This window comes from Bufo gargarizans, unplaced genomic scaffold (genome assembly GCF_014858855.1).
Source record: "Bufo gargarizans isolate SCDJY-AF-19 unplaced genomic scaffold, ASM1485885v1 original_scaffold_993_pilon, whole genome shotgun sequence".
Taxonomy (NCBI): domain Eukaryota; kingdom Metazoa; phylum Chordata; class Amphibia; order Anura; family Bufonidae; genus Bufo; species Bufo gargarizans.
In genome coordinates, this window is record NW_025334786.1 from 251 (window position 1) to 288,608 (window position 288,358).

General features: G+C 44.9%; 5 protein-coding genes across 7 annotated transcripts; 2 read left to right on the plus strand and 3 right to left on the minus strand.

Moving 5' to 3' along the window:
* Positions 1-2,576: 2,576 nt before the first annotated feature.
* LOC122924288 (segment polarity protein dishevelled homolog DVL-1-like) lies at positions 2,577-24,501 on the plus strand (the record flags this gene model as incomplete). Its single annotated transcript, XM_044275241.1, has 3 exons — positions 2,577-2,744; positions 6,852-7,058; positions 23,218-24,501. Coding segments are annotated over 3 exons (782 nt in total), but the record flags the coding sequence as incomplete, so codon positions are not given.
* Positions 24,502-53,639: 29,138 nt separating this feature from the next.
* LOC122924290 (ceramide-1-phosphate transfer protein) lies at positions 53,640-62,505 on the minus strand. Of its 2 annotated transcripts, none has more exons than XM_044275244.1 (3): positions 62,464-62,505; positions 56,045-56,221; positions 53,640-55,002 (listed from the first exon to the last, which is right to left on the minus strand). In XM_044275244.1, the coding sequence occupies exons 2-3, from the start codon at positions 56,167-56,169 to the stop codon at positions 54,480-54,482; spliced, it is 648 nt and encodes a 215-aa protein (XP_044131179.1). In that variant the 5' UTR covers positions 56,170-56,221; positions 62,464-62,505; the 3' UTR covers positions 53,640-54,479. The 2 variants fall into 2 exon arrangements, with proteins under 2 accessions (XP_044131179.1, XP_044131178.1); XM_044275243.1 differs by having other exon boundaries at positions 62,424-62,502.
* Positions 62,506-62,646: 141 nt separating this feature from the next.
* INTS11 (integrator complex subunit 11) lies at positions 62,647-94,468 on the plus strand. Its single transcript, XM_044275242.1, has 18 exons — positions 62,647-62,765; positions 71,436-71,531; positions 73,866-73,963; positions 74,046-74,119; positions 74,798-75,026; positions 75,254-75,352; positions 76,608-76,642; positions 76,770-76,908; positions 79,548-79,612; positions 79,692-79,881; positions 81,712-81,795; positions 83,560-83,649; positions 83,739-83,901; positions 84,150-84,257; positions 84,628-84,689; positions 85,224-85,366; positions 86,981-87,110; positions 94,173-94,468. The coding sequence occupies exons 2-18, from the start codon at positions 71,504-71,506 to the stop codon at positions 94,236-94,238; spliced, it is 1,803 nt and encodes a 600-aa protein (XP_044131177.1). The 5' UTR covers positions 62,647-62,765; positions 71,436-71,503; the 3' UTR covers positions 94,239-94,468.
* Positions 94,469-100,069: 5,601 nt separating this feature from the next.
* On the minus strand, positions 100,070-101,485 carry LOC122924293 (lysophosphatidic acid receptor 6-like). The gene has a single exon (XM_044275248.1). The coding sequence runs from the start codon at positions 101,368-101,370 to the stop codon at positions 100,306-100,308; it is 1,065 nt and encodes a 354-aa protein (XP_044131183.1). The 5' UTR covers positions 101,371-101,485; the 3' UTR covers positions 100,070-100,305.
* Positions 101,486-105,227: 3,742 nt separating this feature from the next.
* On the minus strand, positions 105,228-193,299 carry PUSL1 (pseudouridine synthase like 1). 2 transcript variants are annotated; one of them, XM_044275245.1, is made up of 8 exons: positions 193,188-193,299; positions 189,901-189,958; positions 130,945-131,132; positions 119,891-120,037; positions 119,464-119,637; positions 111,943-111,997; positions 111,252-111,414; positions 105,228-106,222 (listed from the first exon to the last, which is right to left on the minus strand). In XM_044275245.1, exons 1-8 carry the CDS (start codon positions 193,244-193,246, stop codon positions 106,170-106,172), a joined length of 897 nt encoding a protein of 298 aa, XP_044131180.1. In that variant the 5' UTR covers positions 193,247-193,299; the 3' UTR covers positions 105,228-106,169. The 2 variants fall into 2 exon arrangements, with proteins under 2 accessions (XP_044131180.1, XP_044131181.1); XM_044275246.1 differs by having other exon boundaries at positions 193,160-193,265.
* Positions 193,300-288,358: the final 95,059 nt, after the last annotated feature.

Below are 288,358 nucleotides of genomic sequence, written 5' to 3' on the forward strand. Positions count from 1 at the left end.
AGGCTAAAGGTTGCGGTGTATCAGTTACATGGCCGGATCAGGTTCCGCTTTCTTCCTCTGTGTCGGACAGCTGTACATGGGTCATTATTTGTCACTGTGTGAGGTCTTTTGTATCCCTGAATTGTAAAGTAGTCGTATGAATAGAATCCTGTTCCCACACCATTGAGGTCCATGTATATTGTTCATTGGCTGTTCTCGGCTTATGCCAATAATTCGGAATGTAATTGACTGGAGATGAGCGAACTTTTGTAAAATTTGATTCGGCTGCTTCGCTGAATCTTATAAAAATGTTTTCTTCATCACGAGATGCATTTTGTTTTTGTAAGCAGCAGGTGCAATAACAGGGAGCTGCGTTCCTCTCAGATGCTGCGTTCATACATGATCGCGGCATCTGAGAGTAATAATACAGTTTAAAATTAACAGAATTTTTTTTCAATTATAATTACCATCTCCATTTGCTCGCAACTGGCCAGCTGTCATCTTGCTTGAAGATCTTGCGCAAAATCTTGCATGGCCCGAGATGACATTGTCAAGCCGGCCTGCGTGGTGACGTCATACATCACCACGCACGAGATTTCGGCCGAGATCTTCAATCAAGATGGCGTGGGCGGACCGTTGCGAGCAAATGGAGGAGGTAAGTATGATTTATTTTTTAGTTTTTTTACACTATTTTAGGTTAAATTGATTCGCTACCCCGAAGCACGAGGAAATTCAGCTTTGCTGCAAAACAAATTTATCCTGGAATTCGGATCAAATTCCACTTCGTTGGATTTGATTCACTCATCTCTATAAATAACATACCTACAGTGCTGTATACAGATGTATCCACTCCCATCAGTCTACCACAATATACCAGGCGGCCATATGCATTCAACAGCTGTCAGCCAAACTATTGTTCAGCCGACAGCTATCTCTCCAGAGTCCCTCAGTTCAGTTCGGCTAAACGTGTATGTGTACTCAATAGAGGGAGAGGAAAAAGCTACTGTCAGACACTTTGGTCTGCAGCTTATCTACCGGGAGAACAAAAGGTGGGTTCTATTGTGTGTGGGGAGCTCCCAACTCTCTCCCAATAGATGATGTCGGGTAAAAAAAAAAAGGATCGGCCAAAGTGAATATTTTCGCCCTTTTTTTTCCCATCTGTTGGGAGTGAGTTGGGAGCTCCCCACACACAATAGAACCCACCTTTCTCAGCTGGTTCACTGGTTATGGAGGCTTAAAGGGGTTATCCGATTTCAGAAACATCCCCCCCATGTGCCGGGCCCCTCATAGGTAATATACTTACCCCACTCCCCGTGCCGCTCCTGGTCCCCGCACCGCCGCTGCTGTTTCTCTCTGTACACGGATGAAAACATCTGGTGTCGGGGGGGGGGGGGGAAGCCAATGGCAGGCGGGGATGAGCCTCCCTAGAGTCACCCGCGATGCGGGGACCAGGAGCGGCGCTGGGAGCAATGTAAGTATATTACCTGCGAAAGGCCCGGCACATGGTGGAGTTGTTTCTAAAATCGGATGGCCCCTTTAATTTTCCTATCACAGGTACCAAACACTATACTGTATTGCAAGGTTCTTACAATAAAGACTTAAAGATATAAAGGGGTTCTCTGAGCCCCAAAATGCATTTTTTTACATGCTCAACTTATCCTAAATATTGCATTTTTCCCCCAACAAAAGAAAGCACACTTCCACATGTTCAGTTCCTCCTGCATTTGAAGCATAACCTGGAGAACACCATTCATTGTTTCAGTGCTGCAAAGCTGAATTTGCCTTCTGGTCATGTGAGATTTTATGTAGTAGTTTGGATTCTCATTTTCTTTGTGCAGTGAGCACCTGAGGAGCCAGTGCGGAGGAGTGGCATGCAGTGAAAATGTAGTTTTGAAGAATCAGGCCAGAAGTAAACGTATAACAGTCTTTCTTTACTTAGGGCATAACTTGTGACACATCCAGCAGCAGTAAATACAAAGTGCAGTTTCTGGCACTAGATGAGGAGGTATGGTTGCTGGTTGGATAACAGTAGGTTGGCACTAGCAAGCACTTTTGCATATAGGTGTCCACTGTAATACTGACTTGATGTTAGTCTGGCCTAGCAATGGTTTGGGTAGGTGGTGGTGTCTGAGCTGTTGTCCACTACTTTGCAGCAGTGTCTGTAAAGCTGTATTTCACTGATCACTCTGCTGTCTTTTCTCTAAAGTGTTTTCTTGAGACAGAATGTTTTCTTGAGACAGAATTAGGTTGTTCTCACAGGAGAATAATATCTGATTACTGAGTTTCACTCTGGAGCGTTGGTTTCCTATCAGAACAGGAACTGTCTCTCTATTCTTCCTAGCTAGACTGGAGCTCCCCCTCCTGGCAGGAAGCCTGACCAGCCTACTATCAAGAGGGGAGGAATAGGGTGGTTAGCCCCGTTCCTGCCAAACATTCCTATTCTGCTGGAAAAAATGGTGTAAAAATGAAAATACATAACATGACAATAGATTACAAACATTTGGAGATACCCCCGGATCTGGGGTACTGCAGTTGGGATCACTGTAATATTGGTATGTTAGTGTACATTATTTGTAATTGTTTGGTTGTTCCCACAGGTGCTGATGTCGTAGACTGGTTATACACTCACGTAGAAGGCTTCAAAGAGCGTCGAGAAGCTAGAAAATATGCAAGCAGTATGTTGAAGCATGGCTACCTCAGACACACAGTTAACAAGATCACCTTCTCAGAACAGTGCTACTATGTATTTGGAGACCTGTGTGGTAGTGAGTACCAGTCTAACCTCAATGTTCATATAGAAGTGGTGGGGAGTGCTGCTGAAAGTGGATGAACGTTAGTAGAGAAGTTATGATAGATCAAGGGACGCCAGCATGTAGAGCTCTAGCTGTTGTGAAACTACCTCTCCCACCATGCCTTGACCTCCTCAGGCCAGAAGCTGTAGTTTTGCAGCAGCTGGAGGGTCGCATGCTGTAGACCACCATGACAGATACTATGACTGGCAAAGACTGAAGAATCTCACAGACTCTTAACAGTAGAGAAATGGAGCCCCCTATGGCTAGTGTCCCATTGCTCAATAGATTTTGTGTCTTATCAAGCCAAGCAAAGAAAATAAAACATTTATGCCACAACATTGCATTAAACCAATTATAACATTCCTCAAACCAAAACTTAGTTTTGAAGGGCTATTGCTAGCCGCTCAAGCACATCTCTGCTTTACATGGCCCGTCCATTGATTTCAATGGGTGCTATTCAATGCTTCGTTGTTCCTGTGGTGGCGCTGCATGGAAATTGAACACCTGCTTCTACAGATTACAGCAAATCGATGGGGCCTAGCAGTGGGACACCCTGTAGTTAGCTTATTGTCAGGGGATCATTCTAACGAAAAGAGATTATTCAAAGCAGACAATTCTTTTCATTTGAACTTTTCCTTTAACGGGTTTTCCGGGACTACTGTGGTATTTAACAGATATGCTGCTGCTCTTACAGTACCTCATGTGCATCTTCCCATGCTTTTTTTTTTTCTTCACAAATTGGACCTTCCTGACCCATTTTCACCATGCAAAGTAATCCCTCTGGTTGGTTTCCATCCTGTAGGTAGCACTTCCTGTTACTGTATCCAACCAAACCCATGATGCACTTCTCCTTCCTTTGCCACAGCTTCAGCACCGCCCCTAACAACACTGAGCTAGTTTATAGCTCCTCCCTCCCAGCTATTTACATAGACACTCCCCTATCACTGCCCCGCCCATGGACATAACATCACAGGAAATAAGACAGAGCTGCATGGACATGGTCATGTGACCACAGCCCAGAATGGAAGATAGGAGCAATACAGATAAAAGAAACACATTACAAAATGACAGCGAATTTCATAAATTATTATTATAAAGGATGTTGATGCAAACCGGAAAACCCCTTTAAGCAACATTTCCTCTCTGTTTTTTCTGTCCGATTTCTCTGTAATTCTGATTCATGCTCCACCTTATGTACTTTGGAGATGTTGTAAAGGACAGGGTGCAGCACAGAAGTACTATATGGTAGTATACAGACCCATACAGACCCGTGTGCCACCATATAGTCTCATGTCTATATGCACAAGGCTTGAGAGAGCAGAATCTGACTTCTAAAGCTTCAATGAACCCAGCAGATCACATAGTCGATAATGTGGGAATTGCATGGTACCATAGCGAACCCCATCCAGCAGTGGCATTTATGGTTTCATTCTTTGATATGTGATATGGCACCTACATCTTTGATTCTTGTCTACACATCAATGCGACACTAGAGAAGGATTTTCATTTTACATGCCTGTCCACTTTCCCTGTCTCATCGTGTTGCTGGATATTGTCATTTGTCTGTATTGAGAAGAACTAGATTGTTAGCTCCACACCATGGCTGGACAGCTGGGTTCTTAACCTGCATCATAGTGACCAGGGCGCTGTAGGCTCGTTCTTTCATAGAGGTTTATGTAGTGGGAATCAACCGCGACCAAACTGGTAGGACACAACCATTTACATCATGTCTGTTCATTACTCGTACGGCTCTGTTCACATCGCTGCAGTTTATTTTCATAGTCAGCTGACACCTGACGGACTTCATTGACTATAATGGTGTCCTTTGGGTTGCTATGATGGAGCTCAGCATTTAGCAAGAAAGCTCAGCATGCTGCATTATTTTGTCCATCTTTATTATGGAGCCTGCGATGGAAGTAAATGCAGGTGTGAACATAGCCTTTCTTAGATAGCACATCACAAGTCACACAAATCACTATTAGGCCATGATTGGCATAGTCCTTGAAAACCCTTTTAATTCCAACTAGGGCATCATCTTTGTGGGTCACGTGAGATAGGATAACAACAGATGGGTGTGTGTCCGACTCGTGGGACCCTCACTGATGCGCTGACTAAAGGGGCAGGGGCGATCACCATTGAATGGGACTGAGCTGCTATCAAATGAACAGCATTGTGCCTGGTAAACAGTGAAGGGGATGGGGTGGTCGCACTCCCCTAAGGCTGCATTCACATGGGGCTATTCACATGACCATTATTTTAACGGCCAGTGAATAGCGGCCATCAAAAAATAGAGCATGTCCTATTTTTGGTTGTTTTCACGGCCAGGTGGACCCCATTAAAATCAATCAGAGCGTTTTTAAGGGCCGTTAGACAGGAGTGCAAATGGGTACACTCATGCAAAATGGCCTTTTAGGGGGTTAAAAAAATGTATTCACCTCATCCACTTGCACGCACAGAGGCGGTCGCTCCTCTCTTTATGCCGAAGGACCTGCGTGATCATACTGGGAGCGCATGGTGACATGATCACGTTTACGCGCAGGTCATTCGGCAGATATTTCAGCATCAAGAGAGGAGCGACTGCCTCTGTGCTTGCAACTGGAGGAGCTGATTCATTTTTTTGTTTAGCTTGAAAAAAAATATCACACACATTATTATAGTGGAGGACCACTATGGGGAGCATTATTACTGCTGGGGGCCACTATGGGGAACATTATTACTACTATGGGGGACATCATTACTGCAGGGGTTGGGATTTTACCAAACAAAAAAAGCCAACAAAAATCATCCATTCTTAGCGGCTGTTAAAAAACGGATGCAAAAACGGATATTTAAAATGGCCAGATGGCCAGAAAATGGATGCAAAACTGATTGAAAATTGGCCATGTGTCCGTTTTTCGTGTGACTGTAGCCTAAAGTCCCAGTAAGTTGGCCCCAAACAATTAGATATTTATTGCCTATCCTAAACGGTGTATACCTAATACTAATAATGTTATATCAAATAGGTAGGATATGCCTTATTATAATCAAGGGTGGCCAGACTTATGGGATTCATGCCGATCTATCAGTAGATTTTAGGCCATCAGCATGTCATTAAAATGCAGGGTTTTAGCTATCTAAACCTGTGTGCACTGTACTGTATGTAAATCACCTGAAAATCACCTCTGGTGCATGCGCACTGAAAGCGTACCGTCCTCCGCTTCATCCTTCATACTGCACCAGATGTTGCTGGACTCTGTTCTGGTGATTTACATACAGTGTGTGCGGTATTATAACTTTTTTTAAAATGCTATAACGGACAGTTTTGAGAGGGGCACATTTAGAACGGTCACCTTTGGGGTGTAAGTAAGGACGTGCTGGTGGTTTAGTGCCCTTAAATCTAGTGACCGATTCTCCTTAACTGGGGCTGCAGACTCTTCCTTCTGAGGTAGGGGCCCCAGTAATCTGATCCCACAGGTTAGACAGTGATGGCAAACACTATGGTGGCAGAACAGCTACAACCAGGCTCGGACTGGCCCACAGGGGTACAGGGGAATCCGTACGGTGGGCCCCCAAAATTAATTTTACTGGTGGGCCCTAGGTACCCCAGTCTGACACTGCTTACAACCCCTATAAACTTATAGTGCAATTAATATATGTCATTGAATCAAAAAGGTTAAGAACCCAGGATCTGTGTAAAGCAGCATTGTGTTTGGTCGGCCATGCAGTCCTCTGTGATGTTGACATTATCCCATTTACGAACCAAAATATCCAGGTCATATATGTAGTTTCTGCCTCTATTCCTATAGAATAAAAATGATAAAATATCATGAATGGAGTTCTAATGACCATGGCTGCCACAAAGACCATTTATTTTTTCAGGCCTGATGCTCTCATCCATGTTGCTCTCAGACTCGATGAGAATGGTGTCTTATGAATTCACCAAGAAATGTTTTTTTTTCAGTGTCAAAGCTTCTTTTTTGTGAATTGATTGGCAGCCATATTTGTTTGGGCCACCGTGACTCCATGAGAGCACACAGTTATTATTTAAGATCATGTATTTTTTCCGGAAATAACTGATAGTAATTTGTATTTGCTCATCAGATGTGGCAGCACTAAATCTTAACGATGGGTCCAGTGGTACGTCTGATCAGGACACACTGGCTCCCCTCCCGCAGTCAGCTGCTCCCTGGCCTATAGGTCAGGGATATCCCTACCAGTATCCTCTAGCACCGCCATGCTTCCCCTCAACATACCAAGAGCCAGGATTCAGCTATGGCAGTGGCAGTGCAGGAAGCCAGCACAGTGAAGGTAAGTCCTAAAGGCCTCTCCGGTGCCCCTATCCTTTTTGTTGCCTGTACTTCATGCTTTCTTTTGTGTTGCATGCATGACGCTCCCATTTCATACACATACACGGTGTAAACATTTGTCGGCATTATCCATAGTGTGACTTGAAAACCACTTTCATTGTCCATGATGGAACTCCTCATGGATCAGTACTGCCTCCTACAGACAGAAAGCCACGCATTGCTCACATGGATAATGGGCAGTCTGTGGTGCATCTAGGACTGGTTATGCAGATGCATCGGGCATGAGAACGGCATGCTTAGCCAGTTTTTAGAAAATCATTATGAACAGGTTGGAGTAACCTTTCTCTATTTCAACTAGGGGTGCAGAAGGTGTATTCAAAGTTTGCATGAGAAGGCAGCTTAGAACTTAGAAAGTATATGGGTTGTTGGTTAAAGGGTTGGTCAGAAATCGAAAAACATGGCTGCCTTCTCCCAGAAACAGCGGCAAACCTGCCCATGGGTTACGCCTGGTATTGCGGCTCAGCTTCAGTGAATGTGGTAGGCTACAAGTACTACACACAATCGGTGGAAAGGTGTGGCATTGTTTTTGGAGAAAGTAACCATGGTAATCTAATTCTGGTCTACCTCTTAAAGTAAGGACACGGTTATGGAGGTGTGTGTTCTTCTACAATACTATACGATAATAACCTGCTCCTTTATCCCCTACTGTATCCTTTGCTACTAGTAACTGTGTTATTCCCTTGTTTTGTGCTGAGCAAGCATTAGACTGAAGGATGCATGGAAGGAATGGAGGAATCTAGGTCATCGGTAAGATAACAACTCTGACCTTAACACCAGAGTCCAAGCATGTCCATTCAGATATCCTGTGGCCCTTCTTTCACCCTCCTGAGACCATTCCTTTCCTCCCCCAAGCAACCACAGCTGTAAGCCATCCTTTTCTAGATAGCTGGTATCAAAGAGAGAAACTAGTCCTATAAAGCTGGCCATAGATACCTGGTAGGTATCACACACAATGCCCCAGTTAAGCTGACCGTACATGGTATGACCTGGACAGGGTAGCCGCATTCGCATTACCCCTAGTAGCCAGGCTGCACATGTACTTGCAACACAGAGCACGGCAAGTGCAGATTCACCCAGGCCATTAGTGGTTATCTGCATGCTACTACCATGGATGGACCACAACCATGTAAGGACAACCTTAAGATGCACAGTTCCCCCAAAAACATAATCAGTTCCTTGGATATGGCACCTCTTATGATTGTGTGGTCTGACTTCTGGGACCCCCACCAGTAAGTCAGCACTGTGTTCCCTTCACAGTTTTTCCCTGCACAGTGGGGCCAAGGCCACCTACTCTACGGGGGAACTACAGTACAGCCCCATGTGGACAGCAGTGCCGTGGTACAGAGAAAATATAGAAGGGGGTGCAGCTGTAAATATGCTCTGCAGCTCCTTTATTCTTAAACTACTTTCACACAAGCGTTTTTTGAGGATCAGTCATGGATCTGCAAAAATGCTTCCGTTACAATAATACAACCGCATGCATCCGGTTGTATTATGTCTTCTATAGCCATGACGGATCCGTCTTGAACACCATTAAAAGTCAATGAGGAGCATATCCGTTTTCTATTGTGCCAGATTGTGTTAGAGAAAACGGATCCGTCCCCATTGACTTACATTGTGTGCCAGGACGGATCCGTTTGGCTCTGCTTCATCAGGCGGACAGCAAAACACTGCAGGTAGCGTTTTGGTGTCTGCCTGCAGATGCGGAATGGGGACTGAACGGAGGCAAACTGATGCATTCTGAGCGGATCCTTTTCCATTCAGAATACATTAGAATGCAAACTGATCCGTTTTGGACCGCTTGTAAGAGCCCTGAACGGATCTCGCAAACGGAAAGCCAAAACGCCAGTGTGAAAGTAGCTTTAGTATCGTTGGGGTTCCTAGAGGTCAGGTCCCCACAATCATAAATTGACTGCACATCATAGTGTTATACTCATCATTTTACAATATGGAAAATCTTCCCTAAATAACAGTATTTTACCAATACTAACCACTATAATACCGCCCATAATTGAGAACAGTGACCTGAATGAGTAGGAGAATATTATTGGTTGGAATTGCTGAGACACACTTAAAGGGGGATTTTTAGCTCGATGGCCTATCCTCAGCATAGATTGTCAATATCTGATCAGCAGGGGTCTCACACCCCGCATCCCCACTGTTCAGCTGTTCAGGAATAGCTCCAGCGCTGGAGTTGCAAAGGAGCGGATTGGGAACTTAAAGGGAATGTGTCATCAGAAAATGACCTATTGATTAAATCATGTTTTTAAGTTTAACATATTTTTAAAGATTTTTTTATTTTACATGTCACTATCCACACTGCCTACCAAAAAAAAAAAAACACCACCTGGATTTAACTAAGCAAATAGTTATGAGCCTCCTATTGGATAATTACTGCATGGACAATTATCTTTCAACTGGCAATAAGGTTTTTAACCCCAACTGGTGCAATGAGTTGCTTCTCATTTCTTAAACAACCATGTCCAAAGACACATCTCGTGGTCGTGGAAAAGATGTTAGTCTGTTTGAGAAGGGTCAAATCATTGGCATGCATCAAGCAGAGAAAACATCTAAGGAGATTGCTGAAACTACTAAAATTGGGTTAAGAACTGTCCAACGCATTATAAAAAACTGGAAGGATATTGGGGACCCATCATATTTGAGGAAGAAATGTGTCGGGGGGAAAAAACCTGGATGATCGTGATCGGCGATCACTTAAACGTTTGGTGAAATTAAATCGAAGAAAAACAACAGTAGAGCTCAGGGCTATGTTTAATAGTGAAAGTAAGAGCATTTCCACACACACAATGCGAAGGGAACTCAAGGGATTGGACTGAACAGCTGTGTAGCCGTAAGAAAACCACTAATCAGTGAGACAAACCAGAAAAAAAGGCTTCAATTTCCTAGGGAGCATAAAGATTGGACTCTGAAGCAATGGAAGAAGGTCATGTGGTCTGATGAGTCCAGATTTACCCTGTTCCAGAGTGATGGGCGCATCAGGGTAAGAAAAGAGGCAGATGAAGTGATGCACCCATCATGCCTAGTGCCTACTGTACAGGCCTGTGGGGGCAGTGCTATGATCTGGGGTTGCTGCAGTTGGTCAGGTCTAGGTTCAGCAACAGTATGTGCTCCAAGAATGAGGTCAGCGACTACCTGAACATACTGCAGTGACCAGGTTACTTCCATCAGTGGATTTGTTCTTCCCTGATGGCACGGGCATAATCCAAGATGACAATGCCAGGATTCATCGGGCTCAAATTATGAAAGAGTGGTTCAGGGAGCATGAGACATGATTTTCACACATGGATTGGCCACCGCAGAGTCCAGACCTTAACCCCATTGAGAATCTTTGGGGTGTACTGGAGAAGGCTTTGCGCAGCAGTCAGACTCTACCATCATCAATGCAAGATCTTGGTGAAACATTAATGCAGCACTGGATGGAAATAAATCTTGTGACATTGCAGAAGCTTATCGAAACACTGCCACAGCAATATTAGATTAGAGTGTGTGACCTTTTTTTTTTTTTGTGGCAACTTTTTTTTGGGACAGGCTGTGTATATCTAAACACTAGCCACTAGGCCTAATAATAGGCACCACTTCTTGGTCTGTACAGATTCACTTTACTGCAGTTCTATATTATTCTAAAGGCCCTATTACACCGATAGATAATAGCTAAGATGATCGCTAACGAGCGTTCTGGCAGTATAATACTGCCGCCAATTGGGATCTTTTAACATGTTTAAAAATCCTTGTTTGCCGGTGACAGATCATGGCGTGTAATAGGCGCTCTGCTGCCAGCAAACAATGATAAGGCATTAACTATCGCTCATCCCTTTATTGAGGAGAAGATCGCTGCATGTAATAGCAGTGGTCTCCTTCTCCAGCGAGCAGGTGATTCATGGGAGGGAATGCTTCTCTCCCGACAATCGTTTGGTTGATTTGTCAGTTTAAGGGCGGGTTCACATAACGGAATATAAAAGAATTCTAGGATGGAATGCAAAACGGAAGCCATTAAGAGGCATTCCGTTTTGCGCCCTCTGAATACATGTCTATGGGGGCGCCATAATGGTTCCGTTTGTTTCAGTTTGTTCCTGTCGACTGTTCGACAGGACTATTTTTTCCGTCATGTATAATGGAAACAAACAGAACCGTTTTGTGCCCCCATAGACAAGTATTAGGACGGAGCAAAACGGAATGCCTCTTAAAAGCTTCCGTTTTGCATTTAGGAGTCAAGAGCGCACCTGCAGCCAGCAACCAACTACATAAGTGTTTGATGCCCCAGTATTAACTGTGGGAGCTTTAGACCATTACTTCTCTGGCTGGCGGTCGTGAGGAGGGCTCAGGTGGCATTCCTGGGCATCTGCCCAGGGGGAAGTTTCCCTGTAGGTTCTATGGCCAGTCCACCCCTGGCTCTGTCCTCTGTGTATTTAATGATGCTGGTTATTGCGGTGCAGCTCCCATTGAGGTGTATGCTGCAGTAACCAGCTCTGTCCACTACACAATAGATGGAGCTGTGCAGTTACAGCACCCACTTCCGCTGCAGGAGCTACTCCGGAACAGCTGATCGGTGGGGTGCGGGGTGTCAGACCCCCAACAATCTGGTAAATCCTGTGGAAAAGCCTTAAATATAAAAACTTTAGAAAACCTCTTTAACACGTATAGTACACAGTTAACAGAATAAGTACAACTTGTCACCACACCTGATGCCAATTCTGGAGCACATTTCTTAAAACTCTATGTTGTACCATTCCTCTCTTATTGTTCCTGGAGATGAATGAATAAGAACATATGCTCCAGTATCATTATTTTCTGGGGGAATACAAGACCTGTCAAAAAATCAGCAGGTCTTTTTTTCACATGTACTGGAGGGCATTTTTATAATGTACTTCCTGGCATATTTTTTAAACACTGTGGTCATGTGTTAGCCATGAGGCAATAGGCAAATCTGAAATGCACTACAGTGTGTTTTTGTGGCATTTTTCATGCATTTTTTTGTGCTCCTGGATTTTATTTTTCTTGAATATGCAGCATACTGCAGAAAAGGCATATGTGAAAAATGTTCGTATAATACATCACCAAAGAATGCTTGTAAAAAAAATGCATGGAATGCAAACACCCCCCCCCCCCCCCAAAAAAAAAAGCCACAAAAATTATAAGAAGGAAGCCTAAGAGGCATTTTAACTTATCTTTAGTTCAAACTAAAGCTGCATTTACGTGAGCCAATAATTGGCCAGATTATCGGAAACGACCATTCTAGTGAATCTGCCCATGTAAATGTGCCACCGAACACCCGATGAACGAGCAAAGCGCTGTCAATTATTGCAGGCATCACTGATCATAGTTTCTGGGCAGCAGATCGTGTGGTCTAAACAGCGATCTGCTGCTCGGAAACCATGAATCTGTATGAGGACGAGGTATTGCAATCATTTAATCTGGTTATCTTGCCATTAAAGCCAGCAGGGGAGTAAAGTCACTGCATGAATCGTTATATTACACATTATTTTTAGAAAGACATGGATTTGTTGTTGCTAGATACAGCTGGTGACAGTTGAAGGGTTGAAGGATGGAACTGAGCATGTGTGACCGCCTTAGTAGGTGTAAATGGACATTACTATACAGAAGGTGCCATTATAATGAATTACCATATTTTTCGCTTTAAAAGACGCACTTGATCATAAGATGCACCTAAGTTTTAAAGGAGGAAAATAAGAAAAAATTATTTTTCATCGGACTCAGATCAGACCCTCAATTTTCATCAGACCTCAGATGAGACCCTCCACTCAGACTCCCAATCTTTATCAGATCTCAGATCCGATCTCCAATCATCAGACCTCAGATCAGACCCTCAATCAGAATCAGACCCCCAATTCTCATCAGACCTCAGATCAGACAGTAAAATAAATAAAACAACTTACCTCTCTGTCTCAGGACGGCGCTGCCACTCTGCAGATCCAGAGCACTTTTCAGTGCTCCCTGGTCTTCTGCCAGTGGAGTGCTGCACTGTAACCTGACATCGCACAACGTCAGGTCACAGTGCACTCCTATGTGCACTACGTCCTGAAGCTATATGCAGTCAGAACACAGCAGAGCGCAGCGCCCGGAAGAAGACCAGGGAGTGGTGAGTACAGCCAGCATAAGCAGCGATACACTCACTGCTCCGTGCACCTCCTGCAGTACTAATGAGTGTTTCCATAATAAAATCGCTCATTAGTATTCGCGTTATAAAATGCCCTGCGATTCTCCTCACTTTTGGGTGAAAAATGCATCTTAAAAAGCGAAAATTCAGGATTACTTAGTGGTAATAGTTTTTTCCATGAGCCCATGACAGCACCCTTGAGAGACCGCCTCCTTCATCAGGACAGGAAACAGGAACGCTTGTGGAGAGCTCATAAGGAGGGGCTCTGCCCCTATAGGTTAATATGCGAGAACTTGTCCTAGCAATTTTTATTTTTTGTTATCTTTAGTTATATTTTTATTTATATATACACCGGTACTTTTTTTGTATTTTTTGTATTTCGAGGATATGAAACAACAAATACAGGGCGGTAATAAATCCCGGGTGCTGTCATGGGCTCATGGAAAAAATGATTGCCGGTAAGTAATCCTGAATTTCCCCTACGCCCATGACAGCACCCTTGAGAGACGACTAGAATAGAACTAGCTTAGGGGGGGGGACTACCCCCTGCAATACTTTCCAACCGAAGGAAAGACTTCCATGTGGCAGCCCTACAGATCTGCTCTAAAGATGCATTAGCCCTTTCTGCCCATGAAACTGAAATGGATCTGGTTGAATGAGCACCAAAATTTAATGGGGAAACCTGCCCTGCTGAGGAATAGGCCAGGACAATAGCTCCTACTATCCACCTGGCTAGAGTCCTAGATGTAACCATACTATCCCTATTTTTGCCCCCAAATTGTACAAACAGCCTACAGGATTTCCTCCACTGACTGGTGACATTCAGGTAATGTGACAGGTATATTTTGACATCTAGACAATGTTTCTTTTCTTTCTCATTTTTAGGGGATTGACACAAAGATGTGAGAACAATATCTTGAGACCTATGAAAGAGAGAGACCACTTTAGGCAGAAAAGATGGGTCCAGTTTAATAAGCATTCTATCCTCCAAGATGTTTGTATAGGGAGGGGAAGCTGAAAAGGCAGAAATCTCCCCCACCCTTCTGGCTGAGGTGATGGCCACCAAGAAGGCAGATTTAAAGGATAATATTTGAATGGGTAAATCCTGTAATGGTTCAAAGGGAGGCTCCATTAACCTATAGAGAACTAGATTCAGATCCCACAGGGGGACAGACGACCTGAATACAGGCTTAATTCTACTAACTGCCCTAAAAAACCTCCTAATCCAAGGATGATTGGCAATTGGGCAATCAAAAAAGGCACTCAAAGCAGAGACTTGTACCTTAAAGGGACACTGACAGGCCCTATAAACATATGCAGTCATAGGTCTTTTAAAGTGTATTCCAATGATATAAGAGTACCCCCTGTCAGCATTTATAACCATGTAAAAACAACTTTATATTCATTTGTCAATCACATTCCTTTGTGCCCATGGGGCGTTTTTTCTCCTACCTTTGTCCCCAGCCGCGCCCCAACTTTCGTTTCCTACCGCCGCCCAGCTCATTATTATTCACTGCGCTGCTTTTACTCTTCTCTCCGCCCTCACTGAGTTTCTAGTCGAGCGCAGGTGCAGCAGGAGACACAGAGAGCAGCCGCCTAGAAGAATAAGGGACGCAGGCGCATTAAATTTCCTGCTTGTGACGTGCCGGATACAGGTATCCGGCGCATGCGCAGATGGTCCGATTGAGGCCGATGCCCATAAGTCTCTATCGGGCATGTGCGGGATCTTACAGGATGTAAGAGCCGCCCAGCGCAGTGAATAATAATGAGCTGGGCGGCGGTAGTAATCGACAGTTGAGTTTACAGCTGGGCACGAAGGTAGGAGAAAAAACGCCCCATGGGCACAAAGGAATGTGATTGACAGATGAATATAAAGTTGTTTTTACATGGTTTCAAATGCGGACGGGGGTACTCTTATATCATTGGAATACTATGACTGCATAGGAATAACTAAATATGTTTATAGGGCCTGTCAGTGTCCCCTTAAGGGTGCTAAGCCTAAGGTTTTTATTGAGGCCTTCTTGATGGTAATATAGAACCTTAGGCATAGGGGGAGGACTCAAAGGATCAACGGGAGTCCCCAAAAATCTTAAGAAAGTCTTCCATACTCTAAGATAAATAGTGGAGTTTACCTCTTTTCGACAGGATAATAGGGTGGAAATTACCTCTTTGGATAGACCTCTACGTTCTAATATTTCCCCCTCAAATGCCAAGCTGCCAAGTGAAGTTTCTTTACTTCTGGATGATAGACAGGTCCCTGGAATAACAGATCGTGCCTGTCTGGAAGAATCCAAAGATCCGTCAGGGATAGGATTCTTAGCCAAGAGAACCAGGTCCTCCTCGGCCAGTAGGGTGCAATTAGAATGAGCCTCGTCTGTTCCTGCCTCAGCTTCTGCAATAACCTTGGAAGAAGTCCCAGAGGAGGAATGGCATACAGAAGTTGATCCGGCCAAGGAAGGGAGGAGGTGTCTATCCCTGATGGAGAATCTCTTGGATTCAGGGAAAAGAAGAGACTGCATTTTCTGTTTTGCTTGGTTGCGAAAAGGTCTATCTGAGGATGACCCCCAAAGATGAACTATCTGGTTAAAGACCTCCTGATTCAGGCACCATTCTGCTTGATCCAAATGGTTTCTGCTTAGGTAATCTGTGACTTTGTTTTCTGTTCCTTTCAATTGTACTGCTTCAGTTGTACTGCTTTGATGAAAGGAATGATTAAATAGAAAAATTTCTGTGGTTAAGGACATAAGACTCTCTGATCTTGTACCTCCTTGTCTGTTTAGGTAGGAGACCACCGTAGCATTGTCTGACAGTATTTTTACTATTCCCTTTAACCTGGGCAGAAAAGCTCTTAAGGCTAGCAGCACCGCTCTTAGTTCTCTGACATTTTGGGAATCCTGGCTTTCTGTTAAACTCCCTGCAGCACCCCCCACTGACAGAATGCCCCCCAACCAGTTGGACTGGCATCCGTGGTAGTGATGAGCGGCAGGGGCAATATTCGAATTCGCGATATTTCGCGAATATTTGGGCGAATACTCGCCATATATTCGAGAATTCGCGAATTCATGATCTCCAGGCATTATTTTCTTGATTGCGAAAATTCGCATGAAGAAGTGCCTATATTCGCGATTAAAATTCGCAATTTGAATATTCGTGAGCAACACTAATCCGTGGTTATGGCTACTTGTTCTTGCAGAATCCAGGGGAAGCCCTGAGACAGATTTGAAGGCTGTAGCCACCAGTTTAAGGACTGCGGGGTGAGAGGGAGAGGGGTGTCCAGCGGGGACAATGATCCATGCCATTCTCTTCGGATCCACCACTGCAGCGTCCTGGAGCAAAACATGGACCAACCTACTGCCGGAATTGTGGAGGTCATTCTGCCAAGAACTGCCATCTCTTGTCTGATAGTTAGATTTTTTTAAGCCACCAAGACTCGCATGTCTTCTCTTAATTTGTCTACTTTGTGCTGAGGGAGGATGCACCGTAGATTTACTGAATCTAGGATAAAACCTAGAAAGACACATTTGTGGGAAGGGTTTAGGTTGCATTTTTCCCAGTTTATCTGCCATCCAAGATTTAATAAAATGTTTACCACTTCCAGCAGATGAGAGGATAGAAGTTCCACAGACTCTGCTACTATCAGGAAGTCATCTAGGTAAGGTATAACGAGAATGTCTTTTTCCCTTATGTGGGCCATGACCTCTGCCATTAACTTTGTAAAAAGTCTTGGAGCCTGGGAAATTCCAAACGGAAGAGCTCTGTACTGTAAATGATGTACCTGACCTTCCAACCTTCCATAGACACAGCTACTCTGATGTATTTCTGAAAATTAGCATGAATAGGAACATGATAAGTAAGCGTCCTTTATGTCTAAGGTGGCCATGACACAGTCCTTGAAAAGATGCTTTATTACCGACTGCACGGACTCCATTCAGAATTTTTTGTAGATGAGGTATTGATTTAAGTCTTTCAGATTTATGATCATTCTGAAGGAACTGTCCGGCTTGGGTACAAGAAAAAGGGAAGAATAAAACCCCTTCCTTTTTCTGAGTCTGGGACAGGAACTAGGACATTTTTCTTTAAAAGAGAAAACACTTCCTCTTTTACAGCTAGGTTTTTTGTTGAATTTTGAGGTAAACTTGTAATTTTTAGCCTTTCCGGAGGGGGAGAGATAAACTGTAGACGAAAACCGTCTTTCACGATACCATTTATCCAGGGGCTTGCAGAAATTTTTCCCCAAGCCCAAGAAAAAAAAAATAGTCTTCCCCCCACAGGACAGTAACCGTCATTGTTGGCTAGACTTGGGGCCTGAAAAGGACTGGGAATTAAAGAGGAAACCTCTATCCCCTCTACCCTTGTTATCTCTCCACCTATTTTGCTTTTTATTTGATTTATTGAAACTTCTCTTATTTTTCTGAAAAAACTTCTGCTTCCTAGGGGTATTAGAGATGGGAAACCCTTTCTTATTATCAGAGGCTTTTTCCAAGAGGTCATCCAGAACTGAACCAAACAGAAATTCACCCTGACATGGGATAGAACACAGTTTGTTTTTCAAACTTGTGTCCCCAGACCATCCCTTCAGCCAAATCTCTCTTCTAGCTGAATTGGAAAGAGCGGCGGATCTGGCATTTAATCTTAATGCATCAGCTGATGTATCTGAAATAAAGTCGACCGTTTTAAGTATAGTGGGGAAAAAACTTAGGAGCTGGTCCCTAGAGGTTTATTCTGGATGTGGGATTCTAAATCCTGAAGCCACAATTTCAAAGATCTGGCAGCGGAGGTAGTGGCTATATTAGGCTTAAAGGCCTGAGTAGAGGCCTCCCAAACTTTTTTAAGGTATAGCTCAGCCCTTCTATCCATTGGGTCTTTTAGGGCGCCAAGATCCTCAAAAGGCAAGGCAGATATTTTTTAGATTTTTGCAATACCAACAGGATGACTCGCCTTTATCAAAGGGATATTTTCTTTTTACACTTCTGGGAATAAAAAACTTTTTATCAGTTTTTTTCCATTCTTTCTGAATTAAATGTTTTAAATTTTCATTTAACGGAAAGACTCTAGATGTTTTGTGACCCAGATCCCCAAACATTATATCTTGAATGGACTTTTGTTTTTTGGATTCATCCACCTTCTTCGTGGTTCTAATAGCCTCGAGTAAGGAATCTGTATCCTCAGGGGGGAATAAAGGTCTACCCGAGGAAACTTAATCCGAGGAGGATCTTGAACTATCTAGGATCTCTCCTTGCTCACTCTCCTTGGAAGATTTACTATCAGATATGATATTAGAATGACCTTGCTTGCCCGCAGTTGAGGGAGGTTAAACATTTTGATAGAATCAGAGACCTCAGATTTGACAATCTCTTTGATGCTCTGAAGTAATGATGGGGATTCCTCCTCTACCACTTTATTAGCACAATGCTGACATAACATTTTAGACCAGGAGGAGGCGAGTTTTTTCTTGCTGACGGCACACTCTCTTCCCTTAACTTTAGCAGTGGCTTTCCTAGGGGCCTCTTTAGTATTCGGTCTGCCATCATGACCATCCTGTACATCAGCGCGCTGACCGCTCTCTTCTTCCATGTCTCCAGATAGAGCGTCCATATGCACCTAGGGATGCTAACAGGCTGGCTGGGGATCCTTCTGACCGCACACTGAGAAGGAGGTTGAACTACCTGGATGAAGTCCAAACAACCCAGGTCGGGTCCCTGCCGGCGTATCAGATGCGGCCTTAATGGGGAGGATGCGCAATCTTGCTTCCAGAACGCTGGCTACCTGGAACTTACATGCGTTCCAAATACCGAAAGTCGCAACCCGCAACTTCCGGTCTGCGCAGAGAGCGTGCCTAGAAAAGAAAATGACCTCCCCCCGCCTCTGTAAGGCTAGTGGAAGCCAGAAGAAGCAGTACTGGCCCTAGATCTCCCAAACACAGCCAGGAGGATCCGGCGTGCCGGGGCTACCTCACAGTCCCGGGACTGCACTGAAAATGCCAGCTCGACAATTTAACCATAAGTCCGAGACCCAGAAGGACACTGCCCCAGACTTGGCAGGCGGCTCCTAGTGGAGTCTTACGCCGCACCATGTAACCCACACTAGCAATAATGCGCTGGGCTCCTGCAGCCTAATTCTCTAAGCTCTCCACCGCATGTCCTATCCTTAGGACAGGAAACCGGAACTAACTGAGGCTATAGGGGCAGAGCCCCTCCTTATGAGCTTTCCACAAGCCTTCCTGTCCTGATGAAGGAGGCGGTCTCTCAAGGGTGCCGTCATGGGTGTAGGGGAAAATAGCGTAAATAGAATATCTCACACGTAGAATGTTTTTGTAAGAGAAAGTAAATGACAAAAGTAACATGACTTTTATCCTGAATAGCAAAATTACATTTAATGGTGTTACAACCCACTTAAAACGCCTGCGCCCCTTAATAACTGTGGCACATCTCATGCAGGTGGTGCAGAGACGATGGTGTTAATAAATATCCCCCATAGTGTTTAGACCATGAGTTTAATATAATGAAACTACATCTTCCAAAATGGTATAGGAATTTACAGGTGTGCTTATAGTATATAGAATACTAAATGCGTGGTATAGAAAACATGATTTATCAACTCAAGGGCAGTACAAGATGGGTACAACTTAAAGGGGTTCTGTACATTGTTTAAACTGATGATCTATCCTCTGGATAGATAATCAACATCTGATCGGCGGGGGTTTGACACCCGGGACCCCCGCCGATCAGCTGTTTTAGAAGGCAGAGGCGCTCCAGCAGTGCCGCGGCCTTCTCACTGTTTACCGCCGGCCAAGTGACGTCACAACTACTATCAACTTGCCTGGGCGGGGCTAAGCTCTGTTCACTTGAATAGAGCTTAGCCCCGCCCAGGCAAGTTGATACTAGTCGTGACGTGACTGGGCCGGCGGTAAACAGTGAGAAGGCCGCGGCGCTGCCGGAGCGCCACTGCCTTCTCGAACAGCTTATCGGCGGGGGTCCCGGGTGTCGGACCCCCGCCGATCAGATGCTGATGATCTATCCAGAGGATAGATCATCAGTTCAAACAAACTGCAGAACCCCTTTAATATTTGCAGAGGTAAGGGCCCATTCACACGGCCATATGAATGGGTCTGCACCTGTTCTGCAATTTTGCGGAACAGGTGCGGACCCATTCATTTCAATGGGGTAGCAAAAGATGTGGACAGCACACCATGTGCTGTCCGCATCCGTAGTTCCGTTCTGCAACCCCGCAAAAAATATAGATCATGTCCTATTCTTGTCCGCAATTGCGGACAAGAATAGGCATTTCTATGCGAGTGGTGGCCATGTGCGGTCCGCAGATTGCAAAACGCACACACGGGCCTGTATCTGTGTTTTGAGGATCCGCAATTTTCGGATCGCAAAACACATATGGCCGTCTGAATTAGCCCTCAGTGTCATTCTTAAAAGTAAAGGAGAAGTCTCAAACACTACAGCTTTGATCATAGACCCTCGGAGATCCGCAGAAGATGAGCCAATATGAACAGTTTATAAAGTAGCAAAGAAAGAAATAGACACACTTTTACCAATTCCCAGGAAGGGAAATGCAGAAGATGGTAAAGATAGGGTTTATAATGCACAAACTGAAACAAAAAGAGGCTTATTAAAAGAAGTGCTCTGGAAATTCATTAAAAAAAAATTACTGGAAACACCTAAATCTTACTTTAGTATAAACCCATTCCCAAATAACTTTTATTAATTATAATTACTAATTTTCTCTATATAAAATGGCCGCTGCCCTATTAGCACACACAAAACCCGTCCTAATAACACAGCTGGACGGGTTACTTCAGAGCAGTGAGCTAAATAGCTTCTGCCGCCCTCCTCACTGCTCTGCCTGTCATGAATTACAATCCTACATTCAGCTGATAACATCTCCAGCTGTGTGTGTAGAAACGGAGTGAAGTGAAGGTACAGAGAGGAGGACGGGTGGGGGCTGTGGCTAATGAGGACCAGCGCTTGTATGTAAGATTATACTTCATGACAGGCAGAGCAGAGAGGAGGATGAGGCAGCTCTTTAGCTCACTGCGCTTTAGTAACTTGTCCTCCTGTGTGATTAGGACAGGTTCTGTGTGTGCTAATAGGATGGCGGCCATTTTATTCCCCCTCATCCTTGCCCCTTAGAGAAAACAAGCCATTATAAATGATAAAAGCTATTTGGGAATGTGTTTATACTAAAGTAACATTTAGGTGTTTTCAGTCATTTTGTTTTATGAATTCCTAGATAACCCCTTTAATAAGGCTATTTATGTTTCAGTTTGTACACTATTAACCTTTTCTCCACCATCTTTTCCCTTCCTGCAGTTCCCAGCCCGCTGTCTCACTGGGAAATGGTAAAAGTGTGTCTGTCTCTTTCTTTGCTAGTTTATAACCATTCATATTGACTCATCTTTTACTGATCTCTGAGGGTCTATGATCAAAGCTGTAGTGTTTGATACTTCGCCTTTGTTTTTAAGAATGATACTAACCTGTTAATGCAATGGTTTCAAAAATAGTACTAGGAAGAGAGTCGTCTGCACTGTTGGTCATCTGTCTTTAATACATATCTGGGTGCACTTCATTGGTGACCTTCGGAAGTACAATAACAGTAAGGAGCGCCCTCCTTGCCACTCCCAGCGGGGCACGACAATGCCAGGTTTATGAGATAAGTGTGGGTTCCAGAGGTGGGACTTATTTGACCTTTATGGCATATACTGTTAATTTAGTCAACAGCTTGTAGCAGAGTCAGATTAAGAAATGTCGGAGCCCGTAAGGGTCATAGACCCCTTCCCTTTTGTATCATTGGTAGCTGTGTAAATCTGTATGCAGTAAGCTCCCTCTAGTGGTGGCTGCAGGCAGACACAATGTCATCATTTGACTCTTATGGGTTTTATCTCCAATCGCTATAAACATATATGGTATGTTTCAGTTCGGAGTGGCAATTTTTTGACCAGTTCAGATTGGTATAAAACAAATAAGGGACGCTCATCTATCCATTCCCATCCTTCCATTCCAGTGCTCTCCTTCCTGGTCCCTCTTGACTCGCAGGAAATGCCAGCTCAGCCAGTCACTGAGGTGACCTGCGTAAGTCTGTGATTGGTTGAACTGGCTTTTAATGTGTGTCAAGATCGGACCAGGAAGTTGAGACCAGAGGCTGGACAATCCCTTTAATGATCTAGGTAGTCCTTAATTGTCCAAAGTGGTATTCCATCCACATCTTGAACACCTGGTTAATGTCACACATTAATTTATAATTGTCTTGGTCTTGCACATTTCCCTTCATCCTGATCCACATCCTCGTGTGGTTGAATGGCGATATAATTGCACGTTAAGGGTTTGAGATATCTATGTATTTAAAAAATCTGCAGGGAATCAGATCATTAAAAAAATGTTATGCTTATCGTCAGGGACCCTTTTCATTTCAGCACTGCTGCCCTGCTCTACCTGATGGCTTTGTTGTTCCGTCTACAGTGATGACAGGCCTTATACCGCACATGACCACTGCAGCCAATCAAAGGCCTCACATACCATATAACGCTGAGGCCAGTGATTGGCTGCAGTGGTCATCTATGGTGTGTGACAACACTGCTGTGGCAAAAATGTTATGTCAAGGTTGCAGTGGCCGGGAGGAGAGGAGCGGCATCGCTGAAATGGTGGGGTTCAGGTAGGTAAGTATTCCATTTTTTTTTTATAGTATGATGCGATCCCTGCCTATTATAAAAAGTCTCATACGACCTGAAACTTGAAAAATTCTGGCTGTACTTTAGCAATCAAAATGAATATCCAGTGTATTCATCTCATGATGATCATCCCAAAGTTACCCTTCTGCATGTAAGTAATAATATACAGTATAATATCACCAATTTACACTGCAGAAATGTAGCCCAAATCAGAGAAATTGCATGAACGATGTGACATACGTGTATCAGTACCACATCCTAATATTTGGGCTTATTTCATTTTTACAGGCAGTAAAAGCAGTGGCTCCAGTCGCAGCAATAGAGAGGGAAAAAGATCATCCGGCCGAGAGAAGGACCGCAAGTCCACTGGCAGTGGCAGCGGATCTGATCGTGCCCCCAGCAGCGGAGGAAGAAAAAGTGAAAGGCCAGTGAGCCAACATAGTCACCGGAGTCATAGCTCAGTGCCACGTAGCGAACGCAGTCACCGCAGCAGCCACCACTCTCATGGTCCCCCGGGTCTACCCCCACTTTATAGCCTGCCAAAGATTGGGAGCAAGGTGTATGGAACCAGCGGACCCCCAGGGGGACCCCCTGTCCGAGAGCTTGGAAGTGTTCCCCCAGAACTGACCGGAAGCCGACAATCCTTTCAGAAGGCCATGGGAAACCCCTGTGAATTTTTTGTGGACATCATGTGACAACCAAAGTGCCTTCTGAGTCAGCCACTAGAACCCCTAAGAAAGCTTAGAATTTGAAAAATTCCTTATAAAAAAAGGATTAGCACTGCCATATCCAGCTGCCAAGCCATAACGAATGGAAGAACTGAATGCAGCTCCACTGTACGATGAGAGAAGGTTTTAGATGTACAGGTCTGTAGCACATTTTGAAGAGGTCCTCTGAAAAAGACACAAGCCTACTAATGTCCATCGTCCTGCCATTCTGAGTAACCCTGGGTGGTTGCAGAGTTTTAAGTCTTAACTGCCCAATGAATTCAATGGAAGTGTATACAGTTTGGACATTCCTCAAAATGCACTTTCTCTTAGGTAGTTAATGGCCAAAAAAGTATCCCTGGTATTGACCATGAATACTGTGAGCAGTAGCAGCTCCTCATGAATACCATGATGTTTTAAAGGGGCTCTGCTGAAATATAATAGTTCAAATAACAGACCAGTAGACATGATCACACTCTAGAGAAGGGGATTGTCCCATCCATATGAAAGGCCAAAGATTATGGACAGGATAAACAACTCCTTTCCTTGAAGTTGTGAACCTGGAAAATTAACACTTTTCACACTTGCGGCAGAGTATTCTGGCAGGCAGTTCCGTCGCCGGAACTGCCCTGCCGGATCCGGCAATCCGGACGCAAACTGATAGCATTTGTCAGACGGATCCGGATCTGTCTGACAAATGCATTGAAATACCGGATCCGGTAAGCGTAGACCGAAAAGCCTGGTCCGTTTTGCCGGAACACTTAATGCCGGATCCAGCACTAATACACTTCCATGTAAATTAATGCCGGATCCGGCATTCCGGCAAGTGTTGAGTATTTTTGACCGGAGATAAAACTGCAGCATGCTGCGGTATTTTCTCCGTCCAAAAAACGTAAAAGGGACTGAACTGATGCATCCTGAACGGAATGCTCTCCATTCAGAATGCATTAGGATAAAACTGATCAGTTTTTTTCCGGTATTGAGCTCCTGTGACGGAACTCAACACCGGAAAACAAAAACACTAGTGTGAAAGTACCCTTAGGGTCTATTCACACATTCGTATGTGTTTTGCGGATCCGCAAAACACGGACACCGGCAATGTGCGTTCTGCCACTCTCATAGAAAACCCCTTTTCTTGTCCGCAATTGCGGATGCAGACAGCACATTCCGGCCCCATTGAAAATGAATAGGTCCACACCGTTTCGCTAAATTGCGGAACGGATGCGGACCCATTTTGCGGACGTGTGAATGGACCCTTAGGGGCCACATTTTAACAGCATGTAATGTGGACATAGATTACAGGGCAATGGTCCAGCATCTGATAGGTGAGCACCTCGTTTGATTGAGAATTCATAAGAACATGGTTGACCTGCATGACTTGCCCATCATGTGCAGTACTGAGCAATGGAATTGTAGACAATCCTATGGCATATGGACCTCATGAAGAGGGTGTCCTGATTGGGACACCGCTCTATTGGTCAGAGCGTAGAGCCGCTGAGTATCGGTAGCTCCTACTCTGGTGAATAGATGGCGACTTAATGGCTGCCATGTAAAACTATAAATACTATATTTTCCCTGTAGCAGTTTTTTAACCAAAATTAACAGCTGATTGCCAAGGGTTTCAGAAGCTGGACCCATGGCTCAGCTCATCGTTGGCCCGCTTCATTTTGAAAAGTGGCTCTCTCTTGGACTACCCCTTTAAGCAGTCTAGTGCTCTATTATTTGAGATATATGTACCAGAAAAGGAGGACCCCTTTAAATATTGTGTGGACAATCATAACTGCATCGAACAGCCAGCACTAGACTCTACCGCCACCCACGTGTCAATCACTACTGAGTAATTAAAATAAAATCACACTGAATGTAAGGATAGCTTTTATGTTACAGTAGATACAACTGATTCCAATGTCTCATTTATGGAGGAAAGCACTTATAAATGTGTCCAACACCTTTGATCCTTCCAGTTGACCAGTCAGGAATTCTTCACGTCCTGGCCATTTCCTACTAACTGCGCTACACATGTACAGAAATCTGTGTATAGATAATTAGCTGTAATTTAATGTTTGTTTTTCTAATACATATGTGAATATTGGTGTAAATAACAGTTACAGAGCAGAGTTAACTCAACTTTTTTCCTTTCATTTAAAAATCCAACAAGAATGAGCTCAATCAGGTGCCATAGATGTTATATGGACTACAACTCCCAGGATTCTCTGCCAGTGCTGACAATCATGAAAGATGTGGCTATGTAACTGCTGCGGCTGTGACGGTCGCCTGTTCCTGCACTGTGTTTTCCAGCAGCTGACCATAAAACCGTATTAATCGTAGAGAATGCATTGACATTTTAATTTATTGTGAAAGATTAAACAACATTCATGAACTTTAGTTTCAGCGTCTTTGATGAAGGTGAATTAAAACGCGTTGTGTCGGGGCTGCTTTCACCTGTCTGTCACATGAAATGCCCTGCCGTTCAGGGAAGTAAGGAGCATCGACAGCAGGACTGCTTTAACATTTTAGCGCCATTCAAAATTAACGAGAATCTGTTAGAAATGTTGATCCCAAACTGCTAACAGCTCTATATAGGTGATGAGGGGAGCAGTGTAAGGTTACCTGGGGTGATGGTTATGCAGTTATATGACCAAAATAGCCAACTTTTAATTCCCCTGGTGTGATCACAACTGCCATGGAGGCAGGCCCTTCATGTTCAGTGCCTTGGAGGCGGACCCTTCATGTTCAGTGCCGTGGAGGCGGGCCCTTCATGTTCAGTGCCGTGGAAGCGGGCCCTTCATGTTCAGTGCCGTGGAGGCGGGCCCTTCATGTTCAGAGCCGTGGAGGCGGGCCCTTCATGTTCAGAGCCGTGGAGGCGGGCCCTTCCTGTTCAGAGCCGTGGAGGCGGGCCCTTCATGTTCAGAGCCATGGAGACGGGCCCTTCATGTTCAGAGCCATGAAGGTGGGCCCTTCATGTTCAGAGCCATGGAGGCGGGCCCTTCATGTTCAGAGCCATGGAGGCAGGCCCTTCATGTTCAGAGCCATGGAGGCGGGCCCTTCATGTTCAGAGCCGTGGAGGCGGGCCCTTCATGTTCAGAGCCGTGGAGGCGGGCCCTTCATGTTCAGAGCCATGGAGGCGGGCCCTTCATGTTCAGAGCCATGGAGGCAGGCCCTTAATGTTCAGAGCCATGGAGGCAGGCCCTTCATGTTCAGAGCCATGGAGGCAGGCCCTTCATGTTCAGTGCCCTCGGTCTCTGCACTAAACACTCCCCAGACCCTCCCCTCGGCAGATTGACGGCCCTAGTAGTAAAGTTCCCATTAGTCCCTAATTTTCGCAGACAGTCCCAGCAAATTTGGGCTGTTCCAGGGAAAAAATGGATGGTGCTTCTATTAACCCTGCCCATAAGTGGGTGGACCCAATGGGTTTGGCCGTTCCCTTAGTGGGGCTTACATGCCCTGAATTTACCGCAATGTTGGTAAGTATGTAGTGGTCTCCAGATATAGTCACACAATCCCCCCAGATTACCTGCCACAGATACTGCACCAAAGAACCAGCTACAAATTCTAACTTCAAAGTGGCCTCAGATACCTCAAATGCCTGCCACAGATGTACTCCAGGCCCCGGCTTATGCTGCCTTCTCTCCTGGGTGTCTACATTAATTCTGAGGTTCTCCACACACATCATCATGTCCATGTAATGGGGAGACTGGGGGAATTTCTCTATGTTCCTTCTGATCATAGAGACCCTGATCAACAGCGCTGAAATGTTAGAATTTCCTGCTTCTTAGTCTTGTTAGCAGCACATCTCTAGGAGTTAGGCCCCTTGCAGACGAGTGTGAGCGGATTAGGTCCGGATGCGTAGCCGATGCGTTCAGTGAAAAAAAGTAAACAAACAACATCTCTTAGCAACCATCTGTGAAAAACGCATCGCATCCGCACTTGCTTGCGGATGCGATGCATTTTTCAGCAGCCCCATTCACGTCTGGAGCCAGGGCTGCGTGAAAAACCCAGAATATAGAACGTGCTGTGATTTTCACGCAACGCACAAGTGATGCGTGAAAAACAACGCTCATGTACACAGACCCATTGAAATGTGTGGGTATGGATTCAGTGCGGGCGCAATGCGTTTGCATCACGCATTGCATCCGCGCGGAAAACTCGCTCGTCTGAAAGGGGTCTTAGAGGGAAAATAGATTACTTGCCCATAGCAATCAGTTACGTAGACAGATTAGCCCCCGTGACACTTGACTTGTGACCGGTCAAGATGTATGTCCACAGTATGAGCACGTCATGAAAGAGGGAAGGAAGATGAATTTTTCCACTTGGACACTGTACTTCAAAGCTACATTGTATGGGATAGTCTGGGTTTTCCATTATTTTTAACATCTGGCAGGATGTGGGTCAGAGGTTTCTGAGCAGCTGGCTGTAGGATATTCGCCTTTAAGCTCATTCACAAAGTACTACAAATACAGGTATGAACAGGAGGCCTCACTGTGTCACGCCATTGTCTGAAAAAGTGGTATTTCTGTGCCAGAGGAAGCTTTCATTTTCAGAAAAAACAATGTTTCTGCTGCACCCTGCAGAATGATCGGAGTATAACTCGGAATTAAAAAGAAGTGTCCAGCAAAGACCTTTCTGAAGGGGATTTCTCTCCATCACCATTTACATGTCCATAGAATGGGTCCGCATCCGTTCCGCTATTCTGTGGAACGGGTGCGGACCCATTTATTCTCAATAGGGACGGAAAGGATGCGGACAGCACACATTGTGCTGTCCTCATCTGCATTTCCGGTCCCCGGCTCCATACTTCAGGTCCGCGGCTTCCGAAAAAAATAGAGCATGTCCTATTCCTGTCAGCAATAGCTGACAAGAATAGGCATTTCTATAGGGGTGCCGGCCCGGTGTATTGCGGATCAGCAATACACTACGGACGTGTGAATGGACCCTCATAGCGCTTAGCCCGCACTGAATCCATACCCACACATTTCAATGGGTCTGTGTACATGAGCGTTGTTTTTCACGCATCGTGTGAATGGACCCTCAGTACATGATTTACAGAATAAAAACAATATATCAATCTGCTCAGTTCCTCCTGCTCTATGGCAATCTGCCTGCAGATTGCTCTGCTTTTTCACAATGACACCCTTTTACGGGTCCAATAAATTGACACTGGGAAGCCAAAGGACTCTATAATCACAAGTTACAATGGGAAACTGGTGTTGTAGGTACCAGCAATGACCAAACTGGAGCAGATGCCAGGGCCTCCTTGCCTTGTAAGATCCAATGGTGCTGGGTAAAAATGCTCTTCGCTTGTCAAGCCAAAGGGGCAATGGACTGTGGCTTATTATAAGGGTTGTTAGTCCGGAAAAAAAAATTGGTCAGAATGGCATAACAAAATTCAAAAAATAAGTGACACTCTTCTCACCGATCCACTGCCACCCCTATTTCAAAGTTCACTGGGTCCCTGGACCTCTCCTGTTCCAGTGCTTACTTGGTACACATTGGTCTCCAATTCCTGGTTTGACACACACATGATCTCCAATCAGCTGATCACTGGCTGCAGTGGAGACCTGTCTCAGCCAGTAATTAATTGAGCCGTAATTTCCAGTTTGTTGAGTTGGACCATGAACATTATGCCATTCGGATAAAACATTTTTTTTATATATACAGTACAGACCAAAAGTTTGGACACACCTTCTCATTCAAAGAGTTTTCTTTATTTTCATGACTATGAAAATTGTAGATTCACACTGAAGGCATCAAAACTATGAATTAACACATGTGGAATTATATACATAACAAAAAAGTGTGAAACAACTGTGTGAAAGTGTGAAAATATGTCATATTCTAGGTTCTTCAAAGTAGCCACCTTTTTCTTTGATTACTGCTTTGCACACTCTTGGCATTCTCTTGATGAGCTTCAAGAGGTAGTCACCTGAAATGGTCTTCCAACAGTCTTGAAGGAGTGCCCAGAGATGCTTAGCACTTGTTGGCCCTTTTGCCTTCACTCTGCGGTCCAGCTCTCCCCAAACCATCTCGATTGGGTTCAGGTCTGGTGACTGTGGAGGCCAGGTCATCTGGCGCAGCACCCCATCACTCTCCTTCATGGTCAAATAGCCCTTACACAGCCTGGAGGTGTGTTTGGGGTCATTGTCCTGTTGAAAAATAAATTATGGTCCAGCTAAATGCAAACCGGATGGAATAGTATGCCGCTGCAAGATGCTGTGGTAGCCATGCTGGTTCAGTATGCCTTCAATTTTGAATAAATCCCCAACAGTGTCACCAGCAAAGCACCCCCCACACCATCACACCTCCCCCTCCATGCTTCACGGTGGGAACCAGGCATGTAGAGTCCATCCATTCACCTTTTCTGCGTCGCACAAAGACACGGTGGTTGGAACCAAAGATCTCAAATTTGGACTCATCAGACCAAAGCACAGATTTCCACTGGTCTAATGTCCATTCCTTGTGTTCTTTAGCCCAAACAAGTCTCTTCTGCTTGTTGCCTGTCCTTAGCAGTGGTTTCCTAGCAGATATTCTACCATGAAGGCCTGATTCACACAGTCTCCTCTTAACAGTTGTTCTAGAGATGTGTCTGCTGCTAGAACTCTGTGTGGCATTGACCTGGTCTCTAATCTGAGCTGCTGTTAACCTGCGATTTCTGAGGCTGGTGACTCGGATGAACTTATCCTCCGCAGCAGAGGTTACTCTTGGTCTTCCCTTCCTGGGGCGGTCCGCATGTGAGCCAGTTTCTTTGTAGTGCTTGATGGTTTTTGTGACTGCACTTGGGGACACTCAAAGTTTTCCTAATTTTTCAGACTGACTGACCTTCATTTCTTAAAGTAATGATGGCCACTCGTTTTTCTTTACTTAGCTGCTTTTTTCTTGTCATAATACAAATTCTAACAGTCTATTCAGTAGGACTATCAGCTGTGTATCCACCTGACTTCTCCACAACGCAACTGATGGTCCCAACCCCATTTATAAGGCAAGAAATCCCACTTATTAAACCTGATAGGGCACACCTGTGAAGTGAAAACCATTTCAGGTGACTACTTGTCACGGCGGACGAGCACTCAGACACACAGATAAACCAACAACCAGGCTCTAGGCGAGAAACAGGGGAAGGGTCACCTCCTAGCTAATCCCTGACTTCTCTCCCTGCACTGCTCAGCCCACATTCAGACCTTGATGGTAGGAATAATGTGTCCCCGTGCCTGGGCTAAAACACCCTAGATTCACCTGAGATGGTGAAAAGGGGAAATAGGAGCAGCCTGCTCGCACAGAACCTGGATGGGAGAGATGACACAAACACAACCTAGACAGCAAACAACAAAAACTGAAACCACACTTATCTTTTCTGAGCTGGAACAGACAACCTTCCTTCCTTGCTTCCAAGGCCAGACTGATTTCTATAACCCGCCCAGAGCACTTAAATTGAGAGCTATTTAAACTAATGACCCCACCCAGTGCACCTGATGGGAGGCGGAACCAGCACGACTCCAAAACAAAACACTAAACACGTGCTGCTATTCTGGCCGACCTCCGCACATAGTCAGAGCAGAGCATGACAGTACCCCCCCTTTTACGGGTGACCTCCAGACACCCAGACCAACCTTATCCGGATGGGATCTACGAAACGCCCTCAGCAGACGGCTGGCACTGACATCCAGCGCCGGAACCCACATCCTCTCCCCAGGGCCGTATCCCCTCCAGTGTACCAGATACTGAAGGGAACCCCGAAGAACTCTAGAGTCGAGAACCCTGGAGATCTCGAACTCCAAATTTCCATCGACCAGAACAGGAGGAGGAGGCAATGGTGATGGTTCCACCGGTTTCACGTATTTTTTCAGTAAAGACCTGTGGAACACATTATGGATCCTCCAAGTTTGCGGAAGATCCAGCCGAAACGCTACTGGATTGATCACCGCAGATATTTTGTACGGACCGATAAATCTTGGACCCAGTTTCCAAGATGGCACTCTCAACTTAATATTTTTAGTGGACAACCATACCAGATCACCCACACACAGGTCCGGACCAGTCACACGTCTCTTGTCAGCCATTCGCTTATACCTCTCACCCATCTTCTCCAAGTTCCCTTGGATCCTCCGCCAGATGGAAGACAAGGCAGAAGAAAATCTCTCCTCCTCTGGCCTCCCCGAGGAACCAGTCCCAGAAAGGGTACCAAACTGAAGATGAAAGCTGTATGCGCCAAAAAACAGCGGCTTACCCGTGTACTCCTGCCTACGGTTATTCAGAGCAAATTCTGCTAGAAACAAGAATGAGGACCAGTCCTCCTGATTCTCAGCCACAAAGCACCTCAAGTAGGTCTCCAGGTTTTGATTAGTACACTCTGTCTGTCCATTCGACTGTGGATGAAAAGCCGAAGAGAACGAAAGTTGAATGCCCAGTCGAGAACAGAACGTCCTCCAAAACCTGGAGACAAACTGCATGCGCCTATCGGAGACCACATCTGAAGGAATACCATGCAATTTCACAATATTATCCACAAAAATCTGCGCAAGAGTCTTGGCGTTAGGCAGACTAGTTAAAGATATAAAGTGAGCCATTTTACTGAAACGGTCAACTACCACCAAAATTACTGTTCTCCCGGAGGAACTCGGCAGATCCGTAATAAAGTCCATAGACAAGTGCGTCCAGGGACGAGACGGAATAGACAATGGAAGAAGTGAACCAGCTGGTCGAGTATGAGCAACCTTTGACCGAGCACAGGTTTCACAAGCTGCCACGTAATCCTCAATGCTCTTACGTAACCCTGGCCACCAGAACCTCCGGGACACCAGATGACAGGTGGACTTACTACCAGGATGTCCAGCAAGGACAGTATTGTGATGTTCCTTAAATACCTTGTATCGCAGGCCCTCAGGAACAAACAACCTCCCTGGGGGACAAGAACCAGGAGCCCCCTCCTGGGCTCCCAACACCTCCATCTCCAATTCGGGGTTCAGAGCGGAGACCACCACCCCATCAGCCAAAATCGGAGCAGGATCTTCTGAATCACCTGCCCCAGGAAAGCTGCGAGACAAGGCATCTGCCTTGACGTTCTTAACCCCTGGGCGAAAGGTAACAACAAAATTGAACCTGGTAAAAAACTACGACCATCTGGCCTGTCTAGGGTTCAGACGCTTGGCAGATTGTAAGCCAAATTCTTATGGTCTGTATATACCGCAACCAGTGACGCCATTCCTCAAAGGCCAACTTGATAGCCAGCAACTCTCTATCTCTAACATCATAATTCCTCTCTGCGACCGAGAGCTTCTTGGAGAAAAAAAGCACACGGGGCCCATTTGCCAGGAGATGAACCCTGCGACAGCACCGCACCAACCCCCACTTCAGATGCATCAACCTCCACAATGAATGGCTGAGACACATCGGGCTGCACCAGAATGGGAGCAGACGCAAAACGCTCCTTAATAGCCGAAAAGGCCTGCAATGCCTCATCCGACCAGACAGAGACGTCAGCACCCTTCTTAGTCATATCAGAGAGAGGTCTTACAATGGTGGAATAGTTCAAAATAAATTTCCTATAGTAATTAGTAAACCCCAAGAACCACATCAAAGCTTTCCGATTCTCTGGTCGGTCCCATTCCAGAACCGCCCGGACCTTTTCGGGGTCCATACAAAAACCAGAGTCAGAAAGCAGATATCCCAAGAACGGAAGCTCCTGCACCGAAAACAAACATTTCTCCAATTTAGCATAAAATGTATTCTCCCGAATGATCGTCAAAACCTGTCTCACATGATCCTGATGGATCTTCAGATCAGGAGAGTAAATTAAAATGTCATCCAAATAAACCACCACGAACCTCCCCACCAAATGATGAAAAATGTCATTGACGAATCGCTGAAATACTGCTGGCGCGTTCGTCAACCCAAAAGGCATAACCAGATTCTCCAAATGACCCTCTTGCGTATTGAAGGCCGTTTTCCACTCATCCCCCTACTTGATTCTGATCAGGTTGTAGGCCCCTCTCAAATCCAACTTGGAGAACACCATGGCTCCAACAATCTGATCAAAAAGGTCAGAAATCAAAGGCAGGGGATATGGATCCCGGACCGTAATACGGTTCAATTCCCGAAAATCCAAACACGGTCTCAGCGATCCATCCTTTTTTTACAAAGAACAAGCCTACTGCCACCGGAGACTTAGATGGCCTAATATGACCTTTTGCCAAACTCTCGGCGATATACTTTCGCATGACCTCTCGGGTTGAGAAAGGTTGTAAAGCCGAGATTTTGGCAATTTAGCCCCTGGGATGAGATTAACTGGACAATCATAGTCTCGATGAGGGGGCAATTCCTGAGCCCCACCCTCCGTAAAGACATCCGCAAAATCTGAGAGATACTGAGGTAAAGCCATAGTGGACACATCAGAGATAGATATGCCAAGACAATTATCCGAACAAAACTCACTCCAACCAATGATTTGTCTCGCTTGCCAATCTATAATCGGGTTATGTTTAGTCTACCATGGCAACCTCAAAACTATAGGAGCTGGCAAATCCTTCATGACAAAACAAGAAATAATCTCAACATGTGAATCACCCACCCTTAAGTGAATATCATGAACAATGTGAGTAAGACTCCTTTGAGAAAGAGGGGAAGAATCAATTGCAAAAACTCGAATCTCATTCTCCAAAGTGCAAGTACTTAGGGTACTTTCACACTTGCGTTTTTCTTTTCCGGCTCTATACCGGAAAAGAACTGATCAGTTTTATCCCCATGAATTCTGAATGGAGAGTAATCGTTCAGTTTGCATCAGGATGTCTTCAGTTCAGTCGTTTTGACTGATCGGGAAAAAGAGAAAACCGTAGCATGCTACGGTTTTCTCTCTGGCGAAAAAAACTGAAGACATGCCTGAACGCCGGATCCGGCATTTTTTCCCATAGGAATGTATTAGCGCCGGATCCGGCATTGAGAATACCGGAATGCCGGATCCGTCGTTCCGGCATGCGCATGCACAGATCGGTAAAAATGTGAAAAAATGTACAAGACGGATCCGTCGGTCCACATGACAAGCGGAGAGACGGATATGTCCTTGGAATGCATTTGCGAGACGGATCCGGATCCGTCTCACAAATGCTTTTAGTCAGCGGCAGATCGGCGGATCACACTGCCGCAAGTGTGAAAGTAGCCTTAGTCCCAGATTTTGAAGAAAAAGAAAGTCAATTAGGTTTACCCTAGCACCACAATCAAGGAATACTTCAACAAAAAAAATTCTTGACTCTAGCGCCACCACAGCTGGAAGGAGAAAACGGGAACTGCAGGGAGCTTGCATACCTGCCTGCTCCACCACACCATTCACGCTACCAAGTGTCAGGGAAGTTATTATTATTATTTTTTTCTCTTCCACCTGCGGTTTAACAAAAGGACAGGCAAAAATAAAATGACCACTCTTTCCACAGTAGTAACACAGTTTGTGCAATTTCCTAAAGTCTCTACTATCAGAATGGCAAGAAACCTGACCCAACTGCATGGGTTCCTCCGCTACCCTAGAGTTACCTGTAACATCACCCGGGGAGGCAGTAGAGACGAAACCAATAACAGAAGGGATCCCTTGCGCGGAGGGAGCCCTATACCTTTCTCTGATACGTCTATCTAACCGTACTGCTAAAGACATGGCATTCTCCAAATAGTCTGGGTATTCATGAAAAGCAAGGGCATCCTTCAATCTCTCAGATAACCCCTGACAAAACTGACTACGTAACGCGGGATCATTCCACTTTGATTCGGTCGCCCATCTCCTAAACTCAACACAGTAAGCTTCTGCAGAATGTTCACCCTGAAATAAATTACCTAATCTCGACTCCGCCATCGAGACTCGATCTGGGTCATCGTAGATTAATCCCAGAGCCTTAAAAAATTCCTCCACCGACCGGAGGGCCCGAGAACCGGGCGGCAGAGAAAAGGCCCAGGATTGGGCGTCCCCTTTAAGCAGAGAAATGATTATACCTATCCTCTGACTCTCATCACCTGACGACGATGGACGCAGCCGAAAATACAATTTGCAAGACTCTCTAAAACGGATAAAGTCATCCGTACCCCCTGCAAATCGATCAGGAAGAGCCACTTTAGGCTCCACACAAATTTGACCTGCACCTGATGCCAGAGCATTCTGACACTGTGTGACCGAACCACGTAGCTCCGCAACCTCTAGGGATAGCCCCTGCATGCGGTCAACTAACGCATCAATTGATGCCATCACAAAACCGCTGAGCAATGACAGTCAAAGTTTGGCGGATTATAATGTCACGGCGGACGAGCACTCAGACACACAGATAAACCAACAACCAGGCTCTAGGCGAGAAGCAGGGGAAGGGTCACCTCCTAGCTAATCCCTGACTTCTCTCCCTGCACTGCTCAGCCCACATTCACACCTTGGTGGTAGGAATGATGTGTCCCCGTGCCTGGGCTAAAACACCCTAGATCCCCTGAGATGGTGAAAAGGGGAAATAGGAGCAGCCTGCTCGCACAGAACCTGGTTTCGAGCTTTAAGGCTATAGGGATAGTGTAAAATATAAGAAAAAGAACTAGATCGCACATCCCCAATACTATGCTTTTATCTAACTGCTTATCAGCATAATTAACATCGCTTCTCAGCGCAATTTATTGTATACCTACCCCTATGCTGCATGCTGTACATGAGGCATTAGTATACAATTTAATCAAAAAGCATAGGCCCACTCACCGCGACAAGGTTGCCTCTTTGAATAAGAACCCTACTCTAAATTTGGCGCAGCACTGCATGGCGACCACCGACGCCGCAGATAGTGGCTCAACCTAATTCAACCTCAGATGGGTCGGTGCACACCCCCACGACTCATCCTATGTCGTGTGTAAAAAGCAGGTGAGTAAGAAAAAACGGTTGGGGGGGGGCACTCAAATATTTGTACCTACATGGACCACTAGAACAAGATTTAGTATCAAAATAGGAGGTACATTTATTATTAAAAGAAGTAGCACATATAGCGTGGGTGTGGACAATCAAATGCTAGCTAAAATACATACACATATAGTACGACTAAAAGCATGAGACAAATAGCACAGGCTAAAAATATTTAAGGCTGCAGACAAGTTAAAATAAAAGACACAGTCGGATACTATGGACAATAAATATGGGCATAAAATATGTATAGAAATGTCTTTAGAAGGCGAGGTAGTGCCTAAACAGCAAAGTATGAAGCTGTAGAGAACCTATCCGGACTGGGGTAATAGTTCTTAAATTCCAGATATAGAGAGACAGGATTCCGGTCAGTGGTTAGTACTGGTTTGTTTATGGTTCGTCAGAGCTATAATCCGCTCTAGTGCGGCTATCAACAGGTCGCACAATTATTCTAAGCGGAAAAAACAAGGATAATGCCTAAAGAGTGTACAGCAGGTCATTAATCCCCTGTTAGTAGTGAGTGCACTGCGCAGGGTAACAGCGCGTTATTTGTAAACAGTCACTTCCAATGTCAAAGGAATCAAAGAGAAGCAAGACTGGTTGATTAAGCTGATACACTGTTATTTATACCCCAGTCATGTAGTTAGTCATGTACCATATCGCTGGGCCAGATTGCCATAAAATCAGGGTTTTAGTACTTTACTGCTCCTGAAGGTTTTCTCTGGCGCTCGGTAGCTGGATTCAGGGATCGTGGCGTCCCACGTGATGTGGATGGTAGGCGCTTACCGGTTCCTTGCGAGCGGGTTTGTTTGAGTTGTAGCGATCGGCTTGGTCGAGCCTGAATGTATAAAGCGCTGTATAGTTCTAAAATAAAGGAGGAAACGTGGATATGAGAGAAAACATGAAAAGGCAGCGTGGAAATAGGGACTATATCACTATTCTGCTGCTAGACTTGTTCCCCGTGATCTACTGGTCAATGATGAAGAAACAAAGTGGACTTGTGTTGAGCTAAAAAGTTTCATAGTTTGAGTGAATTTCTAAATCCAGTCTCAAGAAGTAGATTTGTTTTTGTAGGGTTTTATTGGTCACATAGAATGGTACAAATTCAGGTGCCAGGTCACATCATATTGATGTATCTGCGGAGGAGTGGAGCTAGAAGATGGACATCAAAGTTCAAAGCAAATATCATGAAGCAACACGAGATGTACAACCCTGAAGGATCTTCAGACATAGACACACAATACACAGCTCCCCAACTACAATAATCAGAGAGATCTACAAGACATGATCTAAGCAATGAAACCTGCTGCATACCCTGCACTGTATAGAAAATACATTAATATTCCTATTAAACAATAATCCTTTAGCTATTTGGTCCATTCATGTATCTTCTCTATCTATGGGACAGTAATCTGGATTCCAGTATGGCCTTAAAGGGATTCTGTCACCTCCCCTAACCCAAAAAACGGTTTTAAAGCAGCCATGAAGCACAGCTTACCTGGATTAAGCTGTGCTCTTTTATCTTGTAATCCGTCCAGCAGTTTCTGCAAAAACGACTTTTATTGATATGCAAATGAGTCCTGAATGTGCCCAGAGGGGCGTTTTGTTCCTCTTAGAGAGCCCAGTACCGCCCCTCTTACAGTGCCCAGCCCACCTTCTTTGCACTGTCTAACCGCCCCCAGCCTGCCACAGCCTCCCCTCCCTCTCCTCCCCTCCCTCACGCCGAACGAACTCTCGCACAGGCGCAGTAGCCACTGAGGGCTGCGCCTGTGCGATCAGCAGGAGACTGAGGGCAAGCAGCTTCATCCTCGTCACTGGGCATGCGCCGAGCCCAGTGACGTCCGATGCTCGCTCTTTCCCTCAGTCAGCAGGGAAGAGCGAGCATCGGACGTCACTGGGCTCAGCGCATGCCCAGTGACGAGAATGAAGCTCCTGCCCTCAGTCTCCTGATGATCGCACAGGCGCAGCCCTCAGTGGGTACTGCGCCTGTGCGAGAGTTCGTTCGGCGTGAGGGAGGGGGAGGAGAGGCTGTGGCAGGCTGGGGGCGGCGGTTAGACAGTGCAAGGAAGGCGGGCTGGGCACTGTAAGAGGGGCGGTACTGGGCTCTCTAAGAGGAACAAAACGCCCCTCTGGGCACATTCAGGACACATTTGCATATCAATAAAAGTCGTTTTTTGCAGAAACTGCTGGACGGATTACAAGATAAAAGAGCACAGCCTAATCAAGGTAAGCTGTGCTTCATGGCTGCTTTAAAATCGTTTTTTGGGTTAGGGGAGGTGACAGAATCCCTTTAAAGGTCACAAAGTGAGTGTCACCTTTGAGATATTTGTATACAGTCTATTGACTCACTACAGTATCTGATCGGTAAAAAGGGGTTGTCCACCTCTTTACAAGTGATGGCCTATCCTCATCAATATTTGATCGGCAGGGGTCCGACACCCCAAACTTCTGCTGATCAGCTGTTCTGCAGTACCTCTGGTGTCAGAACTGCATAGCTCCGTCCATTGTGCACTGCATGGAGCTGGTTACTGCAGCGCTGTTGAAATGAATGGGAGCAGCTCTGCAGTAACCAGCACCGTCCATTGCACAGCCGATGGAGCTTTGTGGTTCCAGCACGAAAGCTACTGTAGAACAGGTGAACGGTGGAAGTATGGGGTGTTGGACCCCTGCCAATCAGGAGAATAGGCCATCACTTGTAAATGATTGGACAACCACTTTAAAAAGGTGTTATGCAAGTTATAAGAAAACTTGCCCCATGTGATAAAATACTAAAATAACATAGTCTAACCACTGAGACCCCTGCCGTTTTCAGGGTTGCAAAAGCTGACAATGCTGTTTACGGCATGAGGCTGCTGCAGCCAATACCTGCTCTCAGCAGTATATGACATAAGACTGCTGAGGCCAGGGACTGGCTGAAGAGGTCACATGCCATATCTAGCTACATCACCACTGCAGCCTTGTAAACAGAAACCAGAGCCGCAGCACTGGATAATGGCAGGGGACAAAGTGGGGAGTTGTTTTATTATTTTAGCACATCTGAGACAGTTTCCATATAACTCCTAAATTACCGATCCGTACATAACAGCACACATGACCAAAGAATAAGCGGTGATGGACAATACTTAAGTCAATTGGCCTTCGTTTAAAGGGCCTTTTAGACTGCCCGATGCGAAATGAATGGTGGAGGAACGATCATATTACGATGTGCGGTTGACAAATGACGATGTCCGTTGGGTGATCAGTAGGAACCTTTAGAAAGACAATTATTGGGGGCATTCGTGGGAACATTTGTTCCCAATGATTCGCCCAATCCTTAGACAGTGTCAGAGGGCACTTTGGAACGCATAAGGACTACCGTAATGTGGTAATCGTCTTACGTCTGCCAGTTCTGGACCTCCCGCTTTCTTTAAGCAAACTGAACTTAGATCACCTTAAGTACCAGTCTAGCTGCCATAATGAGGCCTTAGGTGAATCATATCGGGGAGTCTGACCGAGCTTCATGGCGGCTGCTCCCGCTATCACGCTGCTATTTGGCCTGCTTCTAAGCACTTTCTCGCCGGCATGGTAAAGACACAACCTAATGATTGCCCTATAGACACTCCTGAGATGCACAAACCGGCAAAAGCCCGCGCCGACATGGAGAAATTTCTGAACAAGATTTAGACACATGCTGCTCCACGCGCTCCCAAGATGGCGCCGAAGAAAGCAGAGATGGAGCGCTCGCACACAGAGGAACCTGGAGAATACTCGGACGGCGGTGGCGCAGCCAACCTCGAGGTGAACGAGTCCTCAACGGTCACCCGTGAGTACTTTGATCGGGCATTATTAAAAACACTATAGCCCCATAGTGACTGACCTGGCGACCGTCAAGTCAGATATCCGACATATAGATGACAGAGTAGAGACTCTGGAACAGTCACAGGAAGCAATAATTTATAATTACCTTTAATTGTGCAGTCAAAATCACCTTGGGGTCACATCGCAATGCCATCAATACCTCACTGATGTTACTTGAGGATCAGGAGAACAGAAGCCGCAGAGGAATATTAGAATACGGGGCTTTCCAGAAGCTGCTGATAAAGACCTGCTCTCCATTATGCAGACCTTTTTTAAAAACCTGTTAGGTCAAGAAAGAGCAGAGAGCATAACAGTTAAAAGAGTCTACAAGGCACTGCACCCTAAGCCTTCTCCCACGGAAAACCCCAGAGATATAATCTGTGGCATTTTAAGCTTCCGCGACACTGAGGCCATATTGCATAAAACCAGAGAATTGGGCGAAGTATCACTTGATGGCTTTAAAATAAAGTTTTTCCTCATCAACACTTCAGAAGCGCCAGATCCTGAAAACCCTGTTACAGATCAACTGCGAGCAGCAAGGATCCCATACCGCTGGCTCTTCCTATTTGGCCTTCTCATTACCTCTGGCAACCTGCGTCTCACGATACGCACCCCTGAGGATCTTCACCAAATGTGGGACGCTTTGAACTTAACACTGCTGGAAGTCCCCTTGTGGATGCCCATACCACAGGATAAGGACTTGCCCCCACTGCCGACTCCATCATCCTGGTCGACTGTCAGGAGGCAGAAAAGCTTGAGAGACAAGAGAACCTCTCTTAGAGATAACACCGACTAATTATAAGGTTTATACTGTTTACCATAGCGGTTGGTCGGCTAGAGTGCCCTCATGTTGGGTTATAAATAGGCAATATATATGTTGCCTCCAACTTTGAAACATTCAATTGGATTAAAGATCTCCACCTGTTTGCGCGCAGACTAAGATGGCACAAACACTTTAAAATCCAACAAAAAAAGGAAAGCCGCGAACTGGGCATCCCAGTGGAGATCTTGGAGGACGTGAACCCTCTATAACCTTGATTTCGAACTACCATCCAACAAGGGTTTGGCCCTTTTACGGAATTGAAGAACAAAAGTTGCAGAATGCCACCACAGGGGGATATCTCCTGTATAGACGTGTTTCTTAAACATACGATCGCTGACCTAACCATGCTTGAACCATCTCCCTTTAGACATAATTGTAGTCGTGAAGAGAAGAGGGCCATCAGTGATCTTGAAAAGGAGGTGTCCACTATCAAGCCATCCGATAAGGGGAGCAACGTGGTAGTGATGGACACCTCTGCATATCGCTCTATGTGTCTCACTATCTTAAAAGATGGGAGTAATTATGAATCCATTCCTACGGACCCCACTACACAATACAGAGCAGAACTTCGTGAGATTCTGTTAAAAGCAAAACTCGACCATCTTATCAGTCAGAACGAATTTGACTTTTTGTATCCCCTACACCCAGTGATGGCAACATTTTACTGCCTACCCAAGATACACAAGGGGGTGACACCCCTGAAGGGGTGCCCCATTGTATCTGGGGTAGGTGGTCTCTCACAAAATTGTGGGATCTATATAGATCAACTGTTGAGACCATTTGTTGAAAGTCTCCCTTCATATATCAGGGACACTGGTGATCTTCTGACCAAACTCGAGGGCATCTCAATTGAGGATAACTGGTTCCTTGCATCAATCGATGTAGAGGCCCTGTACTCCTCAAAACCCCATGAAGCGGGTATCTCGGCCATCAGCCATTTTTTGAGGGCAAGGGGTCAACAGTTCTTGAGCCACAATGATCTCATTATTGAACTCAGTTTGTACTAACATGCAACTGTTTCCTTTTTAATGGCACGTACTTCCACCAGCTCAGGGGCACTGCGATGGGAAGTTCCTGTGTGCCGTCATACGCAAATCTGCTCCTGGGCTGGTGGGAAAAAACCATGGTATTTGGTGATCCCCCGATGACGGGTCTCACCAATGTAGTAATGTGGTCACGCTTCATCGATTATATTTTTGTCATCTGGAGCGGGCTGGAGCGGGCCAGAACGGTCATTCAAGGAGTTTGTGGCTGATCTCAACAACAACCTGATAAATCTGAGATTTAAATCAGTCATTGAGAAGGATCACCTGCCATTCTTAGACATCTTAATCCATAAGGGCTCATCAGGGCAAATCGAGACCTGCATCTATCGCAAACCAACATCTACTAACTCCTTGTTGAAATGGGAGAGCAACAACCCAGGTCCCCTAAAAAGGGGTATCCCCACAGGGCAATACTTGCGTCTTAGACGCAATTGCTCGAATGACGCAGAATTTATCAACCAGGCAGGTGACCTACGCAGAAGGTTCCGTCATTGGGGCTACCCAGATAAGGTTCTGCGTATTGCTTTTCAGAAAGCATTAGCTCGAGAACGTACAGACTTGCTCCATGCCACCAATCACCCAGAGAGCAAGACCACAAACACCATGAGAGTGATTGGTACATTTGATACGGCAACTGGTCAAGTCTGCAGTATCATCGCCAAACATTGGGAGACTCTCCTAATGGACCCGGATCTCGGCGATGCCCTTAAGTCCTACCCCGCCATTACGTATAGGAGGGGAAGGAATCTGAGAGACCGTCTGTGCATAGCCACTTCGCCGGAGCATCCAGCCACAAAACTTGGCTGGGTGGTCCTGTGAGGGGTTGCTATAGGTATGGCAGTTGCAGTTTTTGCAACTTTGTACAAATTGGCAAATCTTTTGCTAATCGTGATAACGGTACAATCATCACATCCATGGCTTCATCAACTGCCGCACGTCAGGATTGGTGTACCTAATCACCTGTGACTGTGGTACCCAATACGTTGGCAAAACTAAAAGAGAGTTTCGCCGCCGTATTGGGGAACACTTGAATGATGTCCGGAATAAAAGGGACACATCAGTGGCAAGACATGTGAACGAGTGCCACCAAGGTCTGAGGAGTGTCCTTAAATTCAAGGGCATTGAAGTAATCACCAGACCCCCCAGGGGAGGGGACTGGGACAAACGTATCCTCCAGCGGGAGACCTGGTGGATATATAAGTTGAATACCCCCTGCCCAAATGGACTTAATGAACAGTTGAGCTTCGGCTGTTTCATCTAATTGCTACATCTTTCCTATTTGTGTTTTGTATATAGCACAGCGTGGGATCATTATCATTTTGTTGTATTATCTGAGTTCGCCGCCCCCTATGTTGAGGAGCTGGTGATCCAAAGCTTCTTTTATGCTCTCTCGAATGCGTTGCGCTGATTTGTTGCTGCTAACTCGGCAGCATCATCAGCTCCTATTTAAATATGTCGTACCCTGTGAATAACATTTCTCTAGTCTCTATTTGTAGAAGGCTCGTTGCTGCCTGTCAGTGTAGCCTGCCTCCTTAAGTCTCCTCTATGCCCGATGGGATGCGCACACTCCTGTTGGAGTAACCGCCCCTTCATCCAGTGACGCGCTGTTTAGCCGCCTCCAACACGGCATCACCAACGCGTCAGCGATAGCCGCGCCCCCACACACGCCCTCTCCGTCTGCTGGTGACAGGATAATGATGTCACCTTAACTCACGCCCCAGGGGGGCGGGGCGCGCGCACGCACATTTAAATCGTGGACGGCAATACAATGCCACACGTGCATAGGGAAGCGCCATACGTTGCCCCTTTCTGCAGTCACCAGGACCAATGGACCCCCATTACTAGGGAATAGGGTCTGTTTCCCATTAGCGACACGCTGTTCCAACAGCCCTTACTAGGTCCACTCTTGGTCTTAGGTCATTGCTCCAATACTTTACCTATCAGCATGGGGATTGTGTGTATGTGACACCAATCAATGAGGACAGACTCCCTCCCATCCATTGCTAGCCACTGATCCCCTGACGAGTCTGGGGCTTTAATTCAGTGACGAAACGCGTAGATTTCTTTCACACCATAGGGATCTTTTCGCACTGCAGTGGGTCAGCTCCCGGACGGGCGGCCCCTAGCCCGGCCATAGGGCTCTATAGGCCTGGTAGTTTTTTTTTTTGTTTTTTAGGGACAGTGAGTCTCATCTGGACCCTGCCCCACAGTTAATACTGGCTTCTGGGACTGCGCCACTACACCCAGATGTCCGTCACCCACTGGTAAGACTGTTCCCGTTTATACTTTTTCTGTGGAATTTATACCTGCGTTGGGGTACAGTGTTTCCTTGTTCACATGGGTATAACAATATCATTGTGGTCTCCCATTGTGAGTGTATGTGTTTGGTAATTATGTTGTTTGTGACACGTTTGTGGTGTGTACACTTTTTTGATATTATGTGTTATGCCCATACCTTTTATCTGAATACTCATTAAACGTTAAGTCTTATTATACGCTACCTCCTCTCTCTATATACAATATATATGTTGATTATACACACAGTATATTTAGTTAAACCTACCACTTCGGTGAGATAGTTACATCGGTTAACCTCTTGCTCACCAGGCTAATTTAATGGAGATGTGAGCAGATTAGGCTTCACAGATGACTGTGATTAGCCCCCCACCTGAGCCTCCATTTGGAGTCTTTGGCTATGCCAATTTCATGTTCTCACTTTTCATACCTGTCTTATGTTTTTTTTATGATTTATATTCTGGGTTCACTTTACTGTTTAGATGTCGGGTCTTGGAGCATATGTCATACCTATATATGCAATTTTTTACATTACAAAGATGGCCGTTATGAAACTCAACTTAGCCACGTTCAATGTACATGGCTGCAATGACCCAATTAAAAGGAGCAGAGCCTTTCAAATCCTGAAAAAAGCTAAAGCGGATATTGTTATGCTCCAAGAGACGCATTTTAAGAAAGGTCGAGTACCGAGATTGTCTCATTCCTATTACCAGTTTTGGTACCACTCCTGTTATGACCGTTCCTCCTCTAGAGGGGTTAGTATTGGGATCCATAAGAATGTACCTTTTTCCTTAATAGCTGAGGTGGTGGGTCCCAAGCGGAGATATCTTCTTTTAAGAGGCACCTTAGGTAGTGTTGAGATCACGTTGTGCAACCTCTATGCTCTTAATGTCAAAACTATCAAATGGATACGAGAGACATAAGACATTGCAAACTCTCTCGTTATTTGCCTCCGGTTTGCTTATTGTAGGAGGAGACCCCAATCTGACCCTTAACCCTCTATTAGATTCCTCGTCTCGGAGATCTGCCATCTCTTATAAAACGCTTAAAAGTATTCATGGAAGACTACGTGAGCTTTGCTTGATTGATGTCTGGAGGTCAATGCATGGCGATAGGAGAGACTACACTTTTTATTCTAACCCCCATAAGTCTTATCAAAGATTAGACTACTTCTTTATACAGGATAAACACTTATCCCATTTACAAAGTGCAATAGCATAGCATCACAGTATCTGATCATGCCCCAGTCTCCTTCTCGTTGAGTTTTCCAACAGTGCTAAGTAGAGAATGGTCTTGGAGACTCAAGCACACATTATTAGACATGCCTTCTAAGATTAGCACCCTATCTAAGAAACTTCATGATTACTTTGACAAACTCCAATTCTGATTCCTCCCCCACTTTTGGATGGGAGACCCAAAAAGAGGTGGTCCGAGGAGAACTCATAGCCTTAGGCTCACATCTTAAAAAGCAACGCATGGCACGTTTATCTTCGCTGCTATCCCATATAGCAGCTTTAGAACACACCAATAAGAAATCCCTGGCGTTGCGAGATCATGAGGCCTGGCTGAAGCTGAGGGAGGAACTCAAAATGCTACTAAACTTTAAAGGCAGCGCGGGCCTTTCTCAAAATAAAACAAAAGCACTATGCACATGGGGACAAAGGTAATAAGATAATGACCGCACTTATCAAAAAGCATAACGAAAAAACCCACATTCGGAAGATAAAGACCCCAGAGGGTACAATTAAAGATACCACACAAGAGATAGCTACAGTCTTTACCTCTTATTATCAGTCCCTTTACAATATTCGCCCACATGAAACACCTAATGAATTCACAACTAGGATGGAAGACTTAAGACAGTTTTTAGGCACCCTTCATCTTCCTCAACTAACACAGGAGGACTGTGAAACGTTAACAGTGCCAGTCACCTTAACTGAGATCCAAGATGCCATTAAAACAACACCTCTGGGGAAAAGCCCAGGCCCAGACGGATTCCCAATTATATATTATAAAAGTTTTTCAATGTCCTGGGACCACAATTGACAACCTATTTGAACACACTTCTTAAGGGGGCTTCTCCTGCTCAGCAAGCTCTGGAGGCTCACATCACGATCCTCCCTAAACCCGGTAAGGATAACACAGATATAAAACTTTGGGAAAAAATACTAGCCCGTAGAATAGCCACCTTCCTTCACAAACTGATATCGCCTGAGCAATCAGGATTTGTGGGGGGGGGGGGGATGCAGAGACAGTATCTTCAGAGTTCAACAGACAATAGAATATGCTATATCCACCAATACCCAACTCACGCTTTTAAGCACAGATACTGATAAAGCATTTGACAGAGTCGATTGGGGATTTATGGAAGCGACCCTTCAGAAATGTGGTTTTCCAGTCCAGGTTTTAACAGCGGTGCGGTCTCTGTATCCCTCCCCATCTGCAAAAATTAGGATCGATGGAGTACTCTCCCCCTATTTCTAAATCTCAAACAGAAGCAGACAAGGGTGTCCGTTATAACCTACACTTTTTATAATGTGCCTGGAGACACTTTTAAGGGCAATTAGACAAGATGACCATATTAGAGGCCTACTGATAGGGACTATATCTCACAAAGTTGCTGCGTTTGCGGAGGATATACTTTTGTTTCAGTCTCCTAAATGCTCGGAGGTTATTGCCCCTTCCTAGGATAGAAACTACCACAGACTGAAAGTGACTGCTGCATTCATGACCCCATGATGATCTCTTGTCTGCAGTGGTGTCTGAATCAGTGTATATATACAGTGGGATGCGAAAGTTTGGGCAACCTTGTTAATCGTCATGATTTTCCTGTATAAATCGTTGGTTGTTTCGATAAAAAATGTCAGTTAAATATATCATATAGGAGACACACACAGTGATATTTGAGAAGTGAAATGAAGTTTATTGGATTTACAGAAAGTGTGCGATAAATGTTTAAACCAAATTAGGCAGGTGCATAAATTTGGGCGCTGTTGTCATTTTATTGATTCCAAAACCTTTAGAACTAATTATTGGAACTCAAATAGGCTTGGTAAGCTCAGTGACCCCTGACCTACATACACAGGTGAATCCAATCATGAGAAACAGTATTTAAGGGGGTCAATTGTAAGTTTCTCTCCTCTTTTAATTTTCTCTGAAGAGTAGCAACATGGGGGTCTCAAAACAACTCTCAAATGACCTGAAGACAAAGATTGTTCACCATCATGGTTTAGGGGAAGGATACAGAAAGCTGTCTCAGAGATTTCAGCTGTCTGTTTCCACAGTTAGGAACATATTGAGGAAATGGAAGACCACAGGCTCAGTTCACGTTAAGGCTCGAAGTGGCAGACCAAGAAAAATCTCGGATAGACAGAAGCGACGAATGGTGAGAACAGTCAGAGTCAACCCACAGACCAGCACCAAAGACCTACAACATCATCTTGCTGCAGATGGAGTCACTGTGCATCGTTCAACCATTCGGCGCACTTTACACAGGGAGATGCTGTATGCGAGAGTGATGCAGAGGAAGCCTTTTCTCCGCCCACAGCACAAAAAGTGCCGCTTGAGGTGGGCTAAAGCACATTTGGACAAGCCAGCTTCATTTTGTTTGTTTTAAAACTCTTTTTATTGTTTTCTCAGCAATAAATATATACTCATTGACACTTGGGCATAAAAAATAGAAATCTGAGACACAGATACATGTTGTCATAAGACATATCAATAATAACAATGACATTCTCTTATAGGTCAGCAACATGTCCAAGTGCATGAGGTAGTTCAACAAATATAATCAGAATATTACGTGAACATCCACAAATACAACATTTAACAGTGGGTAGACACAGGTAATTGGGTTAAGGAAAGTAAAAGGAAAAAGTAGTGGGGATGGGGGGGGGGTAAAACCAGTTGTTGGTGCATAAGGTATTGTCATTAACCTCGAAACCTCGCCAAATCTAGAACACTCAGCTGTTATAATCCTGCCTTTAGTAAGTCTCATCCACATGAACCAGAACTGCTCACCTCCATGCAAGGGCCGACATTCAAGTATGTTCAGTAACAACCCATCCAGATTATCAATTTAGTATAAATTGTCTGTAATATCTCCAGGGGTTCCAAATAGCTTCAAATTTAAGTGTGGATCCCTGGTCCCAATGTACCATCTGCTCAAGTCTACATATTTGATCACATTTGACAAACCATTTCTGGATCGGAGGTATGTCTTGTTGTTTCCAGCATGTTGCGATAAGAAGTCTAGCAGACGCCAGCAGAGCCGCACACAAAATTCTAATGTTCTTTGGACCCTTTATGTCATTATACAAGCCAAACAGGCAAAGTTTTGGGGTCACAGGGACATGCGTCCCACTCACTTTTGATAAAACTCCACACACTGCTTTCCAAAAGGGCACTACTTGGTCGCAGGACCACCAAATGTGTGCATGGGTACCCATTTCCTTATTACACCTCCAACACAAGGGACTTGTAGAAGCGGGAAATATACGATGTAGTCTTTGGGGGGTAAAATACCACCTAGTTAGGACTTTATAACTGTTCTCTTGTACCTTGACACACCTGGACACCCTAATCGGGGAGAGCAAAGCAAGTTTTTTCTCAACTGATGAAAACTTTATTTGTAAGTCTAGTTCCCATTGGTGAAGAAAGGTCGGACTGTCTATCTTAGATGTGGACATTAAAGTCTCGTACAGTTTGGATATTTTCCCTCTTGGGTCTTTAATTTGTGCAACTAATTTTTCAAATGAAGAATGGACTACCACTGTAGGTAGACGTGTTAGGTTCTGCTTCAAATATCTGATGCAATAGTTGATATGGAACGGGGAGCAATCCTTCATCAGTGGATGTTTATAAAGATCTAATGCTGAAGGGATATCATTATCCGGGCAAATAGCCAATAGCGGAGATACACCCTGTTTCACACTGTCCGGAAGAGTGTGTAAAAAATCAGTAGATGCCTGAAAAAAGACATCCCTAATTTGCATTAACATCAGGTAATTAGGTGTCAAAATGGATCTCCAGTTAGACTTCACCCACATGTTCAGCACGTATTTAGTAATTGAACTCTGAGTTCTAATATTTTTGGAAGCATGGGGGCCATCCATAAATAAGAATGCTCTCAGCGGGACGGTTGACATGGCTTGTTCTACTATCAGATCCAATCGATCTGAATGAGGCCTTAACCACTCTAAACATCTAAGACATATCACCGCCTTGTGGTAATGATGCACATCTGGGATACCCAGACCACCCTGGATAGGATGTCGTGTAATCTGATTAAAAGGTAAGCGTGCCCTTCTCCCACCCCAAAGGAATCTCAACATAACATCCTGTATTTTTTTAAAAAATGATTTGGGGATAGGTATCGGGAGAGTCTGAATATAATATAGGATGGTAGGCAAGAGAACAGTTTTGATTAAAGCTCTGCGCCCAAACCAAGAAACATATGGGATATCCCATTGGCTAATAGTATCTTCTAAGCGTTTTGGAAGAGATGCAAAGTTTTCCTGGTATAATCGGGAGAAATCTGGCGTGAGTTTTATCCCTAAAAAGGTAATTTGAGTTGTCGTCCATACAAAAGGTGTACTTGACTTAAGAACCTCCAAATCTCTAGGCGCTACCGACAGAGAAAGCACAACTGACTTAGACAAATTTACTGAGAAGTTTGACAAGTCAGAAAAGGCTTTGAGCGTCAACATGATAGCAGGAAAGGCAGCTATAGGGTTGGATACCAACAGCAGTACGTCATCAGCAAAGGCCGCCGTCTGATGGACCGATGACCCCACCGATAGTCCCGCTATCTCCTCGTGCTGCCGAAAAGATTGCAAAAGAGTTTCAATCACCAGCACAAACAACAATGGGGAGAGAGGGCAACCTTGTCTCGTACCATTGGATATTCGAAACATAGGAGACAGCGTACCATTAACTAGGATCCTTGCGGTAGGCGAATTGTACATGGCCATGACAGCCGCTATAAAAGAATCTGGAATGCCAAATTTCGTCAAGGCTTTAGCCATAAATAACCAGTCCACCCTATCAAATGCCTTTTCCGCGTCCATACTAAGAATCGCTAAGGGGATGTCTTGTGTTTTCGCCCATTGCATAAGGTGGATAATCCGAATGACATTACTCCTCCCTTCTCTAGTGGGTATGAATCCTACCTGTTCGGGGGATATAAGTTCTGGTAAATACTTTTTAAGCCTGTTAGCTAGTAGTTTGGCGTACAATTTTAAATCATTATTGAGTAAAGAAATTGGCCTATAACTGGCACATAATGAATGGTCTTTCTCAGGTTTGGGTATAATAAGCCAGCTTCATTTTGGAATAAGGTTCTGTGGACTGATGAAACTAAAATGGAGTTATTTGGCCATAACAAGGGGCGTTATGCATGGAGGAAAAAGAACACAGCATTCCAAGAAAAACACCTGCTACCTACAGTAAAATATGGTGGTGGTTCCATCATGCTATGGGGATGTGTGGCCAGTGCAGGGACTGGGAATCTTGTCAAAGTTGAGGGACACATGGATTTTCACTCAGTATCAGCAGATTCTGGAGACCAATGTCCAGGAATCAGTGACAAAGCTGAAGCTGCGTCGGGGCTGGATCTTTCAACAAGACAACGACCCTAAACACTGCTCAAAATCCACTAAGGCATTTATGCAGAGGAACAAGTACAACGTTCTGGAATGGCCATCTCAGTCCCCAGACCCGAATATAATTGAAAATCTGTGGTGTGACTTAAAGAGAGCTGTCCATGCTCGGAAGCCATGAAACCTGAATGAACTAAAGATGTTTTGTAAAGAGGAATGGTCCAAAATACCTTCAACCAGAATCCAGACTCTCATTGGAACCTACAGGAAGCATTTAGAGGGTGTAATTTCTGCAAAATGAGGATCTACTAAATATTGATTTAATTTCTTTTTTGTGGTGCCCAAATTTATGCACCTGCCTAATTTTGTTTAAACAATTATAGCACACTTTCTGTAAATCCAATAAACTTCATTTCACTTCTTAAATATCACTGTGTGTGTCTCCTATATGATATATTTAACTGACATTTTTTATCGTAACAACCAACGATTTATACAGGAAAATCATGACGATTAACAAGGTTGTCCAAACTTTCGCATCCCACTGTATATATACTCATAAGCACTTCCTACTTTGCTCTTGCTATAGATATGCTGTGAACTGTGAATAGTAATGCCTTCTAGTGTAATGTTTTGGTTTTTTCTAGTGTAATGCTTTAGTTTAAAGGTCAGTTCTTTTTCCCCTGTCCATGGCATCTAGGATTGCTCCAAACAACATTTCATTGTATTGTACAGTGACAATAAAGGCATCTTATCTGTTTCTGTCCGACCCAGTAGAGGTGTTTCCTGCCATACTCACCTGATTACATAAATTTGGACAATTGTCCAATTTTAAAATAAACCTTTCCAAATGTCAGGCTATGGGAATCAATACTCCTAACAGAGTCATATCTGAATTATCAAAAGAATATCCATTCATATGGGCGGATTCTCAGATCAATATTACCAAAAGACCCTAATAGGCTATATCAGGCAAATTATCCTGGTCTATTGTCAAATATCCAACAATTAAAATAATGATCTATACCTTTTATGTCATGGATGGGAAGGAAGAATTTACTGAAAACATATCCTCCCTAAACTACTGTATTTAATGCCGACTCTTCCGATACACTTACCCGCTCCATTCTTCCTGTCGGTACGAAGGCCTTTCTCTTCCTTTATCTGGAAGCACACCAAACCACGCCTAGCACACGATACCTTAGTACTACCCAAACATAAGGGGGGATTTGGGCTCCCAGAAATTCAGTCGTACTATAAGGCTATTCAACTGAGACTTCACTCTGAACTAATAAACCCACGAATTACCAAATTAGGCTTCCAGATTGCCAGCAACATACTCTCTCCTAAGAATTATGCTAATCTTTGGAGCGTTTCATCTAGGGCGCGGCCGAGTCTTGTGTTCCCGTCACAGTTCAGAGGAGTCCTCTATACATAGCAGCAGATATCCTCACTTATGAACTTCTCAGAAAGCCTCTAACCCTTTTATGCCCATTTGATTGCTACCTTACTTTTTCCGAAGGGACTATGTAGACGATATGGGCATTTGGTTGGCCTTTGGTAGCCAGGCAGTTGGGGATATTTTGAAGAGGAAAGCGATACCTTCCATGCGTGACCTCCAGACGTCATGGGGGGGGGGGGGGGTTCCAGATGGACACAAATTCATTACTCACATGTTTGCTTAATCTGTAAGTATCTTGACAAAACTCAACGGGATTATGTACCTTCATGGCATGACGCAATAATCAAATCTTCTGACCCAGATTTTGGAGTTGAAAACCTCTTCAAAACCTCATTATATCCTTCAATGGGAGAAGTTTTAGGGGCAACATTTACAGCTGAGGAATTCACTAAAATCCTTAATAATTCCCATGGATTTTCTTGATGTATTCGCATACAGAACTCTTTTAAGTTGTTAGTCAGGTGGTACCGCACCCCAGATACTCTACACAGAATGGATCCCTCGCTTCCCTCTGAGTGCTGGAGATGTCATAAGGCACAAGGTTCTGCCTTTCATATTTGGTGGACTTGTTCCAAGATCGCCCCCTTCTGGGAAGAAGTGTCACACACCATTAGCCAGATATGCTCAATAATATTCCCTATAACGCCTACATTAGCTCTCCTAAACTTGCCAAATAGTCAGTGCCTTCTTACTAGATTTTCTCTAGTTGCGCATTTGATTGCTGCGGCCAAATTGTTTATACCACGACATTGGCTCTTGGATCAGATGCCATTAATTACTGAATGGAGGCACAAAACACACAAAATATGCAGATTAGAGGAACTAACTAGCTGGGAAACACTCTCTCAACTTCTTGTCCCCTTGGATTCAATGGTATGAGAAACTTCCTCAGGCACCACAATAGTGCACCATCAGATATATATTTACTCCCTTATCCTTCTCCCCTCTCCTACCTCACCTTTCCCTCTATAGACCTTCCCTCCTGTAAGGGCTTTGATTGGCCAAGCCAGCCCACCATAATAAATGCACTTACTGAGGTACCCTTCTTAATTTTTTATTACAATTTTTCATTTCAGCCTTGATTACTTTGCAGTCAAATGTAAACAGCTTTGCTTCTTTCAGGGTCAGTATTATCTGTATGACCACCCGACATGTGTTATACATTATGTTGATGTTTCAAATGTAAACGTTAATCTGACAATTGTACAAATGCAAAAAAACATACCTGTATAGAATGTACAAGCAATATACACTTATTTGGTCTTTATACAGTAATAACAGGTGAACTTTATTAAAGGGGTTGTCCAGGATTAGAAAAACATAGCAGCTTTCTTCCAGAAACAACATCAGACCTGTCCATGGGTTGTGTCTTCTGGCTCAGCTAAATGGGAATGAGCGACAATACCCACACACAACCTGTGATGACGAGAATAAAGTTGTTTAACACCTTATTGAGCTTTTCCCTGAGGAGCATGGTGCCCAGGAGAGGGCATTGTTTTAGCAAGCAGTGTGTGCGGAGTGGTTGATTTCCTAAAAATAAGGCCTTTATGCATATCTCATCTTCAGAATGTATCACAGATGAGTGTCCCGTCTGAGTGCAGGTCTTCTGACCCAAACACACATCATAAGCATATACGCCCATAACATAAACTTGTAGGAAACAGGCCATACATGTGTTTGGGTGGGAGCCCTCTACCTGTGGACATCTAAAGATCTGTTATTTGGAAAGTAGCCATGTTCTTCTAACCCTGTGCAACCCCTTTATGTGGTTTAGGGAATTTATATTTGGTAATGCCACAATCAATGAAGAACAAAAGTCAATTTGGTGTCACCAAGAAAGTGATAGGAATTCACTTTACATAATTTAAAAACCCTTGAGAGGACATTCATGGTAGATCTAGAAGGCTGTGTTGGGAGTACAGTTCTTGGGTAAAGTCATAGACATTGGAAACATATGGCATGGCTTCTCCGAGCATATCCACCACATCTTCTGCTGTCCCAACATTCATCACCTCAAAGAACGTGTTACGAACAGGAAGAGCCAGGAAGGCCACCGTTGCAGTTTTCCGTATAATCCAAGGGTGATAGTTGGCCAGAGAGTCATTGTAGGATTCTGTACATAATGTGGAGGTCTTACTGTTTTCAGAACTTGTTCTTAACTTCTCCAGAAAAAGCTGAAGCCAGCGCAAGGCTCTGTGCAATCGCAGTATGGTACGGCAACCAGAGTCTGGATGACTGCCGCGTTTTGTCAGGTCCACCAAGTTAGAGCTGAGCTCATATTCCACCATGGATTGGAGGGTCCGATACCGTTCTCCACTTTCCCCTTTTAGATAATTTTCCATTATCTGAATTTTGTTTACAGCATCTTTTGAAACGAAAGAAAAGATCGTCCCAAGGCTGTTCATAAACCTAAGTGAAAGAAATAGTTAAACATGAAGTTAAATTGAAAGCTAAGTGAATGTCCACCCTTAAAAGGGGTTGTCAAGATTGGGGGGGGTGCAAAATTCTGAAAAGCCTTCAGCAAGAATTAGAAAAAAAAAAAAATACATCGCAAATCTCCTCCTGCTTCCATTCAGACAGATACTCGTCTCTCTCGACACACAGGAAATGCCCTTTTACAGGCTGTGGGCAGAGATTGGCTGAGCAGGCACCGCCTTTGTGACGAGATAGGACCAAGAAATAGAAATGCCTATTCTCTGTTGATTTCTATCATAGAGAAGGATGTTCCTTTCAGCGGAAGGCACGAGGCCAGTATCCATGTTTTGCGGATCCGTAAAAACGGACACAGTTGTGTGAATGAGCCCTTATATTGAATCTCTTCCCTTATAACCATATATCAATCTGCTCAGCTCCTCTGGTTCTATAACATGCTGCCTGCAGCTCAGATACCATGTTCAATGTGACCGGTTCCCTTTAACCTACCCAGAGCCTTTTCACTAAACGTTTTTCCCATTAGACAACCCCTTTGTTTTTAAACATGATCAGCCAAACACTTGCCATTTTGCGCAAGCCTAGTGTGTTTTGTTTTTTATGTTTTGTTAACTGGCTCCCCTATTGGCCAGTTTACTTTGCCATGTTGCTGATTGGATCACCTGTGCAAACGATCCCATGGACAACTGATCAGAAGCATTGCGGACGATACTTCTCTTAAATGCAAAGCTGGCTTAAAGTTCAGAGGTGATAAAAGTCAGACTGGTGATGGTCCATCCGTTGAGATCCCCAACAATTTCTAGAACAGGGTTTAGGGAGGTGAGCCGTGGGCGATTGTTTTCATCTGCTCTATAGACTTTGAATGGAGGGTCAGAGAACTTCCAATGTTCTAGCGATTGGTGGGGGTCTCATTGTTTGGCCCTTCATACTTATCTAATACTATACCTATCAGATGGAATACCCCTTTCACAATTACTGTTAAATATGTAGACATCTTAACTGGTGAAGATCAGACACTCACCTGACCAATCCCCTCCATCCATTTAGATAATGCTCTACAAGAACATCTTGGTCATCATCCTCCAAGCAAGACTTGAAGCTGACCAGGACCTCCCGGAGTGAGAACTTCTCTTCTGTAGTGGACATGTTAGGTCTCGCTTACAATAACTCCAACAAGGCTCCAGCTCTTTCAGGTGACCTGTGTGAAGGAATATCCATTAACACTTCACAATATCAGTTTCATGCAGCACATATAACGAGGAGATAATATGTCCTGAACTGCTCTCTGATCACACAGGGCACGTATCCTGTAGGGTCCCGGAAGCTTTCTTCCAACAGCTCCAGTTTTGTTCTGAGGAAGTCAAGCATCTCAAGGCTCTAAATACATACTTTACATGGAACTGAAAGGCTGAGGAAACAGTTCTAACTGAAGCATGAAGGCCGACAACTGCCCTACATTATGGAAAAACAGCAGAGACACCACAGGGGTGGAACAAATCAACCCTGGACACACAAGGGGGTCAATGCTGTGGTGATGAGGAGAACAAAGTTGTTTAACACCCTAGGCCGAGATACTTGATTATCCTGTTTTCTGGAGGAGCATGGAGATCAGAAGAGGGTATTATTTTAACAAGTGATGGGTACTTAGTGGTCAAATTCTTACAAATACGACCTTTAGGCCCTATGCATATGACCATATGTTTTGCAGCCCAAAACTGTGGATCGACAACTTGGATGCCGGCCAACTATTTTTGTGTAGAAATGTCCTATTCTTGTCCTATTCTCCTCCGTTTTGCAGACATGTTCTATTTTTTTTGCAGGGTCGCAGAACGGACAAATAGATGCGGACAGCACGCAGTTTTTGCAGTCCCATTTAAATGAAGGAGTCCTCATCCGATCTGCAAAAAAATGCAGATCGGGTGCAAATTGAAAATATGGTTATCTGCATGGGACCTTATACATATCTCATCTTCAGATCGTCTCATGGATGAGTGTCCTGCCTGTGTGCAGGTCTTCTGACCCGCCAATGCACATCATCATAGGCATCAGCGCTCGTAATATACTTGCGAAACTGGCCATAAATGGGTTTGGAAAAGAGGTTGACATTTTTATTAACCCTACTTGTGAGGCAACAGAGGACAGGAGGACCTCATTCATTACTCTCATCTAGGAGCAGAGAGTGGTTCCAAAGAGTGTCTCTTATACTGGAGGACCACGCATGTCCATAGATTAGACAGACAGCCCATTGATTTAAAGGGGTTGACCCTCTAAGAATATGCCCCATTTTTCAAACTAACCACCGAGTTATTTAATGAAATGTATTTGTGTAGCGCCACCTGCTGTTTGTACATTTGCTCATTTCTCTGTTTTGCTATGGTGGTCATACGTTCTCAGTTCCATCCTTCAAATGCCACCAGCCCTATCTTCTGTTAGAAGCTGTAACAGTTACAGGGAGAGAGTGGCAGCAGAAAGGACGCGCTCCTGAGAAAGGGCACGTCCTCCTGAACTGCCAGCTTGAAATAAATCTATGGATCCATGTGAGGTACAGGGCTGGTTCTAGCTTTGTTAGAAAGAGATTGTCATGTCCTATATGATGTCTGATTTATCAGGAGATAATACTTTATTTCTTTTGTGCTAGCGGTCCAGGGGACTTGTGCTGCCAGGTTCCTGTGATCAGTGATTTCTAATATGGACAACCCCTTTAAGAACGAGGAGAAGAACCTCACTCTAGTGTTCCCTCAATCGTCTTAGGCCCCTTTCACACGGGCGAGATTTCCACGCGGGTACAATGCGTGAGGTGAACGCATTGCACCCGCACTGAATCCGGACCCATTCATTTCTATGGGGCTGTGCACATGAGCGGTGATTTCCATGCATCACTTGTGCGTTGCGTGAAAATTGCAGCATGCTCCTCTTTGTGCGTTTTCCACGCAACGCAGGCCCCATAGAAGTGAATGGGGCTGCGTGAAAATCGCAAACGGGTGCGGTGAGATTTTCACGCACGGTTGCTAGGAGACGATCGAGATGGAGACCCGATCATTATTATTTTCCCTTATAACATGGTTATAAGGGAAAATAATAGCATTCTTAATACAGAATGCATAATACAATAGCGCGGGAGGGGTTAAAAAAAATAAAAATAAATTTAACTCACCTTAAAGGGCTTCTGTCACCCCACTAAAGTGATTTTTTTTTTTGGGCTGGTGAAATTAGTTATATTGCGATATATCACAATATAATTGTGTTACTTACTTTGATCCAGCAGTTTCTTCAAAAAACGAAGTTTTATCATATGTAAATTCGGTCTCTAACAGCAAGTAGGGCGGCTACTTGCTGCTGCAGAAATCCGCCCTCTCGTCGTGTTGATTGAAAGGGCCAGCCGGGTTCTCCTCCTCCGGCCAGCCCTGTCGGCATTTCAAAAATCGCGCGCCTCTGTGGATTCGGCGCAGGCGCTCTGAGATGAGGAGGCTCGTCTCCTCAGAACTCCCTCAGTGCGCCTGCGCCGATGACATCACCGAAATAGAAGACGTCATCGGCGCAGGCGCACTGAGGGAGTGCTGAGGAGACGAGCCTCCTCATCTCAGAGCGCCTGCGCCGAATCCACAGAGGCGCGCGATTTTTGAAATGCCGACAGGGCTGGCCGGAGGAGGAGATCCCGGCTGGCCCTGTCAATCAACACGACGAGGGGGCGGATTTCTGCAGCAGCTAGCAGCAAGTAGCCGCCCTACTTGCTGTTAGAGACCGAATTTACATATGATAAAACTTCGTTTTTTGAAGAAACTGCTGGATCAAAGTAAGTGACACAATTATATTGTGATATATCGCAATATAACTAATTTCACCAGCCCAAAAAAAAAAAAAATCACTTTAGTGGGGTGACAGAAGCCCTTTAATCCACTTGTTCACGGAGCCGGCTTCTCTTCTGTCTTCTTCTTTGCTGTGCATAGGAAAAGGACTTGTGGTGACGTCACTATGCTCATCACATGGTCCGTCACATGATACATCACCACGGTAAAAGATCATGCGATGGACCATGTGATGAGCGCAGTGACGTCATCAAAAGGTCCTATTTCTCAAAGAAAAAGACAGAAGAGAAGCCGGGCTGCGCGAGCAAGTGGATTAAGGCGAGTTAATTTAAAAAAAAAATTAACCCCTCCAGCTCTATTGTACTATGCATTCTGTATTGAGAATGCTATTATTTTCCCTTATAACAATGTTATAAAGGAAAATAATAAAATCTACACAACACCTAACCCAAACCCGAACTTCTGTGAAGAAGTCCGGGTTCGGGTACCAAACATGCCGATTTTTCTCACGCGCGTACAAAACGCATTACAATGTTTTGCACTCGCGCTGAAAAATCGTGCATTTTCCCGCAACGCACCAGCATCTTATCCGGGCCAAAAACATGACTCCCATGTGAAAGAGGCCTTACTGACAGAGAAACCCAGAAAGATCACGACCTCCATCGGAACCGCTTTACTTCACTTATTGCTAGTTCTGAGAAGTGACACCGGCATCAGGTGTGTTATGTGTACAGGTCTACAGCCGCAAGTATAAATAAGGGCACAGTACACGGAAAATAGGGCGGATTTATTATGGAAGGAGGTGTGCAGTCACAAGGGTCTGTTCACACGGGGCAGATTTTCCATCCAGTGTTGCGGGCAGAAAACCCGTAACATATTACAGTAGCAGCAAAGAGGACGAGAGTTTGACAAATCCCCTCCACACACTACGGAAAAAAACTGCATAGAAATGTGAATTTTAAGGCTACATGGCGTGTAGAGAACGGTCATAGGAATGAATGGGGTTGAAGCGCGACTCACAAGTTCACTGCGTCCGCAACACGCGAATGACAAAAGTGTAACACTGCAGCAAACGTTCTTTTCTACGGCAGCTCTCTACACCATGATAATTGGGCGCAAAATCTGCAGAATGTCAATTCTTTCAGAGGATATCTCGGACGGACCGAAGAATGACGCAAGGGAATAGGAGGGCGGGGAACGAATGAAAAAAAGGCAGAGCAGCCTGGGCTCCAACACCGCGAACGCCGCCCCTGGGCACCTGCGGGAGCTCATTTGCATATGAATTAAACTTTGTTTTCAGTAAAAAAATAAAAATAATATTGTGGGATAAAATAAAAAACAAAACCCAATTCTGCCAAGGTTTTTTGGGTTTTGACATTACTGTGTTCCATGTGCACTAAAGATACGATTACGGAAATACCAAATTTTTATAGTTTTTATTACTTAAAAAAAAAAAAAAAAAACGTGACAGGACTGGGACCCTCCAGCAGGCCCCAGGCTGCCATAGTAGCCATTCCGAGCCCCACGATTACACTGCGGGGGGCTCCAATCGGAAGGCAGAGGGAGTCGTCCTGTACAATTCCTTACGTATAATGCCGTACATGTACAGACATATGCATTAAGGGGTTAAGGAAATTTAGCCCCCGCCCAGCACACAGGGTGGAGTCCACCGTAAAACCGGTATGTAACACACGTGGATACTGCTGCGGACTTGCAGGAATATCTGTGACGGAAAATAGGTCAGCGTGGCCGTACCGTAAAGGGGTTGTCCACCTCCACTTTTAAGTACCGGACCCCGTTTTAGGCCTTGTTTACATTTGCATTATATTGTGCAGTAACATGATGGACACCGTGACAGAGAGCGAACAGACTTCATTATGGTCGATATTGGGGGGGGGGGGGGGGGGGGTCGGGTCATGCGACAGATCCATCTCTGGCTCGAATTTCGATTTTCTGTTCCTGTGAGGAATACAGGATTCCCAAGGCCAGAGTGGAGCTCAGCTAAAAACTGCGTCCCCTGCCCCGAATAAGTATTAGGCTCTGTTCACATCACGGAAATCGACCGCCGTGTACATTTTTATTTTTTACCATTCCCTGCTCTGAGGTAAATCCTAGACAACCCCTGTCCGTCATGGGGACACTTGTGGTTGTCACCTCCCGTCACACACCCGCCAGCAGATAATATTAATTGCTATTGAGGGTAAAGGTCGCCAGGTTTTCTCAGAATTCAAAGTGACCGGAGCAGGAGACACTCCCCGTGAGGTGTCAGCTCAGAGGAGAAGACGTGTCAGCGCGACCTGCCCCACCATCCCGCCTCAGGCACCGCACACATTTAAAGAGCCTCTGCACCTAAAGCCAGCGGTCATCATGCACGCTGCTGGCGGTGGGGATCCTTCTCCAGTCAGTAATCCTATGGAAGAATAGTGCCGTCAGCTGCGCCCCGCCTGATAACACAGCAAAGGCTTCTTGCACACGACCGTATGGCTTTTTCAGTATTTTGCGATGACGTCCGTGTGAATTCCGTTTTTTGCGGAACAGAACAGCTGGCCCTTGATAGAACAGTCCTAGCCTTGTCCGTTATGCAGACAATAATAGGACATGTTCTATATTTGAACGAAAAAATAAATAAATACGGAAACGGAAGGCATACGGAGTACCTTCAGTTTTTTTGTGGATCTATTGAAATGAATGGTTCCGTATACGGAACGCAAAAAAACAAAACAAAAATTAAAATAAAAATAAACATTAGTGTGCAAGAGACCAAAGGCAGAGAAAACTGTAGGGTTAGTGACAGGACACACCAGCCTGAAACTAGGCACTGACCTAAGATAGCTGTACATACGGCATAGCGGCACCAACCGTCTGTCCAATCAGATTACAAGTTCTTACCGCCATATATGTCCATGTATGAAATCTGATGCTGCATAGTGGGGGCCCTATTACCCTGAGGATGAAGCCTAGGAGGGGCAGAGGCTGGTATGGGGCTGCCATCTTAAAAGGGTTGTCACAGTCTTTTAAATGTAGCTTTGTGTCGGATCCTTCTTCTTAAAGGGGCTGTCCAACTTCATGTAGTCTTTTAAATATAGCAGGGCCTGTGGAGGGCGGTACACTTACCTGCTCCCACTGCAGCCAATGACTGGCCTCAGCAGTGACAGGACCCCAAGAGGCACGTCACTGCTGGGACATGGAGGCCAGTCATTGGCTGCAGCAGAGCACGTGACTCTGTCCCTGCAGGGAAGACAGCACTGGAGACGGTAAGTGTGCCGCCCTCCACAGGTCCTGCTACATTTAACAGACTACATGACGTTGGACAGCCCCTTTAAGGAGAAGGATCCGACACAATGGATTTTGCTTGTCCAGTGCCTTTGGATAAGTCCAACACCTATAACCTGCACGGGAAACCGGACTGATAATGGCCACAACTCCTTTAATCCGGCATCTACTAGACCTGAGCGGCGCCGCATTACCAGACTATAGAAAACCTATGATCATCTTATGTCTCCTAGACAGGTGTAGAACTACAAGTGTCAGCATTCCCTGTGGTATGGCGAGACTTACCTACAAGAACAGGTAGCTGTAAACAGTGTCACCTACCTGTCTGCTCACGTCACCTCTCAGCTCGGCAGTAACCTACCTGTCCGCTCCACACACCCCTGACAATCTCACATCGTCTCGCCACGCCCCTCGTGCGCGTCCTTACACCTGTCATCCAATCACCGCTGAGCTCTCACTCCTCGCCACCAATAAGATTTCACCGAGGGCCAAACAACGCCCACTTCCTCCTCAAACACCGCCCCTTGACTGTAACTGCTTTCTTATTGGATGCTTAGCCCAAACCGGTTCCGACTCCGGGGGTGATGTGGTCATGTGACTCGGTGACGTCGTTTTCGGTATCATGGCGCTGCCCAGTTGTGGTGCATTGTGCTGGGATTGACGGTGAGTGTGTGTAATGACGGCCCTGTGGTGAGACGGGGCTGTCGTCCCCTTATTGGGCGGACGCTTATCGGCCGACTTGATGGCACAGTGCGACTTTACATCTTTTTTAATTGGCCAGCATTCTATTTTCCGCTGTAAGGCCGGGGCACCGTGGTTCTGCTCTCCCGCTGTGGCAAAATTACACTTCATGAGAGTCAGGGCAAAAATACTTAAAGGGTTAGTCCATTATTTAAAAAAAACGCTTTAAATCACATAGCAGGCATCACCTCTGAGGACAGTGATTGGCTGCAGCAGTCACATGCATATGGTTGGGTTTTCTGGGAGCAGAATATTGATGCCATATTCCCAGGATCATCAATATCTGATCGGTGGAGGTCTGACTTCCAGCACCCCCTGTCTGACGAGGCTGCGTCAATCCGATAAGCGCTGCCGTAGCCGTATCTTCTTAGGCCAGTGACGTCACAGTCATCAGTCACATGACTTATTCACAGTCATCAGTCACATGACTTATTCGCAGCCCGATCCTATTCAAGTGAATGGGCCTGGGCTGCAATACCAAGTACAGCCACTATAGAATGGACGGCGCTGTGCCTGTTACACTGTGTGGAAGCTAGAGCACCACAACCCCTGCTGGGGGTCAGATATTGATGACCTGAGGATATTGTGCTACTGGAAAACCAGCATCACTATCCCCACCGCCCGCAGGTCTGAGGTGTGTGAGGCTGGCTGAGCGGTCATCTCCTACCATTCCCTAGGTTCCCAGTATTACTTTTTTAACCCATGCTACAAACTTTGCAAAAACATTTAAATGAACCAGTTTAACAAATATTGGCAGACACCCCCACGGGTGCCTTTGCATCTCCATTTAAGAGATGCAGCAGAAATGCCAGCTGTCTGCCGGCCATTGCTTGCAACGGTCTTTGGCCGGCTGAAACCCAGCACTTATGCAGGAAATCGGCTGGATCTCCACTGGACCTCATTGCAGTCAATGGGGATCCGGCAGTGAAGTACAGGATCTGGCAATGGCAGATCCTTCGAGATCCAGTAGCCTGCCAGATCTCCTAAACGGCGATGTGAACGCAAAGTTTTTTATTATTTTATTGCTGTAGACATACCCTTTCTCCAGGCCTTCATTATTGCTGGACCCAGGCTATCATGATTGTAGGGGTTCCAACCTCCATGACTCCTGCCAGTTGAGGCAGAGTGATCCGGTAAGCAGTTCCGCCGCCGGAACTGCCTGCCGGATCCAACTATCAGCATGCAAACGGACAGCAGTTGTAGACTGATCCGGATGCAGATCCATCTTACTGATGCATTGCAAGAACGGATCCGTTATATATTTTTTTCACATTTTTACCGGTCTGCGCATGTGCAGACCGGAAGGATGGATCCGGCATTGCGGTATTTTTAATGCCGGATCCGGCACTACTCTAAATTAATGCCGGATCCGACATTCCGGCAACTGATCCAGAATTTTGGACGGAGATAATACCAAAGCATGCTGCGGTATTTCCTCCATCCAAAACGCCGTTCAGTGACTGAACAGAAGACATCCTGATGCATCCTGAAGGACTGACTCTCCATTTAGAATGCATTAGGATAAAACTGATCAGTTCTTTTCCGGTATAGAGCCCCTAGGACGGGACTAGGTGCCGGAAAAGAAAAACGCAAGTGTGAAAGTACAATGAAGGGATAAGCTGGACCCGGAGGGGATGTACTGTTCATGTAAATGCAGGGGCCCCTTTAAAGGGAACCTGTCACCTCTACTATGCTACCCCCACTGAGCGTTTCTAAATGTTCATTGTGTTACCCTAAACATATAAATGACACTTTTAATTTCATTTGCAGACTCATTCAGTAAGTATTATGCATTTTTGTACTTCCTGCCTTTTATGCAGATTAACTTAGAAGAGTCATATCTTACTTGTGAGACCAGAGAAGAGTCATATTTTCAAGCTCTGACTCATCTCAGGGTAATTTGCATATGTATCAAATCGTTTTTTTACACACTAAAAGCACACAGAGCTATGGGGACTGGGTATTGCGGATGTGCTAGCGGCCATCTAGCAACCCATATCCTCAGCTCTATACACAAAATCCTGGTGACAGGTTCCCTCCTGACAGGTCTGTTTTAGGCCTCTTTCACACTTGCGTTGTCCGGATCCGGCGTGTAATCCACTTGCCGGAATTACACGCCGGATCCGGAAAAACGCAAGTGTACTGAAAGCATTTGAAGACGGATCCGTCTTCAAAATGCTTTCAGTGTTACTATGGCAGCCAGGACGCTATTAAAGTCCTGGTTGCCATAGTAGTAGTGGGGAGCGGGGGAGCAGCATACTTACAGTCTGTGCGGCTCCCGGGGCGCTCCAGAGTGACGTCAGAGCGCCCCATGCGCATGGATCATGTGATCCATGCGATCACGTCATCCATGCGCCTGGGGCGCCCTGACGTCACTCTGGAGCGCCCCGGGAGCCGCACGGATGGTAAGTATACTGCTCCCCGCTCCCCACTGCACTTTACCATGGCTGCCAGGACTTTAGCGTCCCGGCAGCCATGGTAACCATTCAGAAAAAGCTAAACGTCGCATCCGGCAATGCGCCGAAACGACGTTTAGCTTAAGGCCGGATCCGGATCAATGCCTTTCAATGGGCATTCATTCCGGATCCGGCCTTGCGGCAAGTGTTCCGGATTTTTGGCCGGAGCAAAAAGCGCAGCATGCTGCGCTATTTGCTGCGGCCAAAAAACGTTCCGTTCCGGAACGGAAGACATCCTGATGCATCCTGAAGGACGGACTGTCCATTCAGAATGCATTAGGATAATCCTGATCAGGATTCTTCCGGCATAGAGCCCCGACGACGGAACTCTATGCCGGAAGACAATAACGCAGATGTGAAAGAGCCCTTAGTAAGTACTTGTGTTCCCCATGTAATAATTCTGGAGCCTCTGTTCTTATAATTCTGTGTTGTGCCAGCTGTCAATTTATTAGTAAATTTCTTAAAGGAATAACAGAGGAATGCCATAATACAGAGATATAAGGATAGAGGCTCCAGAACTGTCATTTTGTAGGGGATACAAGTATTTACTAAAATGTCAGGAGAGGCGACCAATCCTGTTTAACTGGTGGGCATACTGGAGGTCACACTCCCCAAAATAAAGCATAAAAAGTTTTTTTCTGGGAGTATCTAAATAGTGAGGGACGGACTTTCGACCCCCCCCCCTACTAGAAATGAGCGAACCGAGCTTCGGATCATAGATCCGAAGTCGATTCATTCAAAAACGTCGATGTTTATACAGTTTTCGTACCAGCTAGTACCAAAGCCTGCTTCGGATTCCTAATTTAAAATGTTCTTTAAAGACGCAGATAGGAATATCGTACTAATTCACCGAAGTCTAGCACAACTTCGGGCGATGCAAATTTTGCCTACACTGAGCTAATACATTTTAATGCTGCAAGGAAACAATGTTAAAAAACGAGTTTTTGAACTAATCTACTTTGGATCTGTAGCTCGATTCGCTCAAGTCTACCCCCTACCGTTGGCTGTTTGAAGAGGCTGCAGCGCTTTTCCTAGACCAGTGACATCACATTCATCGGTAATGCGGCCTAGGCTCAGCTCTGTCTCATTCATGTGTCTGAACTGCAAACCCAAGTGCAGCCACTATACAAGTGGAGTGGAGCGCTGCAGCCTCTTCAAACAGCTGATCGACGGGGGTGCCGGGAGTCAGACCCCCATCCATCAGATATTGATGACCTGTCCTGATGATGGGCCATCCATATTGAGCTCCTGGAAAACCCCTTTAAATGTCCTAACCGTTTTAAAGTTCTGAGGAACCCCTTCAAAGGGTTTATCTCACTTCAGCAAATGGCATTTATCATGTAGAGAAAGTTAATACAAGGCACTTACTAATGTATTGTGATTTTTCCATATTGCCTTTGCTGGCTAGATTCATTTTTCCATCACATTTGTGGGGATTCGCTCTAGTAGTCAGGACTAGAGGACGCAGTATAGAGGCAAAGTGTACAGTTCTTGAATCAAACAGCGGTGTTTATTCACACATTGGTGTATAACAAAATGCAGATAAGGTGCATCACAAAACGCAGGTGGCTTGGTGTTTGTTCACACACAAGGAAAGTCCATAAACAATAAGTCACCTTTTCTCCTGGGTGTTAATTCACACCCTGTTAGCCGTTCAGCCTTATCAAGTCCATAGGCGGCCTGTTCGCCTTTAGAGGGGCCTGAGTCCTCCAGCCCGGCTCAAACCTCAAATCCCCGCACAGCCCTCAGTTCACAGCACACAGACTCCTGAGCTCCACTGTCAGAGGGAGGTAAATCTACACACCTGGCAGTGCTGGCTGTTTTTTATGCCTGGCAAAACCCGGCCTGGAACATGGGGAGTAGTCACCCACCCAGCACTTTGACTACTCCCAGTAAGAGCTGTCCCAGATCAACTATGACAGCCATGCTAAATCCCACGGTGTCAATTAGCACTAGCTGCGGCTGACACATAAAATACCGGCTCTTACTTCACCGAGGCCCGGAACCTCGGTGACACATACTTGCCATCCACGAGGATTCCAGGTACCTTCTTGCATATTATACACTGCTTGTATACAGGGGATATAACCACCCTGCAATCTAGCAGTGGTGGTTGTGCTTGCGCACTATAGAAAAAAAGTGCTGGCCTCTCTGGTGGCTGGGACCGCAGGCGCTTTTTCTTTTAGTGTGCAATCATGACCACCGGTCATGAATTGCAGGGTGGGCGTAACCATGGAAATGAGCAGTGTATAGTGTGATGGAAAAATGAATCTAGCCAGTAAAGGAGACAATATGGACAATCGCTATACATTAGTGCCTTGTATTGACTTGCTGTACATGATAAATGCCAGTTGCTGAAGTGACACAGCCCCTTTAAGGTTGTCTGCGATCCCATAACTGTAGCCATTCCTTTTTTAAGCGACTGGCACAGAGTAATGTGTTCCCATGAACAAAGCCCAAGACCAGCGGAGCATAGATCCCTAGGACGCTGTTAAGTTCAGGTCATTAGGCCCATGATGAGGTCAGGACTTGCAGGCATTATATTGTCAAATAAAAGGGTGTGTCCCCATTTATTTCAGTGCCAATAGGTCAGAAATCGAACAAATATGCCCATTGTGTTTTCTTTTTTTTAATTACTGTTTTCATGATCCCTGCTTGCTGTCAGTGAATTAGAAAATGTATTTTTATCCAGAGGCTGAAAACTCCAACAAACCTCATACTGCTCATCTAATTTTTATGTCCAGTTGTATCCTCTTTACTGCTTTCCTATAAAATGGGTCACCTACGGCCGCTCGTGTTCAGTGCCGAGCTTTACAGCCAGAGAAACTGGTTGAGTGAATGGCAGGAATGAGCTCCCACGCGGCCGCTCGTCTCTTGCACGGTTATTATATTAAGCCTTCTTATAGTCGTCACTAAGCAGAATTGAGTCATCCTCAGTAAGTGTAGGAATGAGGATCTGCAGGTTACTGACACGTGATGTGATTAAAAGGGGAAAGGAGCAAGTAATATCACCAGTGGTGACCAGAAACTTTCCATGTGTCCTATTAGACGGCCTCAGCAAAGAGCGCCCCTACCCTGACAGACTCCACACCCCATGTATTCGGCTCTGTTCACACCTGTGCACTGCTCCTACTTGCCTGAATGCTGCAGTAACCAGACCTGGCTGCTACACAGCGGACGCAGCTATGTGGTGCCAGAGCTTCTGAAAACAGCTGATCGGTGGAGGTTCTAGGAGTTGGACCCCCCACAAATCTGATAAGGATGACCTGTCGTACGGATCGATCAGATAGGTGTGGGTGTTCATGCTGATTTGTTTAGGTGTTGCTTGCAGATTTTAATCCACTTTTGCCGCAATATGCAATGCACCTAAAAGTTGGCAGAAACAGTTGACACGCTGCAAATTTGAGAATCCACATTGCAGATCAATTTCTGCACGGAAAATATGCTCAAAGTGTGCATGAGATTTGGGAAGTCACTTTGCTGGTACTGTATTATACTGCAGCTTTTCTGCTTAAAAATCTCGGCAGAAAAAATGCACATAATCCGGTTATCCGTAATCGGGTGCAGGTAGCCTTATGGAGTTAATATAGTGGAATCAAGAGGCGTTTTCTGCCGTAAGAGATTTTATCTGTGAATTTAAAATTGGCAGAGATGGATAGATAAAGTACCTTGAAAAAGTATTCATACCCCTTGAACGTTTTCCACATTTATTTCACGTTAGACCCACAAACAAGTGTGCTTTATTGCGATTTTATGTGATAGACCAACACAAAGTAGCAAGTATGTGTGAAGTAAAAAGAAATTGATGCATGGTTTTCAAAATTGTTAAGAAATGAAAATCAAGTGTGGCATGCATTTGTATTTAGCCCCCTGTACTCTGATACCCCTAAATAAAATCCAATGTGAACAATTGCCTTTAGAAGTCACCCAATTAGTACAGAGAGTCCACCGGTGTGTAATGCATTCTCAGTATAACTACATCTCTTCTGTGAAGGCCTCAGAGGTTTGTTAGGAAACATTAATGATGAAACAGCATCATGAAAACCAAGGAACACGCCAGACAGGTCAAGGATAAAGTTGTGAAGAAGTATAAAGCAGGGTTAGGTTATTAAAAAATAAATAAATAAAATATCCCAAGCTCTGAACATCTCACAGAGTACTGTTCAATCCACCATCTGAAAATAGAAGGAATATGGCACAGCTGCAAACCTACCAAGATATGGCCGTTTATCTAAACTGACAGCCCAGGTGAGGAGAGCTCTATTTAGATAAGCAGTAAAGAGGGCCACCGTCACTTCAGAAGAGCTGCATACATCCACAGTTCAGGGGGAGAATCTGTCCACAGGACAACTATTAGTCTTGTACTCCACAAATCTTTCTTTATGGAGTGGCAAGAAGAAAGTCATTTTTGAAAACGAGCCATAAGAAGTCCCATTTGCAGTTTTCCACAAGCCATTTAGGGGACACAGCAAACATGTGGAAGATGTTGCTGTGGTCAGATGACACTGAAGTTGATCTTTTTGGCCTAAATGCAAAACACTGTGTGTAGCAGAAAACTAACACTGCACATCGTCCCCCACCATGAACCACGGTGGTGGCAGCATCCTGCTCTGGGGATGCTTTTCTTTAGCAAGGACAGGGAAGCTGGTTAGAGTTGATGAGAAGATGGATGGAGCTAAATACAAGGCAACCCTGGAGGAAAACCTGGTAGAGGCTGCAAAAGACTTGAGACTGGGGTGGAGGTTCACCTTCCAGCAGGACAACAACCCTAAACATACAGCCCGAGCTACAATGGAATGGTTTTGATCAGGCATGCTCAACCTGCGGCTCTCCAGCTGTTGTAAAACTAAAACTCCCACAATGCCCTCCTGCTGTAGGCTGACAGCTGGAGGCTGTTCAGGCCTGCTGGGAGTTGTAGTTTTGCAACAGCTGGAGGGCCGCAGGTTGATTTTAGATCAAAGCATAATCATGTATTAGAATGGCCCAAAGTCCAGACCTAAATCCCATTGAGAATCTGTGGCAAGACTTGAAAATGACTGTTCCCATATGCTGTCCTCTAATCTGACTGAGCTCAAGCTATTTTGCAAAGAAGAATGGGTAAAAATGTCAGCCTCTAGATGTGCAAAGCTGGTAGAGACCTACCCCTAAAGACTGCAGCCAACGGTGGTCCTACAAAGTACTGACTCAGGGGGACAGAATACAAATGCACTACCACACTTTCCAGATTTGTATTTATTAAAGATTTTTAAAACCCGGTCTCATTTTCTTTTCACTTCACACATACCGGCTACTTTGTGTTGTTCTATCGCATGAAATCCCAATAAAAAGCATATTAGTTTGTGAGTGTAACGTGAAAAAAAGGTGGAAAAGTTCAAGGGGTATGAATACTTTTTCAAGGCACTGTAGATAGATAGAATGCTGTAATCCACATTGTGTTCAGGTGTTATGCGTTAATGCGGTGGAATTAAGAGGACTTTTCTGGATTTCGGTTTTTACCTGTGACTAATTGACAGCCTGTCACACGACCCCATCAGTATTTGATCGGTGGGGGGTCCAGCGAGAGGCGCAGCAGTGGTGCACAATGTCCTGCACATACAGCAAGTGTCACATCTGTGATGATTTGTTCCTTTAGAAAGATCCTTCTACGGTTTTTCAATTTTCAATAATGGAAATCTCTGAGCAGTTCCCAAGGCGTTTGGTCACTTTAGGGTCCGTTCACACGTCTGCAATACACCCAGCCGGCACCCCCATATAAATGCCTATTCTTGTCCGCGATTGCGGACAAGAATAGGACATGTTCTATTTTTTTCCGATGCCCCGGACCGGAAGATCGGTGGCGCGCTCCGGAAATGCGGATGTGGACCGCACACGGTGTGCTGTCCGCATTCATTCTTGCCCCACATAGAGAATGAATGGGTCCGCAAATTGCGGAACGGGTGCGGACCCATTATTACGGACGTATGAATGGAGCCTTATAGAGCTGTTTCATACAAGAATTCAGTGCTGAGCTGAGATCATAGACCCACCACATGTATCTCTGACGATGAGGCTACCCCCCAGTTATATACTGAAGTTGTCTGCACCTCATCCCCACCTACATGACATAATGTCTAATGTTTTTATTTTTCTCTTACAGGGAGAAAAATGGGATCCCTTTAACTTGTTTCACTTGTAAATTATTTGCTGAAGATTCCAGATCTAAAGATGCCAGAAATTAAGGTTACCCCGCTTGGTAAGAATCTTAAGTCAGTGTAACCTCCTGAATATGTCTTTATATATTGTGTGATTTTTGTGTGTCTGCAGCCACCACTAGGGGGAGCTTACTATATGCCGTGTAATAACAGAGCATATAGAGGCCCTCATGACCCCGACCTCTCTGATATGTGTATGGAGTGCGTCTGACTATAAGAACACAAGACAATATGGCCCAAAAGGTGGGAGAACAGTCAGACATGAAGGTGAATTTCTCTCTCTGTCTGCTGGACATTGGCATACGTCGCCCATAGGCATTCATTAGACGAGCTGTCTTTCTTGTTATGGGATGCCTCTGCATAGAAAAGTCATCGACTAAGCTTTTCTACACAATAGAAAATAGATACAGTGATGATGTACACTGGCCCCGCGGAAGTGCAGAAACACACTGTTGGGTGATTGGGGGACTGTGGTAATGTGCACTGCATAGAGGAAAGGCACAATACCGAGTTATAAGGAAAAATGCTCCACAATCGTTGTTAAACGGGTAGTACAGGTATTTACTCCTCTGCAACAAAGGGTATAAGCTATTTTTATTAATTCTAATCCAAGTACTGTAGGAAGCATGCCCTCTGTATATTGATACCCCCTGTTACCCCCATGATTACACCTGAATGTATAAGGCTAGGTCTACACGACGACATTTGTCACGCAACAATAAGTCGCACGACAGATAGGGCACAACTACACGACGACATTTGTAGCGCAACATTTTGTTGCACCAATGTTGCGCGACAATAATGGCAGTCTATGGTGTCGCACTGCAACATGCTGCAACTGTGACGCAACAGTCGCAGAAAATCCATTTGAGATTGATTTTTCTGCGACTGTTGCGTCGCAGTATGTTGCAGTGCGACACCATAGACTGCCATTATAAAAATTGTTGCGCGACATTAGTTCAACAAAATGTCGCGTGACAAATGTCGTGGTGTAGACTTGGCCTTAGAGGGAACCTGTCAGCAGGATATCACCAAGAACCCCAAGTTTCTGCTCATGTTGTCGCCCGATATGTTTCTTCTGATTTCTGAAAATACTCTCTATTCCCTGCTTTCATTGTGTGTCAATGAGCCACGTGCGGCATGAGGTCAGGCTTGCCGCACCCAAAACTTGACCCTTTTCTGATTTACATTTCCTAGCGGCGGCATCTCAGGAGGCCAGGGGAGGACGTTGAAGAACGTCATCTAGGACAACATGTGTAGATTATTAAAGGAGAGGTGTCACTAATATAAATGTACCCAACAGATATCACTGTTATGTCACGTTCCCCAAATCCCACCATTTATCAGAACCGCCTTATTCTGCAGTTATCAGCTCCCATTACTCCCTGCGGTAAATCATTTTGGATATCAGTTATGTCCTGTAGAGGAGCCTTGTAATACAGGACGCACATGCTCTCTTCAGGGATCACTCCTCTGTGTAGTGTCGGTTGTGGATGGATAGCAGAAGGTGTAGATAGATGTAAGGGTGGCACCACCAGGGTAGGGGGCGGACAGGTGGCAGATTGGACACCACTTTTCTTCAGTAATGGAGTCTAGAAGTCTGGGTTGTGCAGTCACTATCAGTCTGGGGACATCTCTACAAACCGATCTCCCCTCAGCTTCCAACTGCCCCCTCTCAGTGCTAACAGTCCAGCCGCTCTCCTGTAGCTGTGCTGTCTCTAACCCTGCTCTCGGTCTCCTCTCTCTCTAGAAGCCGCTCTCCTGTAGCTGGGCTGTCTCTAACCCTGCTCTCGCTCGCTCGCTCTCCCGCTCTCCTTTAGCTGTGCTGTTTCTAACCCTGCTCTCGGTGTGTCTCTCTCTATCTATCTATCTATCTATCTATCTATCTAATCTCTGTCTCTATCACAGTCTTTCGGGACTCTCTTCTCATATCTCTCCATAACAGTCCCTCCTCCCTGTCTGCACCAGACTCCGCCTCCTCCTTTATAGCCCCTCCTACTATGTCTCACACAGTCTGTCTGAGCATGCTCAGTGACATACAGTAATATACTCATTCTACATAGATAACTGAAAACCGACCTCCGGTACCTTAAGAGCACGGGGGTATACAAATACTAGGGCAGGCTGTAATATATACTGCAGACATGTTCACCCCTCTTACAGGTAGGTCATCAGTGTCAGATTGGGGGTCAGACACCCTGCACCCCTATTGATCAGCTTTCTTTGGCAGTCTCTGACCCGAGCTGGAAGCCCCGTGTCTGCGGTCTGGCCATGTTGGCGTACTACAGTTGCGCTCCCGTTTTCTTGCCGCTGGTGCGCCAGGCCTCTTCACTGGTGATACAGTAACACACTCTGATGATGGCGCTGTTTTCTAGGGGCCGGTCAGGACGTCGGGCGCAGCTGCATCTTGGTTTCTATAGGAGGAAAGAACGTGATGCTGGATTGTGGGATGCACATGGGATACAACGATGACGTGAGTCTTGCTGCGGGATGTCTGGGGTGCAGTAGGCTTTGTGGTACTTGTAGTACTTACATTCTCCTTTTATTTGTAACAGCGACGGTTCCCAGACTTTTCCTATATTACACAGAATGGACGTCTGACTGAGTTCCTGGATTGTGTTATCATCAGGTAACTAAACTGAGATCCCCGGGATCGGGGGATGGGAATTACTGGCAGATTTAACAACGCCCATAGCAACCAACTAGTCATCAGAGCAGCTTCCTGACAGATCAACTGTGAGGGGGCATTCACACGACCACTTCCGTCTTGCGGTCCGCAAATCGCAGATCCACAAAACAAAGATACTGGCCGTGTGCATCCCACTTTTTCCCCTTCGGCAGTTCCCAGACTATGTAATAACTGACTATTCTAGTCCACCAAACGGGTTGGAATAAGACATGTTCTATTTTTTTATTTTATTTTTTTGTTTTTGGGGCCGCGGAACGGACATATGGATACTGAAATGAATGGCTCCATGTCCGATCCGCACCGGAAATACGGTCATGTGAATGAACCCTAAAGCAGAGTGCAGTAGCCTGCGATTGATTGCACTGAAACTGAAAGCTGTAGAAGAACTACTGTTGATAATTTTTAATAGAGCCCTATTGAAAAAAAATATTTTTGGGCCCAAAATTAGTAAAATTCATTAATATTTTTTTTTTCCCCCCCAAATCAAATAAAACAGTTAAAACATTTATTTTTCGCAGCTCTGATAAAGTATCACATTGGTTCAGAAATCCCAGAAGCTGTTTTATCCATCCATGATGTGGTGGACTGTATGGTAGCTGATGTTGTCTTCTTCTCCAGCCACTTTCACCTGGACCATTGTGGAGCGCTGCCGTACATGAGTGAGATGGTTGGGTTTGATGGACCCATTTACATGACTCACCCTACTAAAGCCATCTGCCCCATCCTGCTTGAAGACTACAGGAAGATCACCGTGGACAAGAAAGGGGAAACCAACTTTTTTACTTCACAGATGATTAAAGATTGCATGAAGAAAGTCGTGGCCGTGAACCTTCATCAAACCGTGCAGGTAGGGTACCCGGGACAAGACTGGAACTGAGAGAGCAATTGGTGCTGATGGCCCATGCACTGATGTCCTGTTGGGTTGTGCCATCAACCACTTGGTATAGGCAGTGATGCAGTGTAAAGCATGGGGAAGGGGCATATTTATCACAAATATTGAGTCTTTCTGTCTCTGAATGATGAAGTATGATATCTGTTGAGCAAATGTACATAATGATTTTTTTTTTTTTTTAGGTTGATGATGAACTAGAAATTAAGGCCTACTATGCAGGCCATGTTTTGGGAGCAGCCATGTTTCAGATTAAAGTGGGCTCAGAATCCGTTGTATATACTGTGAGTATACAGTGCCGTAGACAGACACACAACTTAGCTCCAGTCTTAAAATTAGCCGTTCTATGCTGCTTTCACCTTACAAAATGCAAATTAGCAGAGCCTCCTCTGTACAGACCCCGAGCCAGCAGATGATGGGAACTCAGGGCTAGGAAGAAGCAGAGTTCTCAGTGTAGAATGGGTTACTGGTGGAGCAAGGCGAGTGAATATCTGTATTTTACCTATATGGAAATGGATAAGTGTTAAAAACAAAACAAAAACATTTCCTGCTCTGCGATGTGTGCAGCTAGTAGATGGGAGGAGGTGATGGCAGCCGTCAGGTGGCAATGCAGGATCTGAGAGGACAGTTCTGGCCACTTATCCGTGTGACGTCCATGTTGCATCATTTTTTTTTTTTTTAATAATGCCTGTCCTTGTCCGCAAAACGGACAAGAATAGGACATGTTCTATTTATTTTTTTGCTGAATTTTTTTGCAGAATGGACATACTGATACGGAAATTGAGTAATTTCCATTTTTTTTCATGCCCCATTGAAGTGAATGATTCGCATAAGGACCTGTAAAAAAAATAGAACGGAAACGGGGAAAGAAAATAAGTTTGTGTGCATAAGTCCTAAAGGGGTTGTCTCACTTCAGCAAATGGCATTTAACATGTAGAGAAAGTTAATAAAAGGCACTTACTAATGTATTGTGATTGTCCATATTGCCTCCTTTGCTGGCTGGATTCACACTGCCCGTTTCCATGGGTACAACCACACTGCAATCCAACAAAGGTGGCCGTGCTTGCACATTATAGGAAAAAGCATCGGCCCCTCTGGTGGTCGGGACTGTGGGAGGGGGCCGTAGGAACGGATGCACAGCAGCTCCCGTCCTGGCTTCCTTGTATCTGCGCTGCAGCGGTGGCCATAACCCCTGGATATGAGTGGTGATGGAAAAATTAATCAAGCCAGCAAAGGAAGCAATATGGACAATCACAATACATTAGTAAGTGCCTTGTATTAACTTTCTCTACATGATAAATGTCATTTGCTGAAGTGAGACAACCCCTTTAACCTTTGGAAGTTACAATCAGTCTTGATCATGGCGCTTGTTGGTGAGGCTCCCTCTGTTTGCCCTCCCCCAGCTGGCACTGATGGCATTTTATCAGATACGTAGGTGCCCGTACTGGATCTTAAGAGTCCGCTGCTAGATCAGGCACAAGGATAACTCTGAATCTCGTTTATATAGTCACTGTTCTCATATTTATTTCTTTTTTCTAGGGTGATTACAATATGACTCCAGATCGGCATTTGGGGTAGGAGCTTTACTACATACTAATCATCTCTGGGGTTGGGGATATCGTGTTCATATTCTATGTGCCAAGAGAAGAAGGATGTATCATTCGTGGCACATTTGTATAATGGTTGTTACATCTGTTTCAGAGCTGCATGGATTGACAAATGTCGCCCGGATCTACTCATTACTGAATCCACCTATGCGACAACTATCAGAGATTCGAAGCGCTGTCGTGAGCGAGACTTCCTAAAGAAGGTCCACGAGACCGTAGAAAAGGGTGGAAAGGTAAAAATGGCATCTTATTCTTCTTCCTCAGTCTGGAATGTGCTTTCAAGTTATGATGATGCTATTGTTACCATGGTAACCAGTAGGACCATGGTACATGGTATAACACTCGGGGTTTGGCTGAGGATCAGAAAGAGCAATTACAACATTTACTAAATGCTGATTATGGCGACTTGTATAGAGATGAATTTAGAGCGAGGTTACTTGGCAGCCGCACATTGCAGGGCCAGAGGTGGCAGTGTACCTCTGCCTACATCACAACGGGGAAAGTCAGTGGGGTCGCATTGCGACCTGACAAGTGCATTTCATCGAGCAGGTTTGGATTTTTCTCAGTCTGGGCAACTTGCGGGTAGAAGCGCCATCCCATTCACTTCTACTAGTTGCAAGGCAGGCTCATGTAATGTGTGTTGTGGCCAAAGTTGCATTGTAGGCCGAAAAAAGACATTTGTCCATCCAGTTCGGCCTGTTATCCTGCAAGTGTTAATCCAGAGGAAGGCAAAAAAACCCTGTGAGGTAGAAGCCAATTTTCCTCACTTTAGGGGAATAAAAATTCCTTCCCGTCTCCAATCAGGCAATCAGAATAACTCCCTGGATCAACGACCTCTCTCTAGTAGCTATAGCCTGTAATATTATTACGCTCCAGAAATCCATCCAGGCCCCTCTTGAATTCCTTTATTGTACTCACCATCACCACCTCCTCAGGCAGAGAGTTCCATAGTCTCACTGCTCTTACCGTAAAGAATCCTCTTCTATGTTTGTGTACAAACCTTCTTTCCTCCAGACGCAGAGGATGTCCCCTCGTCACAGTCCTGGGGATAAACAGATGATGAGATAGATCTCTGTACTGACCCCTGATATATTTATACATAGTAATTAGATCTCCTCTCAGTTGTCTTTTTTCTAAAGTGAATAACCCTAATTTTGATAATCTTTCAGGGTACTGTAGTTGCCCCATTCCAGTTATTACTTTAGTTGCCCTCCTCTGGACCCTCTCCAGCTCTGCTATGTCTGCCTTGTTTACTGGAGCCCAGAACTGTACACAGTACTCCATGTGTGGTCTGAATAATGATTTGTAAAGTGGTAGGACTATGTTCTCATCACGGGCATCTATGCCCCTTTTGATGCAACCCATTATCTTATTGGCCTTGGCAGCAGCTGCCTGACACTGTTTTTTGCAGCTTAGTTTGCTGTTTATTAAAATTCCTAGGTCCTTTTCCATGTCAGTGTTACCGAGTGTTTTACAATTTAGTATGTACGGATGACTTGCATTATTCCTTCCCATGTGCATAACTTTACATTCGTCAGTGTTAAACCTCATCTGCCACTTATCTGCCCAAGCCTCCAATCTAGGTCTCATGCACAAAACTGTATCCGTTTTGTGGTCTGCAAATCTCGCATCAACAAAATACAGATGCTGTCCGTATTGCATCTACATTTTTATGTGGACCCGTTGATTTTAGTGGGTCCGCATTTTGCGGACAAGTATGGGACATATGGATGCGGAAAGCACACATCAAATGTCCACAAAATGCAGATCACGAACCCTTCGAAAACAATGGGTCTGCAAATAAAATGTGGATGCAACATGGACTGTTTCTATATTTCACAATTTTCAGACCGCAAAATGGACAGAGTCATGTGCATGGGGCCTTCAAGAGGTTTTAATAACCACCCTCCCCTCCCTATGATAGCTTTGCTAAAGGGAAGTGGGTTTTAGTGCTCTTCACACGGTGCCCCCTCAGGCCATGTTTGGGTCCTGTGGTGACGTAAACAGTATAAGTGCTGGGAGGCGTGTATATCCTACCCAGATACCTCAGCTGGGTGAGAACTGAAATCCAGAAAGCTGCAGTAGTTTCAGGTGTAGTTTGCTGAGACCGTTTTGTCTAGATGTTGTTCTGGGCTTGATTTCATGTGGACTGGGGGATAGGTTTGGTAGTGGGATCTGCCAGTCCGCACCCTTCCACTACATGTATTGTCTTTTGCCTGAGGTGATAGCAGATGAGGCCTGCTGCTGTAATCAAGGAGGGATAAAACAACCCTCTGTGTATGACTTGGGGAGAGAAGGGCTGAGGGGCCACAAGGGGAAGTTTGGGGGGCCCAGCGACACTAATGGAAAGAGGGTCGCATGGTCTGAGTCGGGAGGACTTCTGGACCATCTCCCTCCAAGGGTACTGGTCTGGTCACAGCCTGGAGGCTGCTGGACTGTATATGGCTGAGAAAGCCAGATCTAATCCCGTGTGTGAACGGTGCTCCTATAGGTGAGGTAGAGACAACACGTGTATTAGGTAGAGCCCAGACGGGCAGGTGTTTATTTTCGATGTTTGTGTGTGATGGTGCTGAAGGGCCAAAATAAAGCACCTTTTGGACTTGAACCCCAGTTGTCAGAGGAGAAGTCTGTTATTGCGACCCACGTGAGAGGGCAATCCCTTACAGTCCCTAAAAAGAAAGTGAGCAGTGCCAGAGGGACTCTTAGGCAAATAGAGCTCTTGAAGGTGGCTGCAGCGCCCATCATTGTAGAATTTTAGAGACTGGTTGGCATCTTTGTGGTCTGCATTTATGGCATATCCTATTCATAAATGTGGTAGGAAAACCTCTACCACCAAATAATACATTTGTCTCAACCTTTTCTCTTTCGACAGGTTCTCATTCCTGTTTTTGCACTGGGAAGAGCTCAGGAACTCTGCATCTTACTGGAAACATTCTGGTAATATTGCGTTGCGTGCCATTGTAACTTTAATTACAATTGATAGAATTTGCATATTAAAGTGATTGCTGTACCTCAGGGAGCGGATGAATCTGAAAGCCCCAATTTACTTCTCCACGGGTCTAACCGAGAAGGCAAACCACTACTACAAGCTCTTCATCACCTGGACGAACCAGAAGATCAGGAAGACCTTCGTACAGAGGAACATGTTTGAGTTCAAGCACATCAAGGCCTTCGACAGAGCTTTTGCAGATAATCCTGGTCCAATGGTAAGAATATAAATGGGAGGGTATCTATATCAGTAATGTATGTGGAATAATGTATATTCTGCTGGTAAAACCGTCCTCAGATGCAGAGCTGTCTGCTGCATGTATAAAGGGACCGTGCAGAACCCTGGCTGCTGATTTAGGACAGATGACTGCAGTATGTCAAGGGGGTTTATTTTCGATGTGAATAAAGCTCATTAGGTAAACTTTCTATTATATTGTATGTTTTAGTTTCTCATCAAGTTTGAGATTTCTGCTTGCTGTCAGTAAATGGAAAGCTAATTTTTACCTCCAGAGACTAAAAACCCCTGAATGTCCAGCTGACAGTGATGCACAGCTTGAGCATAAGGGCAGATATGCTGGTATACCATGCTGCCCTGTGTAAGGGCTGCCTAGTATATGTACTTCCACTATTAACCCAGACAGCATAAAAAATGTTATGCCTTTTACCTCAATAGGAAAGAAAAACCAACGAACCAACACCTCCATAGTATGTAAATTTGAGAGCGCAGGTGCACGCTACCTTGGCGGAAACACAATGGAATTAGAACTACAAGTAACAGCACACTGCTCGTCAATTGCACAAAGATATAAGCAAATACTGAATGAAAAATAAGCTGCTTGGTGGCCATACTTACTGCAAGGGCAGTTGGAAGCTCTTTGCGCATATAATTGATCAAAAATAGGCCGGGCCCATCTACCGCCCATTTACCATGTGCTTTTAATTAGAAAGATTATATAGCTGTATTCTACTTTGCCCATATCGCAGGCTGATAGCCTAGAAGAGGCATGTATATCATATAGCTGGGTCCTACTTTGCCCAGAAGGTAGGCTGTAAGCCCAGTAGAGGCATGTGTTAGAGTAGGCCCGTCTGATGGAAGCCACCTTGTCGTTCAGTAGATGGGCCCTTATTTTTGATCAATTATATGCGCAAAGAGCTTCCAACTGCCCTTGCAGTAAGTATGGCCACCAAGCAGCTTATTTTTCATTCAGTATTTGCTTATATCTTTGTGCAATTGACTAGCAGTGTGCTGTTACTTGTAGTTCTACTAATCAGAGAATACCTCGTCAGTAGAGATGAGCACATTTCCGCTTATCAAATTCGTTCACACTTCGTTTGGTGGTAAAAGGTGAATTGTGTTATGGATTCCGTTACCACGTACCATAAAGCAATTCTATGATAGAATGCATAACGGAATACCTTGAGGCATTCCGTTATTCATTCCATCATGATAGAAGTCAATGGGCTGCAAAACGGATCCGTCCCGTTTCTGTTCTGCAGGAGAGGACTCCCCAGCAAAATGGAAATGGAATGGATCCATTTTGCAGCCCATTTTGCCATTACACCTTGAGGCTCTGCTCTCTCTGCAACTGCCGCGCCCTCTGCACTTTAATTAACACGGCCAGGAGTGATGACATTTTCACTGCCTGGTCCTGTCAATCAGTGCAGAGGGCGCGGCTGTTGCAGAGAGAGCAGAGCCTCAAGGTGTAATGGCAACCCCCCCCCGTTGTTCCTAGAGGCTCATTTGCATATATTAAAGCATCATTTTTCTCAGCAATGTGGACACATATAAACATGGGACCAACACAGATGTCTTCAGCTGCCAAGTGCACATGGAACAGGTCAGCCGGTTTCATAGGTACAAAAATCTGCTGACAGATGCCCTTTAATACACCGTAGATAGTAACGTGGAAAAAAATGTTTAACATAAAAATTTGATTTAAACAATGTAATTTTCTGATTTACACATTCCCTTTAAAAAAAAAAAAATAGGAACTTTACTTATGTGGAGTGAGCTTCTTCATAATGTCTTTCCACTTTGTGATTTGCAGGTGGTGTTTGCTACTCCAGGAATGTTGCACGCTGGGCAGTCCTTGCAGATTTTCCGCAAGTGGGCAGGGAATGAAAAGAATATGGTGAGATCTACTTTCTGGAGCGATAAACAGTAATTCTAATACTTTTATGTTAGAAAATGAGATTTGTAGACACGGACACAGTTATAGCAGATCTGTCCGCTTGATATGCTGTCCTATGTAAGGGCAGCATATTACAGCTACCGGTCCGTTACTACAAGTAGACAAAATGCAACAAACGAATAATAAAATACGTTTAATGGTGTTTGGCTAATGGCAGCCATGAAAGAATACAGTGGAGTGATAATTAGGAATCTGTTATAGTCCGGAGGAGAACTCTTCTTCTGCCACTTTCTTTGCAGTGACCGTCTCCACTCAATCATTGGCTGAAGGCCTTGGGCTGACAGCAGGTATTAGTAACAAAATGTTTGTTCCCGATAATTGCCTGCTCATCAGAGGAGGTGCAGGCTGCATTTCTGTGCAACAATCAATTCCTCTGTGTGGGGAGGATCGATTACTCATCCCCATAGGAAATCATTGCTTCTGGGTAGCACGATCTACTACCCAAAAACAATGAAGTAGGTGACCATATATGCTTCCCCCTGATGAACATGCATTTGCTTCTGCATGCGGTGATTGGAGGCACCTTGACACAGGCCAGTTATCCAGAACAAGCTTTCCTAGAAATGCCCCTTCTCACTCTATAATTGCCCCAATCATTGGCCCATGTAGTGGGGCCTTTAGGGTCACATTTCTGTGTTAACGAGAACCTGTAAGCACAGAGACCAACACAGGACCTGAGAAGCCTTGCAACAGGAGTGGTGGGGAATTGGAAAGGTGAGTATTACTTCTTTGTATTTTAAAGGCTATGAACACCTTCGGGGAGCAGTCGTTTCTGATTGCATTTTACTCATTTTGGGCTAAAAATTATTTTTTGAAGTTGGTTTTTGTTACAGAAATTTTCAACAGTTTTTGTCCTACAGGATTAAGTTTCAGCCTATTTTCAAAGTATGTTGCTTTCCATTATACACTGAAGCCATCAGGATGCTGCTCTGAGTGCGCAATGTTTAGCCCTTATGTCTGAATTCTTGACTGCTCATAAACACACTCTTTATGGCTAAATTCTTATCAAACTGATACGAATATGGCTTAAATGAGTGTTTATGAGCTGTCAGGAGTTTGGAGATATGGCGCTAAACATCAAGTTGTCAGAGCAAGTACACAGAGCTATGGGTACAGGGTATTGCAGATGTGCTAGCGGCCATCTAGCAACCCATGTCCTCAGCTCTATACACAAAATCCCGGTGACAGGTTCCCTTTAACACTGTACGATAAAAACTGTTGAAAATCTTTAATAAAGACCAATAAAAAAAAAAACGTTTGCCCCAAATTGGTAGAATGCAATCGTAACAATAGACCCCGAAGATATTCATAACCTTTAAAGTATTTTTTATAAATGGCCAGAATTAAACCTTTTTAATTGTGAGACATATGACAATAGTGTCCTTTTAGCATGCACTTACATGGTATACATGAGAATACCGCAGAATCAGCTGTATTGAAAAGCACAGACTACTTTTCAATACAACTATATACATATAAAAAAAAAAAAAAAAAAAAAAGATATATATTTATATATCATGGTATATTTTATTTTTTTAATGGGAGTTTGAACTTTTTGAACGCTAGTCAATATGAGATCGTACAAAGTATTGCTGTATGTGCACTTAGATGGTCCATTGATCAGTGTTGCTGATATACTAATCCATCTTATGGACTTGTATTGTACAATGCACATTAATCAGATTGTCATTGTTATTTGTACAGGTGATTATGCCCGGTTACTGCGTACAGGGCACAGTGGGACACAAGATCTTAAGTGGTCAACGTAAACTAGAGATGGAGGGGAGACAGACAGTAGGTGTCCAGTCCTTTTATCTTAAAATTTCTGCATTAGCCTGTAGTCATGGATGGTTAAGATAATGTTATATATCCTTTGCCGGCAGCTGGAAGTGAAAATGCAGGTGGAGTATATGTCCTTCAGTGCCCACGCCGATGCCAAAGGTATCATGCAGCTCATTCGCCAGGCAGAGCCCCGATATGTACTGCTGGTGCACGGAGAAGGCAAAAAGATGGAGTTCCTCAAGCAGAAGATCGAGCAAGAGTTTCGTAAGTGGGAAGAATACAAAATCCTGTTAATGTACATAATGAGGGCGACGTACCAAAGCTAGTTCATGGCAAAAATTGGGCAGTCTCCATAGCAACCAACCAGATTCCACTCTTTGGGGAGGCTCTTTGAAAAATGAAAGCAACAATCAGATCATTGGACAACTGTTCCAGTGTGGATGGATCGTCCCCAATGTGTGCTTTGTGTTCATTCTACTAATGCCGCCTTTTGTATACGACTCTGTCCGTAGGTATCCAGTGTTATATGCCATTTAATGGTGAAACGGCCACCATCGCCACCAACCCTAACATACCAGTGGATATCTCGCTAGGCCTGCTGAAGAAAGAGAGTGCACTTAGTAAGTAGATTGGTTGTGGTAACATGTAGGGCTCATAAAGAATAAACACAATGCGGCAGCACTCTGCAAACCAAATACAGTACAATAATGCCATAGTAATGGAAAATATTCTGGTGCTAATGCTACGCTTATTTTGTAAATGTAGGGCAAACCTGGATCCTGGCCGAGTGCATGCTGTCATTTTTCTCACACTTCTCTAGAAATATCCTATCCTTGTCTGCAAAACAGATAAGAATAGGACATGTTCTATCTTTTTGGTGGGGCTGTGTGCTGTCCGCATCCCCACTGAAATTAGTGGATCGGACTAGGACAGAAACTACAGGTGTATGCATGAGCCCTTATTCAGGTTGTACTTTTTGTATAATTATAGGTCTCGTGCCAGAGGCTAAGAAACCCAGACTGATGCATGGAACCCTGATAATGAAGGACAATGTAAGTAGATTGAAGATCCTAAAAATCAAAACTAACGTATGAAAACTTAGATGTGGGTGTATTAAAGAGGTGTTCCCATCTCCTTCCTAACTCATGGCCGGGTCTATTGACTGACCTTCTCCTTACTTGATCTGTGGGTACCGATGTTGTGATTGAGCTGTTATTACTTCATCGGGCCGCTTACCTAAATGTAAAACTCCAGCTGCTATGAAAACCAGAGATAACAGGGGGGGGGGGGGGGGGGGGGGGGGGGTGCTGAGTGTATAAACCCTAGATGCGCTATATTACCACCTTTTTTTTTTTTTTTTTTTTTTTTTTTTTTTTTTGGGACACATTTTTGTTGTTGGCACATTAGTAAATCTGGGCCATTACAGGTCCTGCCTGTAGTATCGGTCACCTGCGATAGCCCGTGGCCTTGGTATTACCAAGGAGCTAGCTGGGATACTAATACTGAGGATGTAATGGGGTCCATGACTTTTTTTTCTTTAACGTGACACATACTACATAACCTTGCTGTCGCCTTGTTCTCTGCAGAGCCTCCGTCTTGTGTCGCCTGAGCAGGCCTTGAAGGAAATAGGTCTGAGCGAGCACCAGCTGAGGTTCACCTGTAGGGTGCACATTCAGGACTCGCATAAGGAGCAGGAAACTGTGCTGCGGATATACAACCACTTGAGGAGGTAAGTGATGAAGCAATGACTTGTAGGTTACTCCCCCCCCCCCCCCCATCTATTTGATACGTCACAATGTCAGAAGATGAAAGATAACGTGTTCACTCTCCTGCCATTGCCCTTGTCTTTGGGGTGTGTCTACATACTCTTGCATTTTGTCAATTTAGGGTTCAGCTCCACGGCGACATTTCATGTAATGTTTAACAATGGAGTCGCCATGTGACAAGCTGCGAGAGACAGTCTCCAAAAAGATTTTGCGTCGCATGTCACATGCCACTTTTACTTTACTCCATTGACTTTAATGTAAGTTGCATGTGACAGCGACTCGCCTGCCACTTGGCTGTGTTTTTACCACCAGGTCACAGTTCTATAACAGTCGAGCCACAGCAAGTTGCAAACAAGTCACACAAATTTTTGTGTCGCCGAGTAGCTGAACCGTTATTCGTAATAGGGGAATGGCACAAGATTTTTACGCTCCAGAATGTACTATCAGGAAGTTGCACAGGTCCTCCTAAATGTGACCCCTGCATGTGTCATCAGCTCTGCATTAGCGCGCAATCACACGACCGCGCAAAACACAGATGACACCAGTGTGCGTTCTGCAATTTGCGGAACAGAACGGACGGCCCACTATAGAAATGCCTATTGTCCGCGGACAAGAATAGGACCTGCTCTATATTTTTTGCTGGGCCGTGGAATGGAACAACGGATGCGGACAACACACTGTGTGCTATCCGCACCTTTTGAGGCCCAATTGAAATGAATTGATCCGGTCGTGAGAATGAGCCCTTAGTCTGTGTGTCCCATGGGGATTATGTAGAAAACCTTGCATAACATAGTAACATAGTACATAAGGCCGAAAAAAGACATTTGTCCATCCAGTTCGGCCTGTTATCCTGCAAGTTGATCCAGAGGAAGACCCCTCTCTAGTAGCTATAGCCTGTAATATTATTACATAGAGAAAAACATTATTTTTGTTGTTGCAGCCAATGTGATTTCATCAACAATTTGGTGAAATTCAGGCAAAAAAGGCTGCCTGACCATGACGTGACTAAACCCCCAAACTCTTGGTTTTAGTCTTTTTTCTGAAGAATCTGTTTTTCTTCTTGAGTGTAATCTGTGGTTTAGAGCCACTTTAATCAAAACTCCCATTACGGCCTCGTGCACAGAACCGTAATTTCGGTCCGCACCCGATCAGCATTTTTTTCAGATCCGATGAAGACCCATTAATTTCAGTGGGGCTCAAAAGTGAATGGGTCTGCATCCAATCTGCAAAACATGCGCACCAACACTACGGTAGTGTGCATGAGGCCTAACACTGTCACAATGACTTCCTTCATCTCAATCTTGGAGCAGCTGCAGGGAAATAAAGTTCTCCAAGCGTCGCCTGCATAAGCCATGCACCCTATGTAGCAGCTCGTATACTGTAATTGATGATTTTAGGCAGGTTTTAATCACTTTTCTGTTTTTAAATGGAGCAATTTCAATCATTTTACATTGATGAATACACGAAGTGACTAAACCTAAGCTTTGCATATAAATGATGGGAAAAGGGGTTTCCTGCAGCTGAAACAAAGCCTGGACATGATGTAACCTCTCCTGCGTGGCTTTTCTTTTGTGCAGTATTCTTAAGGATCGCTCAGTACAGCACATGCCCGATGGCTCCATCATGGTAGAATCCATCCTCCTCCAGGTCTCTACCAGTTCTGATGACCCCGGCACTAAAGATCTTCTTATATCTTGGACATATCAGGTGAGTGGACGTTATGAAAGCCTTCCCCATCAGCATAAGGCCTCATGCTCACTGCCGTGTCTCCAAACTACAGATCTGAAAAATACGGACACCTTTCTAGCGCAAACCCCATTTTTGTGACTTCCATTACTAGAAATTATTTTTCTCGGCTGCAATACTGGCAGGTTCTATAATTTGTGGAATGGACACAACTTTTTTGCGCAGATCCATAGACAAATGGATCCGTGTGCCATCCACAGGAAATGGGGGTCAGACACTGATACAAAATACGGTCTTGTGCATGAGGCCTAAAGTAGACATGCCAGAAGAGGTTATTCTATAAAGTGTTGATAAAAATGGGAAAAAGTATTTGAACCCCTTTTTAAAGTAGAACTCCCGCAAAAATTTATTTTCTGGCCTGTTAGAAAGGTACATGATGTAATCTTCTCATCAGTGACTGTATTTGTGAGCTATCCCCTCCCTACTGATACTCAGCGGTGTCATGTGACCAACTCTCTGATCTCCAACTGACACAGGACAGGAAGTCAGTTACTTGTCTATCCATTCCTATGAGACTGACATTAAGGCTCCCATAGGAATACACAGAGAAACGGACTTCCTGTCCACACATAAGACGCTATGTCAGTTGGAGAGTATGATTGCTGGTCACATGACACAGATGAGAAGCATTAGGGAGGTTATAACTCACAAATACAGACACTGGTAAGAAAATGGCATTCACTACAGATTACATCATGTACCTTTTATAGCATGTCTGAGAGTAACATTTTTTGCTGGAGTTCCCTTTTAAGCATGTGAACGGTTTCGGCCTCATGGGCATGGCATTTATATTAATTGTCACATTACCAAAGACATAACTGTTTATTTTTCAACCATATAGCAGTATTGGGGGCTTTTTTAGTTGGGTGATTAGTTTTTTTTCAGTGACCTTATTTCAGGATGCACTTATCAACTACATTTTATTAACTGGTTCTTGGGGGATTATATAAAAAAAAAAAGGAACCTGTCACCGGGATTTTGGGTATAGAGCTGAGGACATGGGTTGCTAGATCGCCGCTAGCACATCCGCTATACCCAGTCCCCATAGCTCTGTGTGCTTTTATTGTGTAAAAAAAAAACGATTTGATACATATGCAAATTAACATAAGAGTCATATCTAACTTGTGTGACCAGAGAAGAGTCATATTTTCAAGCTCTGACTCATCTCAGGGTAATTTGCATATGTATCAGATCGGTTTTTATACATAACAAAAGCGCCCAGAGCTATGGGGGGGACTGGGTATTGTGGATGTGCTAGCGGCCATCTAGCAACCCATGTCCTCAGCTCTATACACAAAATCCAGGTGACAGGCTCCCTTACATTTTTTTTATTTTTTTTAAGGATGTTACATTGTTCACCCGAAAGTACGATTATGGTGATACCATTTGTTTCTGTGTCGCCATAGTCTGAGAGCCATCACTTGCGTGTTCCATCAGCAGATCTGTCTGAGGGCCTATTATTTTTTTTTTTTTACAGAATAGTTTTTTATTGGTACTATTCTGAGGTACATATAACTTTTTGATTACTTTTTATTCCCTCATTTGAACACGAGGAGACCAAAAACAGTAATTCTGGCGTTTTTTTTTAACTAACGTTCAGCATGTGGGATAAATAATGTGTTCCCTTCATGGTGTAGATTGTTACAGATGCAGCAATGGCAATTAAGGAGGTTATCCGATTCCCGAAATGCCCCCTTATAGGCCCGGGCCCTTCACACACAATATACTTACCTCGCTCCCCGGCACCCGCGTAGCTCCTGGTCCCCGCACGGCCGCCGCTGCTTCTCCCCATGTTTTCATCCGCGCACGGGGAGAAGCAGCAGCGGCCGTGCAGGAACCAGAAGCAACGCGGATGCTGGGGAGAGAGGTAAGTATATTGTGTGTGTGAAGGGCTCGGGCGTATGGTGGAGCATTTCAAGGGTTGGATAACCCCTTTAAGTATAGTTGTTCCATTGCCTTCTCTCTCTAAGGCCTCATGCACATGAACGTATTTTGTGTCCGTTCCATTTATTTTTTATTTTTTGCAGATAGGATGCGGACCCACTCATTTCAATAGGTTCGCAAGAAATGCGGACAGCATTCCATATGCTGTCCGCATTCGTATGTCCATTTAAAAAAAAAATAGAACATGTCCTATTCTTGTCCGTTTTGCGGACTAGAATAGGCATTGTTACAACGGATCCGCAAAAAAAAGAGGCCAAACAGATGTCATCTGTATATTTTGCGGATCCGTGTTTTGCGGACCGCAAAACGCATACGGTCCAGTGAATGTAGCCTAACTGCGCAGATGCTGTAGTCACTTTTGACCATGGCATCCAAGGTGTTAAATGACTGGGACTGGAGTTATTGCTGAATATGAGGAAAAAAATGGTGCCATTGTTCCAACAACATTGTATTCCAGAGCCTTGCTTCTAGTGGGAATATCGGCACACCAGAGTATTCTAGTATAAAGTAGGAGCAGCAATTTCCCCACATTGCTGAGAAAAATGAAGTTTTAATATATACAAAGCGGTATTTAGGAGGAACGGGGGTGTTGTCGTTACACCTAGAGGCTCAGCTCTCTCTGCAACTGCAACGCTTTTTCTACTTTAATTAACAGGGCCAGAAAGTGAAAAACGTCATCACACCTGGCCCTGACTTCTCAATCTCGTGCTGCGTATCCATCAAAGGCACAGTACAGGAAAGAGGCTCACTGGAAATTTTCTTCTGTATTGCGAGTCTCTTTCCTGTACTGCTCCTGTGCTAGATACTGAAGCGCACGGTGCAGTGCCCTGAGGGTGCCTGCTGCAGCTATTCGGGCCGAGCTCACGGTGCAAGTGGCAGGGCACCTGCATAATACACCTTTGGCCTCAGGCCTGGTACTGTGTAGGAGATGGAGCTCCGATAGCTCCCACCTCCTGGGTCTGGCTCTGATATGTCAAGCTGTCCTCTCGGCCTACCAGTCCATCTGGTTAGCCAGGGAGACATTCTGTTTCTCCACCCTGCACCCTTCTGTTGTCCAGGTCGTAGAGCGGGTGCGTGTTGCAGTGCCCCGTGCCCAGCTTGCAGTGCGAGCGTCTGGGGCAGAGCGTCTGGGGCAGCCTTGTACTGCAGTACCCAGTTCTGGTCTAAAAATAATTTAAAATGGTTTGTAGCAGCACTTACAGGTCAGGTTCCTCCATCAGTATGGTGGTGGTGCCAGCGGTGATGGGTACCAGTCAATGGTTCCCCGTCAATCAAATGGTAGAAATTAACCGCAGCACTCCCAGGTCCTTAAAAAGTATATTGTTTACTCACCAAGATGTGCAATGTTTCGATCTTACATGGTCTTTCTCAAGCATCCTTGAGAAAGACCATGTAAGTTCGAAACATCGCACATCTTGGCGAATAAACAATATACTTTTTAAGGACCTGGGAGTGCTGCGGTTCATTTCTGCTATCTCATCTGGTATAGTGTCAGACCTCAAACTCTTGGTTACCTTCCCGCTCCCCACCCCTTTCTACAGTCCGCAGCAACTTTCAACCCACCCACCCTACTAGCAAGGTGGATTTACATTGTTTTCCACTTGAGCCTGGCCTGGGTCATCTGTGCTCCCCCCTCCACTTTTTTCTCCATCTCAGTTTGGGGCCAACTTGGCCCTTCCAAAACTCTAAGGGATGGCTGTCAATTATTTCATGCACCCTTTAATAGGTGAGGTAGTCTCGGCTAGATGCCATTCTTGATGTGCACTAAGCACCCATAATGGTAGCCTATGCAGTTCTCGTATGCACCAAGCAGTTACATGACCTCTCCACTAGGTGGAGTAATTAAGCTGTGGCTAGATGCGTGATTACTGGCTGTTGTATATCACAAGCCTATGTAGCCCCGCTGTGCATCAGGCAACCGCATTACCCCCTTCCAACAGGTGGGGCACTTGCTCTGTCACCAGCTGTTGTTTCTCCCAAGCCTTCCTAGTTCCGTTGTGCACTGGGCAACCACTTTACCCCCTTCCATAGGTGAAGCACTTGTGCTGGCAGTGGATTCTGTACCTGATAGGCCTACACAGTGGAGATGTGCATCAGACAGCTGCATTTCTGATGTGCACCCAGCAACTGCATTGCCCCCTTCAGTAGGAGGAGCAATTTATCTCCTTTCATGTTGTGGCTTCTGCGCCAGCGTCTAATTCACTCCGTGGAATCTGTCTGGGCCCCATCTATGTCGCTCGCATAGTGCATCTATTCAGCTCTCTTGGACAGTCTATCTGCCCGATTCCCGTCTAGGCAGGTGCTCCTTTTCCATCTGCTCAGAATTCACCGTCCATCTCACTGCTGGAATCACCCTCATGGGTTTGTCTCCACTTGGTTCCTGGGTTCCAGGCTTGACAGTGTTTTCAGAGACCCAAGCAACAAGCGTTTTTTTTCCTATTACCACCTGGATAGCTGGCAAAGTCCGAGTCCTGACCTTCGGAGCACAGTGCTAACTTCTATCTTATGGGTCTATAAGCCTGGCAGGTCTAAGTTTCCTAAACTTCTAGTCATCAATCGGGTCATCTTTTGTCTCCCTTAAAGGGGTTATCCTTTTTTTTTTTTTTTTTTCAAATCTCAGTATGCCTACAGTGCCCAGACTTAGAAGCAGTGACTTTCCTTACTGGGCAAGCACTGCACTCCCCAGTCTAATTCCGTTTCTGGATCAAGTGCCGTACATTGAGCACATCATTCTAGCCGAGTTTCAACCCACAATGTTCGTGGGTTGCGTCTGTGCAGTCAGGTAGGCAGGCGCAACAAAACAAAAAAAACAACAACCCCTTTTACGATATTTCTCCCTGACCTGCCTGTCAAGCCTCACCTTGGGCATATCCTATGAATATGCAGTTTTGTATTTTTTTTTTTTTAGAAAACTTCCACCAGCCTCTCCTCATTTTAGATGCTTGCAGGGTTCTTTTGCACCTACAACCTATACTTTCCATCCCTGCTAACCCCAGATGAGCATGTCCTGTGCGGCAGTCACGTGGGCTGTCAACCATTTCTCTTTTTCTTCTTCTATTGTTCCTGTTTACTGCGCTATTCAATCTGAACAGACATCTCGCAGCGTGCACTCTGTTCAGTGATCCTATGGAGCCACTGGTGGAGATGCTATCTGCAGTGCTTTTACCTGTGGTGGCCCACTGGGTGACTTTGTCCTGAAGAAAACAATCAGGTCCCACCCAGTTGTTTCCTGATTTTTCTGGTGGGTCCCACTCTTGGTGGTGCTGACCCGTCCAGAGTTCTTTCTGCGTTTTACGGTTTATCCGATGATGGCTGCTCCTACTGCTTGAGTACAAACTGATTAGCTCCGTGTCAGCTCAAGGGGTTTGGCTGATAGGAGCAGCTAACACTTTTCTTACTTAATGGCAGCAACTATACCCACGGCTTTCTGTATCCTTCCAGGAACATAAAAGGATTTTACAGGTGAGTACAAAAATCCAATTTATTTTTCACTCCCATCCTTAGAAAAGACTATTCTCGTCCACAGTACAGACCACAATAGGACATGTTGTATAATTTGGGGAACGGCTACATGGACCTGAAAAAAATACAGATGTTTATGGCTCAAAAAACTGAATGGGTCATTGTGCTGTCAGCATCTGTGCAGATAGCACATGGAATAAAAATACTTTAGTGTGCATGAAGATGAAACTTGTGTGGTTCTGTATATCTATGTGTGTATAGATGGATGAGATACAGTTAGTTCCATATATTTTTGGACACTGACACAAATTTTGTTTTTATTACCTGTTTTACTAAATCATATTCAAGTTATAGTTATAAAATGGACATACATTCCAGACTTTTAGCTTTTATTTGAGGGTATCCACATTAAAATTGGATGAAGGGTTTAGGAGTTATAGCTCCTTTACAGGTGGCACCCTGGTTTTAAAGGGACCAAAAGTAATTGGACAATTGACTCAAAGGCTCATAAAAGGCCTGGCGTTGATTTGAGGTTTGGTGCTTGAATTTAGAAGATTTTGCTGAGAAGTAAACATGCGGTCAAAGGAGCTCTCCATGCGAAAACAGAAAAAACCCATCCGAGAAATTGCTACACTATAAGCAGTGGCAAAATCTACAGTTTGGTACATCCTAAGAAAGAAAGCAAGCACTGGTGACCTCAACAATGAAAAAAGACCTGGACGCCCACAGAAGAAAGTTGTGGATGATCGCAGAATAATTACCATGGTGAAGAGAAACCCCTTCACAGCAGCCAACCAAGTGAACAACACTCTCCAGGATACAGGCGTATCAATATCCAAATCTACCATAAAGAGAAGACTGCATCAAAGTAATTACAGAGGGTTCACTGCACAGTGCAGGCCACTCATTAGCCTCAAGAATAAGAAGGCTAGATTGGACTTTGCTAAAAAAAAAACATCTTAAAAACCATAAAGCCAAAGCAATCCAGGAGTTTATTAAAGCAAAGTGGAATATTCTTGAATGGCCGAGTCAGTCACCGGATCTGAACCCAATAGAGCATTTCATTTGTTAAAGAATAAACTTCAGACAGAAAGACCACAAACAAACAGCAACTGAAAACCGCGGCAGTAAAGGCCTGGCCGAGCATTAAAGAGGAGGAAACACAGCGTCTGGTGATGTCCAGGAGTTCAAGACTTCAGGCAGTCATTGCCAACAAAGGGGTTTCAACCAAGTATTAGAAATTAACATTTTATTTACAATTATTTAATTTATCCAATTACTTTTGAGCCCCAGAAATGAAGGGATTGAGTTTAAAAAAAATGCTTTAGTTCCTCACATTTTTATGCAATCATTTTGTTCAACCCACTGAATTAAAGCTGAAAGTCTGAACTTCAACTGCATCTGAACTGTGCTGTTCAAACTCCATTGTGGTAATGTACAGAACAAAAATTAGAAAAATGTTGTCTCTGTCCAAATATATATGGACCTAACTGTAGATAGCTGAGATAAAGGTATATTTGCATTTAATTCACACTGTTTAAATACTTTCCCAAAACTACTACTATTCTTATGCTCTAAATAACATGTTATGTTGGTTGCTTCTCTCTTTTTTTGAAGGATGAAGAGTTGGGGAGTTTCCTGACATCTGTTCTCAAGAAAGGTTTACCACAAGGCACCAGCTAGATCGTTGCCTGAACTCGCTGTACTTTCCCACTTCACCAGTCAGAGCCAGTGTCGAAATAGATGTGCACTGGACTTGTATTATCTCTTCACCATGTTACAATTTATAACATTTAGGCTACTTTCACACTTGCGGCAAAGGTTTCCGGCAAGCAGTTCCGTCAAAACATAGGCAAACTAATGGCATTTGTCAGACTGATCAGGATCTTGATCCGTATGTCAAATGCATTGAAATGCTGGATCCGTCTCTCTGGTGTAATCTGGAAAAACGGATCCGACATTTTATTATTTTTTCACATTTTTTTTGCGGTCTGATCCGGAATTTCGTGCAGAGATAAAACCGTAGCATGCTGCGGTATTATCTCTGTCCTGAACAGTCAAAAGGACTGAACTGAACAGATTGCTCTCCATTCAGAATGCATGGGGATAAAACTGATCAGTTCTTTTCCTGTATTGAGCCCCTAGGACGGAACTCTATGTCGGAAAAGAATAACGCTAGTGTGAAAGGACCCTTACATTTAAAGGTAGAGGACCTTTGCAGATGCAATGATTTATATGATCTGGACTGAAATGGGGACATCTGAGCTCACAGCATCCCGTGCCTTCAGTAACTGATCTGGTGACTTGCTTCAGCCACTGGTCCCGAAGGGCAGGATCGGCTACAACTGCATTAATTGCTTTATGTACATTACTTGTATAGGTCAACTGTAGAAACCCCCCAACCTGACATGCACAAGGCTATAAAATGAGTGTCCCAGACTCCACTTTTTTCAAATTTAACCCCTTCACTGCCCAGTCTTTGTTGCGTTCGGCACTTGAGTACGACCTTTTATTATGGACAGAAATTCACCATTGCAGCCAGTGGATGGTGCGGCAGTGGTGACGTTCTGCACCTAATAACATTTTCGGGTAGTTTTTTTTTCCCCTTTATAAATAAAGGTGCAAATAATAATAATGTTAAAATAATAAAGAATCTATACTCTCCACCTCTGACCACCCATCGCTGCCATGTCCAAGCTCAACATAGCTGGAAACTCTAGGAAAAGCCTGTTCAGCCAATCACAGGCCTTAGTAGTAACCCGCCTGTGCTGTGCTGGACAGGAAGTGCACTGTAGCAGGGACAGAAGTAGCAGTAGGGTACTGGTGGAGGAGAGTATGGTTATATATAATTTTTTTTTTTAACGTCAGCCCCTCTCTAAAAAAAATAAAATAAGGTGTGTATTTAAGTTTATTTCTAGCCATATACATGTGTCGTCTGAAGCATCCATTTTAATAAAGTGAATATTTTGTAATGATATAGTTTATCTTCTGTATCAAAAATTGTATCTTAATTACTTAGGATACTTTCACACTCGCGTTTTGGTTTTCCGTTTCTGAGATCCGTTCAGGGCTCTCACAATCGGTCCAAAACAGATCAGTTTTGCCCTAATGCATTCTGAATGGATAAGGATCCGCTCAGAATGCATCAGTTTGCCTCCGTTCCGTCTTTATTGCGCTTTGGAAGCGGACTGTCCATCTGACGAAACTGAGCCAAACGGATCCGTTCTGACACACAATGTAAGTCCATCGGATCCGTTTTTTATGACACAATCTGGCACAATAGAAAACGGATCCGTCCTCCATTGACTTTCAATGGAGTTCACGACGGATCCATCTTGGCTATTGTAAAGATAATACAAACGGATCCGTTCTGAACGGATGCAGACAGTTGTATTATCTGAACGGATCTGTCTGTGCAGATCCATGACTGATTCGCACCAAACGTGAGTGTGAAAGTAGCCTAATTGAGGAATTCAATATCTGGTTGATTTGAAAGAAAAAAAAAAAAAAAAAAATTCAATTTCTTACCGCATTCAAAGTACCTGTGGATGGAAACGGCCTGCTTATGTTCACCTAATACTGGGAGAGCTGAGATGGGACAATGCCTCAGATATCATGAAGTTTTAATTTTTATTTTATTTTTTAAACTACACCCATCTGCCATGTTGAGGGTTTGTTGCAGTGTATCACCTGCAGTCCAGACTATACGGCTGTGTTCACACACAGCATACAGGTCCTTCTAAAAAAATTAGCATATTGTGATAAAGTTCATTATTTTCTGTAATGTACTGATAAACATTAGACTTTCATATATTTTAGATTCATTACACACCAACTGAAGTAGTTCAAGCCTTTTATTGTTTTAATATTGATGATTTTGGCATACAGCTCATGAAAACCCAAATTTCCTATCTAAAAAAATTAGCATATTTCATCCGACCAATAAAAGAAAAGTGTTTTTAATACAAAAAAAAAGTCAACCTTCAAATAATTATGTTCAGTTATGCCCTCAATACTTGGTCGGAAATCCTTTTGCAGAAATGACTGCTTCAATGCGGCGTGGCATGGAGGCAATCAGCCTGTGGCAATGCTGAGGTGTTATGGAGGCCCAGGATGCTTCGATAGCGGCGTTAAGCTCATCCAGAGTGTTGGGTCTTGCGTCTCTCAACTTTCTCTTCCCAATATCCCACAGATTCTCTATGGGGTTCAGGTCAGGAGAGTTGGCAGGCCAATTGAGCACAGTAATACCATGGTCAGTAAACCATTTACCAGTGGTTTTGGCACTGTGAGCATGTGCCAGGTCGTGCTGAAAAATGAAATCTTCATCTCCATAAAGCTTTTCAGCAGATGGAAGCATGAAGTGCTCCAAAATCTCCTGATAGCTAGCTGCATTGACCCTGAAAACACAGTGGACCAACACCAGCAGCTGACATGGCACCCCAGACCATCACTGACTGTGGGTACTTGACACTGGACTTCAGGCATTTTGGCATTTCCCTCTCCCCAGTCTTCCTCCAGACTCTGGCAACTTGATTTCCGAATGACATGCAAAATTTGCTTTCATCCGAAAAAAGTACTTTGGACCACTGCGCAACAGTCCAGTGCTGCTTCTCTGTAGCCCAGGTCAGGCGCTTCTGCCGCTGTTTCTGGGGAATGCGGCACCTGTAGCCCATTTCCTGCACACGCCTGTACACGGTGGCTCTGGATGTTTCTACTCCAGACTCAGTCCACTGCTTCCGCAGGTCCCCCAAGGTCTGGAATCGGTCCTTCTCCACAATCTTCCTCAGGGTCCGGTCACCTCTTCTCGTTGTGCAGTGTTTTCTGCCACACTTTTTCCTTCCCACAGACTTCCCACTGAGGTGCCTTGATACAGCACTCTGGGAACAGCCTATTCGTTCAGAAATTTCTTTCTGTGTCTTACCCTCTTGCTTGAGGGTGTCAGTGATGGCCTTCTGGACAGCAGTCAGGTCGGCAGTCTTACCCATGATTGCGGTTTTGAGTAATGAACCAGGCTGGGAGTTTTTAAAAGCCTCAGGAATCTTTTGCAGGTGTTTAGAGTTAATTAGTTGATTCAGATGATTAGGTTAATAGCTCGTTTAGAGAACCTTTTCATGATATGCTAATTTTTTTAGATAGGAATTTTGGGTTTTCATGAGCTGTATGCCAAAATCATCAATATTAAAACAATAAAAGGCTTGAACTACTTCAGTTGGTGTGTAATGAATCTAAAATATATGAAAGTCTAATGTTTATCAGTACATTACAGAAAATAATGAACTTTATCACAATATGCTAATTTTTTGAGAAGGACCTGTATTTGTTACACGGAAATTCTGCAGCAAAGTGCAGTACAATGTAAGTGATCTTGAAAATGGTAACAAGTATAACGTGAAGTGGATTTAATCCACGTAGATTTCCATCAGCGTGCATGTGGATGGTCTCAAGTGAAACATTCAGGGCTTGGAGAGATGCAAGGTTATTGTTTGTGCAGTGGATTACAGTTTCCTGTGTGGGTCTGAGCTTTCCGTCTGTGGGAGATTGTCACTGAGCACCATCACAATGAAACAAGACTATAAATACATGTAAGGGAGCGTACAACCACTAATACAGGAAACTTCACTTTTCTGTAGTGACTGCACATGATGTGTGAATAGGTAAAGTTTAACTATGGAAAATGGGTTAGAACGGACTGCAGATAAACCACAGGGGGCAGTATACAAACAGCGCAAATAAAGAACAGTGGCGAAGCCATCATTACGTGTTCTAAACCAGGCTGCTAAGAACACCACCGTATGTCCGTACTGGGTTACCCAGATGGGACAATACCCATAAGAGCAGTTTTTGGAAATTTTAATGCATTAAAGTAGTTGTCAAGTTTCCGATATTGATGACCCATCATCAGGAAAGGTCTTCAATATCAGATTGGCGGGGGTCTGACTCCTGGCACCCCCGCCAATTATCTGTTCCTGCAAGAGCTACGTTCTCTTCACTATTTACCTGCCCACCGTCATCATGGCAGCGGTTGTACAGTGTAATTACAGCTACTCCACCCCATGTACTTGAATGGGTCGGAGTGTAACTACAACTGCTCTGTCTCATTTAAGTGAATGGGGCGGAGTAGCTATAATAGACTGCTCAGCCGCTGTAGTGTCGACAAGGAACAGGTAAACGATGATGAAAATGCTGCGCTCTCGTCAAATAGCACTATTGAGCATAAACAGTGTGGTTGCCCACAATGACTACCATTCTCCTACTTTACACCCGCAAATTGCACTGGAATACATTGGGATGACTTCTGAGCGTGCTCATCCTTTCATTGTGTGCCAGTGGCGGCTTGAATGGCGATGTGGATGTGTATGGTTCTTCAGCAAATAAAGCCCCTGATTCATTCTGTATTCATCCACAAGTCCTGAGGGAATTGAGCTTGGTAAAGCTCCCGATTCGGACTGTATTCATCCACGGGTACTGAGGGAATAGAGCTGAGCTTGGTAAAGCTCCCGATTCGGACTGTATTCATCCACGAGTACTGAGGGAATAGAGCTGAGCTTGGTAAAGCTCCCGATTCGGACTGTATTCATCCACGAGTACTGAGGGAATAGCGCTTGACAGTTGATAGGCTGTTGTTTCTCATCATCTTAGCCTCTCAACAAGATCAGTACCCACGAGTACTGAGGGAATAGAGCTGAGCTTGGTAAAGCTCCTGATTCGGACTGTATTCATCCACGAGTACTGAGGGAATTGAGCTGAGCTTGGTAAAGCTCCCGATTCGGACTGTATTCATCCACGAGTACTGAGGGAATTGAGCTGAGCTTGGTAAAGCTCCCGATTCGGACTGTATTCATCCATGAGTACTGAGGGAATTGAGCTTGACAGTTGATAGGCTGTTGTTTCTCATCATCTTAGCCTCTCAACAAGATCAGTACCACACTATTGTAGGAGGGCTAATGTATGAATATTTAAGAAAGGTAAAAAGGTGGAACAGTGTTACTGCCGTCTCTGGTATGTAAAATATTTACAGGTGGGTAGCACAAGTATCGGTGTTGAGCTCAATTCTTTTTAGTCTATTAATGGCAAAAACTGACCCTGAACTTTCAATCCCGTTCACAATTATACAAAACTGTAGGATACTGAAATTCAGCATGATAAGTAGTACAGAAAGATCTAGATAAGCTGGCAGCATGACCGATTAGTTTTAATGCTGATAAATGTGAAATAAAGTACAGTAAATGGAATGAAGCTGGGGACAGCAGAAGAAAAAACAGGAGCTAGGCTGCAGCACTCAATGTCAAGCAGCAGCTGCAAAAGCAGGTAAGATTTTATCAAAAGAGATAAAAATACATGACCCTGGTATGATATTAGCCCTCTAGAAGAAGAGAAAGAAAAACTCCCAAAGCCACATTGTAGAAGATCGACAGAAGGTTCAAAAGGCAGGTGTCTAGATTATTAAATAGGAATCATTATACTTACTGCAGTAAGAGTCTGCAAAGTGATATACATAGAATCTATAGGTTACATCTTCACTGAAAATATTTATTCATGGTTGGACATGTACATACATTCCTTACGTAACCTAGACAGGTAAAGTGTCAGTTTCTTTGATGATCGTGCCAGAAGTTACAGTCTAGTTCAGGGCAAAACTAGAAGACAGAACCAGTATAGCAGAACCTTAAACCCAGGTGATCTAGAATAGCCAAAATCCACGTCTGTGCTTTTAGGGCCAATGAAGGGAGGACAGTTGCTCCTGTTTGTATTATAGGACTGACCATTCAACCCTGGCCTTCAGTATAGTAATAGGTTCAAGTCTGCTTGGTAAAGGACAAGGTGACGTTATCTTAGGAGAAGCTTTGTCTGTGGGTCTTCCATTCTGAATGTTGTAGGTCTGCTTAGAGTAGGGAGCATGGAGCTTCCGACTTAAATATGGGATGAAGTACAGAATGGGGTTCAGGCAGCTGTTAACACTTACTAAAGCTAAAGTGATGCGACGTAACTTGTAGATGTGCATGGCTAACGCACAGTCCTGGATGATGTCCAGTCTCATCATGAAGTGCAGTAGGTGTGAGACATGGTAGGGCAAAAAACACACCACGCACACCAGCAGGATGAAGACGACGATCCTCAAGGCCACTTTACGATGGATGCTGGATTTTATCCTACATATCCTTCGTGCTAATGATGGAATCACCACTCCAACGACAGTGAAAGGGACCAAAAACCCAAAGATCAAGGCGCAAATATTATAAGGTGCCAGACGATGCTGCCACATTGAAGTGGAGAAGTCCTCAAAACAAGAAGTCCTTGTGCCATTCTCAGGGGCACTGCCCAGTGGTCCTCCCAGGATTAAAGGCAATATAATGGCGCTGCATATGATCCAGATTACAATGGTCAGTATCAAGGAGCAGCGAGTACACTTGAGCTTCATGTACATCAGTGGATGGACCACAGCAAGGTACCTGTCCACACTTATACATGTGAAGAAGCCAATGCTCAGGTAGATGTTGGCGTAGAAAAGGGCACCAGTAATGCGGCAAGGAACATCTCCGAAGATCCAGTTATTCCCAGTATTATGATAATAAATGCGAAATGGCAGGAGGCAGATGAAGAATGAATCCACCGCAGACAGGTTTACAAAGTAGATATTGGAGCTGCGGGAGCGCTGCCTGCGCTTGCACAGGTAATACAGGGCCACGGCATTCCCTGGTAAGCCAAGTATGAACACTAGGCTGTATGTGACTGTGAAGAATCCATACTGGAAGTCCGCCTGTACGCTGCATTTTTCTGTAGTGACATTCAAGATGGTACCTTCTGTAGTCTCCATGTAAGTGACCACGGAGGAGGACCAGCTGGTGAACTGCTGGAGGACTTACAGCACCATACGCCTATCCTCAGCACAGCGTGAATAGTTCAAGTAAAGTACATGTAGCAAAGTTCTGCTTAACATATACACTCCATGCAACCACAGGAAGTGACCTGCCTGCACATTACCATAAGTAGCGCAAAAACCCCTGCAGGAGACAAAAACAACTCAAATGGCACAGTATAAATGTACGCTCGGGTCTCAGACAGGTGGGGTTAGCAGAAGACTGGGGGAGATTTATCAAAACTGGTGAAAACAAGCTCTAAAAAGTGAAAGGTGGAATCTGATTGGTTGCTATGGGCAACTAAGAGTACTTTCACAGGTGAGTTTTTCTTTTCCGGTATTGAGTTCCGTCCTAGGGGCCCTATACCGGAAAATAACTGATCAGTTTTATCCCCATCCGTTCAGGATGCATCAGGATGTCTTCAGTCACTGAACAGCGCTTTGGACAGAGAAAATACCGCAGCATGCTGCGGTATTATCTCCGCCCAAAATTCCGGATCAGTTGCCGGAATGCCAGATCCAGCATTAATTTACATTGAAATGTATTAGTGCCGGATCCGGCATTAAAAATACTGCAATGCCGGATCCGTCCTTCTGGTCTGCGCATGTGCAGACCGGTAAAGATGTGAAAAAAATATATATAACGGATCTGTTTTTCTGGATGACACCGGAGAGACGGATCCGGTATTGCAATGCATTTGTAAGACGGATCCGCCTCCGTTTGCATACAGATTGCCAGATCACAGAATATAGAACATGCTGCGATTTTCACGCAACTCACAAGTGATGCGGGAACACCAACGCACATGTGCACAGCCCCATTGAAATGAATGGGTCTGGATTCCCTGCGGGTGCAATGCGTTCACATCACGCATTGCACCCGCGCAGAATACTCGCTCGTCTGCAAGGGGCCTCAGGCCTTTTTCACAGGAACGTGAAGGATTGGCTCCGGATGCATTCAGGATGCACCATTTTGCAAGCAAGTTCAGTCAGGTTTGTCTGCGATGGCGTTCAGTTTATTCAGCGCGGGTGCAATGCGGGTGCAATGCGTTTTGATGCGTTTTAAACGCACGTGATACAAAACTGAAGGTTTACAAACAACATCTCTTAGCAACCATCAGTGAAAAACGCATCGCACCCGCACTTGCTTCCGGATACAATGCGCTTTTCACTGAAGCCCCATTCACTACTTTGGGGCCAGGGCTGTGTGAAAAACGCAGAATATAGAACATGCTGCGATTTTCCCGCAACGCAGAACTGATGCGTGAAAAAAACGCTCATGTACACAGACCCATTGAAATGAATGGGTCAGGATTCAGTGCGGGTTGCTATGCATTCACTTCACACATTGCACCCGTGTGGAAAACTAACTCGTGTGAAAGGGGCCTAAGGAGCTAAACTATGGAATGGAAGTGCTCATCTCCAGCTGCCACTGTAATTTTAACAACCGGATCGGAAGAACCTGAGGGATCTGGCTGAAGCCCAAGGTTTGATAAGGAAGTTGTGCAACTGAGCAGTACCTTACAATGTCCAGTAGGTGGAGGCAAAGCTCTTTTAAGATGGCACAGTGCAGAGCACAACATGATAATTACATGTAAGGTGCAGGACACAAGCTGGGGATTCAGAACAGGAGGGATACAAAAATGTGAAAAATGTTACGCTTTAATACAAAAAAAATAAAATGATGATGGTATAAGTAATGTAAAAAATACACAGGAGAAAACAACAAGACGCACAACTAACTAGACTCTTCTGCGTCCATGAAGGCAGGCAGGCACAAGGGCTGCACAAGGGCTGCACAAGCTGGATGTGAATTTTATTCATTCATTTATTTATTCAAGCCCAGGGGTGGATTGGTCGTAGACCTTACAGGGAAATCTCCCGGTGGGCCGATGCCCATGGGGCCACCCAAGCCCTCCTCTCTGCCGCTGGCCAGGTACATAATGAGCTCTCAGAGGTAATTAACACTGTGAAAATTAGGTACTCATGTACTTAGCCAGCGACCGCACATGTCCTCCTGAATTCAACTTCTGTGGCCCACATCTCACCTCCTAAGCCCCTTGCTCCATATTTTAATTAGAGACAACTGGAGGAGGACAGAAAATGGCAGCAATGGATGGCCACAACAAGAGGACAGCTTTTGGGGCAACATATGGTGCTGCTCTATGGTATATGGTTCTGATGGGATGGCATTTTACACTATGATATTGCTGACCCTGCCTACTTGTGTTGCCCCACCATCCATCAATTTGAATCCACCAACAACATGGGGCCACTTTTATTTTTTATTTTATTTTTTTAGGGCCACTTTAGGTTTCCAGTCCGCCCATGTTTAAGTCATACTTTATACCTAAAGTTATGACTGCAGCCTATAATACAGGTTGTAGCACACCATCAATACAAAATATGTAAAGAATAAACAGAGTTAGGGTCTAGTCACACATCCGTAAGTGTTTTGCGGATCCGCAATGTGCGATCCGCAATTTGTGGACCGCACATCACAGACACTATAATAGAAAATGCCTTTTCTGGTCTGCAATTGCGGACAAGAATAGGACATCATCTATTTTTTTCAGGAACGGAATTGCGGATCCCGAAAAAACTGATCCTGAAAAAACGGATGCGGATCCCGGAAATGCGGATTTGCATCTGTTCCAGCCCCATTGAAAGTAAATAGGTCCACAAATTGCGGAACGAATGTGGCCCCAAATTACGGACGTGTGAATGGACCCTTACTCTACTTCTAGATGTGATCTGTAAAATGTGACATTAAATGCATTTGTGTTAACGTGGACAAAAGCATTATAGCAGTGATAGCTTTACAGGCTGCAGAGGTAGTAGTGGGGCAGCGCTGGTTCGCAGGGGAGTGAGAAGGTAGCGGGGCAGCGCTGGTTCGCAGGGGAGTGGGAAGGTAGCGGGGCAGCGCTGGATCGCAGGGGAGTGGGAAGGTAGCGGGGCAGCGCTGGATCGCAGGGGAGTGGGAAGGTAGCGGGGCAGCGCTGGATGGCAGGGGAGTGGGAAGGTAGCGGGGCAGCGCTGGATGGCAGGGGAGTGGGAAGGTAGCGGGGCAGCGCTGCATCGCAGGGGAGTGGGAAGGTAGCGGGGCAGCGCTGCATCGCAGGGGAGTGGGAAGGTAGCGGGGCAGCGCTGCATCGCAGGGGAGTGGGAAGGTAGCGGGGCAGCGCTGCATCGCAGGGGAGTGGGAAGGTAGCGGGGCAGCGCTGGATCGCAGGGGAGTGGGAAGGTAGCGGGGCAGCGCTGGTTCGCAGGGGAGTGGGAAGGTAGCGGGGCAGCGCTGGTTCGCAGGGGAGTGGGAAGGTAGCGGGGGCAGCGCTGGTTCGCAGGGGAGTGGGAAGGTAGCGGGGCAGCGCTGGATCGCAGGGGAGTGGGAAGGTAGCGCTGGATCGCAGGGGAGTGGGAAGGTAGCGCTGGATCGCAGGGGAGTGGGAAGGTAGCGCTGGATCGCAGGGGAGTGGGAAGGTAGCGCTGGATCGCAGGGGAGTGGGAAGGTAGCGCTGGATCGCAGGGGAGTGGGAAGGTAGCGCTGGATCGCAGGGGAGTGGGAAGGTAGCGCTGGATCGCAGGGGAGTGGGAAGGTAGCGCTGGATCGCAGGGGAGTGGGAAGGTAGCGCTGGATCGCAGGGGAGTGGGAAGGTAGCGCTGGATCGCAGGGGGGAGTAGCGCTGGTCGAGGGGAGTGGAAGGTAGCGGGGCAGCGCTGGATCGCAGGGGAGTGGGAAGGTAGCGGGGCAGCGCTGGATCGCAGGGGAGTGGGAAGGTGGATCGCAGGGGAGTGGGAAGGTAGCGGGCAGCGCTGGATCGCAGGGGAGTGGGAAGGTAGCGGGGCAGCGCTGCATCGCAGGGGAGTGGGAAGGTAGCGGGGCAGCGCTGCATCGCAGGGGAGTGGGAAGGTAGCGGGGCAGCGCTGCATCGCAGGGGAGTGGGAAGGTAGCGGGGCAGCGCTGGATCGCAGGGGAGTGGGAAGGTAAACTATTTTTTTATTATTATTATATTACCCATGTCTTTGTAGTTGTCTCATAATAAATATGACTTTGAAAAACCCCTTTAACACAACTTGACCCTATCGATGGCTTTTGTTGTATTAAGCGTCAATTTAAAATTTGCTGCAACAGTGTATTTAAGATGTCAAAGGTGTATCCCCCATCTGGAACATTTATGACGTATTGATAGGATATGGAACAATTGTGCCAGAGGGGCAAGTCCTACCTCTGTGACCCATGCCTATCTCAAGAACAGGGCACCTAAGTGAACCATCCCTCTATTCACCACTATGGGACTTACCAAAATAGCAATAGAGTGCCATAGTGGTGAATGGAGCGGCTTGCTTTCCATTTACTGCTATGGGAATTTGGAAACTAGCCCAGTGCACCCGTCATGAGATGGGACCCACAACATCAGACATTTATGGCACATCCTATCGATATGCCATAAATGTCCCAGATGGGACAATACTTTTAAGTGTCAAGTTAAAGTTTGCTACGTTTCCAAGACCAACCGTTGATGACCCATCCTTAGGATAGAGCATTAAAGGGGTAGTCTCACTTCAGCATATTGCATTTATCATGTACAGTACGTTTTTCTTATAGTGTGCAAGCACGACCACCACTGCTGGACCACATGGTGGTCAGGACTCCTGGATACAAGCACTGTATAATGTGAAAATACAAAATTCATCCATATTCAGAGAATTATGTTATATAAAAAAAAGTAGAAATCAGATTTCCGGAGGTGTTCCAGTCACGTATCTCCTGGAGAGCGTCTTCTCGGCTCGGGCTTGTAGCTTTTTAAGTCTAAATAAAGGAAATATTAATCAGTATCACAATCAGTTATGAAGGATGTAGCAGTAGGACAATGTTGTCTATGGATAATATTTTTTATCTACTAGTGGTGAAGAGCGGTATTGCAGGAAACAGATCTAAATGTAAACTGCAGTAAGATTTGAAGCATGGTTCAGACTCTTGTCAATCTCTTGGGTTAGTGTAGTGCTACTAAGAGATGCCAGAGGAGAGGATGTCATGACTTCAGTCATTTCCTCTGAATGAAGAATAAGTTCAAAAGTCATATTGTCAATGTTTCGCCGACCCCTGAATTTACCATTACGTAGATGTATTTACTGCGTATAAGACACTGGAGGCTGAAATGTCAGATATGCTCCATGCGGCAACTACAGCTCCATGCTAGAAACCCACACAAGGCAAATTTTACTGATTGACCCATCTTTACAAAGGAGGGACATATAGGGGTAATCTGGCTGCCATGATACTTGGTATTCGACTCATTTTCTCATTCCATTTTTTCACGCATATTGGACAGTCAATACGTAGCTATTATACAGATCAGATTTTATTTATTTTCATCACTGAAGCATCTGGAAATCTTTGACGCAGCCCTATCTACAATCTGATGACTAACCAGAAGGTTATAAGTGGTGTACCCCAAGGTTCTGTGCTGGGTCCACTATTATTTAACTCCTTCATTAATGACAGACGAGGGGATTAGTAGTGCTGTTTCTATTTTTGCAGATGACACCCACCTTTGTAATACGGTCCAGTCTATGGAAGATGTTAATAGGTTACAAGCTGACTTGGGCAAACGTACTGTTTGGGCCTCCATGTGGCAAATGAGGTTCAATATAGAGAAATGTCATATGTACTAGGGGGCTAATAATCTGCATGCAGCATATGTCCTAGGGGGAGTCACTGGTGGAGAAGGATCTGGGTGTATTAGTAGATCACAGACTAAATAGCAGCATGCAATGCCAGTCAGCTGCCTCTAAGGCCATCATCATACCTCCCAACTGTCCGGGATCCGGCGGGACAGTCCTGGATTACAGTGGCTGTCCCACTGTCCTGGTAACAGGGGAGGTATGTCCCGCTTTCTGGCAGCTGTCCCTGCGTCCATAGGAAGCAGAGACAGTTGCCTGTCGGCTCCCTGCTTCATCATAATTCCCCCCTGCCGGCTCTCCATACCTAGTGTCTGTGTGTTCGGGCCGGCCGGTAGTCAGCTTTTTAGGTTCTGTGAGGGGCACATAACTGGGAACACTTGTGGTGGCACATAACTGGGCACACTACTGGGGGCACAGCTGGGCATATTACTGGGGGCATATAACAGGGAATATTACTGAGGGAATATTACTGTGGGAATATTACTGGGCATAATTCTGTGAGGGGGCACAATGTCGGCATAAATACTGTTTGGTGGCATGAAGGGGGAATAATTACTATGTGGGGGCATTAAGAGGAGTACTTGGGATTAGGTGCATAGTTATGTAAAATAAAATTTGCCGCAACGCACTTTGCACACCGCACAATATGTCCCTCTTTGTTCATTTAGAAAGTTGGGAGGTATACAACAGAATTTGTTCTTGTATTAAAAATAGTATGGACTCGCGGGACAGGGATGTAATATTGCCCCTATAAGAAGCTTCGGAGCGGCATCACCTGGAATATGCGGTTCAGTTCTGGGCACCAGTCCATAAAAAGGACGCTCTGCAGCTGGAGAAGTATAGAGGAGAGCGACTAAACTGATAAGGGGCATGGAGAGTCTTAGTTATGAGCAAAGATTAAAAGAACTGAATTTGTTTAGCCTTAAAAAAAGATGTCTAAGGGGGGAAATGATTAACCATACAAAAAAGTATCATTCAAAATAACATTGAGGCTTATGACTATGTACAGAAATCTTGTTCTACACACCCTTTCCCTTTGGCCCAACCCCTTTTTTAAAAGGAACATGGACAGTGATCCAGGGATTTGTTCTGTGGATCGATATAGCAGGATTACAGGTTGGACTTAATGGACTTTTGTCTTTTTCCAACCTTAACAGCTATGTAACTATGTAACCAATTGTCGGCCAGTTGAAATATCGGGTCTATGTTCACATTTAGCTGTGACTGATTAGAGCGGAAACCGCCACAATAAAAAGCAAGCACATCATCTGTGCTAAAGGGGTCATCCATAAACAGATTATAGGTGGGACCCCCAGTTATCGGTGGAAATCTGTCTGGGAACAAAGCAGCAAGTGTTCCATTTCCCTGCAGCGCCACCCCAGGGGAAATGAAGCATTACACAACGTCCACAGAACTTAATGAACTATGCAGGGAATGCAAGGATGTGTCAGCTCTCCTAGAGGGAGACAAGCTCCTTGGAGCTGCTCTCTGCTCTGATAAGACAGTAAGTACACCCCCCTATTAACTCAGGATTCCCTATAGCAGTGGTGGCGCGGGTGCCAGAGGCGGCACTCAGAGCCCTCTCTGTGGGCACCTGCACCCTGGAAAAAGTATTTTGTGTACCAATATGCCTTAGACTTTTCCTGCCATTCTTCAGAGCATGGGGCACTATGAACGGCACAAGCAGAGCACTGAATGTAGGCAGGCTATTATAGCTAAATGATAAAATACATGGAAGATATTCTATATTGGGCTGTAGTATTCAGGGTAAATTGCCGTGTTGGCACTTTGCGATAAATAAGTGGGGTTTAGGTTGCAGTTTGGTCGCTCGGTCTGTAAAAGGTTCCCCATCACTGCCCTATAAGGTATTTAAAAATGACTTTTCTAAACCAGGCGACCTGTATAATTAAGCACATTTCACCCAACATCCTGTACCAGCAGATCTTCTACAGACCACTGATTTGGGCTGAGGAACCACAATAGGCAATATCTGGGACGTAATAAGCGGCCCCTGACGTCACTAGGACAAAATATCTAGAATTCTGTTAATTTGCCATCAATGGCAGCACTCCGAGTAACAATGATGCGGCAGTTTACTGCCCTGAATCAGAGGAAAGTGAACACTTGCACTCAGTGTCATTATTCAGCATATTTGGACAGCAGTGTATATGGGCCATGTGGTGTAATTAGAGGCGCTTCTCGTCCCGGACGTGTAATGATTACTGTGTAACTTCCTATTCTGTCACCAGCTGTACGGTTATACAGCTTGGATGGGGGGGGGGACACTCTACAACTGGTACGGAGATGGGTAGACGTGAAATAACAGAGCCGCATTGTCCCGGCAGGCAGCTCCTTTCACTGCTCTCTTCCTTGTACTCACTAATAAGATGATAAAATTAGAGGACACTTTGAAATGCTGCCAGTCTCGTAGGAAATTACCATAGACAGCTTTAACGTTCTTTGTCCGTCAGTGACATGGTGCTCATTATATGAAGAGCATGAGCTATGACCAAACACAAGGACGGTCTGTCAGTGTCTTCTCAGCACTAGATCTTCTCTAGATGCTGCTTCATGGGTTCTGCAACCAACACACCGGAGTATAAGGGTTCAGCTACCCGCTGATCTTGGTCGCGCGATACCTGTCGCACCCAAGGATTGCAGTGGAGAGGTGCTAGCGCAGAAATGAATGGGGACGCAGTGCGACGCACATGTGTGCTGGGACCACAACCCCAAAATCAGAAAAAATACAACACTGCTGGATGTTTTGTGATTTTGGGGTCACGGTCAACGTGTGAGTCACACGGTAACCCCATGCATTTGTATACTAGCCCCGCTACACCGCAGTCCTTGAGCGCAACAAGTGTTGGGTGACCAAGATCGCTCTGTAGCCAAACCGTAAGGTCAGTTTTGTATGACCGCGTTGGATCCGTGAAATGCAGTCTGTGTGACGGCCACATTTCCTAGACCGATCTCAAAGCACCATAATGACTTAGGATGCCGTCAGTCCCTGCCCGAATGCAGATCTATTGCACAGTTGCACTTGATCTGCGGTCAGACAGGAATTCCCAGCCTCATAAACCATTGGTCAGAAGAGCAGTGTAGCAGTGTTCAGTCTGGGGGATGTAGTTTAATGACATTTTTAAATAATAAACTGCATACAACATTTTCTAGAAAAAACAGAAAGCCTACGCCAGGTCTGGTCCCTGGAACACTGTGCTGTCTGACCCCTAGTACACTAGACTAATTTTATGAAACTGGCACATATTATTAAATATGGCAATTTTGTAGACAATTTTATTGGTCAATTGATATATTTGGTCACATATCGAAAAAGTTACAGAAATTAAGAAGTTCGTCTACCATGTGCAGAATCAATCTAACCTACATAAAGGCACCTGAGACTCTGTAGCTCAAAATATAAACCAATCTTTAGTGAATACATATACATAACATGATAATAAGAGAGGAATAACATCAATGTAAAGTGTAAATGTAGGAATGTAATCACAAAAAGGGGGGTGACTATGAAAAGTAATCGCTAAATATTGCAGGATATATCATGGATAATAACTAAAAAAGTATTGTTGTAAATTGATAGCAAGCACATTGGGGTGTGCTGTGATTGCTCATTATGGGTAGGTTATGACCTTTATGATCTATTTACTGGTCACTATTGAGGGACAGGGTAATTCATAGGATATGACTGATACATGTTTTGGCATTTCCTATCGATTTACAACAATACTTTTTGTAGTTATTATCCATGATATATCCTGCAATATTTAGCAATTACTTTTCATAGCCACCCCCCTTTTTGTGATTACATTCCTACATTTACACTTTACATTGATGTTATTCATCTCTTTGTATCATGTTACTGTATATGTATTCAATAAAGATTGGTTTATATTTTGAGCTACAGAGACTCAGGTGTCTTTATGTAGGTTATTATTCTGTTCCTACAGAGTCGGCTCGTTACTTAGGGGTTCTTTCTCCCATTTTTGGGTTGCTATTTGTTTTTTGTTGTTGTGTACCCTTCATATATTAACCATGTGCAGAATCGGCACATACAGACTATCAGAGCAGACTGGATCCTACAAAGGCCCTACATACAGTCCTGAATGGCTGGGCAGGATCACATACCACGTGCTTACCTTCCTCATCATATTCAACTTCTCTCAGGAAAAGTCCTGAAGGTGGCGCAACAATATATCCCGGGAACACTGGTGGTTTACGTTCTTCCAGGTGAAGTTTAATTTGTTGTGGTGTGAGATGCCCCAAACCTACTGCGACCAGAGCACCGGTCATCCTCCTCACCTGGAACACAAGAGGGGTTCTTATCAGCAGTGATCAAAAGAAAGCTACAGAGGCCATTCCCCAAAATACAGCACAATTTAGAAATTAAAGTGTTTTGGGGGACTTTACATTGATTGCATTAGCCACAGGATAGACCATCATTCTGGGATCATGAGCCATCATTCTTACATCCATCCCCTGTCTCTGATCACTTGAATAGACAGTGGATGAGAGAGTGAGCTGCTAGAGAAGGAAAGAGGCACAGACACGCAGAGACGCTGCTGCTGCTGACTGCTGCAAGTTTTCTCTTTCATCCCAGTGCTGGATTCACAGCTACATAGCGCAATACTGCTATATAGTGTCCGCCATGCTGCTGAGGGTGTGTTATAAAGAGGAGCAGGGTCTCTTCTTGTTCATGTGCTGTTTATGGGAGACATCATAGCAGTTAGTCTTTACCCATTAGCTCAGGGAAAATAGATGATAAGAGACAAAGACCACAGAACCAGACAATTTTCTGCACTTGTGGTAACAGAAGTAAAGGTTCCATACCTGGTTGTAAGTAAAAGATTTACCTTTGAAGGTAAAATCCCAGTACTGAAGATTGCTGTATGACAAGAAAAACAGAAAAAGTAACATGTAACTAGATCTGAATATAACATATAATAAGCACAGTGGAGAGGTCAGAGCAGATTTACTACACTGGACCTAACATTATTACAACCTAACCTATGCTAGTTGTACTCTGAGAAGTAACCCTTTCATCTACTGTATCATAGCTATGGTACTTTTGTCTTTTTTTCAATGCAAAATATTAAACTTCACATGGATCTACTGATTCATAATATATCCACTTTCCCACTTACCGAAACCAAAAACTATGGGGTACCAATCACAATGCAGCTTTAGCGCAATTTGGGATCCCAAACAAACCAATAAAGAGCATGGAGGATGAATACCATTCACAGCATATGGGCCTATTCACACGGCTGGTTTTACCGCAGAATTTTGTTACGGACAGCCGCGCCGAAGTTCTGCTGAAAATCAGCCGGTGGCCACGTCCTTTCTGCTTCCCTTGCATCTCAATGAGAAGCAGTGCTGAGGTTTGTGGAGCTGTGGCTTAAAGCCACGGTTGCACCAAGAACAAACATATCCCCTCTTGGTGCGGCTATAAGACGCTCCGAGATCCCCAGCGCTGCCTCCCATTTAGAGGCATGCAGCCACTGGCAGATTTTCGTGGCGGCTGTCCGTAAAACCCACTGTGTGAATGGGCCCTTACTGTGTGTCAACTCACAACTTCTGTAAATGGACTGTCCACTTTTCACAATCGTTTTCGGTAGAAGAGTCTCCCCTATGATCTCGGCTTAGAGATCAAAATGACATGGACAATGCATCAATCTCTGAGCTAAAGTAAATTACATTATTCAACATGCCTGATGGCCAAGAAACAGCATTAATTAAAGGGGTTTTCCTATAAATTATTCACTAATGCAAGAGATGACACTTTGGGTGGAGGCTTCTGGACACCACCATGATGAGACACCACTGGAGATGACAATTCACTGAGTCAGGACATAAACATCAGAGCAGAAGGCCAACTTTGAGCAATCCATGATGTAGTAAATCTATCATCCAGAGGTCCAGCAACTTGACCCCATAATTATAAGCAATGACTCGCAGTTACACTATGGAATTTCACTATATTACAAAGTTAATGTAAGTTAGAGAGCTCAGGCTTCCATAAACATTCCTGCGGACAGTTCGGTTGCAGACGTCTGGTGACCGTCTGATGACATGCTATATATTACCGGGCTGTAAAATGGTCCAGAGCTGTCCTTGCAAGGCCAGCAAACTCCATATCTCTGCTAAAACAATGTGTCAAATGATATAACATCGTTTTGGCTGCAGATTTAATAGACGGGACCTTGCATCATTACAACTTATACATTTCATGTTTTTACAGTGACGGGTGGAGTCGTCTGTGACGCAAAAGAATCTGGAAAGTTATTTGGAGCAGATGTTCCCCTTCATTCATGGGAAAAAACGTCTTCTCGCCTCTGGCATCTCATGTCCAGCTGCAGTAAAAGCCACCTAAGACCAATTCATTACCAGCCATAGAACTGAAGTTACAGCGACTCCACCCGAATGGTAGGATTACCCTATAACGGTTAACATCTTTATACTGGTAACTGTGTTACAGCTGGATTGTTACAGACATTATGTTTTTCATAAAGTGGTCACAACCCTCCCCATTTACAAACAGCACTTAAAGGGTTTGTCCCGGATTACAAAAACAGCCTGTCCGCAAGCTGCAGCTCTGCTTCACTTAAAGGGGTTGGCCCATCTCATACATTGGGGGCATATCAGTAGGATATGCCCTTAATATACGATTGGTGTAGGTCCCACCTCTGGGACACACATCCATCTCTAAAACAGAGCCCACAAAGAGAAGGAGAGCTGGCTCGGCAATTTCTGTAAGCTCTATAAAAGTGAATGGAGCAGTGGCCATGCCTGTGTGGTGCACTTCCCATTCTTTTTTAGGGGACCTCCGAAAAAAGCTGAGCGCTCCCATAGAAATGAATGGAGGGCAACCTTGCAGGCGCGGTCCGCTCTTCTTCAATTTTCGGGCTCTGTTCTGGTGACACCTCTGGGACCTGCACCTATCAGAGACTGGGGGCATAATATCCTAGCGATATGCCCCAATGTATGGGATAGGCCATCCCCTAAGTAAATTGGTATGAACTGGAATACTACATATATATGTGGACAGGTCTCTTAAAGGAAGAAGGCAACAATGTTTTTCTAATCCCATAGAACCCCTTTAATTGAAATGTAAATCATCTGCAAAGTTCTGAACTGTGGTGAACAGAAAGCAAACACTGTATAAAGAGGATAAGAGGACCTGTTTTCTGCCTTTGCAAGCTCCATCTCCAGCTGGCCGTTTTCCTTGAGCTAGTGGTTGGAGACTACCTGTTATGATGTCTCTCATACACTGCAGACAGAGAAGAGGTGCCCCCGCTCCTATATCTCTCTGTAGCATATCCTCAGAAGAAACAGTAGCATGGAGGACATTATACAGCAGCACAAAGCAGTGTAGCTATAAATCCAGCACTAGGGTGATACAGAAAACACTTACTGCATCAGCAGTGTAAATTGCCTTTAAAGGGACACTGACAGGCCCAATTAGCATATTTAGGTATATATATGTCAGTACAGGTCTTATACAGTCTATTAAAATCATCTAAGTATCCCCCCTGTCCACCTTATAAATACCAAAATATAAAGTTTTATAACCTGCCTGTCTCCTCACCAATCTGCCCAAGGGGCGGTGTCTCATGTCAAAATGCGCCCAGCCAGCCGCTCCCAACTGCCGTTCTGAAGCCCCGCCCAGCTCATCAATATTCACTTAGCTGGGCGGCTGCTACAACTCTCCCGACTCAAGTGCCCGGGGCATGCGCATAAAGCAGAGGCTGCAGCGCTCTGTACGCAGGCGCGATGTGACCCCGGTCGGGCGTATGGGCTGAAGATTGGACGGAGGACGTGCCCAGGGGATTGAATGGGCCATGCGCAGGATTGTGAGTCGGGAGAGTTGTAGCCGCCGCCCAGCAAAGTGAATATTGATGAGCTGGGCGGGGCTTCAGAACGGCAGTTGGGAGCGGCTGGCTGGGCGAATTTTGACATGAAACGCCGCCCCTTGGGCAGATTGGTGAGGAGACAGGCAGGTTATAAAACGTTATATTTCGGTATTTATAAGGTGGACAGGGGGGCTACTTAGATGATTTTAATAGACTTTAGAAGACCTGTACTGACATATATATACCTAAATATGCTAATTGGGCCTGTCAGTGTCCCTTTAAATTTACAACCTTCATTCCCATGAATATCAGATGAGCTCACTATTCTCATACTAGTTATTTTTTTATGATATAGTCTTTAAAAGATGTTTATTACATTCAGTGATCAACATCTTTGTAACCATGGATCACAATGGGATTTTCAACTGCATGATCCATGGTCAAATTAGCAATTGCTGATTATAGGCTCGACATCCTCCACCGTATGCAATTTTTTTTTTGCTGGGGATAGTCGTTTGCTGCGGTCCACATGCGGTAGGGCTGCTCCCCCAATGAAAAACACGCTACAGTCTTAGGGGCTGAGCAGCTCCCCCAGATTTGCCACTATATTTCTGTGTTTTTATCTTGTTTTATATGTAGTGTATGTGCCTTTACCTGGCATTCAAACACTCTTTGCACCTGGTAGCCTCCATCACATGGTCTGATATGGGTGTGGCTCACAGTCTGGCTTTGTTCACATTGCACTAGTTGTCCTGCTAGGCGGTTGTGTGGAAGCTTGGCTGTGAGCTGGATTACATCACCTTCAGACCTTGTTCACACCATAGGTAGCGCAGTGGTAGGACCCCTTGCCATGCTGAGAACCGTGACGTGGTGCATGATGGGCTCTGATATTTTCCTGACAGGAATATATTGGCAAAAGTCTCAGCTTTTAATATCTACATTTATGACTAGCCAGTATAGTCAGTGGCATATCCGTTTGGTGCATTTCACCTGTGATTTATATGATTATATTTTCATCCGCACAATGCTCCGTTTTGTGTAGGATGCCCTTGTGGTGCATGTGGACCGCGCCGACATCCTCCACCGTATGCAAAAATTTTTTTGCTGGGGATAGTCGTTTGCTGCGGTCCACATGCGGTGGGGCTGCTCCCCCAATGAAAAACACGCCACAGTGTTAGGGGTTGAGCAGCTCCCCCAGATTTGCCACCTATATTTCTGTGTTTTTATCTTATAGGCTGGATAATTCCCAACTACAAGCAGTAAAACTCTGTATTTTTTATGTGCACAGGATGCCGGGGACTGAAGGAGAGGCGGGTATTGAAGTTTTAGCTCCCCTTTAGCATAATGAAAGGTGAGGGCCCCAGTGGTGGCAAGTAAGGCATTTCCTGCAGATATGCCATGAATAAATATACCCCTCTTTTGAAGGGGTTGTCTGGTTTCCTCCTGAAAACAACCAACAAGCGGGGTCCGACTGGACCAGTGATTGGCTGAAATGGTCACATGTTGTCAACATGACATCACTGCTGCAGCCAGGTAAATAAGAGCCTTGCTAGGAGAGCCAAAGTGGTGGTGCAAGCAAGTGCTTACCTGTTCTTAATCTCAGGTGGATCCCCCCTGAAACTGGACAACCCTTTTATGAAGGGGTTTTCTAAGACTTTACTACTGATGACCTCCCTATCCTATCAGCTGTTTGAAAAGGCACCGGCGCTAGCAGTAGCACCACGGCCTTCTCTCAGCTTAGTCTGGGCACATGGCCTACGCGTAGCTCAGCCACAATGAAGTGAAGGAGCTGAGCTCACATACCAAGCGATGTGCTTGGTGAGCTGAGAGAACGCCACGGTGTCGGACCCCCATCAATGAGATACTGATGAACTATCCAGAAGATAGGCCATCAGCAGTAAAGTCTAGTTTCACATTTGCAGCACAGCATTATGGCAGGCTGTTCCTGCAGAGAACAGCCTGCCAGAGTTCCCCCGATCCAGCATTGCCGGATGTTACTACAATGCCTGCTGACCCCATTAACTATATTGGGGTCCGGCAGAGATCGGGCTGCTACCAGGCAAATATGCCAGGATTCGGCCTGAAAATAAAACAACTAAACAGTTCCATGCAACGGTTTACGTTTGCCCGGGTCCCAGCATACTATGTCAGAAACAGCCTGCCGGAAGGATGTACCGCAAATGTGAAAGAAGCCTTATAAGACTATGAATTTATAATTCACTAAATGAGTTTGTCAGTAAACACACTTTTCCAGAATATTATCAAGAGAGATGATTCGGTGCATGGTTTTGGGCAGAAAGGAGGAAATGACGCACAGGGTGTGTCAGCGTTGGCTTCCACAGACCCACCCAGAGATCTCATGTCTCAAGAGGTGAAAAATGTGAACAAAATCTCAAATGGATTTTAAAATTATCTACAATTTTTTTCTTCCAACAGATTTGTGATGAAATCCCAATAGGGAAGAGAATGTGTGTGGCGCACACTGCACACACAGTAAAGACCAAGTCTGACTAATGTCCTGTAAGAAGCTCGAACACATATTATATTTGTGTCACTTGCTGCTGGATCATCCGTTGAATAAGCCTAATTTGACCAGACCAAGACTGAGTCACAACCCTGGCAGGGAACAGGCTACCCACATAGTAATGTCAGATCATTGAGATCTAGCTACAATGCCCAAACTAACATTTATCAGGTTCCACCAAAGAGACGCGGTGTATAAAAGAAACACTGGGCGCCACCCAACAAAAACAAATTAGAAATGCCCAATAGCTGCCAAACCCTTGGCTGACCATGAATATGGTGCAACCACGAGCCAGCAACTGAAATGTTCTTGCTGTATACAAAAGTCGAGACTTGCAGAGAATATTGGGTCAATGAACAAGGTTCATTGGATTAGTTCTTACCCTGACTTGTTTCGGTGTATAATCGATAAACAAAACCTGACATCATCAGCACAGTTCTGAGACAAAACGTATAAGATGCCCACAAAGTGGTGGAACTCTGCCTGACTAAAAGCTGAAAAGGACACTTGGGAGGAGCATTGCTATCAGTCCACTACTCTCAGCCAATCACAATGCTGACTGGCTGACAGCATCTGGCAAACAGAGCTCTACTCATAATGCTCCTCCCAACTGTGCTTTTCAGTTAGATGCCGGGCACAACATACAGAGCTCTAAAGTCTACTTCTTGCGACTGTAGCACTTGCTAGTTTAACCTTTGCTGCTTAAAGGGGATCTGTCAGCATCAAAATACCCCCAAACTAGAATAAGTGGTATTGTGAAAGGGAGTCCGGTTATGTAATTTTTATTGTCATACTTACTTTGCTCCCACAAACCAGCAAAAATACATTGAGAGGACTTCTCTTCGAGTCCTCTCCATTATGTGCATAATAGCAGGTGTCCTCTCCATGCATTTTACCTATGGTTTGTAGGACCACAGTGTCTGAATGAGAGTATGAAGATAAAAATTACATAACCAGACTCAGCATCACTTACACTACACAATGCTTAGGCTAGTTTCACACCAACGTTAGAGCTCTCTGGCAAAGACATAGGGATTTGTTGGAGACCCAGCTGCAGCACGCAACATTTTTATCTGGCTGAATCCCAGAATACTTGCCAGGTAGCAGCCAGATCTCCACCGGATCACATTAAAGTCAATGGTGGCCAGCGGTACGGGGTAACATCTGGCTATGCCAGATCCAGAGAGCTCAGGGAATTAAAGGGGTTTTCTGGGAATTCCGAGAATAAAAATACTAAAATATTACTTTATTATAAATATATTCCCAAATACCTTTCATTAGTTATAATGGCTTGCTTTGTCTAGGGAGAAATCATTAGGGAAAATAAAATAGCCGCCGACCTATTAGTAGACTCAAAACCTGTCCTAATCACACAGCAGGACAAGTTACTTCACAATACTGAGCTAAAGAGCTGCCTCTTCCTCCTCTCTGCTCTGCTTGTCAAGAGTTATAATCCTGAATACAGCTGATAAGGTTTCTTCAGCTGAAGAGCTGTAAAAATGGAGTTCATGAGGAGACATGAAGTACAGAGAGGATGGACAGGACAGACTGTGGTAATGTGGGGCTGTGGTAATGGAGACTGCATACCAGTGCTACTGCTTATTATTCCCACCCTCCTCTCTGTAATTCATGTCTCCTCATGAGCTCCATTCCTACAGAGATTCAGCTGAAGATCTTATCAGCTGTATTCAGGCTCATAATCCCTGATAGAGCAGAGAGGAGGATGAGGCAGCTCTTTAGCTCAGTGATATGAAGTAACTTGTCCTGCTGTGTAATTAGGACAGGTTTTGAGTGTACTAATAGGACAGCGGCCATTTTATTTTTCCTCGTTATTGCTCTCTAGATAAAACAAGCCATTTTAACTAATGAAAGGTAATTGGGAATATATTTATACAAAAAAAGTAATATTTAAGTATTTTCAGTAATTGTTCTCAACTCCCTGAGCACCCCTTTAAAGAACCATTCTTGTCTTACCTGTTTTGTAAGTGATTTGGTAAAAGGCTGGTGGATGGGACTACAGACGCCTGCAGCAAAGTCTTGACTGGAGACTCAAATGGTGTATTCTTACTTGTGGACCTGAAGCCACTGAAATCATGCGTCCCGACAAATAACTGTGCTGCTTCCTGAATCCGTGAATCGTCAAGATACCTGAATGGAGAAGATGCAACATAAATGTTAGCGCCTCCATTTAATCTGCTCATCCCACTTATATAGACAGGTAAAAGAATATGAGGCAGATTTGCTTTCAGAATTTCTACAAGGGTCTCCGGAAATCCATGTGTTTGCTGCTGGAACAACCCTATTCAGATGCATGGAAGTGACTTCCAGTTGCAGAAATTTCTGCAACAAATCTGCCACGTGTGAACATGCCTTTATAGTCACAGTATGGTGCCACACTTACCTCTCACTTGCTGCCCAGCATCGATTCCGTTCAAATACCGGTAAATCTGTGTGTTTACATCCGGTGACTACTCTGTAAAAATAAGTCCTGGAGATCGCCTTGAAACGAGCATGGAAGTCGTTGCTTACACGTATGGCCTTCAGTATGCTGGGGAAGGAGGGTGGAATATTATGAGCATCTACAACAATACACTTCCAGGAGCCAAGCAAAATCACGTCCAAAACATCCTTACAAGTGCATGACAAAAATGGCTCAAATTGGCCAAGACTGGTGCATACAAGAAGATACATTTAGTGCACTTTGGTAGACAAGGTGGACACTTGCCACATCTTCATGCCACCTCTTGGCCAGCATCCATTATTTTAGGTTAAAAAAACCAACTGTATGGCATTAAAAAGGGACATAGCAGCAGGATCAACCCTATTAACTTAGACATACTGCCTGGTAGGGTTGATTCTGTGATTAAAACTATACATATCTTGTGAAAAATCGGTTGTGGCGTGTAATACCGCCATTTCCTCTCCGAGTAACTTTATGGAGAGCCTTAAGCAAGATGTCAATATAGTTAGACATGGCCTACAAAAAGTCTCTGAGCACATGACCATAGTGGAAAGGAGGGTGAGCACTCTGGAGGACTGTGTACCCCCTATGAAAAGAGACATGAAAAGAGCCATAACTAACATTGCCATGATAAGGCAATGCTAAGTCTGACCACTTTGAGAAAAGAATGAGGCACAATAATATTAGAATGATTGGGGTACCTGAGAGGGTGGAAGCTCGTGACCCAAGTATATTTTTTTAAAACTGTCTGCTGGAAACTTTTGGAAAGGAGTCACTCGCTCCCCTATTTGCAGTGGAACGTGCTCACCGAGTACCCACGAGGCAGCTACCTCTGGGGAGCCCCCGCGACCTGTCCTGATTCGGATTCTACATTATAGAGAGCGGAACATTATTCTACATAAGGCACATGAAAAAGGGTCTGATTGCTATTAACGGCAATAACATTTTACGGATTTTTCAGCGGAGGGAAGGGCCCAGTATATGGATGTTAAAAAATGCCTATGAGCCCTACAAGTGCCCTATTCCATGTTTTATCCAGCAAGGCTCCGAGTGGCAGCTAAGGGCTCCACACATTTCTTTGACTCACCAGTAGGGTTGAGCGAACCCGAACTTTTTCACTGAAGTTCGGGTTCGGTGTTCGGGTGATTTTATTTTTTTCTATTATAACATGGTTATAACGGAATATAATAGCATTCTTAAGACACAATGCTAAATAAAATGGCCATTGAGGGGTTCACTGTGAAGGTTCTCATTTATCCAGGTCATGGTATATCTGTAAAGAATAAATCAAGGCAACTGGACTTGCTGTTCAAGAAATCTACAGTAAGTTCAGTTGCCTTGATTTATTCTTTACAGATACATTGAGGGGTTAAAAATAATAATAAAAAAAAAAAAAAAAAACTCACCTCATCCATTGGATCACGCAGCCGGTATCCTCTTCTTTCCTCTTTCAGCTGGACCTGCGATGATGTCACCGCCCTGAACGCGGTGACATTATCGCAGGTCCTGATGAATGAAGATAGACCTTTTGCAGGTCCTGCAGAAAGAAGAAAGAAGAGGATACCGGCTGCGTGATCAAGTGGATGAGGGGAGTTTTTTTTTTTAACCCCTCAATGGCCATTTTATTTAGCATTCTGTCTTAAGAATGCTATTATTTCCGTTATAACCATGTTATAATGGAAAATAATAAAGTGAAGTTCAGGTCACCATTGACACAGCCATATTTAATCTTAAGGACCAGGCCATTTTTTGCAAATCTGACCAGTGTCACTTTATGTGGTGATAACGTTAAAACGCTTTGACTTATCCAGGCCATTCTGAGACTGTGTTTTCGTCACATATTGTACTTCATGACACTGGTAAAATGGAGTAAAAAAAAATCATTTTTATTTATAAAAAAAAAAATACAAAATTTGCCAAAAATTTGGAAAAATTAGCAAATTTCCAAGTTTCAATTTCTCTACTTCTATAATACATAGTAATAACTCCAAAAATAGTTATTACTTTACATTCCCCATATGTCTTCTTCATGTTTGGATCATTTTGGGAATGACATTTTAATTTTTTGGGGACGTTACAAGGCTTAGAAGTCGTTACAAATCTTCAGATCTGAAGTCACTTTGTGAGGCTTACATAATAGAAACCACCCAAATATACCCCATTCTAGAAACTACACCCCTTAAGGTATTCAAAACTAATTTTAAAAAGTTTGTTAACTCTTTAGGTGTTCCACAAGAATTAATGGAAAATAGAGATACAATTTCAAAATTTCACTTTTCTGGCAGATTTTCAATTTTAATATTTTTTTTTCCAGTTACAAAGCAAGGGTTAACAGCCAAACCAAACTCAATATTTATGGCTCTGATTCTGTAGTTTACAGAAACACCCCATATGTGGTTGTAAACTGCTGTACGGGCACATGGCAGGGCGCAGAAGGAAAGGAATGCCATATGGTTTTTGGAAGGCAGATTTTGCTGGAGTGTTTTTTTTTTACACCATGTCCAATTTGAAGGCCCCCTAATGCACCCCTAGAGTAGAAACTTCAAAAAAGTTACCCCATTTTAGAAACTACGGGATAGGGTGGCAGTTTTGTTGGTACTATTTTAGGATTATATGATTTTTGGTTGCTCTATATCACACTTTTTGAGAGGCAAGGTAACAAGAAATAGCTGTTTTGGCACAGTTTTTATTTTTTGCTATTTACAACATTCATCTGACAGGTTACATCATGTAGTATTTTTATAGACCAGGTTGTCATTGATGCGACGATACCTAACATGTATACTTTTTTATTTATTTAAGTTTTACACAATGATTTCATTTTTGAAACAAAAAAAATTATGTTTTAGTGTTTCCATAGTCTGAGAGCCATAGTTTTTTCAGTTTTTGGGCGTTTATCTTGGGTAGGGTATGATTTTTGCGGGATAAGATGATTGTTTGATTGGCACTATTTTGGGGTGCGTATGACTTTTTGATCGCTTGCTATTCCATTTTTGTCACCTTACATCACAAAAGGTGTCTTTTTTTAAACCGCTTTTATTTTTATTTTTTTACTGTATTCACCTGAGGGGTTAGGTCATGTAATATTTTTATAGAGCAAGTTATTACGGACGCGGTGATACCTTATGTGTATGCTTTTTTTTATTTATGTAAGTTTTACACAATGATTTCATTTTTGAAACAAAAAAAATAATCATGTTTTAGGGTCTCCATATTCTGAGAGCCATAGTTTTTTCAGTTTTTGGGTGATTATCTTAGGTAGGGTCTCATTTTTTGCGGGATGAGATGACGATTTGATTGGCACTATTTTGGGGCGCATATGACTTTTTGATCGCTTGATATTACACTTTTTGGGGTTAGGTCATGTGACCTAACCCCAAAAATCATCTGAGGGGTTAGGTCATGTGATATGTTTATAGAGCCGGTCGATATGGATGTGGCGATACCTAATATGTATACTTTCTTTTTTTTATTTATGTAAGTTTTACACAATAGCAGCTTTTTTAAAACAAAACAAAAATGTTCTAGTGTCTCCATATTCTGAGCCATAGTTTATTTAGTTTTTTGGGCGATTGTCTCAGGTAGGGGCTCATTTTTTGTGAGATGAGGTGACGGTTAGATTGGTACTATTTTGGTGGGCATACGCCTTTTTGATCGCTTGCTGTTGTACTTTTTGTGATGTAAGGTGACAAAAAAAAATGGTTTATTTAGCACAGTTTTTATTTTTTACGGTGTGCATCTGAGGGGTTAGGTCATGTGATATGTTTATAGAGCCGGTCGATACGGACGTGGCAATACCTAATATGTTAACTTTTTTTTTCCCCCTATTTTTTAGTTTGGGAAAATGACGTTTTTGTTTATTTTTACTTGAAACTTTTCATTTTTTGGGGCAAAACTTTATTTTTCAACTTTTTTTCACTTTATTTTTTGTCCCACTTTGGGACTTCAACTTTTGGTGGTCTAATTCTTTACAATGCATTCCAATACTTCTATATTGGAATGCATTGGGTGTATGAGTAATACTGTGTGTATTACTCATACAGCTTCCAGCCTTTAAGATCCAGGGGGCTGGATCTCACAGGCTCGTCACCGGAAGGCAGCACAGATGCCTAAGGAAGGCATCACGCTGCCTTCCATGCCATCGGGTCCCCCCTACAGCCCCATGGGGACCCGATGGCTCCGCCGCCCGCCGCACCAGGTAAAAGCCGCAATTGACCTGCGGTTTGCGGCGATCGCCGTCACGGGGGGTCACGGGACCCCCCCTACGCATTTAGCCAAGGTGCCTCGGAAATGCGGAGCGGTAATCGGAAATACATAGGACGTACCGGTACGCCCTGTGTCTTTAAGGATCGGGACATCAGGGCGTACTGGTATGCCCTATGTCCTAAACAGGTTAATGGGGTCCGGGGTCAAGTTCGGGTCCCGAACCCGAACTTTGACCTGAAGGTTGGCCAAACACGGCGAACCCGAACTTCCATGGGTTTGCTCATCCCTACTCACCAACAGAGGCAGTGTCTTGGCTAGACAATAATGAGGCCCAGCTACGGCAGGAGGCCCCATGAAGAATGACCCCAACTGGGAAGTCTGGAAAAGGATATCACCTGGAGAGTCAAAGTAAAGAGGACTCCATTTAAGATGTAGATGTTATTTCATGTTAAGTGACGGGATGCCTACTGAATGTTTTCTAAAGTGCGGGGAGAAGTGAGGACGTGAGTGATATTTTTATAACCGTAAGCTAGACCGTATTTTAGGTCTTATACAAGCTCACATCGCCCACGGCTGCTGGGTATACTCTAGTTACGTAGCCCTGATCCACGTGTTACAGTGGGAAATGTGGTTTTGTTTGAAAGTTTTGGGGAACCGCACCATAACCGCACCACTCTTTCTTTCTGATATATTGGGGTATACATCTGCTGGGAAATGATATATGGGGTTGGAAGTCTGTTATCCGGGGACCGCAGATCTTATCTCTGGGTTTTGATGATGGGGGTTAATGTGTTAGCCTGGAACCTGAGGGGCTGTATATTCCTCCTCCATATACGGGAGAGGTATTGAAGCATGTACTAACATTTATGGCTGCGTCGCCGAGCACCCCCACACTTATTGTTGGAGATTTCAACATGGTGCTTGGCCATAACATACATTTCGTGAGGCTGCTACTTCTGAGGAGGTATTGTTGTCAAGTATGGCAAAAGTTCTCCTGGAAACAGCGCTGTGGGACATCTGAAGGGGTTGTAATCCTAATGTTAGACAATTCTCCTGCTATTCTAGTTCCCGTAACACATTGTCTCGAATCGACCTGGCAGTGGGTAATCAACAGATATTGCAGCTTGTCCGTACAGTTGAGTATATGCCCAGAAGTATTTCTGATCGCTCCCCTATCAGGGTCGAGCTAAGCTTGGACCCTAAATCAGCGAGAGGTAGGGGCCTCTGGAAATTAAACCCTTTCTGGCTAACACTACTCCACGACTCCGGGGGTGCACAGGGATTTATGTCACTTAGAATTGGATCTGCATCACGGACGCTGGTTTGGGATACCTTTAAAGCTTTTGTTAGGGGGATGTTTATCAAACATATTCAATGCCACAAGTCTAAAAGTAGGGAACTATTGCCGGTATGTTTCGTTTAGGATTGTGGATGTACCCAATCTGGGTCTCTGTATACTTTTGCACATGAATCATGTGATCTTTGTTTCTGTATAAATGCTAAAGAAAAATCAATAAAAAATTATTTCAATTGTGGCGTTGCCATGAAAAAAAAGAATACTTTAATATTTTCATTTCGCAAATAAGAGCTCCAGTGCTCCGAAGACCTAGACCCTCAGTGCACCTCAACTTTCCGGTGCTCGCCCCACGGCCCTCACAGCAGTAAAGTCCTCATTTGCATAAAGGATAAAAATCTTTTTTTTTTATGGGAAAGCCACAACCGATTTTCCCAAGACAGGTATCATTTTAAGGGGGCATCCACACGACCACATGTATTTTGCAGTCCGTAAAAATAATGGATGATGTCCGTGTGGCATACGGTTTTTTCTTCCCCAGAGTCATCGTAACAATGCCTATTCTTCTCTGCAAAACAGACCACAATAGAACATGTTCTATGTTTTTGTGGGACATACAGATTTTTTGAGGCCCCATTGAAACGTATGGGTCCGCATTAGGGCTAAAATGATTCATGTAATCGAGGCAAAAAAATCCTCGATGCAGTTTTTCTGCATCGAGGATTCGTTTAAATCACATGACCACGGAGCGTGAGCGAGATGAAGCTTCTCACTCACCGCTCCGTGGCCTTCCGTCAGCACCGCGCTGCAGGACCTTGCGTTCACACATAGTCAGCGCGCTGGCTGACACTGTGTGTGACGTCAGGTCCCCAGTGCATGCTGGGATGAAGACGCGTCACCTGCAGACTCCATGTGTCGGCGCACTCTGCACTGAAGGGTAAGTATAAAGTTAGCAGAGGCAGCAGCGGCGGGGGAGGGAATGGTGGCACCTGTGCTTTGGCATGGGGAACTGGGGGCACCTGTGGTTTGGCATGGCCTGGGGGAAATGGGGACACCTGTGGTTTGGCATGTATAAAGTTATTGGCAGGGGGGGAGGGGGCACCTGTGATTTGGCATGTATAAAGTTATTGGGGGAGAGGGGTAAATGGGGGCACCTGTGATTTGGCACATGGAGGGGCTGATCTGGGGCAGTGGGGGACATGATGGATGGCATGAAGGCACTGGGGGAAGTACTGCGGATTGGATGTGGAGCAAAAATATGGTCGTGTAAATGGAGCCTAATCATCAGGATCAACCCTAGCAGGCAGTATGTCTGGTGTAGGAAGGCGCAAGGGTCCGTCATTGACGGAAGGTACGTGTCACCGAGGTTCCTGGCCTCGGTGAGATAAGAACCGGTAACTTTGTGCGTCAGTGGCAGCTAGTGCTCGCTGACATTGTTTTACTTAGTGTGGCTGTAAAGCCAATCCGGGCCGGTTCTTATTGGGAGCAGCCAAAGAGCAGGGTGGGTGGCTGTTCCCCACGTCCAGGCCAGGTTTTGGGCTGGGGTTTAAAAACCCAGCCAGCAGCTCAGCTGGGTGTGGATTACCCTGCATTTGAAAGTTGAGCTGTGGAAACTCTGAGTTTGAGAGCCGCCTTCTGGGAGTCAGGCGCCCTAAAGCCCTGTGGACTGCCAGGTGATTTGTGCGATTCTAGGGATTCTTCCTGAATGAAATTAACACCAGGACCCTGTGTAGTGTCCCACTATGTAAATGTGGGCACTACTCAAAGGTCAATTGGGTCACGTTGTTCTCCACCTCCTGTGGAACATGGTCATTGTATTTTATATGGTATTTTTAATGTGTATTTTCCGGTTATCTCCTGTAACAGGCCTGTTAGGGGTGTAGTTCCTCCTCCTAGGCAGTAGAGGGAGCTAAGGAACCCCCTAGTATATATAGTTAGACCCAGACCGGAAAGAGTCAGTCCAGAAGGGAGTGAAGTTAGCACTTTAGCTGGAGAGGAGCTGAAGATCAGCTTCTAGCATGCAGCTAGATAGCCCAGGTTCCTAGATTGCATCCAGGGGAAGAAGTTGACTCCTGAAGAAACCTAGTTCCTTTAAAAGTATAGTGCAGAGCCACTTTTATCCAGCCAAGTAAAGAACTGGCCATCAAGTGGGCACTCGAGTCTCTCCGCTATTATCTGTTGGGGAGGAAGTTCCGTCTGGTGACCGACCACTCCCCTCTCAAGTGGATGAGCCAGGCCAAAGAAAGAAAAGCCCAGGTCACCAGGTGGTTCTTGTCTCTTCAAAACTTTAAGTTTACAGTAGTACACAGGGCAGGCCGGTTACAGGGAAACGCGGATGCCCTGTCCCGAGTACACTGTCTGGCCTGTGTTCACCCCCTCAGGGTTGAACAAGGGGGGGTATGTAGCAAGGCGCAGGGGTCCGTCATTGACGGAAGGTACGTGTCACCGAGGTTCCTGACCTCGGTGAGATAAGAACCGGTTATTTTGTGCGTCAGCCGCAGCTAGTGCTCGCTGACACTGCTCTACTTAGTGTGGCTGAAAAGCCGATCCGGGCCGGTTCTTATTGGGAGCAGCCAAAGAGCAGGGTGGGTGGCTGTTCCCCACGTCTAGGCAAGGTTTTGGGCTGGGGTTTAAAACCCCAGCCAGCAGCTCAGCTGGGTGTGGATTACCCTGCAATTGAAAGTGGAGCTCTGTGTTTGAGAGCCGTCTGCTGGGAGTCAGGCGCCCTAAAGCCCTGTGGACCGCCAGGTGATTTGTGTGATTCTAGGGACTCTTGCTGTGTGAAATTAACACCAGGACCCTGTGATGCATTTGTTTTTCTTTTCTGCCTTTTTGTGTGAATAAACACTGGACTTTTGTTTTTCAACCGTGGTCTTGCCTCTGTATTGCGTCACTTACCCTGCCTACCAGAGCAAATCCCTACACTGGTTTAGGCCCTATTCACACAACCATATTGTTTGTCGGCATCCAATTCACAGTTTTTCCGGATCGTACAGGGACCCATTCATTTCTATGGATCTGCAGTCCTGCAAAAAAGATAGAACACGTCCAATTCTTGTTCATTTTGTGGACAAAAATAGACATTGTTACAACAGGTCCGCAAAAAAATAAATAAAAAAAACTGATGCAACACGGACATCAGATGTATTTTTGTGGATCCGCGTTTTGTGGACCGTAAAATACATACGGTCGTGTGAATGCACCTTTAATGGGATTGGTCCTGCTGACAGGCGCAGTTTAATAAATATGGCGCTTTTCTCGATTCCCTTAGCCACATCTGTTTAGGAAAAGGCAAACATCTAAAGCACATAATACATTTGCTGACTTCTAGTGGAAGTTTGTTGTTGCTGGCCCTTTAACCGTTAGATACTGGAGAATATTAATGGGTTAACATACCAATGCTTTCAATACACTGTACTCAGATTTCCCAAAAAGCAGGAGTCCCCTAGGCTTATGTACTAGACCTATTCCCTCTCCCCCTCAAGGTAAGAGCAGAACAGCGAGTCCTATATTGCTAATTGGTTACTATGGCAACGCATTGTGTGCGTGAGCGATGCATTACGGACAGGAATGTACAGTTTTCTGTGTTCACGAGCCAGAAATCATTGCCGCTCCATCTCATCTATTAGCAACAGTAAACACGCTGCGCGCTGCCGCTTATCTCTCTTACTGGATTCCTCCCGACTGCCAGCGGCATCTGCCATAGATTTTTAAAGCGCCCTGTCCTCAGCGCCAGCTCATGCCCATATAATTAAAACACAAAACAATTGTTAAAGGGGTTCTGCACTTTTATTTAACTGATGATCTATCCTCTGGATAGATCATCAGCTTCTGATCGTCGGGGGTCCGACACCCAGGACCCCCGCCGATCAGCTGTTTGAGAAGGCAGCGGCGCCGCTGCCTTCTCACTGTTTACCGCCGGGCCGCCCGCCCACTGACGTCATGACTTGTATCAACTAGAGTGGGCGCGGCTAAGCTCCATTCAAGTGAACAGAGCTTAGCCGCGTAAATAGTGAGAAGGCAGCGGCGCTGCTGGAGCGCCGCTGCCTTCTCAAACAGCTGATCGGCGGGGGTCCCGGGTGTCGTACCCCCGCCGATCAGAAGCTGATGATCTATCCAGAGGATAGATCATCAGTTAAATGAAGGTGCAGAACCCCTTTAAGTGAAGCACTTGACTTTCAGCATCCCCGATACCTCTCAACATCTTCTAGGACCATCTTGAGATTGACCACAGGATAACACAAGCCTAGCCGTGGTTAAACCAGTTCCATAATTGCACAGTGATATAGATCAGAAAAATTATGAAAATGTGACCCTCAGTTAAAGGGGAACACCACATTATAGAGACGCATCACAAGAGCACTGTACTTTCTCCAAACAAATGCTCCAGTTGCGAGATATTCCCTTTTCTTCACCATAATGGCGCCCCCTGGTGTTTAGTTTGTATAGTAAAGTGCCTTTCCACCTACTGAGCTGGTTGCACATGCTCAGTTCCACAGTCCTTCAACAGCCACCAGCCGTATTTACTGTTAGAAGCTGTGCCAGTTGCAGGAAGAGAGCTGCAACAGAAAGGGCATGCTCCCTGAAAACAACATGCCCTCTTAGCAAGGGCATACACCCTCAGCTGCAAGTCTTAAGAAAATCTAGCAGAGCAATTATGGCAATGAATGTGGAGATCTCTGGATCCATGTGAGGTACAGGGCTGGTTCTAGCTTTGTTAGAAAGAGAGTGCCATGTCCTATATGATGTCTGATTTTCATTTTTTTACATCAATCATGGGATAACCCCTTAATGTTAATGGAGCTTTGCTTAGAATGCCGGAGCAGTTCCTTATAGAATTGAGGCCTCATCATTCTAGGAATCGGTCACCATCTCAACATCATGATCATCCTAAAAGGCCATTTTTGAATGGATTTCTTAGAACAAGGTTCTGTAGGATAGCAGTATATTTGTGTCTATACAACAGTAATATTACAGGACATCTGTCCTTGTCCATAGGGCAAAGTATAGTACCGTAGTTCTTGTACTTATAGGGGCAATATAATAGTGGTCTACCTATTCTCACTACAGGAGCAGTATTATAACAACTCTATTCCTCTAAAATGGGGGGGGGGGGGGGTAGTTTTACAGTAGTTTTACTCTTCTCTATGGGGGAAGTATTGTAGTAACTATTCATCTATATGGGAGACAGTATTATTGTAATTCTATTCGTCGATATGGGGGCAGTATCAGATTAATTCTATTCATCTATATGAGAGGTATTACTATAATTTAGCTATTTTTCAACATATGGTAGCAGTATTTGTGAAGTTGGCGATATTCTACATACCCTTTGGTTTATAAGGTCAGTGACCGAATAGACTTTCAGGAGAAAAAAAATATTTGTATTCCGATATGCTCTTTATTGTTTCAATCTTTCATATGTTCATTAAAGCAGTATGAGCTGGTTGGGGGTGGAGGAGCAGCACTTTTGCCAAATATTGGTAATACTCACCTGATGGGCTCAGGGTGTAGATGGAAATTCAAAGCTTTTACTAATATGTCTTCAGAGAATGGAGATTTATCTGGGGTCCTTTCAATGTCCACATGCGCAGAATTACAGATTGCATGGACTCCTGAGTCTGTACGGCTGGAGATTGAGAAAGTCACTTTTCCAACTGGCCTGAGCTTCTGTGCTGCCATCTATGGAAATTTTTTTATAATAAAATAAAACTTAAATGATCATAATATAAATGATACAATATTGTACATTTTAGTTTTAAACTAAGTTCATGACAAGACCAATCACATCACCCCCTAGTGGCAGCTTTAAGTTACAACAGTGGTAAAGTTTGGCAAAATTTTAGCACAGCTCCATCTAGTGGCATAGCGCATGATAGCAGCATTTACAATGCAATAAAATAGTTCTAGGTGTAATCCTTAGCTCATCAATTTAATCTACTACTGCCACGGAACTACATAGACATACAATGGCAATAAAAAAAAATGCAGATCTTGTAACCAAATCAAGCTGGGAACCAGAGCGACAGCGAGACACCAACCTCTCCCCTTCTATGTTGTTACAATTCACATGTGTTTTTCATTATTGAAATGTTCATGATGAGGAGGAAACAAGATATTCCCTGAGAAATATATTCTAGTAACTAACAAATTACATTCATATGAATGCCAAACCCTGGTCATCCTGATGCCCATCAGACTACAATACTTGGGCACAGTCCTATTCACGTAATATCATTCTCTGTCATTACATGATTGAAATTATTCTTTACTTATAAGGCCTATGTGGCGACATCTCTGAGCTCGGCAAATCTTCAGTTCATCAGAACTTCTGCTTCTGAATACAGCAGTGTACGGCATGGTTATGGGACCATAGTACGGGACTGTGCATGAGGCCTCAAATTGAATTTACAACACTAACCACTATTTAGCATTTTTCCTATATACATGTAGATCCAGAATTCCGAGAGTGGATTAATTCCTTTATTTTACTGGTCAGAGCTATGTTTTATGATAAAAAAAAAGCTTTAACGTAGTTCTCTGGTTTATATTCAGTTTTTTTTATCTGCCTAGAGCACCCCAAACACTGCATATTTTACCCCATACACTTGTTTTTCATGTCTGCCCTTTACTTCCCTGTTTCTCAGCATCACTGCATCCTGCTTTTTTTTATTTTTATATATATATATATATATATATATATATATATATATATATATATATATATATATATTTTTTTTTTTTTTTTTTTTTTTTTCAAAACAGCCTGAATCACCATAGATTGATTTGTCTCTATTTGGATTACTTAGTTAAAGGGGTTCTCCAGTCACATAATGAATTTTATTTGCCTAGAGTATACCATACACTGAATATTTTGCCCTTTTTTTTGTCAGCACTTTCCTTCCCCTCTTCTTGGCATCACTGCATCCAGGCAGGATGCTTACATACAGAACTTCCTGTTTTCATCAGCTTCCTCTCTTACTGTTTACTAACTGAAACCAACAGTTTTGCTTTGTAATGTTTCACATGGCTTGCTCTGCCTGCAAACTGTTGCATCTGCAGCTGTCATGCCCCCTACACCTCTAGGTGGAGCAAGCTCTGTGAAACATAACAGAGTAAAGCATGCTAGTTTCAGTAGAAAACCCAGCAGGAGGCTGATAAAAACAGGAAGCATGCTTTACTCTGTTATGTTTCACAGAGCTTGCTCCACCTAGAGGTGTAGGGGGCATGACAGCTGCAGATGCAACAGTTTGCAGGCAGCGCAAGCCATGTGAAACATTACAAAGCAAAACTGTTGGTTTCAGTTAGTAAACAGTAAGAGAGGAAGCTGATGAAAACAGGAAGTTCTGTATGTAAGCATCCTGCCTGGATGCAGTGATGCCAAGAAGAGGGGAAGGAAAGTGCTGACAAAAAAAAGGGCAAAATATTCAGTGTATGGTATACTCTAGGCAAATAAAATTCATTATGTGACTGGAGAACCCCTTTAACTAAGTAATCCAAATAGAGACAAATCAATCTATGGTGATTCAGGCTGTTTTGAAAAAAAATAAATAAAAAAAAATAATATATATATATATATATATATATATATATATATATATATATATATATATATATATATTCTCAATTTAGGACAACTATCGATATTTCTCAATTATTTTATATTTAGTTTTTTTCTGGTAATAACTTACGGTACTTTTTTTTTGTTGAATTATAGTTTTTAGGGACACCATCCTGGTGTATACATAGCTTATTGATTAACTTATTATTTTTTGGTATGCGGTAATAGAAGGAGAAAAAAAAAGTGATTCCACTATTGTCTTTTGCACTTAAAATTTACGACGTTCACCAAACTACACAATTAGCATGTCTGTTTTATTGTATGGGTCAGTACGATTACATTGATATCAAATACAGTCATGTCCATAAATATTGGGACATCGCCACAATTCTAACATTTTTGGCTCTATACACCACCACAATTGATTTAAAATGAAACGAAGATGTGCTTTAACTGCAGACTGTCAGCTTAAATTTGAGGGTATTTACATCCAAATCCGGTGAATGGTGTAGGAATTACAACAGTTTGCATATGTGCCTCCCACTTGTTAAGGAACCAAAAGTAATGGGACAATTGGCTTCTCAGCTGTTCCATGGCCAGGTGTGTGTTATTCCCTCATTATCCCAATTACAATGAGCAGATAAATTGTCCAGAGTTCATATCAAGTGTGCTATTTGCATTTGGAATCTGTTGCTGTCAACTCTCAAGATTAGAGCCAAAGAGCTGTCAGTATCAGTGAAGCAAGCCATCATTAGGGTGAAAAAACAAGACAAACCCATCAGAGAGATGGCAAAAACATTAGGCGTGGCCAAAACAACTGTTTGGAAAATTCTTAAAAAGAAGGAACGCACCGGTGAGCTCAGCAACACCAAAAGACCCGGAAGACCACGGAAAACAACTGTGGTGAATGACCGAAGAATTCTTTCCCTGGTGAAAACAGAGTGAATACAGAGGGTTCACCACAAGATGTAAACCATTGGGGAGCCTCAAAAACAGGAAGGCCAGATTAGAGTTTGCCAAACGACATCTAAAAAAGCTTTCACAGTTCTGGAACAACATCCTATGGACAGATGAGACCAAGATCAACTTGTACCAGAGTGATGGGAAGAGAAGAGTATGGAGAAGGAAAGGAACTGCTCATGATCCTAAGCATACCACCTCATCGGTGAAGCATGGTGGTGGTAGTGTCATGGCGTGGGCATGTATGGCTGCCAATGGAACTGGTTCTCTTGTATTTATTGATGATGATGTGACTGCTGGCAAAAGCAGCAGGATGAATTCTGAAGTGTTTCGGGCAATATTATCTGCTCATATTCAGCCGAATGCTTCAGAACTCATGTTCAGACCAGGAGAAACGCCCTGGGCACCTTATCCACATGATTGACAGGTTAGATAAAAGTGTTTTTTATCAAAACGAGCCAGCAGATTTCACATATAACAACACTATTGTAATCACAAGGGCTCCATGGACAGAACAATAGTTTTAAAAGTGGGGGTTAGAAAGTGGTGACAGAGTCCCTTTAATAAGCCTTTTAGCTAGCAGTAGATCCACCAGAGTTATGACGAGGTTTCGGCCTCTACATAACTTCGGCGAATCCACCGCCGGTTCTAAATGTAAAACAGCTTCCTAGCAGCCTGTCACGGTATCTCCCGTGACAGGGGTCAGAAGATCGAAGAGACTGGCTGCACGTGATGTGATCCGACAGCCGCTTTGGTTTCACATGTTTCAGTGTTGTTGCTGGTTATTGTCTCAGGAGTAGCTTAAGTGGTCATTCCAACTCCTCGATTTAGTTTCGTCTCACCCATCATGCTATGTTGATAGCTCCTTCTTGGTTGTTGAAGTGCTGGTGTTTGGTTCTCCACTGAGTTCCTGCTCGTCCGCGTACTTATCGAAGTTAAGGGTCTTATTACTATTTCCAGTTTGTTGTATTCCCATATCTGTTTATATTAGGCCTGAGGGAGTCTCCAGTTCTTTCAGCTGGGAAGGAACAGGTTATATGTTGTCCTGACACTATTTTCAGGGCCCTTTAGGGTGAGATAAGGCTTAGGTTCCTGCGTATGAAAATTCCTACCATCGAGGTCTGTTCATACCGATAGTAGTCAGGGCTCGGATTAGGGATTCACTAGGTGGTGACCATCCCCCATTCTCTAGTTTCCGAGCCTTGACTAGTCCCTTTCCCCTTCCCTCCTGTGTTCAGTGTGGCGTTTACCATCCACACCGCGCTGTGACACTGCTTAAACAATGTGTAGAAAGTGAAATAAGACTGGCTTACTTGCCTTTCCCCTTCCCCACCCACTTTTTAAACCTGGCGTGAGCGGAGAAAAGTTGCAGATTGCACCACAAAGTACCTTTGCACCGCATTCGGCACCAGAAATACGCCTAATATAGAAATATTTCTGGTTAGTAAATGACCCCCATTGTTCCCAAAGGACAATTATCACCTATCCATAGGAGGTGATAAAAGTCTGTTTTCTGCCGAGACCCTCAATCACTAGAATGGGGTCCCAAGTCCCATATTTTTCCTCATTGACTATAGTAAGGAGGAGTTTAAATGGAGCAGTGGTGATGCATGTGCACTGTGGCCCCGTTTAATGTCTACGGGGCTGAAGGATACAGCTGTCATCTGTCCTGTTCCACTCAAACTCCTGATCCTTGCAGATGTGCAGTGAGGAGGAACAGGGGTGTCCCTGGATCCCCTTTCTAGTGATTGGTGGGGGTCTCAGTGATGTGGTCAGACATTTAGTCCTCTTTACTGAGGATGACAAATGTCCTTTGTGGGAAACCCCCTTTAATCTGTGGAGGACCCCGGCAGCAAAAGTTCAATTCCCCAGCAGCGCCTCCACAGGAGAAATGGAGCATTACAAGGTATCCTTTGAAATCCCAGGCTTGACTGAGTGATGCAAAGACATGTCCGGTCCTCCAGAGTGATTGATGTTTTTTGTAGCTGCTCTGCGCTCTGGCTAATAGGAAACCCCCTTTAATTATCTATTTTCTAAACCAGAGAAATTTGCTATAAAACTTTCCTTCCCGGTTACATTACAAGAGATTCTAGTAACGACCTCCGCCTCATACATAACATTCTGTATTATGAATTTATTATACATCGCGTAATATATAGCGCATTACTATAATACATTTCGACAGTCAACCGGTCTGGTTGAGAGGCAGTTAAAGGAACATTTCACGTCTCTGGGCCTGCATTCCTTGCTCTTGTTACACGCACAGCGCTGGCTTGGCAGCTGGCCGCGGCCCTTGGAATACCAGTGTTCCCAGATCTGCCGCACACTGGCCATCTCCCTGCATGCGCCCAGCTGCTGGGGCTGAAAGCAGCACATGTGGAATGAATAAGGAGTCACAGGAGCGTGAGGGGGGAACCTGACAACACATTCAGGGCCCACCTCCCGTCACGCTTCTGTGTCTCCCACAAACCAAGGATCAGAACAAGTAGAAAGAGAAAAACAAAACATGAGTATCCCTGGAACATGCGGAGGACGATGACGAAAAGCAGGGATGAATATTTGGCCTTATTAGTGAAGGATCATAAAAATAAATGACTAACCATGAAAACAAAAACTAAAAAAAATATGATTACACAGCTCGTCTTCCCTGTAACATCACAGTCTAATATAGCTCATGAGGTTATTATGACATTCATATGTAGATCTAGCAGAGCAGAGTTGGTCATTCAGCACAAATAATTGCCAAATCTAAATTTGTTAGGTGTAATTTTACTTAGTGCTGCAGGTTATCTCACAGAGAAGCAACAATTTCAGCTCTGCTATATCTGAAAATATCTCAACTTCCACAACAGCCCCCAAAAAGATCTCTTACTCTGGAGGCTCGAAAGGGAGAATGTATGAAAAGCAGGCCTTCCCTCTTGTATGAAAACACCTTTAAGGTACCTGTACCCGGAGCGGTCAGGGTGCGGTAAGTGCATAAGGGATACCTCTCATGGGGCGGGCACCCGAAGAGTAGTCATGGGGTAAACCGGATGATTCCTCCTCCAATCAGCCAAGATTCTTAATCACTGGGGTACATGAGCAACGCGCCTTTAAAAATTCTCCTAGCCACAGACATGGTTCCACGTTTTGGCAACCGGTGGGGGCCTCGGTGGTCTGACCATCACTGGACTAGCATTTATCACCTATTCAGTTGATTTCATTGCCATCTTTGCTGCAACGGACAATTTTGCTAATTTAACATCTAGAAGTGCAATTGTCTCTGCGTTCGTTTCTATCGGCCTGTCACATTTTAATAAACAGCAAACTAAGCTGTAAAAACCAGTGTCAGGCAGCTGCTGCCAAGGCCAATAAGATAATGGGTTGCATCAAAAGGGGCATAGATGCCCGTGGTGAGAACATAGTCCTACCACTCTACAAATCACTAGTCAGACCACACATGGAGTACTATGTACAGTTCTGGGCTCCTGTGAACAAGGCAGACATAGCAGAGCTAGGGAGGGTCCAGAGGAGGGCAACTAAAGTAATAACTGGAATGGGGCAACTACAGTACCCTGAAAGATTATCAAAATTTGGGTTATTCACTTTAGAAAAAAGACGACTGAGGGGAGATCTAATTAATATGTATAACTATATCAGGGGTCAGTACAGAGATCTATCCCATCAGCTATTTATCCCCAGAACTGTGACGAGGGGACATCCTCTGCATCTGGAGGAAAGAAGGTTTGTACACAAACATAGAAGAGGATTCTTTACGGTAAGAGCAGTGAGACTATGGAACTCTCTGCCTGAGGAGGTGGTGATGGTGAGTACAATAAAGGAATTCTAGAGGGGCCTGGATGGATTTCTGGAGCGTAATAATATTACAGGCTATAGCTACTAGAGAGGGGGGGGATTGATCCAGGGATTTATTCCGATTGCCGGATTGGAGTCGGGAAGGAATTTTTTCCCCCCTTAAGTGGGGAAAATTGGCTTCTACCTGAGTTTTTTTTTTTGCCTTCCTCTGGATCAACTTGCAGGATAACAGGCCGAACTGGATGGACAAATGTCTTTTTTCGGCCTTATGTACTATGTTACATCAAAATGGTTACCCAACAGTCCTGCCGCTCCAGCACTGACTCAAACATGAAAATGAATGCATCAGAACAATGGGAGCGCCGCATTACTGGAATCTTGCTCTATTTAAAGGGATTGCCCAGCTTTTTGGAGTTTTTCAACTGTGACCCCTGCCTGCTGTACCTGTTGAAAAAAGAAAAATCATTCACCACCTCCTCCTTGCACCCTTCCGACTCTGACTCCCTTCTGCAGTCTTCTGGTACCAGTCCAGTAAACTTTCCAGATGACTGGCCTCAGCGGTGACATGTCCTAAAAAAGCATGTGAACCAGCAGTGACGTACCGCTTGTGGACACGTCACCGGTGACGCCAGTCATTGGCTGCAGTGGTACACGTGATCCAATTCGTCTACATGATGGGAACTGGAATGACATAGCAGGAACCCAGAATGGAGAGGCAGGGAGCAAGTAACCACAAAAAAACAAAACCCCCAAAAAATTCCAAAAAGCAGGACACCCCTTTAATACAAGTATTCCATCCCAGTTCAAGGACCATTTGGAAATACACAATGATTATCCCAAGTGTTTGAGGATGTGACTGTCTGATCTGACTGCATCATGCCCCAGTGCTATATAACCCTTTCATTAGGTTACGGCCCTTAAATATGCACTCGGAGCACCACGATAACGTTAGACTTGATAATGGACTGGGACTGCACTCGTGGTCCTTGCACTAAGTTAAATATTTATAGCAAGCGAGAAAACCCCCTCCCGTATTGCACACAGCAGGCATCAGCAAGTACAGATGGTTGTAGCCTGAATGTCTGGAGTGCTGCCTCACTCACTTTTATAGTCCCAGAAAGAATAGTACATGGTTTGGCTTGGAGATCTGAGTCTCCACACATCTGAATAAGCCAAAATTTCACATGCAAGCACCGACCTCGCTGCTGCTTATAAAATATTAATGCCATACAGCAGTGCAGCCATGTGGCAGATCACAAAGGCAGAGAGAGGCCCCTCAGAAAGGATTGCTCAGCAAAAGGTTCCTCCTTACTTCCTCCCATTCCCCTAAAGTTGATTCATTCCATGTTGTTTCATCTTCTACACAGATCCATTAGTATGTTCTAGGCATGGGTGGAGTATGGACAAACCAAATCTTGTGCAGGTCGTCATGACATACCGTATATCATATATTGATAAAATAATAGTTATGTATTTGGCCCCGAAAAAGCTGATCTCAGGAACGCTGTTGCCGCTTTACAAACTCTCACTTATATACAAAATATAATTCCATTATTCTGACATCTGATCTTCTAGATAAACCAAAATGGCCTCATACTGCACTTTAATGTTGTGTTTCCAGGTTTCAAATATAGAGTTAAACAGAGAGACAACCTCTCTTGGTGCAGCGGGCGCCTCCCCCCACAGCCCTTTAAGAGTCCTAGTACTTGTTTCGTGACACTAGTTGCAATGAAGCAACAAGGGCACAGGGCCCCTTTTAGTGATACTGTGGATGGTACCCAGGTGTCACTGCTGTTTAAGGGTAACAAGAGCATACACAGTAAAAAGAGCTACTGACCGGACCCAAACTAGGGAAGAGAAAGGGTGACCCCTGTCAGACCCTCACTCTCCCTATGCTGCTAAAGCACATGCCCGGATCCATGTGGTGGAACGAGGCATGCCCGCGTGCCTAAGACTGATGAGCCCTGTAACCCCTACAATAGTGGAAGGGGCACGGCCACCGATGCCCTGCTCAGAATATGGAGGGAACCGTGGCTACCTCAGATCCAGTCAGAAAATCACCAGGTACACAACAATGTCTGCACACTTAGCTGATGGAGCTGCAGCCGCAGAGAAGACGGATCCAAGGGCCGCTGGCAATATCCGGAGTGCTTGCAGCAACAGAACACAGGTCCAGAGAACTAATAGCTTAACAAGTGAAGATACTCAAGGCAGAGCTACAACTGAAAAGAGAAATATAATCCACGCCCTGCAATAGGAGGAGGGGTGATTTAAAGGCAGGGAAATCAAACGCAGGAGGAACAGCTGGGAGTAAAGACCTCATCACAGGGGCGGAGAAACAGAACAGTGAGAACACCTCCAAACGCTAAGTAACATCATCACAGGGGTGGAGACACAGAGCTGTGAGAACGTCTCAAAGCTCTGGTAGTGACAGTACCCCCCCCCCCCCTCTACGGGTGGACTCCGGACACCCAGGACCCACCTTCCCAGGATGAGCCGTATGAAATGCCCTGATAAGGCGAGTGGCTTTAATGTCCGACATCGGAACCCACATCCTCTCCTCAGGACCATAACCCTTCCAATGAACGAGGTACTGAAGAGAACCGCAGACAATGCGAGAGTCCACAATTCTGGAAACCTCAAACTCCAGATTGCCATCAACCAAAATCGGAGGAGGAGGCAAAGAGGAGGGTACCGTGGGCTGGACATATGGTTTTAAGAGAGATCTGTGAAATACATTATGTATCTTCCAAACCCGTGGAAGATCAAGGCGGAAGGCAACAGGATTGATGACTGACAAAATTTTATAAGGCCCAATAAACTTGGGACCCAATTTCCAGGAGGGAACCTTCAGTTTAATATTTCTTGTAGACAACCACACCAGATCACCCACATTCAGGTCCGGACCAGGCACACGTCTCTTATCAGCCACACGCTTATACTTCTCACTCATCTTTCTGAGATTACTCTGAATCTTTTGCCAAATGGTAGACAAAGACGAGGAAAATCTCTCCTCCTCAGGTAAACCAGAAAGAGCCCCTCCCGAGAATGTCCCAAACTGCGGATGGAACCCATATGCACCAAAAAATGGTGACTTATCAGAAGATTCCTGACGACGGTTGTTCAAAGCAAACTCAGCAAGAGGGAGAAATGAACACCAATCCTCCTGGTTCTCTGCCACAAAACAGCGCAAATATGTCTCCAGATTCTGATTGAGGCGCTCAGTCTGACCATTCGACTGCGGGTGAAAAGCAGAAGAGAAGAACAGCCGAACCCCCAGGCGAGAACAGAAAGCCTTCCAGAACCTGGACACAAACTGCGTGCCTCTATCGGAAACAATATCAGAGGGAATGCCGTGCAATTTAACAATATGGTCGACAAAAGCTTGCGCCAACGTTTTAGCATTGGGTAAACCAGGGAAAGGAACGAAATGAGCCATCTTGCTAAAACGGTCCACGACCACCAGGATCACCGACTTCCCCGAGGAACGAGGAAGATCCGTGATAAAGTCCATGGACAGGTGTGTCCAAGGATGGGAAGGTATGGGTAACGGGAGAAGGGAACCTGAAGGTCGTGAACGAGGGACCTTAGCGCGAGCGCACGTCTCACAAGCCGCCACAAAACCCTCCACAGACCTACGAAGAGCCGGCCACCAAAATCTCCGAGCAATGAGATCTACCGTGGCTCTACTCCCGGGGTGACCAGCAAGAACCGTATCATGATGTTCCTTAAAGAGTTTGTGACGTAGCTCAGGAGGCACGAACAACTTCCCGGAGGGACAACGGGCAGGTGCCTCAGTCTGGGCAGCCTGGACCTCGGCCTCCAAATCGGAATATAGAGCAGAAACAACTACCCCCTCCGCCAAAATGGGACCCGGGTCCTCAGAGTTTCCTCCTCCCGGAAAACAGCGAGAGAGAGCATCAGCCTTCACATTCTTGATCCCAGGGCGGAAAGTAACAACAAAATTGAATCTGGAGAAGAAGAACAGAGACCATCTGGCCTGTCTCGGATTCATACGCCTGGCCGACTCCAAGTACGCCAGATTCTTATGGTCGGTAAAAACAGTGATAGGGTGCCTGGCCCCCTCCAACCAATGGCGCCATTCCTCGAAAGCCAACTTGATGGCCAACAACTCCCTATCTCCCATATCATAGTTTCTCTCTGCCGGGGAGAGTTTTCTAGAGAAAAAGGCACAAGGTCGCCATTTGGCAGGAGAGGGGCCCTGGGACAAAACTTCACCCACACCCACCTCGGAAGCATCCACCTCAACAATAAAAGGTAAGGAAACATCGGGATGCACCAAGATGGGAGCAGACGCAAAACTCTCTTTAATCTTAGAAAAGGCTGCAAGCGCCTCCTCCGACCAAGAGGAAAAATCCGTCCCCTTTTTTGTCATGTCAGTTGACAATAGAGGAATAATTCAAAATGAACTTTCTGTAGTAGTTAGCAAAACCCAGAAAGCGCATCAATGCCTTTGATTCTCAGGAAGCTCCCACTCCAGCACAGCACGGACCTTCTCCGGATCCATGCGAAAACCAGAAGCAGAGAGGAGAAAACCCAGAAATTGAATCTCCGATACCATAAAAATACATTTCTCCAGCTTGGCATACAGTTTATTTTCCCGCAGTATCTGCAGGACCTGAAAAAGATGATCCTGATGGGTCTGAACATCAGGGGAAAAAAATCAAAATATCATCAAGATACACCAATACAAATTTCCCCATTAAATGATAGAAAATACTATTAACAAAATGCTGAAAGACGGCCGGAGCATTCATCAGGCCGAAAGGCATAACGAGATTCTCGAAATGCCCGTTAGGGGTATTAAAGGCCGTTTTCCATTCATCCCCCTCTCTGACCCTGACCAGGTTGTACGCGCCTCTCAGATCCAATTTGGAAAACACCTTGGCCCCAACAATTTGGTTGAAGAGGTCCGGGATCAGAGGAAGGGGATAGGGATCGCGAATCGTGATACGGTTCAGCTCCCTAAAATCTAAGCAAGGTCTCAGAGAGCCATCTTTTTTTTTAACAAAAAAAAAAACCCGCGGCAACAGGTGACTTTGAGGGACGAATATGCCCCTTCTCGAGACTCTCGGAGATATAGGTTCGCATTGCGAGTCTTTCCGGTTGTGAGAGATTGTAGAGGTGTGCTTTTGGCAGCTTGGCGCCGGGAATGAGGTTAATGGGACAGTCAAACTCCCGGTGAGGAGGTAGCTCCTGAACACCGCTCTCGGAAAACACATCCGAGAAATCAGAGAGAAATGATGGCACAGTTTTAGTAGACACCTCTGCAAAAGTCGCTGTGAGACAATTCTCTCTACAAAAGTCACTCCACTCATTTATTTGCCTTCCTTGCCAATCAACAGTGGGGTTATGTCTAGTGAGCCAGGGTAGCCCCAAAACTAGAGGAGAAGGCAATCCGTTAAGGACAAAACAAGATATCTCCTCCACATGAGTGTCACCTACAGCTAGCCGGATATTGTGAACAATGCCTTTCAGAGATCTCTGCAAGAGTGGGGCAGAGTCAATAGCAAAAACAGGTATATCCTTTTCTAATGTACAAACCTGAAAACCATGCAAGGCTACAAATTGAGTGTCAATAAGATTGACGGCCGCTCCACTATCGACAAAAATCTCACAAGGAATGACTTTGCTCTCTAGCGCCACCCTGGCAGACAGGAGAAAACGGGAACTGCAGGTCAGAGGAATAGCATCAATTCCCACATCAACTTTGCCCAAAGTAGCAGATGAAGCAGAACTTGATGATCTACCTCTTGAGGTTTTTCTCTTATTATCGCTCTTAGTACAGTTCAGGAATCTCCTAGACGGACAAACATTTGCCAAATGACCTATGCCCCCACAACAAAAACACACCATATTCTGAGGACTAAATCCTCTTTTATCAGGGGCAAGTCGGCCTAGCTGCATGGGCTCCTCCTCAGAAGGGAGCGAGACAGGATGAGGCCCCTGCATACTGAATGAGTCCGCACCATTGCCCCTAGACTGACAATGGCTGGACGGAGAGGTCTTGTTTCTTTCCCTTAGACGCCTGTCAAGGCGTACCGCCAATGACATGGCAGACTCTAAGGACGTTGGTCTCTCATGGAAAGCAAAGGCATCTTTCAAACCCTCTGAGAGACCATGACAGAACTGACTTCGGAGTGCAGCATCATTCCAGCCTGAATCAGCTGCCCATCTCCGAAATTCAGAACAATAAAGCTCCGCAGACAGTTTGTTCTGGCATAAAACACGCAAGTTCGATTCTGCCAGAGCAACACGATCCGGGTCATCATATATCTGCCCCAGGGCCACAAAAAATCTTTCCACGGATCGAAGGGAAGGATCCCCTGATGGCAGCGAAAAAGCCCAAGTCTGAGCATTACCCCTGAGCAGGGAGATGACAATCCTCACCCTCTGTTCCTCATTACCAGAGGAGTGGGGACACAAACAAAAATGGAGTTTACATGCCTCTCTGAAGCGAACAAAATTCTCACTGCCCCCGGAGAACGTTTCCGGAAGTGAGACCTTTGGCTCGCAACAGACTCCATGAGCCGGAGCAGAGCCCAATGCTTGTAGCTGAGTCACAGATTGACGGAGATCCGCTACTTCCAAAGAAAGACCCTGCATGCGGTCAACCAAGCCAGAAAGCGGATCCATGTCAACAAGGACGGTTTTGGTGGATTATAGTGTCACGGCTGTTTAAGGGTAACAAGAGTATACACAGTAAAAAGAGCTACTGACCAGACCCAAACTAGGGAAGAGAAAGGGTGACCCCTGTCAGACCCTCACTCTCCCTATGCTGCTAAAGCACATGCCCGGATCCATGTGGTGGAACGAGGCATGCCCGCGTGCCTAAGACTGATGAGCCCTGTAACCCCTACAATAGTGGAAGGGGCACGGCCACCGATGCCCTGCTCAGAATATGGAGGGATCCGTGGCCACCTCAGATCCAGTCAGAAAATCACCAGGTACACAACAATGTCTGCACACTTAGCTGATGGAGCTGCAGCCGCAGAGAAGACGGATCCAAGGGCCGCTGGCAATATCCGGAGTGCTTGCAGCAACAGAACACAGGTCCAGAGAACTAATAGCTTAACAAGTGAAGATACTCAAGGCAGAGCTACAACTGAAAAGAGAAATATAATCCACGCCCTGCAATAGGAGGAGGGGTGATTTAAAGGCAGGGAAATCAAACGCAGGAGGAACAGCTGGGAGTAAAGACCTCATCACAGGGGCGGAGATACAGAACAGTGAGAACACCTCCAAACTCTAAGTGACATCATCACAGGGGTGGAGACACAGAGCTGTGAGAACGTCTCAAAGCTCTGGTAGTGACACCAGGTGTAGGAATGCCAGAGTGGTGTAGGGTGGCCTAAATGCCCCTTAACGTTGGTGCACGTGTCACGGTGCTCCTACCTGGATATGCTGGATCCCAGGCATTGGCCCGGAAGCAATGAAAGGGGGTTGCTGATGAAGGGAATGATGAAATAAATTGAGTCCAGACCTTGTGATTAAGTTCAATAACAGTTTTACTTTGCATAAACGTTTCTCCAACAGTTTCAGGCTTTGTCTTGGTTCCCAGCAGGCTTTAGCATTAACTCTGGCAGGTAAACAAACTCAACTCTGCCACATCTGTTGCTCTCTGGCTCTGCTGTGCTGACTTAATAACTTTGCTTTAGCTGTATGCTGCAACTTCTCTTTTTGTAGTCTGACTCTAGCTTAATCCAGGGAACTCTGCTCCTGGCTTCAGAGGCTTCAAGCTGTGGCCTCCACATTCAGCAGAGCTGAAGGTGCTCTAGCTGCCTTACTAGGCATGGACACGTCCAATGGCGACGTGCAGAACCCTTGCTTCCTTCCCCTAACAGGGGGTAAGCTAGACTGACTTCTAACTAACTAGTACCCTCCCCTCCTTAGAGGGAGAGTTAGAATGAAAATAAGAGTTTCATTCTCTCTAACTGTAGCACTGCCATGCTTGCTGCCACCTTCTGGTGAACCAGGTAAATTACACTTTAACATAACGTTACCAACATAAGAAATGCACAGTGTTTAGGACCTGACATAAATACACATGATGACATGAGGTTAACTGATAAAGACAGTAGTGGGGTGCAGAAGTGGTAATGCCACTCTGGGGCGTTACAGGTGCCCAAGGCAAGAGAGTCGACATGCCACCCTGACCCAACCCTCAGTGCCTGAAGTTCAGGATCATAGCTGTCGGATAGACAATTGTTTTTTTCAAAGCATAAACTGCCACTCCCTAAAAAGTGTTGGCCCATGAATAACTTTTATAATTTTCTTTATAGGAAGGGAGATAAACATCTCGTCGGAACCCCCACCGATCACGAGCAAGCTTGACCTGCTGCTCCATATGCAGGAACAGGTTCCCTATCTTGCGATTAGTGAAGGTCACACTGGTGGATCTCTATCAGATACTGTCATACCCTGCTCAGGTTATGTACGGAGGTCTGCCAGGTTAGCAGCACGTGTGTAGCCTTTTGTTATTGTTTTGGAGTTGAGCTGTATCCGCCTCCCTTCAGGTGCACTGGGTGGGGTCGTTGGTATGAGTTTAAATTACGCCCACTCCCAGTGTCCTTTGCGGGTTATAGCTTTTGTCTTGCTCAGAGGAAGGAAGGAAGGAAGGATTTGCTGTTCCTACTCAGTAAAAGATAAGTTGGTTTTGTTTTTCTTGTGATGGTCTGTCTAGGCTGTTAGAGAGACGCCTGCCCCCTCCATGTCCTGAGGGAGCAGGCTGCCTCTTTCCCCCTTTCTCCATCTTAGGGATTTTAGGGAATATTCAGCCTAGGCACGGGGAAACGTTCATTCCCACCTTCAGGGTCTGAACGTGGGCATAGAAGTCTAGGGAGAGCTGGTAGGGATTTGTCAGGAGGTGACCTTCATCCCTAGCTTCTTGCCTAGACACGGGTTTGGTTATATTCTGTGTATCTTGTATCCTGTCCAGCGTAACAGATACTTACCCACTATCTTATGGATAGGAATTAAGTTTTTATCCTGGCAAAGCTCTTTAAAGCTTTTCAGTTATGGTTAAAAAAAAATAAAAACAGGAACCAGACTCTACCATTTGCCAGTCTGCAGGATTTCCTCCATGTTCCTAAAAAGTGCGGAGATCATGCAAAAACAGTAGGGTTAATCTGCTGATCTCTTCCATTCCATAGTGGATATTAACCAAAGGGGCAGGGCTTAGTATTTGTGTGCTAGTGCACACATGTAAGAGAGAGGAGACTTCTGCTACAGCCAGTTGTCTTACTGCCAGACACAGGACAGGAAAGGAAGGTGGGGGGGGGGGCATGACTCAGCTCCTGGGACACGTTTCTGTACATATTAGAGATTAAGTGATAAATGTTTGCTTTTTTCTCCTATGTTTAGAGGTCCTTTAATGGGCCTAATGATGGCCAATCATTAGGATAAGTCATCAATGTGTAATTGGTAGAAGTTCAACCGTAAGGACCTCCACCAATCAGCAGTATGAAGGAACTAAGGCTGGAGTGCCATGGCCCCTTCACTATTTTACAACACACAATGGGGCTTCCCTACATGCAGGTGTTGGACTTGCTCCAATTTCACATTCAGGGCCAAGCCTAAGGATTGGTCAACAATGTAACTTGCTGGAAAACTCATTTGAGTATGGGAAAAGTGGTGGCATAGAATGTAGTATTACATGACGGCCATTCAGAAGTTCTCATGTGGAGAGCAGGTTACGTCAAATGTAACGTCCCAAACTGAATTTGTTATCTGCTATAATGTGATAAAGTAAAAGACAGTCTAAAGCTGACCATACATTTTAGGTAGCTGTTGGCTGAATGCTCATTCGGCCTGTATCTACCTCTCCTGACTGCCCCATACACATAAACAATGAGCTTAGCGGAGTATGTATAAATGGGGAGAAGGAGGCAAAGGCCATATACACATTAGTGAATTGTCTGCCAAACCAACTGAGATCGGCAGCTTTGGCTAACAGTCTAAAGTTTATGGCGAGCTTCTGACTCTCCCCTAACAGATGATGTTGGGGAATAGACAGATCTGATCAAGTGAATTTTTTGCCTGATCCTTTCGTTTTCCTGGGAGATAAACCATACCTCCCAACTTTCCCAGATCCACTGGGACAGTCCAGGATTTTGGCGGCTGTCCCGCGGTCCCGGAATGGCTGAGGTATGTCCCACTTTGAACTGTCTCTGCGTCCTTAGGGCACAGAGACAATTCATTACAAAAGGTGAAGCAGTGAGCCGTTCGCTCCCCGTTTCGCCATTCAGTTCAGAGGCCTGCGCTTCCAAGCAGTGCCAGATGCGCCCGATCTTTGGGGGAACTCGAGGAGTACGTGTTATTTTTATTTATTTCTTTTTAACAGTACAAGGATCGTGCAAAATTATTGTGAAAGGGGGCACAATGTGGGCATAACTACTGTGTGGGGCACTAAGGAAATTGGGTGGGATTGGGCATGTGTATATATATAGGCACTGGGTGGAGTTGGGAGCATGGCTTACAGTTACAATTGGTGCCACGGTGCGCAACACATCCTGCTACTGTTGTTCGTCTTTCTGATTTTCAGAAGTTGGGAGGTATGGATAAGCTGCCGCCAGCAGTGTCTGGCAGCAGCTATCCCATCTCTTTCTATTGAGAACAAGTATACATGCTTGGTTATCTCAAGAGTGTATGTATGGGGGAAGTTGGAAGGGAGTCGGGACAGACAGCTTTTAGTTTCAAATATTTTTATTAGAAGGTATATCAGACAAATAATAAAAAATGCGGTACTGCAATTCCAAGTGAGCCCCGCGCAGGGGGTGACCAAGAAGGCAATAAGCCATTAAGGCTACATTCACACGACTGTATGTAATCCGTTCCGTTTTGCGGATCCGCATGTCCGCAAAAAACGGAAGAGTGGCTTCCGTATGTCATCCACAAAAAACGGATGAGTATAAAAAAAAAACCCTGAGGGCAGAGGCTTCATTAAAATATTTAAATAAAAAAACGGAAACGGATCCGCAAAGATCGGATGACATATGGAAACCATTCCGTATGTCATCCGATATTTGCGGATCCATTAACTTCTATGGGGGAGCAGACCGATTTCTACGGACAATAATAGGACATGCTTCATATTTTTGCGGTGGATAAAATCCGAAACACGGTGGCGGACAACATACTGAATGTTGTCCGCTAATTTAATTCACCCACAGGAATGAATGGGGCCGATTTTATTCCGCAAAATATGGAACGGATGCGGATCGGACACGGAAACAAATAATACGGTCGTGTGAATGGACCCTTAGAGTATCACAAAAGCAATAAAACACAAAAACAGAGACAAACATGGTAACAACAACATTGGTCCCAGTAAATAAATAAAAATTCAGCAGCATGGTGGGGTATCTCGAAAGAATGGTTAAAGGTCGGTATCCAGCACCCTGTATGTGGTCAGACAATTCCCTATTCACAGCATAACATAATCTAACCTATGCAGGGTATAGGAGGAGAACAGCCAAGGCCGCCACAGTTTCGAATATGCCTCCATTGTGTCAATTTGGATTGCGGTGATCTTCTTATAAATGGCCGTTCTGTCCATTCTTTGTATGACTTCTGAGATATTAAGCGTATTAGTGCACCATTTTGTCGCTATGTGAATACGTACGGCTAACAAAAAGAGTTGTGCCAGTTTAAATGGAGCATGTCTCAGTCCCACAGGTCTGTCCCCAAGGAGGCAAGTGGCTGATAATTTGTGCAAAGAGATGCCCAGAAAGCCTGTAATGATGGAACATATATTGGTCCAGAATGTGCTAACAACTGGACATGCCCACCAGATATGGTACATTGCGCCTACTGAATCACATCAGAGGGGTGAGACCGAGGGATAGAAATCGATGTAATTACTTGGGGACCATATAGGTCCTATGAAGGACTTTAAGTGAGGTCTTAATAAGAGAGACCTGCCAAATTCTCCTACTTATAGTCTCACAACAAGTATGCCATTTAGACAATGGCAGTGTGCAATGGAGGTCCTCCTCCCATCTGGTCATAAATGGTAATTTACAGTCACTTATCGGGGCATTTAGTAAATTGTATAACCTAGAGACTAACCCTACCCTTTCAAATGAATATAGGATGAAACACTCAGAAGGAGAGGACTGAGCGTCCTGAGTAATTCTCGTCATGGTCTGCCAGAATGACAAGATTTGCAATAACCAATATTCCTCAGATTGTGGTGGGGAATATTTGGTTCGCACTTGTTCAGAGGACATCACCTTCCCTCTACTCAGGAAGTCATTGGAAAGTCTGGGTTACGTAGCAGGGGACAGACCGCTTTTGACAGAACAGCTATTGAATGTATATGGCCAGCCAGCTTTAGTTATTGTCAGAAACATCTAGTAGTGGTTTATCTCCCCAAATGTAAAAGGATCAGGCATAAAAGGATCAGGCATGTTGAAATCCAACTGCTCAACATCTGTCGTAGGGGGACAGTCCAACCAACAATACTTTAATGTGTATGGCCAGCTTTGTGCATCAGTAGGAAATCTTTTTAGTGTTTTCATCTCTGCATATTAGGATCAGTAAAGCTATGTAGAGAATGCTCATGCTAGGAGTGTAGAAGACTATATATAAATATAAACCAAAAGTCTAGCCGTAACAATTTAAAAAATGACCCTATTAGAAGGATCAGCCAATGTCATGAGTATATGACCCAGATGCTCCTTCAAAAGTAACAGCACTTGTGGAGTGATCAGAAGCAGGCCAAGAACTTGGACTTGTGCCCGTCATCAATGCTGCTGGAAGTGGACCACCAAGAAGAACTCAGTCCATGCTTACGTCCCTATCAGTGGATCCAGAACAGCAGATGATTAATTGTTACAGTTAAGATCCAGAAATTCCTCAGGAAACATATAATCCTGTAATAAACCCGCTCTTCCCATGACCTGCATGGATTCAGCAGATCATAGATGAAAGTACACAGGGGTTAAAGAATTTATGAAGCCTCACAAAAGATGGATACATCTCCCCACATGGTTTCAATAAAAACTACCAACGCAGCAGATACTGGCCCGGCACCAAATGACACATAAAAGCACAATGTAGATTTTTGGATTCGGTTTCAGATTGATGTTCGATGCCAGTGATAAAATGCTTGTTAGCATTTCTTGTATTTTAGAAGAACTTTGGCAAACACAGTCAATACTTGCATCAATAGAGGCCACTATCAGGAGTCTGGCAGGAATGTTCTTCAGGTTGGGTCTGGGTGGCCGTCATCCAGGGTTACTAGGTTATATAACAAAGCTATTGGTTTACATAAAAAAAAATGTTTTCACTAACCTTCAGCTGACCTTGGATGATTGCAATGTTCAACCAGCTATAGCTTCCAAAGGGAAAGGCGGACGTAAACCTTTCAGCAACTTACAGAAGGTCGACCACATTGCACAGCAGTTGTCTGCAACCTGTGAAGCTCCTGCTTTTGAGCAACTACATCTCTCAGCATGCTGACTCCCCACAACTGTTGGGGTACACTGGGAGTTGTAGTTTCTCAAAAGCTGGTGAGCGACAGGCTAACACCTTCGAGGTTGTCCTGTTAGAAACTGTAAATCGCCAGCAGCCCCAGAGAGCTGAACAGTGCACATGCAAGACCACCACTCCATTCAAAGAGGGAAACACAGGGCCCCCATTCACATGACCTGCGTGTGCCCCAGCCGTCAGACCCTCGCCGATCAGACACTTATCCCCCTACTGTCTGTATACAGGATAAGTGTTTGTAATGGGACAACCCCTTTAAACTACTCTCAAGTAGCAAAATCCTGTGAAGGACCATCACAATCCTTAGGTACTCTCATTCTACCAGGACTGCTGGTAGCAAAGGCAGAAATCTAACTAAGGCCCCCTTTACACTACCGTGTTTTTTTTTTTCAGTTTACGGGCCGTTTTTTGCATTCCGTATACGGAACCATTCATTTCAATGGTTCCGCAAAAAAAAAAAAAAAAAACTGAATGTACTCCGTAAGCATTCCGTTTCCGTATTTCCGTTTCGTTGAAAGATAGAACAGGTCCTATTATTGCCCGCAAATCACATTCCGTGGCTCCATTCAAGTAAATGGGTCCGCAAAAAAAAATGAAACACATACGGAAATGCATCCGTATGTCTCCCGTATCCATTCCATTTTTGCGGAACCATCTATTGAAAATGTTATGCCCAGCCCAATTTTTTCTACACTTTTTTCACGTACAGGACTCATCTCAGGTTAATTTGCATATGTATCAAATAGTTTTTTTTACACAATAAAAGCACAGAGCTATGGGGACTGGGTATTGCGGATGTGCTAGCGGCCATCTAGCAACCCATGTCCTCAGCTCTATACATTAAATCCCGGTGACAGGTTCCCTTTAAAAAAAAAGGTTATAAGTTGACATTAAAGTGCCCAGTTAAAGGGGTTGTCTCTCTTCAGTAAATGGAATGTATCATGTGGATAAAGTTAATACAAGGCACTTACTAATGTATTGTTATTATCCATATTCCTTCCTTTGCTGGCTTGATCCATTTTTCCATCTTGTTTCCATGGTGTGGCAATGTAAATAGTGATGGGTGCAGTAAAGTCCCGGGGAAGCATGAAAAACCGGAATTAGACTTACCGGTAATTCAGTTTCCATGAAATCACCATGACGGCCACAAGGAGATTGACCCATGACCTCTGTGGGGCAGGAAACAGAGAAGAGGTTAAATTGCCCCCTCCCACCACCGCACCTCAGTGTTCCAAAGATATCAAGTGCCAGAAGTGTCCTAGTATTTCCCAGTATTACACCATACCAGAAAAAATACCGGTGAAAAACAAAATTTCAACACAATTTCAACAAAAGAAGGGGAGGGAATGTATGGGCCGTCATGGTGATTTCATGGAAACTGAATTACCGGTAAGTCTAATTCCGGTTTTCCCATATCATCACCATGACGGCCACAAGGAGAGTTATAAAATTATTTTTTATGGGTGGGGGCAACCGCCTGGAGAACCTTCTGACCAAAGGAGAGGCCAGAGGTTCCAGACAAGTCCAAACGGTAATGTTTCACAAATGTGTGAATACTAGACCAGGAGGCGGCCCTGCATATATCATCCAGGGAGGCCCCTGCTCTTTCAGCAAAGGTAGTAGATACAGCTCTGGTAGAGTGGGCTCTAATATTGGAAGGAGGATCCAGATTCTGGTTCTTATAACATAAGGTAATAGTGTCCTTAAAGGGCTTCTGTCACCCCACTAAAGTGATTTTTTTTTTTTGGGCTGGTGAAATTAGTTATATTGCGATATATCACAATATAATTCTGTCACTTACTTTGATCCAGCAGTTTCTTCCAAAAACGAAGTTTTATCATATGTAAATTAGGTCTCTAACAGCAAGTAGGGCGGCTACTTGCTGCTAGCTGCTGCAGAAATCCGCCCCCTCGCCGTGTTGATTGACAGGGCCAGCCGGGATCTCCTCCTCCAGCCAGCCCTGTCGGCATTTCAAAAATCGCGCGCCTCTGTGGGTTCGGCGCAGGCGCTCTGAGATGAGGAGGCTCGTCTCCTCAGCACTCCCTCAGTGCGCCTGCGCCGATGACGTCTTCTATTTCGGTGATGTCATCGGCGCAGGCGCACTGAGGGAGTGCTGAGGAGACGAGCCTCATCTCATCTCAGAGCGCCTGCGCCGAACCCACAGAGGCGCGCGATTTTTGAAATGCCGACAGGGCTGGCCGGAGGAGGAGATCCCGGCTGGCCCTGTCAATCAACACGGCGAGGGGGCGGATTTCTGCAGCAGCTAGCAGCAAGTAGCCGCCCTACTTGCTGTTAGAGACCTAATTTACATATGATAAAACTTCGTTTTTGGAAGAAACTGCTGGATCAAAGTAAGTGACAGAATTATATTGTGATATATCGCAATATAACTAATTTCACCAGCCCAAAAAAAAAAAAATCACTTTAGTGGGGTGACAGAAGCCCTTTAATCCATCTTGCAATGGAGGATTTTGAGGCCCTGGATCCCTTATTCCTTCCAGCAAATTGGACAAGCAGACTGTCAGACTTCCTGAAGTCCCTAGTGGCTTCCAAGTATCTAATAACTGTACGCCTAACGTCAAGGAAATGAAATTGCTCTTCTTCCTGATTCTTGGGATTGTTGAAGAAGGATGGAAGTAGGAGCTCCTGGCCTCTGTTGCGGTCTGAGGCCACCTTTGGCAGGAAACCTGGGTCTAGTTTAAGCACAATCTTATCCTCAGTGATGGTAAGGTATGTTCCCTAATGGAGAGAGCCTGAATCTCTCCCAGTCTCTTGGCAGAGGTAATTGCTATAAGAAAGGCAGTCTTGAATGAAAGCAACTTAATTGAACAATCCTCCAACGGCTCAAATGGGGAACACATAAGATTGTTGAGAACTAAATAACTGCCGCCTCCAGCCTGCCACAGCCTCCCCTTCCTCTCCTCCCCCTCCCTCTTGCCGAACGAAGTCTCGCACAGGCGCAGTACCCACTGAGGGCTGCGCCTGTGCGATCATCAGGAGACTGAGGGCGGCAGCTTCATCTTCGTCACTGGGCATGCGCCGAGCCCAGTGACGTCCGATGCTCGCTCTTCCCTCAGCAGGGAAGAGCGAGCATCGGACGTCACTGGGCTCGGCGCATGCCCAGTGACGAAGATGAAGCTGCCGCCCTCAGTCTCCTGATGATCGCACAGGCGCAGCCCTCAGTGGGTACTGCGCCTGTGCGAGACTTCGTTCGGCAAGAGGGAGGGGGAGGAGAGGAAGGGGAGGCTGTGGCAGGCTGGAGGCGGCAGTTAGGAAGTAAAAGGAAGGCGGGCTGGGCACTGAAAAAGGGGCGGGACTGGGCTCTCTCAGAAGAAAAAAACGCCCCTCTGGGCACCTTCAGGACGCATTTCCTCATTGATCAAACTCGTTTTTGAACTAACTGCTGGACGGATTTCAAGATTGAACAGCACAGCCTAATCCAGGTAAGCTGTGCTGCATGGCTGGTTTTAAATCGTTTTTTGCCTTAGGGGAGGTGACAGAATCCCTTTAAGTCCCAGGTTGGGCTGCGGGACCTAAGTGTGGGTCTCAGTCTACGTGCAGCTCTAATGAATCGTTTGATCCATCTATGGTCTGCCAGGTCGGAATCAAAGAAGGCGCTCAATGCCGAAACTTGAACCTTTAAAGTGGATGGAGAAAGGCCCATGTCCAGGCCCCTTTGTAGAAATTCCAGAATTTTCTGGATACTGGGCCCCACGGAATTTGGATTTTCCTCGCCCGACCATGAGCAGAATCTCTTCCAGATCTTCAGGTATATCGCGGAAGTGACCTTTTTCCTAGAACATCTCAGGGTGGCTATAACCTGGTCTGACAGGCCCTGAGACCTTAAGAGGGAGACCTCAGGATCCAAGCCGTGAGCTTCAGGAACTCCGGATGAGGATGTAGCAAAGGACCCTGGTATAGGATGTCCCCCCTGAGTGGGAGTCTCACTGGTTCGTCTATTGCTAGCTTTAATAGAGGGGCGAACCAACTCCTCTTGGGCCAGAACGGAGCGATCAATATTACCGTGGTTCTCCCCTCCTGAATCTTCTGAATGACCCTCGGGATGAGCGGCAATGGAGGGAATGCGTACCCTAGATCCCAGCACCATTTTAGGGAGAAGGCGTCTACTCTCCAGGGATGGTCCCCAGCATTTAGGGAGCAGAATGTTTGCACCTTCGTATTTCTCTTTGATGCAAACAGGTCTATTGTAGGAAGCCCCCATCTTCGGGTTAGCATATTGAAGACCTCTGGGTTCAGTGCCCACTCTGTATGATCTATTACCTGTCTGCTCAAAAAGTCCGCTTCTAGATTCAGGGATCCCTTCAGGTGCATTGCTGAGATGGACTTTAGTTCCTTTTCTGCAAAGGAGAAGATCTCCTCTGAGATACTCTGGAGTCTCCTTGATCGAGTACCCCCCTGGTGTTTTAGGTAGGAGACCACAGTCACGTTGTCCGATAGGACTTTCACGTGCTGATTTCGTATCAATTGCTTGGCGGCGAGAAGGGCTTCTCTTACTGCATACAGCTCCCTGAAATTTGAAGACTGAGCAGATATCAGACGCTTCCACGTTCCTTGGAAATAGGCTCTGTCGATTTTTGCTCCCCAACCGGATTGGCTGGCGTCCGTGAAGACGGTAATCGACGGTGATCTGATCCATGGGACTCCCTGGGACAGATTCCTCTCCTTCGTCCACCATGTCTGTGGAAGAAAGGTTGACTGAGTTACAGAGTCTAGAGTAACTCCCAGAAATCTCACCTTCTGGGATGGAACCAACATTGACTTGGGTTCGTTCACTATCCAACCTAGTTGAGATAGGCGGGACAGAAATACTTCCAGGTCCGACAGCAGGAGATCTTTTGAGTCCGCTATGACTAGGAAATCGTCCAGATATGGCACTATATTTAATCCCTCCTGTCTGAGAGGGGCTATCATCTCTACCACAAGTTTGGTGAAGAGCCTTGGAGCGGCTGAAATCCCGAAGGGCAGTGCTATAAACTGGAAATGACGAATCCGATTGGAAGGGTCTAGGACAGCAAATCTTAGAAACCTCTGGTGATCTGGGTGAATGGGGACGTGCAGATAGGCATCTTTCAGGTCGATCGAGCACATAAATGCCCCTAGCTTTATCAACGGCACTAAGGATTTGAGAGACTCCATCTTGAACTTCCTGTAAAGAATAAACTTGTTCAGTTGTTTTAAGTTTATGATGGTCCGGAAGTCTCCTTCCTTTTTCCTTACTAAGAATAGGGTTGAATAGTACCCTTGACCCCTCTGAGATGCGGGGACCGGGATTACAGCACCCTTCTTCACCAAGTCCTGGACTCCTTGAAAGATGTTTAGGTTGGAGAGTCTGGTAGGCAACCTCGTGATGACGAATCTTGCAGGGGGGAGAGAGGTGAACTCGATCCTGTAACCTTGCTGAATGATGTCCAGGGCCCAGGGATTTCTTGATGTTAATGACCATGGACCCAGGAAATCCTTCAGTCTCCCCCCTACAACGGCGTCATTGTTTGTCCTCAGATTTGGACTGGGGCTTGAGAAGGAAGCCCCTTCCTCTACCCCCTTTGGGATAAGACCAGCGGCCTGACTTGCCTTTCCCTCTAACAGACTTATTCTGTCCGCCGTAGGACCGAAAGGACTGGTTCTTCCTAAAGGACCTTTCCTCTGGGAATCCCTTTTTCTTGTCGGCCGCCTTCTCAAGTATCTCGTCTAGGACCGGCCCGAATACATATTCTCCTGAAAAGGGGATGGATATCAGTTTTAGCTTAGAGATTCTATCGCCCGACCAGGACTTCATCCACAAAGTCCGACGAGCCGCATTGGACAACCCTGCCTCCCTAGCACAGAATCTGATAGACTCAGCAGATGCATCTGCCAGGAACCCTGTAGCTGATTTGAGTAGCGGTATGGACTGCAGGATCTCTTCCCTGAAGGTCTTCCTGCTTAGGTGGTTCTCAAGTTCCCCTAACCACAGGTACATAGACCTGGCTACCGATGTTGCCGCAATGTTGGTCTTGATGTTAAACATGGAGGCCTCCCAAGCTTTCCTTAAAAGGGCATCTGCCTTTCGCTCCATGGTGTCCTTCAATTGGGCAGCATCCTCAAACGGCAGGGCAGTTTTTTTGTTAACCTTTGCCACCTGCACGTCAACTTTAGGGGTCCCGTCAAACAGCTTAGACTGAGAGGGGTCGAATAATAATCGATTTTTAAACTCTTTGGAAATCCCCAATCGTTTCTCAGGTTCTGACCATTCCTCCAGAATCATTTGTCTAATGTGTTCGTTTATGGGGAAGACCCTGGATTTTTTCACCTTGAGTCCCCCAAACATTTCGTCCTGAATAGAAACGGACCTAGGGGTCTCTTCAATCCCCATTGTTGCTCTGACTGCCTTTAACAAGTCATTCATCTCCTCCGAGGAAAAATAAAACTTCCTATTATTTTCGTATACCTCCCCCTCAGAGAGAGATGGATCATCCTCCCACTGCGTGGAAGTAGAAGCTTTATCGCCTGCGTCCTCGGATCCGGAAGAAAAAATCCTGGAACGCGGACGCTTGCAAGAAGGCTCGTCCTGGGGATCAGACTGAGCAACTCTAGCGGCCCGAATTTCCTCCTGAACCACCGATCTGATATTTTCCATAAGGGACGACTGTTCCTCCTGGATTACATCAGAAATACATGCTTTACAAAGCTTCTTTCCATAATCGTCAGGCAGTTTCCTTGCACAAGAGATGCAGCGAGGAGGTTTTTTAAGCTTTTTTTGCGCCTCTTTAGCCTGAAACAGATATGGAAATAGCGGTATCAGAAAATAAGGCTTTGGCAACAAAAAAAAAGAATATCGTGCCATAAGACAAGCGGATCCCCAGAGGGATACTTACAGGAGGCAGAGGGGGAGCATCCAGCTCCATAACAGTTTGTACCTCAGGACCTGACATTTCTGTAAGGTAAAATGCAGCTGCAGTACTCACAGACCTCAGATCAGCGTCCTATGGCAGCTCCCGCCTTTTATTCAAACTGCTCTGCTCCTGCGCTTTACTTCCGGGTTGCGGCCGAACCCGGAAGTGACGTCACCGACGTCGGCGTGCGCACACGCCGGCCGCTACCAGCCCGACCCACAGGGGAGGAGGAGAATTGCGGCCCGGGAGCAGGCTCCAGACCAGCCGGAGCGAGTCCTCCCGATACCCCCCAGCCCAGCATGAGCACGCGGCCGCCGGCGGACTGGGGGAGCTCCGATGAGCCTCAGGTAACCAGGAGGCCCCTGGAGACAACGAAAAAATAATAAAACAAAATCCTATCTTCATCTCCCTGCCGCCGCAGGGAGACTCTTCTCTGACCCTGGCCACAGTGGGGACAGGAACACTGAGGTGCGGTGGTGGGAGGGGGCAATTTAACCTCTTCTCTGTTTCCTGCCCCCACAGAGGTCATGGGTCAATCTCCTTGTGGCCGTCATGGTGATGATATGGGAAAAAGGGGTGTTGTTTGCACCAGGAGCGTGTCACCAAGGGGCCCGGCCTTGGTGGAGTAAAGGCACTCGATATAGGTGGACACCAAGATAGTTATCTTAGCTGGCTCCAGCTAGTCCAGGGCGGGCTTTTACTGGGAACAGGCAATGTGTTGGGTGGGTGCCTGTTTCCCATGCTCCAGTCCGGGATTTTGGAATATGCCCATGTCCAGGGTTGTTTGACTTGGGTGTTGCTCCCAGTCTGGGAAAGGAGCAGGCTGTGTGGAGGCCTGTGGATGCTGGACCCTCTAACCCTGTGTGTGGGGTAAGCACTGGTGATGTGTTTTGGGGAGCTGGTTGGTAGACCCAGATCCCGATAGAGAGGGAAAGACTGTTTAGTCAGTGGCCAGACGGTTGAGGATTTATGTTTTGGTTGCTGTTTTGTGCTGATCTGCTTGGAAAATAAAAGCATCGTTTGGACTTCAATCTGGTGTCTGTGAGAATGACCCCCGGATAAGAGACGATCCCCCACAATGGTTATGACCACCCTGTATCCAGCATCGGTGGCCGTGCTTGCACACTATAGGAAATAGCGCCAGAGAGGCATGGTTACCGCTGATGGATTGGTGGTCGTAACCATGGAAACTAGCAGTGTATAGTGTTTGAAAAATGGATCAAGCCAGCAAAGGCAGGAATATGGATAATAACAATACATTAGTAAGTGCCTTGTATTACCTTTCTCTAAATGATTAATGCCATTTGCTGAAGTGACACAACCTCTTTAAGGGCCACATGGATCCTTGCACCATTGTAAGTGTATCACACGGGTTTATCGTCTCTACAGTCTGTAAGTACTTCTGTCTTCACCATTTTAGCAAACACGACGCACAATGACCAAGACCAACACATACTGAATTTGGGCAGAAGTAGTGATGCCGCAGCCTCTATTGTACCCAGTGATCATATGATGCCAATGTCACCATGGTGGGCTATTGTATGCCCTGGGCTTCTGTGGGTGTCCCAGTCACAGTAAAAACTGCATTATAAAACAAAAATATAAACACTTGAATCAAACAGCAAGATTCTTCGGCAGATTTCACACTCCGCATTGCTAAAGGGGAACCCATGGTGGAAATCCACAGGTTGATTTCTATTCCAGATTTTCTTTTTCTGCAGCATGCGGCTGAGATTTGGTAAAATCTCATCCACTTTGCTGATGCTGTAACACTAACATGCTGCAGATCGTACCGCAGCAGAAATCTGAAGTGGGTCTGCCACATGTGAACATACCTTCAAGGTGACCTATGACTTCAGAAAACTAGGAAGGAAGGGATGCAGATGAGCTCCTAACAAGCTCTGCCTCTAATGCCACCAGATGTAAGGCAGCTATCCTACAAGTCAATGATCGACCCTTTAAATACAGGTCCTTCTCAAAAAATTAGCATATTGTGATAAAGTTCATTATTTTCTGTAATGTACTGATAAACATTAGACTTTCATATATTTTAGATTCATTACACACCAACTGAAGTAGTTCAAGCCTTTTATTGTTTTAATATTGATGATTTTGGCATACAGCTCATAAAAACCCAAATTTCCTATCTCAAAAAATTTGCATATTTCACCCGACCAATAAAAGAAAAGTGTTTTTAATACAAAAAAAAGTCAACCTTCAAATAATTATGTTCAGTTATGCACTCAATACTTGGTCGGGAATCCTTTTGCAGAAATGACTGCTTCAATGCGGCGTGGCATGGAGGCAATCAGCCTGTGGCACTGCTGAGGTGTTATGGAGGCCCAGGATGCTTCGATAGCGGCCTTAAGCTCATCCAGAGTGTTGGGTCTTGCGTCTCTCAACTTTCTCTTCCCAATATCCCACAGATTCTCTATGGGGTTCAGGTCAGGAGAGTTGGCAGGCCAATTGAGCACAGTAATACCATGGTCAGTAAACCATTTACCAGTGGTTTTGGCACTGTGAGCAGGTGCCAGGTCGTGCTGAAAAATGAAATCTTCATCTCCATAAAGCTTTTCAGCAGATGGAAGCATGAAGTGCTCCAAAATCTCCTGATAGCTAGCTGCATTGACCCTGCCCTTGATAAAACACAGTGGACCAACACCAGCAGCTGACATGGCACCCCAGACCATCACTGACTGTGGGTACTTGACACTGGACTTCAGGCATTTTGGCATTTCCCTCTCCCCAGTCTTCCTCCAGACTCTGGCACCTTGATTTCCGAATGACATGCAACAGTCCAGTGCTGCTTTTCTGTAGCCCAGGTCAGGCGCTTCTGCCGCTGTTTCTGGTTCAAAAGTGGCTTGACCTGGGGAATGCGGCACCTGTAGCCCATTTCCTGCACACGCCTGTACACGGTGGCTCTGGATGTTTCTACTCCAGACTCAGTCCACTGCTTCCGCAGGTCCCCCCAAGGTCTGGAATCGGTCCTTCTCCACAATCTTCCTCAGGGTCCGGTCACCTCTTCTCGTTGTGCAGCGTTTTCTGCCACACTTTTTCCTTCCCACAGACTTCCCACTGAGGTGCCTTGATACCGCACTCTGGGAACAGCCTATTCGTTCAGAAATTTCTTTCTGTGCCTTACCCTCTTGCTTGAGGGTGTCAATGATGGCCTTCTGGACAGCAGTCAGGTCGGCAGTCTTACCCATGATTGCGGTTTTGAGTAATGAACCAGGCTGGGAGTTTTTAAAAGCCTCAGGAATCTTTTGCAGGTGTTTAGAGTTAATTAGTTGATTCAGATGATTAGGTTAATAGCTCATTTTGAGAACCTTTTCATGATATGCTAATTTTTTTAGATAGGAATTTGGGGTTTTCATGAGCTGTATGCCAAAATCATCAATATTAAAACAATAAAAGGCTTGAACTACTTCAGTTGGTGTGCAATGAATCTAAAATATATGAAAGTCTAATGTTTATCAGTACATTACAGAAAATAATGAACTTTATCACAATATGCTATTTTTTTTAGAAGGACTTGTATACCTGGAGACATGACTCTGATATTAAATAAGCCAGCACCTCATCTGCAGACAGCTGTTTCCGGGTGATTTGCATCCCTTTCTTCCCAGAATTCCAGAGGAGCATGTATGGCTTATAAGTCTCCTCACGCTGATTAAGGTGCTCTCTCCCCAAGGAGATATAGTGTCATGACATGTCAGAAGTTTGGATTAGTGGGAGTCCAGGTCCCAAGGCCCCACCAATCACTAAAACTCACTAAGGGCTCATGCCCACAGTAGTTGCCCAGCTGTGTTCGTATTGCGGCCCGCAATATGCGGGCACCGGCCGTGTGCAACTTGCATCACAGATGCGGATCCATTCACTTGAATGGGTCCGCAATCCGGAAGGTTAGTGCAGAACCGAGGCACGGAACCCCACAGGACACTACTGAGTGCTTCCGTGGAGTTTCTGTCCATGCCTCCACACCGCAAAAAAGTAGTGCATGCATTACTTTTTTGCGGCGAGACGGACCACGGACCCATTCAAGTGGAATGGGTCTGGAGCCGTCTGCAGAATCAGCATACATGTTGCCCGTGCATTGGGGACCGCAAATTGCGGAACGGCCGATCAACGGTCATGTGCATGAGCCCTAAAACCGACTTATGTGCCCCTTCGATTCTGACTGGTTCTGCTCCGATGATGTACGGACTCCTCGACTTTCTGAAAGTACACTGTACACCGATCACTCAGCTCTCCAATGAACTGAAGAGGTACAGCGCTCGGCTATAAAAAGGTCAGAAAAATAGTATCTACATAATTCCTGATGCGTGACTTTTGAAATATTTCCCTATGAAAACTATTTCACTAAAACTCTTTTAATGTAAAAAGTGTTGGATTCTGGCACAATGTGGGGGCTTAACAGTGAGTCACATAAGCCGCTGACGGATGATTGATGCATCCTCCCACATACCTCCACTATAATTTGCACTTCAATAAGAACAGCCATGAAATATTCTACTTTTTGTCCTGGTCTTCAAGCATCTTACATAACAAAGTTCTTATTGCTCAGAATGGCAGGATGTTGAAGGGAACAGCAGCTCACATGCTCAACCCCTGATCAAGTGACAGCTCTCCATTGCGGTAATGCGGTGAGAAGGAGTGCGGGTCTCAGGAGCGCCATTCTACTGATCAGTGGCGGTCCCACCAATCATGGCCATGAATAGATGATCAATGTAATTTGTGGGAAGATTCCTTTAAAAGGGGTTATCTAATTATCAATGTAAAAAAAAAAAAAAAAAAAATGTAAATCAGATATCATATAGTACATGACTCTCTCTAACACAGCTAGAACCATCCCTGTACCTCACATGGATCCACAGATCTCCCTGGTCATTCCTCCAATTGCTCTGCTAGGTTTATTTCAAGCTGCCAGCTCAGGGAAGGTGTCCTAGGTGCTACAGCTCTCGCACATCTTTTAACAGTAAACACAGCTGGTGGCAGTTAAAGGGTGGAACTGAGCATGTGCGTCCACCTCAATAAGGTACAGAGCAATAAGGAAAGGAATGAACAGCAGGTGGCGCTGTACAGATAGATTTCACTGAATAACTCAGTGGCTATGCAAAAAAATTTTTTGCATGCAATTGCAAAAGTATTCAGATCCAGGTGCTGGATTGAAAAATGTAGAATATTTTCATGGGACAACCCCTTTAAGTATCATGTCAATATACAGTACCATTCACTTGGCAGCACTATAGGAGAGGCTTTCAATACCTTCAAAAGTGACTCCCTAAATTACACGAGTAGGGGCCCTTTTACATCGGCAGATGATTTGACCAATTATTGGGAATTAAAGCATATCCCTGATAATCGGCCTAAATAGCTGTGGCAGCGATCAGCCAACAAATGAGCAATCGCTTCTCAACTGATTGGATGGTTCATACGAGCATCAAAATGACGTCTGGTGGGTGGCACAGCACCCGGTGTGAGCAAGGGAGGTTCTGCTGAAATCTAAAAAATATAGGGTACAAAAGATCGCAGTAACGATCATTCATTCCCTACGTCCTTTCCAAAGGGCTTTTTGTAAAGTTTTTTTTTTTTTTTTAAACAAAAGAGGATGAACTGGTTTTATTATCGACCAGCTCTTGATATGGCCTGGAATCGGGTCATGTAAAAGGACCAGTTGCACTTTAAATTTTTCGGGCTTCTTACATTTCTGTTTTGTTCCTAGTCTAACAATTGCCATTCCCTTTTTTCTGGGAACGCTAGGCTGCGGAGAAATCTTCCTGGGCGATATCAGATAACTTTAAACAAGACAAAATGGTTTATAGGATCTGAAGACAGACTCAACATCCTTTCACCACCCTCATCCGGCTACTGTGAGCTGACTCATTTGTCTGAAGCAACCTATAACTCAATATGTACTTGAGTCAACATACTCCAAGCAGCTCTAACAAACCGATAAAAAAATAAAAATAAAGTAAAAAACCAACATGAAAAAGTTGTAATGTAAACGTCATAAAAAGTCACAATAACACCTTTATTCCTGGTGGTGACAACGGCTAAATGTATAAGGGTACTTTCACATTAGCGTCGCTGGATTCCGGCAGGCAATCTGTATGCAAACAGATACCATTTGTAGACGGACCTGGATCAGTCTCACAAATGTATTGCAATACCGGATCGGTCTCTCCGGTTGTCATCCGTAAAAACAGATCCGGTATTTATCTTTTTCACATTTTTAAAAGGTCTGCACATGCTCAGAACGCTAAACCGCATCCGTTTTTCTGGAACACTTAGGGCCAGATCCATGCTGCTGTATTTTTTCCGTCCAAAAACCGTACAGTGACTGAACTGAAGACATCCTTATGCATCCTGAACAGATTGCTCTCCATTCAGAATGCATTAGGATAAAACTGACCAGATTTTTTTCGGTATTGAGCCCCTAGGACGGAACTCAATACCGGAAAAGAAAAACGCTAGTGTGAAAGTACCCTAACTTAGTAACTCCTGATGTTAAACCCGCGGCCCTCCAGCAGGGCCAGCCTACAGCAGGGCATGGTGGGAGTTGTACTTTTACAGCAGCTGGAGGGCTGCAGGTTGGGCATCCCCGACTTAGTATAGAGGTAAACATGCTTCCTAAAGGGGTTATCCCATTAAGACAACTTACCCCCTACCCACAGGAAAGGGGATAAGTGTGTGATTGGCAGGGGTTCAACCACTGGAGACCCCAACGATTCCAAGAATGGGGATACGTGTCCCCTGTTTGAGTGGAATGGCAGATATGTCTGCGTGTCTGCCACTCCACTGAACTCTATGGGACTGCAGAAGCTAGCCAAATACAAGCGCTTGTCTATCTCCAGCTGCCCCGAATAGCTGAATGGGGTGGCTAAATGCATGAGTGACCGCCGCACGGGGGAATTTGCCAGGGGACCTAGTGGTCGGACCTCTGCCTATCAGACACTTATCCCGTGGTTACCTGATAAGTTGTCTTAATGGGACAGCCTCTTTAAAGGGGATATCCAGACTTTAATAAATGATGGCCTATCCTCAGGCCATTAGCTGAGGTCAAAGTTAGTCTGCACGTCCTAATGCACATTATGATGTGCAGTTTTTCTCTTTGCGGTATGCACTTGAAGGTGTGGCTGTCCATTTTGGTTGTGCACACCTGATTAATCCTTCTTTTTTCACAGGCCAATTTTAATTAGGCCTCATGCACACGACAGTATTTTTTCACGGTCCGCAAAACGGGGTTCCGTTGTTCCGTGTGCGTTTTTGTTTCCGTGGGTCTTACTTGATTTTTGGAGGATCACCAGACATGAAGGAAATAGAAAAAAATCTAAGTCAAGTTTGCCTTGCAAATGATAGGAAAAAAGAAATGGACATGGATCACGGACGTGGATGACAATCTTGTGTGCCTCCGTGTTTTTTCACGGACCCATTGACTTTAATAGGACAGGTCTTATTTTTTTTCACGAACTGGAAACACGGATCACGGACGCGGATGACAAACGGTGCATTTTACGAATTTTCCACGGACCCATTGAAACTCAATGGGTCCGCACAAAATCACGGAAAACGGAACAACGGACACAACAACGGTCGTGTGCATGATGCCTTAGTGTAATTAGAAAAGGTAGCCTACAGAATGAATTTAATATATATGCAGAACCTGCCTACCCTAAATTCAAGGCCAAATCGCACCATAAGAGCTAGCATTTTGTGTAGGTTCCCATCCAAAAGAGGTCACCTTGCGGTGGTGGATGGGCACAAATGATTTTGAGCAAAATGTATTTGCCAAGTACTTCACATTCATTTATACAGGGAGTATAGCATTAGTTTATATATTTTGTGATCATGTATTTTGAGGGCTGTTTTAGGTGTCCATTGGGAGCCACACCTATATCGGAAACGGAGCCCTGCAAAGTGGTGGCTGGAGGACTCCGGTCCAGCCACCACCAAGCCAGCTCCCCATAGAAGTGAATGGGAGCGCACCACCCATGACCAGCAACCGTTCCCATTCACTTCTATGGGCTAGATGGAAATAGCCCCACAGAAAATAAATGGAGGGCAGCTGTGCATGCGCAGCACCCTCCACCATTTTCGGGGCTCTAGACCTAAAGGCCAATGGGGGCCTAGCGATATGCCCCCATTGTCTGTGGTGAGACAACCCTTTTTAACTTATGCAAGGTTTGTTGAAATGACAGTGACAATTTAAACATAAAAACCCTATTTAAACAAGGTCATTCCTCAGAAAATTTTCTTTGAAAGGAGTTGCCTGGTCCTTTTATTATGATGGTTTACACAGTCTGTCCTGTCCATGCTCTCTGTACTTCATGTCTCCTCATGAGCTCCATTCCTACAGTTAGGTCTATATATATATATATATATATATATATATTATATATATATATATATTTGGAAACGGACAAAAATTTTGTTTTTATCATCTGTTTACTAAGACATATTCACGTTATAGTTATATAATGGACATGGACATAAAGTCCAGACCTTTAGCTTTCATTTGAGGGTATCCATATTAAAATTGGATGAAGGGTTTAGGCGTTTCAGCTCCTTTACACGTGGCACCCCGTTTTTAAAGGGACCAAAAGTAATTGGATAATTGACTCAAAGGCTGTTTCATGGGCAGGTGTGGGCAATTCCTTCATTATTTCATTCTCAATTGAGCACATAAAAGGCCTGGAGTTGATTTGAGGTGTTGTGCTTGCATTTTGAAGATTTTGCAGAGAAGTAAACATGCGGTCAAAGGAGCTCTCCATGCAGGTGAAACAAGCCTTCCTTCATCTGCGAAAACAGAAAAAACCCATCCGAGAAATTGCTACACTATAAGCAGTGGCAAAATCTACAGTTTGGTACATCCTGAGAAAGCAAGCACTGGTGACCTCAACAATGCAAAAAGACCTGGACGCCCACGGAAGACAAAAGTGGTGAATAATCGCTGAACAATTACCATGGTGAAGAGAAATCCCTTCACAGCAGCCAACCAAGTGACCAACACTCTACAGGATATAGGCGTATCAATATCCAAATCTACCATAAAGAGAAGACTGCATCAAAGTAATTACAGAGGGTTCACTGCACAGTGCAGGCCACTCATTAGCCTTAAAGGGAGTCTGTCACCACATTTGAGCATATTAGACTGATCAAATAGCGTTATATGTGCCACCGAGAACTTAAAAACGGTACCTTTGTTGTATCTAATGGATTTTTCTTTCAGCCAAAAATGAACTTTTAAGATTCTGTAAATGCGCCCTCTCAAGTACCCAGGGCGGCGCCTCAATCGTCTGAGCTCCAGGCAGCACCTCATCAACGGCTCATAACCCTGCCCTCCGTGTGCTTTCCTCTCCTCCTCTCTCCTTTTCCACTGCACCCGCTACGAATTTGACCGCGCAGCCGCAGTGGAAAAGGAGAGAGGAGGAGAGTAAATGGGCGGGAAGAGGCACACGGAGGGAGGGGTTATGAGCCGTTGAGGAGGTGCTGCCTGGGGCTCGGACGATTGAGACACCTCCCTGGGCACTTGAGAGGGCGCATTTACAGAATCTTAAAAGTTCATTTTTGGCTAAAAGAAAAATCCATTAGATACAACAAAGGTACTGTTTTTAAGTTCTCGTGGCACATATAACGCTATTTGATCAGTCTAATATGCTCAAATGTGGTGACAGACTCCCTTTAAGAATAAGAAGGCTAGATTGGACTTTGCTTAAAAAACTAAAAACAAAAACACACATCTAAAAAACCAGCACACTTCTGGAAGAACATTCTTTGGTCAAATGAAACCAAGATCAACCTCTACCATAATGATGGAAAGAAAAAAAAAAAAAAAAAAGTATGGCGAAGGCATGGTACAGCTCATGATCCAAAGCATACCGCATCATCTGTAAAACACGGCGGAGGCAGTGTGATGGCTTGGGCATGCATGGCTGCCAGTGGCACTGGGTCTCTGGCGTTTATTGATGATGTGACACAGGAGCAGCCGGATGAATTCTGGGGTTTTCAGAGACATACTGTGTGATCAAATCCAGCCAAACCGATTGTCCATCTGTATTATGAAACGCCGACCAATGACCCAAAGCATAAAGCCAAAGCAACCCAGGAGTTTATTAAAGCAAAGAAGTGGAATATTCTTGAATGGCCGAGTCAGTCACCGGATCTGAACCCAATAGAGCATTTCACTTGTTAAAGACTTAGGCTAGGTTCACACCTGAGCGCTTTACAGCGCGTTCCTACGCGCTGTAAAACGCTCAACAGGCAAAAACCAATGTTTCCCTATGGACATGGTTCTCACCTGAGCGTTTTACAGTGCGTACGAACACGCTGTAAAACGCCCTACGCCCCAAGAAGTACAGGAGCTTCTTTGGGGCGTATTGTCGCAGTTTTTCATTGGATGCCTCTGTGGTTAATCACACAAACGCGTGTACTACGCGCGTTTCCAAAATACAAAAACGCCCCAAAATACGCCTCAAAAACGCCTGTAAAAAGTGCTCATCTAATACGCTCAGGTGTGAACCCAGCCTGAACTTCAGACAGAAAGGCCACAAACAAACAGCAACTGAAAACCGCTGCAGTAAAGGCCTTTCAGAGCATTAAAAAAAAAAAAAAAAAGGTAGGAAACAGTGTGTCTGGTGATGTCCATGAGTTCAAGACTTCAGTCAGTCATTGCCAACAAAGGGTTTCCAACCAAGTATTAGAAATTAACATTTTATTTACAATTATTTAATTTGTCCAATTAATTTTGAGCCCCTGAAATGGAGGGATTGAGTTTAAAAAAATGCTTTAGTTCCTCACATTTTTATGCAGTCATTTTGTTCAACATCCATTGTGGTAATGTACAGAATAAAAGTTAGAAAAATGTTGTCTCTGCCCAAATATATATGGACCTAACTGTACATTCAGATGAAGATCTTATCAGCTGTATTCAGGCTGATAATCCCTGTCAAGTAGGCGAGGAGGATGAGGCAGCTCTTTACCTCAGTGTTGTGAAGGAACTTGTCCTCCTGTGTGATTAGGACAGGTTTTCTGTGTTCTAATAGGACGGCGGCCATTTTATTTCTCCTATTGATTGCTCCCTAGACAAAACAAGCCATTATAACTAATAAAAGGTATTTTGGAATAAATTTATAATAAAGTAATATTTAAGTATTTTCATTTTCTTAATTCTTGGATGTAAAAATATCAAAACATTTATCTAGTAAGATGAACAGTATACAGGTCCTTCTCAAAAAATTAGCATATTGTGATAAAGTTCATTATTTTCTGTAATGTACTGATAAACATTAGACTTTCATATATTTTAGATTCATTACACACCAACTGAAGTAGTTCAAGCCTTTTATTGTTTAAATATTGATGATTTTGGCATACAGCTCATGAAAACCCAAATTTCCTATCTCCAAAAATTAGCATATTTCATCCGACCAATAAAAGAAAAGTGTTTTTAATACAAAAAAAGCCAACCTTCAAATAATTATGTTCAGTTCTGCACTCAATACTTGGTCGGGAATCCTTTTGCAGAAATGACTGCTTCAATGCGGCGTGGCATGGAGGCAATCAGCCTGTGGCACTGCTGAGGTGTTATGGAGGCCCAGGATGCTTCGATAGCGGCCTTAAGCTCATCCAGAGTGTTGGGTCTTGCGTCTCTCAACTTTCTCTTCCCAATATCCCACAGATTCTCTATGGGGTTCAGGTCAGGAGAGTTGGCAGGCCAATTGAGCACAGTAATACCATGGTCAGTAAACCATTTACCAGTGGTTTTGGCACTGTGAGCAGGTGCCAGGTCGTGCTGAAAAATGAAATCTTCATCTCCATAAAGCTTTTCAGCAGATGGAAGCATGGAGTGCTCCAAAATCTCCTGATAGCTAGCTGCATTGACCCTGCCCTTGATAAAACACAGTGGACCAACACCAGCAGCTGACATGGCACCCCGGACCATCACTGACTGTGGGTACTTGACACTGGACTTCAGGCATTTTGGCATTTCCCTCTCCCCAGTCTTCCTCCAGACTCTGGCACCTTGATTTCCGAATGACATGCAAAATTAGCTTTCCAGTCCAGTGCTGCTTCTCTGTAGCCCAGGTCAGGCGCTTCTGCCACTGTTTCTGGTTCATAAGTGGCTTGACCTGGGGAATGCGGCACCTGTAGCCCATTTCCTGCACACGCCTGTACACGGTGGCTCTGGATGTTTCTACTCCAGACTCAGTCCACTGCTTCCGCAGGTCCCCCAAGGTCTGGAATCGGTCCTTCTCCACAATCTTCCTCAGGGTCCGGTCACCTCTTCTCGTTGTGCAGCGTTTTCTGCCACACTTTTTCCTTCCCACAGACTTCCCGCTGAGGTTCCTTGATACAGCACTCTGGGAACAGCCTATTCGTTCAGAAATTTCTTTCTGTGTCTTACCCTCTTGCTTGAGGGTGTCAATGATGGCCTTCTGGACAGCAGTCAGGTCGGCAGTCTTACCCATGATTGCGGTTTTGAGTAATGAACCAGGCTGGGAGTTTTTAAAAGCCTCAGGAATCTTTTGCAGGTGTTTAGAGTTAATTAGTTGATTCAGATGATTAGGTTAATAGCTCGTTTAGAGAACCTTTTCGTGATATGCTAATTTTTTTAGATAGGAATTTTGGGTTTTCATGAGCTGTATGCCAAAATCATCAATATTAAAACAATAAAAGGCTTGAACTACTTCAGTTGGTGTGTAATGAATCTAAAATATATGAAAGTCTAATGTTTATCAGTACATTACAGAAAATAATGAACTTTATCACAATATGCTAATTTTTTTAGAAGAACCTGTATAATGGAGAAAAAAGAATAAATCTAAATGGCCGATTTGCCTTTTGTGTTGTTTCACCAATAAAAAGTGACCAAAAGGTCATAAATACTCTAATATGGTATCCATAAAAACTACAGATCGACCTGCAAAAATTGAGCCCTCAAACAGCTCTGTAGAAAAAAAAATTCTTCAAAGTTTTATTTTTTCTACAGCATTAAAACATACAAAAAAAGAAAACTACAGCGACACATTTATAATAATACTGATCCTGAGAATGTAGTTAAAATAAAACCGATAAAACTATGGCGAAATTGAGTTTTTTTTCCCCCCCAATTCCACATTTTTGCCAGCTTTCCACTTCATCGTATGCAACATAAAATTGTGCCATAAAAGGTTAAAAATCGCGTTGTTCAGTCCATATGTATAAAATGGTACTATGAGGTGACACTTGTAGCTTCAGGGGGACATGCACTTCCCCTATCAAACTACCTGAACATTATTGCCAGCAAGGCTACTTTCACACTGGCGTTTTGGTTTCCGTTTGTAAGATCCGTTCAGGGCTCTCACAACGGATCAGTTTTGCTCTTAATGCATTCTGAATGGAAAAGGATCCGCTCAGAATGCATCAGTTTGGCTTCGTTCCGCCTCCATTCCTCTTTGGGGGAGGACAGTTTGGTGTCTGTCTGACGAAACTGACCCAAACGAATCCGTCCCGACACACAATGTAAGTCAATGAGGACGGATCCGCTTTCACCGACACAATAGAAAATGGATCCGTCCTCCATTGACTTTCAATGGTGTTCAAGACGGATCAGTTTTGGCTATGTTAAAGATAATACAAACGGATCTGTTCTGAACGGATGCGTTTGTGCAGATCCATGACGGATCCGCACCAAACGTGAGTGTGAAAGTAGCCTAACAAAACTAGCCCCGAGTACATCAGTGTTGCCTCAGCTATTCACTGACATGTATCTCATCGATAACAATGTAACACCATACACTGGTTGCATCACTATTTGTGAGCGCTTTTAACACCATAAACTGGTTACACTTGAAATGAATGATAACATAGGACCGAACAAAGACAACTAAAAACCAACTATCTGCCCCTCGACATGTTTCACCAGAGGGACTGGCTTCATCAGGGGTCGGGCAGCATTGAGGGGGAAGGCAGCAAACGCGACCTGATGATTGAAATTTACATCTAAATGATCCAATAGGGAAAGCGCAAAATTGTGGCACTAACAAATCCTATTGCAGGTACATCACTCTGCCATTGGCGACACACCACCACTCATTCTATCAGGGACTGTCAAGGGGAGAATGATATGATGTAATGCGCAACATGTCTATCCGCGCTGACTTACAATAAAGCTCATCTTGCTGCTGGTCACTGACAGTCTGCGCGGAGACTTAGACACCGAAACAGCTCCGTGGTGACTACTGCGCATAGGACATAGCGCTCTGCAGAATTGCAGATATCCTAGATGAGCGGCTCATGTATGAACGGATAGTAGATAACTAGTGGCGCTCAGAGTGTGGGGGATAGCTCTAGTGCGATGAGCTGGTAAATGAAGGATACTTAAAAGGGAACCTGTCATGTGGATATTTGATTATAATCTAACTAATTATATACAATCATTAACCACTAAAAAGTACCTTAGATGTATTCACTTACTGGTGTGACAGATGGTTACCTCATAATATACACACAAAGATGACACATGCCGCATGCTAATGAGCTGATTTGAGTCCAGCGTGATGTCATTGAGTCCAGTGTTTATTTAATTCAGAGCTATAGCCACTCCCCTGCCCACCTGCTGCTGATTCATATGGAAAATAACTGTCAAATCAGCAGCAGGTGGGCGGGGAGAGTCAGGAGCTCAAATATTCATGATTCATTATCAGCTGGAGCTTTTCAATACAAGATGTTGGCAGATTGACTGGGTCAATTAAAGAAAGTGACCCAGCATTTTGCTAAGAGAATCAGTCACTTATTTATGTTTCCCTTAGTTAGGACACCATAAAACTGGTCACAGGTTCCCTTTAAATGTATATCGGTACCATACTGTATAGTTGTGAACCAGAAGTGGCTTTATAAGCGCTTATATCTGGGTCAAGTTTGGGCATTCAGCCACATGGCTTGTTGTTGTTAATATAAGGATATAACATTCGTGTGTGGTCCACATTTTTTTGCGGCCCCATAGAAATGAATGGGTCCGCATTTGATCCGTAAAAAATGCAAACCAAAAATACGTTTGTGTGCATGAGGCCTAAGTGTTTATACATATTAACATATGTAGTTCTCAGTCACTGATAGCTGACCGGCGGCCGGTCTTAAGAGGGTTGTCTCACGTCAGCAAGTGGCATTTATCAAAGTTACTACAAGCCACTTACTAATGTATTGTGATTGTCCATATTGTCTACTTTGCCGGCTGGATTCATTTTTCCCATCACATTATACACTGCTCGTTTACATGGTTACAGACCACCCTGTAATCCAGCAGTGGTGCCTGTGCTTGCACACTATAGGAGAAAGTGCCTGCTGGGACCGTGGGAGAGCACATAGGCTGGTACTTTTTTCTATAGTATACAAGCACAGCCACCGCGACTGGACTGCAGGGTGGTCATAACCATGGGAACTTTCTCTGCATCATAAATGCTATTTGCTGAAGTGGCAAAACCCCTTTAAGGGGTTAGTTAAGTGAAAGGCGTACGGCTGCAGGAACCGACTACACAGTGCTTGTTTGTAATCTGTCACCATGGGGACACAAGTCTACATAGGAACTGTAGACACAAGACATTTTTTATTCTGGCCACATGCAAAGTTGATTTATTTTTTATTTTAGATGCATTGGAACAAAACAAAAAAAAAAAAAAAAAAACACTTATCAGCACCCACTGCCTATTAATCCCAGATGCTTCACAATAAGAGAAATGATTTGACAGAAATACACAAGAAAAAGCTGGATTAGCACTTGGATTGTAATTATTTTCCTACAATGGGTATGAGCAATTTAGTGGAAAATGCTAATTGTGTATTGTCCTCTTTCTGTAGACGTCGCCACCACAAGAGAGAGAACGGGCTGGATTATACCCTGTAACTAGGGGTGCACCGAAATGAAAATTCTGGTCCGAAACCGAAAATTCAGGATGCCCTTGACCGAAAACCGAAACTGCCTTTTTGCCCAAATACTTTTAAAATACTTTTTTTAAGTAAAAAAAAAAGGAAAGTGAATTAAAATATAAAGTTAAAACAGATACATAGATATTATACACACAATGCCACCCAAAGTGGTTATTTTAAAAAAAAATGTCACTCTCCCCCCCCCTCCCTTGTCACTCTCCCCCTCCCTCCTTTGTCACTCTCATTTCCCCCCTCCCCCGTCACCCTCATTCTACCCCCCCCTCCCTTGTCACCCTCATTCTACCCCCCCTCCCTTGTCACTCTCATTCTACCCCCCTCCCTTGTCACTCTCATTCTACCCCCCCTCCCTTGTCACTCTCATTCTACCCCCCCCTCCCTTGTCACTCTCATTCTACCCCCCCCTCCCTTGTCACTCTCATTCTACCCCCCCCTCCCTTGTCACTCTCATTCTACCCCCCCCTCCCTTGTCACTCTCATTCTACCCCCCCCTCCCTTGTCACTCATTCTTCCCCCCCCCTCCCTTGTCACTCTCATTCTTCCCCCCCCCTCCCTTGTCACTCTCATTCTTCCCCCCCCCTCCCTTGTCACTCTCATTCTACCCCCCCTCCCTTGTCACTCTCATTCTACCCCCCCTCCCTTGTCACTCTCATTCTACCCCCCCCCTCCCTTGTCACTCTCATTCTACACCCCCCCCCCTCCCCTCCCTTGTCACCTCTAGTGTAGCCTGTGTAGCGTGGCCGAGCTCTGTTCGGTCCGCGGTACAGGAGCATTTGTTTCTTGTACTCGGCCGGACTGAAAGGAAGTGCACACTAAGTGAGCACTTCCTGTCAGTCCGGCCGGGTACAGGAAACAAAAGCTCCTGTACCGCGGAACGAACAGAGCTCGGCCACGCTACACTAACAACAGCAGTAGCACAGAGCAGACACAGCAGGCTGCGCAGCACTGAGCCGGAGATTCTTTAGAGCGGCAAGCGTTTAGGAGGCACAGCATGAGGGGCGCCGCCGGCCGGCCGCCCGAACGTATATAACCAACCATATTTTCTGCCGATATGTACCAATATCGGCCGAAATGGAATATGCCCATTTTCGGCCGATATTTTCGCCCGCCGGAATTTCGGTGCACCCCTACCTGTAACACAGCATTTATTCTGGATCAGTACCTTTTAAAATAATAGAATGCAAAATTCTGGTTAACAAGTCCTGCTACCAGTGATACAGGAACGATAAACTTGTTTTGCTCCATCTCCATGGATCACCAGTAATGCTCCTGACCACTTCCACCAATTCTTCAAAAAAACAACAATTCTCAAATACAAGATCTATGGAACCAGGTGGCCCAGATATCAAAGGATAGTTGGAATCTGACAGCCCCGCTGAGCCCTGTGACCTTTCTTTTTCATTATTGGGAGGAGCTGAAGGATGGGGTCCTTCTGGAACGTAGGCTGCCGAACCTCTTCCATGCACTCTGTATGGTAACTAAAAGGAGCATTTTACAACACTGGCTCCGGCCCTCGGTTCCCTCCAGGGATGACATTTTAGCTTGTCTTAGAGAGTTACTGACTTTGGAGCGAGGGGATGTTATAAAGCATAAGGAAAGGAAGGGAGGCAAATTTCTAATGAAATGGAGAGGCTTTCTGACACAGTTTTTCTCTGATTCCGAAATTGAGCATGTCATGAGACCCTTCACATTAACAAAGTGGTACCTGGAGGAGCAGTTGAAAGGGACGCTAGGCCGCTTGGCACAATAACAGGTTTCTTATAACCGCCCGTAATGTTACTAGTATGTCGATATCATACTTCTAGCCCATGTCTGTCGAAAGGTATGGTGAATGTTCTGGCAGGACGACAGTTTTGGATTGGGGTTGGGAGGAGGGGGGGAGGGCGATTGGGTTTTCTCAGATCTGGGGAGGGGGGGTGGGCCTTTATTTGAAGGGTTTTGAGAATAAATTAACGTAGAGGGCAAATTTTCTTGAGTCTTTACTGTATACATAGGCATCAATGTCTGTTTCCTGAAAATGATCTGTAACAAACATACAATGCTTTGGAATTGTACTTTATGTATGTCCTTTCTTTGGAAAATAAAATTTTCTTGGAAAAAAAAAAAACTATTCTGGAACATCCTTCTTTAGAACGGGAGGTGCTGCCATCCTTCTTTTATGCCTCCTGGAAGTGTATTTATTTTACGTACTTATATAGCGCTACTATATTCCACAGCGCTTTACAGACATTAGCATCCAACTGTCCCCAATGGGGCTCACAATCTAAGGTCCCTATCACGATGTCTTTGGAGTGTGGGAGGAAACCCATGCAAAGATGGGGAGAACATACAAACTCCATGCAGATGTTGGATGATGATGATGATGTTTGGATTCAAACCTAGGAACCCAGCATTGCAAGGCTCCAATGCTAACCACTGAGCCACCGTGCTGCCCAAATGTATGGATAAAATGATTCTGCAATAATGATGAGACGGAGACTACTTCCACCTCTCCCAACTTCTTCCTACCAATGACTGAAGGCCACTGATATGTGCAGGCAGGTACACATGACGAGGTTGGAGTAACCTTATGTTCTTCTCAGTTATTATAGCTTAGCAGACCACCGGAAAAAATATGATGCCCCCAAGGAGGGCCCGGTTACATTGTTGTCTTTTGCTGTCGGAATTTTGCCACGGATTCTGCAAGGCCAGGTGGTTTACAGTTGCAACCCCACCAACAAGAGACATGTCTGTTGTTGCAGTGATGTCCAGATAGACTTTGCTGGAAGCCACGGCAGGTGTCCGTTCAAGTTTTAGCTCCATTCACTGGGGCTAAACTGCAAGAGAGTCCGAGGCATTCAAACTGATAAAGTCTGCTGTGTGACCATACCCCCAATGGAGTTCTCAGGACTGTAACATTGGTGGCCCCTGTTTCATCATTCCTTTTACAGGCCCTTCGTTGTGCTAATGAGACCAACCTAGAGGTTTGACCCACACCCACTGATCAAACATATCTAATCTGTCCAACACCCTACACCCCTACTGAACAGCAGGTACAGTAGAAACAAGCACTTTGAATGGAGCAGGAAGAACAGCTCCGTTCAAAGTGTAGTGGCCGTGCTGAGTTACTGCATCTCAGCTCCCACTGAAGTGAATGGGAACTGAGCTGCAGTAACCCGGTAGGGCCACTACACTTAGAAGAAGCTGGTTTCAGCACCGAACACTGCAGAGAACAGCTGAGGGGTGGGGGAGCACGGAGTCGAACCCCCACCGATCGGATATTAATGACCTATCCCTGTGGTGGCGAACCTCCGGCACTCAAGCTGTGGTAAAACTGGCTGTTCTCAGAACACCATAGAAATGAATGGAGCATGCTGGGAGTCGTAGTTTCACCACAGCTGGAGTGCCGGAGGTTAACCATCACTGACCTATCCCGAAGACATGTCATCAATATCAGGGGCCCAGCAAACCCCTTTCAGCAGATTTCATCTGATTTGTGATCCCTTCTCAGGAGGATATATACCAGATTTACACTGTATGCACTGCTGATGTCAACCACCAGGACATACAGCCAGTACTGTTCACAAGCTGAAGCCATTATCTCTCGTCGACTACACTTTCCAGGTGGCACCAAGTGCTGTGCATGGAGGCCTCCAGCAGGGAACGAGTCTGGAGAAGGTTAATTACTAGCAGGTGATGCAAACAGCGGGCCTTAGCAGGAAACACGTGGCCATGGTCGGGGGCTGCCTGATACGGCAATGCATCCTCATTAGCTTGGCATCCTCTAAGGTTTTTCTTTTTAAAGATGCTGCAAAGTGTTCGCTTATCTGCCAGCAGGTTCTTACACTAACTGAGAGCCCTAGGCATGAAACGAGGTAGTCCAACTACAGACATGACGGAAAGATGGATAGATATAGATTTCTGGATGTAGATACAAGTGTGGCCAAACGTTTTGAGACTGACAGTGTTTTTGGATCTTTTTGTCGGATATTTCTATGGTATACTGAAGTACAATTATAAGAATTTCTTTTTTTTCCCCCATTTTCATTGATGAATCTATCAAGTTTTTATCAATATTTCCAGTGTTGACCCTTCTTCTCCAAGACTTAGAGAAGAAGGCCCCAATCCTGACTGATGACATCCACTGCTTTAGGCCTCATGCACACGACAGTATTTTTTCACGGTCCGCAAAAACGGGGTCCGTAGGTCCATGATCCGTGACCGTTTTTTCGTCCGTGGGTCTTCCTTGATTTTTGGAGGATCCACGGACATGAAAAAAAAGTCGTTTTGGTGTCCGCCTGGCCGTGCGGAGCCAAACGGATCCGTCCTGAATTACAATGCAAGTCAATGGGGACGGATCCGTTTGACGTTGACACAATATGGTGCCATTTCAAACGGATCCGTCCCCATTGACTTTCAATGTAAAGTCTGGAGTCCCTTTTATACCATCGGATCTGAGTTTTCTCCAATCCGATGGTATATTTTAACTAGAAGCGTCCCCATCACCATGGGAACGCCTCTATGTTAGAATATACTGTCGGATATGAGTTAGATCGTGAAAACTCATTTCCGACAGTATATTCTAAGACAGAGGCGTTCCCATGGTGATGGGGACGCTTCTAGTTAGAACATACTACAAACTGTGTACACGACTGCCCCCTGCTGCCTGGCAGCACCCGATCTCTTACAGGGGGCCGTGATCAGCACAATTATCCCCCTGTAAGAGATCAGGGCAGACCCCCCCCCCCCCAGTTTGAATATCATTGGTGGCCAGTGCGGCCCCCCCCCCCTCTATTGTAATAATAGGTTGGTGGCACAGTGTGCGGCCCCCCCCCCCCTCCCTCTATTGTAATAATTCGTTGGTGGCACAGTATGCGCCCCCCTCCCCTTCCTCCCTCTATTGTAATAATTTGTTGGTGGCACAGTGTGCGCCCCCCATCGGCCCCCCTCCCCTCTATAGCATTAACAACATTGGTGGCCAGTGTGCGGCCTCCCATCTCCCCCCCCCCCCTCCCCCCGATCATTGGTGGCAGCGGAGTTCCGATCGGAGTCCCAGTTTAAATCGCTGGGGCTCCGATCAGTAACCATGGCAACCAGGATGCTACTGCAGCCCTGGTTGCCATGGTTACTTAGCAATAGTACAATAGTAAAAGATTCATACTTACCTGGGAGTTGCGATGTCTGTGTCCGGCCGGGAGCTCCTCCTACTGGTAAGTGACAGTTCATTTAGCAATGTGCCGCACAGACCTGTCACTTACCAGTAGGTGGAGCTCCCGGCCGGACACGAACATCGCAGCAGCCAGCAGGTAAGTATGAATCTTTTACTATTGTACTATTGCTAAGTAACCTTGGCAACCAGGACTGCAGTAGCGTCCTGGTTGCCATGGTTACCGATCGGAGCCCCAGCGATTAAACTGGGACTCCGATCGGAACTCCGCTGCCACCAATGATTGGGGGGAGGGGGGAGATGGGAGGCCGCACACTGGGCACCAATGTTGTTAATGCTATAGAGTATAGTGGAAGGGGGGGGCCGATGGGGGGCGCACACTGTGCCACCAACAAATTATTACAATAGAGGGAGGAAGGGGGGGCGCACACTGTGCCACCAACAAATTATTACAATAGAGGGAGGGAGGGGGGGGGCCGCACTGGCCACCAATGATATTCAAACTGGGGAGGGGGGAAGTCTGCCCCCTGCTGCCTGGCAGCCCTGATCTCTTACAGGGAGATATGATAGTACAATTAACCCCTTCAGGTACCGCACCTGAAGGGGTTAATTGTGCTGATCACGGCCCCCTGTAAGAGATCGGGTGCTGCCAGGCTGCAGGGGGCAGTCTTTTACACAGTTTGTAGTGTATTCTAACTAGAAACGTCCCCATCACCATGGGAACGCCTCTGTGTTAGAATATACTGTCGGATATGAGTTTTCACAAAGTGAAAACTCAGCTCTGAAAAAGCTTTTATGCAGACGGATCCTGTGTGCATCCGTGTTCTTTCACGGACCCATTGACTTGAATGGGTCCGTGAACCGTTGTCCGTCAAAAAAATAGGACAGGTCATATTTTTTTGATGGACAGGATACACGGATCACGGTCTCGGCTGCAAAACGGTGCATTTTCCGATTTTTCCACGGACCCATTGAAAGTCAATGGGTCCGCGAAAAAAAACGGAAAACGGCACAACGGCCACGGATGCACACAACGGTCGTGTGTATGAGGCCTTACTGTTGGCCTGTACAGTGAGATGAAGGCTTTTAGAGGATGGCCTGGTGTCCAGAAGGGCGGCACTTCTCTCCAAGAGAAACATTAGGGACAGACTAACATTCTGCAAGAACCACAGGTTTGAACTACAGACGACCGAGTAAAATTATTTTCACTGAGAAAGCCCCTTCAGACAGTTTGGGACATCTGGAAGGATGATCGTCTATTAAAATAAAAGTCAGCACTACCATGAATCCTGTGTCATGCCAACAGTAAAGCATCCTGAGACCATTCATGTGTGGGGTGGCTTCTCATCCAAGGGATTGGGTTCACTCACAATTATACCTGAGAACACGTCCATGAATAAACAACATCCTCCAAGAGCAACGTCTCCCAACCACCAGCAAACTGGTGATGAACAATGCCTTCAGCTGCCAAGCGCACATACAACAGGCCAGCCAGTTTCATAGGTACAAATCTGCTGACAGATGCCCTTTAACTTTTTTTTTTATTCTTCCGCCCATGTAACAGTAGGATGGCTTGTTTTTTGCAGGACAAGGTGTAGTTTTTAATGGCGCCATTTTGGGGTGCACATTACTTACTGAACTTTTATTATCTCTTTCTAGAGGTGGCTATGAATAAACAGCAATACTGCCGTGGAGTTTTTAGGTTATAAGTTTTATGGCAGTCAATTTTGGGCTTAAGTAACATGATAAGTGTACTCTCTGGGTCAGTACAATTACAGCAATACCAAATACATGTGTATTATTTGATTACTTTTGCACAATAAAACATCTTTCTATGGAGATGTGTAGGGCTTGATTTTTGCAGGACGACATGTAGTTTTAATGAATGTCACTTTGGGGTACATAACACTTTTTGATCACTTTTTATAAATTTCTTTTTGGGGTGGTAAATCAGCAAAAAACAGCAATGCAGGCTTTGGTTTTCTTTTACAGCATTTATTGTGCAGGATAAATTATGCAGCTCGGGTCATTATGGACGCAGTGATACCAAATATGTGGAGGGGTTTTGCTTTTTGCAATTTCTTTCCCAATAAAAAAAATTTCGATTGAAAAAAAAGGTGTACTTTGTATCTTGTAATACTTTAACTTTTATTTTTACCGCTCATTAGTCCCATAAGGGGACTTGGACAGGCGAACTTCTGATTGCTCTCGTCGTACACTATACTGCTTATGTAGTACATTTAGATGCCGCGGTTGCTACCAACAGTGACATCTGAAGGGTTACACATCCCAGATTGGCACTTCTGTTGATCATTACCATTAGAGCAGTAACTGGGTTCTCATGTCATTTTAGTAAAAATTTTTAGCCATTAGTTATTAATTTTTTTTTTTTTTTTTTTTTTTTTTTTTTTATTAATAAGTTTTCAATTAACAAACAAAATGCACATCAGAATCATAAGGTCCAGTTCAGTTTCAAATGACATCTTATGGACAAACCAAAAGTAGTTTGTGAGTGCAATCCCTCAACTATTACCCTCCCCCTGTGACAGATAGCAGATCACCCTCTGACTAAGGCTACTTTCACACTGGCGTCTTGGCTTTCCGTTTGCGAGATCCGTTCAGGGCTCTTACAAGCGGTCCAAAACGGATCAGTTTTGCCCTGCATTCTGAATGGAAAAGGATCCGCTCAGAATGCATCAGTTTGCCTCCGTTCTGTCTCCATTCCGCTTTGTAGGCTGTCGGGGGGTAATACGCTGCCTGCACACAATGTAAGTCAATGGGGACGGATCCGATTTCTATGACACCATAGAAAACGGATCCGTCCTCCATTGACTTTCAATGGTGTTCAAGACAGATCCGTCTTAAACTATGTTAAAGATAATACAAATGGATCCGTTCTGAACGGATGCAGACGGCTGTATCATCTGAACGGATCGATCCATGACGGATCCGCACAAAAAATTTGAGTGTGAAAGTAGCCCAATTTAAACCCATACATAAGGAGCAGCAGTACAGACTGTTATTCAACTCTTTGATAATTAAAATGAAAAAGGGCAACGGTGCGCCCCAGGGGTAGTGACAGCACTCCAGCAACGTCCCCCACCCATCTATTAGTCAGAAACACACTGTTATGCTTCCCAAACTTCTGTTAAGAGCCAGCCAAGAGCTACACACTATCTATCCATAGACCCCAAATTTTGAAAGGCATTTTCGTTTAAGATCGACCTCCCCCTTTCCAACCGAATCACTACATTCAATCTTGCAATAAATTCTGCTGCGATCGGAGGCAGCGGCTGTACCTGCCAATGTTTTTCATGCCTGGTATAACATTCTATTTATGGTTCAATAAGTTTTTATTTTCATTTATAATCATAAAGGAAACATCACAATTTGCCGTATAGAACCCACATAAATAAATGCGACATGCAGTCTTAAACAGCAGTATAGCATTATATAACATTCTATTTATTCCTGTAATAACAGCTAAGTTATCTGACTCGAAAATGCCAAGCAGGCATATTTTGGGATCAGGAGATAAATTAGCACTATATACAGTACTTTATTTATTGTATTATGTCATGGCAGTATACTTTCAAGGCACTGCAATTCCATAGCAGGTGAAATAGGTCAGCCCCCGCCTCCCCGCATTTCGGACAACAGGAGTCACTTCTATACCCGGTTTTAAAGAGAAATATTGGAGTCTGATACACCCTATGTATCATGAACAGCTGCGATAATCTATCCGATTCACTCAGAGATAAGTTCAGGGTAAGCGCTAGTGTGTCCTCCCATTGGGTATCAGTTATTACCCCAACATCCTTTTAAGCTTAAATCGGGTATGACTTCAAGAATTCCCCGTGTAATGATAGACAGATTTTCGAGATCGCCCCCTTTACTGATCCTATTGCCACCACCGCCTCAAGCGTCTGATTAGTTGTGTATTGTAGTGATGATAATTTGGATTGCGCATCCAGTCCGTGAGCGGAGAGGAGGCCAAACTCGGAGCACAGCTGCCGAGACTGTTTTAGGAGTCCCTGGGAGTATAACTGACCAATATTCCAAATTCCTTTCTTTTCCCATTGGGAGAACACTGTCAATTGGGATACTTCTGGTAAGTCAGGATTATTCCAAATGGGAGAGATATTTAACAATCCTGAAACACCCAGAACCTCTCTAGCCTTTGCCCACACCTTTCTGATAAGCCCCAAAACCGGGGCAGATTTTAGTCCTGGATCCACATCCCCCTCCAGGACCGCCACTGGCAAAGAACATCCCGATGTCTATTCAACAAGTCTACCTTCCTTCCCCACACCGCCAGAGACACTCCATCCCTTAAAGGGGTTGTCCAAGTTATATTTATTGATGACCTATCCTCAGGATAGGTCATCTCATCAATATCAGATCGGCGGGGGTCCGACACCCGGCACCACCGCCGATCAGCTGTTTGAAGAGAAGGCGCGCGCCGTGCCAGCGCTGCCTCCTCTTCATTGTTTACCTGCTCGCCATCACATCTCCAGCGGTGAGCAGGTGTAATTACACCCAAGCCATCCCATTCATTTCAATGGTACGGATCGCTCCGATCTGATATTGATGACCTATCCTGAGGATAGGTCATCAAATATAACTTGGACAACCCCTTTAAAGTGTTGCAACTGAGCTAATAGGAAGTATATTAAGGGGTTAGGCAGTACTAAACCGCCCACATCCTTGCCTCTTTGCAGAGCTTTATATCCGATTCTACTCCTCTTGTTTTTCCACAGCAAAAACCGAAAGATTTGTTGTATTTTGTAGAAGTAATGCATGGGTCTCCAAACTGGTGAGTTATGGAGCATATACAGACGTGGACAAAATTGTTGGTACCCTTTGGTCAATGAAAGAAAAAGTCACAATGGTCACAGAAATAACTTTAATCTGACAAAAGTAATAATAAATTAAAATTCTATAAATGTTAACCAATGAAAGTCAGACATTGTTTTTCAACCATGCTTCAACAGAATTATGTAAAAAAATAAACTCATGAAACAGGCATGGACAAAAATGATGGTACCCCTAACTTAATATTTTGTTGCGCAACCTTTTGAGGCAATCACTGCAATCAAACGCTTCCTGTAACTGTCAATGAGACATCTGCACCTCTCAGCAGGTATTTTGGCCCACTCCTCATGAGCAAACTGCTCCAGTTGTGTCCGGTTTGAAGGGTGCCTTTTCCAGACTGCATGTTTCAGCTCCTTCCAAAGATGCTCAATAGGATTGAGGTCAGGGCTCATAGAAGGCCACTTTAGAATAGTCCAATTTTTTCCTCTTAGCCATTCTTGGGTGTTTTTAGCGGTGTGTTTTGGGTCATTGTCCTGTTGCAAGACCCATGACCTGCGACTGAGACCAAGCTTTCTGACACTGGCTAGTACATTTCTCTCTAGAATTCCTTGATAGTCTTGAGATTTCATTGTACCCTGCACAGATTCAAGACACCCTGTGCCAGACGCAGCAAAGCAGCCCCAGAACATAACAGAGCCTCCTCCATGTTTCACAGTAGGGACAGTGTTCTTTTCTTGATATGCTTCATTTTTTCGTCTGTGAACATACAGCTGATGTGCCTTGGCAAAAACTTCGATTTTTGTCTCATCTGTCCACAGGACATTCTCCCAGAAGCTTTGTGGCTTGTCAACATGTAGTTTGGCATATTCCAGTCTTGCTTTTTTATGATTCGTTTTCAACAATGGTGTCCTCCTTGGTCGTCTCCCATGTAGTCCACTTTGGCTCAAACAACGACGGATGGTGCGATCTGACACTGATGTTCCTTGAGCATGAAGTTCACCTTGAATCTCTTTAGAAGTCTTTCTAGGCTCTTTTGTTACCATTCGGATTATCCGTCTCTTAGATTTGTCATCAATTTTCCTCCTGCGGCCACGTCCAGGGAGGTTGGCTACAGTCCCATGGATCTTAAACTTATGAATAATATGTGCAACTGTACTCACAGGAACATCTAGTTGCTTGGAGATGGTCTTATAGCCTTTACCTTTAACATGCTTGTCTATAATTTTCTTTCTGATCTCTTGAGACAGCTCTTTCCTTTGCTTCCTCTGGTCCATGTCGAGTGTGGTACACACCATATCACCAAACAACACAGTGATTACCTGGAGCCATATATATAGGCCCAATGGCTGATTACAAGGTTGTAGACACCTGTGATGCTAATTAGTGGACACACCTTGAATTAACATGTCCCTTTGGTCACATTATGTTCTGTGTTTTCTAGGGGTACCATCATTTTTGTCCATGCCTGTTTCATGAGTTTATTTTTTTACATAATTCTGTTGAAGCATGGTTGAAAAACAATGTCTGACTTTCATTGGTTAACATTTATAGAATTTTAATTTATTATTACTTTTGTCAGATTAAAGTTATTTCTGTGACCATTGTGACTTTTTCTTTCATTGACCAAAGGGTACCAACAATTTTGTCCACGTCTGTATAAGAGTTGCGACATTAGCACCATTTTAATCAGATTGCCCCTACCAACTAGGGATATGGGCAGTTTATGCCAGGAGGCAGTCTTGAGCTTGAACTTAGCTAGCAACGGTACTATATTATTATCGGTTATGTATCTGTGGGGATTGAAGGAGGTTTCAACCCCTAAATATTTAAAAGGAGGACACTACCCTCAGTTTAGTTTGATCGACACATAAACTTTGCAGAAGCGGGGATAATGGAAGTATCACAGACGTATCCCAATTAATAAGCAGTCCGGACTGTCTGCTAAATTCGGATATGAGTGATATAATAGGGTCTATGGATGAAGCCAAGTGACCCACATCCAACAGCATATCATCTGCGTAAAGCGATACCCGCTCCTCCATATCGCCTCTTCTAAAGCCCTGTAGTACCGGAGTGGTTCTAAGTAGACAAGCTAATGGTTCTATAGCAATAGCAAACAAGAGAGGGGACAAGGGGCATCCTTGCCTCGTTCCCCTCTCCAGTGCCAGCGACGGGGAAATCCCCCCCCCCCCCCATTCACCCTAATCCTAGCCCTTTTTTATATGGGCCGAAACCCATTTTTGACATAACTTCCCAAAGGTAATCCCACTCAACGCTATCAAAAGCTTTGGCCGCGTCGAGCGAGTTCCTAGCCCTGCATCTCTCCCCCTCCGCCTGTCCAACTGGAGATTCAGGAACAGGCGTCTGAGATTTAGGGAAGTGGACTTTCCTGGCCTAAAGCCAGATTGGTCTTCATGAATAATAGTATGAATAACATTCAATAACCTGTTAGCTAAAACCTTGGCCAGTATTTTAATGTCCGCGTCAGCAGAGAGATAGGTAGATAGGAATCCACCTGTGTAGGATCCTTGCCTGGTTTTGGAAGCACTACCACAATCGCCTCTCTCATCGAGCTGGGTAAAGTACCTGCCCGATAGGAGTCCCTAAAAACATTAAAGGAGGTGTGGGAGTAAAAGCTCTTGGTGCTTCTTGCAAAATTCCCCTGGCGCCTTCTCGTTAGGGAAGGATCCTAGCGCCAAGTTCTTCCAGCTGAATGTAGCATCTCTCGATGTTCCATGGACAAATTGGGTATTAAAATGCCCATTAAATAGTTTTCTCTATCCGTTGGGCTAACCATCAACCTTGATTGGTAGGCTTCCTTGAAATGAGCGTGGAAAACTCCTAATATAGCTCTATCTCCGGTAATTAAATCCCCTTGCATATCCCTAATAGCGGTCACACAGGAGGGGCCATATTGTACTTTAATAAGAGTGGCTAATAAATGACCGGCACTCTCACCCTCTATAAAATACTTCTGGGTCCTAAAAAAATGTCTCTCTCTATTAGATGTTCCTTTAACAGTCCCTGGGCCTCCTACTAGTATATATTTAGATTCAGTTCTCAATACCCTGTTGGAGAGTTCCATAGAGAGAGCTCTATTTTATGTCTTGTGGACACTAATACTCTTAATATACACTCCTCTTACATACACCTTCATTTTGTCCCAACCGTTTGTGCAGTGGCCGACCCAATATTAGTATAAAAAAAAATTCTACCAGTGCATTGGAAATAGTATTGACTGTGTCTACTAACTGGAGCCAGAATGGGTTCAGTCGCCAAATAGGAAATTTAGGGCAAAATTCAAGACCTAATCTCAGCTGCACCAAAGTGGGGAAATGATAGGATATGCTACGGGGGACATAAGAAACCTCTTGGATCATGTCCAATAAGGTCGGGGACCCCAGCGCTAAATCAATTCTGGACAATGAGTTATGTGAGGAAGAGTTAGCATGAATATTGTCGTTATCACCTTCCGAAATCATCTAGCCCATGAAGTGGGTGAATAGCCCAGTGCACAGTTATCTGGAGTGAACTTATCAAGAGCCTTATCCATATATATATATATCATTAGGGAACCTGGCTGTGAATGCCAATACTTTTTTCAGAATCTCACTGTCGAACAGTGGGGGAATATATATTGCCACTAGGATCAACCCAAATTGAAACATGGAGCATTCAACACATCCAAATCTTCCCCCATTGTTAATATATGTGTCTCTAGCAATAAAGGGAATGGTCCTATGCACTAGAATACTGACACCACGCACATGAGTGGAGTAAGTGGAGTGATTAATGAGCCATCCATGCTTTATGTATCAGGCGAGTTTTATCAGGAGTGAGATGTGTTCCAGATAGACAAATGATTGCAGGTTGGTGTGCTTGTAGAGCATGGAGGACAGCGTGACACTTAGAAGTCTGGCCCATTCCCCTTACATTCCAAGCAATAATCTTAAGGGTACCCATCATTAAACCAACTCCATACAAACATTTGCCTGCTGCCACTTACCCCTAGGGAGCCATTATATGGTCCGATAGTAACCACGAGTTCTGTCTCAAGTCGTCGACGTCCCCCACAAAAACCAACCCAACACAAATCAGACATTTCTCTCTACGATAGAGGAACTGGGGTACAGTAATGTATACACAGACTAGCAATGAATCTGTCTCAATAGTTCTACTCGGCTTCGAGCCCTGGCTTTCTTTATTATTTTGACCCACCATACTGCGGCAAATGTAAGGGCACTCCCCAACCAACCCTCTTTCCCCTGCTTATAACAACATTAACTCAGCAAGGATATATATCAGGAACCGGTTTATGTCCCTTTAGTCCTCAATGATTTGGACGACCATCAGAGGCTACGTATATTCCACAATGTTTTCAGGTGTTGCCACGGAAATCCTTTTTGTGCGTATCCAGCCATTGACCCGCCGTATCCGGATTGTCGAATAGATGTGTCTTCTCTTTTGCCACCACTCTCAATCTGGCGGGATATATGGCAGTTGTAGGACTCTCAGCCGTTTCTTGATGTCCAGGAAACGTCAGGAAACAGAAAAATACGATTTCCATTCATAGTAAGATCCGCACATCTTGCGCCTTTTAATATTGCATCTCGATTTCTAAAATACAGAACTTTAAATCAAAAGAGGTCTTGGCGGCGCCCCTGGTGGTAGCGGGCGAAATGGTACGCGGTGAGCCCACTCAATAGCAAAAAATTTTATCAGCATAAACGTTACAGCATCCGTGTCCTGCGTATGCTCAGGCACGCCGATTATTCAGACGTTATTGCACCTTAGCCTGTTTTCAAGATCATCTGATTTGTAACTAAGCAGTGTGACATTATGTATTACACATTGCAGATCCCTTTTCACGGGGGGCATTTGACCCTCCATTTCACCAACACGCTCTGTCACTTGCCTCATATCTTGCCTTATGAGTAAAATGTCCTCTTTGAGGCCCCCCGTGTTTAGCAAGGCGAGCACCATGTTGCACTGTGCCACTGCTGTATACACATCTGTAATGGTGGGTTCCCCCTCTGGAGTGGCCCCTCTATCCATTAGTGCACTCTGCTGCTGGTACCGAGCAGGGGCCGTCACTCCCAGCGATTCTACTGCATTGACTTCCTCTGGGTTCAGAGCCGTTACTGAAGTAGCCGACGAGCAGGCAAATTTCTCCAGCCGCGCAGCCACATCCGATAGCTTTGCAGCTTGCGCAGCGCCATTATGTTTCACTGGCGTGGCGAGACCACACTCCTTCCCTTCCTTCTCCTTAGTCTTCTGGCGCGTCATTCAGCTGCTTATGGATGGCGATTCGCAGGAGGAACACTTTCTCTCAAGTAGGTGTAAGGCTGCCCACCAATACAGCGGGAATCCCAGGATTTTACAGGAGGTTTAGCCAGGGGCTCTGCGCCGCACGTCCACTCACATACCCGGTCAGGCCACGCCCCCATTGATCCCTCTTTTACCTTTTTCTGGGGGGGGGTCAAAAGAATCCAAAAGCCACTAAGAGTGCCTTCACATGCAGTAGATTTTGTTCTACAAATTTTATGCAACCGAAAATCAGTTGAATGGGGCCTGCAGAAATCCATGTGCTTGCCCCCAAAACAACCTCATTCACATGAATGGAACCGATTATTCAGTTAGACATTTTCTGCAACAAAAACTGCGGCGTGTGAAGGCGTCCTAATAGCAGGAACCTGCGCCGGTCGTCCTTCGCTGAGCTAAAAGTGTTGTTCTTTATTCTTCACTGCTCAATATTGAAGTAAAAATTGAAATAAATAAATAAATAAATAAATAAATAAATAGTTACTTCCAATGGGAGAAAATAAGGAAGGATGTTCTGTCACTCACCTCCAAATAATTTTCCACTCCTAAAACTGCTTGAGTTTCTGGGACCCTGACGACTCCGCTAAAAAAAGGAAAAACAACTCAAGTCATAGAAAAAAGTACAAGGCAGCAAAATACAATAAACTGGTGGATGAAAAGCAATAAAAGGGGTTGTCCCATGACACAAATGTACCCCAATCTACAGGATAGAAGACAAGGGTCTGAACACTGGGGATCCCGCTGACCACTAGAACAGGGGTCCATGTTTCCCCATTTGAAAGGAGTTGTGGCAGATATGCATGGATAGGGGAAAGGCATGGTCATGGGACAACCCCTTTAAAAAAGGGACCTATACTAATTAAAGGGGTTTTTCCAGGAGTAAGATATTGATGACCTATCCTTTGATGCTTTCACATGCATGCTGCAGCCTCTTCACAGCTTACCGAGCACAGCGCCGCTCATTGTATAGAGGCTGTGCTTGGTACTGCAGCCTAGGCCCATTCACTTGAATGGTACTTAACTGCGGCTAGGCCATGTAAATGATGAACATGACATCACTGGCCTAGGAAGAGGGTGTGGCCTCTTCAAACAGCTGATCAGCAGGGGTGCCACCAATCAGGACCCCCACCAATCAGATATTGAGGACCTATCCTCAGGATAGGTCATCATATGCAACTCCTGGAAAACTCCAAAAAATTTTTTTCTTATTCCTAGAAAAAGTGCCACTCCTGTCAGGTTGCATCCGATATACCAGTGGAAAAACAAATCAAATGCCAAACTGCAGATAAGACCTTTTTCACATGTCCGTTAATCACGGACAGTACACGTACCCATTGACGTTAATGTGTCTATTCACACATCAATGGTTTTCCACAGACTTTGGGCCCATGCTGACACCAAGGACGCATGCCCTATACCAGCGATGGTAAACCTTTTTAAGACCGAGTGCCCAAACTGAAGCCCGAATCACACTTATTTATCGCAAAGTGCCAACACGCAATTTACCCTGAATACTACAGTCCAGTATAGTATATCTGCCATGTATCTTATGATCTAGCTATAATAACCTGCCTACATTCCATGTGCTGCCTGTGCCGTTCATAGTGTGCCCTGCACTGATGAATGGCAGGAAAAGTCTACGGCATATTGGTACACCATAGACTTTTTCCAGGGTGTGGGTGCCCACAGAGAGGGCTCTGAGTGCTGCCTCTGGCACCCGTGCCATAGGTTCGCCAACACTGCCCTATACTGTCTGCGATCATGGCTCCCCCATGCACATTATAGTCTATGGGTCCTTAAAAAATCATGGCCACAACACAGATAGCATCCGTGTTTTGTCCATGTTTTACAGATTGTGATTAGGAGAGGCCCTTGAAATTACAGGGGTTATCCAATATCAGAAACTGCATGTTTTCTGAAAACATTGTGGAATATACTGTACATAGCCTCTGATGGTTGTCCAAATTGAGGACTAAAGGGACATAAACTGGTTCCTGATATATATCCTTGCTGAGTTAATGTTGTTATAAGCAGGGGAAAGAGGGTTGGTTGGGGAGTGCCCTTACTCCATCAGCACAAGTGGCCGACATTCAACACCCAGGATTGTTTTTAGCTCTGGAACCTGAAACGGTTTTGTACAAGTGAACGATTGTCCTACGAAACTGAAACTAACAGGTAATCTTTAATGATGTCATTAAGTATCGCTGCACGCGTCACAGTAAGGTACGACCACACGGTCAGGTTTTTTTTATGCAGTTTTTTAAGCCAAAACCAGGAGTGGACGTTAAAACGTCTTTAAAACGTTCTCTTCTATTATGATCCACTGTTGATTTGGGTTTAAAAACTGCATTAAAAAAAAAAAAAAATAAAAAAAAAAAAAAAACACAGAACGTGTGGTAGAACCCCCTATGGGTGCCTTCACATGCTGCAGAAAATTCTGCCCGAAAATCCGCAGGATTGTTGCAGATTTTTGGATGTGAAGTATGGTGCAGATTTCCTGTCTGAGAATCTCTCCATTGAATTCAATGGCAAACTGATTCTACAGCAGAAAATGTCGCGGAAAAATTCACAACATTATCCGCAGCGTTTTCCATAGGATGGTGGAAGTCTTGATGTTGCGGAATTTCTGGCAGAATTTTCCGCAACATGTGAAGGCCCCGTGTGTACCTGTACACTGTGCAGCTTTGGTCGCAGAAAATCGGCAAGAAATCAGCACCAAAAAAACATACACAGATCCTATTTATCGTGGTTTTGGCGCGTTCCTGTACTGTTTTTGGTGCGGATTTCCCATTTATATTAAGAACCTCATTGTAGTCAAAACCACTCTACAGAAGGTGCGGCATCGCACAAACAGCTCACATGCTGCAGATTTTAAAATGTATACGGCGAGTCAATTTCCACACAGAACAAAATCTCCTTCACTTTGCGGGTACTGTGTGACGCTGCGGTTTTCTGCATGGAAAAACCGCACGTAATCCGCATCGTGTGCAGTTACCCTAAGGGCACATGAACATATTTTTTGTTTGCCTTCTGTGGGTCAGATGTGGACCCATTCACTTTAATAGGTCCTACAAAAGATGCCGACAATTGTCAGTGCAGAGAACAGAAAAAGAGATATGTGAATGAATTTCATTTTATCACATCATTCAGTAAGGGCACTGTCACACTAGCGTTTTTCTTTTCCGGCATAGAGTTCCGTCCTAAGGGCTCAATACCGGAAAAGAACTGATAAGGCATATCCCCATGCAATCTGAATGGAGAGCAATCTGTTCAGGATGCATCAGGATGTCTTCAGTTCAGTCTTTGACTGTTCAGGACGGAGATAATACCGCAGCATGCTGTAGTTTTATCTCCGGACAAAATTCCGGAACACTTGCCGGAATGCCAGATTCGGCATTTTTTCTTATTGACACGCATTAATGCCGCATCCGGCCCCGAGTGTTCAGGCAAAACGGATCCGGCATTGCGGTCTGCACATGCTCAGGTCCCTCATACAGGTCATACTTACCCCGCTCCCTGGCACCCGCACGGCCGCCGCTGCAGCTCGTCACCAGCGATGCTAGGTAGGCTTGTCCCTGTGCCCGTCCTGCTATTGTCTTTTTTGATCCGTGCAGGCACCAGAAGCGATGTGGGTGCTGGGGCAGTGTAAGTATAACCAGTATGAGGGCTCTGGGCATTTTGGGGGTTAGATAACCCCTTTAATGGTTACCCTCCCCCTTTAAGGCAGAACAAACCTGCTTAGCTCTACAACCTGCTATGACGTGTAATGCAGACCAGCACTTACCTCCCCCTGCTAGCCCTGAGACACCTACCTATACTTGGTTCCACAATACTGGAAGAATATCAGATACCGAGCTCTGCTAGAACCCATTCTGGAGATCAGCGCTCAGCCACTGACAACTTCAGGAGAAACACAAGGACGAGCCGGCAAGAAAGGCCCCCAAAGCTGCCCGCAGCTGCCTGACCGATCTCTATCTGTTTCTTCCAAGTAATACGCGCGCCCTCCTCTCTCATACTGCACTCGCCCCCTAAACACCTACTTATGTAGAGAACTATAGAGCTGGAAGCGGCGGTAGTTTCACTATTGCCTCACGTTCTGGGGTTTATTAGGTTTGCTGATAAAAGATAGAGAGGTTTCAGGGGCCTGATGTACAAAAGGTCGCGCTATACTGACGTTAATTGACCTGTCTTTCGCCTGAATGTTTACCTGGGCGCTTTCTTTGTGAATTACGTTGTGTTTATGTATATGTGTATATATATATATATATGTGGTGCCGGTAATTTTTTTTCTACTGGCAATGTTAATTGCTGGTATTTTCCTGTGCGGACTGCTACTAATAAGCGCTTCCATTGTGGAGCAGTCATTAGTGCAGCCTTTACTTCCCACCCCCACCATTACCCTGGGTTCACACCTGAGCGTTTTACAGCGCGTTCCTACGCGCTGTAAAACGCTCAACAAGGAGAAACCAATGCTTCCCTATGGGAATGGTTCTCACCTGGGCGTTTTACAGCGCGTACGATCGCGCTGTAAAACGCCCGACGCTCAAAAAAGTTCTTGAGCTTCTTTGGGGCGTTTTGTCGCGCGTTCCCGTACATAGACTTTCGGGAACGCGCGACAATGGGCGTTCGCTTGTCTCTGTATGCGCGATTGTAAACGCAAGTACAATCGCGCTTACAGAGCGCTCCATCGCGAACGCTCAGGTGTGAACCCAGGGTTAGTCTTACTGCATTAGTTCTGGGGTGCACTAATTGGGGCATTATTAACTATGGGGTGCACTAATTGGGGCATTATTAACTATGGGGTGCACTAATCGGGGCATTAGTATTATTGGGAGCCACAGTATGATAGCGACTTAACGCCCTGTGCTAGGCCATCCCCCATAATTACACCCCCTTTAAAGTGTGGCTTAACTTGGCCGGTATTTTTTGTTGGGAAAGCTGGCAACCCTACCTTCACACAGCGGGTCTGCAAAATGCGTGATCCAGCCGTGTGCTCACCACATTACGGATGCGGACCCATTCACTTGAAAGGGTCCGCAATCCGGAAGGTGCGGTGTGGAACGGAGACACGGAAGCACTACAGTTCACTCCACTGCACTGGCAGCTTCTCCCAGGCTGACCACAGCTCCCTTCATCCAAACTGACTGCATCATGGAGATTTATGATCCAGTCAGTTCCTATGTGATTGTGGGTCTATTTTACTGTACTCAGAGGATGTGTGTACACTATAATAGACCGGCGATCAGATAGGAGCTGACTATATCATAAATCTCAATAAGGCAATCAGTTTGGGTCAGGGCACCCCCAGTCAGAACGGTAGATGTGGCTGACACACAGACAGTTTCCTGGACCATGCATGGTCGTGTGAATCAGCCCTAAACTTATCCATGGTCACATCTCTGCAGCATGACAAAACTACAAATCTTCAGCAGAAATCCAATTTCAGATTCCGTAGCATATATACATCAGATTCTTCCGACATATATTTTGTCATGTGGACATACCCTTATTACAGACTGAAATGCACAATCCTGGCTGACCTGTTGCACTTGGCAGCTGAAGGCATCTCTGCTGGTCCCATGTTCATATGTTCCTGCACTGCTGAGAAAAATGATGCTTTAATATATGCAAATGAGCCTCTAGGAGCAACAGGGGCGTTGCCATTACTCCTTAAGCTCAGCTGTCTCTGAAACTGCTGCTCCACTACTCTGTGCTCTGATTGACAGGATCTGGCATTATGATGCTTTCACTACCTGGCCCTGTCAATCAAAGTGGAGAGGGCGCAGAAGTTGCAGAGAGAACTGAGCCTCTAGGAGTAATGGCAACGCCCTCATTGCTCCTAGAGACTCATTTGCATATATCAAAATACATTTTTTAGCTTTGGTGCTGGAACTACACAGATCTGTCTTAGGGCTCGTTCACACGACCGTGAGAAGCCCGTGCCCGTGCTGTAGACCGCAAATTGCGCTCCGCAGTGCACAAGCACCGACCGTGGCCCATCCGCATGAGGATCGTGGACCCATTCACTTGAATGGGTCCGCAATCCCTCTGTTCCGCAAAAAGAAAGAGCATGTTCTATCTTTTTGCGGTGCAGAGGCACGAAACGGAACCCCAGGAAGCACTCAGTACTGCTTCCGTAGTGTTCCGTTCTGTGCTTCCGTTCCGCATCTCCAGATTTGCGGACCCATTGAAGTGAATGGGTCCACATCCATGATGCAGAATGCACACAGAACGGTGCCCGTGTATTGCGGATCCACAAATGCGGTCCGCAATACAGCAACGGGCAGCACACTTTCAGGGCTCGTTCACACGAACGTTTTTTGCGTTCCGTATACGGGCATTTTTTTTAATTCCGTATACGGAACCATTCATTTCAATGGTTCCGCAAAAAAAAAAATATAAGAATGTACTCCGTATGCATTTCGCTTCCGTTTTTACGTTCCGTTTAAAGATACAACATGTCCTTTTATTGCCCACAAATCAGAATGTACTCCGCATGTCTTCTGTATCCGTTCTGTTTTTGCGGAACCATCTATTGAAAATGTTATGCCCAGCCCAATTTTTTCTATGTAATTACTGTATATGCCATACGGAAAAACGGAATGGAACCGGAAACACTACTGAAAAAAAAAACGGATCCATTAAAAACGGCCCGCAAAACACTGAAAAAGCCATAAGGTCGTGTGCAAGAGGCCTTATTGTGTAGTGGACGGATCTGTTACTGCTGCTCCCATTGAAGTGAATGCTGCAGGAGCTCTGTCCACTACACAATGGAAGGAGCTGTGTATTTCCAGCACTAGAGCCTCTCTAAAACAGCTGATTGGTGGGGGTGCTGAGCATGCTGGATAACCACCTGCGCACGTTGCGGATTATGCACTGTTCCTCCATGCTGATTTTCGTTTGCAAAAAACGCAGTGTATTACAGTACCAGCAAAGTGTATGAGAATACACAAATCTCATGTTCTGTCACGGGTAAGCAAGGTAGAGAGGAAGTGCACCCCCTAAACTGCCACCCTCAACCGACGGGGCGCAACTGGGCTATGGTCCCTGACCTACGTAAGTGTAGAGCAGAGCGAACAGAGAAAGAGAGAAACAGACAGCCAAGGCAGAAGGCGGTACACAAGACTAAAGCAAACGGATAGACAGGGAGGCAGATAAGACAACAGTACCCAGGGATGGGAAAGGAAATGGCGGGTCAACTAGCCGAGGTCGGTCCGGGAGGTCATGTCAATACAAGGGAAGGCGGGGGACAAAATCAGAGAACGAGCCGAGGTAAAATCCGAAATATAGCGTAGGTACCAAGGGAGCCGGCAAAGCGAGGTCAAGTAGGAAGCAATAATAACAATAATAATACACACAGCCCTAGAGTCGAAAATCGCCTGTATTTATAGTGGGGAGTGAGGGTCACATGACCGACAGACAGACAAGTCGAGCACCCAGTGATCAGCTCGGCGCTCAAGGCAGACCTAGGAGCAGGAAGCCTCCCAGCTAGCAAAGCCGCCCTGGGAACGAGGCCAAACACAGATCCTCGCTCCCGAAGCTAAGGCTGATGGGAGACCGAGGGAGACCCCGTTGCATGTAAACTTTGCTTTTTCTCTCCGTACGGATTTTTTAAAATGTCAGTTCTTTGGGCTATTTCACACTTTTAATGGAAGGGTGAGATCTGCGGCAAAACCGCATCAACTCCACAGCAGAAACTGTTAACTTGCAAGTTTTTTTGCGGAAACAAACTAAAATGTGTGCGGAATTTCTATAAGACAACTTGCACCCATGTGCAGGCAGCCTTAGGCTAGGTCTACACGGCGCTATTTGTCACGCGACATTTTGTTGCACCAATGTCGCGCGACAGTTTTTATAATGGTAGTCTATGGTGTCGCACTGTTGCATCGCAGTCGCAGCATGTCGCAGAGCGACACCATAGACTACCATTATACCATGTTGCAGTGTAGTTGTCCCCTATGTGTTGCGTGACTTATTGTCGTTGTGTAGACCTAGCCTTGAAGGGGTTGACTCAAATCGTTTTTTGCAGGCTCTCTTGGCTCTCAGGGCCTCGGTTCCTTGCTTGCTAGAGGCGGAGATGAAGGCAGAGAAGCCAATGGCAGGCGGGGATGAGCCTCCCTAGCATCGCGGGTGACGCTAGGGATGCTCGTCCCCACCTGCCATTGGCTGCTCCCCCCAACACCAGATATTTTCATCCATGTACAGGGAGAAGCAGCAGCGGTGGTGCAGGGACCAGGAGCAGCGCCGGGAGCAGAGTAAGTATATTACCTGTGAGGGGCCCGGCACATGGGGGGCTGTTTGAGACATTGGATAATCCCTTTAACCACCTCAGCCCCCCTAGCTTAAACACCCTTAATGACCAGACCACTTTTTACAATTTTGCACTACACTATTTTCACAGTTTATTGCTCGGTCATGCAACTTACCACCCAAATGAATTTTACCTCCTTTTCTTCTCACTAATAGAGCTTTCATTTGGGGGTATTTCATTGCTGCTGACATTTTTACTTTTTTTGTTATTAATCAAATTTAACGAAATTTTTGCCAAAAAATGAAATTTTTCACTTTCAGTTGAATTTTTTTTAAAAAAATACGACATATATAAATACATTTTTCTCTAAATTTATTGTTCTACATGTCTTTGATAAAAAAAATATGTTTGGGTAAAAAAAAAAAATGGTTTGGGTAAAAGTTATAGCGTTTACAAACTATGGTACAAAAATGTGAATTTCCGCTTTTTGAAGCAGCTCTGACTTTCTGAGCACCTGTCATGATTCCTGAGGTTCTACAATGCCCAGACAGTACAAACACCCCACAAATGACCCCATTTCGGAAAGTAGACACCCTAAGGCAGTACTTCTCAATTATTTTCTGTCATGCCCCCCCCCCCCCTAGGAAGAAGAAAACATTTTGCGCCCCCCGCGCGACTGTAAATAGTATCATTTGTCTATAAAATTGTTATAATTAATAAGTACACCTCTGCATAACACTGTATCCTTATTAACGTATAAGAGAATAAAAAAAGAAAGAAATGTGGATCAATTTACAACAAAAATATTTTTAACCAAAAGGTGTGCTTTTGGTGGGTTTGGAACTAATGGTGGTCTGTGGGTGGCACTATTACTGGGGATCTGTGGATGACGGACACTGTAATGGGGGGATCTGTGGATGACGGACATTGTTATGGGGGGGATCTGTGGATGACGGACACTGTTACGGGGGGATCTGTGGATGACGGACACTGTTACAGGGGGGATCTGTGGATGGCACTGTTACAGGGGGGATCTGTGGGTGGCACTGTTACAGGGGGGATCTGTGGGTGGCACTGTTACAGGGGGGATCTGTGGGTGGCACTGTTACAGGGGGGATCTGTGGGTGGCACTGTTACAGGGGGGATCTGTGGGTGGCACTGTTACAGGGGGGATCTGTGGGTGGCACTGTTATGTAGTGGGGGATCTGTGGCTGGCACTGTTATATATGTGCCATCCACAGACCCCCCACCCCATAACTGTGGCATCCACAGCCCCCCCCCCCTTAACTGTGCCATCCACGGATCAGCCTAAACTCGCCCCCCCCCCCGCCGCCGCCCCCCAGTATTCAAATATAAAATGTCTTATTCAATTAAAATGTATTAGATGTGCCCCCTCACTCCTAAATTCCTAATAGTACCTTACATCCTATTTCTAGGTTCTGTACAATTGCGGCAGGCCGGGCGGGCGGCCGACGCGTCACTCACTGACGTCACTTGCCTGCGCCGCCTGCTTCATTCATAAAGTAGGCGGCGCAGGCACGTGACACCAGGGAGTTACGCTGCCGCCCGCCCGACCTGCCGGCATTACAGAACCTAGGAATAGGATGTAAGGTACTAGGAATTTAGGAGTGAGGGGGCATATCTAATACATTTTAATTGAATAAGACATTTTATATTGCTATACCGGAGCGGCGTGGTGGGGCTATAGTACACTGACTGCACCGCCCCGCCGCTATTCCCGGCCCCCAGCTCCTCCTCCCAGTCCCTCAGCGCCTGCGCCGGCCTCTGATCAGAGGAAGGGAGATGAGCGCTTCCACAATGGGCATTACATTGCGAGCCCCCCTTTACGGAGCCTGGCGCCCCACTATTTGAGAAACACTGCCCTAAGGTATTCGCTGATGGGCATAGTGAGTTCATAGAACTTTTTATTTTTTGTCACAAGTTAGCGGAAAATGATGAATTTTTTTATTTTTTATTTTTTCGTTACAAAGTCTCATATTCCACTAACTTGTGACAAAAAATAAAAACTTCCATGAACTCACTATGCCCATCATGAAATACATTAGGGTGTTTTCTTTCCAAAATGGGGTCACTTGTGGGGTAGTTATACTGCCCTGGCATTTTAGGGGCCCTAATGCACGCAAAGTAGTTTGAAATCAAAATCTGTAAAAAATGGCCTGTGAAATCCGAAAGGTGCTCTTTGGAATGTGGGCCCCTTTGCGCATCTAGGCTGCAAAAAAGTGTCACACATGTGGTATCGCCGTACTCAGGATAAGTTGGGGAATGTGTTTTGGGGTGTCATTTTACATATACCCATGTTGGGTGAGAGAAATATCTCGGCAAAAGACAACTTTTCCCATTTTTTTATACAAAGTTGGCATTTGACCAAGATATTTATCTCACCCAGCATGGGTATATGTAAAATGACACCCCAAAACACATTCCCCAACTTCTCCTGAGTACGGCGATACCACATGTGTGACACTTTTTTACAGCCTAGATGCGCAAAGGGGCCCAAATTCCTTTTAGGAGGGCATTTTTAGACATTTGGATCCCAGACTTCTTCTCACGCTTTAGGGCCCCTAAAATGCCAGGGCAGTATAACTACCCCACATATGACCCCATTTTGGAAAGAAGACACCCCAAGGTATTTAATGAGGGGCATGGCAAGTTCATAGAATTTTTATTTTTTGAGCACAAGCTAGCGGAAATTGATTATTTTTCTTTTTTCTCACAAAGTCTCCCTTTCCGCTAACTTGGGACAAAAATTTCAATCTTTCATGGACTCAATATGCCCCTCAGCGAATACCTTGGGGTGTCTTCTTTCCAAAATGGGGTCATTTGTGGGGTGTTTGTACTGCCCTGGCATTTGAGGGTCTCCGCAATCATTACATGTATGGCCAGCATTAGGAGTTTCTGCTATTCTCCTTATATTGAGCATACGGGTAATGAGATTTTTCTTTTTTCCGTTCAGCCTCTGGGCTGAAAGAAAAAAATGAACGGCACGGATTTCTTCATTCGCATCGATCAATGTGGATGAAAAAATCTCTGCCAAAAAAAAGTAGTGGAAAGGCGTCTGCCAGGACATAGGAGCTCCGCCCAACATCCATACCCACTTAGCTCGTATGCCCTGGCAAACCCGATTTCTCCATTCACATCAATCGATGTGGATGAATAAATCATTGCCGGGATTTATTTTTATTTTTTATATATACAAAGTGTTTGCCAAAGCATATGAACACCGCCACCTCCTCAGCTCATATGCCTCGGCAAATGTATCTTTTACTGCAGAGGAGAAATCTCGTCTTGCAGCGCCGCATACACCGACTTTTGTGTAATCTGACAGCAGCGCAATGCTTCTGTCAGAATGCACATCAGTGCTGCAGCTAGTCGATCGGTTGGTCCACCTGGAAGGTAAAAAAAAACAAAAGAAAAAAGAAAAAACAGGCCGCAACGCAATAAATTTATTAACTTTATAATAACATTTGAACGGAACATATGAACTTTATTTAACTTTTTGAACAGAACGTTAACTTTTTTGCTTACTGGTGATTTTTTTTTTTTTTTTTTTTTACCTTTATAGGACAAACCTCTCCTTCCCCATGGGACAATGTTCAAAGCGCAAATCGCCCAAAGATGTGGCGAAGTACATTATGCACTTTGTCCCAGGTGAAAGGAGAGGTCTGCAGCTGCTGTGAGTGAATGGGCCCTAATAGCCCTGTGTGCCTGTCCTGTGAGATGCAATCCCTATGCTAAGTGTACCTGTGTGTGGTACTTCCGGAAACACTCCCCTAAGCATAGGGCAGGGTGGTCAGGACAGTCAGGACAGAAATAGCGGGTGTCACGCCTTATTCCACTCCTGCTACAGACACAACATCTTTTTCGGGGTGACGGTTGGGTTGAGGTACCAGCAACGACATTGGGGAAATGTCGATCGTGTAGACGGCTAACTACACTAGTGGATGGGGCCACGGAACCTCCTGGATACAGGAGGTTCTCGATGATCTCTTCCTGAAATTTGAGGAAGGATCCTGTTCTCCCAGCCTTACTGTAGAGAACAAAACTATTATATGCAGCCAATTAAATCAAATATACAGACACCTTCTTATACCAGCGTCTGGTTCTGCGGAAAAGTAAATAGGGAGCCAACATCTGGTCATTGAAGTCCACCCCTCCCATGAGCAAATTATAGTCGTGGACTGAGAGGGGCTTTTCAATGACACTGGTTGCCCGTTCTATTTGTATTGTCGCCTCTGCGTGAATGGAGGAGAGCATGTAAACGTCACGCTTGTCTCTCCATTCCACCGCGAGCAGTTATTCATTACACAAGGCAGCCCTCTCCCCCCTTGCAAGACGGGTGGTAACGAGCCGTTGGGGAAAGCCCCTGCGACTAGGTCGTGCGGTGCCACAGCAGCCAATCTGTTCTAGGAACAAATGCCTGAAGAGGGGCACACTTGTGTAGAAATTGTCCACATAAAGATGGTACCCCTTGCCAAATAAGGGTGACACCAAGTCCCAGACTGTCTTCCCACTGCTCCCCAGGTAGTCAGGGTAACCGACCGGCTCCAGGGTCTGATCTTAACCCTCATAGATCCGAAATTTGTGGGTATAGCCTGTGGCCCTTTCACAGAGCTTATACAATTTGACCCAATACCGGGCGCGCTTGCTTGGGATGTATTGTTTGAAGCCAAGGCGCCCGGTAAAATGTATAAGGGACTCGTCTACGCAGATGTTTTGCTCAGGGGTATACAAATCTGCAAATTTGTTGTTGAAGTGGTCTATGAGGGGCCGAATTTTGTGGAGATGGTCAAAAGCTGGGTGGCCTCTGGGACGAGAGGTGGTGTTATTGCTAAAGTGCAGGAAACGCAGGATGACCTCAAATTGTGTCCTGGACATGGCAGCAGAGAACATGGGCATGTGATGAATTTGGTTCGTGGACCAATATAACCGCAATTCATGCTTTTTGGTTAGACCCATGTTGAGGAGAAGGCCCAGAAATTTTTTTAATTCGGAAACTTGGACGGGTTTCCACCGGAAAGGCTGGGCATAATAGCTTCCCGGGTTGGCGGCTATAAATTGAGTGGCATACCGATTTGTTTCTGCCACGACTATGTCCAAGAGCTCCGCAGTCAAGAACAGCTAAAAAAATCCCAGTGCCGAACCGATCTGAGCTGTCTCAACCCGAACTCCAGACTGGGCGGTGAAAGGGGGAACTACAGGTGCGGCTGAAGTTGGGGACTGCCAATCAGGGTTTGCCAGCACCTCACGGATTCTAGGGGCTTTACGGGCCTGTCTGTGCGGTGGCTGCGACGGGGTAACTATTCCACGTGCCACCGTACCAGCTTCAACTGCCCTTCTAGTGCTCGCCACTTCACCATGTTGTACGTCAGTGCTGGTACCAGGTCCAGGGTGGGCTGCGCTGCTGGTGTATGCCTCACCACGTAATCCGACAGCACCAGCCCCACTCTGCTGCCCTTGAAGCGGATCCTGCGCAACCTGTGGTGTAGCAACACCTCAACCTCCTCGTCCGAACTTTGGGTCAGAGAGCCACTGCTTTCTACAGGTTCATATTCTGACCCGCTGGATTACCCAAGAAAAAAAGCAAGCCTGTCTTACAAATGGGAGGCTAGCGATGTACCGGAGGCTGCTGCGATTGATAAAAAATATTAAAACTATTTTTTTTTTTTATCGCCGCAGCGCTTGGAAAGTGATTGTGCAGTGATAATAATAAAATACAAATTTGGTCACTGCGGCGGTTAATTGGGGTGATGGGGGGTGATCTGGGAGCTAAGTGTGGTGTTTGGTGTACTCACTGTGATGTCTGCTCCTCTGCTGAGACCAACCGACGAAAAGGACCAGCAGAGGAGCAGAGAAGCCATTTAACACCTTATATTTATAAATATAAAGTGTTAACTGGCTTGTGATTAGTTTTTTTGAAAATCATCAGCCTGCCAGCGATGATCATTGGCTGGCAGGCTGATGATGTAACCCCCCTCTAACTTTTGCCGGTCTGCGATGCGCATGCGCGGGCCGGCTTTGAGCTTAATCTCGCGACTCGCGAGATGACGCATAGATGCGTGACTCTGCCTGAGATAGCCGCCTCCGGAACGCGATCCTGCGTTAGGCGGTCCGGAGGCGGTTAAGGAGGAATAAAAGATAGAGGAAAATTGATCTACATTAGGGCTTGTTCACACGGCCGTTGTGGTTCCGTGGCCATATTGTGGCCCACATACGGCGGGTACGCAATACATGGGCACCGGCCCGTGTGCACTCCGCATCACGGATGTGGACCCATTCACTTGGATGGGTTTGCAATCACAGAGATACGGAACGGAAGCACGGATCGGAACCCCATGAAAGTACTACGGAGTGCTTCCGTGGTGTTTCTGTCTGTGCCTTTTGCGGTGCGGACGGATCACGGACCCATTCAAGTTCAATGAGTCTTGATCTGTCCCAGCCGCCGCACGGACGTTGCTTGTGCATTGGGGGCCGCAAACTGCATTCAGAGAAAACTGCGCGATTTCGCAAACAAAGCCATTCAGTTTTGTCTGTGATCGCTTTCAGTTGTTCAGTTTTTAGCGCGCGGGTGCAATGCAATTTACTGCGTTTTGCACGTGCGTGATAAAAAACTGAATGTTTACAAACAACATCTATTAGTAACCATATGTGAAAATCGCATCCGCACTTGCTTCTGAATGCGAAGCGATTTTCACACAGCCCCATTCACTTCTATGGGGCCAGTGTTGCGTGAAAAGCACAGAATATAGAACATGCTGCGATTTTAATGCAACACAAAAGTAATGCGTGAAAACCACCACTCATGTGCACAGACCCATTTAAATGAATGGGTCCGGATTCCGTGCGGGCGTAATGCGTTCACATCACGCATTGCACCCGCGCGGAATTCTCGCTCGTGTGAAAGGGGCCTAAGGCCTCGTTCACATGAGCGATACGGATTGTGTCAGGAACTGTCCAGAGGAAAACTGATGGTTTTCCATGCAAGTTTAATCAGTTTTTTCTGCATGTGTTTTTCATACATGTGAAGAAAAACTGAATAAGGCCTCATGCACACGACCGTTTTTCGTGTGCGCATCCAAGCCACAGTTTTTGCAGCTCGGGTGCGGACCCATTCACTTTAATGGGGCCGCAAAAGATGCAGACAGCACTCCGTGTGCTGTCCACATCCGTTGCTCCGTTCCGAGGCCCCGCAAAAAAAATATAGCATGTCCTATTCTTGTCCGTTTTGCGGACAAGAATAAGCATGTCTACAATTGGCCGCCCGTTCCGTTCCGCAAATTGCGGAAGGCACACAGGCGGCTTCCGTTTTTTGCATGAGGCCTAATAACAATCTACATTTTCTAGCAACCATAAGTGAAAAACACATTGCATCCGGATTCCTTCAGTTTTTCACGCAAGCCCCATTCACTTCTATGGAGCCAAAAATGTGTGAAGAACCCACAATACAGAACACGTTGCGACTTTTTCTGAATGCAGAGATGATGCGTGACAGACGACGTTGTACACAGACCCATAGAAATGAAATGAATCAGTATTCAGTCCGGATGCTCCGCTTCACTAGACGCATCGCATCCGTACGGGAAAACAAGTGTAAAAGAGGTCTTACAATCGTTCCAGGAAAAATGGTCTGGGTGATGGCCACATCTCCTGACCCAAACTCATTATGTGTCCTATGATGCGGTGAGTTCTCGGGTCTACTGCACCTTGCTGGGATGTACGACATCCATGTACTACATATATTATGGAGCTTCTGATGCCAGTTACTGTTTGCTTTCCCACTGCCCATTTTACACAAAGTGGTATGCTGGGACCTGTAGTCCAACAACGACTTATTCTGGTACAAGGGAGCATTTTTCTTCTACAGAATAAATCTGATAGTGTCCACGTATACCGTAATGGTGATTGAGGGTCACTTATATGATCATTTTATAAAACTACTGAACAGTAAACGATGCTTCCCCTTTAACGGAGACATTTGCTCGCCCTCCCACCCGCCTGTGTTCTCCTTGTATTACATATCGTGGAACAATGACATCATGCAAGTGGACAGGAATGCAGAATATCTGCTTCATGAGAGAGGAGGCAAGGATGTGGAATAAAGGCAGTGGAGGATGATGGGAGTAATTTCTCAGTCATGCATACATATATGAATATGCTTACTGCTGCATCAGGGAAGCGGTTACTGCACGGCGATGGCAGCGGCGCTGACAGTATTATTTAGCGGACAGCTCCTTCTGTATTCTTGTATTTACCTGTGCAGTATAGATCAAGTGACAATCCATTGATATTCCCTGGGGATGCAGGGGCTGCTGCAAAAAGAAATGCAATATAAAACGGGTTAATGTAAAAAATGAGAATCAGACATCATATAGGACATGACAAACTCTTTCTAACAAAGCTAGACCCAGCCCTGTACCTCACATGGATCCAGAGATCTCCACATTCATTGCCTTAATTGTTCTGCTAGATTCTCTTCAAGAGGGCAGCTCAGCGTGTCCCTTCTCAGGGATGTGCCCTTTTTTGTTGCAGCTCTCTCCCTGTCACAGCTCAGGGTGTGTGTCCTTTCTCAAGGGGCGTGTCTGTTCTCAGGGGTGTTTCAGCTGCAGCTCTCTCCCCGTCACAGCTCAGGGGGTGTGTCCTTTCTCAAGGGGCATGTCTGTTCTCAGGGGTGTTTCTGTTGGAGCTCTCTCCCTGTCACAGCTCAGGGGGTGTGTCCTTTCTCAAGGGGCATGACTTTTCTCATGGGCGTTTCTGCTGCAGCTCTCTCCCTGTTTTACAGCTCAGGAGTGTGCCTTTTCTCAAAGGACGTGTCCTTTTCAGCCTTTTTACCTTTTGCTGCAGCTCTCTCCCTGTCACAGCTCAGGGTGTGTGTCCTTTCTCAAGGGGCGTGTCTGTTCTCAGGGGTGTTTCAGCTGGAGCTCTCTCCCCGTGACAGCTCAGGGGGTGTGTCCTTTCTCAAGGGGCATGACTTTTCTCATGGACGTTTCTGCTGCAGCTCTCTCCCCGTCACAGCTCAGGTGGTGTGTCCTTTCTCAAGGGGCGTGTCTGTTCTCAGGGGTGTTTCTGCTGCAGCTCTCTCCCTGTCACAGCTCAGGGGGTGTGTCCTTTCTCAAGGGGCATGACTTTTCTCATGGGCGTTTCTGCTGCAGCTCTCTCCCTGTTTTACAGCTCAGGAGTGTGCCTTTTCTCAAAGGACGTGTCCTTTTCAGCCTTTTTACCTTTTGCTGCAGCTCTCTCCCTGTCACAGCTCAGGGGGCGTGTCTTTTCTGCTGCAGCTTTCTTCCTGTGACTGTCACAGCTTATAACAGTAGATATAGCTGGTGGCAGTTGAAGGATGGAACTGAGCATGTGCAACCACTTTAGTGATGTTACTGAAAGAAACAGCAGGTGGCGCTATACAGATACAGTTTATTCAATAATTCAGTCGCTATACTACATTTTTAATTACATGCAAATACAAAAAGTAATCAGATCCAGGTGCTGATTTGAAAAATGTAGAATATTTTGAGGGACAACCCCTTTAAAGTAGTAATATATACTGAAGTTGCATTGAATCCGCCATAGGCATGTACTGTATAATGGAGGAATCACCTTTGGCACTGCTCAGAGACATCTCTTACTGGAAATCTGACAACGTTCTAAGGCCGAGTTTACACTTCAGTTATTTGGTCAGTGATTTTGATCAGTTATTGTGAGCCAAAACCAGGTGTGGGTCAAAAAAACTGAATAGTTGCAAATTTTTTCCATAAGGGCTTATGCACACGAACGTGTGCTGCGGACCTCAATTTTTAAATGCACGGGCACCGCCCATAATGCCGCCGTATGCGGACGTAGGACCCATTCACTTGAATGGGGTCAGAGATCTGCATGCTACGGTTCGCAATAAAAAAAAAGTAGTGCATGTGCGGTGCGGAGACAAGGACAGAAAACCACGGAAGCACTCCCTAGTATTTCCGTGGGGTTCCGTGCCTCTGTTCTGCATCGCACCTTCCGAATCCATGATGTAGTACACAAATGGCCGTCTGTTTGCGGGCCGCAATACGGGCACCAGCCCTTATACTTTATCTGTGAGTAGGCTTCACTACTGGTTTTGGCTCAAAATAACTGATGGAAGTAACTGAAGTGTGAACTTGGTCTAAGTAAAGACCTACACAAATCAATAGCGGTGCAATTATGATGCAGTGTCAGAAAGGCAAGGGCTACACGGCGACACTGGTCGTGGCCTGGATTGCTGAGTAGCGGTTATCCCATAGAAATGAATAGGATCGCCGCGGCAGTCGCAGGAAATCCAACACGGCTGGATTTCTTGTGACTGGCGCGGCAATCCCATTTATTTCTATGGGATCACTGCTGCTCAGCGATCCTGGCTGCGATAGGTGGCACGCGACCAGTGCTGCCGTGTAGCCCTTGCCTAAACCTCCGAGCAGTGCCGAACCTTTGTTAACGCGAAGTGGTCCGAGATCATCAGGTGCTTCAATAATGTACAGTTCTCATGTTGACGAAATTTTATATATATTTTTTACTGGATTTCCCCTTTAAACGGTCTGCTCCACAATGATGTGGTTGGCTGGGGAGTGACCTCTGCGCGCCTTTCGTCAGTTACCCGAGGAGTCCATTAGGCAGTGTTCACATCTTCCCTCTTCAGGCACAGAAATACCGGAGCCACTGGCGCTTTCTTCAGCACTATGCGTGGAGGAGGTCTGACGTTTTCACCCTCTGACGGCAGCACTGTTGCGAGGAACAGTCTGAACACATCTGGACCACTGCCGAATGAATCATCATGGATGGTGAACAGAAACGTCTGCTGAAATGACTGTAATGTGTGGGGATTTTGTAAAGCTTTATATGTGGTCGTATTAAACGTATCAGATGTGAAGTTTATAGAGTGATATTTGTGTCTGTGAGCGGCAGGCACGCCCAGGAAATAACAGAATAAAGTATGTTAAAGGGATTGTCTCATTAAAATGTATCCCCTAAAAGTGTTTGATTGGTGGGGGTCCGACAACTGGGGCTCCTGCCGATCATTAGAATGGGGCCTGTGTTCCCCTGTTTGAATGAAGCGCGGACCCGCATTCGCACTGCTGCTCCGTTGAGCTCTATAGGACTGCCGGAGACAGACGAGCGCTTGGACTCTGCTATTTCCGACAGTCCCAATGGAGCAGCGGACACACATCAGTGTGTGGCCATACAATCAAACAGGGTAACACGGACCCTATTCTCGTGATTGGTGGGGACCCCTGGAGTCGGACCCCTGCCAATCAGATACATCCGCTATCCTGTGCAATGGGACACCCCCTTTAAAGGGCCTCTGTCAGCAGATCTGTACCTATGACACTTGCTGACCTGTTACATGTGCACTTGGCAGCTGAAGACTTCTGTGTTGGTCCCATGTTTATATGTGCCTGCATTGCTGAGAAACATATAGTTTTTATATATGCAAATGAGCTTCTAGGAGCAATGGGGGCGTTACCATTACACCTAAAGGCTCAGCTCTCTCTACAACTGCCGCGCCCTCTCCACTTTGATTGACAGGGTTAGGGATAATGATGCTTACACTACCTGACCCTGTCAATCAAGGTGGAGAAAGCAGAACCTCTAGGTATAATGGTAACGCCCCCATTGCTCCTAGATCATTTGCATATATTTCCCGGTGGTCCGATGCCCATGGGGCCACCCAAGCCCTCCTCTCTGCCGCTGGCCAGGTACATAATTAACCCTGTGAGAATCAGAAACTCATGTACCCCAACAGCGACCGCACATGTACTCTGAATTCAACTGCTGTGGCCCGCATCTCACCTCCTAAGCCCCCTGCTCCATATCTTAATTAGAGACAACTGGGGGAGGACAGAAAATGGCATCTAATGATGGCCACAACAGGAGGACAGCTTTGGAGCAGTATATTATACTGCTCCGTGGTATATGCTTCTGCTGGGACAGCATTTTGCGCTTTGTTATTGCTGGCCCTGCCTATCTGTGTTGCCCGACTGTTGTCAATTTGGACACTCCTACAACATGGGGCCAGTCCGTCCCTGCATATATCCAGTCGTCACCTAATGCCAGGTCAGACCTGGCGCACGCTGCAGCAGAGTTTCAAAATGGGGAAGAAAGTGAAATTTTGGAAGACTGTACCATGTATTCGGCTCTGACAGTTGTTCAAATAAATCCGTCATACCGGCTGCACACCGCATTTCAAAGCCCGTAGTTGTCAGTCTTCCCTATATAGTAATGGTTTATGTCTCAAACCTGAGCTGCAGCGTGTGAATCTCTGAATATGGTTGGTGGCAGTTTTCTTTAAAAAATTTTGTTTTAGGCTTCTTTCACATTAGCGTTTTCTGCGGATCCGTCATGGATCTGCAAAAACGCTTCCATTAGGATAATACAACCGCATGCATCCGTCATGAATGGATCCAGTTGTTTTATGTCTTATATAGCCATGATGGATCCGTCATGAACACCATTAAAAGTCAATAAGGGACGGATCCGTTTTCTATTGTGTCAGAGAAAACGGATCCGTCACTATTGACTTACATTGTGTGCCGTCTTGCTCCGCACCACATCGCGGACAAAAAAACGCTGCAAGCAGCGGAATGGTGACTGATCCTAGGCAAACTGATGCATTCTGAGCGGATCCTTTTCCATTCAGAATGCATTAGGGCAAAACTGATCCGTTTCGGACCGCTTGTGAGAGCCCTGAACGGATCTCAGAAACGGAAAGCCAAAACGCCAGTGTGAAAGTAGACATATACATAAACTCCAGTATGTAAAGCAGAATATGATATAAGGTGCCAGCTACACTGTATAGACCTAGACCTGCTGAGACGTTCAGTATATTGCAGGACCTGCAGCTCTGCCCTCTTGTGGTCATCTTAATGCTCACACATACTGTACAGGACATGCTCTGTTCACACCTGTGTTTTTGGTATTTTTACCAACATACAGACGTGGACAAAATTGTTGGTACCCTTTGGTCAATGAAAGAAAAAGTCACAATGGTCACAGAAATAACTTTAATCTGACAAAAGTAATAATAAATTAAAATTCTATAAATGTTAACCAATGAAAGTCAGACATTGTTTTTCAACCATGCTTCAACAGAATTATGTAAAAAAATAAACTCATGAAACAGGCATGGACAAAAATGATGGTACCCCTAGAAAACACAGAACATAATGTGACCAAAGGGACATGTTAATTCAAGGTGTGTCCACTAATTAGCATCACAGGTGTCTACAACCTTGTAATCAGCCATTGGGCCTATATATATGGCTCCAGGTAATCACTGTGTTGTTTGGTGATATGGTGTGTACCACACTCGACATGGACCAGAGGAAGCAAAGGAAAGAGCTGTCTCAAGAGATCAGAAAGAAAATTATAGACAAGCATGTTAAAGGTAAAGGCTATAAGACCATCTCCAAGCAACTAGATGTTCCTGTGAGTACAGTTGCACATATTATTCATAAGTTTAAGATCCATGGGACTGTAGCCAACCTCCCTGGACGTGGCCGCAGGAGGAAAATTGATGACAAATCTAAGAGACGGATAATCCGAATGGTAACAAAAGAGCCTAGAAAGACTTCTAAAGAGATTCAAGGTGAACTTCATGCTCAAGGAACATCAGTGTCAGATCGCACCATCCGTCGTTGTTTGAGCCAAAGTGGACTACATGGGAGACGACCAAGGAGGACACCATTGTTGAAAACGAATCATAAAAAAGCAAGACTGGAATATGCCAAACTACATGTTGACAAGCCACAAAGCTTCTGGGAGAATGTCCTGTGGACAGATGAGACAAAAATCGAAGTTTTTGCCAAGGCACATCAGCTGTATGTTCACAGACGAAAAAATGAAGCATATCAAGAAAAGAACACTGTCCCTACTGTGAAACATGGAGGAGGCTCTGTTATGTTCTGGGGCTGCTTTGCTGCGTCTGGCACAGGGTGTCTTGAATCTGTGCAGGGTACAATGAAATCTCAAGACTATCAAGGAATTCTAGAGAGAAATGTACTAGCCAGTGTCAGAAAGCTTGGTCTCAGTCGCAGGTCATGGGTCTTGCAACAGGACAATGACCCAAAACACACCGCTAAAAACACCCAAGAATGGCTAAGAGGAAAAAATTGGACTATTCTAAAGTGGCCTTCTATGAGCCCTGACCTCAATCCTATTGAGCATCTTTGGAAGGAGCTGAAACATGCAGTCTGGAAAAGGCACCCTTCAAACCGGACACAACTGGAGCAGTTTGCTCATGAGGAGTGGGCCAAAATACCTGCTGAGAGGTGCAGATGTCTCATTGACAGTTACAGGAAGCGTTTGATTGCAGTGATTGCCTCAAAAGGTTGCGCAACAAAATATTAAGTTAGGGGTACCATCATTTTTGTCCATGCCTGTTTCATGAGTTTATTTTTTTACATAATTCTGTTGAAGCATGGTTGAAAAACAATGTCTGACTTTCATTGGTTAACATTTATAGAATTTTAATTTATTATTACTTTTGTCAGATTAAAGTTATTTCTGTGACCATTGTGACTTTTTCTTTCATTGACCAAAGGGTACCAACAATTTTGTCCACGTCTGTAGATCCAGATGGAGTGGACAGGTTATACCAAGATATTTTAGTTGTTAAATCCAATTTTCCAATTCATTGTAACAATCCATTCAGACGTCCGTAGTGCATTGCGAATCCGCAAATTGCGGATCCGCAATACATCCGGCCGGCACCCCCATAGAACTGCGTATTCTTGTCCGCAATTGTGGACAAGAATAGGACATGTTCTATTTTTTTTCCGGAGCCGCGGACTGGAAGATCGGGGTTGCTCTCCGCATCTATTCCGTCCCCATAGAGAATGAATGGGTCCGCAACTGTTCCGCAATTTGCGGAACAGATGCGGACCCATTATACGGACGTGTGAATGGAGCCTTATAAAGCGGGAAAGTATGTTTTTCTGTTTATCTTCGGAAGCCGCTATTAACATGTCCTAAAATGAGCTGTGAAACCAAATGACCATTTGAATGAATGCCGATAGCTCTTTCACTTTACATTCAACGAATCTGCTTTGATCAAGTCAATGGGTTTGAGCTGCGATGCCAAGCAGTGCCCATTTTCTCGCTGTTGCTACTAGGGCTTTCATGCAGTAGATATATTAATAATACAGGTCCTTCTAAAAAAATTAGCATATTGTGATAAAGTTCATTATTTTCTGTAATGTACTGATAAACATTAGACTTTCATATATTTTAGATTCATTACACACCAACTGAAGTAGTTCAAGCCTTTTATTGTTTTAATATTGATGATTTTGGCATACAGCTCATGAAAACCCAAATTTCCTATCTAAAAAAATTAGCATATTTCATCCGACCAATAAAAGAAAAGTGTTTTTAATACAAAAAAAGTCAACCTTCAAATAATTATGTTCAGTTATGCACTCAATACTTGGTCGGGAATCCTTTTGCAGAAATGACTGCTTCAATGCGGCGTGGCATGGAGGCAATCAGCCTGTGGCACTGCTGAGGTGTTATGGAGGCCCAGGATGCTTCGATAGCGGCCTTAAGCTCATCCAGAGTGTTGGGTCTTGCGTCTCTCAACTTTCTCTTCCCAATATCCCACAGATTCTCTATGGGGTTCAGGTCAGGAGAGTTGGCAGGCCAATTGAGCACAGTAATACCATGGTCAGTAAACCATTTACCAGTGGTTTTGGCACTGTGAGCAGGTGCCAGGTCGTGCTGAAAAATGAAATCTTCATCTCCATAAAGCTTTTCATCAGATGGAAGCATGAAGTGCTCCAAAATCTCCTGATAGCTAGCTGCATTGACCCTGCCCTTGATAAAACACAGTGGACCAACACCAGCAGCTGACATGGCACCCTAGACCATCACTGACTGTGGGTACTTGACACTGGACTTCAGGCATTTTGGCATTTCCCTCTCCCCAGTCTTCCTCCAGACTCTGGCACCTTGATTTCCGAATGACATGCAACAGTCCAGTGCTGCTTCTCTGTAGCCCAGGTCAGGTGCTTCTGCCGCTGTTTCTGGTTCAAAAGTGGCTTGACCTGGGAAATGCGGCACCTGTAGCCCATTTCCTGCACACGCCTGTACACGGTGGCTCTGGATGTTTCTACTCCAGACTCAGTCCACTGCATCCGCAGGTCCCCCAAGGTCTGGAATCGGTCCTTCTCCACAATCTTCCTCAGGGTCCGGTCACCTCTTCTCGTTGTGCAGCGTTTTCTGCCACACTTTTTCCTTCCCACAGACTTCCCACTGAGGTGCCTTGATACAGCACTCTGGGAACAGCCTATTCGTTCAGAAATTTCTTTCTGTGTCTTACCCTCTTGCTTGAGGGTGTCAATGATGGCCTTCTGGACAGCAGTCAGGTCGGCAGTCTTACCCATGATTGCGGTTTTGAGTAATGAACCAGGCTGGGAGTTTTTAAAAGCCTCAGGAATCTTTTGCAGGTGTTTAGAGTTAATTAGTTGATTCAGATGATTAGGTTAATAGCTCGTTTAGAGAACCTTTTCATGATATGCTAATTTTTTTAGATAGGAATTTTGGGTTTTCATGAGCTGTATGCCAAAATCATCAATATTAAAACAATAAAAGGCTTGAACTACTTCAGTTGGTGTGTAATGAATCTAAAATATATGAAAGTCTAATGTTTATCAGTACATTACAGAAAATAATGAACTTTATCACAATATGCTAATTTTTTGAGAAGGACCTGTATATACCTGCCAACTTTTGAAAAACCCACTCATAGCGCAACACAACAAAAAATTTTTACACCTATTCATGCCTCTAACCCCTCCCAATGCCTATCTATATACGCCCAATCACCTTGGTGCCCCCTGCACAGTAAGGATACCCCCTTAGTGCCCCAAGACAGTAATGATGCACTGTGCCCCAACACATTATGCTGCCCTCTTAGTGCCCTTCACGCAGTATGATGCCCCCACACAATAGAATCCCCCCTTAGTGCCTCCCTTACTACAGAATGTGCCCATAAGGGCCCCCTACATACAGCAATGCCCCATTATGTGCACCCACACAGTATGATGCCACCATTAGTATAAGACTCCCTTGACTTCCCCCATACAGAATGATGCTTCCCCACACACAGTATGATGCCCCCATGGGCACCCCCATACACTGGATTTTATAAATTGAGATAAGTACCTGTACTTGCAGGTTACCCCCGCTGATACTGCCACACTGCCTGTTTTGTTAAAATAGCGCTCCTATGCCGTACTGTGCCCCTCCCCCCCCCGGTATTTTCCCTGTTTAGTGGAGGAGCCGCAGTCTTTCTCTGTGGGCGTCTCCTTCTCCCCTGGCTGTAGCGCTGTCCAATCGCATCGCTGTTTCTCCCTGGCTGTGACTCTCTGTGCTGCGATTGGACAGTGCTACAGCCAGGGAAGAAGGAGACGCCCACAGAGAAAGACTGCGTCTCCTCCCCATTGCTCCTAGCTGGGAAAATACTGGGGGGCACAGCGCGACGTAGGAGCGCTATTTTTTACAAAACAGACAGGGTTGCAGCATCAGTGGGGGTACCCCGCAAGTACAGGTACTTATCTCAATTAATAAAATCCGGTGAAAGGTCCTCTTTAAGTGCCCCCCTCCCCATAGTATGATGCCCCCATAAAAGTGATGACTCCTTAACTGTCCCCACATTGCATGCCTCCATGGCTGCCCTCCTACCCACTGATGGAATACTCTCCTACTCCACATTCCCATTAATGGCTCCTGAGGAACAAAGAAACAGTTGAAGTTGGGACATGCAAAAGCTGTTCTGGGACCACAGGACGGAGACCAACATTCGGGATTGTCCCACTGGTCCAAGACTGTTGGGAAGCATGAGAGTTATGTACAAATGTATGCATTTCTGGGTGCGGGGTATTGCAGCTGTTTCTCGTGATGGGAGAAAGTAGGACCCTCACCTATCTTATATTTATGGCTTATCCTAAAGAGAAGTCATCAGTTTTACAGACATACAGTAGATAACCCCTTTTAAGGGCTCATGCACACAAACGTTACTTTACTACTGTATCTCCCAGTTTGCATGCCGCAATATGGGTACAGCAGGGCCACAGCCATGTGCTTGAGCCCTAAACTGAATCCGTCAGCAGTACTGACCATGAAAAACTAATGACAGCACTGGATGGGGGGCAGGACAAACATACCTTTAGTAGCGCTTTTCTCATTAGTAGTAGTGTGAATATGAAGTTTTATTGTGCTAGGTTCTGCTCCTGCGGTGCTCTGGAGACGGAGCTTCACTGTGAAGTGCTCTCTGCATTGAGCTGCTTCAGATCCCTTCCTCTCTGCTGTAGTATACAGGTCCTTCTCAAAAAATTAGCATATTGTGATAAAGTTCATTATTTTCTGTAATGTACTGATAAACATTAGACTTTCATATATTTTAGATTCATTACACACCAACTGAAGTAGTTCAAGCCTTTTATTGTTTTAATATTGATGATTTTGGCATACAGCTCATGAAAACCCAAATTTCCTATCTCAAAAAATTAGCATATTTCATCCGACCAATAAAAGAAAAGTGTTTTTAATACAAAAAAAGTCAACCTTCAAATAATTATGTTCAGTTATGCACTCAATACTTGGTCGGGAATCCTTTTGCAGAAATGACTGCTTCAATGCGGCGTGGCATGGAGGCAATCAGCCTGTGGCACTGCTGAGGTGTTATGGAGGCCCAGGATGCTTCGATAGCGGCCTTAAGCTCATCCAGAGTGTTGGGTCTTGCGTCTCTCAACTTTCTCTTCCCAATATCCCACAGATTCTCTATGGGGTTCAGGTCAGGAGAGTTGGCAGGCCAATTGAGCACAGTAATACCATGGTCAGTAAACCATTTACCAGTGGTTTTGGCACTGTGAGCAGGTGCCAGGTCGTGCTGAAAAATGAAATCTTCATCTCCATAAAGCTTTTCATCAGATGGAAGCATGAAGTGCTCCAAAATCTCCTGATAGCTAGCTGCATTGACCCTGCCCTTGATAAAACACAGTGGACCAACACCAGCAGCTGACATGGCACCCCAGACCATCACTGACTGTGGGTACTTGACACTGGACTTCAGGCATTTTGGCATTTCCCTCTCCCCAGTCTTCCTCCAGACTCTGGCACCTTGATTTCCGAATGACATGCAACAGTCCAGTGCTGCTTCTCTGTAGCCCAGGTCAGGCGCCTCTGCCGCTGTTTCTGGTTCAAAAGTGGCTTGACCTGGGGAATGCGGCACCTGTAGCCCATTTCCTGCACACGCCTGTACACGGTGGCTCTGGATGTTTCTACTCCAGACTCAGTCCACTGCATCCGCAGGTCCCCCAAGGTCTGGAATCGGTCCTTCTCCACAATCTTCCTCAGGGTCCGGTCACCTCTTCTCGTTGTGCAGCGTTTTCTGTCACACTTTTTCCTTCCCACAGACTTCCCACTGAGGTGCCTTGATACAGCACTCTGGGAACAGCCTATTCGTTCAGAAATTCCTTTCTTTGTCTTACCCTCTTGCTTGAGGGTGTCAATGATGGCCTTCTGGACAGCAGTCAGGTCGGCAGTCTTACCCATGATTGCGGTTTTGAGTAATGAACCAGGCTGGGAGTTTTTAAAAGCCTCAGGAATCTTTTGCAGGTGTTTAGAGTTAATTAGTTGATTCAGATGATTAGGTTAATAGCTCGTTTAGAGAACCTTTTCATGATATGCAAATTTTTTTAGATAGGAATTTTGGGTTTTCATGAGCTGTATGCCAAAATCATCAATATTAAAACAATAAAAGGCTTGAACTACTTCAGTTGGTGTGTAATGAATCTAAAATATATGAAAGTCTAATGTTTATCAGTACATTACAGAAAATAATGAACTTTATCACAATATGCTAATTTTTTGAGAAGGACCTGTACAACCAAGAGACCACTACAGCTGCCATTTAGAGGAAGAGTGAAGCCCTGACCGTTTCCCTGATTTCCTGCCACGGTTGCTGTTGTTGCTTTATTTCTGGTTTTGTGCCACGTCTTTTTTGCTTTCCTTGATCTGTGGCAGCTTCTCCACCAAGTTGAACACCTCCCTGCTAATGTTACTCCACCCTATCACTCAGCAAAACCCTGAACAGACCACACTATGGACCACTGTAGTGAGGGCATATGTCACTGCTTGTGGATGGATTTTGGGGCAAAGATGCCCATGGACATTAGGAAGTTGATGACGTGTACTGAGACTCCCCAGACTAGAAGTTTGAAGAACAAAGTCATGCACATGATGTGAGCAGAAGAAGCTTCCGTTGCAGTGGACAGGATCACGGGACCAGCATTCAGATGTGGACAAAGCAGGTAAATGCAATATACTACAAAGTTACAGGAATCAGCAAAGTGAAACTAAACTTAAAGGGATTCGCCAAGAGTTAAGAAAATGAAAATACTTAAATATTACTTTATTCTAAACATATTTCCAAATATCTTTAATTAGTAATAATGGCTTGTTTTGTCTGGGGAACAATCACTAGGAGAAATAAAATGGCCGCCATCCTATTAGTACACACAAAACCTGTCCTGATCACACAGCAGGACAAGTTACTTCAGAACACTTAGGTAAAGAGCTGCCTCATCCTCTTTTGCTACTTGTCAGGGATTATGAGCCTGAATACAGTTTATTATGATCTTCAGTTGAATCTCTGTAGGAATGGAGTTCATGAGAAGACATGAAGTACAGAGAGGAGGTGGGGATGTGGGTAATGAGCAGCATCACTTGTATGCAATCTCCATTATCACAGCTCCACATTACCACAGTCTGTCCTGTCCGTCCTCACTGTACTTCATGTCTTCTCATGAACTCCATTTCTACAGAGATTCAGATGAAGATAATATTAAACTGTATTCAGGATCATAATCCCTGACAAGCAGAGCAAAGAGGAGGCTGAGGCAGCTCAGAGTAACCTGTCCTGCTGTGTGATTAGGACAGGTTTTGTGTAAGATGGCGGCCATTTTATTTCTCCTAATGATTGCTCCCCAGACAAAATGAGCCATTATAACTAATGAAAGGTATTTGGGAATATATTTATTTATTATTTTCAGTAATTTCATTTTCTTAATTCCCAGAGAACCTCTTTAAAGCGACTCTGTCATCCCGATCAACCCTATACAACCAGGCATATAGCCTACTAGGGTTGCTGACGCTTTTATCTGTACAGTTCCTTCTCAAAAAATTAGCATATTGTGATAAAGTTCATTATTTTCTGTAATGTACTGATAAACATTAGACTTTCATATATTTTAGATTAATTACACACAACTGAAGTAGTTCAAGCCTTTTATTGTTTTAATATTGATGATTTTGGCATACAGCTCATGAAAACCCCAAATTCTTATCTAAAAAAGTTAGCATATTTCATCCTACCAATAAAAGAAAAGTGTTTTTACTACAAAAAAAGCCAACCTTCAAATAATTATGTTCAGTTATGCACTCAATACTTGGTCGGGAATCCTTCTGCAGAAATGACTGCTTCAATGCGGCGTGGCATGGAGGCAATCAGCCTGTGGCACTGCTGAGGTGTTATGGAGGCCCAGGATGCTTCGATAGCGGCCTTAAGCTCATCCAGAGTGTTGGGTCTTGCGTCTCTCAACTTTCTCTTCCCAATATCCCACAGATTCTCTATGGGGTTCAGGTCAGGAGAGTTGGCAGGCCAATTGAGCACAGTAATACCATGGTCAGTAAACCACTTACCAGTGGTTTTGGCACTGTGAGCAGGTGCCAGGTCGTGCTGAAAAATGAAATCTTCATCTCCATAAAGCTTTTCAGCAGATGGAAGCATGAAGTGCTCCAAAATCTCCTGATAGCTAGCTGCATTGACCCTGCCCTTGATAAAACACAGTGGACCAACACCAGCAGCTGACATGGCACCCCAGACCATCACTGACTGTGGGTACTTGACACTGGACTTCAGGCATTTTGGCATTTCCCTCTCCCCAGTCTTCCTCCAGACTCTGGCACCTTGATTTCCGAATGACATGCAACAGTCCAGTGCTGCTTCTCTGTAGCCCAGGTCAGGCGCTTCTGCCGCTGTTTCTGGTTCAAAAGTGGCTTGACCTGGGGAATGCGGCACCTGTAGCCCATTTCCTGCACACGCCTGTACACGGTGGCTCTGGATGTTTCTACTCCAGACTCAGTCCACTGCTTCCGCAGGTCCCCCAAGGTCTGGAATCGGTCCTTCTCCACAATCTTCCTCAGGGTCCGGTCACCTCTTCTCGTTGTGCAGCGTTTTCTGCCACACTTTTTCCTTCCCACAGACTTCCCACTGAGGTGCCTTGATACAGCACTCTGGGAACAGCCTATTCGTTCAGAAATTTCTTTCTGTGTCTTACCCTCTTGCTTGAGGGTGTCAATGATGGCCTTCTGGACAGCAGTCAGGTTGGCAGTCTTACCCATGATTGCGGTTTTGAGTAATGAACCAGGCTGGGAGTTTTTAAAAGCCTCAGGAATCTTTGGCAGGTGTTTAGAGTTAATTAGTTGATTCAGATGATTAGGTTAATAGCTCGTTTAGAGAACCTTTTCATGATATGCTAATTTTTTGAGATAGGAATTTGGGGTTTTCATGAGCTGTATGCCAAAATCATCAATATTAAAACAATAAAAGGCTTGAACTACTTCAGTTGGTGTGTAATGAATCTAAAATATATGAAAGTCTAATGTTTATCAGTACATTACAGAAAATAATGAACTTTATCACAATATGCTAATTTTTTTAGAAGGACCTGTAGGTAGTAGCATTGTGGAGAAATTTGAACTTTTATAAATACGCAAATAAACTATTGGAGCACCAGGAGGTGGGCTTATGCGGTTCGAGCACCGCTCCAGCGACACCCCTGGTGCTCCATACTGACACCCCTCTCCTTTAAATCACGGTAGGGTTGACAGCAACCCTACAAGACTATACGCCTGGTTGTATGGGGTTGATCCAGGTGACAGAGCTGCTTTAAAGGGGTTGTCTCATCCTGCCATTACTTCCCTGGACGGGAAGCAGCGGAGAGTGCTGGTGCTGTTTCGGTTCATGGGAGCAACGGAAACGTTATAACACAGCAAGCTATGCAGTTTCCCTAATTAGGAAAAAAAACATAGCTTGCTAGGCTGTTTCTGTAGCTCCAGTTCACCACAATGAGAGCTACTGAAGCAGCTTCCGATGCTCTTTCCCTGGCCCGGCTGGTGGTCAGGTCTGTGTCTCATCTCACCTTACTAATAGAGAGATGGGACAACCCTTTAAAGAAGCTTGGACAATCTTTTTACGAAGCATAACCTGACAGGATAAAACTTCATATACACACTACTCCTGATAATAAAAGCTCCACAAAAGGTATGTTTGTCCTGCTTTAACCTACTTTGCGCTGTCAGCAGTTTAGCATGGTCACAGACTCCTTTAAGGCTCCATTCACACGTCCGCAAATTGCGAATCCGCAACACACACGCCCGGCACCCCTATAGAAATGCCTATTCTTGTCTGCAAGCTGCGGACAAGAATAGAACATGTTCTATCTTGTGCGGAGCTGCGGACCCGACTGAATGGACAGTCCGTCCTTCAGGATGCATCAGGATGTCTTCCGTTCCGGAACGGAACGTTTTTTGGCCGCAGCAAATAGCGCAGCATGCTGCGCTTTTTGCTCCGGCCAAAAATCCGGAACACTTGCCGCAAGGCCGGATCCGGAATGAATGCCCATTGAAAGGCATTGATCCGGATCCGGCCTTAAGCTAAACGTCGTTTCGGCGCATTGCCGGATGCGACGTTTAGCTTTTTCTCAATGGTTACCATGGCTGCCGGGACGCTAAAGTCCTGGCAGCCATGGTAAAGTGTAGTGGGGAGCGGGGGAGCGGCATACTTACCATCCGTGCGGCTCCCGGGGCGCTCCAGAGTGACGTCAGGGCGGCCCAAGCGCATGGATCACGTGATCGCATGGACACGTCTTCCATGCGCATGGGGCGCTCTGACGTCATTCTGGAGCGCCCCGGGAGCCGCACGGATGGTAAGTATGCTGCTCCCCCGCTCCCCACTACTACTATGGCAACCAGGACTTTAATAGCGTCCTAGGTGCCATAGTAACACTGAAAGCATTTTGAAGACGGATCCGTCTTCAAATGCTTTCAGTACACTTGCGTTTTTCCGGATCCGGCGTGTAATTCCGGCAAGTGGAGTACACGCTGGATCCGGACAACGCAAGTGTGAAAGAGGCCTTACTCTACAGCTCTGTGAAAGGAAGCAGGAGATTTCACAAAAGTATACATTTTCTGGATAGGTCATCAGTATTTGATCAGTGGGGGTCCGACACCTGGGACCCCCGCCGATCAGCTTTTTGAGAGCAGCGCTCGCAGTAGTGCCTTTCCCTAAGCCATGTGACGTGACATTCATCAGTCACATGGCCTAGACGCGGCTCGGCTGAGAGCGATGCCAAGCACAGCCGCTATACAGTGTAGGTCGCTGTGCTTGGTGAGCAGTGAGAATCCATTGGTAGCTGCTCAAACAGCTGATTGGCGGGGGTCCCGAGTATCTGATCCCCACTGATCAGATTCTGATGACATAAGTCTTGGAAAATCCCTTTAAAACCCCTTAGGGGTCTCTCTGTTGCAGCTGTTTATCGGGGGACATTTTGCAGTTTGCGTGTGTTTTGTATGGGGGAAACTGTGATGTCAAAGTGGCTTTCCGGGCCCCTGATACTGAAGACCTATCCTCACCCCTTCAATGGAGGCCTTTGGCTGTCGTTATGGTGGGCATGGCCCATGTGGACGGGGTTCTCACAGCTTTCGGAGTCCGATTCTTCAAAGTAAACAATTTGGACTTTAATGGACATTGGAATGGCGGCATTACTGTACGCGGTGTGGCCAGTCGTTGCACTGGTGATGTTGGACCGCCATTGCATTCTGCCACACTGAGCTAAATGGCCAATGTCCATGGCGCCAATACCCCCGCCACGTATCATCATCCAGTGTTTATTACAGTATGTCTGTGCCGACACAAGAAGTCATTCTTTCTGCCAAAATCAGGCTGTGCACAATTTGCTGACATTACTAAGCTGTGAGAACGACTGTGGGACAGACATTTTGGTAAATTAGCAGACCATCTCTGACTATGACACACAGTAGGTGAGTTTGTAGACGCTCCCTAGCTGTATAGTCTATTGGCCAGATTTATCATTAGCTCAAGTCAAAATAATGGAGTCAAAAAGTTGCAAATTTTTGCGCAATCGCTTAAACTGTGCACATTTTTTGGACCTTTTTTCTGCTCTGCACTATGCTCGGCAGTTTTCTGAAAGTGGGCGTGTTTTCTTATGTAAACGAATCTCTAGACAGATTTTCACGCAACGCAGAACTGATACGTGAAAAACAACGCTTATGTACACAGACCCATTGAAATGAAAGGGTCAGGATTCAGTGCGGGTGCTATGCGTTCACGTCACACATTGCACGCCTGCGGAAAACTCGCTAGTGTGAAAGGGACCTAACTGTGAGATGCTAAGGCCTCATGCACACGACCATTGTTTCATTCCGTGTCCGTTGTTCTGTTTTTTGTGACTTTCAATGGGTCTGTTGAAAACTCGGCTGATGCACCGTTTGTCATCCGCGTCCGTGATCCGTGGTTCCAGTCCGTCAAAAAAATATAACCTGTCCTATTTTTTTACCGGAAAACGGTTCGCGGACCCATTCAAGTCAATGGGTCCGTGAAAAAACGCGGAGGCACACAAGATTGTCATCCGCGTCCGTTTTTTTCCTATCATTTGCATGGCAAACTTGACTTAGACTTTTTTTTACTTTCCTTCATGTGTGGTGATCCTCCAAAAATAAAGGAAGACACAAGGAAACAAAAACGGATCACGGAACAACGGAACCCCATTTTGCGGAACGGAACACAACGGTCGTGTGCATGAGGCCTAAGTTTGCAGACGCTCCCTGGCTGTGACAGGCTGTGGATGAGTTTGCAGACGGTCCCTGGCTGTGACAGGCTGCGGGTGAATTTGCAGACGCTCCCTGGCTGTGACAGTCTTCGGGTGAATTTGCAGACGCTCCCTGGCTGTGACAGGCAGTGGGTGAATTTGCAGACGCTCCCTGGCTGTGACAGTCTTCGGGTGAATTTGCAGACGCTCCCTGGCTGTGACAGGCTGCGGGTGAATTTGCAGACGCTCCCTGGCTGTGACAGGCTGCGGGTGAATTTGCAGACGCTCCCTAGCTGTGACAGGCTGTGGGTGAATTTGCAGACGCTCCCTGGCTGTGACAGGCTGGGCTGGTAGCCGGCAGTAGGAGTCACGCTCGAATCCCAGGGAGGGAGCGCAGTCTCCGGCAGTGAGCGCAGTGACCAGCCGGTGCACCGTCACCGTGTGTCCCCGGGAGCGGATCTGCACTCCCCAGCCTTGGATTGATGCTCTTTTGTTGGAATCTTCCTATGCAGCATCGCCGCGCGTCCTCCTGATCCTCCGTGCGTCCTCCTGATCCTCCGTGCGTCCTCCTGCGCTCCCGGCTCCACTGCTGCTCCCGCGTCCTGCCTGCAATGCACTGAGCACCGGAGCCGCAATCATGACCGTGGATTTCGAAGAATGTATCAAGGATTCTCCCCGGTTTCGGTGAGGAATGTGTGGTCCTTGTGTGGTCACTTATGTGTGTGGTATAGGGGGTAGGTAGGTCATGTACAATGCAGTCTGAGGGGCACACACAATATATAGACCTAGTATACATCAGTGTCCAAACATATACTGCTATACAATATCTATCTATTATATCTATCTTATCTTCTATCTATCTATCTATCTATCTATCTATATCTCCTATCTATCTATCTATCTATATCTCCTATCTATCTATCTATCTATCTATCTCATATCTATCTATCTCATATCTATCTATCTCATATCTATCTATCTCATATCTATCTATCTCATATCTATCCATCTCCCCCAGTGTCACATTCCCGCTCCAGTATGTCGCTCTCGGAGGAGCAGGAAGCTGAGATGCGGGGATTTATTTGACAAGGACTTCCCACCAGAGAGCGGTCATCAGAATGGACCATTGACCACCCCTTCTCCATGCTCAGCTTCCTGGACTCTTATCTCACTGACAGGAGTCAGGGGGATGTTGGGGGTTATCCTGAGCAGCACATAGACAGGAGTCCATCTTTTTGTCTGGAATACTCAGGATGAGCCTAGAAATGAGGGGCGGCCTATGTCTTGGTGGCCGGTGTCTCATGATGGACCTCTCAATGGCAGAGTAACTTCTTGATGTGTTCTTTTATATAGTGAGTAGTGTTGAGCGAACTTCTGTTTTCAAGTTTGGCGTACAAGGTTCGGGATATCTAAGAATTCCGTTATGGATTCTACTACCACGGACCATAACTTATTCTTATCCATAATGGGATTCCTAGATAACCCGAACCTTGTACGCCGAACTTGAAAACAGAAGTTCGCTCATCCCCAGTAGTGAGTTACTGGGTGTGAAGTGTTCTGTGACGTGCGACCTATAGACCAGGGTCTGCAAACTGCGTCTCCCCAGCTCTTGCCTCACTACAACTCCCAGCAGGTTCTGCTTCTCAGAGCGCTTTGTGACAACCAGATCCCAGCTTGACAAGGCTCCTGCAAGGAAACTCTGCCTCAGAACATCCATCATGGCATAAATACACAGGTTTGACAGGACTCTAAGGCCGCTGTCACACGGTCAGTGTTTGATCAGTGATTTCCATCAGGAGTGGAGGTCAAAAACACTGAACTAGTGCAAATCTTTCCATAATATCTGCTGGGTTTGGTTCACAATCACGGATGGAAATCACTGATCAAACGCTGACTGTGCGTAAGCGACCTAACGATGGCAGCATTATTAGTTGTCACCCAACTTTCCCAGGAACAGAAATACCGGCAGACTAGGAGAAGTAATGGAGAAGGGGATTTCTCCAGCGGTAGACGTCTTCCAGTGACGGGGGCCTTTTCAGCGTGGGCAGCGGCAGAGCGGACACATATGGACTTCGTTTGGATCCTGATCTATTACGGAAAGATGTTTTTCAACATCCAGAATAAATTAGCGACATTAATACTGTAGGAAAGGCAGGAGGAATTCCAGGAAGTGATGAATGATGACTCCTGAGATGCTGATACTGCTGTGCTGCGGACTCTAGACAATCCCTCCAACAGAGCCGGACTAGCTGACAGGGGCAAAACTTTATTAATTTCCTCCGGGGCATATATAAGTCATGTGGGGGGCATCTGAAAGTGTGATAGGGAGCAAGTAGCCCTCCGTCATCATGTAATGTATTGTGTCCAGGTCTTATTGTGGTTGTCAATCAAGACTTTAAGATGGGAGGGGGGGTCTCATAGTGGGACGGGGGGGGGGGGGCACCATAAACATGGAGCATTCAACTGAGGTCTTTCATGTCTGCTTTAGTAAATCCTTATATTTTCCATTCTCTTAGAGCTCTGCATTGTCCCATTCCTCTGCTATTCCTCCTGGAAATGTATGGCTAGACCTCTAGGTGCTAACATTGCCTTTGTTCCGTTGATTGGTTCCCCTTACAGTCTAGGGACATGGTCTGTTGACAAAGTTAATGGTACCACGTAGTTATCAATTGTTTTAGGCATACATTTCCAGGAGGAATAACAGAGGGATAGCACAATGCAGAGTTCTAAGAAGAGATGCTCCTGAGTTGCAGAATTAAAGTCTTTCTGAAACCAGACATATCAGGGGAGCCGCCTGATATGGGGGGTGGTGCTCCGATGAGCGCTGCAGCCTCTTCCTAGGCCAGTGACGTCATGTTCACATGGCCTAAGCCCTAGGCGTAGCTCAGTCCTATTCAAGTGAATTGACTTGGGCTGCAATACCAAGCACAGCCACTATACAATGAACGGCGCTGTGCTTGTTAAAGGGGTTATCCGAGCCTGGAAATTACCCCTACACTGATTCTACTTGCCTGCTCCTGAACCTCGCACGGCCGCTTCTCCGCCAATGGCAGGCGGTGACAGGAGCGGCGCAGGAAGCCAGGTAAGTATATTCAGTGTGAGGGGCCCGGGCATATGGGGGTGGGGGGCATTTCCAGGCTTGGATAACCCCTTTAAGCTGTGAGGAGGCTGCATTGTTTGTCCAGGTGTCGGACCCCCAGTGATCTGATATTGATGACCTACCCTGAGAATACGCCATCAATATTGTACCCCTATAAGCAAGGCTAGGTTCACGCAGGTAAAATCGTGGAGCGAAACCACTGACAGATCGGCAGGCTGCTCCGCCTCTGTGAGCAGTGCGTTTTTGGCGGCACTTATACCAGCAAACTGGCGTAAATGTTATAGAATTTGCCAGGGCTGAAGGCTCTGCCCCGCTCCTGCCACTCCCCTAGTGGCGAGGGCGACATAAAAATGGCACGTTCGCCTATATGTAGGCACAAAGGCGTTCAAAAAGTTGAAAAACGGGGGCCGTGCGACTTTCTAGCGTAGGGGGTCATTATAATTTTACCCCTTTTCCATCAACTTCTTTGGAACCATCATCAAATCTGCTTAAAGTAGTAACGTGTCTCTTCTCAGGGGGTTTTCAGTTCCGTTGCTGAAAAAACCCAAAAATCTGTACATGATCAGGTTCTTTACCTCCAAGTCAATGTAGGTTATGCTGCGGAACACCACATTTTGCCCATGTGAATGTGGCCTAAGGCACCTCCTTGTCCATTGTCTGTCACCAGTGTGAGAAAGTTTGGTTGCTAGGGTCACCTTCATGATAACACTCCATAGCAACCAGTCTGTCTCCATTCAAAAAAACTCTAGCTGCACTGACAGAAGGAAGGAGGAATTATTAATCAGGTTTTCCTAAGTTCTTTCAGAAGAATCCATCATCGGGCAAGGCCTGGTGACCTTGGGCCTGCTTACCGATACTCGGTCATTGATGAGCAAGATGATGTCATTGCCCCCTATTAATTGGCAGTGGGATGGACAGTTGTTTGCCCCTCTGCTCTGTGAACCTTCAGAGAAGTACAGGACTTCTTATTAGGGCCATGTTTCCCATGAGCAGACCAGCTCCCTTTTCCACTGGAGTGCGGAGGGGAATAGCGCGCCTTGGTTTGGCTATGGTAGGGTTCAGAGGTCCTGATGTACAGGACACACATCCAGTTATATATTATAAAATTGAATACGGAACTTTACAGTCTCCACAGTATTAGTTTTTATTTGCAGGGATTTTTCGGGATGTATTCACCGTCATTTACGGTCTCTGCATTGAGTAATAGAGATTTTTAGGTGTTGACCGGATGGCGGGCAGTGGGAGCGTATGCCTGGTAGGTGTGTGATCTCGCCTGCTTCATAGAGGCTGGGCAGGGACACGACATAACCAGCCTGAGTGCTTCCCATGTATTATTCATGCAGGCACGCTCAGACGGTATAAAGTGCAGTAAATGCCGTAGTGCCGGGTTTTTATGGAGCGCTGTGATGCAGGCTTTTATATGTCCGTCAGTGACTTTGCATTTACAAGTTCTGGATAAAGCATCACATCTGGAAGACGCGAGCAGTAGGCCTCTAGGTATTAGACACTTTGTCGTCACAGTTGGGGTGAAGGGGTTAATGACGCCGGGTTATTTCGTCTTTGTGCTGGCTTCTGCTTGCATTGTTTGCACAGATCCTCCTGTGCATGTGCAAATGAAGGGTGCTTGCTCTCTGATCACAGCCCAAGAGAGAGGCCTTAGGGAGCGTGCCAAAAAAAAAAAAAAGCTGAGCGCACTTATCAGGGGCTGTAGCATATTTACATGTTTCTGATCATAAAACATTGGGGGCTTGATGATGGGTCAGATTTCGGATGGGGTGTTATAGGGAACCACTGGTGACCCGTCTGTGGACCATGACTACATGTATGTATAAGCCTTTTCGTATACTATACGTGCATTCTTTCTCTTGTCTGCTGCTCTGCCTGGATTATTTTTGTGCACCAGAAAGCTCAGGATGAACCGTGCTACAGCAAATGGCTGCAGTTTGATGGCATTGTGGAAGATGCAGAATGTGGTTGGCCAGCAGATACAACATGAAGGGCCTCTTCTGGAGTTGTTCCTGATCTGGGGCCTAATAACTTATTTTTCAGGATGAATAAATAATAACCACTTATTGTTCTGCACACAGTCAGACGACGGAATCGGGCCGCTCCCCTGTCAGATGCTCTTAACCTAAGATTTCTTCTTGGAAGTCTTGTGCTTCTTGTTATTTACAGACATTTACTTTGCAGCCTTTTACAAAGGAGAGCATTGAAGTGGCAGCTTGTGACGTAGGCCATAGTATAGGGTCTATCATAGTCATACTGCCTCTCATTTTCTTTGACGTGTATGTCATTGTTAGTGGAGGGTATATTAAAGGGAGTCTCTGACCATGAAAAACTGCCCAGAGAGCAAGACAAGCATACTTTTTGCAGAGCTTTTATTATCAGGAGTAGTGTGAATACAAACTTTATTCTGCCAGATTCTGCTTCTGCAAATGCACTGGAGGTGGAGCTTCACTGTGAAGTCTTCTCTGCACTGAGCTGCTTGACAGCTCCTCCCCTCTGCTCTGAGACCTTTGATGTAGCATCCAACCAGGAGAACACTACACCTGTCACTCAGAGCAGGGGGGAGGGGCTATAAAGCAGCTGAAGAGAGCACTTCAAATTGAAGCTCCCTCTCCTGTGTAGTTGCAGGAGCAGAACCTGGCAGAATCAAAGTTCCTATTCACACTACTCCTGGTGAGAAAAGCTCAGCAAAAGGTATGTTTGTCCTGCTCTCCCCAGCCCCTACTTAGGGCTGTCAGTAATCATGAGAAACTGCAGCTCTCTGCTGTGGAGGGTCACTGTGTCAGTGAATGGGACTGAGCTGCAGTACCAGGCACAGCTACCAGTGTGTTGCACTATGACTGGTAAACAATGAAGGGGACATGACCCATCATTCAGCTGATCAGTTGGAGTATTACAGTCCAAATAAACCGATCACAGTCAATGAACATCCACTGATTTCAGTGGGCAGTATAATCATAGACCATGGTAATAACTGACTACACAAGCATAGGGGACTATGTCATGAGGATTATGGACACCGTTGGAGGCAATTTTTATCATTATTATTGCATTGTACTCATTTTGAGCTAACAATTATGTTTTCAATTGGTCTTTATAAAAAATGTTCAGCCGCTTTCTCTGTACAGCCTTCAGATTCTCTAGTATCATGCTCTGTGTTTATCCTGTTTCCAGTCAGGCAACTCAGCTGACGGCTCCTTATATCTGATCTCCTGTCCTCATAAACACTCGTTATAGCTCAGTTCTTATCTATCTGATTAGAATATGGCTTAGGCTACTTTCACACTCGCATTTTGTGCAGATCCGTCATGGATGGATCTGTTCAGATAATACAACCGTCTGCATCAGTTCAGAACGGATCCGTTTGTATTATCTGTAACATAGCCAAGACAGATCCGTCATGAACACCATTGAAAGTCAATGGGAGACGGATCTGTTTTCTATTGTGCCAGATTGTGTCAGAGAAAACAGATCTGTCCCCATTGACTTACATTGTGTGTCAGGACGCATCCGTTTGGCTTAGTTTCATCAGACGGACACCAAAACGCTGCAAGCACCGTTTTGGTGTCCGTCTCCAAAGCGGAATGGAGACTGAACGGAGGCAAACTGATGTATTCTGAGCGGATCCTTTTCCATTCAGAATGCATTAGGGCAAAACTGATCCGTTTTGGACCGATTGTGAGAGCCCTGAACGCATCTCGCAAACGGAAAGTAGATTTAAATGTTTATGAACAGTTAGTCCAACGATAAGGGTTATACATAGCTGGCAGATAACAACTCAAAGTGAAAGGGACAATCGGATGCTCACAGTGAGGCCTCATTTACACGTCAGTGTTCGGTCAGTGATTTCCATCAGTCATTTTGAGCCAAAACCAGGTGCAGCTCTACACACAGAACAGGTGCAGATCTGTCGCTTACACCTTATGTCAGTGTAGGATCCAATCCTGGTTTTGGGCTCACAATCACTGGCCAAAACACTTAACCCTTTATGATAAAAACTGCTGAAAATGTTTAATAAAGACCAATTGAAAAAATTATTTGTAGCCTGAAATGAGTAAAATGCAATCATAAAAAAAAATTGCGGCGGTGTTCATAGCCTTTAAACCCCCTAAGCCCAACCATCAGTCTGTTATCTGGGTCGGTAAAAGGTTCACAATGATGAAATTCTATGTTCTGGCAGATCATGCATCGTGGAGTCACAGGGGTTCAGCCACTTTTTTGGATTATTCACTCTGGCTAGTCTTCCTCTAGGCTTGATTGACGTCCTACAGTCCAAGTGTGTCCTTACAATTTACCTCCGGTGGCATCCAGCTCACGTGAGGATAATGACACCAGTATACCTCACTGCACTGCGCATGCGCCGGATGTAGCGGATGACGATGTGACATCGGTCAGGAGAGGGGGCAGCCAGTGTGACTATTTAGGAGAGAGGCACCACCCACGTGACTCCTTACATGAATACAGCATTCAGAGTTCTTCATCTGCAGGAGGATAAAGCTCCCAGAATGTAGAACAACATCACGGAGGACCTACCTCTGTCCTGGATAGCTGGTGGGGGATTGGGGCCCAATCCCCATGACCAGTTCTCTTTAAAATGCCAGTTGCATGACAATAGATGCCCAAACAGAGCTGACGCAGTGGGCCCTTTTAGTCAGATGTCCTCCTCAGATAAGTGTTACAGAGGGATATCTTGAAGTATTGAGGTATAAAACACTACATGTGGTACTACCATTTTAGTTCCACCAAGATGTTGTTGGGACATGGCTGCTCTGTTCCATAAACAGCACCACGCTTCTGTATGGGCTATTCATGGTACTGAAGCTCGACCACATTCACGTTAATGGGGCTGAGCTGCAATACTGCACACAACCTAAGAGTGGCGCTGTATCTGGAAGAAAGCAGCCATGCTTCCCCTGATTATATACACCCTATAAATAATTATATTGCCGGTGTGACAGATTTTGCTTTCTGCCACATCACAGTCCAGGCCGAGAAGAACATTTCCATGACTGTGACACATAATCATAACACCCATCATCCAGATTTATAGCCAGTCATCATGTTACATCTTTCATAAAATAAAACAGCTTTTGCAGAAACGGCAGTAAAATTAGTGTGAGACCCGGGTAGCGTTCTGTGATCCCCTTTATTATGTAATGGCTGTCATCATGTCTGATGATGTCATCGCCCCCCAGTCACTCGTCTACTCCGACCTGTATTACTCCTTCTTCTGGAGATTTCTAGGATGACACAGCTCCTTGGTGACTTGACATATTACATCAAGTGCGCAAATAATCTGGAATTCCTATTCTCCCTATGATGGTGGAAAAGGGAGTCGCTGGGGAATTGGGAAGCTCCTTTACTGGGGTGCACAGACTTTTATGATGGTGGACCCCCCCACTCTGTACTCGAGATACGTCCCCTGTTAGTTTGGGACCCTATATGTAAGTAGAGTAGTGGTTTGTTAAAGGGGGTGTCCACTTTCAGTTTTCTCCGGAGGCGGAGTCTTGTGCATCGCTGATGACAGCGTTGGACCGGCATCTCCTCTGCTTGAGTAAGAATGGAGACGGCATGGTCTCGCGATATGGCTCCAGTCACACAACTGTATTTTCGGTCCGCATCCGGTCCGCATTTTTATGCTGACCCATTTGTTTCAGTGGGGCCACAAAAGATGTGGACAGCATCTGCATGTCGGTTCCGCGGCCCCGCAAAAAGATTAGAACGTGTCCTATTCTTGTCCGTTTTGTGGACGAGAATAGGCATTTCTATCATTGGAATGTACTGGGCTGGAAAATGCGGAACGACGCGGCCATTATCCGCGTTTTGCCGATCCGCATAAGGCATATCTCACACGCTCTCCAGCAGAAGAGTATGTATGCCGACCAATGCTATATTGACTTATGGTGCGCTAAAACCAATGGGCGCTGTATCTTGGGTACAGGTGGTCCTTGTGAAATACTGGTGCATGCATGAGATCAGCAAGAATTAGAGGATCTGTCCAGGGTTAGAAAAACTTTGCTGCTTTTTTCCAAAAACAGTGCCCCCCCCCATCCCGAGGATGTGTCTGGTGTTGCAGGTCGGCTCAGTTGGCGTCAGTGGGTCAGAGCAGTGATACTGTACACAACCTGTGATCAAGTTGCTGTTTTTGGAAGAAAACTGACATTTTTTTGTTCTATTCTTGGACATATCCTTTAAGGAAAGTACAGGGTTTAACGTTTTCAAACTGGTGACAGATCCTCTCTAAAGCTGAAGTGTGAGTGAAGTACCACACAGCGCCCCCGATTTCAGTGGAGCAACCCTCTTATCGTTATCGAGTGGGTAAAGAAAACCGCCCAAATCACACAAGGTATTTGTTTAGGATCCATTCACATGACTGTATGTGTTTTGTGGTCCGCAAATTGCAGATCCGCAAAACCGGTCGTGTGTGTTCCGCATTTTATGGACCACACATGGCCGGCCCTAGGATAGAAATGCCAATTCTTGTCTGGACAAGAATAGGACATGTTCTATCTTTTTTGCGGGACCGTGGAACGGAAGTACACGGCCCCATTCAAATGAGCGGGTACACACCCGTTCCTCAAAATTGGGGAACAGATGCGGACCCAGAAATACGGTCATGTGAATGGACCCTTTAGGGCTCTTTAACACGAACATGTGCGCACCGTGGCCGTATTGCAGACTGGAGATGCGGAACGGAAGCACTACTTCTGTGGGGTTTCGTCCCATACTTCCGTTCCGCAAAAAGATAGAACATGTCCTATCTTTTTGCGGAACAGCCGGATCGCGGACCCATTAAAGTGAATGGGTCCTCAATCCGCTGCGGCTGCCCCACGATGTGCGGGGCGCACACGTTCCTTGCAAGAGGCCTTAGTGTGTGTCAAGCCTTAGAGGGTCCAAATCTCTGCACCCCAGAAAAGGAGCTCCCCGTTCCCGGTCCTTAACTCTTTGGCGGGTCATATTCACTATAAGTCGGGGGGATCCAGACCAGACGACTCCCTCTCCTGTCATTTCCGTTTTAGTAAATACTTGTATTCCCCATGTAATACCAGTTTTGGAGAATATAATCTTAGCACTCTGCAATGTGCTGTTCTTCGGTTACTCCTCTTCGAAACGTATGAATAAATTGACCACTGAGTGCTGCCATTCCCCTTGTCAAAAGGGTGCATTCCTAAATCTGAAGTTGTCAGCGCTGACTCGATGGTGTCAAAGTTTGTGGAGACACCCTCAAATGATAAATGCCAAGGTGTCAGTTTATGCCTACATTTCTAGAAGGCATAATAGAGGATTGTCACAATGTAGAGATGCTCCAGAATTGTTGTTTTATGAAGAATTCAAATATTGACTAAAGTCAGGAGAACTTTCTGTAATATGATAGTCTAACAGGATTTCTTAGGGCCCGCAAAATCCACTGCAGTTTTTCAGTTTAAATGCTGCAGACGCATCCATGTTTGTGCCCATCGTGAATGGACACACAGTATGGCATCTCTAGGACATCGTGCTAAGAAAGGAGGTGTCCTTTAATCTGCCGGCCACACGAATGGCAGCAAAGCCTGCCACTGAAAACGGTGAAAACGGACTGCACCAGCTTTTCGGCACGGACTTTGTGGCAAGATTTTGGTGTTAAAAGATGACGCGTGACCGAGGCTTCCGGTTACCAAAACCGCTGCAGCTCTGACTGCGCCTACCCTGCTTTCTACAAACTCTCGTGCACACGACCGTATCTGTTTTTTTGCAGTCCACAAATAATGGATCCGCAAAATACAGTTGTGGTCCGTGTACTGCATTTTACATTTTTCTTTTTTTTTTTCTTTTTGTGGGACGGACATACGGATGCAGAAAGCACATGGTTGATCCGTGGGCTTTCTCCGCATGTCCATTTCACAAAGACGTAGAACGTGTCCCACACTTGGCCGCAAAATGCCACGGACCCATTGAAAAAATGCGGAGGCGACACAGACGGAATCCACATTTTTGCTGATCCGCAATTTGCGGACTGGAACCTACATGCGGTCATATACATGAGGCATTAGTGCCACGTTCATCGTCATGACGGCTGGTCAGAAAGCTGTGACCTGCAGCCATAAAATGACAGTGCCGCCAGTGGTGTAACATTTTATATTGCTGCCATCTATTGTCGGTATACTGGGGTTCTGCGTATTGGTATTGCTGCCCAGTTTGGTTCTGAGGCCAGTACTGGACTAGTTGTTGGTTATGCAGTCTTGTCCTTGGCTGGCTTCTGATGGAAATGTTGCCACATCTGAGTTATATAATTATTGTCATTTTATAACGTTTTTAGATATAGAAATGGAATTAACGGTTTAATCCCTATTTCCCCTGGGATTATGACATCAGTCGGAGAGATGCTACTGCCTCAAGGGCAAATAGTAGAATCCTACAGAAAACCGGTTCACTTACCGCCATGATGAACCTGCGCTCATCTCCTCTGCGACGTCCTGTCTAGAAATGACCTAATACTGTATACTACTATTAAGTTATGCACTGTGTGCATCCATTATACCGTAACTTTGATGTCATTGTATGTGCCGGCTATTTTTTCCCTTATTCCTCAGTTACATGGCGGAGCTATTCCAGGAAGCGGGATTGACATGAGGCCGGGTGATGTCAGCAGCGTCTCCCTGGCATGGGGCTGCAGGTGTGGCAGATGGCATTCTCTGCACAAGATGAAACATTTGCATCTCATGAATGGAAGTGTCTATTCAGACCGGGGAGTTTCCTTTCGTCTTTGTTGTAAGAGACACTAGGCAAGGCTGGAGCCGGGCAGTCAGTCAGCGGCTCCATCATTACCGCTTCTTTTACTATATTATCTTATTAAACAATGCGCCAGTATAAAGCTGTGATCAGTGCGCCAATGTTTTATTTGTAGGACAATATGGATGTCATGGGGAGCGAGGCTTGTGTGCGCGGCTTTATATGATGAAATCCGGAGGTAGTCCTGACTAATGCACACACAAGTCTTGCCAGCCGTTATCTGTTGCTTTTCACGTTTCTTGCAGGTAGTCGTCGTATTTTTGCGTTAGGATATTTTTTGCCTTACACTTCCTTGCAGAACGCTTCTAGTTTACAATTATTCTACAATTCCTGATTCCGTAACCTTACCTTTTCCTTTTTACCACATCTGACCAGTCCACAGGTTCATCACCAGTTACTCAACTGCAATACCAGACACAGCCCATGGACAGGGGTGGCGCTGTTTAGAGGAAAGTTGTCCTATCAAGCAGACCATTAGGCAGTGCAGACAACTCTACATTCAGGCCCACCCTTGACTGATTGGCTGCCGATTTGTCACGCCACAAATATGTAGCGTTGTACAGAACCAGCAAAGTGGACGAGATTTTAAAAGGGTCGTCTCACTTCACAAGTGAGGCTACTTTCACACTAGCGTTTCTGGGTCCGCTTGTGAGATCCGTTTCAGGGCTCTCACAAGCAGCCCAAAACGGATCAGTTAAGCCCCAATGGATTCTGAATGGATAAGGATCCGCTCAGAATGCATCAATTTGGCTGCGTTTGGTCTCTGTTGCGTTTTTTAGACTGTCACTAAAACGCAGCTTGCAGCGTTTTGGTGTCCACCTGATGATGCGGAGCCAAACGGATCCGTCTTGACTTACAATGTAAGTCAATGGGGACGGATCCGTTTTTTTACTGACCCAATATGGTGCAATTGAAAACGGATCCGTCCCCCATTGACTTTCAATGTATGTCAAGACGGATCAGTTTTGACTTAGACTTTTTTTTGAATGAATAATGCAAACGGATCCATTATGAACGGATACAAGCATTTGCATTATTGGTGCGGATCTGTCTGTGCAGATACAAGATGGATCCGCACAGAACGCGAGTCTGAAAGTAGCCTGACATTTATCATGTAGAGGAAGTCAATACAAGGCACTTACTAATGTATAGTGATTGTCCATATTGCCTCCTTTACTTCGGTGAGCAGAGAGAAGGCAGCAGCGCTTACAGGAGCTCCGGTGCCTTCTCAAACAGCCTATCGGTTGGGGGTCCCAGGTGTCGGATCAATCCCGAAGATCGGTCATCAGTATAAAAGCCTCAGAAAACCCTTTTGAATCTTTTTCCAAAAAACAATGCATCGATCTGCTCAGCTCCTCCTGCTCTATAACACGCTGCCTGTAGCTTACATTGCATTTTTATGGTGACTGGTTCCCTTTAATTCACCCTGATTCCAATAATTGTAAGAATTTGATGTTTTCTGTTGTCTTAGGCTGGGTTCACATCACGTTTTTCCCATCCTTTTAACGTATACAAAAAACGTATACGTTAAACAGATGCCTCAGACTGATACCATACAGAGGCATCCATTCACCATAGAGTTCCATTGTAAAAAACAAAAATTTATATATGTTTATTTTACCATTGTAAAAAGTATAATTTAATTTTTTTACTGCCTGTGTTTTTGTATCTTTTTTTTTTTTTTTTTGTAACGTATACGTCAAACGGAGGCATAAAACGTGATATGAACCCACCCTTATATGAGTGTAGGTGTCTAGGCCAAACACTGAATGCAGACAGTGATGGGGTAACATGGGTGCCGCTTACATGAGTCATGAGTCATCTTCTGTTTCAGAGTCGCACATTCTTGGCGCTTCCGAGTATTATGTCAACCACTCTGTACGGTATGCGCCTATGGTGACCCCCATCTCTCCATTATTCTGGGCACTTTACACCTCTCATCGCACAAATCCCAAGAAGAAGCTTACAGAGCAAACACACAGACTGCCTTGAGTGTTGAAATACCTGTTCTAGGCAGAGACATTCAGGCCCACGCACGCGGCGCTGGTAACATGACTTGTGGGGCAACGCGTTTCATCACTAGTTTCATCCACAATAACACCGGGAGATTAACTGTTTGCGGCTCTTATTACATTGTACAGTTGTCATCTTCACAATGTTCAGGCATAAAATGTATTAAAGGGGTCGTCGGAGTGTTTAGTACTGATAACCTGTCCTTGGGTCATCACCAGGGGCGTAGCTAAAGGCTCATGGGCCCTGGTGCAAGGGTTCAGCTTGGACCCCCCTTTCCTCAGTGCTTTGTGGCCAGGGGCTGGGAAGCACGTAGCCCTCCTGCAGCCTGAGGCAAAAATTGAAAAAATTCTTGACCTAACCCCTTCTCTCCAGCCAGAGGTATACCTTGAAGATTCTGGGGCCCCAGTGCAAAATCTATAACAGAGCCCTCCCACCTTCTATTATACCAGTGTCTTCTTATACAGCACAAGGGTCTTTGGGCCCCCTCAGGCTCCTGGGCCCGGTAGCGACTGCTACCTCTGCACCCCCTATAGCTACGCCCCTGGTCATCACAGGTCAAAGCTGTGCTGTGATTGGTTGCTATAGGCAACAGACAGTTTGACTTTTAGACAGCACAGGGAGATGAGAGACAGACTGAAATACCGAGGACATGAGAGGCAGAGTGAGAAGCGGTTCCTCAGAAACAAGTTCCTTCTTGGCCCTGTCACGGCTTTACGTTGCCACCAAGTGAACCTCAGGACTGCCTTCCATTGAAAACAGTAGGAGGCCGACGCCACTTAGCCGCCACCGGAACTTTGGTGTGTCTGCGCCGTGTGAATGGGCCCTTTCAAATCTACTGGTGTATAAAATGCATGGTGAATCAAAAACACTGCTTTATTACTTTCAGAACTTTTCGGGTGGACTTGTTAACCCCCTAAAGTTAGATCATGAAGAGCATATGAACCAAGTTTGGTTGAGAGCCATCAAGGCACTTAGGAGCCTATGGAGGACAACTATGCAAACCAATTTTCAGTATATATTTATATAAGAGAGGGAGATGTACCAGGTTGTCTAGGACTGACCCCACACCGCACAAAAAAGTGTAAAAATGTTGCGACTATTTGACACCAGAAAGCTGTTGCATGGGACTTGATGAGAGAGTGTGTGTGCCTCATGCCACATTGATAATATAATTGGTTGAATATTACTCAGGCAAAAATTATTTTTATATTTTAACCATTTTTACTTCAAAGTGTATTGTTCTTATTGGTTCAAAACTGGGAATCCCAGATCTTATGCATCAAAACTGTCCAGCGTTGACCAAACACAACCAACATGGTTTCAATCTGGATAGTCCTAGTCCTAGTCTTTGCAGGCCACAGTGGTCCAGGCAGTCTTCGTGCACTCCTGTTTTGTAGGATGAGGGATGTGGTCCAGTTTATTTTACTGTAGGAGCTCCACGAATCTATGTAAGTCTTTGAGTGATGGCTATTGATTCTACATACGTTAATACACTCGGGATGAGATGATGGTTAATGGAGGCATGTCCACGAAGGGATAAACTGATACAGGATAATAGTTAATGGCCGCCTTCCCGCAGAGGGTTGAAGGCAGAGTAAATGTTTCTCTGCCATTAAAAGTTGTCTGACTTGGCTTCACGCAGTAAAAGGATTTTGAAATGTTCTTCACGGTTTTAATTTCTTTCAATGTGAGAGGAATAGACGATTATACATATTTAAAGCATACTTCTCTGGCCTCTCCTGGCATTGTGCTTCCCCCGGGGCACAAGCTGGGAGAGACGCTGAGCTGTGTGGGTTCTCTGAAATTGGCCATTGTCTGGTTTTAATTCGTGCTGCACTTTAAAACAGTGGATTTTCACTGGAAACGCCTGTCTTGCCCCGAGCTTTTGAGAAGGTTTATACCGTTCACTTCATAGTGACACAACGCCAACAAAATCCTCTCATCTTGACGTCTCATGGACTTCACCAAGGCTCTGAGCAGATGACTGGGAACGGGTTCAGGAAATCACAGTATTTTCTAACTAATCAGCGGAAATGGTTGTCACTGGATCTTATCATTAGATTATGTGGTGTTCTACAGTCTCTAGATCTCTGGGTAATGCAGTCATTTTAAGGTAAAATGCTTTGTATTAAACCAAGTGATGTCTTACGGGAACGGCTTCCAATGAGGGAGTTAGGAAAGGCAGTGAGGATGATCATTTATGAAATTCGTGTCAATCAGGTTATTTTTTTCAGTTTCTTAAAGGAGCACTTCAGGGAAAATGATACTGTGTTATGTCTAGTGCAGGGTCTGAGCAGTCGGAGCATGTCTCCTGTTTTTCCTGGAGTGTTCCTTAAATGGGTTGTCTTCCTTCAGCAAGTGGCATTTACTAGTGTATTGTTATTATCCATATTGCCTCCTTTCCTGGCTTGATTCATTTTTCCATCACATAATACACATGCTTATTTCCATGGTTACGACCACTGTGCAGTCCATCAGTGGTGGTTGAGCTTGCAAATTATAGGAAACAATGGCTGGCCTATCTGGTGGCCGGGACTGTGACATGGCACATGGGCTAGTGCTTTTTCCTATAAGGTGCAAACACGGCCACTGCTGCTGGATTGCAGGGTGGTCGTAACCATGGAAGCTAGCAGTGTATAATGTGATGAAAAAAATGACTTTTCAAATTATTGCCCAGCCTATGGCTGGCTGTCCCTGGGTATATATAGGGCACCTTTCCTAGGGTGCCTGAGCTTTAAGGTCCTAGTTTCTGGTTAACCAGTAAAGGTGTACCTGTGTACGGAACTTCTGCCTGAATCTGAATCTCTGTTACCTTCCCTGACCTTACCCTGTTTCTTGTATTGACCAATTGCTGCCAGACCTGACCTTGGACTTGTTTCTTGGATATGTATGAACTCTGCCAGCCCCATCCTCGGCCTGTCTTCTCACTTCAAATATTGCCTGACCCCTTGGTGCTTTGCATCTGTGTCTCTCTCCTGAGTTAGCTGCCAAATACATCAGGATGATCTCAAGAGGTAGCGGCCTTGTTTCCCATACACTGGTCATAGAAATATATAACATATAGTTATTTTGGTTACTCTATTATACTGGTATTATTTCATTTGTGTATATACCCCGTACACTCCATATTATCCCATATTCAATGTAAGGAGCTATATATTGACTGCTTCACTGCGCCATATGTTCAGCAGAGGTTCTGAAGAGGCGGTTTCCATCATATCAAATCCTCTTTCCAATTTTTACACTTTCCACCAACGCTTTGCTCACCAGAACTGTAGCACTTGTGTTGACATGTAAGATGAAAGAACTGGCCAGTGAATAAAATACTCTAATGGGATACTGTGGGGGTCATTTACTCTGCTGAAATATGCCTAAATTGTAGGTGTATTTCAGGCGCAGATAGCGGCACAACGGTTATGCCAGTTGTAAAATTGTGGGCGGTGAAGGGGCCGGGCCGGCAGACTCGTCTCATTCGTCATTTACTACGCCCGTTTTAGGCGTAGAAAATGGTCTAAATGTAAGACAGCAAGGAAGCTGGCTCACATTTAGACTGGCTCTAGATGCGCCAAACTTACCATATGGAGAGGCCGGAGCCTCTTTATAACTTCGGCGGAACCACCACCAGCACAGGGCCTTTTATTAATAAATGTGCCCCTATATCTTTTATATTTGTACCTTGCCCACTCACAGCAAGACTTTTTCAGTGGTAATTCGCTATTTATAAGTTTACTAGAGTGTGGGCCATTTTTGTGGTTGTCTATGTGGGTAGTCCCAACATCTTCAGCAGGACTGTACAGACACTCACACTCATACTCGCATGCCCTGTCCCCAGTAAGGTTCAGAATTCAATACCCTTGATAATGGGCATATTTCATTGGTGATTTCATAGGAGCTTGTTTCAAAGGATTAGCATCTTCCAAAAACTGTACCACAACCATACACCGGTTATTTGTGGTGTTACAACTCAAACGCATTCACAGTGGTAGAGCTGAGCTACAATACCGGGCATAAGTCATGGACCGGAGTGGCACCTTGTCCCACTTTGAGACCTTTTCCATACATTTTTTTTTTTTTAACCCCATAGACTACCCCTTTAACCTACTCATGGGAAGAGACTTTTACTTGGAGCACCCCCCTCCACCCAGTTGTAAATTGATTAATACACTTCTAGTAGCAGTAACTGAGGAACATTATTACTTAGATGTTCTGGAATTGTTGTTGCATGGGGAATAAAACTCTTTAGTAAAATAAACATGTCCTCTTTAAGTAAAAATTTTATGATGTATTTATTAGGCTACTTCCACACTGCTGTTTCTGGGTCCGCCTGTGAGATCCGTTTCAGGGCTCTCACAAGCGGCCCAAAACGGATCAGTTCATCCCCAATGCATTCTGAATGGACAAGGATCCGTTCAGAATGCATCAGTTTGGCTCCGTTCCGCCTCCATTCCACTCTGGAGGCGCACACTAAAACGCAGCTTGCAGCGTTTTGGTGTCTTGCCTGACGATGCTGAGCCAAACGGATCCGTCCTGACTTACAATGTAAGTCAATGGGGACGGATCCGTTTTCACTGACACAATATGGTGCAATCAAAAATGGATCCATCCCCCATTGACTTTCAATGTAAGTCAGAACGGATCCATTTTGACTTAGACTTTTTTTAAAGAATAATACAAACTGATCCGTTCTGGATGGATACAAGCGTTTGCATTATTATCTGTGCATATACAAGACGGATCCGCACGGAACGCAGGTGTAAAAGTAGCCTTACATATGAAAAAAACACATGGGCAGCATGGTGGCACAGTGGTTCGCTCTGGTGCCTTGCAACGCTGAGGTCCTAGGTTCGAATCCTGACAACATCTGCATGGAGAATGTATGTTCTCCAAGGGTTTTTTGTGGGTTTCCTCTGGGAACTTAGATTGTCAGCTCCATTGGGGACAGTAAGTGAAGTTAGTGTCTGTATAAGTGAGTAAATAACTAAATATAAAAACATTCAGGTTCATCCAGTGGAATGGAGAGATGAGATGAAGCAAGATGAATCCTAGTTTACGGGTCTATTCACACATCCGTGTGTGTTACGGACAGCGACAATGTGCGTTCCGCACATTGCCGGCACTAAAAGAATATGCCTATTGTCCGCCATTGTGGACAAGAATAGGATATGTTCTATTTTTTTCAGGATCGGAATTGCGGACCCGGAAGTGTGGGTCCGCAATTCCGATCGCCCATAGAATGTATGGGTCCACAATTCCATTCCGCTGAATGGAATTGCGGATGTGTGAATGGAGCCTTACTGTGTAGATACAGAGGAAAATCCAAAAATCTCCTAAAACATGATCTTTCTTCTGGATGTGCTGGAGATTCCATTCATTGCAATGCTGTGTGTGTGAACGGGGCTTAAAAGAAGAAAACATCCTTCCTGACTTCAACTGATGATGAGGGTTGAACATTGATCAACCAAGTATTGATAGTGAACATTTACCTAAGCATTTATGTTATTTTTCTTTAAGAAAATGTCTGAGCTTCCCTTGAAGGCACCATCTTGGCATGCTAATACTAGTTCTTCAGGTATATTATCTATTGGCTTCACAGTTTTATACAGTAAAAAAAAGCTGCTTTCACTGCTGGAGACTGAACCTTTTTCCCCTGAATATTAATCGTTTATTTTTGTATTTTAAAGGGGTTTATATCTTGTATTTAAAATGGGGGTCTAACCACTGGAGCCTATGTTCCCCATTTTAATGGAGTGGCTGTCATGCATGTGGACTGGCTCTCCCACTGGCCCTGCGGGGCCGCCTCTCCCACTGGCCCTGCGGGGCCGCCTCTCCCACTGGCCCTGCGGGGCCGCCTCTCCCTCTGGCCCTGCGGGGCCGCCTCTCCCTCTGGCCCTGCGGGGCCGCCTCTCCCTCTGGCCCTGCGGGGCCGCCTCTCCCTCTGGCCCTGCCCAAAAAACGGACAGCATGTGGATTTCTTCCGTGTGCTGTCCGTATTCGGTTCCACAAATGATAGAAGATGTCTGCAATACGGAGAAGAATAGGGCAAGAATAGTCATTTCTAGCAATGGGAGGGAGAAAAATCCGGAGTGCACACAGAAGGTGTCCGTATTTTGCGGATCCATAATTTTCAGACCACAGTGCAGTCATAGTGGTGTGCATGAGGCTTAGTTCAGATTAGATGTTGCAATATGGTCTGTGAAGACCAAACGCCCCACCAATGATTAGTACAGCCTCCATGTGAAGTACCCCATAAGTGGCTCTGCGACGTCGTCCATCATAATGGCACTAATCCAGCCAGTGATTCAGTAATGTGATTGACTTCCATATGCTCCAGAGATGACTCATGCTGTGTAAGAATATCGGCATTTAAAGCCACATTCGACATCCATGGAGAACTTAACCCTTGCCTGATCGACAATCCCTACCCTAGAGAGTTAGTACCGCCAGAGGTGCATATGATAACATCATGTTGCTCAATATTGTTCTACAGGGCTGATTCCATGATGTTGTATTGAAACATAACAAAGTATGAGTCGGCTTCATGGACAGAATAACATGTCACAAAGTGATATTATCACTTAGGAAGTAAAACAAATCCGTCTTCTAAATCTAGAGTTTCATCTTCTCCCAGCTGGACCTCTTGGAGCTTGACCTCATATTTCACAATTATACTAAACATTACGCCTCCACTATAAGTCCTAGTGTGCGTGTTCGGCGCTTCTCAACTCGAGGGGTTTAAACGCGTGGGGGGGTTTCACTAGGAATCCATGTTGATGAAAATTTTGTAAAATTGGGCCCCTTCTGCTTTTCTAATTCAGTCTGATTGCCTTAAAGGGATTGTGCAAGAATGGGGATGATTTTGGCTATTTTCGGCAGCCCTATAGAAATGAATGTAGGGCAGCTGCGCATGCGCCGTGCGCTCTTCACCACTTTCGGGGCTCCGTTCTTAAGATGCTATCAGACAATGGGGGCATATACTAGCGATATGCCCCCATTGTCTGAGATGGGAAAACCCCTTTAATATCGGATAGACCATTAATTTCTGATCGGATGGGATCCGACACCCTACATCCCTAACAATCCGCTGTTCTGCCCAGCTCCATCCATTTCTGTAGTGGAAGAAGATGGTTGCCGCAGAGCTGCTCCCTGTTTACTGTAGCTACTGCAGAACAGATGATGGGTGGGAGTGGAGGGGTTCAGACCCCTGCTGATCAGATATTGATGACCTATCCTGAGGATAGGGCATTAGTGTTAAAGAACTGAAAAAATCCTTTAAGCCGCCACTGTTCTAGTAAGTTTACTTCTGGCCATCGGTCATGTGGCACTAGGCATATGGTGCTGCGACCGGTGCCCGTGTGAATGCAGCCTTAGACCATTGATTCTCCACAGAATCCACGTTCTGCTTAGACGTGGTTGGGGGGGGGCAGTCTAAAGTCGCTCCCAGCATTTTATGTACTGGAAGTCTCAACTCGCAAACCCTCAGTAGCATATTTTCAGATATGTCCAAATAAGCTTCCTTTGGCACGGCCAAAAATCTGGAATTTGTGATGACCCAATGCTGAAGTAAGGGGATTCCGGGCATGTCATCATTTGGTTATACTTGTAATATTTCTATTGGTTTAAATTCACCTTGAAATATTTCCTGTAAATGTTCCACAGTGATGGCTGTTTGCCGCTTATTATATGTTAAACGTAACCTTTCCATCCGCCAGTTCTCAATATGGATCACTGCATTTTATTTAGAAATTCCTTCCGACTTGGAACATGAGTCACTGGCCGGAAACCTTCTTGTGGTCAGTCCATGCTTATGGCTCGGGCATTGTGGTTTGCCCATTACTGCATCTTTTCCAGTTCCGCCTTATAGCTTTCTGATGTCACAGTCCGCTACTGTCTCCTAGTGATTATTGTCTAAAATTAAAGCTTAAATGTTTTTTTTTTTTTATTATTTTTGCCTTGGTCTGTATAAATGTCCTGCTACAGCATGCTGGATCCTGTTAAAGCAGGTGTCATATTGTCAGTCCCATCAAAAATACCTATCTTGGAAGATCTCATTAGTGGGACCCCTCACAATTGTGCCTCCCCACCCCTGCTGTCACAAAACTCCACCCTGTCAACGTCCCCTACCAGTAATGGCAGCTCTCTACCTAGCCACCTCTCCACTTTAGTCGCAGCAGTTCCTCCAGAGACGGCCAATGTGCCCTGCATGATCGGTCTGCGTCCACTGTCTGGGACGAGCTAGAGCTTCATGCGGTTGCCAACCATGGTCAGCTCCACGCATTTGGAAATGGATGGAGGAACCTGGTACCCAATTTCCAGAACTGATTTTGGGGTAAATGTGCAAATTTTTCAACAGAAAATTACTCAGTCACCTAGATTTCTAAGTATGCACCAACTACACATATCACCGACCAAAGGATATCGTTGGAAAATTACGATCAGAGAGAGGTTCCTAGGACGGTGTCGCCATCTACTAGTGTGTTAATCCGGCCCCGACTGACCCCCTCCTATGTATATCTTATAGCTGTATATCTTTTTTTCAGTTTTTGCCTGCCAGGAATGTGCCAACCACGTGCCATCCGTTGCTTTATTGTGTTGCTCCTCTTGGCTGGCGCATTTGTTGACAGAAAGAGAAGGCACTGGGCAGCGAGTCAATAGGCTTTTACAGGAGATGTATTTGCTTGTGTTTAATCGTGCAGCTCCGTGTGTACTCACAATGGTTATATAACTATTATAAATGACTGAACCCCGTGATCCGCTTGTAGTCACCAGCTGATCACACCTCGTGACTATGGTGATGACCCCCCGTGCGTCATTCCTGATCTGATGATTTCATGGCTGTGCGTCTTGAATTGGTCATACTGTGTTCTTGTCCTCCTCTTAGTACTTAGAAGGGAACTTGTCTATTAGATTGATGCAGTTACCCTACTGAAGTTGCCAGAGGTATTCCCGAAACCGAAAAGTGTCTTTCAACGGTAAATTATCTGCATGCATGGTCCATCCACTTGGGACAGAAGGTTTTCTGCAAAATCGGTGAATATGCAGCAAAGTGACTGCATGCATTTTCCACCTGACAGAAATTCAACATTGTATCCACCCTAGTGACCATAGCTTTAAAGTACTTATCTACAACCTCCCCGATGTGGCTGAACCCGTGGTGGTAATCATACTTTACCTAATCCTTGCCACCGGGTTCCAGCTCTACTGCTGCCCCGCCAACTCTGCAGGTCCTGAGTCTCTCCGCGTCAACATCTGGTTGACCACTGCAGCCACCGGTGCTGCCAGTCATTGGCAAGTATTATTTACACTACAAGTCTGGCCACGCTGGGGGTCTCTGTAGAAAAACTGTACCAAGATGAACAACCCCTTTAAAGTGAATGGAAAATAAAGGAATAGGCATTCTTCTTGGATCTTCAGGGCTCCATTTGTTGGATCCTCATTGATTGATTAAAGAGGTTATCCAATGAATGTAAAAAATAAATAAAAAAAATGAAAATCAGACATACCATAGGGGGTCATTTATTATGACCGGCGTTTTAGACTTAATAACCCCTATATCTGGCGGTGGATCCGCGAAGTTATAAAGAGGCGCCGGCCTTTACATAACTTCGGCGCATCCAGCGCAAGTCTAAATGTAAGACAGCTCTCTTGCTGTCTTACATCTAGACCATTATCTATGCCTAAAACAGGCTTAGAAAAAGATGAATGAGATGGGACGGCTTTCCCCGCCTACGCCAAGTTCCTTCCTTTTTTTTTTTTTTTTTTTTTTTTTTTTAGACCTGGCATGAGCAGGGAAAAGTCACATCTAACCGATGCGCCGCAATCTGTGCCTGAAATACGCCTAATATTGGTGTATTTCAGGATAATAATTTCCCCCCTCACATTGATCCCACACGTTCCCCATTCATTGCTTCAAATTCTCTGCTAAATTTTCTTCAGGCTGGCAACTGGGGTGTGTCCTTTCCTAGGGGACATGTCCTTCCTGCTGCAGCTGGTCGTGTGCATGTAGCCTAAGGAAGACGACCACCTTGCTGATGTTTGCAAGGCGGACAGAAAAATTAGGTAAAGAACAAACAGCAGGTGGCGCTATACAGATACATTTTATTGAATAACTCAGTGGCTATGCTACATTTTTTATTATGTGATTACAAAAGTATTCAGATCCAGGTGCTGGTTGTAAAATTATAGAATATTTTTCATGGGACAACCCCTTTAATATGTAATCGATATGTTAGGAAAACCCATTTTAAACCATTGTTTGCAATCTGAGGCTCTACAGCTACTGCGAAACTACAACTCCAGCATGTCCTGACACTTTACCATTCTTGTGAGTTAGATACCCCTTTAAGCCCAGATGTTTGATTTTAACAAACCTTTTGTGCACATTTTGCTTTAAGATGATCTACCGGTAATAATATTAAAGGGGTTGCCCCACGAAAAATATTGTACAGTTGTCAAACCAGCACCTGGATCTGAATACTTTTGTAATTGTATGCAATAAAAAATTTAGCATAGCCACTAAGTTATTTAATAAAATCTATCTATATAGCGCCACCTGCTGTTTGTTTGTTTTTAATATTTCTTTGTCCTGCTCACTGAGAAGGCCAGACATGCTCAGTTTCATCCTTCAACTGCCTCCTGACCTGTGATAGGGAGAGTATGGACACGCCCCCTGAGCTGTGATAGGGAGAGCATGGACACGCCCCCTGAGCTGCAGTAGAAAAGACCCTCCCCCTGAGCTGTCAGCTTGATATAAATCTAGCAGAACAATGAATATGGAGATCTCTGGATCCATGTGAGGTACAGGGCTGGTTCTAGCTTTGTTAGAGAGAGACTGTCATGTACTATATGATGTCTGATTATCATTTTTTACATTAGTCATGGGATAACCCCTTTAAGGGCTCTTTCACACGAGCGGATGCCGTGCGTGGAATCCGCTGCATGAAAGAGCCAAGCGCAGCTCCGGACAGCAGAGACACGGAGCAGTAACATTATTGATAACGCTCTTTGCCTCTCTGTGACCTTTTTACTACAAAATCACAGTGACAACTTTATCTCACTGTGATTTTGTAGTAAAAAGGTCACAGAGAGGCAAAGAGCGTTATCAATAATGTTAATGCTCCGTGTCTCTGCTGTCCGGAGCTGCGCTTGGCTCTTTCATGCAGCGGATTCCACGCACGGCATCTGCTCGTGTGAAAGAGCCCTAAGGTAATTTCGTAAGATTCCTCCACCTGTTCCCCCTCCCCTCATGTCTGCACATGACCTTGTGAAGGGGTTTCTTCATGTTGGACGCCCATGCTGTCATCCTTATCCTATTTCTTCATGATTTTGGTTCCAGGATTGAATCGCAGATTCTTTGGTCAGTTCGAATAAGCCCCTTCATAGTGAAGAAAGAACTATGGGGGTGAAATCCTTTAGACGTTGTAAGGGTATGACCGCCGACAGTTGGCGTTCCCTGACAGCGCCCCGGCAGTGAAGGGGTTAAGACGTTGTCAGATGTCTGGCATTGCTGGAATGGTACTCGGGGTCAGAGGGGAATACGTTATGGAGCATTTCCTGTGTTATGATGACCAGCAAATGGCTGTATTGTACTTCATCTCCAATAGCTCAGGGGATTTGTCCCCCCCCCCCCCCCATCCTTCTATTAGTGAAATGAGCGCTGTCTCCCTGATTGCACCCCTCCTCTCCCCCCTTACTTGGCAGGACATGAGTTATAATGGTAGCATTCCTGGAGAATAGAAAGATCATTGTAACAGCAGAGAGAAAAATCACAAGTACTTTTTTTCCCCTTAGGAGGCATGGGGAGTGTAAAGCACGTCGTGTATACTTGTGTGATTTGTGGGACTCTTAAAGGGCCCCCACCATTTGTACCTATACCTGGCGCATCTGCCTTGTAGGGACTTGTGCACAATAACTATAGGGGTTTCTTCTTGTTTACGGGTCTGGATGATTTTGTCCTATAAGGTTGGATTCACACAACTGTTCCGTATCTGGACTTCCTTATGGCATCTGGGTGTGTCCTTTATATATATATCAATTTTATTTTTATTTTTTTTACAGACCCATTCATTTGAGCAAATGAGTTTCATATGAAAGACGTACACCAATGTTGCATGCTGGAAGTTTCTTAGCATTGACCAACGGGTCTGTAGAAGATAGGAATGAAATATAGGTCTTCGCACAGGTCTGTGGCTGGAGAAGCTCTGCCATGTGGACCCTCTCAGAGATTCTGAGCCGTGAAGCATGTTAAAAGACAAAAACATGCAGTAGATTTTTCGAATTGCATCAACATCCTTTGCAATAATCATTTCGGAAGGTCGCTGTAATTCTTTAATGTGTGTTTTTTTATTTATTTTTCTTCTTTATTGCTCCTATCTTCCATTCTGGGCTGTGGTCACATGACCATGTCCATGCAGCTTATTTCCTGTGATGTTATGTCCATGGGCGGGGCAATGATAGGGAAGTGTCTATGTAACTAGCTGGGTAGGAGGAGCTATAAACTGGGTGTTATTAGGAGCGGTGACAGAGGAAGGAGAAGTGCATCATGTTTTTTTTTTTTTTTTTTTTTTAAACAAAATAATGAAATCATTAACTTTGGTTTGCCCTGTAATCTGTAAATCTGCATGAATATGTGGCTATGTCTGGCTCCTTCCTCAAGGTGTTGTGAAAGATTAGAAAAAAAAAGTTTTTAGTTTTTTATTTATTTATTTCAGAAACAGAACCCATTATGCTTTTAGGACTTGTCTTGTATTGCACATGCACTTGCACGGCACAAGCTGCAGTTCCAGACTAGGGCTACAGTAAATGATTATTTTAGAAATCGAGTATTCTATCGATTTATTTTTTATTTTTTTACGATTAATAAGAAAACATGAATTAATAGACTGTTTGTTTGTTTTCCTTTATAAAAACTCATCAGACCCCCCTACCATCAGTCCCCTTTGTTCCCCCCTGTGCGATCAACCCAAGTGCATCGGTTCCCCCAGCTTGCGCCCAGGTGCCACCAACTGCCCCCCAGTGCCACCACCTTACCCCCCAGTGCCACAAGCTTGCGCCCTCAACTGCCCTACAGTGCTACCAACTGCCCCCCAGTGCCACCATCTCCTCCTCCAAGCCATGTCCCCAGCGACAGTACTTACCTTTCCTGTAGGGGCACTGTTCCACAGCTCCTCCATCTTCTCTGCGCGCTGTACTGACGTCACACTGCGTCGGGTTATAGTGCGCGCTTACGTGCGCTATGACCTGACGATGTGTCAGGAAGAAAGTGCGGTGCAGGCCGGCGGGTGAGTTAATAGCAAGCGCTTCACTCCCGCTCCGTGGTCACTTGACACAAACGAATCCTCAATGCAAAAAATTTGCATAGAGAATTTTTTTGTGTCGAATTACTCGATTAAATCGAGTAATCGTTTCAGCCCTATTCCAGACACAACCTGTGGACATGAGTGGTGCTGTTTCTAAAAAAAGGAGATCCTTCTCTTCTGATTCCATACCCTTTTAAATATGCAAACCCTAAAGGGGGTGTTCGCCCGTAGGGGCCTTTCAGACAGACACCTTACGTGGCCGCACCTGCTACCTTCTTCCACTCTTCTCGTGTCCACATCCGGCTTGGTAAGGGTCACTTGACCGCCTCAACCAATTATTGTCTGCATCGGCAACGTAACCTGTGTCAAACCAGATGTTGACACATGGCGGTACGGGAGCATGTCTGGCCGTGTCAAGTGTCTGTCTGAAAGGCCCCTGTGAAGAACCCCTTTAATAGTCGGAGGTACCCCACCACATTGGCTGTGCCAAAACCTTTCTTCAGTCATCACCGGAAAAATGTAATATTGGGAAGTTGTTTTTTATTTTTTTGTTTTTTTTTCCATTTTACATGCACATAAAAACCCAGTCACTTTAATGTATCTTCACCTAACGAGCTCTTCATCTTAAGGTGGGGGCAAAGCAAAGTCAGAAGGAAAATATTTCTGCAGTCACGCTGAAAAGAAGTCCATCGGAGTGCACAGCTGGGAACAGCTTTATGTATATCTAAAGGGGGGGGGGGGCATAGGAAGGAACACTGTACCCCAGGGGAGGCAATTGAAGGAGGGGAGGTCTCCTCATCTGCCGCAAGGTTGTTTTCTTATTGTGCGAATGTTATTCTTGGAGGGAGGACTACTCCTCCCATCATTGCACGCCCTCCATTCCTGCCTCGTGATGGTTCAATAGCTATCATTGTCCTTCCTTTCATACTGTCATGCCTGTGGGGCTTTTCTATTGAAGCATTGGGTTAACTTAAAACCTAACGGTTCTTCTGATACTTTTCACTAGTCAGGGAAGGAAGACATGACACATGAGCTGATGAGGTCGAAATTCTGTAGGGAAAATTGTCCACATTGTAAAATACTGGGCCTCATGTAGGAAAGCTGTTAAACTATAGCAACCATAGCAACCAATCAGAGTGCAGCTTTTATATAATAAACTGCTCTGGAAAAATAAAAGCTGCGCCGTGATTGGTTGCTAAGTGCAACATGGCCAGATTTATAGTAAGTGTCATTTCTTGGTTTTTGGAACTAATTTTAAAACCTGAAACAACCTTTTCAGTGATAACAGACCCTTACCATATGTCCTATTGGGGAATAAGTCATAGACTGGGGTTCTCAGATTGGAACTTCTCTCTTTTGTATTACGTATATATTACATGGCCGGCCATTCATTTGAATCACCATCATACAGTTCATGGGAAAGAAAAAACATAAAAAGTTCCCAAGGTGAGGTTTATGTCCCTATTTTTATAGTTCATTATTCTACATTGGTCACCGCAGGGAGAATGTATGGAGTGTCTCGGCTTCCTCAGAGGATGGCAGCAGATCGCTGGGCGTTAGAGCCGTCAGATCCATGGCGATCAGCTGACCAGGGGGCCATCCGCTATTTATATAAATTTGGGTCTTGGCGCATTGGTCCCATACACCCATACTTGCCAACTTTGTGATTGGTAAATCCTTGACAGATTGGCGGCATTCCCAGGAACGGGCCAGTCTTACATTAAACCGCACCCATTTTTGATCCAGGACATGGCCAGTTTACATGGACTGTCTCTGAAAGTTAGGGCTCATGCACACGACCATATGTATTTAGCGGTCTGCAAAATATACGGATGACGTCCGTGTGCATTCCGTATTTTGCGGAACGGAACAGCTGACCCCTAAAAACAGTCCTATCCGTGACTGTAATACGGACAATAATAGGAAATGTTCTATTTTATTTTTTTGCAGATCGGACATACGGAAATGGAATGCACACGGAGTAACTTCAGTTTTTTTGCGGACCAATTGAAAGGAATGGTTCCGCAAAAGGAACGGACACGGAAAGAAAACATGTTTGTGTGCATGAACCCTTAGCCACAGTCCCTGCAAATTCAGCACTGTTGGCAACTATGCAGACCACATTTTCTTATTCTACTTCTGAATAAGGCCCCACGCACACAGAGTCCGTTTTGTGGTCCCCAAACTGCAAATCGGCAAAATGCAGATACTAGCCGTGTGCATCCCACACTTTCTATGGGCCCCATTGTCAAAATGTCTATTCTTGTCTGCAAAATGGACCAGAATAGGACATGTTCTAAAATTTCTGACATGGGCTCACCAATGTGTACAGCACACCGATAACGGCCCCCATAGAAATTAATGGGTCCACTTGTGAACTGGAAAAAATGCGGAACGGACGCAGACCGTATATAGGCTGAGTTCACACAGGCGAGATTTCCGCGGGGGTGCGGGTGCAATGCGTTCACCTCCCGCATTGCACCCGCACTGAATCCCGACCCATTCATTTCTATGGGGCTGTGCACATGAGCGGTGATTTTCACGCATCACTTATGCGTTGCATGAAAATCGCAGCATGCTCTATATAGTGCGTTTATCACAACGCAGACCCCAATAAAATTAACTCGCCTCCTCCTCTTGATCGCGTAGTTGCTGATCTTTTCTTACTACTTTAATCATGAGCTGCCGGCTAAAGGACCTGTGGTGACGTCACATCAAATGGTACAATGACATGGTCTATCACCGTGGTGATTGACCATGTGATTGGACCATGTGGTGATCTCAGTGACATCACCACAGGTCCTGAAGAAAGAACAGGAGACCGGCAGCTACGCGATCAATTGGAGGAGGTGAGTTAATTTATTTTTTAACCCTCAATTGACCTTCTACTAAGCATTCTGTATTAAAGAATGCTATTATTTTCCCTTATAACCATGTTATAAGGGAAAATAATTACATCTACATAACACCAAACCCAAACCTGAACTTCAGTGAAGAAGTTCGGGTCTGGGTACCACATTCAGGTTTTTATCACGCGCGTGCAAAACGCATTGCACCCGCGCAATAAAAACTGAACATCGGAACGCAATCGCAGTCAAAACTGACTTCAATTAGGTACCTGAACAAATCCGTCACGCCCCATATAGTTGTGTGCAAGAGGCCTAAGGCATAGCTGTATTCTGTCCATACAGCTGTCATATAGAGGTGCGCCCCATCGGTGTCGCAGTTCCCCCTTGCACCACATTTCTGTGGGATAAGGTTTGAATTTTAACGTAGTTATCAGCTCATCAGATGGGAGGACAGCTGGCATGCCAAAGTTAACTAACTCATTGATCACATAGCCTCGGGTGCTGGGCTTGGGTCCCTGGCTGTTGGCTGGACTTAAATGACTCCAAGAAACAGCAGTGTATGATAAGGAGGCGGAGGTGGCGGTACAAGATGAGGGTATTTCAGGTAGTACCGGTTTACTGGTGCAGTAGTTTATGTCTGGAAGAAAAGTACAAACATTTCTTTCTGCCTGACTGATATCGTCTGTGCTACACGTGTATGAGAGGTCGCTCTACATTCAAATGTTTGTGGAAAGCTCAGATAAGCAATTCTGGTGCCGCTTATCATGTCACGTTTACGTCACTCAAATTATACCCACTGTCAGATCTATGAATTTGATGCCATTTATTGGTGCACACTATGCATTTGCAGTTTGAACTATACCCCTAGTCAGGTACATAATATGCCCCTATACGCACAAATACTAGTACACGCCCCCACTCGCCTACAGATTTAGCAGAGCTCAATTCGTCATCTGTCCGGTTTCCTTGTGCAGCCTATAATCCCTGTAGAGCGAAATAAGGATCATCAATATGAGATCGGCGGGGGCTCGCCTATTTGATGGGACTACAAAGTTCTTTATTATTTCCACTGCAGTTGTTAGCTGATCGGTCGGACCCCCACTGAACTGATATGGATTGCCTGTCCTAAGGGTAGGCCATCCATATTGTGAACCCAAAAAAATCCTTTAACCCTTACACAGCACCGCCATTAAAAGTCGGTGAAACCCCCTTCTGTATCCAATTAAACAAATATGATTGGCACAGTCTCGGGTACTAACTAAAGTCCAGTTTAACATAGGCGAGCAGAAGAATTTGAGCTTGCTATGGTCCAGTGGGCGCTTGCAAACTCATTTGGATATCGGATTGGGCTTTATTTTCTCGGCACGTGGACCTCTGGAACACAAAGGTTTGCACTAATTGCTTAGTTTAGTCCATTACCTGGTGCTGGAATTTAAAGGTGTTTTTCGCTTCATCCTCGGGATATACCGTCTATCTGATCAGACCCCCGTCCATCAGCTGTCCTGCATTAGCTCCACCACCGTTACGATATGGTTCCGTCCATTGTGTGCAGTGAACAGAGCTACAGTGCTACCCCCATGGAAGTGAATGTGAGCAACACTGCAGTAACCAGCTCCATCCACTACACAACAGGTGGAGCTGTGGCGCTCCGACGCTGCAGCTACTGCAGAACAGCGGATTTGCAGAGGTGCGGCATGATGGACCCCCCGCTGATCAGATATTGATAGTAGACCCGGAGTATACGCCATCAATATAAGACGGAAAACCCCTTCAGTAGGCAAAAAGGAGCTAACAAACTCCCTTAAAACCCCCAAAACTCATTTTAAGATAATTCCTAAGGTATAATTAAGTACCGTAGGTAACAGATTATAATATCAGGGTCAATTGTGGCCACATTAGCTCTGCTTCATCTGTACATGAAGCTGTTAAAGCAACAAACCAACCGCATAGTTAGCAAAGTGATCATCTTGGAGACTGTTTTTCGAGCAGCGGTCTCAGAATTTGTCTGTCCAAGGGGGTGTTCTGCAGACTAAACAGAACCAGGCGCACAGCTGAGACAGAGCAGCAGGGAGACAGAAGGACTTGGGCCCCACAGCGGAACAATCTTTTATATCGGTTACTTTGGCTTGATGCCTTTTTAACTGTTTGGCGCCACCGGGGCAAGCAGACATAATGAATTGCAGCGTCGCACATAGCTGTTCATCCGTGGCTTGTGCTGTAAATAGCAGCTGTTCACGTGGCCAGAAATGTCGAGTGAAGTTTCCCCGAGAAGTTCGCTAGATTCCACCGCACTGAAACACAGTTGTGCTGGCAGCCATCTTGGATGCGAAGCTGCATATTGCCAGACCCCCTGCTTCCCAGAATTGTAGGACCTCTTGTCACATAGAACCATGGGATTATTTGGGACTAAAGGGCAGTGTACCCGACTTGGTAGCCCCCGGATCAGTTAGGTCATTGGTGTATGGCTAGGTCTACACAACGACATTTGTCGCGTGACATTTTGTTGCACTAATGTCGCGCAACAATTTTTATAATGGAAGTCTATGGTGTCGCACTGCAACATGCGACATGTTGCGACTGCGACGCGACAGTCGCAGAAAAATCCATCTTGAATGGATTTTCTGCGACTGTCGCGTCGCAGTCGCAGCATGTCGCATGTTGCAGTGCGACACCATATGCTGCCATTATAAAAATTGTCGCGCGACATTAGTGCAACAAAATGTCGCGCGACAAATGTCGTTGTGTAGACCTAGCCTATCCCTACCTACCTCACGGTTCTCATGTGCTGATACAAAACATATCTCCACGTGCACTGCATCAGTACATGACGAAAGCTGAAATCTCGGCGCTGCGTCTGTCGGCACAATGCTGACAGATTCCAAATTGCAGCTAAGAAAATTCTAAATGCAGCTCTGGATGTGACAGGAGTATATTGACTTCCATTCTGACACTCATTTTGGAAGGTTATACACGCTGAAATATTCGCTAAGCTCATCCCCTGAATAAAGGGCATTTGCTTGTCTAATATTCGAAAAACATGGCTGCTTTTTTTTTTCCAGAAACAGTGCCACTCTTGACTTTTGTTTGTTTCCGGTATTGCAGTTTAGCCCCATTCATGTACCTAGGCCTAAGCTGCAATACTGAACAAACCCCATGGCCTAGAGCAGCCATGTTACTGGAAGACAGCAGCCATGTTATTCTAACCTTATACAACACCTTCAAAGGCATCTGTCATTTGGTTTGTCCCTATGACACTGTCTGACCTGTTACCTGTGCACTTGGCAGCTGAAGACATCTGTGTTGGTCCCATGTTCATATGTGCCTGTATTGCTGAGAAACATGATGTTATAATATACGGAAATTAGCCTCTAGGAGCAATGGGCTCAGCTCTCTCTGCAATGGCAACGCCCCCGTTACTCTTAGAGGCTCATTTGCATATATAAAAACATCATGTTTCTCAGCAATGCGGGCACATATGAACATGGGACCAACACAGATGTCTTCAGCTGCCAAGTGCACATGTAACAGGTCAGCCAGTGTCATGGGGACAAATCTGCTGACAGATGCCCTTTAAATCTTTTCTCGCGTACAAATTTCTCTGCAATTCCACAGCAAAATCCATGAGGAATCTACATCAAAAGCTATATGCGTTACATGCAGATTTTGCAGCGGAATTCAGTCAGTCCAAGGTAATTAAGTTTCAGACAAGCAAATTGTCTGCTGGAAACTCGCTCCGTGTGGGACTCGCTTGTCTGAAATTGGCTTGAAAAATGGCGCGCCCCAAAAGTGGTACTATCTCTTTCCTCTTTCTCCACCGCTGTTCTCTGTGCTGCCAGTCCTGTCCTCCCGCCACTGCTTGTTTACAGACTGCAGCAGTGACTTCATTGGTCTGCCAATTAGGACAGTGATTGGCTGCGGCGGTCACATGCTGTACACCGGCATGTCACTGCTGCAGTCTGTAAACAAGCAGTGGCGGGAGGACTGGACCGGCGGCACAGAGAGCGCTGCTGGAGAAAGAGGGGAGTATACCACCATTTTTTATTTTGCAATAATTGGATCTTGTCTGAGAATTTTAATGATCTCTGACAACCCATTTATCTGTTGGATAAAATCTCCTCCACTTTGCTGATAATGCGCTGTGGATTTTCTGCCTGCAACGTGACCGAAAAAGGCAGTTATGTTGGAGTATCTTGTACGAGTCAGCGGTTGCTTTCATGTTCTTGGTCCGTGACTGATGATTTGTAAATATTCTTCCTTTTTACCATAAATTGGTTAAATATCTGATATCTCACAGTGAAACTTGGAAAGGTAAATACCCACAGGCAGGAAGCTGCTAGACTTTGATGGGATATGTGGCATCTATATTTTTACATGTTTTCATCCCAAAAGACCTGCTTTAGTAATCTCTATACTGTTCACATTGCCCAATTGCCCACTATATACAGACGTGGACAAAATTGTTGGTACCCTTTGGTCAATGAAAGAAAAAGTCACAATGGTCACAGAAATAACTTTAATCTGACAAAAGTAATAATAAATTAAAATTCTATAAATGTTAACCAATGAAAGTCAGACATTGTTTTTCAACCATGCTTCAACAGAATTATGTAAAAAAATAAACTCATGAAACAGGCATGGACAAAAATGATGGTACCCCTAACTTAATATTTTGTTGCGCAACCTTTTGAGGCAATCACTGCAATCAAACGCTTCCTGTAACTGTCAATGAGACATCTGCACCTCTCAGCAGGTATTTTGGCCCACTCCTCATGAGCAAACTGCTCCAGTTGTGTCCGGTTTGAAGGGTGCCTTTTCCAGACTGCATGTTTCAGCTCCTTCCAAAGATGCTCAATAGGATTGAGGTCAGGGCTCATAGAAGGCCACTTTAGAATAGTCCAATTTTTTCCTCTTAGCCATTCTTGGGTGTTTTTAGCGGTGTGTTTTGGGTCATTGTCCTGTTGCAAGACCCATGACCTGCGACTGAGACCAAGCTTTCTGACACTGGCTAGTACATTTCTCTCTAGAATTCCTTGATAGTCTTGAGATTTCATTGTACCCTGCACAGATTCAAGACACCCTGTGCCAGACGCAGCAAAGCAGCCCCAGAACATAACAGAGCCTCCTCCATGTTTCACAGTAGGGACAGTGTTCTTTTCTTGATATGCTTCATTTTTTCGTCTGTGAACATACAGCTGATGTGCCTTGGCAAAAACTTCGATTTTTGTCTCATCTGTCCACAGGACATTCTCCCAGAAGCTTTGTGGCTTGTCAACATGTAGTTTGGCATATTCCAGTCTTGCTTTTTTATGATTCGTTTTCAACAATGGTGTCCTCCTTGGTCGTCTCCCATGTAGTCCACTTTGGCTCAAACAACGACGGATGGTGCGATCTGACACTGATGTTCCTTGAGCATGAAGTTCACCTTGAATCTCTTTAGAAGTCTTTCTAGGCTCTTTTGTTACCATTCGGATTATCCGTCTCTTAGATTTGTCATCAATTTTCCTCCTGCGGCCACGTCCAGGGAGGTTGGCTACAGTCCCATGGATCTTAAACTTATGAATAATATGTGCAACTGTACTCACAGGAACATCTAGTTGCTTGGAGATGGTCTTATAGCCTTTACCTTTAACATGCTTGTCTATAATTTTCTTTCTGATCTCTTGAGACAGCTCTTTCCTTTGCTTCCTCTGGTCCATGTCGAGTGTGGTACACACCATATCACCAAACAACACAGTGATTACCTGGAGCCATATATATAGGCCCAATGGCTGATTACAAGGTTGTAGACACCTGTGATGCTAATTAGTGGACACACCTTGAATTAACATGTCCCTTTGGTCACATTATGTTCTGTGTTTTCTAGGGGTACCATCATTTTTGTCCATGCCTGTTTCATGAGTTTATTTTTTTACATAATTCTGTTGAAGCATGGTTGAAAAACAATGTCTGACTTTCATTGGTTAACATTTATAGAATTTTAATTTATTATTACTTTTGTCAGATTAAAGTTATTTCTGTGACCATTGTGACTTTTTCTTTCATTGACCAAAGGGTACCAACAATTTTGTCCACGTCTGTATATATATATATATATATATATATATATATATATATATATATATATATATATTATATACTGTATATATTATTATTTTTTTTACTATGGGTTTAGCTATTCTGTTTCTACTACTTCAGTTGTAGCACAATGTACTTATAAAAAGTGGTAGTGTATTAAGCCATAGCAAATACGGTGATGTACTGTGCCTCTATACACTGAAATGTGTGTGCCATTGCCTAATTTTATATCACACTGCACAAACGTGTATTTTTATTTTTTTATTTCCATTGATTTCCAATTACATACCTTCTTGTTACGTCCTGCATATTTCTATTGACAGTGTATTATGGAAACTCTGAAATCCTTACTTGCCATCATTTTGATCTACAAAGAAAAAATGGCCCCTGGCAAATTCGACCTTAGAGAAATTGCTCTTTTAGAGGCCGCTTAACGATTATTTATGGCTTAGTGGCTTCTCTATTTATATTTGGAGGCCAGGGGTGATCACCATTTATACGCCGGTTTTCGGCCACACCATTCACAAACCCCTGGACCACTGGAATGCCAGGAGGCGGCAGCCTGTACTGTGCCATTTAAAGGAGAGGTAAAGATTTATCCCTGTAAACAGGAAGTAACGTTTATGTCAGCAATTATGGGATTCTGACTTCTGTCAACCCTCACGCCCTGAAAAGCAAGATCACCACCTGTGAAAATACCTCCATGTGCAGATCGCTTTTATTTTCTGCCTTTATTTCTTGTTGCATGTGTTCCTGTGGTCACTTGAGGAGCTTTCTGGGGATGAATGTTCTGCTAATGGGTGTTTAATTGATCCCAGACGTAGAAACTTCGTAGAACTCTTGTACTACCCTGTAGTGAAATTACTTGTAGGTGTCTGGTATTCGTCATAAGTCCAGTATTTTCTCTTATAGTTAGGGCTCATTCACACGACCGTGGGAAGCCCGTGCCTGTATTGCGGAACGCATTTGCGGATCCGCAATACACTGGTCCCGTTCCGTGGCCATTCCGCATCACGGATGTGGACCCATTCATTTTAATGGGTCCGCAAATCCAGAGATGCGGAGCGGAACACTACGGAAGCACTACAGAGTGCTTTCTGAGGTTCCTTTCCGTGCTTCTGCACCGCAAAAAGATAAAGCTTGCTCTATCTTTTTGCGGAACGGAGGGATCGCGGACCCATTTAAGTGAATGAGGCCGTGATCCCTATGCGGTTGCCACATGGCAGGTGCCCATGCTTAGCGGACCGCAATTTGTGGTCCACAGCACGAGCACGGGCTTCACACGGTCGTGTGAACAAGCCCTTATACTGTATATCCTTAAACAACAACGTAAAGAGGCACTCCACCCTTCAGTTCACATTTACACCATGTAACCGTCACTGCGTTTTGGGTGTTAACATGATAAAATGATGGGTTTATTGATATTATTTCTTACTCTTTTGAGACTAGGTTATATCTTTTTGATGGATATCTTCATTGTGTTACTTGTTGTTCCCCTGATCAAACTGGACAGGTACAGATTTTTCTAATAATTTTAGAGGTTAAATACAACTTTTGAATTACTATAGGAGTTGATGAATAGTCCCACATATGTGACAACAGTCCTGATTGCCAGGGGCTTGTCATGTGGAATGGAAAACAAAAAGGGGTGGTTTTAATACAAATTCACCTCAAAAAGGGCATTCCTGTGCAATTTGGAGATATTCTCAGATGTCCCGTTATTTGGTATGTGTTGGTAAGTAGGGAAATAACCAGTCTTATCGTACGGTTGGCTAAAATGCTACATGACCCATGGAAATCCCGCAAGCTGAACCAGAAAAGATCAGTTGACTCCACTTTTCCTTAAAATGGGCTTAGTCCACTTTCACACTGGCGTTTTGGCATTCCGTTTGTGAGTTCAAGGCTCTCACAATCGGTCCAAAACGGATCAGTTGAGCCCCAATGCATTCTGAATGGAAAAGTATCCGCTCAGAATGTATCAGTTTGCTTCCGTTCTGTCACCATTCTGCTTTGGAGGCGGACACCAAAACGCTTCTTGCAGCGTTTTGGTGTCCATCTGAGGAAACTGAGCCATGACACAATAGAAAATGGATCCGTCCTCCGTTCACTTTCAATGGTGTTCAAGACGGATCAGTCTTGGCTATGTTACAGATTATACAAACGGATCCGTTCTGAACGAATGCAGACGGCTGTATTATCTGAACGGATCCGTCTGTGCAGATCCATGACGGATCCGCACCAAACGCGAGTGTGAAAGTAGCCTTAGTTTTTATAGGACCTATATTGGCTCTCCATGTATGTGACAGAGCTCCTCTAAAAGGAATGTGTCATCAGAAAATGACCTCTTGTTTAAATCTCGTTTTTATGTTTAAACATATTTTTGGGGAATTTTGGTTATTTTTGTTTTGTTTTTATTTTCCATGTCACTATATAAAAAAAGAAAAATCTACAATTGTGCAGTTTTCATTCTGGCCACTGGTCCTAATATTAGGTCAAGATTTCCTGTTCTGTACAGATAACTTTTCAGTGGCCTTCACAATATCATCACAGGAAGGATTAAGGGTGTCTTAGAAATCCCAATCAGAAAGTGTTCCCTCCCGACAATCGCCTGCTTGCTTGCTGAAGAGATCGCTGCTATTACATGCAGCGATCTCCTCCGCAGCATGGAGAGGAACGGTCGTTATGCCATCGCTCATCCCCATGCTTTACAGTGGTTTGCCAGCGGCAGATCGCGATTAAACAGCAAAATCTGCTGCCGGCAAATCCTGATCAGCATGCTGAAAGACCTGGATTGCCCGATGAACGAGTGTTTGCTCGTCCATCATGAAACTGGTAGCAGTATTACACTGCAAGATGATCGCTAACAAATGTTCATATGAACGCTCATTAGCGATCATCGGCCAGAAAATCTGCCTGTCTAATATACCCTTTACAATGGTGTCATCTGTATATAGATAAGACAGGATCCACCATTCACAATAGGCGATATCACAGCTTATCTACTCCCTTCTCACCTCTGCGCAGGTCACAGAGTATGCCTAGAAAAATCTCCCATTCCAGTCTATTGTTCGCACGTGACCGGTGTAAAAAAATGTCATGATTTTATTAACATTGTTTTGTTGGTGTTACTTTTAATTAGGCAACTTTTTGTGTATTTTGTGTATACTCATGATATCCATTTATTTTTATTTTTTTAGATCTCTATTATAGTATGTTCACATTATTCTGTTCAGCAGACATTACAGAAACAACTGGTCTATAAGAATAGAAAGGATATAAGTAGTGACCCTGATGTTAATTACATGAGACATTCTCAGACCGTCCTTGGATGACCGCTCCAGGGCGCTGGGTATGGTCGTCTCTTGGGACCGTGGAAGATGATGAAGTAGAACAGATATTCTGCTGAATACTTGTAGCCCTTAGAGAGGGTGTGAGACGGCAGAGTGTCAGAGGAAATCTCCAGATATCCTCAGCTGCCATCCTGGGGTCAGATATCTTATTATAGACCTTGACATTAGAAGAAGTTCAGAAATCTGGGCCTCACTGTATAACCATGGTTGGGTTTTTATTTATGGCATGTTGCTATACTTTAGCACGTTTTAAATTAAGAAATTGCAGGATCCGTTTGCAAAGCTAGTTTTTGGTTACTGCTGGCATTTATTTCGTAATCTGAGGTTACCGTACTATTGTCTGATGGCATCACACTAATATTCTAATAGGATTGCAGCCATTTCCTATGCATGCCTCCTCATTTCCATCTGCCTGGTTTTCTGAGATTTTGTGTTACAATGGGGTGGATTATAGTGGATTTTAGGACTAGCCCTTATTTAAAGGATAACTATCACAGGTATACCTGAGTTAGTCTGTCAATGATTGCTAAAATATCTGTAATTACCTTTATAATAACAGCTTTCATTAATGTCTCCTGTCCCTTTCCACTGATCCCTTAAAAGACCGTTGCTAGGACTCATCTGTCTCCCAACTTAATGTAAACAGAAGACAGAGAGGTATTCCTTTACACTGCATGCCTGCATTAGGCTTCAGAGTGAGGAGGCGTGTCTTTCAGTAATCCAATCTGATTGGCTGTCAGGAAGCTGCTGGCTACAGCAAGTGTGTATGTGGAGTAAGGGAAGGCAGTTTTGGCCTCAGAGAACTGGCATAGGAGCCATCTTGAGAAGATCCTCATATTGTAGGATTCAAGACAGCCGTAACTATGGTGAAAACTTAAGGAAAACAGTGGTAAGTGAAGAAACTAAAGATTGCTTTATGCATAATGCTGCTGCAGCAGCAGCAACATATGCTAAAATATATATATATTTTTTTTTTTATGGAAACATGACAGTTGCCCTTTAAAAATGTTTGTAAAATGTTTTTTCTGGGAATAAACTATTAATGGCTTATCCTCAGAATCGGTCATCAATATCTGATTGATTGGTGGTCAGACTCCTGGCAACCTTGCCGATCAGCTGTTCAAAGAGGCCACAGCCTAATCCAAGGCCAGTGATGTCACGTTCATGGGTCACGTGGCCTGGGCACTGCTCAGTGAATGGGTCTGGGCTGTAATACCAAGCACAGCCACTATACAATGAATGGTGCTGTGCTTGGTAGGCTGTGAAGAGGCCGCAGCACTCACTAGAGTGCCAGGATTTGGACCCTACAGATCAGAACAGGCCATCAATATTTTCATCCTGGTAAACCACTTTAACCCTTTAAACAGAATAAGGTTAATTTCTAAAAACTTTGGAAATATTTTTAGATGTAAGACCAACCCCCTGCTTACACTCTGACCACACCTCCAAAACTATACTTGGTCATACACCACCGGTCAAGTACTGTCCTTGCAGTGTGACATATAGTTGTACCTGTTGTGTGCATTAGCAGCACCAGACACAAAAATCACTTTTTTTTTAATGCCTATTGTTAGTACCAGACTAATGCCGATATAGTGATTTTTAATCATTGTAGGTACCGCTCTGCAGGTAACGGTGGCAACCATATTAAAAGGGTTTTCCGACATTTTACTACCAAAGACCTATCCTCAATCAGTATCTGATCGGTGGGGATCCGACACCCAGGACCCTGCCGATCAGCTGTTTGAGAAGGCACCGAAGCTCCTGTGAGCGCCCCTGCCTTCTCTCTGCTCACCAAGCACAGCGCCATACATTGTATAGCGGCAGTGCTTGGTATCCCCCTCAGCCCCATCCACTTCTGTGGGGCTGAGCTGCTCCTAGGCCACGTGACACATGAACGTGTCATCACTTGGCCTAGGAAAAGCAGAGAGAAGGCCGGGGCGCTCACAGGAGTGTCAGTGCCTTCTCAAACAGCTGATCGGCTTGGGTCCTGGGTGTCGGACCCCCCACCGTTCTGATACTGATGACCTATCCTCTAACCCCTCCTTAGTGACCACTGATACGCCTTTTTACTGACGTAAACATAGGGGTTTTAGCTAAACAGCTGGCTTTAATCAATCATTACATGTACCCAAAACTTGTCCTGCAAAAAGTAAGACCTCATACAAGTACATTGATGAAAAAACTAAAAAGTTATAGCTCTTGGAATTGGAATGCGATTAAAAAAAATGTGCGCGGTCACTAAGGGGTTAATGCTAATTAACAGTGACACACGTATGTGCCCATTATTAGTACCAGAGCTGTTAGTGCCCAGTAGAGGTGACAGATCCTAACCTGTCCTAAGTACTGAGAAGTCCTGGTAGAGATGTTTCTAACATTTGGGGATCAGGATGGGAGCTTTGTTGCTACAGACCTGGTACATACCCTTAGTACCACATGTTGAGAAACCCTGCATTAAACCAAAAATTTAGGAATCTGCTTGCAATGAACAACACATCCGACGTTTTATTTTGTTCCTATAGTTCATGTCGCTCAGTCCATCTGGGGTTGGGTTCATTTTTTCCTCTGATCCTCTGGAAAAAAAGTACTAGTCTGCCCTCTGCTCTGGAGGACAGCAGGTGTCTATTGAAAATAGTGGACACCAGTTGTTTTTCACGGTCATCCTATAGTCCATAGCTTCCTTTGCCTACAAATCTGGGGCTCCCAACAGCGTCATGGGACCCAGTCTAATTTTCCAGATGGAAAAACCTTGCATTTGTGCCCAAGTGTTTTCATTGGAAAAACAAAAGCAGGTAAACGCTAATATACATGCTCTAAAACCATAGGGGGAGATTTATCAAAATTGGTGTAAAGAAAATCTGGCTTAGTTTCCCATAGCAACCAATCATATTTCACCTTTCATCTTCCAAAGGTGCTCTAAAAAATAAAAGGTGGACTCTGATTGGTTGCTAAATGTTTTAAATATAGGGATTGATCATGATTAGACAGAGGACCTGCTTTTTCATTAGAAATGGCGCCCTTCTTGTCCGTAGGCAATATCTGGAATTGCAGCTCAGCCCCATTCTATAGAACGTGGCTATACCAGACATAAGCCATCTCAAGAAAAAGCAGAACCTTTCTTCTAATCTCGGACAACCGCCTTAAGTATGAATTAACCCTTAAAACTATGAATGGTTTGGACACTCTAAACCCTCTTCATGGTACCTACCTGCTCAGAATGTGTACCACCTTTAGGTTCGACATATAGGTACACTGTTCAAGGGGAACGTCACCTTGTCCTATTGTTTGTGTGACTATAACACAACATGAATTATTATGATTAATGGTCTCCATGCTTGGAGCTCTAACAACTTATTTCAGCAATGACAGTAGAGGAGGATTCGGAGCGGCTGCATTAATTAACTTTTGCCTGCGTTCTCTGATGTATGACATTGCCATTCAGTGTGAGAGAAGAAGAGATTCACTGACCGCCTTCCCAGGGGGAGGCAGCGGCTACAGCTGGGCCTGAAGGTCCCGGGACTTCCTGTAGGCCGGAAGCAGATGGGATGCAGATAACTGAAATGGCTGTAAGAGCTTTTTGTTTCCTACTGGTCATATGCACAATGACCTTAGTGATTCTTCTTTTAGCTGCTTCTTCATTCCTTTCCCCTTTTTTATAACTACACATTAATTGATTTTGTTATATTGGTAGATGGTCGAAAAGGTGGGGGAGGGAAAGTTCTGACCTTTACAATTATGACCCTCTTGTGAGTCATTTTACCATGAGGTCTTCTAAGGACAATATTTATATTGTATCCCTATCCATTGCACATATTGATGACTATTATATTCAGCCATATCTCTAGGTTCATTCAAAGTGATGGGCATGTGAGAATGCTCTGCTAATATCCATAAGCTTGTCCAGCCAACTGACCATCAACCTGGTCCAAAAGGAGCACTGTAAATACAGTCATGAAGAAATAGTGTAATCCTAGTTTGACATACTTGGTGTGCAATGTAGATTTCTCTTTTTCTACGTTGACGAGGAGCAGATGCTTTACGAACATCACCACCTTTGCACGTGTACTGATCTCCAGTAGTGATGCAAGCCATCTTTTTTGATCTACACAATGCATTGTTTCAGAAAAGACTTCCTTCCTGCAATACATACATCTCTGCTATCCCACCTTCCTCCTATATTTCTGAAGGAACTCCATAATTAGCAGCTTCCCTGCTATTCTGTTATCTGGTGACCTTCATGGGAATCAGAACCCATTTTTTATGCTGTCCTATCTAAGGGCAGCATAAACTGGTGACTGAGTGGAACGCAAGGTCACTTACTGTTTTTTTGGCCCAGCCTCTTCCTTAAAATCCCAAATGAGCAGCTCTAAGGCAAGGCAGGTTTTGGGTGTCCATTCAGTACACTGCACAATCCCAGTAGTCCTCATATTTAAGATCTCTTGCCCCCTCACAGCTGATAGACAGCTTCTCCCCTCAGTTGTTTTTTTTTTTTTTTTTACCAGGGATTTTAAGAAAATTACTGGGTCAAATCAAATAAGTGACCCGGCTTTTCAACAAGGCTCGCTGTCGCTAGTTTATTCTGCCCTCAGATAGGACAACCTAAAAGATGTCCTTCAAAGTCACCATCTTGTATGATTCATTTTTTTCCCTTCAATAGGGGTTTTCCTAGTAATCTGTAAATAACCCTATGAAAAAGGATGTATTTCAATGGCATCCACTAAAGTGGTTTTCTCCCCTTGGTAATTGAGCACATATCGCTCGAACATATCTTGAACATTTGATTGCCTACTACTACTATCCACATTTAGTTTATTTCATGTTATTGTCTTAGGTGCCTAGCATGATCTTGACAAAAGGGGTGTACAGTTGAGCAGAAGCATTTTTGTTATTTTCTGGGACTCTATCCACAGAATGTTGTATCGCTTACTGAACAGTGGGGGCCCCAATGTTCTCTAAATTGCCTATACAGTAGGTGAAGCCAGGGTCAAATTGACCTAACAGACTACCAGAGAATCCTCTGGGGGGCCTAGGCTTTTATTCAGTAGTGAGCCCCAAAGGTCTTGGATGAAAACCCCTATCTGCCTTTGGGGATAATCATTTGCCACTAGGGCCTATTTCGTTGATTCCAAACCCATTAGATATTATGGATGATATAGGAGTTGGGCCTCAAGAATGATTTCTCCTGATGGGCCCAAGGATCCCTAGTCCGACAATGGGTGGAGCACTGCTATGCTGGCAAAAAGCCCAGGAGACCTCGATGCCTTCATTCTTGGGATCAGCAGGGGTCCCAGAGATTGAAGCAGTCATTATATTACCACATATCCTACTGATATACCATTACATATATATGATAGTAATACACCTTTAGTGCCTCAAGATGCAAGCCATGTTCCTGTACCTGTTACTAATTGGTCCCTTGCTTACAAGGAAGTGTGTCTTGGTACCCATCTTGATTCTGCTGTTTAGCTAAGAGCACTTGTATAGGTAAGGGGCATGAGTGATGAGATTTTTTTTCATTGCAGTCCCTTTGGCCCCTTGGGTGCAAGCAAGTTCACAGACCTCACTGATGGCTTCACACATGCCTTTGACAGACCATAAGAAAAAGATTAATTTCTCCTTTAAATGTAACTTAATGAACTCAGCACATTCAAGGGGCCAGTTGCGTCCTAGGTATAATTATTTATTTTCCCACTGGTATTTTTTATTTTTTTATTCTTTTGATTCTCTCACTACTTTACCGTTTCCTGTGAGAGTTAGTGAAACCTAAGACCTCTCTCACAGCCGTCTTGTGAATGGTAAAGGAAAACACCATGGGGCACAGGCTTCAGTGGAATTTGGGAAGTGCATTACTAGATTGGCTATGCTGACATTTTCTCAGGGTTAGCTGTGCAATCCTATGAAAAAAGCATTAGTAAATTGCAACACTCGAACATTTCTTATCTGTAGAGTAAAGCCAAAAATGTTCGCATGTGGTTGTCACATGCTGAGGCTTTCATGGGAAACTTTATGCAAGCGATACAGAACACAAGATATATAGTGAAATTAATGTTGTCAGATAATGTAGAGTAAAAAGGGCCCTAGGGAAGAGAATATAAGCAAGAAATAAAAGCTTTGGGAAGCTCCTCAGATATTGCAGGAACGGCTAAAATAGAGTACTTGTATTCATAGTAATGATGAAAGAATATTCTGCTCTGGTTTGTATACTGTAGCGACATTGTCCCAGATTTGGTCATGTGTCTGCTCCTAGAATCTGTCTAAAAATAGTTCAGTTTGGCACAAATATATATATTTTTTTTTTTACTAGCTTGAAAAAGGGGGTTGGACTTTTTCAAGAAGGGACATGCTTTCGCGGGAAAGGGGAGCGGTGTGAGATATACCGTTTTGCACTAAAATCCGTGCAAATTGTGTGTGTCACAATTGTGGCATAAAATTCTGTCTCAAAGTAAGCCAACCAATAGTTGGTATAAAGTCTAGTTCATAATCCAGCCTGAGCCACTGTGATAAATCTGGTGCAGGTCTAGACAGCCTGTCTTTAGGTGGCCATACACATTAGTAAAAATGTTATCAAAACGGACAATTTCAATCAAAACAAACTTTTGCCAGGTGAAATTTAGCAACAATCAATCAATTTAGTTAAATGAGGATAGACCATTATCGTCTGAAGAGAAGTTGGCCATAGTTGGACGAAAGATCTTTTTGTTCAAAGATTGTTCATGATTGAAAAATATTTCTTTGAAAGAACATTTCCAGAAAGATCTTTCGACCATTGCACACTTTCATTGAATGGCTGTGTATGGCCAGATTGTTCAACTGCTTGTCAACCATCAACCAGCTTCTATCTAATGTGTATGGCCACCTTATGTTTATTTCATCTACAGTTTTAGTAAATCTTCTCCATTATGTTTGGCAGAAGAAAATATCTGCTTTTGATCGATGCTGCAATACTATCTACTCTACCCAAATAACTGGCAAAAGGCTTGGTGGAAGGTCTTTGGTCAACAATGATTGGTGGAATGCTCAACAGAGTCCCATTATAGGAAGTAATATAGTTAATAGATTCTCATCAAAGTAAACTGTGCTCCACAAAGTGCATCCTAATGGCCTATATTGGAATTAAAGAGGTTTACTTAGGACAGCTCTTTTTAATGGAAAGGTTCCCTAATGTTAAGCTGATCACATGATGTCCCGCAATCCACTGTAGTGAGCGAGGGAACCTGGCTTCTGGCTGTTCAGTTTCCCTACAGCGCCACCACAGGTGTAATGAATTATTACACTGTTATGCAGAAATCTCAAGGCTGTCTGTGTATTGTATGGTGAGCTGTGTCTTATGGAGGAAATATGCTCTTTGTTGCCACTCTTGTCCGTGGCAAATAGAGGAGGATCCTGAATAGTGGACCCTGCATGGTGGCCAATCACCCATACATCCCTGGTAGTACCATAGGTTTCTGGTACCCACTGATTCCTCCATAGAAATAGCAGATGTGTTCAAGCAAGCCAGGAAGTAGAGTTTGGGTGGTAAATGCTGATCATACAGCTTTCATCATTCATCCTGTGCAGGTACGGGCTTGGGAACTTAAAGTGGCCCTGGAAAAAAAACTAAAAGTGGCCCCAGATATCACAGTGCAGCACAAAATACTTCCTAAATTAATTAATGCTCAAAGCATCAGATCTTTTTGTACCTGGCTTTTGGCCAAGATGAGGGATTAGGTGGCCTTCTAGGCATCGGCCCACCTGGAAATTTCCCTGTAGCGTTCCGCCCCTGATCCTGTGGGATCCTCAGGAATCACAGGAAACCATTTCTGTCCCATGGAGAGATAAAGAGATGAAGATCAAATAATGTGTTGAATAGAGAGCTGTCGACCAGAGCATAAGAAAACATGGAGCCTATCATTTGTCCATTTCACACATTTAGGGTCATCGGAGCACATAAAGTATTAGGGCGATCTTAGGTAAAATGACCTCAATAGAACTAACCTCCATGCTGTACCATCCATTATCTTGACACGAGGCAGTTAAATAGCTGCACACTATTTTCATGTATTTGATGCTAGTCTCTTGGCAGCACACAGATCTGGAGGCCACGCTATTTGGCGAGAGAGAGATTTGGAAAGAATTCCATTGAGGACATTTTTGTCTTGATGAATAACTGACTCTCTTTCCTTTTCCTGACCAGTTTTGCTCCCTTCCAGTGTTCCCCTCTTGTCCCAGCAGAGAATGAAAATTCAGCGTATTATCTGGAACACTAAGCATGCAGCAGGGTAAAAATGTGGAGGGACTCGCTTTGTGATGTTGTTGCTTTATTTCCTCCCTTAAATTAGAAACAGCCAGAGGTTGGAGACCACTGCTCGAGTGTATGGCCAGCTTTAAAGGGGTTATCCCATGAATAATGTAAAAAATAAAAATCAGACATCATATAGAACATGACAACCTCTTTCTAGCAAAGCTAGAACCAGCCCTGTACCTCAGATGGATCCAGAGATCTTCACATTCATTGTTCTGCTAGATTTATATCAAGCTGAAAGCTCAAGGGGAGTGTCTTTTCTGCTGCAGCGCAGGGGGCGATTCTATGCTCTCCCTATCACAGCTAAAGGGGAGTGTCTATTCTCTCCCTATCACAGCTCAGGAGGCAGTTGAAGGATGAAACTGAGCATGTGCGGCCATCTCAGAGAGCAGGACAAAGAAATAAGAAAAATAAAATGCAGGTGGCGCTATACAGATATATTTTATTGAATAACTCAGTGGTTATACAAAATTTTTAATTACATGCAATTACAAAAGTATTCAGGTGCAGATGCTGGTTTGAAAACTGTAGAATATTTTTCGTGGGATAACCCTTCTGACTCTATAAAAACCATCTGGTAACTTCTGGTTTACAAGATCAGTCTGCCACATACGGCCGAAACCTCACCCACCCGTGATGGCCAGTGTCCTTGCGATATTGTGGGTAAAGCTGAGGGTTACAGAATCGTGCAGCCATTTGGTGTGTGTGTTTTTTTTTTTGTCTCCACAAGCAACTTTGCCCCTTTAACCCCAGATTCAGGAGGACCTGTCACCACTCCTGACATGCCTGTTTTAATGGCTTCATGCATTCCCTGTGTAAGAATAATTCTAGGAACATTTATTCTTACGCTTATGTTGTGCCATTCCTTTTATTGTTCCTACTAGAAGTTTATTAATAAATTATTAGCAGTTTCCAATGAAGGTTCAGATGGGTGTTACCAGTTATGGGTGGAGCACTGATTAGATAGTGTCAGACAGTCAGTGCAGGGAAATGCCCCCAACTGGTAACACCCATCTCGGACCATCATTGTAACTGGCTAGTAATTAATTCACAACTTCTAGCAGGAATAATAAAGTAATAACACAACACATGTACGTTTCACAGGAAATTGGTATGTAGATGTTAGATCACATACAGTATTATCAGGCTGGGTAGGATATTGTGGGTATTTTTGTAGCTTGGGTCTAAATGCTTGTCATAGACAGGACATTTTGTCTTAAATCTTTCTCAAACGCAGCCATGAATACTGTGTAATGAGGTTTTTTGTAGCATTTTTTTTTATCTCCAGTAAATCTCCATAGTGTATAGGAGACGCACGCACGTAATCTTTAAATAACACCGCAATATGCTGCTGATCTGGGAGAAGATGATTTTGGCTCGAGGTGGTTTCTGTCACACAATCTGTTTTCTTCAGCTATAGCTGAATTAAACTGCGGCGTGACACACATGTACATACAAGCTGTCGTGTGCCCGTGGAGTCAGCAGTAGACCATGAAGATGGAGCTGCAGACACTACTAAATGTATAGGGTATAGAAGGTTTTCTAAAATCGATTAAGGAAAGTGTTGTTTAGGGTGGGTTCACACACAGCGTATTTTGGAACAACGCAGTTCTTCATGCAGTTTTTTTGAGCCAAACACAGAAGTGGATCCAGAAGAAAGAAGAAGTACAAACCCAATCCTTTATATTTCCTGTCCCTTTCATATACACGTTGGCTCATAATAAACTGCATCAAAAAGTGCAGTGTGTGAGTTCACCATAAGGGTACGGCCACAGGTGGTGGATATTGTGTGGATTTTTTGCAGTGAAATTGCATGAAGAAGATCCGCAGTGTATACTGCAGCAGTAAAGTGGGAATTTTTTATGTTTAATTCACATGCTATGAAAGATATCTGTGGAAAAATTTGCAAATAACGTCACCTGCGGTGTGAAATTTTAAATCAGCAATGTGATTTCGGTTGTGAATTTCACCCTTTGCAATGCATTCCACAAGAAAATCCTCACCATTTGATGCTGGGTTTTCTGCTGTAGATTTTCAGCGCTTACATTGTAGATATTGGGGTATAGCGCTTGGCTGTCTCTGGCCATCCCACAGAGTTGAATGGAGTGGCAGTGCACATGCTTGACCACTGCTCTATTAAAACAGGGGGACACTGTTGAGCATGCAACAGGGAAGGGGCCCTGCCGATCATAAGAATAGGGGCTCGGATGCTCGCCAATCAGACACTTATCCCCTCTCCTGTGCAGAGGTAATAAATGTACGTCTTAGGACAAAACTGAGTCACGTCATGACTTTGGTGTTCTTTGAACCCATGTCATGTACTGCCCCCTTCGGTCTCTGCGTTAGGTTTATCAAAGTCTATCTGGTTTACTGTAGTGTCCCTTTAATTTAATTTTATGTGCCAAGATTTTATTTATTTTACTTGCTTAGTGCCCAGCACATTCTTTCTCTTGCTTTGTGACTGGTTCTGGGGCATCTCATGTCTGGGTAACTGCAGTCATGGCTGTAGAGATGATGGTACAGGTCCATCAATGTATTTTGTGCAAATGAGGCATGAGCTGAAACCCGTGGGTCCATCACACAAAACTTACGGGAAATAATGACTCCACCGTCTATTTATATTGTGTTCTTTCAGAAGGTTCTCTCCTCTTGGATTTAAGTCTTTTCAATGGCTTGTTCATGGCTATGATTGGTTGTTATATTCTTCTTTATGTGTTTGCAGCTTTTATAAACAGCGCTCAGACATTGTGGGGGAACAAAGAACTGGTTTACTTTACTTGGGACAAAACAACAACCATTGACCAGGATAGGTCATTAGTATCTGATCCCTGGGGGTCAGACACCCTGGACAATCAGCTGTTTGAGAAGGTAACGACGCTGTCACGTTAGTGATGTGGGAGGGAACACCACACCGACAACAGGAGGGAAGCGAAAAGGAACAAGGCCTCAAAGCTAGGGAAAGGGAAACGGACACCACCTATAGAAACCCTGATTCCTATCCATATGAACAGACCTTGAGGGTAGGAATATTCATACACTGGAACCTATGGCCCTTGAAATCCTGAATTGCCCTGAAATAGTGTCAGGGCTTGAGACAACCTGTTCCTTCCAATATGAAAGAACAAGCGTCTCCCTGAGGCCTAGTACAAAAGACAGAGGGGAAACAACAAAGTATAAAAGGAAAGTAACGCTTAACTTTTGAAGTAAATGGACGAGCAGGAACTCAGAAGAGGACAACACACCAGCACTTCCAAATACAAAACTGAAGCTATCAACCGCATAGCATGGTGGGTGAAGCCATATTAAATACATGAGTTGGAATGACCACTAAGCTACACCTGAGATGAGGTGTGGTCCTTACCAACAACAACACTGAAACAAGTTAAACCAAAAGAGGCTGTCAGATCACATTACGTGCAGCCAGTCTCTTAGATCTTCTGACACCTGTCACGTTACAGGCGCTCCTGTGAGCGCGACTGCTTTTTCACAGCTTTTCCTAGGCCAGTGGCCAGTGACTACATGTTCATCTGTCACAAGGCCTAGGTGCACCTCAGCCCCATTGAAGTGAATGGGGCTGGGTGCGATACCAAGTACAGCCGCTATACAATGTACAACGCTGTGCTTGGTAAGCTGTGAGAAGGCCGCAGTGCTCACAAGAGTGCCGGTGCCTTCACAAACCGCTGATTGGTGGGGGTCCTGGGTGTCGGACCCCCACCGATCAGATACTGATGACCTATCCAGAGGATAGGTCATCAATATTAAAATCTCTTAAAAACCTTTATAACTATAACATCATCATCAAGATGGAGACTTCCAGAGAGAGCATCTACATCATCACCAGACAGGACATACACTGGAATAACTGCACTTGAACAAACAGTGATTCTTAACACAGCACCATCTACTGTCAGCTTAACATAGTTCCTCCAGCATCAAGCTGCAGCTGTTGCTGTATTCCAACAGTTCCACATCCAAGGACTTTGATCTTCTCATAATGTATCAAAGTGGATTACTAGAGTTTCGTTATTTTGGATTGGCGTGTCTACTCCATTAGTAGAAATTATTAATCATATGAGATATGGTTGTGTGAATGCCCTTTTAACAGATGGGATACCCAGGATAGATCCTGCTGATAAATCTGAATTGCTATTGAACAGAGGTGGCACAAATCAATCCAGTGGCAGAGGCTGGTAACCTGTGTCTGATAACACTGGTTCACCACAAAATCCTGTGCGTTCAGTGGTCGATCCCCCTCACGGAATATTCCTGTGATGTCTGCTGGGTAACTGTGGTACTAAAAAATGGCCGTCCCAGTGTAATGGACTTGTCTGTCATCCCAATTCCAGTCAGTGAACCTGTGCTCCTTTCTGGCTCTATACACACAATGCAGGGCTGTCCTTGTCTCATACCTTAGTGCCCAACCAGCTGTCACGGCCTTTGGTGTGCGCCGTGACACTGTTGTCGTGCATGCTGTTGCCAGCGGCAACGTGTTGTGGTTGCAGCATGTAAGTGCCTCCTCCTTTATCTAGCTGGTGGGGATTTAGGTGTTTCCTGGGTGTGGCCACTAGGTTGCCTGTGGCCTGTTGGCTGGGGTCAGTGTTCCTTCAGCCTTGCTGTGTGCTGGAGCTATGCTCCTGCAAGGCCTATACTATCTGCCCAGTGCTTGAGGTCCACCTTGTGGAACATCAAGGTCACCATGATGTCTCTCAGATTTGACATATATGTTATCCCGATGTTTCCCCATGTCCCCTCCCCTTACTATTATGTTTCTGTGTGTGGTGTTGGTATGGGTTGGTGTTTTATGTCTTGTCGTTGTTACATGCCTGGTGGTGTTTGTTGTCCAGCATGTTTGCTAGACATCCCCCTGTCTTTCTATTGTTGCCTCCAGAAGGGGGTCTCAGGGTTCCCCAGAATGGGAACCACAAGCGTGTATGCTGTGCTGCCTGGGGTTGCCATGCATCTTGCTGCATGGGGGTCCAGGCAGTAACTGGTGTGCTGGATACCTGAGTGTGTTGTTGGTACGTTGTCCTGTTTGGTGTGTGGGCTCCAGTACTTATGCTCGGGTTCCAGTCGTGGTGGCAGCCCTGGGACATCGCAAATTTGCCGGGACAGTCATGGCAAATTCATGACAGTTGGCAACTATGAATGTTTCAGTTTAATGTGAGAAGATCACTGTTCAGTTACCAGTATATACTGTATACCATACAAGAGCATATGTACCATAGAGACAATTCAATATGGCTATCATGGCCTTTAGAGAGGAGTCCCAGCTATTGGGTTGCAAAAACCTCTACCTAGGAACTGCATTGTTTGCCAACGAGGAGTATGGATCCAAAGTTTGTGGAACTGGTATTAAAGGGAAAGCCAACAATGAACGCTTTTGTCCTGGGTGGCAAAAACCTGGTGCCATAATAGGGGCCCTTTTTGATGTTTGCTACGAGGGCCCCTCTCTGTTTTATGTACAGCACTGTTACCATACTGTATCACTGCTTCTGCATACATCTCCATAATGTATCATTGTCACTTCATGTTTTTGTTGGGGGGACATTCGATCATGCATCTCCTACATGGATCCATTTAGACACTTTTCTGGGTCCTCAGTTGAGGGAACCAATATTATATCTATTAGGGAAGAGGGAAGTTGGTTTTGTAGGAAAGGAGTTACTGAAAGTTATTTTAAAAATTCTTTCGAACCTGACCATCGGCCTATGTCTTCAGTTCTGTGGTAGCCTGGAGGAGTCTAGCCTGCACTTGCTGTTTTTGAGAATTTGGAAGAGTTTTGGTTGAAGTGTGAGGATTAACATTAGTTCTTATTTTTAGAAATAGAATGAAAGGGACTTGAAGATAAATTCCCCTGTGTCTGCTGCTCCGCTGTAGAGATAGAACATGCTTAGGAAGAATGCAGCTTGTTTATCGGGGTCGTGCTCTTCCTCATTCATAACCAACCAAATATACTAAAGAGGACACTGTGAACACTCATGGAAAAATCATGCAACTTAAAGGAGAAATACAAGAAAGGAATAATATATGGTTGTTCCCATATAAAAATAAGTGAAGGATGGCAAGTGTCCTTTCCGGGGACCTTCACAAGCCCTAAAGTAATGGAATCTCTTTGGAGCTTCTTGGGTTTTTCTGTATTGAAAAGATTAATACGTGATTTGCTTAGAGAGATTCTTTACCTTTTCCTTACTGATGAGCTATCCTTTGAATAGGTCATCAGCATCTGATCGGCGGGGGTTAGACACTTGGGACCTGAGCTGATCAGCTGTTTGAGAAGGATAGATATCAGTAAGAAAAAGGTAAAGAACCCCTTTAATCCATACTTCTAGCAGTTGGTGACAATTGGATCTCATACTGGTACTGTCATACTGATACAGAGTTTTAGGTGCATAGCTATAGTGTTGGGGTTCCAGTCATACTTGGGTACAGGGTGGGGGCGTCAAAAAGCCACTATCACCTTAGAAGATAAACATATTATAATTGACACTGTTACGAAAGTGAACGTGGATCTGCTGTATCACTTGGAACAGATTTGACTTAGGGCTTCTCCTAAGGGTGTTGTTTAAGAGTCCCCCCCTTTAACTCTTATATAGTCTGCTGCAGGGGAACCACCAGGCTGTTACCTCTTTGAGTAGTCTCTGTTTTGTGACTGCAGACCCATGGGGGTCAAGAGACACCTGCATGTGGCACGAAGGGATTTGGTAAAACAGTAGTCAGGCACAAGCCGGGCAGGCAGCATTCATGCAATCAGAAAATCATCCCAAAGGTTGGCCGAAAGCAAAGGGTCAAATCCGGAAAACAGGCAGAGGTCAGGCTTGGGCTGAACAACTAACTACTAGACAAACCTACTGCTCAGACACCTTCCCACAGGGGAATGTACCTCAGATTTCTACAGTAAATAGGCCATAGGCTGGGGAAAGATTAGGGCTGGGATGGAGGAAACTGCTGCATCAGTGCTCAGGTAAGCCTCTCGGCGCTGTTCCCTCTGGAGGCAGAAGGATGATGGCGAACACAGGTTCGGTGGGGATGATGTATTGAGAATTGTAGAGCCATGTCCTTTTATCTATATTTTGGAGCTTCTATATCTAAAACTATTATTGAATTTTATGCAATTGTACAATGACTTGAGGTGAAGCAGTGTGCCTTGGTGCTTTTTTTTCGACATTTTATGATTTTGGTTTTGCTTTTTATTTCACTATACTTGTGGTGCTTGAACTTTCCCGATTCTGACTAAATACATAGCTGTATCATATGGAAACCACAGAACTGGTGCATTTTTTCAGTTATTACTTGGATTCCTGTTTGCCAGGTGGTCCTGGGATACGTTCTAGTATAATAATAAAAAAGCAATGTTACACTAACAACGAGAGGGAGGAAACTACTCGAGAGGAAATATTTAACACAGGTTCATTCCAGAGTTTCCACCGTCATGATTTACAGCCAAGACCGGTCAGAGGTCAGTGGGGGTATGTGTAAGGGGCTTATATAGGAGAGAAAAACTGGGTGGTAAGCTAATAATGGTGATAGTAGATAATGGAAAACCTAATACAGAGACACGTAGAGTTCTCCACCGCAAGCGCTCGCCTTACATCATTGTAGAGCTTTCTCAGTACAAGCACATTGATCAAAATGCTGCGGATCCCTGTGGTTGTCTGTTGTTTTTTTTAAATGTTTTTTTTTTTTAGATAATATCTCACATAGGCCAAGTTCACACCTGCAACTAATGCTGAAATTGTTCAATTCCATCATGACCAGGTCATTTTACCAGATCCTTCAGTGCGTGAAACTGATTGATATCAGTCCAATGAAGGACTGGCCAATCCGATAACTAGCTTGCCATGTGATATGTGGAGCGGCCGGTTCTCCCAAAGCCCTGTGCGCCAGGCAGGAAGTTTTACTCTCGATGTATGGTACCCATGTAGGTGCTGAATGATGACGTGTTACTTCTAAGGTAAAACACCTCTGTAGTTTTACATGCGATGGATTGTGGAATCAGAGGCATATGGAGGAGCAGGAGGATCCTATAGATGGCAGAGATGCCTCCCTACAGCATGGACATTGTACACAGTGGTGGTATGATCCTGTGGATGACCCCGCAATAAACCATCTGGTATTTGCTCCAAATTGTTTTCAAATTAACCGAGTGAATAAAGCGATTTAATTATAATGATGCAAGCGATTACATAACAGGCTTGAAGATCCATGCCGGTATAATCCATGACCAGTATGTTCAGTGTCCCTCACAGCGGATCCTCATTCATGACTCATCGGCTCGCCGCGTACACCCCGCGATTACCTGATTACTAACAAATGGAATAGCAGTCGTACAATCCGTGCGGAACTTCTGTCCCATCCAATTATTTTTTATCCATCGCCATAATGGATAGGGTCACGTAGGCCATCGCATAAAGCATTGTTAGGCCTAACACCAGCCGTAGATTTTTTTTTGTTGGATACATTTTTAGATTGGGGCGCAGGTATAGATATTCGGTGCCTAAAATATTCTGGGATATTTCCGGTCTGCTGTGCTATGGATAGTTCTGAGTGCTGTGCTATAAATGGAGGCAGCTGTTACTATTTTCAGATATCCCCGATACTGGGTATGCCAGTCACGTTCGCAGTCATGTGACCAGCAGTGGCTGTGATGACGTCACACGGGTGTAATCCGTCTGTCTGTGGCCTCCAGGGTGAAACCTGCTCGATTCTGATGGGTTTTCCCGTGATAAATCCTTTGCTGCGTACTGTTTGCCCACTTCCCCGTCTAATCCCTCTCTGCCTGCCAGCTGCACCTGCGTCCCAGCCCGCCACGACCAAGTCGCCTTTTATCTCCGCTCACCCGTCCCCCATGTGTAATTGGCAGGTTTTGTACACATGCTGCTAACTGCTCGACTGCAATTCATTTCAGCCTTCACTCCAGTGCAGATAATAAGCTATTCTGTACAAGAGCTCATCACCCCGACCCCTGAATAACCTGGTTATTTCTATGTTGGGACAAAGACCATTTAACTCCATTATTCTATCCTGTATTCCTCATGTCAATGGAGGATGATAATTTAGCATGGCAAAAACATATATATATATATAGTCACACATGCTTCATGCGCATTACATACATTATATTGTATGGATATGTTGTGTACATGGTGTGCATAGCCTTAGTTATTTTAGGCTTTCGTCCCATGTACTTTGGTTTTATATACTTATAGAGTATGTCCTTCCCTGGCACTTACAAGGTGTATTTGTGTGTGTGTGCGTGTATGTATGTGTGTGTATATATAATATATATATATACAAAAAAATCACGTTAAAGAGCATACCTGCAAAATTATGCATCGATCGATCTATTATCTCTCTATCTCTGTCTAATCTATCTAATATCTATCTCTCTATTTATCTCTAACCTCTGCCTACGGTAATCTCTCAAGTGCCGATCGGACGTGTGCATGAGGCCTAAGAAGGAACCACAGCACTCTTTCTTACTCTTTGTTCAAGCTTGGTCCATTATAAGGCTTCATACACATGACCGTTGTTGTGGTCCGCATCCAAGCCGCATTTTTTGTGGCTCAGGTGCGGACCCATTCACTTCAATGCTCCGGTCCGTGGCCCCGCAAAAAAATATATAGCATGTCCTATTCTTGTCCTTTTTGCGGACAAGAATAGGCATTTCTACAATGGGCCGCCCGTTTTGCGGTCGTGTGCATGAGGCCTAAACTGAAGCCATTTTGCCAGTGTGAACAGATCCTAAGTAAAGCGAGTGGAGCGCTTCATTTGCCAAGCAGAAGAAGGCGGTATATGTGTATGTATGTGTTGCAGTATGTTAGGGATGCCTTAGAGACCTGCATGTGTTGGTGATTGACACTGAGCATATGTGGTAATTATCATGAATTCTGCTGAAGTCAGCTCTCTGTCTGTAGGTGTGATACATGTCAGGCTTCGTTCACATCTGGTTCGTTGGAGCCTTGACATAGATTCCATTATAAAAAGCCAGATAAGATTGCTGGGCTCCCTGACAGAACCTCCACGGACCCTGTTCTAGTCAGTGGAAATATTTAGCACAGATGTGAACAAAGCCTTACATGTACCATAACTACTTCTAAAACCACGAACCACATGGACGCTTTGCAGGTCATCATATATGCACCAATCCTAATGCAACCTTCTCCAGTAAATAGTCTTTACTATACAGGACACGGGTGTTGTGAATGGCGCTGGATGGGCTATATAGTGACAGACCGGATCACGGTCTCAATTTGTGGACTTAGAACCAGTAATCTGAACATACAAAGGACCCATTGTGAGCGGTCCCTGATGAAAGTAGCTGGAAGATCTTAAATAACCTGTAGAACAAGTCCACCTGCAGGCTACCTCACCCCGTGCTGGCTCTTATGGGTTCTTTTCATAAACCTCCAGCTTAAAGGGGTTGTCTGTCTGGCCTTATTCTTTAAGCACATAGGGGGACATTTACTATTCTATTTACACCATAATAAAGTTGCAGATTTTGTCACATGCCATAATTGCAGTAAAATCGGTGACGTTACCCCACTTTTTAGAAGTGGGAAAGGGCGTCACTAAAGGTCCGCCAGATTAATTATTTTATTCACAACCGTTTTCTGATATGAATAAAGATAAATTTGGAGCATCCTCCTGCGGTGCAGGGGGAATCGAGACCGATGTGGAAAACTCTGGTCTTGATAAATGCCCCCCGTAGACTCCCCTTGGAGTAAAATTAGTCAATCCCTCACCGATCTACTTCTTGATCCCTCTACTAATACAGTACCTGATAGAGTTAAAATAACATTATTTTCAAATGACCAATCACTTCCTTTAGGCTAAATGCACACGATCAGGATTGCGTGCGGATTTTCTGCGCAGATTTTTCTTGCGGAAAATCGTGGGTCCTGTACATTGTATTCTAATGTAATTTGAAATTCTCTTGTACACTATGCAAATTTTTTTCCGTGCGGATTTTAACCTATGGTGTGGATTTTAAAATCCGCAGCATGTCAATTTATTTTATTTTTCCTGTCTGTTTTTTTTTCTCCATTCACTTCAATTCAACATCAAAATCTGCATGTAAACGCGCACCATTTGATGCGGATTGACCACACGGATTTCCCTGCGAACACCTGCAAATTTCAGTGCGGATGGTCCACACATAAATCCTGAACGTGTGCATTTACCCTGAAAGGAGATTTATGGGAGTTCAATGTTGATGGCCTCTCCTTAGGATAATTCATCAATACCTGATTGGTGGGGCTTTGACTCCCGGCACCCTCACCGATCAGCTGTGTAAGGGGAAATGCACCCAATCAGATTTATGCGCAGACAATCCGCACGGAAATTTGCAGGTCAATCTGCATCAATTGGGGTGGAATGGCATTTAGATTTGCATGCAGATTTGATGCAGATTTTCCGCATTCGGATTTTACTGTCCACATTGAAGTAAATTAAGAAAATCCGGACAGGAAAAAAATAAATAAATCTGCATGCTTCGGATTTTAAAATCTGCACTGTAAAAATCTGCATCGTGTGCATTAGAATTTAAAATTCTCATAGAATACACTGTACATGACCCACAGTGCAGATTGTCCGCACGCAAATCCGCGCTGAAAATCCACACACAATCCTGATCGTGTGCATTTAGCCTAAAGATGAAAGTGGGTGTGACTGAGTGGGAGGGGGTGTGGTCTCCACAAAAAAAGATTCAATATTTTATCAGCAGTTTCGCTCAAATCTGTTAGAATTTTTTTTTCCAGGATATTGTTTGCTGTCAATGAATGAGAACGCTATTGTTTACACGATCAGATTTCGGTTGGTGCGAACCAACATTATTTTCCGCCATAGATGCCCAAACAGAGGATAATCATGAGTTATGTCCGCCTGACCTGTATATAGCTTTATTCCAGATGCCTGGCATTGATCTCAGTGGGTGCCTGGCTTCTCCAACTCCATAAACTCATATAAATTCTCTTCTGCAGAGTCTAAAGATTTTTTCCGTGCCTGACTTAAATTATTGTTTAGTTGCTTGTGATGATTTTGCTCTAACAGGATGACTGAAAAATCCTTAACAGACACCATAGGGTTAAATCGGATGGAATTATGAGAAGAAATGTGTTTTATGGCATTGAGGGTTCCCAGTCGATGATTTCTCCCCTGACGTCTGCATCTATTGCAGAAATGAAGCCCTAATGCTTTTTTGAAGTCAATTCTTGGAAAGGAAAACGGCCCAGACAGGCAAAAGTTCAGGGAAAGCTGGCAGAATGACAGGCATCCCAAATTTCTTACGTGGACGAGGATATTCCCAAGAAAGAGCCCCGTGTACCTCAGATCAAAAGAGAGTTGGTTTCCTTTGCTGATGGTTTTAATTACGTTGCCTTAAAGGGGTTGTCTACTTTTTTTAATATTAATGACCTCAGGATAGGGCCCAATGATGGCTAGCCTCCGTCACTCCAGTTGTGGTAAAACTACGACTCTCAGCATGCTCCATTCATTTTTGTGGAGCTCTGAGAACAGCCAAGCAAGTGTGCATCTTGGGAGTTATAGTTTTACCACAGCTGGAGTGCCAGAGGTTAGCCATCACAGGGATAGGCCATTGCAGCGACCCAGGGGAGCGGAGGATGTAAGTGGTAGTTGTGGTTGTGGTACGCACAAGTCACAGCGGCGGTCTTCCACTTTAACTCTCTCTGGGGCCGAGCAGTGACAGGAGGGCGCACCCTGGTGTTTGGGCTCCTGCCTAGTGGTAGTTGGGGTGCCCTTGGTGTTAAGTGTTGTCCTGGGTCCGAGGCAGGAGAGCAGGTGCAATGGCCGACGAATGGTGATGGAATCGGTAACCAGGCGGGTGGGTGTAAGTGAATAAGTCTTTCTTTACTAAAATTCTGAATAGGAGTCACTTTGTCAACTCTTTAGGATAGGTGCGGGTCCCACCTCTGGACGACATTGGGGGCATATCTGTCACAGTGTAAGGGGAGGGGAGAAATGCCAGAAAGACAACAGAAGGAAAATGACCAGGAACTAGGTCTCAAGGCTAGGAACAGGGAAATGGTGACCACCTACGGAAACCCTAAACCTAGCCCTGACTCCTGTCAGTATGGATAGACCCTGAAGGTTGGAATATTCATACACCGGAAACCTAGGCCCTAGAAACCCCGAAAATCCCTAGGAGTGGTGACAGGGTCCAAGACTACTGGTTCCTTCTCAGATGAACGAACCAGCATCTCCCTGAGGCCTAGTAAGCGACTTATCTTCAATAGAAAATGGATGAGCAGGAACTCGGATGAAGACAACACACCAGCTCTTCCAACTCCAGGCAGAGAATATCAACCACATTAGGGGTGCACCGAAATGAAAATTCTGGTCCGAAACCGAAAATTCAGGATGCCCTTGACCGAAAACCGAAACCGAAACTGCCTTTTTGCCCAAATACTTTTAAAATACTTTTTTTTTAATGATATTTATAACAGTGCCATCCAGAGACCCCCCACCCCATAACAGTGCCATCCACAGACCCCCACCCACCCCATAACAGTGCCATCCACAGACCCCCCACCCCATAACAGTGCCATCCACAGACCCCCCCACCCCATAACAGTGCCATCCACAGACCCCCCACCTCATAACAGTGCCATCCACAGACCCCCACCCACCCCATAACAGTGCCATCCACAGACCCCCCCCCCCCATTGCCGCTCCAGTACAGACTAGTTATAAAATGTGTACAATTAATAAGGATTCTATTCATGAGGCCCCCTCTGCAGTAGAACATTCAATATAGCCACATCCTACTCACAGGGCTGTTATCTTAATGCTGGCCGGCCGGGCAGACGAGCGGCAGCATCACGACTGACGTCACATGCCTGCGCCGCCTCCTTCATTCAGAAAGTAGGCCGGGCACATGACGTCAGTCGTGACGCTGCCGCTCGTCTGCCCGGCCGGCCAGCATTAAGATAACAGCCCTGTGAGTAGGATGTGGCTATATTGAATGTTCTACTGCAGAGGGGGCCTCATGAATAGAATCCTTATTAATTGTACACATTTTATAACTACTGGAGCTGGGGGCCGGAGCACAGTGAACGCACCGGCCCCCAGCTCCTCCTCCTAGTCCCTCCCCGCTATTTTCTGCCGATATGTACCAATATCGGCCGAAATGGATTAGGCCCATTTTCGGCCGCCGGAATTTCGGTGCACCCCTAAACCACATGGTAAGAAGTGTGAGTCCAGACTAAATAGAGGAGCAGTGATGACCACGAGCTACACCTGAAACAAGAGGTGTGGTCATACCAACAACAACACTGCAAAGTGAAAACTGAGAGGCTGTCGGATAACCTCACGTGATGCAAGTCTCTCAAATCTTCTAACCTCTGTCACGGGAGGGATCTTGACAATATCCTAGTGATATGCCCCCAATGTCCAAGATGGGAATACCCCTTTTAAATTGGTATTCTGGTTGTTTAAAATTATCCCCTATCCACAGGATAAGAGATAACTATTAGATCAGTGGGGTCCTAACACTGGGACCCCCACTGATCATGAGAACGGGGGCCTTGTACCCCATGCAGTCCTCCTGAAATGAACGGAGCAGCCAGTCGGGCATGCGTGCGGCTGCTCCATTCATTTAAGGAGGCTGCAGGGGGTACAAGGCCCCCATATTTGTGTTTGTTGGGGGTCCTAAAGATAGGACTCCAACCGATCTAATAGTTATCCCCTATTGTGTAGATATTCTACCATCAGGAATACCTCTTTAAGGGTGCATTCACATGTTAGGGTCCAGTCTTGCTTTGATTGCTACACTTTACCACAATTTTGCGTTAACCTCAGCAAGAGGCCGCGATTTTACCATAAAGTGTGAACGCACGCTTAGCATACGCGTAATAGATTCCTTCAAATGTGATGCTGTGTTTGTGCTCTAAGTGTCCTTTTTTTGCTTCTACATTTTAAGACTTTTGCTGTCAAGGCCATAACATTTGTTTTCCACACTGGGACAAATCATCTTAAAGCCTTAAAGGTTCTTCTGTGAAATATGCAGGCCTGTGTGCAAATACAGTGAATATAGCAAGATAATGATATTAATTAGTGCCTCGTGGAGACAGACGGGGAATATGAAAGGAATTGTAATTAAAGTTCTAGATCTTATTAAAAGCACAATTCTGCGATGTATAAAGTAGGTCACCGTAGAGCAGCGCTGAACCTCTCGCTGCAGTGTATTTTTGGTTCGAAAAGCAAATAAGAGAACACTCGATAATGCTGGATGTATACCGCCTATTCCGACAATCAGAAGGGAGCGAGATGAAGGCCGATAATTACTGGCTCGTGTCATCGGTGGACAGCAGATGTCTTCTGACCTTCAGCCCCCTCAGTGTGATCACCGACTCTGCACCTAAACTTTTGATTTCAGCCAGTCGCTCAAATGATCTGTCATGGGGACCAATGACCAACCAATATCTGCCAAAAAGTGCCATGATCAGCCATTTATGACAGATCATGAGTCATTTTCTTCTAGCGCATTTTTTTACCACATTTTTAAAATGCCCCTCATCCGACAGTTCAATTACCTTTGATTTTCCCTACAGTGACCTCTACTGGAGAAATTTAGTATTACAAGTAGCCATTCAAAACTACATGGAGGGGTCCTCCAGAGTGAGAACTTGAGGAGAGTCCCAAGCAAGAACCCCCTCTATTATGTCCATATGCCCTTGATAGGGATTGTCTAGATAGGAAACACAATACGGCAACGGGCAGCACACGTTTGTGTGAATGATAAGTTCAGTGTGTGATTTTTCTATTGTCCGATTCATTTAGCTGTGAGGTATTGGCTTTCCAAGGTCTATTCTTTTGCTGCAGTTAAGAAGAGTCTTGGCCATTTTTCAAAACCACAGTTTACCGTAATGGGTACGCCTGTTTGGACCCATTGTATGTGTTTGGAGTCGGCCTAATGTCACATCTATCTATGTAACATTTCAGGTTTTGGGTCTGTACAGTGAGTACGGATTTACATAAATGTGACCTCCAGTGCTCACTAGTGATGTCATGTAGGTGGGTCTCATCTGAGTGCATAGTGAGTGATGTCATCTTAATGGTCCTGCAGCAGAGCCCTGCCCCATCATAAATGTATTAGGAATTATCGACATAGCTGGAGGAAACCCCAGATGACTTGTGCTGCCGAATCAGCAATTCAATAAAGGGCTTGTACGGTGCAATGATATTGATGACCTATGATGGCCCGAGGACAGGTCATCAATATCTTTGCACTGAGCAACCCCTTTAACGAATGATGGGTTGTATAGATACTGGAGCTATGGTAAAGTAAAGCATTACTATCCAGGCTCAGGTTTTTGTATATACAGCAACATTTTACAAAATTGAGCTGAAGGGTAGGAAATAGACCCAATTCAGCAGTTAAGGGGTGCGCAGTGGTGTGGTGACACAGTAGTCATAGTCTTTTTCATATCCATTGTTGTGGTCATTTGTTTTTTTCTTGTTGGGATTGAAATGCGTGGTAGTTTTCAATCATGGCTGTATGTAGGATAAAAATGTCCAGGACAAAGCTTCTGACCGTAGATGAGCGGCCCCCAGCCTCCAGGCCAATGATATGTGGGTGGCTCCATCTGAAGGCAGTCAGTTCTCTCTGAATTGGTGTGCTAAAAGAAATTTCAGGAATTGGCAAAAATTGCAAATTAAAATTTTGGCCCAGATTTACTGATCCTTTAGACCTCAGACTGTCTCTAGTCCGGCACCAGATGTATCACAGGGGCTCAGGCCGGATGACAAATGTGATGCAGGGATAGACACTTTTCACTAACTCTATACCTACTGTTGATTGGCTGACTTTCAAGGGGTTCCCCGGGCTTTTAAAGGGAACCTGTCACCTAAAAAACGCCTCCTAAACCACCAGCATTACCTTAAAGTAGCCAGCAGTATGTTCCTAAAGATCCTTTTCTTCCTCCGGCCAGATGCACTAAAATCTTGAAAAACTAACTTTAATCTCTGCACGCGCTATGTAACAGCTGAGTGTGAAGTCAGGGGGGCAGCGGCCTCACCGCTTCAATTCAAGAAAACCATGCCCCCTTTCCCTGCCCCTTCGCTTT

Coding starts and splice junctions, on each gene's coding strand:
- LOC122924290 (XM_044275244.1), bottom strand. CDS start 56,169: ATGTCCACTACAGAAGAGAAGTTCTCACTCCGGGAGGTCCTGGTCAGC. Junction 55,003..56,044: donor GGATGGAGGGGATTGGTCAG/GTGAGTGTCTGA, acceptor TCTTTCACTTAG/GTTTATGAACAGCCTTGGGA.
- INTS11 (XM_044275242.1), top strand. CDS start 71,504: ATGCCAGAAATTAAGGTTACCCCGCTTG. Junction 75,353..76,607: donor CAGAATCCGTTGTATATACT/GTGAGTATACAG, acceptor TCTTTTTTCTAG/GGTGATTACAATATGACTCC. Junction 84,690..85,223: donor CCCTGATAATGAAGGACAAT/GTAAGTAGATTG, acceptor TGTTCTCTGCAG/AGCCTCCGTCTTGTGTCGCC.
- LOC122924293 (XM_044275248.1), bottom strand. CDS start 101,370: ATGGAGACTACAGAAGGTACCATCTTGAATGTCACTACAGAAAAATGC.
- PUSL1 (XM_044275245.1), bottom strand. CDS start 193,246: ATGGGTTCTAGCAGAGCTCGGTATCTGATATTCTTCCAGTATTGTGGA. Junction 111,998..119,463: donor CCAAATCACTTACAAAACAG/GTAAGACAAGAA, acceptor CTTGTCATACAG/CAATCTTCAGTACTGGGATT. Junction 111,415..111,942: donor AATCTTTTACTTACAACCAG/GTATGGAACCTT, acceptor CTTGTGTTCCAG/GTGAGGAGGATGACCGGTGC.